The following is a 288358-nucleotide window of genomic DNA, read 5'->3' as shown; positions in this document are numbered from 1 at the left end:
TTTGTTGGTTTTTCTAAATTGGTTAGTGATTTTCACCACCATAGCAAGTCTAATAAAATCACTTTCTTAATTTATATAAATATATAATGTATAATTTCTGTCGATTTTGGAGATTTGCAGACCAAAATGTGATTTACGAAATTATTTGAAGGGCAATCGGCGGGGGTACAAATACATTGATTGTACTCCTGTACCCCCATATTCCGCCGCCACTAATCAGAAATGTTTTTTTTCTGCCTCCTGTATTTAGCAAGAAACCTCGTCGATTTTCTCAATTACTTGTTTGCGAAAAATTAATGAAAATTTTGTTGTATAGCTGTAGTTTAAATTTATGGAAATTTTGTGGTAACTGTAGTTTAAATTTTTAGAAATTTTGTGGTAACTGTAGTTTCAATTTATGGGAATTTTTTTGTAACAGTAGTTTTAATTTATGAAAATTTTGTGGTAACTGTAGTTTAAATTTTTAGAAATTTTGTGGTAACTGTAGTTTCAATTTGTGGGAATTTTGTTGTAACAGTAGTTTTAATTTATGAAAATTTTGTGATAACTGTAATATAGTTTCAATTTTTGAAAATTTTAACTGCATTACTTAGTTTTAATTTATGAAAATTTTGTGGTAACTGTAGCTTCAATTTACGAATATTTTGTTGTAACTGTAGTTTCAATTTATGAATATTTTGTTGTAACTGTAGTTTCAATTTATGAAAATTTTGTTGTAACTGTAGTTTCAATTTATGAAAATTTGGTTTTAACTGCTGTAGTTTCAATTTATGAAAAATTTGGTTTTAACTGCAGTAGTTTCAATTTATGAAAATTTTGTTGTAACTGTAGTTTCAATTTATAAAAATTTTGTTATAACTGTAGTTTCAATTTATGAAAATTTTGTTGTAACTATATAGTTTCAATTTATGAAACTTTTGTTATAACTGTAGTTTCAATTTATGAAAATTTTGTTGTAACTGTATAGTTTCAATTTATGAAACTTTTGTTATAACTGTAGTTTAAATGAATGAAATTTTTTTATAACTGTAGTTTCCACGAATGAAATTTTTTTATAACTGTAGTTTCCACGAATGAAATTTTTTTATAACTGTAGTTTCCACGAATGAAATATTTTTATAACTGTATTTGTTACGAAGATTCAGTAATTTTAACGTGTAAATTAAGATTATAATAATAATAATATTATTAATATATAATAGATGTATCGTTTATTAATATTAGCCCCTTAGGTGTGTCATGCTTTACCACTGCCAATGTCTGCCATAAGATTCATTTCACAATAGCGATCGAAACCACCTGTGACTAGTTTTCACCTTTTGTAGGTTATGTGATTAGAACTGCGTAGAATTGTTTCAGAGCCCCATGTGAACGCTCCTTAGTAAGACCTTAGGCATAGCGTCATTCATAAAAAACCTGACAATTTGCTTAAGCTGGATATAGTTTTATTATATATTAAAGAATTTATATTTAAGAATTATAAACACACTTCATGCTTAACTGATCGCATTAAATTGGTAATTAATTGAAACAATTTTTACGAATCGATTAATTTATAAAAAAACCTCTTGCTTGTTGATATTATATTCGAAATGATATAAATCGATTTATTTGATATATATGCGATTTCATTTTAGTCAATTTAAGGACTTATTGGTTTTCAAATCACGATTTGTGCTTCTAAGCATTTCATTAATACTATCGGTAAAGTAAACTATATTTTAAATTAGTTTTAATAATATTTAGGGCTGTGCGAGTAGAGTTTTTAGGCCATCGATTCGGGTATCGAGTACGAAATTGTTTTCATCGAGTATTCGTGTCGAATAATATTGAAGTCGAGTCGAGTAATCGAGTACTTGATTAAGGGGAAATTTTCTCTTATTCGAGTCAAGTAATTTAGAAAAAACTTCGAGTAATATTTTTAACGAGTCGTGTTATCGAGTACTTGATTAGGAGTTGGTTTTATTCAAGTAATTAGGAAATTAAATTTAAAATGAGTATAAACTAAATTCCAATACTTTAATTTAAATGAACCTCAGTTTCCACAACTTTAGTAACCTTATAGTGACTAGTGAAATATAAGAGACTAGTGTACTAGGCTACTAGCCTAATTATAGTGATTAATAGTAAAATACAATATACTTTTTTTTAAATTATTAATGTTCCGTCTGTCCGTATATAGCTTAAGAAGTTAAGACTCCTGAGTCCTAACGCCGGCCGACATCCGAACTCCTGAAGAGACATCAAAGGGACACTCCAAGCCAAAACCAAAACTTAATAATATTGTTTGGAGAAAAACCACGCCGGCGCACTACGTATTAAAAACCGTGATCTCCAAGGTCATTGGAAGCATTTGTGGTTTGTACGTCTTGTAGGTACCGTTTATTATTGCCACCCCAATAAGTGGCAAAAACCCCTCTTTGATATTAGAGCAGCTTATTCGAGTAATCGAGTACCCGACTATGAAAATTTTTTGGTACTCGATAATCGACGAGTAACAATAATAAATAATAATCAGCTATGCTAGTACCCAAGGCACCACCTTAGTCCCAAGTCATCAAGCGACTTCCAATTAGTTATTCGGGTAATCGATGATGCTCGAGTACTCGCACAGCCCTATTGATATTTATAGTTACAACTTTTAATTGGTTTTAGAAAAACTATTTTTTATTTCATTTTAATATTTAATATTATTATTATACAATTAATATGAAGTATTTGATATCTCGATACAATTTTCAATTTGGTTTGCATATGAAATATTTAGTTTTTTTCATATTCCCTTCTGTATATCGGTTTTATTCTACACTTAATATTTAAGGGGGAAGACTATAGTAAAAACCTCTTTTTCGTTCAAGCTGAACGTTTTAGTTTTAACAATTACCCAATCGAATTATATTTTTATTAATAGGCTGAACCTTCCTCTAGTGCTTAAAATAATTTTGATAATTCTAATATTAATAGTTAACGAGATATAAGGCTATAACTAAAAGGTAGTTTGGGCGCTTGCCCAACTTGTTTAGCTCCGGGGGTCCGAATTAAAACGTAATAATTAAATTACTTTGAAATTTAAAATTTTCAAAATTATTTTAAGCACTAAACAAGAGGCTGTTCTACACATCAATATTAATATTATAAGTTAAAACACAAAAATAAAACAGTTCAGCTTGAAATAGGGCGAAACAAGACAATGGCCACTGTAGTCTTCCCCCTTAACATTAAGATTAGTAACTAATTAGAGTTCAGAATTATAAATATACAGTTAGAGATCTAAGACAAACGCCACAGTACCGTAACGGAATTTGAAATTGTACGGGGGGTACAGTGGCTCGTCGTGTAATGAAAGTTTCATGGAAACAACTCATAAAAAATGGAGCGCATTATGTCATTACAACAAGGAGACACCTCGTGGCACGCCTAGAAAGCAACCACTGATCGATGCAAACAATTGCACGCGCGAGGAAGATGCGCGTGACAACGCGTGTTTTCAACGCTCTACGGGTTCCAACAACTTGAAATTACGAGTTTCAAGTATTAGAAGCGAACGCTTCCAAGAGTTCGGCGAGCACATTTTCCGTCAGCGGGGCTCATTTTACGATAAAGGACAGACATGACAAGTAATTTTCAATTTGTATCTTTCAATTTAGTAGTTATATGAGAAACTTCTGCGTAGAGTTTGCAAGTTATCTCCCGACTGGTTAAAGGGGTTTTCTCCGAGCTCTTCGGTTTCCCCTTCCATAAAAACTTGTTCAGGTTAACGGTAATAGTTAGTGTAGGGAGCTGTTGGCTCGCGTGGCTTGAAGGGCTTGCAACCACCCTATACGCATTGTAACCCGGCCACCTGAATTAATGGCTTTAAAAATCGCTCGATGACTTAGGCCTAAGGTGGTGCCTTGGGTATTAGCCTAGCTGATTATTATTATTATTATTATTATTATTACTTATACGCACCTCAGGATGTTTTAACTAGCACGTTGTAGAAGAAGAAAAATTAAAATTAAATTCAAAATCACTTTCCGTTGATCACAAAATATTGTTGATAAAATTTAAAAAATATATAAATATTTTGGATGAAAACCTCTACGCTAGAAAAACCGATTAGTTGTTTCCAGCTAGGAGCAACAAACACAAGGAGAACGCAGCTAGTCTTTAAGACAGTGCTGTGTACAAATTTCATTGGACGAGCCTTTACTCTGAACGTTTTACGGGCAGGGGGGAAGACAATTTCCGAATTTTCTCCTTCTAACCAATGAAAACTGTACACAAGAAAATCGACGACTCTTGACGGGTTGCGTTCTCCTTGGGTGGGGTGGGGTGCTGTGTTTGTTGCTCCTAGTTGCCAGCATGATATTAGAATATTACAAACGCAATCAAAGTATTTAAGACACCAATTTCTTTTTTCGCTTTCACCCTGCTTTCAATGAAAGGAAAAAGTGAAAGTATGCCCATCGAGGCCACGATTGCTATATCGGTGGTCGGTGGCGGCATCGCATTGGTCGTGATCATTGTCATGATAGTTGTACACGTGCGAGGGAAGAAAAAACAGTGAGTATAGTCATCGCGATAGCGTCATAAACTTCCGACCTATCGTTCATTCGCTGAAAATGTTCAGCTCTAAAATAGAGAGTATGAAGGGGGCGGCGAATCGTCGGAGCGACAACCCGATGGGCAAATCGTGGAGAGAAGAGGCCAACGCGAAACATTCTTTTAATATGGTGATGCGTTATAAACAAACATATCCGCTTTGAAATTGGTCGTTTACCGACATTTGTCGTTTCAGAGCAAGACTGAAACGCCACCTGGAAGTTCAATGATGGTCAACAAGCAGCACCTTCTTCTACCGCCCACTTCCGACGAGCAGAATCACTTCGGTTATAGTCCAAATTTCATCAGACAAATCAAAGTCCACGATCGGCCTCCGTCTAACGTAGCTCTTGAAGGGGCAAATCCAGACGAGACTACGAGGTCCAGGAAAATAAAGTCCCTTATAGACGACGATTATTTATTCGAAGACGAAGATTGGGACAATGAAAAACAATTGTCGGCTCAAAACCAAAAATACTAATTAGTAACCAGCCAAATGCAAACTGTCACAATAACTGTCCAAACCTTTATCCGTGTGCGTTCGTGTACATCCTTAAGCTCAACTAAAATCCAAACCAAACTCGTAAACACTCACGGCCTTCTGAATGTGCCTTACCTAACCTTTTTCTACCGCGTCATTTCGTAACGAACCCAACTTTTCTACCTTATTAACTTTCTACGTTTAAATAAATCGGCTGAACGATTTGTAGCAGTCTCGATTAATTTTTAATTTTTATATAAAAATCATATTTTTAACCGCGAAGTCAAAGAAATTCGACAATTTGAAAACTAAAAGAAAACTTTTAAATAAAAATTTTAAATTTCCTTTTTTTTTAATTATTTTTTTGGAAATTATATATTTGCAAAACGATACTTCCACTAATTAGAAAACCAACCCGTTAAATTTTTCTGACTTTCTAAATGTGCCTTAACGTTTACTTTTCTCTGTCAGGGCGTCCTAAAATACCAAATTGTTAAACGATATTTCCGTACAGAAAACCAGTCTAAGTTGTAGTCTGGAGACGATCTGTAAGGTAAATTTTAATTAAACAAAATTATATTCGTTTTATACGTATTTCTTCAGTTTCAACATATGATTAACATTTCAATTAATTTGGATGTCACTCCTACTATCAGTTTTCCAGAAGTTATTTTTGTTTTTACTGTCGTTGTACTTTTTTTAAAATATTCAAAATGGTTTTTAACGTTTCTTTTTGCAAACGAAATTAAAAAGAGACCAATTGTAGCTTTATTCACTTCAGCTTCATTAGGTTTTTGTTATTACAGTTAAAGGTGTCACAATTCATTATTTTAGGCTAATAATAAAAGCGACGTGAGACCCAAAAGTGTGTCAAAACGGTGGGAACTTGTTGCACTGACAATTGTGAGGGGAATGAACTGGGATCGGGGGTAATCTGAGTGACTTTCGCGACTGAAGCGCTACGTATGAGTACTGATGTTTCTTTTTGGAAAATGTAGCAGTACAAATTACATTGTGTAGATTTGTGATTATAAGCCATAAACACGAATATCAAAACATAAGCTCTCGAAGTTTGGAAAACTGACTGCTATAGAACTACTTTTCCCTAATTTATTCTGAAAACTTCGATTGGGTACATAAGAATTTAAGTCAACCAATGAGAAAAATCCATATGTTCGCGCCAATCCCATGGACCAATGAGCAATTTCTAATCCATTACCATATAGTGTGCTCTATAGTCTATAGTGAGACTAGCTCTCGCTAGATGTTTAAGCAGGCGCGAAGGTAGAATTAACACACTTTTGGGTCTTATGTCGCTTTTGCTAATAATAATAATAATCAGCTGGGCTAATACCCAAGGCACCACCTTAGGCCAATGTCACCTAGCGACTTTTAAAGCCATTAATTCAGGTGGCTTGGTTACAATGCGTAGGAGGTGCACGGTTGCAAGCCCTTCATGAAACGCGAGCCAACAACTCCCCACACTTACATTTTTATTTTAGTTAAAATGCTATTCTTCATGTTACTATTCAAAATTCGTACAATGGAAAAATTTTTTAAGCACTATTTCTGAGGTGACCTCATTAAAAAAAATTAACAATAAATATTTCTGAGGTGACCTTATTGGTAAAATGACCTAAGAACTATTTCTGAGGTGACCTTTTTGGTAATATTTTACAAAGCCATATTTTTGAGGTGACCTTATTGGTAATATTATACAAGCACTATTTCTAAGGTGACCTCATTGGAAAAATTATACAAGCCCTATTTCTGAGGTAACATTATTTGGTAAAATGACATAAGCACTATTTCTGAGGTAACGTTATTGGAAAAATGACATAAGCACTATTTCTGAGGTAACATTATTGAAAAAATGACATCAGAACTATATCCGAGGTGACCTCATTGAAAAAATTATACAAAACACTATTTCTAAGGATTTTCTGTTTGGTGGCTCCGGAACAGTCGTATATCGAACAATGCCTGGATGACAATCCGATAGTTGTCTCACTCCGTTTCGAAATGACCATTTGGCGCGCTAACTTCAAAATACACCTTTTTTTTACTAACTTTTCGAAATCGTTTTTGCTCTTGTCCAAATATTATTTTTCTATTAAAGGACACAAGCTAGGTCAGCGGAAAACCGATCAATTTTGGGCTTCCGTTATAGATGCCCTGGTTAAATCTATTTCTTAGTTTATTGAAAACACCTGCCAGAAGGTACGCCGAATAACAAATGAATTATTAAAGAAGAATTTGAATTTACGTATTTAAAACAATGAACCTCCTGGCGGCACGCCTTCGAAGCTTGCCATCCGATCGATGGCAACTTTTCTTTCGCAATTTCGCGATCAAGAATAGCGGCCGCCACTTTTCCCACTCGCCGGAACATGTTTTCGCGCCCAACCAAGAATTAAGCTCTTTTCTTCTGTCATTATTCTTAAAATGAGCGAGGCGACCCGCAGAAGCGAAAGATTCCACGTGCCACGCGCGGATATTGCGCCCTTGAAATTGAAGTCCAGTTCACAAATCATCTAGAAGCGATATGAAGAGAATTATTTTCATTCTGATTTTGTTATTCGGACTTGAATTTATTGAATGTTCCAAAAATAGTAAGTAAATTATAGTTTTAAGTACCGTGATATAATAAAATAAAATATGAAATATTATTAAGTGTATTTTTTGAAATGAAGTTTCAAAATTACGACGCGAAAGGACGTTTTTTAGATTGATAACTTTGAATTGAGACGGTGAATAACTGGGCGTCTCGATGACATTTCGATTCATACAAATCGAATTGTTGAGCTAATAATAGAGGTTAAGGTCATTCTTTGCCTTCTTGCATGGATATACTAGTTTATATTTCAAAATATTTATTTTAAACTGTTCGATAATTGTTCGGTTTACAAACCGCTAAGAAAACTCTGAGAATGTTAGGAACATTTTCTGAAAATAGATGAATTGTCTCTAACCATGCAGAGGCGAGTTAAAACCTGCACGTTCCTCAATATCGTCTTTTAATTCATTCATATCACGGCTTCAAACTAGGCAAATGAAAAATTAAAAGTCGTTACTTGTTTAGAAGTGTCGGAACTGTAATAAATAATTTTAAAATGTTTAAAATGGAAATGTGCTCGGAACAAATTTCAAGTTATTACTTATATAAAAAGTAAAACAAACCCCATCTAGTTATCTTACGCTATTCTCTTAAGAAATGGATTTATAAATTGTCAAAATTTATGGTTTTGATGTTTGTTCCTCAAGTTAAAGGTATATTAAAACAATAACTTTAGAGGTAATGAAAAAATTGATCTGAACAAATTCGAAAATACACGTACATCATAGTTATATTAGGAAAACTGATTCAAAAATCACACAAATCATCCCACTCACTGGGTTACCCTTAATCTAATACAACTCTATGATTATTGAACATTTTAGATGTTACTTTACACAGATTTCAGATCATAAATGTGCCGAAAGGTTTGATTCGAGAATTTGGAACAGTTCAGAATATTTATTTTGAAATTTACTGTATTGTAGGATATTCGTACACGGAGCGAAGGAACAATAAAGTAGGATTATGTTAAAGAAAATTCTTCGGAGGATTTCCTCGTAATTTTGAAAAATTGTAAATGGCATAATTTATGCGTCTTATTTTAACTCGTAATTTATTTTGTGTTTCCGGTCGAATTTAATGTTACAATTCTAATCTTTTATTTGGAATAACGGTAAAAAGAATCATCATTGTCTTAAAATCAGTCTCTAAAAAACTTTAGCAAAACGTTGTATCATAATGACCTACGTTTCTTATAATAGCTTCGATGTGGATGGGTTTAAATAAGTCTGGAAGTTTTTAATAGTGAATCCTTGGTTTAACATATTGCTCGTTTTAAGCCAAAGATAAAAACTCTACGGTTGTTGTCGCTGTTGCTTCAGTGGTCTTCTTCATCGTCGTATTGGTCATAATCATCGTCGTCGTGATTCTCGTTTTACGAAGAAAGAAAATGAAGTAATTACCCGCTCGTCCATTATCACGAAATATTAATTAAATGATAAATTTCCAGGTCTCAAGTGATCAGTTTGCGAGGAGGAGCAGCTGGTACAACTCCGATAGTACGTTTCTAATTTTCTAATTTCACGTTCGATCAATTTCTTTATCTTTTAAACGAGATTTATTTATTATCACGCGTGTACATATATTTTTCAACAATGTTAAATATTTTTAAAGATCGTTTTTGGTATCAAAAATTCATTTTAACGTGTTAATAAATAATAGTGTCTATTAAGTCTCGGATCAATCGAGTAATATTCTTAATTTAGCATTGGTCTCAACTTAATTTTTAATTTTTACGCTAGACTAATCCTTTAGATAAATATTACTGGTATCACGAACAAAGAAATCTTTGACGGGACTAGCTTATTCTCTGAGAAATTCGTATATTTGTACCGAGAAAGCGAAGATCGATACGATTTTATCCGAACCCGATAATATATATTTTTCATTATCGCTTATTTCATTTGCGAACCTTAGTCGAATAAAATCATTAAAATCAATAAAACTAAACAAAAAATTATTATTAGCTGTAGATGTCAGTGCGCTGATTTCACAGTACCATCCGCAGTGTATACCAATTGAAAAACGAGACCATTTTTACCTCTCCGAGAGGACAATCACCGTGTCTCTGTCTGTCGGTGGGTGTGTCTGTGGGTGTGTGGGTCTGTCAGTCTGGGCTGCGAACGCGTTCGCATTTTCGGAGCAAAGTGTAATCGCTGCGTACGCAGTTTCTTAGAATTAGGGAAAAGGTTTTTCCAAAAGCGCCCTCTTTTTGTCATTGGGTGTAGTATAAATATTTTTCAAATTGAGTTAGTATTTTGGCTTGCCAACTTGTATTAAATTAATTTTACCTTATATGTTTGGAAATGCGAAATATCTTTTGGTCTTTCATATTCTTTCTGTTATCATAGAGGTTTTAGAAATAAAGAGTAAAATATCATTATCTTAATGCAGGGCATGATTTCGGCACCACCAGGCTCAATAGTGGTCAACAATCCGAATCAACTATATCCACCTAGCATCAACGGATGGCAAAATTTGGGTTACGGACCAAACTTCATTCCGTCGAACGCTTACGTCGGACAGTTTCAAGTTCATCAGCCTCCTTCTCCGATAGCGGTTACGATTGAAAACAAACCCATGAAAATGGAAGATCAAATCATCACCGAAACGATTCTGACGAAGAGGAAATCTCTTTTACCGGACGAAGACACACTAACGTTAATTGAATGCGTAGACTTAGAGAGCTTAGCTGGTAGCGACTACAAAGCGCAATTGTCGCCTCCCAGCAAGAAGAAACCGAACACAACAGCCAAAGACCAATTAACTCATTAACCCTTCAAATCTTTATTTTATTGATAACTGTGCCTTAACTCTGAACACTTACTGTGCAAGATCATTCTCGAACAATTGAGTACATTGAAAAAAGTTCCTTTTCGACATCACTTTCCTTCTTCCTTTCTTGACCCGTTTTCAGTCATCGAAATCCATTCGGAAACTGCCGTACATCACGAACGGACCCCAAAAAGCCAGATTGAACTTCGCTTCCTTTCTTATTGATTTGTATTAACTTCCAATACTACCAAAACACTCTTCTAGCGCTTATACCCGAAATACATGTTAATTAATATTCTTAATAAAATGATCCTTTTGAAGTAATATTAGAATATAATAAAGTGAAGTATACAATTTGCCAGTAATGTTAAATTAAAAGGTCGGTAAAATGTCTTGATTTTCTAGAAATACTTTCAAACTTAAAATTTAAAATTAAAGCGACGCAAAGAAAATGCCAACCCTTTTTTAAATAATATGTGATCAAGGAACTCACAATGGACATAAAACTATTAATTGATATGTTTTTTTTTTCTTTTTGAGCTTGAGAGCTAAGTCCGTAGTTAAGTTGTGAGAACGTTGTAGCTTTTATTACAACGGAAGATGACAATCAGCTAACACTGTTTTCGGGTGTAAGCGTGAACTTTTATCCTGAAATCGAGCTTGAAATCAAAGAAACTATTTAATTACAATCTGGAGAAAAAGTGTTAATCAAATCAAAGCGTCCCTGGAAAACAAGATTGTGTTCAATGTATTTAGCATGTCATTTAAGGAAACGAATTGAAAAATCCAAATGAAGTGACAAATGGAAAATTATTTTTAATTGCTTGCTGAGTACGAACTACCACTTCTTGGTTTAATCCAAAATTATTTAATGGTTTGTAATAAAATGTTAAACCCTTAGTGGCATTAGAATAATAAATTAAAATTACGAACACATTTAAATATCTTCGCTAGTCTGGTTGAAATCATGACTAATTTCGGATAAATCGATAAATCATGATTAGTGTTTCTACATGAGATCGCTTAAAAAATTTATTTTCCTTAATTTTGAAACTACCGCGTGCTTTATGTTATAATCGCAAATTTCAATGCGTGTGTATCTATACCTATACTAATGTAAATTAGCTCAATTATACTCTACGGGAATAGTTTAGTTGAAATAGGCTCAAATAGCTCAAAGTGAATTAACGGGAATATGTGTAGCTGTAGTATAAGCACTCTAATTTTAATTTCAAAGGTCGTATGTCACAGTAGCAGACGACCCCTTTAGTAGAAAAGCGAGTAGTTTTTAAGAGATACAAAAATATAGACTGAACAGAAAAAAGAAATTTGATTTTAACTTTATTTTCAAATGTGTTGTTCGTAGATATTGTAGATGTACAGTAATAATACTTGTCTTATGACGACGAGATAAATATTTTTCAAACTAATAAAAACATATTTACCGGAACATTTACTCTTCGACTGCCCATTCAACTACATTGATGCCGATACGGATAATTTCAACAAGTTTCGCACTTGGTTAATTTTATCTCTTTTATTTTGGTTTTGAGCGAGACAAATTGTAAGCATATGCTAAAATTAATTTTACAATAACGTTAATTATTATAACTAATATAATATAATTTCTTCCAAGTAATTTCCGTTTAATAAGTTAAAACATTTGGGTCAGAGGACGAATGGCTTACGGGTGAGGGAGCCATTAAAGATTTAAAATATTCTACCTCGAAAAATCGTTTGCTAAAATCGTTTGAAATCACCCTGACCCCAGGGACGTGAGTACTTTCATTTTTCTAATTTGTGTTTCCTGGTAACAATTTGAGTTACGTGCTTCAATAAGCGAACTTCAATTTTTGTATGGCGAACGTGCAGTTGAGCTAAAAGCCTAAACGAAAGTAATCGAAGGATTGAGAAGGTTAGAATGACGATATAGCTACGTCATCCTTAATGTCATCCTATGCTTTGCTTTGGTCGTCGAAATTAACACAAGGGGCTTTTAATCATTAAGTAAAATAAGCACGTGCTTAGAGCATCGATGGAAGGTGGCGCCGCTGCAATTTTCCATTGCCATATTTACTATGGATCATATGGTGCAAAACTGCAAATAAACAGCCAGTGACGTAAATAACGGCTTATTAGAAGGTCCTGAAGTTTCCGGGGAAAATGGTCCTCAAGATAAGAAAGACCTTTGTTCAGCAACCGCCGAAGCCAAATCAGATACATATGAAGGCACCTAATTATTAGGTGTTTCGGGCATTAAAAGGTCTTCATACGGCCTTGACTGCGAATATGGAAACCCGTTGATAACGTTATCTTAATTTTCCGGGATTTACACGGAAAAAAATTGATCTATAACGAAACTTGGATTAAGAGAGGATGAGGAGGAAACACTTTTGTTACGACTAATTTTGCCGAACGATTGCGTAGCTAATATCTATAATCAATCTCGTAGGAAATAGCGCCGTTCGAGCCCCACGTGTTCCCCAAGAATAGACATTTATGTCGCATGATGTACGTTGAAGTAATACGACAATTTAACGCATTCGTGTCACTCTTACGCGGCTAGCCGTTAAGTCTATGAAGGTAGAGCCTATTATTAAGACATGGCGTGTTTCAGACGACAACAAGCACACTCTACACAAGCGGCCCTTTCTCTGGTTCGATAATAGCTCATTACCTCTCAAGCGGGACAGTACTGGCGAAACGGTAACCAAGAAAACAGGAGGTGGACAGTGGGGCCAACCAATTGGCTAGCGTACAGCGTTTCAAATTAAACCTTTCATTAGAAATCCATATCCAGCACGCTTAGTCCAAAGCAGAGACCAGAATTAAACGCCGCAAACAACGCGGACCTTGAGGTGAAACAACGCCGACACCTGAAATGACGCGATGTAATTGGTCGCTTACTATTTAGATTAGCTTTTGACGTCACGTTATCTTACTAGCGGTGGCGCGAAGTATAAGCTTTTTTAAAAGCTATTTTCTTTCGTTACGGTGAAGCAACGAGCCTAATAGGTACGTGAGTGGGGCTGGTATTTAATACGTATATTATTGACGACCTGTTCAAATCAATAGCCCCGCCGGAGTCCAGGACGGAGAAAGTGGCCTGCTGAGCCACGCGACAAAGACGCGTCGCAGTTACGTTCTCGATCGTCAAAATGAAAGCGTTTTTGAACGTGGAGGGCACCTGATAACGATTTCTACGAGTGACCATGCATCATTTTCGTTCGTTATTAAGCGTGGCTTTTCTTCTGTTTCCGTTTTTTGGTAAGAAATAAAGTTTTTATCTCTTTCTTTTATCGAAGCGTGCCCCGAAGTCATGAATAATTGGAAGGCGCCTTGACAAGTCCGCTAGAAAATGACCCTCTCCGGCAGTTGTAATTTAATATTCCACCTGGCTTAATCAGATAAGGGATACATCCAATGCATTCATTAAAGAAAAACATCGTATTGCTCAGTCTAGTATATTCAAAATTGGAATAAATTCTTTATCAATTATCATGGCCCCTACATTACTGACGATGGCGTTATGAAGGGCGGTGTCACCGGTGTGGTCACTTCCTAGACCATACTTACTAAACCATAAAGAAACATTAATCCGTGCTTATGTTACTTGTAATTTGTAAATAATAACTTTCGCATTATCACTGAATAATATAGTACTATTATAGCTCATAGCAGTTTTAGTAATAGTTGTAAGCATAAGTAGCTCGTGATGGCCTAAGATACACATTCATTTTGTGGAGTTTCTCTGAAAATGGTCATACTGAGCCCAAGCTCTCGCGTAATTGACAACTGGGTAACGGTGCTGGGAGGGTATTTGCTTCGTTTTACCGCTAGTGATTCTGAGCACTTCCCTGGAGCCTCTTTTTTGAGAGCACCCCATTTTCCTCTTCTAACCTACTTTCGTGAGAATTTTAAAGCGCGACTGAAACGAACTTTAGTGAATAAGTGACAAACATTATAAAAATTATAATGATGAAAGTTTAAATGCATTTCAAAGAAAAGTGGTGATTAACAGAGCTGGGCTTAGACGGGAATTAAGGGGCACCTATCCAATTATGGCTACACACGTTTTGATGACCCCTTATTCTCGTGAATTAGGGTCGGTTTCATTATTGACGGGGGTGCCCTAGAGTTAATAATAATAATCAGCTAGGCTAATATCTAAGGCACCACCTTTTCGCTTTCGTCAGAAGGTTTCCAGTTTAAATGCGAGCCACCTTCGAGATTTTAAGATTGAAAACGGTATACGTAAGGTAAAACTCGTACGGTGCAATTAATAGTTCCAAGTATTACGTATTGATTTTAATCTGAAACAATAGAGTTTGTTTTGAATTGGTCTCATATGAATTGAGTCGGTTGCTAGCCGCGCTTCGTTCAACGACGAAGCCGATCGATGTCCGCATTCTCTCGACGAAAGTGCCAAGCAACTTGTTGGTCTCGGGTCGCCGCTGTAACGATTATGTCGTGACTTGAATTGCCTTCGGACCAAAAACATTTCGGGTTGCACTCGGACGGAAATTTCGCCGGTTAAAAACTAGTATTAATTGTACCTTAATTTCGAGAAATTAATGACGCGGCTACGATTCAATAGGTGTCATAGAGAGTTTTCAGGAGTGTTTCAAACCACTCATCAAGAAGAATGGTTGCACTTACGAATGTAAAAATCCAGAGTACATATTTATCTGCGAAGATGGTAAGTTGTAAGATATAAATTTAATCTTCGTCACGATGTTTCATAATTAATTTCTAGACGGGATTCACGCCTCAAAATGCAACCGAACGTGTCGAGGAGGACAGTGTATGCAGACGCCTTGCAACAAAGTTTCCTGCGAAACGGAAGGACCCGAGCAGTATGACCAAAACTTCGAGTCTCTCTGCTTGGGTATTTAACTTTATCTCAACCGTAGGTGGGAAAGTGGGATGTCAATTATTCTTTGATTTTACAGGACGAAGCATGCAGATGCATCAAGGCAGTTCATCCAAGGGACTAAGGTTTAGACAACATGGTGGTAGGCTATGACTGTAAATTACGCTTTGGACAATTCAAAAAATTATTTATTGTTTTTCATACATAGAGGGATCGGGAAGTTCTACCGGGCATACGGTTTATATCAACACACTCGTACCAATTTTGGCCGGTGGAATAGTGATGGGAGGTATTCTGTTACTCGTTCGTTTATGCGGAAGACGGTATGTACCAAACGTGGCGAGCCAAGAGAGGATAAAGCACTCATCCTTTCAAAATTCTTAATTTAGGGGTCAAGTACGCATGGTTGAATCACCGGCACCGAGAGAGGTACTGATAAATCCATTTTAAGACATTCGATTTACCGAATAAATAGTTACGCGATGTATAGCTCGTGGTTATCATTCGCGTTCAGGGGCAGGGGCTCGACTCCTAAATACCAAATTAGTCTATAACTTACAATCGTGCGATTTCAGGAACGATATCAGGTTCGTGGAGGGCCGGGCTTAAACTGAGGATCAGTTGAGGCCCCTGCCCCAATTGCCGCTATAGCCGAACCCTAGATCTCCGAGTACGTCGTGTCATAAAACTCAGGTTAGATCATTTTCTAGTCGTAACAAGAAAAACTTCGAGTTTTACGATCCTGGTAATTAAAATAGTTAAATATTTACTTTAAAGAAAAAACGGAGATATAACTTTCAGTTTGTGTCTCAGCATAGTTGTAGGGATTGTTTCTTGGGCTATGAAATATATACAGGGCGTTTCAAAAGGTAATGCCAAAATTTGAAGGATTTGTAGGGGGTGAGTTGAGAAGTATGCCCATTTTCCTACGATGAGTTATAAGAGCGACAGAGAGCTTCAAAGTGTGGCCTACTAGCCCCTGGAAGTAGGCTGGAACAAACGAAAAACCAAGCAGCAGGAAAATGCGAATATTAAGGTTTGGGTTCGTGTGATAGGTAAAAAATTACTTTATAAACAAATCGAGGTAACCAGCGTAAAAAAAAGTAAACTTAAACAGTATTTAAAGTCCCTGCTGCTGGGTTTTGCGCTTGTTGCAGCCTACTTCTAGGGGCTAGTAGGCCACACTTTGAAGCTTTCTGGCGCTTTTTTAACTCATCGTAGGAAAATGGGGAAAAAACAGACATACTTCTCAACTCATCCCCTACAACTCCTTAAAAATTTTGCATAACCTTTTGAAGCGCCCTGTATTTTTAAATTGCCGAAATAAAACGTATTAACTGTTGTGTATATTTTTCTTCGCAATGAAATTGAAGGAGCAAGTCCCGCAACCGCAAATTAGATACCCTTGCCAACTGTTGCCGATGCAGTTTTCGTCGTTGCAATTGAATCCTCAGTATTTGGGACAAGGAGGCCAGTTCCCCAACATTCAACTGGCGCAAGTGGCGGGAATGAGCCCCGTGATGCAGTCTAAGTCGCCGGTTTCGATGCATAGCAACAAGGCACTCATCTCGAACGAAGAGAGACCGAGCACGTCGTCGTCACCGCCATCTTACGGGCAACACAAAGAGGATATACCCCACGACCAGCTGCACTTCGAATCTAACTTCACAGTAAGTTGCGCCAAATTTACTACAAGCCAGATAGAGTCGTAGCCATTTCGGGAAAATATTCAAATTTACGAAATATGGAAAATCTTTTCAAACATGCTTTTGACGAACTGTGACTCGTGGACATCCACATTTGGAATACTTTCGTATTAAGGTTAAAATACATAAATAAATGCGCATTTCCCAAGCTCCAAAATTAACGATTCAAATGGCGCTCTGTCTGTAACGCTGTTTCTCAAAGACTATCCCACCAAAATGAATGCAACTTAACGTACAACCAGAACTAATCAGTCTCCATGTTCTAATGAAAACCAAATTTTCAATTTCAAATCTTCTGAGCTGAGATTTTTGACCTTCTCATACGTTTGGCAAAGATCAAAGTGTAGTATCTAGATTAATGAAAACATACAGTTGGCATACTGGAAAAGAAAGTTGCGCAGTATATTTGGATTATAAATTAATTGTTTTGTGAATGACTAACTACTCCTAACGGTTTCATATACATCGAAAATCAAATTAATTAACGTTAGCACAATTACCTAATATTTTATTCTCGTCCAAGGGTGTTGGATCCGGGGAAAGACCTCATTTTATCAATTCTATCCAATCATTTTAAAATATTTATTTTATTCATTTAGAAAATTTCGCGTCTGAAATAAAGATCATTGCAATAGAGCTAACGTTATTGACTTTTAGAATTGTAAACAAAACGCAATATGTTTGATTTTCGGTTCGGTGCAATTTTTTTGTCGATCAGACTTTGCCATAGACTTTACAGAGGTAGTTACATTTCGAGATACAAAATCAAATTGTCATTTCGGACGCAAAATATTTTTAAAATAAAATATTTATATACCATTTTAAAAATATAAATTTAATAATTTGAAAATATCATTAGTTCAGAAAAATTTGCACAAGGTTTTGAAAATTCCCCGATTTATTTTCGTTATATTTATGTGCCCCTTATAAAACAATATTAGAAAATAAAGGAAAATCGCTGCCATTTCCAGGAAGTGGTCGATTTCCCATGGACTGACACTATACCCAATGAAAGTTTGACGTCAGTAATTTGAGGTGAAAGTTACCCATGTTAAGTGTATGGTAAAATATATCGATAAAAAATTTTGAATTGTACTTTACACATTGGCTGTAATGCAGTTAATGTTAGCAATAAGAAAGGCTTTATTTATTCTATAATTCTACTACATGTACATTAATAAATATTAATAAGCAAAATATCTAGAGTAACTAGTTTATGTAACGGTGTAAAATACTAAAAAACTAATAGAAGACAGAAAGTTCGAATTTTTCAAGGTCAACAAAAAATTATATATTGATCAATCCCTTATCGTAAAGTTGTCTCTTTAATCATTGACGTAAAAAGGATGTTAAAAGTTTTTGAGCTTTTGATAATTCGAAGTAGCTTTTTGGAGTTTAATAACCGAATTATTATTCTAATTTTAGGATTTGCCACCAGCTTACGATGACGTGATGCAGTCAACCCATCCCACAATAAAAGAAGATGACAAAAACAAACAGTAAATTCTCAATTTTGTCTCAAATGAGCCAATATTTTTGTCGTACATTTGTTACTTCGTCGCACCGGCAACATAGCGTGACAAAACTATTTTCTATTTCCCAAACTTGAGTGCCTTTCTCAAAACCTTCTAATAAAAGCTGTCCATATTTCTCTTATAAATTTTATTTACCATTAAAAAAATAAACTAACAATGTAAGTAAAACGTACTAATAGATAAGAGCTCGGGGTTTCGATAATAAATATCCGTTTTGTTTTTATCCATAACCGAAAATTATCTGAATAAAAAATTATTTTTTTGCATATTAATTCGTTTTATTCGAATAATATCCATAAAGAAACAGTTAACCGAAATTTTTATGAATAATCGAAAATTTTACGGATAGTTTATCAGTTCGGGCCGAGCTCTACTAATAGAACGGCAAACATTTATCGAGGGGAAGATCCTTTCAAGTCTAATTAGTCTGAAATTCAATTATACAATAGCCGGGAAAAAAGGTTTCGCGTTTCAGTTTACGCTGAATTTTCCCTAAAGAACTTTGGTTTATAATTTTTATATAAGACATCGCTTAAAATAGTGTTAAAAGTAGTTTTATGTAATAAATCAGTACGTTTTTATTCCCTTAAGACCAACACGTCTTGTATAAAATAAAGCATTAAAACTGAACCTCTGAGAGCTCTAAATGTTTGTGAATCAGGCAATTTTCTCTTTCAACCAACGCGTACAACAATGGACTTCAAAACATCCAGTTTATGGTGATTCGTATTAACTGAATATTATCCAACACTCTCCCCCTTTCCAGATTTCGGTTGCTACGCAACGTATTTGGAAATTTTTAATAGTTATCTTCTCATTTCTTATTGTTAGTCGCACGCGCATACTTTCTGCACAGTACTGATGAGCCCCCAAACAAGGGCTACTGTGAAAAATTCTGGGTGTTTTCTATAATTTTTTAATTCGTTTTGGATTCGAAGACATATTTGGTCCGAGATTCTCGTCTCCATTTTGTCCTAAAATACCTATTGGCCTGAGTAGCTCGGAATGTTTCATAGTATATTTCTAAATTATCATAGGGTTTAGCTTTTATGTCCCCTAGTTGTTATGATTTTTTAACCTTTTCGAATTTTTAATCATTCTTTAAAAAAACGGTATTTTATACAGGGCGTTTCCGATAAGTATGCCGTTAGGGCGTGTTCTTTGAGTCATAATGAGTAGAAAATTGCTAATGAACTCCTAGCACTCTTGAGTTTACCAGTAGAGTAATTACAAATTACTTGTAATCGAAATAGCAATGACTGGCTTTATTGTATTATCAATTCTTATTATTATTTATAAATTAAGCTAACTGTTTTAACTCAGTGAACTACTTAACTAAGTTTTTAACAATAAGGCTTTATTGTATTATCAATTCTTATTCTTATTTATAAATTAAGCAAACTGTTTTAACTCAGTGAACTACTTAACTAAGTTTTTAAGTAACATCTTAAAATGTCGGGGGTCGAAATATCCACCTTTGATTAAAAACCGCGGCTCAGCACTGGTATAGGTAGATAAAGATAACTAATAGCAATCGAATGACGCCTGAATTAAATTTATATCAAGTGCAGTTGAATAGAATCATCATCACCACCACCACAGCATACATCAGGAGCGAAAATACAAGAGAAAGAGGCTAAAAACAAAAATCAAAACAAACCGATGATTACGCAATCTCCCAGTTTCGTGATTTGATGTCAGCGCTACTTCCCAATGTGCGACAAAGGTAAAAATCACTGGTAGCGGTGTCGATTTGTTTTTGACGCCAATGCGAAAAACATTTAAAATAAAAATAAAAATTTTGGTGCCATCGTCAACTTCTAGTTTTATTTTAAATTTTTGCGACACGCTTTATAGTGTCAGGTTGACAATGCGTTGCCTGTCACATTTTTTTAGCACGGTGCAAATTGCACATGCCAAGAATATTAAAATAGAAATCGATGTAGTGATGATAGTATACAGGGTGTTTCAAAAAGGATTGCAAAAATTTTAAGGAGTTGTAGGGGGTGAATTGAGAAGAACACCTGTTTTTACCTCTCCGAGGGGACTTTGTACCCTAGGAGGGGTTATACAACCACCGTGTCTGTCTGTCGGTCTGTCTGTGGGTCTGTCTGTCAGGCCTGCGAACACGTTCGCATTTTCGGGGCAAAGGGTAATCACTGCGTACGCAGTTTCTCGAAATTTCTGCGTTCGCAGTTTCTCGAAGGGTTGGCAAAACCACCGTGTGACGGTGAGCGTTAACGGATTGATTTGTGGTTGGGTTTGGTTTGGTTGGTCTTTTGTTCGTCAACGCTCACCGTCGCGACAATTTTTTTTTATTTATTATTAAGACTACGGAAGTTACATACATAAGATTTTTAGACCAATTAACATCTTTTAAACCCCACGACATATGCGTAACGCTTGTGCGTAGTGGGGTGCTTATTTGGTAGCATTTGCTTTTAAGGTTTATGTATCAAGGGTCGTATTTTAATATACAAGTGAATTTACAAAAAATTTACACCAAATATAAAACTAACGGTAATATTATTGTAGACAATTGTTAATTTCAACATCATGACTCAAAATCCATTGAACTAATTTTTTACCTCTCCGAGGGGACAAAGTCCCCTAGGAGGGGTTATACAACCACCGTGTCTGTCTGTGGGTCTGTCTGTCAGGCCTGCGAACGCGTTCGCATTTTCGGTGCAATGTGTAATCACTGCGTTCGCAGTTTCTCGAAGGGTTGGCAAAACCACCGTGTGACGGTGAGCGTTAACGGATTCACTTGCGGTTTGGTTTGGATGGTGTTTTTTCGCTCACGGTCGTGACGGTTTGGTGTATTACGTTATTGTAATGTTTATGCGTAGGTTGTGAGTGTTGAATTTGTTGTGTTTGTGTTCTGATGGTTGTGCATGTTGAGTCTGTTGTGTTTATATGGGCGTTTTCTCTCCAACTTCTTCTTAATGACTTTGGGACGGACCGAGTGCTGAGTGTAATGCTACCTCTCAACGTCCAATGGCAGGGTTTCCACCAGTTGTACACGGTATTTGTCTTAGTATCAATTTGCGATCGCATCGGGCGGGATTTGAACCCGAGACCTCCTGCTTGACAGGCGGACGTTCTACCACAGAACCACCGACACTTGTTACGCCTTATTGAAAATTAGACCTTCAGCTTTATCGGAAGCGTATTTAATAGAGTACGAAATTTTGGTTTAATTGAAATAGAATTGAAATTATTGCATCGAAGAAATTCTAATTTAGCGTTTCTCTATTGATTAAAAACAAATGCGCCACCCAGGTTTCGAACCCAGGCCATTCGGCTTGGCAGTCGAGCGCTCTACCACAGAACCACCGATAGCTGCTTAGATTTACTGAAATTAAGACACGCATCGTAAGCATAATAGGTAATAAAGTCTTTTTTTATTAATGAATTTATGAAGGCGTAATCTGGTTTTTTACGAATGAAATTTTAAAGGTTAAATCTTGTTTTAGCGCAGTCAGCCGAGATTAGAGGGTTAAAGGGTAGACCCTGTGGGTGGTCCACTTTGTTAGTTTTTTGTTATTTATTTACGGGTATTATTAACGACCTATATATAGTTGTGTTAATTCAAAGGAGATAATTTAACATTAATTGCTTTAAGAGCTGGAGGTTAGTCAAGTGGCTCTCTGTGCTTTGTTGATGGTAAGGTTTTTGCTTCTTGTAAATATATTTGGTGTGGATATTTGGATATCTACGATTTCTAACGCAGTCAATGATTTCCTGGGTGTGCGAGTCATTATATGATATTGGGAATTGGACGGCATTGGTCTTTTTCATGCGGTATGTGTCACAACGTCAACTGGAAGTCTACGAGCGTTGAAATAAAATGAGCGTTAAAGATGCGGCAAGTATTTCGTAAGCGAGAAAAATACAAATACCATCTGTAGATATTTCTTTCATTAAAATTTGCTTAGTATTATATTCAACTGATAAACATGTACTGTAACAAGTTGGCAAGCCAAAATATACCTCTCCTCGGAAGCATTGTCCCTAGTGGTATTAATTTCTCGAGATGACCCTTTAAGTTATATCTCCCCAATTCAAAGTTATTTACTAATAACGTAATCCCCGTTCAATCCCGCCCGGTATAAAATTTTAATTTGAATTAAAATAATTGAGACGAAACAACCGAGATTAATTTATTCAGAATATTATAAATTAAGTAGTTACAACAGTGAGTTAGACGTACTAAAACAATGCACAATTGACTTTAACCCTATTTACGGTACAAGTTTAGCAGTTAAATATAATACGAAGCCAATTTTAATGAAAGAAATATCTACAGAGGGTATTTGTATTTTTGTCGCTTACGAAATACTTGCCGCATAGTTAACGCTCATTTTATATCAACGTTCGCCCGATCAAGATACCGTAGATATCTGGTAGTGGACGACTCGTAGACTATCGGAACCTGTTGACGTTGTGACTCATACCGCATGAAAAAGACCAAAACCGTCCAATTTCCAATATCATATAATGACTCGCACACCCAGGATATCAATGACTGCATTAGGAATCGTAGATATCCAAATATCCACACCAACAAAAAACTTATTAACAAGAAGCGAAAAACTTACCATTCACAAAGCACAGAAAGCCACTTGACTAAACGTATATCAATAAATGACCGTAGAGGGAATAGTTAGGGTTCTTTATAAATAAACACAAACGAACCCAATTGATGAACTGCATTAAACATCTTAATCAGCCGAGAAAACGTTTAAAATAAATTACGACCGAGCTGAAAACCAGACCAACTCGATATGTTGTTAATAAATGAATTATTAAGCTTGAAAACCAATACGCTAAACCTAATAGATAAGAATATACGACTGAAAAAACTAAACAAATTACAAAAAACTAACGGGTTCTACCCTTTATCTTATCTGCTGACTGCGCTAAAACAAGATTTGACCATTAAATTTTTTGAAAATGCGACGTATACACTTTGAAGGTTCCGTCAAAAATTATCCTTTCCCAAACGTAAAGGTTCTCAAAACATTAATACACAAAAAATAAGTAAAAAGGTTCCTCCAAAAAATGAACCATTTTGCGGAAGAAGTAAATAATTTTAAAAGAATAAAAGATAAAACAAATATACAACCGCAAAAATAAAACGTCAAATAATAGAAGAAACAATCTTAAACTCCATTCATTAAAATAAAACGTCAAATAATAGAAGAAAAAAATCTTTAACTCCATTCATTAAAAAAACACTAAACAAAAGTATCAAATTGAAATAAAGCAACTTATTATATTAAACAAGATTAAGTCTTTATAATTTTTTCGTAAAAAAACCACATTAGGCCTTCACAATTTCATTCGTAAAAAAATTCAAGACTTTGTTAACTATTATGCTTACAATGAGTGTCTTATTTGCAGTATAGCTTGAAGTTATCGTTGGTTCTGTGGTAGAGCGCTCGACTGTCTAACTGAACGGCCCGGGTTCGAAACCTGGGTGACGCATTTGTTTTTAATCAAATGAGAAATCGCTAAATTAGAATTTCTTCGATGCAATAATTTAAATCTTTCACGAAATTTTGCTCTATTTCAATTAAACCAAAATTTCATGCTCTATTAAATACGCTTTTGATAAAGCTGAAGGTCTAATTTTCAATGTAACGTAATAAGTGTCGGTGGTTCTGTGGTAGAACGTCCGCCTGTCAAACAGGCGGTCTCGGGTTTGAAACCCGCCCGATGCGATCGCAAATTGATACTAAGACGAATACCGTGAACAATTGGTGGAAACCCTGCCATTGGATGTTGAGAGGTAGCATTACACTCAGCACTCGGTCCGTCCCAAAAGTCAATAACGAAGAGTTGGAGAGTTACCACCCGTACGTACATACACACCACAAACTCAACACCCACAAACGTCATAACAATAACACAACATTACCACCCTACACATAAACATTACTATAGCGAAATATCCAAACTACTGAATTAAACCTGTCGTGACGGCGAGCGTTGACGAAAAAAAACCACCAAACCAACCCCGACTGCAAATTAATCCGTTAACGCTCACCGTCCCACGGTGGTTTTGCAAACACGGTTTTTCGACTTTGTTCCCTAATTACTAGCAACTGCGAACGCAGAGATCTCGAGAAACTGCGTACGCAGTGATTACACTTTGCACCGAAAATGCGAACGCGTTCGCAGGCCTGACAGACCCACAGGCCCACCCACAGACCCACCCACAGACCCACAGACAGACACGGTCGTTGTATAACCCCTCCTAGGGGACTTTGTCCCCTCGGAGAGGTAAAAAGGGTTAAATTCAATTGTGCATTGTTTTAGTAAGTCTAACTCACTGTTGTAACTACTTAATTTATAATATTCTGAATAAATTAAACTCGATTGTTTCGTCTAAATTATTTAAATTAAAATTAAGATTTTATACCGGGCAGGGTTTGAACCGAGAATACGTTTTTCGTAAATAACTCTGAATTGCGGAGATATCTTGGGGGTCGTCTCGAGAAATTAATACCACTAGGGACCATTCTTCCGAGGAGAGGTATATTTTGGCTTGCCAACTTGTTTTTAAATACAGTAGAGTTACATTCTGTTTTTAAGCTCAACGGTAAAATATTGAATAGCTTATATCCTAGGTACATTGCTTGTTTTTGCGTTTTAGTTTTGATTAATCTCGGCAGTTTAAAATTCATAACATATGGTAGTCGAGTGTTTTTACAGCTCTGAGACAAATAATCGTCTGCAGTTTTAAATTTTGAAATGTGGGTTAAGATATTTTTGACAAATATCTGTTTCAGCGTCATAACCCTAAAATTCGCATACGCAACTTTATTTGAAAAACAGTATGGCAAGTTTAAACAAGTTTTAACAAGTCTATTATGCGTCTTAATAAGTGGGTCTAGAACAGTATTATTTGCACAACCCCATGTTATAATTCCATAAGAAATCAATGATTGGACCAAGGCTAAATAAACTGTTCGTTAAATATTTCAATATAGTACACGGCGTAAGAGGCGAAAATTATACATTAGATATCGAATATTTTTGCATAGGTTATTAACATGTATTCCCCATTTTCATCTATTAAAATACCAAGGTATTTCACGCTTACAACACCATCGATAATCGATTGGTTTACAATCGACACACAAATTATAATTATTTATACACACTTGATTACAATGTAATTTTAGACCATTTAGCGATATATCCCCCCTTCGACTGCCATAAGCAACGTATTTAGTCTTTTGTATATTTAAACTTAAAAGATTTTTATTTAGCCAGTAATACGCTCTGGAAATTACATTCGTAGCTTTGATAAAAACCTCATCCCATGTTTGCGCTTTATAAACCAGAACCGTATCATCCGCAAACGCGTTTAATGAATCGGACACATCACCATTACATAGCTCATTCACATATATTAAAAATAAAATTGCGCCTAACACAGTTCCTTGCGGAATTCCGCGGGTAACTGACAATGGACTACTTAAGACATTTTGTATCCTAACTATTGATTCTCGCTTTGATAAGTAACTCATAAACCATTCCAGGGGAAGACCTCTAATTCCTATTTTATCAAGTTTTTCTATCGCCTATTCCCGAGAAATATTCATTAAAAGCGTTTGATACTGTCTGAGGTTCTTGATTAAATTTTACTATCTTATCATTAATTTTTATCTGGAAATCAATATTTAGTTGCTTGTCGGTCTTACTTGGGCAAACCTCTTTAATAACACGCCAAATTTTAAAAGGGTCGTTCTTAACATATCCATTTTTGACCTATAATAGTTGTCCTTGGTCAGTCGAAGGAGGTTCGTCAATCTACGTCTATAAGAATTGTAATATTGCAGGAGACGATCATTAAAAGGTTCCTTCTTAAGTTTTCGGTTTAGTTTGTCCCGTTTGCGTATTCTGATTATTAAACCGCTAGTAATCCATGGTTTTAAAGGTTGATATTTTTTCATGTTAATAGCTTGTTTTTTAGTTCCTCACTTTGCTAGGCCAACGTAAAATTTCAAGGAATCAATAAAGTTTTTTATAGCTAAGTCAACATTATTACAACTCAAAACATTATCCCATTTTTCAAAACTTACCAATGTTGCTAATTTACAGTAATCTATTTTGGTAAAATAACGTGACAAAATTCTTTCAAAATTCAGGTTTAGAATTATCAACCGATGGTCAGTAATGCTAGAATCATAAATCAATGAGCAAGTAATATTTTCAGTATTACATATGGTGGATTTAACAAAATAGTGATCTATACATGTATTTATATCTCCTATAGACCTTGTGTAATTTGTCACGTAAGACATAAATCCGTATGAGCTTAACATATCCAAATATTCTTCATTTATGGTACCTAAGGTTGTATCCATAATATTGATGTCAATATCGCCGGCAATCACGCAATGTTTGAAATTATAGCTTTGCAGCTCTATGTCTAAAGCCCCATTTTCATGCTCGCTGGTAGCGGGTAAAAATCGACAAAATCCGCTTCCGCTACACACTTTTTCACTTTCCGCGTCGATCTGTTTCAAACCGATATTTTAGCTTTATTTTCACGCTTGCGAGTAGCGGATGCGAATTTTGATTATTTTTATCCGCTACCAGCGAGCATGAAAATGGGCCTTAAAGCGTTTAAAAATTCTTCAGTATTTGAGTTAGGTGATCGGTAAATTAGCTAAAATTCGACATTCAGCGCTGTTTTGTTGGTTATTTATATTTTCGGTAATTAAGTCTATTTTAATACAGTTCGCAGGACCAAGGGTTATCTCGGTATTCAGGAAATTTATCCCTTCTTTAATATAAACCACAATTCCGTCGCACTTGTTTAAAAAGTTTGTTGTTGGTATAACATAGTAACCTTTGATCTTATAAAGTTCAATGGGGACATTTTCAAGCCAACACTCAGTTAGTATAATTATATCAGCAGTATTATTAAACCCATTTAGTATTACACAAAATTCGTCAAAGTTCTTAGAAATGCTTCTTATATTTTGTTGAAAAAACTCATTACATTCATTAATTTCACTTATTATAAGTTGTTTTTTTATTTGTTAAGTTATTAGTATGCAAATTATGGAGTAGTCGAGCCATTTATATTGATAAATAAATAATAGACCGAAGAAAAAGTAACATTGAAACATTGCGTAAGATTATTGGAGGTCATTATAATTTTTTATTCTTACTGCCTTTGAGCCTTCGTCTATCCGCATAAAAATGTCTCCCGATGATACCCAAACAAACTTTCTCTTATTTTTTTGACCACCGTGTGACGGTGAGCGTTAACGGATTGATTTGCGGTTGGGTTTGGTTTGGTTGGTCTTTTGTTCGTCAACGCTCACCGTCGCGACAATTTTAATTCAGTTTGATAGGATATTTCGTTATTGTAATGTTTATGTGTAGGTTGTGAATTTTGAGCTCGTGTTATGACGGTTGTGGGTGTTGAGTTTGTTGTGCCTGTGTTATGAAGGTTGTGGATGTTGAGTTCGTGTTCTGACGGTTGTGGGTGTTGAGTTTGTGTTATGATGGTTGTGGATGTTGAGTCAGTTGTGTTTGTACAGGCGTTTTCTCTCCAAGTTTTTCTTAATGACTTTGGGACGGACCGAGTGCTGAGTGTTATGCAACCTCTCAATGTCCAATGGCAGGGTTTCCACCAATTGTACACGGTATTCGTCTTAGTATCAATGAGATTTACTCTAACCACTCAGCCACCACCCTTACGAAAATGGAGGATCATAATTTGATCCAAATTTGATTTAATTTATTGGATCCAAATGTGATCAAAAATTGGACAGATCAAATGGGGATCCAATTACAGTTGGATACAATTTTGTTTTTACTTTAAGACCTCTCGATAAAATTTAGGATCCAATTTATATAAAATTGGGATCCAAATTGGATCAAGTAAGGATAGATTTTATGAAATTTGAATGCCAATTGGATCCAATTTCGTAAATTGGGATCAAATATATATCACAATTTGATCCAATTTCCTAAGTTGGGATCCAAAATATATCACAATTTTATACATATTGGAATCCAATGAGATTGGATCAAAGTGGGCTCCCATGAGATCTGGAACCCGACTGGATCAAATGATATTTGGATCCGGTCGGTATGCAAAGAGATTTGGATCCAGCTGGGATCCAATAGATTTGGATCCCAACTGGGACCAGCATTAAAAGTACGGACTCTGGACGGTAAGCAATACTTTGAAAAAGAGGTAATTTTGGTGCCATGAATTATAATTAATTAACCTTAACAGCAGATATACTACACTTTACACTTAGCAGTATAGCATATGTGACAATTAACCATAGCCAAAAGGACGAGAACTATCAAACTTGTGGAAAAATTTGTTATATACATAACAAATTATGCCAAGAAACGGTAAGAAACTATAAAGAAAAGCTAATCTTTAGGCCAAAAAGCTAGGAAACCTACAAAACCTACCAAAAGACGTCAACTTTGGCCTAAAATGAAGAAACTGACCAAAAAATGGCACGTGCATCACGTGCTCTCAGTGCTTAAAACGCGGTAAACGAAAATAATTAAGGTAAATATAACAAAAATTAACAACATCAATGAATTATATCCCCACCCAAATCCCTTGTTTTTACCCCTGGTTCCGCTTAGATGGTAGATTAAATAAAACAAACAAATGTAATTGGCCAGAACCGAGTGACGTCACTGTAACTTTGGGAAGGCTAACTATTAGAGAACCGTCTAGAGTGTAGAAGGCAGGGAACAGACTTAAAATAAGACGACGCGTAAACCAAAACCACCCAAACGAGGCTACCTTTTATAGCATTTTTTACTAACCTTGGGCGTTACTGACTAATCCGCCAGTTTCAAATCGGCGCGTGGTCCATTGCAAAAATCGTTCTAGTTACATTCTGATTTTTATGCTGTAGAGTTTTATAGAAATGTTGCCAGTTGTTCGATAAATTTAACTATTGAAAAAAAATATATATTTACTGAGATCGATATTGTTCTGGCGGTCTCGCCAGACATAAAAAGTAGTCATCTAATCTCCTATCGCCTTCTATAATTATGTTTATAATATTGAGTTAGGAATATTTACTCTAGATTCTTGAACACTCAATTTCTATCCGCTTTGGTGTCTCGGTTGGGACCAATTTCTAGAAACACTTACGGCGGCTGTCATTTATCATTATACGGTGCCGTCATCTATTTTAGAAATAATATATTTAAGCCACCGGCTTAAGTTATTCTCAGTGTTTCTAACCGCTGGCGGTAGATGACGACACCGTACAAGATTCCATACACGATTCCAAGAAAGTGTCCCGGCGAAATATCAATTGGATCCAAATTTGATACAATTTTATTTGATAAAATTAATTTGGATCCTACTTGGATTCAATTCTTAGTTAAAAGATTTTTTGGATCCAAATTTGATACAATTTTATTTGATCAAATTAATTTGGATCGTACTTGGATCCAATTCTTAGTTCAGATTTTTTGGATCTAACATTGATTCAATTTTATTTGAATAAATTAATTTGATCAAATTATTTTGGATCCAAATTTTATCCAATGCTATTTGATCAAAACAATATAGATCAAACTTGGATCCAATTCTTAGTTGAAAGATTTTTTGATCCAAATTTGATATAGTTTTATTTGATCAAATATATTTGGATGAAACTTGGATCCAATTCTTAGTTAAAAGTGTTTTGGATCTAAATTTTATAAAATTTTATTTGATCAAACCTATTTGGATCTAAATTTTATACAATTTTATTTGATCAAACCGATTTGGATAAAACTTGTATCCAATTCTTACTTAAAAGATTTTTTGGATCCAAATTTGATACAATTTTATTTGATCAAATTAATTTTTATCCAAATTTGGATCCAATGCTATTGGACCAAACCAATTTTGATCAAATTTGGATCCAGTTCTTAGTTAAAAGATTTTTTGGATCCAAATTTGATAAAGTTTATTTGATCAAGAAATAGTTGATCCTTATTTGATCCCTTCAGGATATAGCTTGATACAAATTGGATCCAATGTCCAAAATTGGATCAAGTCATTTTCGTAAGGGCAACGCTTGTTAAGTTACGGTGTTTTTCTAAAAAACAGCTTTGGCGAATGTCCTTTACAAAGTTATAACGTTAGGTACTATAATTTATTCTACATCATTTTAAATATTTGTAAATTATATTAATCTTATATTTAATTAAATATTTATAAGAAAAACTGTAAGATAAAATTGATTGTTATTATTTTTTGAATTGGAATAACCTAATTATACCCTTGAAATTATCAACTCAACCTGTGAGACAGAGTTTATAGTTAGGTAGTTTGAATTTAGTTAAAATTACTCAGTATAATTTATGATATTTACTTAAGTGTAAGTGTGTTTTGGTTTATTTTTCAATCACGATGAACTAAGACAATACTAGTCTTAGTACCAGTTCTGTACAATTACGTAGAAGGGATATATATTGTTGGGTTATTGATGAAAGTTAAATCTAGAACGTTCCATAGACTGTTCTGAATAAAAATAAACATTTTATAATTTTGCATAATTCTAGTTGCCATTTTATTTTCTAATCACTCGCCCACAACATTACAGTTCTGGCAATCCCGAATCAAATAAATTTTCGATATAACGGCGACGGGAATTTATTCTCGTAAATTTATCGCGCGGCCTTAGGGAATATTCTTTTAACAAAATTTTGATAAACTATCGTTTAATTAAAATCGGCCCGATTCCGTTAAAATTATAAACCAAAAAGCGAACGGTCGTTATAATACCCTCTGTAGATATTTCTTTCATTAAAATTTGCTTCGTATTATATTCAACTGATAAACTTGTACTGTAAAAAGGGTGTAATTCAATTGTGCATTGTTATAGTACGTCTAACTCGCTGTTGTGACTACTTAACTTATGATATTCTGAATAAATTAAAATTAGTCGTTTCGTCTCAATTATTTTAATTATAATTAAAATTTTATACCGAGCGGGATAGAACTGGGATAACATCTTTAACAAATAACTCTAAATTGCGGAGATATATCTTCAAGGGTTATCTCGAGAAATTAATACCAAAAGGGACAATTCTTCCAAGGAGAGGTATATTTTGGCTCGCCAACTTGTTTTTCCCCATTTTCCTACGATGAGTTAAAAGAGCGCCAGAGAGCTTCGAAGTGTGGCCTACTAGCCCCTGGAAGTAGGCTGCAACAAGCGCGAGACCAAGCAGCAGGGAAATTAAGGTTTGGGTTCGTGTGATAGGTAAAAAAGGACTTTGTAATCAAATCGAGGTAACCAGCGTAAAAAAGTAAACTTAAACAGTATTTGAAGTCCCTACTGCTTGCCAATTTTCGTCGTATATATAAGAGACAAACGATAAGTTTTATGGGAATTTTAGAATATCAAACGCAAGTGCTTTCTTATAAAAATATTCTAAAAATGTCTAAAAAGCTTTGTAGAGTTTTATGGTTTTATAGAATGCCTATGGCGCACTAATACCTACAGTGCCATGGGTGGACGCTCTTGACCCAAATCAAGGCCCAGTATTCCTCTTTCCCCTACACCACTTTTCTAGTACTGTAAGTAGTATTACGGTGCATATGTATACAAATCCACAAGTGTCAGTTTTTTATCTCTTGAAAAAATCTACGACGGTGCCTCCCCCCCCCCCCCCAAATATTTGTCTGGAACCGCACCTGTCTTCAGCCTGTCACCCTTTAAATTTACTTTCCTTCCAAACAAATACCCTGGTGGTAGGCCAACAGCAGAACACGTTGGCCTACCACCAGGGTATTTGTTTAGAAGGAAAGTAAATTTAAAGGGTGACAGGCAGAAGAAAATCTAGGCCTTTAAGCGTCTGCCAACAGCCTCAAACGTTTGCTGACTTAAGAGTGGTTTTTGAGGAAACTACTTCCGGTACAGTCGCTGAGCTAGCGGGGCATTCCTCTGTGCTCGTCCGAACATAAGACGCGTATCGGCGTACTCCGAACTGATCATGATAACGTGGGTGGTAACCAAATGGGAAGTGAATAGAATAATATAATATAATAAACCAAATTAGGATGATTATTTAGACATCAATATAAACATAAAAATTATCGCCCACACGCCAAAACTCTGAAAATTAATCTACTGAGAAAGTACTTTCTAAAATCTGCTATGAAATTAAAAACCAATCTAGAGAGTATTTAATAGGCGCTTAAATAAAACATCTTCCCAGAAATTACCAAGAAGTAATATTTCCGACAGCCAGGACTCATAAGTTATTATTTATATAGTGCTTGTTGAAATATTAGAAAGCTGGAAACTTTATCGAACGTAACATCGGTTTTTTGCTAAGCCTTAACATGCCAAAAAGTTACCTGGTTTAAAGGAAACACTTGTTACATACCGTACTGAAAAAGTAATATGTTTAGTTCTAAAGGAATGAGTTTTCATCTTTTTCCAAAAGATAATTTTATACGAAATGAATTAACTCTGCCTCCATGAGAAGCTTTAAAATTGCCCGGTATTATAAAAATATTACATATAATTTTAATTATTTATACCATAAGAGGATGATAATAGTAATAATATTATCTTCTTATGCTTAGTTTTAGTAACATTATTTATTTTACCTTAAAATATATTATCGAAAATTAACATTAGTATGTTCCTTATACACGTGAGCCGACGCGTTTCTTATCTGACGCCAAATTCTCATGAGGGCAAAAACGCGTCTCTAATTGGCTTAAATATGACTTTCTGGCTAGCCATTCTAACCGTTTAACCGACCGACTGGAAATAGCTCCTTCCCAGATGAATTTGGAGAGGGGAGTAGAAACCGAGTACCTTTTATTGAATCGTCCATTGGTTATTTAAATTATGCCAACAAAATGGTGAAAGCCATATTCGATTCTTCGTTGACCTATTTTTTACGTTTTCTTATAAGATAATTTCGCCATGAAATAATACTAGGGGTTTTCATTGATTATTATTTATTAATATTTTTCTACATTATGGCGCTCAAAAACATTTGATTTTTAATTATTCGATTTATAGAAACCCGTACAAAAATGTTGGTGCTTTTGAGCAGCAAATTTCAAACTGCTTTTCTTCTTGATTGTACAAAGCGTGTGAGACAGTAAAGTCCGCTCGACCCAGTTTAGATTTGTCTGGACACCCGTGGCGGAAGCGTGACAACCACCAGATGAGGAATACGTGGCTGTCCTTGATTGGCTCACAGCATTCTTTACCCCTCAAAGGAATGGAATTACAAGATCTCTTTTGTATAAACTATAACTTCGAAGGTCTGGCGAAGCGTCTGCATAAATAAACATAAGCGAAGCGCAAACTACATTAACCCAGGAACAGGGCTGCGTCCGAAGTCGAGTTATTCAACATAGAAGTTTTGAATGAAATATGAGTTAAGCTCTTAAATGATACGTGACAAAACGTATCTCATCCGTCAGATAAATAGTTGCGATTGGATGTCCATTAAGATAGGTTACAAAATTAATGAACTTTCTCTCAGTATGCTTAAAATCTAAAGAGGTCGGATCTGCCGAGTAGTTGCAGCTATAACGGATTACAGATTTTCTTGCTTTATTTGAGGGTGGCAGAGTGGTTAGCACTTTCGCCTCGCAGCAAGAGGAGCCGGGTTCGATCCCAGCTTGTGGCACTGGGTGAAAACTCGGAACAACTCCTTCTGCGTTGAGTTTGCAAGTTCTCTCCCCACTGGTTTAAGGGGTTTTCCCCCGAGATCTTCGGTTTCCCCTTCTACAAAAACTTGTTGAGGTTAACGGTAATAGTGAGTGTAGGGAGCTGTTGGCTCGATCGCGTGGCATGCAGGGCTTGCCACCACCCTCCTACGCATTGTAATCCGGCCACCTGAATTAAAGGCTTCAAAAGTCGCTTGACGACTTAGGCCTAAGGTGGTGCCTTGGGTATTAGCCTAGCTGATTATTACTAGACGGCTCGATGAGAAACACTTGAATGGAAATAATTTTACACCCCACATTAAAGCAGTCCGTACAAAAATAGCTGCATAGACACAGGAATTGATTTTGAAACTGCAACTGCCAAAGTTTTGTGAGTTATTGTTTCCTAATCATGGTCAATTTTTGGCCAAAACGCGCAACAGCACAACGTTGTCTTACGTGAGGAATTTGCATTATTTGAAAATATCAACAACTATGAGAAAGACGGTTAAGCATAGGTAGCAGAACTACGTTGACAAAGTGTATTTGATCGCTTGAAGTTTTGAAAGAAACGGTACCGCATTAGAATTTCATTTTAGTACTGGTCATGAGTAACTTAAGAAAGAGTTGACCAGGGGCGCGTCAAAACTCTAAGAATTCTTCCCTTGATAGTGAGAATTCTCACTTCTCAAAATTTTGACGGTCCTTCTCACAGGAAGTGACGTAATTTCTTCTCACGAGTTCTCTTGAGAAGAGTGAGAATGCCTCAGAGCATTCTCACTTGGTCAAAAAGGGGCCGTGATTTAAAAAATAAAAATGGCAGCTAATATTCTAATCAGCTTACTTGATGCTGAAGAAAATAAACATTATGATATTTTTGTGGACAAAAAATTAATTTCAGAGAATATAGAATGGTTAGTTTATTTCCGATGAAACATTTCCTTTTAAATTATAATTAAAATGTTTTCTTCCTTCATATATTGTCGTGAAATCGTGTTAAAATAATATTTACTGTCAAAGGCTTAGTTTACAACGTTCGTGGCATTCTCGTAAGCCACCATCTTTAGAAGAATCTTTTTACATTTGACGCATTTTATCGAGCTCTCACGAAGAACTCTTCTCAAGAGAAGATTTCCTTCTCAGAATTTTGACGCGCCCAGGAGTCACGCCGTCAATGATAACTTTAATTTAAATGATCCAGCCCTCCAAAAATCAACGAATCCTCTTCATTTTTGGAGCAACGAGCCTGAGCTTAGGCGACCTCAGATAAAATGACCAATGTAAACAAGTCAAAATTATTCTCAGAATATCAGAAACTAGCTTACGGCTATCATGGAACCACTGAAGAAAATGTCTTTTAAGCAGTCAATCTCATGCCACCTACAATTGCTTAATTATCTTTCATGTGTGGGAAAAATTCAAATTTTTCGCTACATTACGTTCTACTTGTAAATTCAATTTTATCTTTGGGAATTTTTAGTTATGGTTGTGCCACTGAGATTAATTTACAATCTAAAGTTAACCAGCAGAATCGAATTTAAAGAGTTTGATTAAAAAACCTAGGAATTTCGCTACTATAAATCGAAAATAAGTACATTTTGTGTCGTGAACAGCGAAATAAAAGACGCGAACTTTTCCGACATAAAAACCGGTAAACCTTTTTCCTCTTATTTCAAAACAGAACTGGCCGTTAATTTATTTTTACACGCGCAAAATAACACCTTTTTTAACAGCAACCAAAAACTCACTTTCACGCGCGCGTGCGCTATATAAACATTTGAAAACGAATATAGGTACATGTACTATACAAAATTACGATGTGTACAACCGAACATTCCGCCCGCCTTGAAATAACGAATTTCAAATGAGATAGTAAAAGTCCGAAAAGTTACATTTGCATACATAAATAACCCTTAGTAAACAGTTTGAATACAATTAAAATCAGTCTAGTAGTAACTTGCATAATTTAACTACGGGTCTTTTCAGTGATTTGTCAGAGGTTCTGACAGTTACGACGCGAACTTGATTGTCTTGTCCTGGATGAAGTTCAGTGATTCTTGCCATTCTCCACTTGGTTGGAGGTAAATCTTCATCTTTGAGCAAGACCAAGTCGCCGACTCGTAGATTCGGTTTTGGTGTAGTCCACTTTGGACGTTGTAGAAGGCGAGAGAGGAATTCATTTCGCCAACGGTTCCAAAAGTGCTGCAGTACTTGTTGGCCCAATTGCCAACGTGACAGGCGGTTGACGTTTTCAGAAGTGAGATCGGGTTCGGGTATTGCGGTGAGTGCATCTCCGATTAGGAAATGTCCAGGTGTCAACGCATTGAAGTCGTTTGGATCCGAGCTTAACGCCGTTAAAGGACGTGAATTTAAGCAAGCTTCGATTTGGCAAAGAAGCGTTTGCATTTCTTCAAAGTTTAGAACCATGGTGCCAAGAACTCGTTTCAGATGATACTTGACGGACTTCACCCTGGCTTCCCAGAGGCCTCCAAAATGTGGCGCTGCAGGCGGGTTGAAGTGCCAATTAATTCCTTCGTCTGCGAGCCATCGTGATACTTGATCGTTGTTGTTTGTAGAGACTATGAATTTGATGAATGTTTTCATCTCTCGATCGGCTCCTGTAAAGTTGGTTCCACAGTCGCTGTAAATGTCGGCGCATTTTCCTCGTCGAGCAACAAAGCGTTTCAATGCTGCCAGAAATGCTTCGGTGGTCATGTCACTGACAAGTTCAAGATGAATTGATCTTGTGGTAAAGCAAGCGAAGACGGCAATGTATCCCTTAAACCTGAAGTGACTTCGTCCCTTCATTAGTTTAAGGGTAAATGGTCCTGCGTAGTCGACTCCACACTTCAAAAATGGCCGAGCAGGATTTACTCTCGCTGGTGGTAAATCGCCCATAAGTTGCTTTACAGTGACTGCCTGCTGTCGTACACATGAAACACATCTTCTGATATGGAAACGTATGGCATCACGAAGACCGACGATCCAATAACGTTTCTGTAAGACAGAAGTTAGTAGTTGAGCACCTCCGTGAAAATGTTTTTCGTGCTCGTGTTGTATTAGAAGTTCTGTTAATTTGCTCTGTCTCGGTAACAGTGCTGGATGCCTTTGTTCGTATGGTAAGTTGGAGTGGCAAAGTCTGCCACCAACTCTAAGAATCCCATCTTGATCGATGTACGGACGCATCGAAAGGATTTTACTTTTCCGTGGTAATTCCTTGTTTTGTTTAAGGCAAGCTATCTCTTCGTTAAAACTGTTGCTTTGGACGACCCGAATCCAATGGGATAGCGCCTTATCGTTCTCTTCCTTCGATAAAGGTCCAGTAATCCTCAATTCTGTCGCATTTCGCGAATTGAAGACAAAACGTAGAATGTAGGCGGTGATATGAATGAGTTTTTTAAGCTCTGAAAATTTGGAAAGGAGCGTGAAATCCATTTGATGATGTGTTACTAACGAAATAATTCGTCTTTCCTCGGATAAACATTCATTTGGCTCTGAGAGTTCATGTAGTTCTTGCGTTGTTGCGGCGAAAATAAGGCACTGCGGTCCATGCCACCAGAGACCATGATTTCCCAGTTCGCTAGCGGATATTCCTCGAGAAGCGCAATCTGCAGGGTTGCTATCTCCTGAAATGTGATGCCATTGCGCTCTCGGTAGTTTCTCGTGGATTTCTGACACTCGATTGGCTACGAACGTTTTCCAACGTTGCGGTGGAGCTTTCAACCAAGCTAGGACGATTGTTGAGTCCGACCAGCAATGAACATCAGCTATATCCAATCTCAATGACTCCCTGATCAGTTGAATCAGAGAAGCCAAAAGTAATGCACCAGATAATTCCAGTCTCGGAAGTGTGATTTGTTTGAGCGGAGCGACTCTTGTTTTCGCAGCGATCAGTTGTATTTTGATTTGTCCGTTGTTATTCACCGTCTTCAGGTATACGGCAGCTGCGTACGCTTTCTCTGATGCGTCACAAAATCCATGCAGGCTAATGTCTGTAGCATTAGCTTGCGAAATGTGCCGTTGAACCGTAATGTTTTCAATTTCTGGTAAATCGGTTCGAAACGACCTCCATTTAGCTTCAAGTGGTTGGGGAAGTTGCTCATCCCAATTCAATTTTAGCTGCCACATTTCCTGTAACATCAGTTTCGCTCGAACGGTTACTGGTGCCAACAGTCCCAGAGGATCGAATATCCTTGCTGTATCCGAAAGAATCGTACGTTTAGTGATTGAACTTCTTGACGCTGGAGAAGTAACCATAAACGAGAAATTATCAGCCGAAGGAGTCCAATATAGGCCGAGAGTCTTGACTGATTCGTCGTTCTCGATGCATAGTGGCTTTTGTAAATCCTTCATGTTGGCTGGTAGTGTATCCAATAATGCAGCTTCATTCGACGCCCATTTCCTTATTTCAAATCCTGCTTGAGATGTAGCTTGAATGATTTCTGACTGAAGTCTTAAAACGTTCTCAATCGTTTCGTCGCCTGTCATTAGATCGTCCATGTAGAAGTCATTTTGTAAAGCCGAAGATGCCAACGGAAGTGTCTCTTTCACGTCATGGCCGAGTTGCTTCAAGACTTTAGTTGCTAGGTATGGCGCTGATGCGGTTCCATATGTAACCGTTAGCAAACGGTATTCGAGCAAGGGTTCGTGTGAGTTGTTTCGCCAAACAATTCTTTGAAGATCGGAGTCGTCTGGATGTACTCTAATTTGATGAAACATTTTGGCAAGGTCTGCTTTCATTACAATGCGATGTTGACGAAAGCGAATAAGGAGGTTGACCAAATCATCTTGAAGTTTTGGCCCCACTAGCAGATGATCGTTTAGGGAAACTCCAGTTGTAGATTTGGCAGAGGCGTCGAACACCACACGAACTCTCGTGGTGGTACTGTCTTCTTTGAATACCGCATGATGAGGCACGTAGTAAGATGGATTGGTTTCGATTTTTATTTCATTCGAGGGAATGAGTTCCATATGTCCAAGGGCAATGTATTCCCCCATGAACTTGCGGTACTCCTCATAGAGATTCGGGTTAACACGTAGACGTCGTTCTAAGTGAGAGAATCGACGGATTGCCATTTGTTTAGAATCTCCAAGTTTTGGTGCATCGTTTATCTTTTGTAATCGTACAGTGAATCTTCCTGTAGAGTCACGTGTATGTGATTCTTCAAAGTTCTTTTCACATTGAATTTCTGTTGGAGATAGTATTCTTCGAGGCTGGATGTCTTCTAGCTCCCAAAGATGTTTCAAATCTGCTTCCAATGTACAATGGTGGACCTTTATTTTCGAACTTCTTCCGGACATCAGCAATGGACCGGAAACTGCCCATCCGAAAAGAGTATTAAAGGCACCTGGAAGACCTTCTTTCCCTTTGCAAATGCCATCTTGTAAGAGCTCTAGATACACGTCAGCACCTAGTAAAATATCCACTTGTCCAGGGCTATGAAAAGTTGGATCAGCAAGTGTTAAGCCTTTCAAGTGTAGACAATTTCCAGGATCGAACGGACTGTTAGGTAAATAATCCGTGACCTTTTTCAGGACGATTGCCTCGACGATGACCTCCGACGTGTTAATGATATTTGACTGAATATTCACCATGACACTGCCTTGAGAGGTGTTCATTCCGGTTGCTCCAATTCCGTCAACTGAGACGTTGAAACGTGTTCGCTTCAATCTTAGTTTCCTCGTGAATTGTTCCGTGATGAAACTGGCTTGAGAACCCGAGTCCAGAAGCGCTCGGGCTGGATAAAGTTGCTCGTCAAGTCCCTTGACTTGGACCATTGCGGTTGCCAAGATAACTTGGGTTGATCCAATTATTTCACGAGATGGGCATGAAACTACACCGGAGGTTGCCTTCGTCTTCGTTAATTCCTTCTCTTGATGTAGAAGTGTGTTATGTCGTGCGTTGCATTTCCTACAATGACCAGATTTGCAGTCATTGCTTTGATGACCGGTTCGTAAGCAATTGAAACACATGGCACTCCTCTTGACCATGTTCCAACGCTCGTCCGAAGATGCATTCAGAAAATTGGTACATTTGTATACAGAGTGTGTTTCGTTGCAAAAGTGACACGTCTCGCTCAGAGCACCATGATGAGCCTTTGTACTCGGTCTCTGATGTAATGGAGGCTTCGACTTGATTGCAGTAGTTGTAGGCGGAGCTGCTGCTAAGGCTCTGGCCCGTTGTTCAAGAAATGTAACGAGATCCTCGAAAGTTGGTCTTTCGGTCCCCCTCAGGGAAAGTTCCCATTGTCGGCGAGATTCTGAATCCAGTTTTTCCTTTACAAGATGAAGTAGTATGGAGTCCCAATGTTGTACTGGTTCTTTGAGAACCTTGAGCGCCCTTATGCATTCGGCGGTGGTATCGATGAGCGTTCGTAAAGCGGATGAAGATTCTTGGATGACGTTAGTTTGACTGAAGAGACGTTTTACGTGTGCATCGATGATTTCCCGGGTATTGTTGAACCGATTGTTTAAGATATCCCAAGCTTCCAGATAATTAGCGTCAGTTACCGGAATAGATTGAACTAGGAGCGCTGCTTCGTTTCGTAACGATGACTTCAAATACTGAAACTTCTGAGCTCCGGTGAGCGATTCGTTGTTGTGTACGGTGGCCGTGAAGAGATCATGAAATGGAAGCCAATCGACGTAACCACCGCTGAATGATGGAAGTTCCAGCTTAGGTAAACGTACATCACTAGCTGGTCTGACTTGTCTCACTGGAATGTTTGCTGCTCTTTCATTTGATTCAGTGACGAGTAGGATTGTCAGATCTTCGAGTCGAGCGACTAGAGGGTTGTATTCATCTTCGTGATCCGCGAAGTCGTCGTCGTCGGGATCGATATTTGCAACTACGGCATCGTGAACCTCATCCAAGTCTTTCGATAGTTTTTCCACCTTGTCTACATACAGCTTCAAGGCGACGTCAGATAGATTCGTTGCTGTTTGACCCACCGCATTTTCAATCCTGGTGATCTGTCCCTTGATAGCTGCTCTTCTTCTCACCAGAACATCCATGATGACTTATGTTGATTCGTTTACGATCGGGATATGATCGATGGTTTAAACGGTTTCCAACGGAGAATCCACGCTAATTTTCACTGTCTCTCACGGAAAGATAGCCGATTCGATGATTAGTTGAGGAACATAATCAAGTTGACGAATGTATCCGGCTCGACGGACCAAAAAATGTCGTGAACAGCGAAATAAAAGACGCGAACTTTTCCGACATAAAAACCGGTAAACCTTTTTCCTCTTATTTCAAAACAGAACTGGCCGTTAATTTATTTTTACACGCGCAAAATAACACCTTTTTTAACAGCAACCAAAAACTCACTTTCACGCGCGCGTGCGCTATATAAACATTTGAAAACGAATATAGGTACATGTACTATACAAAATTACGATGTGTACAACCGAACATTTTGGTAATAGTAGATGCCTATTCAAAATAGATCGCGCTAGATGTGACAAGAAGCACCTCAAATGACGTTGTAACAAGATCATTGCGACCAAATATAGCTCGTTATGGAATCATGTCAACACTGGAGATGGACAACGGAACCTGTTTCACATGTTCATTATTTCAAAACTTCGTAACAAAGAATGGGATTAAGCACCAGCGTACTGCCCCATATCACCCTTCCAGCAACTGCCAGCCTGAGCGAACGGTTAGAACTGTTAAAACTAGCTTACAGAAACTGGGTGGAGTAACAACCGAAAGTATTGACGCACTAAACCAAGGTTTAGCAATTTACAATAAAGGCAATTTGGAAACCATCTAAATTGAATTTTAATGAACCACCATAGAACTTCTAACGTTTCAGGAAAATCACCAGCCGTGTTAATGTTGGGAAGGACAATCACTACCTGTATTGACCTTTCCAACCCTACATTTCAAAATTTCGAAAACAAAGGTGAAGTTTATCCACCAAAAATAAATACAGACAATGTTCTATATACACTTTTTCCAATACTCACCACAAGCGTCGTAACTTCCAGATAGGTGACACTGTCTATACTAGAAACTTCGGAAAAGGGGATAGGTGGACAAAAGGAAAAATCTTGAAAGAACTTGAGCACGCCATGTTTAAAGTATTAATAGTAGGAAACCTACAACCACCGGATAACCTTCCAGCTACTACTAGTAGGGTGGAGAGAACTATGAAGCAAAATTTGGACTTTCTTCCACTATCACCGAACACACCGGAGATACAGCAACCAGTGCGCAAGCAGTCAGCACGGTCAAAAAGAAAACCAGCCTGATACCAAACCTCATCGAGTGAGCTCTATAATATATGGACAAAAAAAAGGTGGAAAGTATTGTTATAAACAAATATATAAAAGAGGGAATCAGAGACAATCATTCGAGAATTTGTTTTTAGTTGTACATTCGTTCTTTTTATTTATATACCCCCGTACAGATTATTATTAGTGAAAGGGGTGAAGGGCTAAGGACATGCCCGTTCGCGCACTTCGACCAGAGGTCCATTGTGCAACCCCGAACCTTAAGACTTAAAAAGCCCGATATTCGACACAAAACGGAGAATCCTCTTGGCCGGAATATTATAGAAATCAGAAGTTTCCAGCTGATGCATACCAAGATGCTCGAATCTTTGGGCCGCGTAGTAATCGCACCTACAAAGCACATGAGAGGTGGTTTCCTCCTCAGCCTGATTCCCTACATATTGGATCATCACTGATTCCAATCAGGTAAAGATGTCTGTTAAGGAGACAGTGACCTGTTAGTAGGCCAACGACCAACCTGATATTAGATTTGGAAAGCGAGAGCAGCTCCTTAGCTCTCTGCCTAGAGGGGCCCGAGATAAACTCTTTAGCCTGCCTTTGCCTATCGATCTCAAGCCAAAGCTTGAGTTGACGGTCAGTCATGGAGCTAGAGATAAGGCTTCGAACTATGCTAGAGGGGATAGGAACGGCAGCCCCTGAAAAACACTAGCATAAACACCAAGGCTTTCAAAGAAGCCGAGATTGCTAGTAAGACAATACATCCCCGAACCAGAGCCAGAGTGGGTCGTAGACCCATCGGTAAACCAGACGATTTCTCCTCTGGCCCCGAGAGTACTATGATTGGCCCACTCCGTACGGCTTGTAACTTCGTAGCCATCATATCAGAACCCATTAGGTAGACGGGTAGCTGACTTGAAATTTCCCGGTAGATCTTGGTGTGGCTATTATCCCAAATATTCGCCTTCCACCAACAGCTTCCTCTATGAAAACATGAAGAGGAAGAATGTTCAGGAGAATTTCTAAAGACGCACTTGGGGCTGTTCTCATAGCTCCTGTGATGCTGACACAAGCCAGCCTTTGTAGGGTGCGCAGATCGCTCTGCACAGTCTTAATTCGGACTCTAGGCCACCAGACCACTGCAGCGTAAGAGACCAATGGTCTGATGATCATGGTGTACAGCCAGAAGACCACTTTAGGGCTAAGTCCCCATGACCTGCTAACTGCACTTCTGGTTCTCCAAAGTAACATCTTAGCCTTCTTAACTATAGAGTCAAGGTGAGGCTTCCACGTTAGTTTACTGTCAAGAATAACACCAAGGTACTTCACCTCCGTGCTTTCGCTCAAAATAGTCCCAAATAAGGAGATATCATTAAAAGAGTTTTGCAACCTTTTACGAGTAAAAGGAACAAGAACCGTTTTATTAGGATTAACCGTAAGATCAACTTCCCTGCACCAGTTTTCCACTGATGCAAGAGCCCTTCTTACTAAATCGCAAATAGTGTTGGGGAACTTTCCCGTAAAGATGATGGCGATATCGTCGGCATAGCCGAAGCAGCGGCACCCATCCCTGTTTAGCCTCCCCAAAAGTTCATCCACAACCAGGCACCACAGCAGAGGTGATAGAACACCACCTAGCGGGCAACCACGGCTGGTGGTGACCTTAAGGGATTCACCAATCAGGGAGGAAACCACCACACGATTCGTCAGCATAGCTTTGGTCCAAAGACACAGAGTGTCATTAATGCCAAAGCGCTTTGCAGCCTTCATGATGACTGCGCTGGACACCTTATCAAAACCACCCTCTATATCAAGAAAAACTGCTAACGCTATTTCCTTAAAGTTAATAGCCCTTTCAATGCAGTTAGTTATGCCATGAAGGGCAGTCTCAGTAGATTTGCCTTTTTGGTAGGCATACTGAGCTGTCGAGAGAGGTATATGAGAAATAACCTCCCCCCTAATATAGTTGTCTACCAATTTCTAGTCAAATTGATTGAACTAAAGGCCTTAGCCTCGAGATAGTTAGATTTCCCTGGCTTCGGAATAAAGATCACCCTAGAAAGTTTCCAGGTGCGAGGAATATATCCAAGGGCGATACAAGCCCTATATATTCTACTCAACATTGGGCAGATAATATCAATGCTCTCCTGCAACAGAATGGGAATTATCCCATCCAGCCCCGAAGACTTATAGGGCTTAAAAGACTTTATTGCCCAAATAAGTCTGGAGTGCGTGACAATTTTATTCGCCACCGCCCAATCTTCCGTTTTGGTACGTGCAATCCTAATGGGAAGGGGGTCAGAATCAGTACTGTTCGTAATTCTGGAGTCAGGAAAGTGTACATTTAACATATGAGTTAGTCTCCTTACCCGACGAAGAATAACTGCCATCTTTCAACTTCATAGTGTCAAGATGTTTAGTCTTATCGTTGGCCATAATTTTCATTAACTTTGCCGTACTGGGAATATCAGAGATATTCTCACAGAAATTCCTCCACAAGTCCCTCTTGGCCTCGCGGATGGCCTTATGGTATGCAGTGAATGTGTGCTTGTAGGCTGCCCCAGATAACATGGTGAGCGTTCGCCTCACAACCTATAATGAGTTTCTTTGCCGATCGCTCACAATGGTTGACCAGATTGGTCACCTCCTGTGATGGTGGGGGCAGAGCATCATCGTAAGGAAAGTAAGCGGATGCCAGCGTGAGTTCATCGTTCCCATCAGCGGTAGGGGAAATGATTTTAACCCCGGCAGTGTCAATAGAGTGATAGATTAAGAGCGGAAGGGCATGAATGTCCTTGCGTACCAATACACCCCCGTACAGATGTAATAAATTATTTTATATTAGTTGATAGTATTAAAGTGATTATGATCTTATAATAGGTACGCAACAGAAAACGAGCTGCATTGCAAATGGACGAAAGTACAGACGTGGCTGACTTGGCTATGATTTTGGTCCTAATTTGGTATATTTATGAAATTAAAGTTGAAGAAGAAATTGTCTTTGGTAAACCTCTACCAAAGCGAACTACATTGAAAGATATTTTTCAGCTTATTGACAACTGTTACAATGTCGCATCATGGTTGGGGAAAAAATAAAGTTTTTAATCCAAATTGCACCAATAGACCCTGTGTTATTCGCCAAGAAGACTTCACAGGCAAAAAAATCTAGATAATTTTAGAAATGTTCTCCACGAATTTGTAAAAATAGTAAATTTCAACCCGGCTTTTAAACTATTTGAATCTCTTTGCGAGGACATGGGAAGTATATTTAATAGCTTACTATTACATACAGATCTAAAGTGGTTATCTCGAAGAAAAGGTTTTGAGAAGATTTTTCGTATTGCTTTTGATGAAAAATTCAATGAATGTCTGGCCGTTTGACTGACACACTTTGGTTTTTCTTCTACCTACTTATTTGAAGCTTCGTTTTCCCTGATACCTGGACACGAAAACTTGGTACCGAAACCGATTGGATGCAGAGCCAGACGTAAGGGCCCAACTTAGCAATATTACACTCAATTTAGAAGCTTTTAGTCAAAACAACAATCTTAACCCCCCCCCCCCCTTAGAATGGAATCTAATTTAGTCTATCCTAGTTCATACGTGATATTTTGATTAATAAATTGATAATTGTGCAATTTTGTTTAAAAATAATTGCGTTTTGGTTTGGGTAAAAAATCATATTTGAAATCTGAGGCGTTTCTGGCTTTCAAAAATTGGTTTCAGGAGCGCTGAGGGCTTTGGCTCCAGACCACAGGGACAATATTTATATCCAAAAATTTTGGGGTCCAAGGATTTCGATTAAAAAAAGTTTGAAAACCCTTTGTTTTAGTCAACGAGTTGAGCTGTAATCAATGCGCTTGCTTCAACAGGGAATCTTGTAAATGATCACTTGACATCTGTGGTCGATAAAGTTTCAGACGTTGAGTTAACTAACTTACCAGGTCACTCATTTCCTAATCTTCGAAATACAGTAGGTAAAAAAAATATTTAATCCCTTTCAAAAGTGAAAAAGGTTATTTCAGAGTAGCATTAAGATTTTCTCAAGTATGATAATTTGGCCCAACGAATCAGTGCCGGATCGAGGACTAGGCGTACTAGGCACTGGCCTATGGGCGCCCACCAACAGAAGGGCCCCACCACTGATGAAATCAATGGATTTTTCACTGATTCAGTTTAAGATAAAGACATATCAGGCTTGTTGCTTTATTATTTCAAAAATCATTATTATCGTGACATAACCTTAGCTTCGGGACCCGCGAGTTTTGCGTTTTTACGCTCTCCTTACATAGGCCCCCAGCAAAATATGCCTAGGGCCCAGTAAATACGGTACTGCAACGAATATTTAAAAGGTTCAACTAAAATGTGAATATCGTTTGCCTGAGGTGTTTTACACGAAATGTATGAAGGACAACCAAAATCTTTTCTAAGCCATTTTATTTTTATTTGAGCACCATCAGCAGTATTAACATCTGATGGGAGCAATTTTAAAAAAATGTTTATTCGACAAGATCTACGCTGGCATGCTTTAGCCTACTGTACAAACAAAGGAGGATTCTTTTTTTTATTCTTCAAGGCACCTTTTTAATTTTACCTATAATGATATTTCTTCGGCCTGGGGTGGATTCTACAAATCACCCCGTCACTTCGCATCGGGACTGACTTCTCCTCGCTTTTTTCAACCATTCTATTCCGGTTTCCCGTTCCTTTTAAATCTAACATTATTTACAAAAATGTTTTCTTATAAATACACATTCTCCATCTGTTCTGTCTCTACATCTTTAACACGAACAAAAGTTAAATATCTGTCGAATCAATAACTTAAAAACGGCTTTTCAAAGAAGAATATTTCCAAGTATTACATTTCGAACTTACGGAACGCTGCCGGATTTATGAGAAGGCCAAGCCAATAAATTATTAGCTTGATATTTTAAGGATATCATCGGGGAAAACGATAATAACATCTTCAAAACCAAATGGGAAATAAGTGTACCGATTTATAATACCGTCGAAAAGTTACGTTCAATATTACGCTAAATTCTACTACTTATATCACAGTAAAATAATATTCAAATTATGCGCCATTTTACGCAATATTTTATTAAAAAAAAATATCATTAGGATATAGAGAACTGTTAATTATTTTTTCTTGAGATATTCTTCTTTGAAATGAGCAATGATACAGCGAAATTCCTAACTAATGTTTATATTTGGGAAAAGCCGACGAAGAATAGATGGAACTGGTTGAGGGCTGAAACGTCCTTCCCAAATACTTGAGCTGATTGAATTTTGGAAAAGGAAGAATAAACGTTTTTTTTTTCGGAACAGACTCTTCGCATTTGTCCCATCAATGACGTCATCTACTTTTGTTTTTAAATACGCGAAGAAAAACACCCGACTTTATACAAAAGAACGAAAAAGCGTTTTTTTTTCCCATAGCCGTGCTTTTTGCCATTATAGCTTGTCGAGAGTACAGCTTATTTTCTATATATTTATTTAGTGATAGTTTTTATTACTTAAGGAGTCATTCATTTTTTTGTTTTCTTAAATATTATTCTCTACAATATCCTACAAGAAGTCTTCATTTATACACCAAAGTTCTATCGGTATCTCTCGATCGTATCGCGAATTTTTTTAAATTTTCTTTTAAGCTTTTATAAAAAGCCGAGGGGAGGAAATAATATTTATAAATGTCACAGGTACCGATAAACTTGACCGCCGTCATCGACAATTCTCTTTACACTTTATATATATATATATAATTTGTTTTCTCGTCAAGCCGTTAAATTCGTATAAAATCATTCGCATCCAACCGGAGGGGGTATATCATTGGCTTCAACGCGAGTGTCGGGTAAGTTCGGACTTCTCTCTAATTCCGAGCGTCGCGTGGCGAATGTCTCGAACCTAAGCCGTGTCTTCGCGATGATGTCACCGGCTGGACCGCGTCACTCGCGGCCTCAAATTGGTCAGCGTGGACACGACGGGTGATGCCAGGAACAGAATGACAGTCCAGTAATTGATATGGAGGGTTGCGGCGATATTTGATGGTCGGCACAAACCTACACCGAGTAGAAGAGTTAAAATGGCGGTATGATATCGTTTAAATCGTTCCAAGTGGGTAGCCATCATTTGGATCTTATTAACTATATTATTTTAGTTTACCTTTGCTCGTTACGTTGAAGGTAATGAAATCTCTGGCCAAAGGTACGCTCCTGATGCAGGAATCTTGGCTGCCAGAAAATTGCATAAACTTCTCATTTTCCGTGAAAGTCTATCGATGGAGGAAAAGAAACGATGTAATAAAGAGTCTAATATTTGGGTGACGATTTGAATTACCATGCAGTAACGTTTACGGGAACCAATCGCGGACGCAATGAGAAAGAATGTTCCATTCTCTTCCCAACTCCCGTGACACTGGAATGCTATCGAAGAGAAAGAAAATGTGTCGCGGCTTTAAAAAACGCTTTTCAACTAACGCCACCATCAAAGGTTGAAAGAATGAAAGAGCTTTTAACCTTTTGACCTCAGGTCGGAGGCGCACTCGGCCTGGAAATTGATTTTGTCGGCGGAATCGCAGCCCGCCGTCACTGTCGATTTGGCATTGCACCTATTAGCGTTGCTGGTCAAGCCAGCTGTCGAACCCATCGATTCTCCGTTCGGCGCGGACGCTTGGTGAGTGGCGATGTGGTGAATGTGGCTGGCCTCTGGTGACAGAATAGGAATCAGTTGCGGGTGGGCGCCGTCCATCGAGTAAATGCCCATCAGCGGACACACGCCGGTCTCGGGAACGCCGGCTACGAAATTCAGATATATCAAAATACGTTTCTTTGGGACAGAAAACGCGTTACGTACTCGTCAACGTTAGAAATGTCGCTAAGCGAGGATCAAAGTGATACGGAGTGCAAGCATCGTGCGTTTTGGCCACTTGCGCCCCGATTTGAACCTCGATCACGTGGTTGGCTCGTTTGTGAATACGCATACAAGCGTAACCGCTTTTACTAGAAATGACGTCAAACATTTCGTTAGATAGCGGAAAGGATTCGGTGAATTTAGACTCTTTACGAACCAGCCGGATGTGGAATGGACGACGAGTTGAGCGAGATCGTCGGAGGAGCTTTCTTCGTGAGTGCAAGCCATGCGCAACTCCATCTCTTCGTCGGTCGAGTTCACGATGCGGAACGTGTTGTTGCGGTGTCCGAATTCGTACTTCTGACTGCCGTCTAGAGTATGCCAATGCTTGTGCGTAGTCATCCAGAGTGGGAACGCGCACTTGGCATGCTGGTGACTCACTGTAACGAATGCAATGTTAAGATTCGTAAACGGGGTTGGAAAAAAGCCGGCTTTGTTTGAAAAAATCCTGACCATTGGTTTTAATTGGCTATAACCGTTTTTTTTTCGGTTATAACCGGCTAAAATATAAACAGTACCTTTTAGAATTTGTCTACAGTTATTGTCGTAAATAAGAAACTAAACAAATAAAGCGAAATAACTATATAAAATAACTGAATTCTTTTGATTTCCTCGGGAAATTCCCCCTAGTTTTTGCGTATGACGCACCGACAGAAGCGAGGCAGCGAACTTTGGAACTTTAAACCTACCGAAAAACTGGTAAAAGTAAACCGGTTTCTAAATATGAAACAAAAAATAAACTAAATTTCTAAATCAAAACTATTAATTTACTAAAATATTCATAGTGTAATTTGTTTTTAAAAAGAGCCACAAAAATCTGGATTTTTTCAAGTGGCTATAGCCGTATTTAACGCTTTAGTCCCATTCGACCGAAATCCCATTCAACCGAAGGCGGTTTTTGAGGTGTCCCATTCGACCAAATTCCGCCGAAACGTGCGGTTTTTATGTGTCCCATTCGACCGAACGCTGCTATATAAATTGGCTTTTGCTATGTTTTCAATTTAGTTACTGAAGTCGTTGATTTTTATCTTCACCTAGTCAAGAAAAGTAACTGAACCAAAACTGAAATAGTAAACTTAACCTAACCTAACCTAACCTAACCTAACCTAAACATGGATCTTCGATAGTACATACCTTATAAATAAAATACCAAATCACCCCGCCAATTGGGCTACATTTTAAAATTCTTTCGGTCGAATGGGATTTCGGTCGAATGGGAATAAACGGTATTTAACCAGGTGGCTATAACCGGTATGGCTGGTTCTATGCCAACCCTGTTCGTAAATGACGAGCGACATTCGAACATTTCGAACCTTTAGTCAGTTTCATGATGCGAGATCCTTCAACGGCCGAAAGTATCCCGTCACATGTTGCATCACCGGACTGCGACAGAAGTACTCCAGGATGATCTTTCTCCTTTTCGTATACCTGCAAATACGAATATCACCTTTAATTATTTACAATTAATAATATTATAAGCGCGGGAACTATTAAATTGTTTTTTTTGCTTGATTTTAAGATATTTTGAAGCAAAATTTATTTCTAAATTGAACACGACATAGTAAAAAAGACCGTTTAATTTAATTATTTTCTTAAATCGCGGTACTTAGGCAAATATGCCTTCGTAGCGGAACTAGATTTTGTTTTAAACTTTAGAAATTTCAATTTATTTCTGCCTACAACAAAAAAGGCAAAAACACTACCGTTGACAAAATGTTAATTATTTAGCCATTTTGAAAGGGCAATTTTTAAAAGTCCCTATTTATATTTGGAAAGCGACGTTATACATCACCGCGAATGAAAGGACCGTCGAGCGGTGTACTTAAGTTCTCTTAACATGGCCGTCCTCGAAGTCGTTTTATAAAGGGAGGGTTGAGGATGAATTAATGCCGGGGAATTAAGGGTATCATGTAAAATGGAAAAGTCGGACGGTGCTGAAGTGGAAAAGTTCGCGAGGCTTAAGAGCGAAGAAAAATTGGGTTGAAAAAGGAAGAGCTTCGAGCCTTTTTTTTGATAGAGATAGGATTCTTTTTTCGTTTACTCACAAAACAGCGTAATTTGTCTTCATCTGTCTTGGCATCCTTATGCTCAAGTTTGCCCACGAAATAGCGCGTTGATCCTTCTTTCCAAACGGCCAAACAAACTAGCTCTTCCACTAAAAGCGAGAGAAAAAGAAAAATGCCGAAGATTTCTTTAAAGTATAATAAAAAAAATCACGTCTTTAATTCTAAGACGCTTTGTTCGCATTGAATATCCCATTACTGACTATTTCGCATTAACGCCAATGAGATTATCCAAAGTTATAAAACCCTTCTTGCTGGAAGCTTAGAAATAGGCTGTCCCGTGAAAACCAAAGCTGTATGCTTAACGTTAATTGCTGTAACTACCAAAGACTAGACGACATTTAATTTTGTTCTTGTAAGTTTTAGCTTCGTGTAAGTGGATTTCTAAGGTCATATCTACAGGGACAACGTATTAACGAAAAGTAAATGAAATTATTACAAAGCTTTAGAGCGACTTTTCGGTTGTTTGTATTAATTTAAATCGAGTTTGTATTTAAAATTCCAACAGCGAATTAGTTTCGGGTAATTGAGTTAATCAAGGAATTACGCACTCGGACTGTAATGATTCCAAACAAGGTCATCAAATTTTCAGTTAATTGATACGAGCGGGTAAAAATGTCTCATACGGGAAATGTCGTCGGTTTAATTATCGTCACATTCTAAACATTTAATAGACGAGTCATTGTCCTTAATAAATTAACCAGAAAGCGTCACGGCGGAAGAGTTCTCAACGAGAAAGGAGTTTGAGTATAAAGCCAACTAGGCGAAATAGGCAATTGGAAAAACGTAGACGCTTCAGCTATCTAGGGGACAGAGGACGTGTCCCGCGAATATAAACGCGACGTTCGAGCAGTCGCGGGAGATACGCCAGTTAAGAGCGACCGTGGCTCACTGCTCTTCGTAACGTCTCCGTCCTAGCTTTCACGAGCCCCTGCTTCGTAACGGAGACAATGCCTCGTGGATGGCAGGACGGATACGACACGGAGAGCCAGTGCGCGCCTAGCCTAAGAGTCAACCAATTACGTAGGCAAAGCGATAGGCGTTTAGTCGGGGAGTTTTAAAACTCGTCTCAATTGATCTTTTAAGTCCGGCTGTTGGAAAGACGCGAAAGTTGGGAAAAACGAGTGCGGCGAATCTTGTTATACGGACTTCCCCCTTTAAAAGAGTCTTAAGTCCTCCCTCTCCTTCGCCTTCAAAGTTGTTTTCCCGGGAACACGGGGTTTAAGGACGTATAAAGAGGCCTGGCAGCCCTCAGTTACTAGCAAATGCGCCGCTGTATTCGACTGACACAGTCGTGGGATCCATCTCATCACTTTAATGGTCAGGATAGACCTCGAAGTCCGTCCGTCGCCTGAATTTAGAGAAATTCAACCGTTAGAGGGATTTTCGAAGAGAGGGTAGGGAAGGACCGACGAGGCCTCGAAGGCCCTTATAGGCAATCCCTTCCAGCGGTACGATCGAAATAGGACTTTGCGCTTGTTGCACGCGCGTTCCCGGATGCGCCTTCGATAAACGCGACACGGACGTTTTGCTAGAAAGCAATTCGATGTTTCCTCGAACAATATCCCATTCGGTTCAAACTTTTTTCCCTTCTTTCTCGGCGCCGATAAACGCCCCTCGAAACGTACGATATTAGCCTCATATCCGCGATATTCGAATCGTGTACCTTTTATTGAAAAGCCCATTTCAATGTTTAGCGCCGCAATTCCAAACACCTTCCGTCGTTCGGCTTAAAACGCCCCGAAAAGACGTACTTCCAATCTCATCTTCGTCATCAATTTTGTATCCTAGTACACAGCTCCAGTACGTTGCCATTTATTATAAAGGCGTAATTTTCGCGCGAACAAATCGGTATTCGATTTCAATACGTATCCCAGCTTTACGAAACTAACTAACAGATAAATAATAATAATAATAATAATAATAATAATAATAATAATAATACAAATCAGATAGGCTAATACCCAAGGCCCCACCTTAGGCCCAGGTCATCTAGCGACTTTTAATACCATTAATAGTGGGGTGGCGGAGTGGTTAGCACTTTCGCCTCACAGCAGGAGGAGTCGGGTTCGATCCCAACTTGTGACACTGGGTGAAAACTCGGAACAACTCCTTCCGCGTTGAGTTTACAAGATCTCTCCCCACTGGTTAAAGGGGTTTTCCCCCGAGATCTTCGGTTTCCCCTTCCATAAAAACTTGTTGAGGTTAACGGTAATAGTGAGTGTAGGGAGCTGTTGGCTCGCGTTGCATGAAGAGCTTGCCACCACCTTCCTTCGCATTGTAACCCGGCCACCTGAATTAATAGCTTTAAAAAAAGTCGCTTGATGACTTAAGCAGCGTTCAGACTATGTGAAAATATTACGTTTGCGTCGATCGTGTCGGTTCTTTCGAGTTCTTACACCGTTCAGACTTCTCAACAGAGACATTAAATGTTCGCGCGTGTCGTTTACATTTTTTCGTTTCGTTTCCGCTCAAAAAGTTCATAGCAGGCATATAGCCTTATGCCTCATCAGCGCTGACTTTAGGTAGTGGCGACCTTTAGAACCATCGAAATACTATAACCAGTCAGAGGTGGAAAAAAATTATTTCAATTTTTCCGCCGTTATTACTGAGCTCTGATTGGATGAACAATCACTTTTTATGTTAATCTCCGTGCAAGGTTGGTTCCTTTCTGAACAGTGAAATGAACGAACCGACGCGACCAACATAATCGAAACGACACGACCGATGCTAACGTAATATTTTCACATAGTCTGAACGCTGCTTTAGGCGTAAGGTGGTTCCTTGGGTATTAGCCTAGCGGATTATTTATTATTATTATATTATTATTAAATCAGGTGTCCGGGTTACAATGCGTAGGAGGGTGGTGGCAAGCCCTTCATGCAGCGCGAGCCTACACTTATGGAAAGGGGAAACCGAAGATGTACAATTACTTTAAACGTCTACCGCAGTCGAACGCAAAAATCAAGTTCCATTAGCAAAAAGAGTTCGTCCTGAACTAATAAGCGCGCTTCCTCCAATGGCCGGGATGACGTCGGGGGCTCCTAACGTCACTCGTATCCGCGTTAAGTATAGACTTAAATCTACGAAACAAGTATCCTTTGTTGAAACCTCGAAGAGTTAGATGGAGTCCACTATATGAGCTTGTCAAAATTTGGATGACCCTCGAAAAAAGCAGGCCCGCTTCAAAGCTTCCAGATTCAGTCTCTTTTTTCCTCCGCTAGGCTCTTTATTTTTTTTTGGTGCCATTTCGCGCAACGGCGGAAGTGGCTCTGGCTCCATCGAAATCTCGAGCCTCTTTTCGCAGCCTTCTTCAACTCAATGTTTAGCATCCATCGCGAACCACTCTTTCGCGCGGCCCAAAGGAGAGGCCGTGTATCGGCGAAACAACGACGAAACGGAAAAAAGTGACACTCGACCGACGAGAAAAGGAGACACCTTCTCGAGTAAGTCCCACACCCACTCAGCAACCGACTCCCGAGCCGCTGCGAATGCGACCGTGTTGACTTTCAGCTTCAAAATTTAATTCTAAAACTCGTTTTAAATTTAAACGTCATTTATTTTAATATTTTGATTCGCTTTGGCGTACTTGTAAAGCAATCACCGGTTGCCGGGTTAAATGGCGTTGGAGGGTGGTGGCAAGCCCTTCGAGACAACAGCTCAATACGCTTACTATTAATTATTAAATTATAATACCATTTTTCATAATCCTAAATTTTCTTATTCCAAATTGTTTTTACATTCGATTTATGTTAAGGTTTTTATAATATATTTATAATACGCGGTATTCTTGTTTTAATGGGAAAGGTTACCTTCGACCATGTTTAAATTAGCCCTTCCACCAAAGAGCGCATGAATTCGTCCATCTATTTTGTCGTTCGATTTTAACAAGTTGGACAAGCCATAGCCGAATTTACACTTTCCCTTATTCCACCAAAGAAAATCCAGAAAACAAGCTACTTCACGATAAAATGTATTTTAGTTCTACTCTAACATTGCTGAAGATGGCGCCACATTAACACTGGGGGTCCCTTTCCCGCTAGTATTACTACCCAAGGCACCACCTAAGGCCTAAGTCATCGAGCGACTTTTAATGCTTTTAAACAGGGGGCCGGGTTACCTCTAACCAGCAGGAAGATAACTTACAAGCTCCACGTGGAAGGAGTGGTTCCGAGTGTTCACCCAGTGCAATAAGCTAGGGTCGAACCCTACCCTAAGAAAGAACCCGTGATTGTACCGGAGTGCTTTCCCCCCTTACCATGAGGAAATTACAAGATAAAATACGGAGGGGCGTGGTTTCTCTACCGGGAATCAAATATATGATCACCGGAATAAATTCTTGTCCTAACGGAAGAAATATCTAAATATATTTGTTTCCGGACGTTATTTCCGCCAGTGTGCTTTCATAAAACGGGCGAGGGTGGCTCAACACATCAAGGTCTTCCGTTTGGCTCTACCGCAGCGTCGCCAAATGGCGATAAGGTTTCAAATATCCCACTTTCATTTTCGGAAGGCGCTTCAGCAGTGTACACTTCGGCGGTGCTGAAAAAGAGAATCTTTTCGCCGCTAAAACTCGACGAATGCACTTTTCCTTATTGTTATTTTCGCTTTAAAAAATTGGAAGAGTTTCTCCACTATTAACACGTAGATCGTATACCTTAAGAGAGTATCCATCTACTTTTTTTGATAATGTGTTTCAAAATACTTTCCGTAGAGAAAATGGCACCAGGCCAGGGTTTTACGGAATGAATTTCTCTGCCTTTTCCAGGTTTTCCCTGACCATTTCTGTATGTATTTAATTATGATACTGCGTGAAAATGTATTTTTAATACATATTAAATAAATTCTTTGGTTTTCCTTCATTTTGATATACAGGGTGTTTGAAAAGGATATGCAAAATTTTTTAAGGAGTTGTAGACTTTAAATACTGTTTAAGTTTACTTTTTTACGCTGGTTACAAAGTCCTTTTTTACTTATCACACGAAGCCGAACCTTAATGTTCGCATTTTCCCGCTGCTTGGTTTTGCGCTTGTCACAGCCTACTTCCAGGGGCTAGTAGGCCACACTTTGAAGCTCTCTGGCACTCTTTTAACTCATCGTAGGAAAATGGGGGGGGGGGGAAACAGGCCATACTTCTCAACTCACCCCTACAACTCCTTAAATTTTTTGCATTTGAAACACCATGTATATTATTAGTACATTTTAAAAGGAAGGAAAACTGAGGAGTATATAGACTACGTTTCCTTTACGTAGTCGAAAATCTCCTTAGAAACCAGAGCTTTGGCGATTTGATTGTGACGGCACCAAGGATAGGTTTGAGAGTATCTGCGAGTGCGTCTTCATCTTCCATTAATTTATTCGCGAGATATTTTTGGGGCAATTTACAAATTCCTTGACTTTTCCTTGTTTAATTCGGGTCATTTTCTAGTTCTACGACTTTTCTCTGACCTTTTGGATCCTTTTCAAATTCCCTGACATTTCTCTGACGTTTTGGAACCATTTTCAAATTCTCTGACTTTTCCATAATTTTTTGGAATCATTTTATAATTCCCTGACTTTTTTGGAAACATTTTGAAATTGCCTGACTTTTTTAAACCATTTTCCAATTCCCTGACTTTTAGAAACCTTTTAGAAATTCCCAGACATTTTGGAACCATTTCGAAATTTCCAGACTTTTCCTTACAATTTTGGGACACTTTTTTAATTCCCCGACTTTCCCTGACCTTTTGGACCATTTCCAATTCCCAGACTTTTCCTTGTTTGGTCCCACGCACGCGCTTATTCGTCTACTGGCACACGGTTGCAAAAACTAAAATTAAAATGAAAATACAGAACGAGTTTTACATGAAAATGAAGCTAAAAATACGATAGTTCAATCCGTAGTACTATTAGTTTAAAAAAAGCGGTTTATATCCCGGATTTAACGCAATTAAATTAATTATTACTAAAACCGATTTAATGTTAAAGAGTTCCCTGGAGATGCGTCGCTAAATTCGCTGGAAATCCACTAGAAAAAAAGGAACCAGCGAATCGAGAAACATGGAGCATTAAAAAGAGGAAATTACTTGGTCGAAATGGCGACATTTCCTGAAAGGAAAACGTAACGGGGGGGGGGGAGGAAGTCCGCACGAGGCCGACGACGAGGACAGAAGGGTGGTGGGCAGGGAGAGAGAAAAGACCGGAAGGAGATTCCAAACCATTCGCGAGCGGCGCGCGGGCTCCTTCGATTCCCAGCGAGTAAATTGCTTTACTTCCTTCGGCAAAAATCTCCGGCAGAACCCTTAAAATAATACCCAGTTTTCCTTTAAACCTAATCCAACGGCTCTCCAAAGTTTTATATTATTTTCAGGCAGTTTTTGTATAAGGGCTCTTCGCTCGTGGCCAACGATACGGGTATCCATCAGCGGTTCACGGGCGGCCATTGTTACCAGGAAGTCCCCGCTGACGGTGTGGGATATTATGGATTTTTCGCGTAAACCCATAACTGCGCCCGAGTTTTTTCCCAAGGAGCCTTTTCAGAGGCTGACTATAAATTGCACCGTAAGACAACTACGCGGTATGACAATTACTTTATCTTTTGGCCTGCTTGTAACCGAGCAAGAGTCCATCACCATTGGAAATATGGGTATTAGCCTAGCTGATTATTATTATTATTATTATTAAGAGGCATAGCAAATCTAGCTTTGAGAATGGTTTGAAGCGTATCTTTAGGTTATTTGGTAACGGGTTTGAACAGAAAAGGCTAAAGGTATAATATTACCTAAAGTTAATAGGTCAAAAGACTGAATCGGTGGAGTTTCTGCTAGATGTTCTATGTCCCAGCTTCTTTCAAATAGATCTAGGCGCAACAAACACAGCACCACACACAAGGAGAACGCAACCCGTCAAAAGCCGTGCATTTCCTCGCGTACATTTTTCATTGGTTAGACGCTTTAGCGCCTGCTGTCGTCGGAAGGGGAAAGTTCGGAAATTGTTATCCCCTTTCCGTAAAACGTTCATCGTAAAGGTTCGTCCAATGAAATTTGTACACAACACTGCGTTAGCTTGTTTAAAGGCTAGCTGCGTTCTCCTCGTGTTTGTTGCTCCTAGCAATAAGATGAACCAATTAGCCGACCCGACGAGTTGGTACTTCCAAATCTCAATTCAATTCAGACGGACAACTAGTTGAAGCAAATCGATCCAACTTAACCATTCGTTTCTTTGGAAGTACATATCACCGTAACATCTTTTAAGTTGTATATTTTGGGCGCGTTTAACACACCAAGTTTAAAGTATAAATAATTTGGCGAGATGTAAATAATCCAATTATCAAAAATATTTTATTTATCAAAATATTATTTTTATTATTAATGGTTATTTAGTTTAATTAAAGGCACTTTTGGATTGGCTAATTAAAATTTCAATTATTATGGCGCGTAAATTTAAGATTGTTGTTAGAACCAGGTGTACCTAAGACGTCTCTTACTTTTACAGCGTTGTCCATCGGCTTCTGGTTTCCCAATCCTAGAAAATCCCAACTTTTTTCTAGACACGGACGTTTTTCGGCGCGGTGGAAGCTTATACTCCGCCGGCGTTACACGGATAGATCGAGACAATTTCTGTTTTGTTTCGCGCGTAGGACTCTCTCGAAGCATGGCTGTATATCACGCCTTCGAGCGACCAAATAAAATAGCAACGAAAAAATAAAGTAAAAACCTTTAAAAAACTCGATTCGACAAGGGAATCAAGGCGATCCCTTCTAAGTCAAACTCTCGGACAAACCCCTTCTTCCAGCCCGCCTCATAACCTTATAGAAAACTTTCTTTCTATTTTACGACGGAAGAAAATAATCTTCAAAGGGCAAAGCCGACCCCTGATGCCTTTAATGTATTTTTCATCATCCTCAGTCTAAAATGATCCTCGGCCTTAAGGCTTTCTATATATATATATATATATATATCTCTCTCTCTTTTTCTAACTACCGTTTCTTAAATTCGATTTGATCTTCTTCAATACTACATTGAAGATTAAACTTCCTACACACAAAACCTAAATATTATAAAAGCTAGACGGCATCTCCGGACGTTGCGAAACCGAAAAGGATTACGCGGCGTCCGGGGGCTAGACAACGCGAATAATACGAATCGTAGAATGACCTTGGACAAATAAACTAAATGATCCACAATGGCGGAGCCTTTCTACCTAAATACAAAGCGGCTGCTTGGAAACGTTAGATGACCTTCATTCCGTCGTTCGCATGGTATTTATTATCAAAGAAGTTAGGCCTTTTCGATACGTTTGGAAATAATATTGGTTGCAAAACTATTTTGAAATTGCGATCCCAAAAGCATATTATTTATTTTCCAAGACAAAACAATTATCCTTCGAGCTTAAGATATTTAAGTCCAACTTTATTGGCGTATACAGGGTGTTTCAAAAGGTGATGCAAAAATTTGAAGGCGTTGTAGGGGGTGAGTTGAGAAGTACGCCTGATTTTACCACATTTTCCTACGATGAGTTAAAAGAGCGCCAGAGAGCTCAAATTGTGGCCTAATAGCCCCTGGAAGTAGGCTGCAACAAGCACGGGGATAGGCCGGTTCGGGTACCTTTCCTGGTAGAAACGTTGAACAGCCAAAGCATTGCCATCCGCTAGTCCATACACGAAATGAATATCCGCCAGTTCTCCGAAGTGAGCTCCATTGTTGCAGTTTGAAAGTGATCACGACTTTAAATACTGTTCAAGTTTACTTTTTCACGCTGGTTACCTCGATTTGTTTACAAAGTCCTTACCTATCACACGAACCCAAACCTTAATGTTCGCGTTTCCCTGCTGCTTGGTTTTTCGTTTGTTCCAGCCTACTTCCAGCGGCTTGTAGGCCACACTTTGAAGCTCTCTGGCGCTCTTTTAGCTCATCGTAGGAAAATGGGACAAAACAGGCATACTTCTCAACTCACCCCCTTCAAATTTTTGCATAAACTTTTGAAACACAATGTATATGGGGCGCCTGAATAATTATTTGGGTGGAAATGGTTACAATATAGGACAATACGTGGCGCTGCTCTCGCCGGAGCAGGCGCGGTATCTAGATTCCTGACCGGTAGCATATATTGATCTAAGGAGTCGCAAAAAGGCGACATCCATTGATAATAATAGCGCGAAAGAGCACGGGAGTAATAAATTTAAATAATACACGATGTTGTATCGCCGATAATTACCAAAACAGAAACGAAGAAGATTAAAGGCGAACCTCCGACTACGCGTATAACAAAAAATTGTAATTCCAAGACAGTTCTATGTACAATAGAAAGGAAATTGCTCCTTGGTAACCGTACGTAAGCGATATGTTCGCCTTGACTACGTTTTCCCAGAAAGAGAGAGAGAGAGAGAGAGAGAGAGAGAGAGAGAGAGAAAGAAAAGGAGGAAGAGAAAGCGTATTGGAAAACAAAAGGACTAAATCAGAAGAAAAGTGCTCTCGCGAAGGGGCCGCATTCGTCCATTACCAGGATGAATTTGATCTTTTCTCCCTTTTTGTTCTTCGCGTAAAAAGCAAAAGGAACAAAAAAAAAACAAAACGGGGGCTCTGGCTGGATTTCGCATTCGCAAAGATGTAACTTTTCCCGGGGGCTATAACGGGCTCGCGATAAGGAATTGGAGCGAAGAAAATGAAACTTAAAAGTAAAATTAAGAGCGAAAAATTGCCGAGCAATGTATTACGAATACCCCTCACCCCAGAACGGATATAATAGTTCTTCTCTATTTTAGGTAAACTAATGACAGCCCCTGGACGAGGTCTTCTCCGTACGATTGAAGGCAAACCTCCTAAGCCTTTGTACGATTGAAAATGAAAAAAAGATTTATTCTCGGTCTCTTTTCAAAGACAAAGTTTCGACAAGTATAATTTTTATTTGGTGGAGTTCTTTAAACCGAAAGAAAAATTACGAATTTCGGGGATAGCTTTAAAAGAGAATAACGCTTTAAAAATTAATAGCGCGGTGAAATTTGTTAAATACGCTATAACTTTCTTTTTGAATATTCAGGTTTTAACAGTTCCTTATCTTAAGGAGGAAGACTACAGTGGTCATTGTCTACTTTCACGCTATTTCAAGCTGAACTCTCTTAATTTTCTATTTTAACTTATAAAATTAATATTTATTTGTAGAACAGCCTCTTGTTTAGTGTTTAAAATAATTTTGACAATTTAAAATTTTTAAGTAATTAAGTTATTACGTTTTAATTCGGACCCCCGGAGCTAAACAAGTTGGGCAAGCGTGCAAACTACCCTATAGTTAGGACCTTATATCTCGTTAACTATTAATATTAGAATTATCAAAATTATTTTAAGCACTAGAGGAAGGTTCAGCCTAATAGGAAAAATATAATTCAATTAGGTAATTGTTGAAACAGAAACGTCCAGCTTGAACGAAAAAGAGGCTTTTACTGTATTCTTCCCCCTTAAAGTGAAACCATACTAATCTTTAGTGCTGGAACCCGCCACTATAGATAGGGTAAGAATTAAATCAGTTTCGCGTTGTATCAAAACCATCGACTTTTAATTTATTCAGACCTCCGTAAGTAAATTTAAAAATAAGAGTGGTTGAAAGTGCATTATATTATAAATTTTAAATCACCTTTATAAAATAATTAAGGGGTTTAAACTAGAAATGCGCCCGAATATTTTTTTACGTTACGTTACCCATATTTAACAAAATAAAAGTAATGGAATATATTCCAAGAACATCCAATCCAAATTTTATTCCTCTACGGAATTACCGTTGCTCGGAAAAACGTGGAAAACTGGAAGAAGATATTTTTTCTCCGAGTGTATAGACAAAAAATATTTGGGTCCAATATGACCAGTAGTAGATTGAAAGTCGGCCAAGCAAAGGGAAGGTTACGATACTCGCGGAATAAAAAATGGAAGGGCTTCTTCGTAAAGCCGGGACCAATGGGAAAAATCGCGAGCCTTATCCCTTTAGGGGGCGAAGAGTTGAATGCGCTGGAAGGTCAGACAGATTCTCAATCGATTCCGAACACGAGGCGAAGGAAGAGGGAGAGATGAACACGCGCAGATATTGGAATGATTTTTCGATTCGAACCAAATACCTATACACGAGTTCAATATTTCAAAAAAAACCCCCGAAAGAGCAAACGGAACAAAGGTCTCAAAATATGGAATGAAAACTTCCAGTTCAATAAACGTGCTTCACTCTATTTGTCCGTTAGCCGAGATTTTTCTTTCACTGACCAAGAGAACACCAAACTCGAAATACGAAGTCTTTCTGTACTATTACGGAGACCAATGTCTGTATATAGTCAAGTCATTCAGTACGGTAAACTTTGACTCGCAATGACAAGAAAAGCGGCGCGTGATCTACGCCGAGAAAGAGGGGAGTTCAAAGTGGGAGCCCCGATGTTATACGACTAACTAAATGAGAAAAAAATAACTTTTTTGACGAAGATCGCGTGTCTAAAAGTCTTTACTATTTCTCCGTTTTAGGTCTCTCTTTCAGCGGGATTCCAGATTGGGAGGAGGTCGGGATAACTTCCTATCGCGGAAGCGGAGATGTTGTAGATTTCGAAAAGCTGGTTTTAGTCGAGCCGAGTCCTAGGAGTAGCGAGATGACCGAATATAGAGAGACCTGAAGAATGACTTCCTGTATTTCGGACCAAACGCGACCGAATATAAGCTAGAGGGGGAATCTTTGCCAGGTCCAAATCACGAAAGAACGTCGGATAAAGGTTCCAACTCTTAATCGAAGTTTCGTTCGCATTGCATTCGGATGTTGTCTATTCAAGAACTCTTACGTAGGAGTCGAAGGTAATCGTTAAGGCGACATATTATAATAGTTAACCTACAGTGTTGTTAATTTTCCGAAAAAATAAAATGGGGAAAAATTTCCAGAACATTTTCCGTAAATCGGAAAAATAAAATTGAAACATAAATTACTTTTTAAGGGTTTTTAATGTTTTTAAACTTTTTATCGATATAAACATACTACAAAACATTAATAGTGTTACATTGTTAATCAGTTTAAACTAGTCTAGAAGTTTACTTTCAGATTCGAAAAACTGAGGCGAAAATGCCGCTTTATTTAAATTTGCAAACAATATATTAGACTAATCATGGAATGTATTTGTTTGTTTTCCGGGAAAATACGGAAAATGTTCCAGAAAAAAAAACCTCGGTCATTTTCCGACTTACAACACTAACAAGGAGACTACCCGAGGTGTAACTCACCGATTTTGTTTAAATTCAGGGATTAAGCAGACCTTCACGTAACTTAAAAAACCCCAAAGGGAAAAAATGCGATGGGCTTTAGTTTTACCATGTCAACCGAAAACGTTTTTGACAACTAAAATATTATATTTGTCTATGTAAATTAACATAGGAAAATCGAAGATTCCTAAGGGTCCCCGGTTATGAAATTATTCAAAATTTTTTAAACCAATTTGGTTAATTTTGGGTAAATATCAAATTTGATATTTACCTACAATTTGATATTTACCCACAATTAACCACCTTTGTTTAATTTTTTTTAATAATTTAGGAATCTTCAATTTTCCTATGTTAATTTACATATTTTAGTTGTCAAAAACGTTTTCGGTTGCCATGGTAAAACTAAAGCCCATCGCATTTTTTCCCTTTGGGGTTTTTTAAGTTACGTGAAGATCTACTTAATCCCTGAATTTGAACAAAATCGGTGAGTTACACCTCGGGTAGTCTCCTTGTAAGTTAACCGCTTAATTTATATTCTTTCGATTTCGATAGAGTAAGAAAAATATGTAAATGGTTACCTCGGGCTTCGGAGCGAAATACATCGGCGCAGGCTTGAAACCTGAAGAGTAGGTGCGAGTCCACGGTGCAAGACTCGACAGTAGAAACTGGATAGCTGCATTCTCCGTCACCCCTATTATACGTGAAGGTGAAAGGCCCGTGAAATGGACACGGAACGGGAGGCGAGTTCACTGAAAGACACGAAGAAAATTCAACCACTTCGCCCTTGAACATTTTTGAAAACGCCGAGTATCATACTTACACCTAAATACTGAATATAGTGGAGCGTCTCCGTTAATTTCACTACATAAGACATCCAACTGAGGCTCCGAGACTGTTGAACAGAAAGCTGCGAGAGGAAAATTACTCGGTTATAGAGTACTCGCTTCTTAGTATCCGCACGCGTAAGATAATCCTAATGGACCTAATGCTCATCTAGTATACGAGCACTTTAAGAGATTTTGAATCTCTGTGATATCGGAAATACGAAATGGATTGCAAAGTTTTAAGAGGGCGATTTTGCGCCGTTTACAGTTTTGGATGGCTGATTTTGAGACTACGAAACTAGTTTTTCGCTAGGATTATCAAGTTGATTTTCCTGTAGGGTGGCGAATATTCGACCTTTCGACCTTAAGGTTAAAATTGAGAATGCATTTTTAAGACTGATGAATGCATAAATGTAAATAACGTACGTCAACGATAATTCAAAAATACCGAATCCCGCCTAATCATTGGCATAAAAGTGTACCACTGTAAATGCGTTCTTAATCCAGAGCTACATTCTACTGTACCAGGGTTGTAGAGAGATTTTTCGATCACTTACATTTTTTATTTGACAAAATATTTTTTGAAAATTGCAAACAATCTAAGCAAACCTAAATTAATTAATAGCCAAAAGGCAAAACTACGGTCAGTTGTATTCCTTTATCAATTCTAGTACAAATTTGGTATTTCAGTTCAAATAAATTTTTGGGAAACTAAAATTTAATGTTCGCTAATTAATTATAAATATTAAAAAAGTAAGTTTCTTTAAAATTCGCACGTGTAGAAACGAAACAAATTAAAGTGATCGCAGTTAGCTTGTAAAATTTAAATTTCCCGCTATCTCCTATAATTTAAGCTGCACCTCAGTACTTCTATGAATTGGGGGATCACCCATAAGTATCTGATGGGGCTACACAGTGTCGGGCGCGCCATCTATTTACCACTTTTTCTTTAGCCAAACTCTCCTATGGTAGAGTTGCTACCATCTTTAAACAAGTTTCTCAACGGTCTATAGATCTAGAATTCTAGAATTTAGGATATAGTAAAAGGTTCCACGTACTTTCTTTATATTGTAGTACATTGGCGTGTTTAGCGTGAAACACAACGCATCTCGTACATCCAACTTCGATTCTGCAACGAAAGAGAGAAAAAGTTAAAATTTATATTTCTTCGTTTCCAAATTCAATTCGGAACAAAAAAAAACCGACTCGTTTGAAAACGAAGAGTTAATGTCGGAGAATTTAGTTTGCGGGAATTCGCAAATCACGCGAATTAAATTTTAACACGACAGAATCTCGTTTAAAATCTAGCGTGAATTTTTTCGCCCGAGCCGCGGTTGAATATGTCGGCAGATGGCGCGGGGCAATTGCCGAGATCGGTTTCGTCGGGAACAACGACACCGAGAGGCCAACAAAACACGAGAGGCTGTTTCTAAAGACAATAATTACGGCTGCCATGGTGACAAAGCTAATTAAATTAAATAGGCTATTAGGGGAGGAGGCGGTTGGGGCGGAGGCGAAATTACATTTGTCAGAAGAGCCCGGATTATATGATATACGCCGATTTTCAATGGGGCTTAATCAAAATTGAAGGAAGCCCTTTCCACCGGCAGCCAGGCCTCTCCTCCTCGGGCCGCGCCATCTAACGGCGGCCCTCGCGCCGGAGTAAATGAGTTCGCTTGTTTGTCTTTTCCAGCTCCCCCTCCCGCTTAAAATCTAGCAGAGCATTAATGCTTCTAATCTCACTATATCGTAATTAGTAATTTGAATATATAGGTGGCTAATTTCGGGGGCCTACGGTAATTATACTTTAGATTAATCCACGCAAACCCACGGTTTATGGACTCCTAGTTAGCGAAGTGGGTGGCGCCCTCTCTCGCTGGTGGCCGGAGCGGGGAAATAAAGCTAAAAGAGAGAAATTAGCCAGAATACGCGGGCTCAAGATGGCTGGCTGCGAGCGCTGGCCGCCCTCCGAAAGCCAACAGCCAGAGAGCGCAAGGTCAAATTTTCCGAAAACAATATTTAAATAAGCTTAATGGGAAGTGGCTTTTCCAATGGCTGCCAAGTTCCGGGCGCCGGGAAATTGTGTCGTTTCCCCCCGAAACCCGCGGAAGCTTATAATTATTTCGGAAAACATTCGGGCCCTTCGCTCGAGATAAATGAACGTAGTTGATTATTGTAAATACGCCGGTTATTACGATTTACCGTGCGCGCGTCCCCTTTATTTACACGGGCTGCAACGCGAATTTTAAAGTTACAAATGCAAATGGCGACTTTTTAAAACGATTAAATGGAAATGACTTCGGCAACGATTGCCTTTCGCGCCTCCCAACACTCGTTTCGTGTCTCCGGGCTCAATTATATCTAACTAGAGTAAGCGCGAGCCGACGCTCTATTCGCCAAAGCCAGGTTTCCGGCTAATTTATAATCGCCTTTCTGTCTCGCAAAAGAAATAAATTGAAAATACAATGTATTAGTCTAGTATATGAACATATGGTTTTCCCGCAATTTGAATATATTTTCGGTAAAGACGATACGCGCGACCCTTATCTACTAAACTAATTTACTCTACGAAACGATCGCGAACTAAGCTAACCCGTACGCGTAAATCTACCTAAAAACCGGTTCAGTAAGCGAATAATTTAGTACTTTAGGTCTAAACTGTTTGACTATTGGCAAAAAAGGGGCAAATAGTGGCTAATAAAGAAAAATTGAATTTCAAAGCTTAAAAAGTAATTGGAATTAAATTTTTAAGAAGTTTATATTGTAAAAATTTCTTAGTTTTCACTGAATTTGCCATGTTAGAATTAATTTTATAAAAACAACAGACTATTCTAATGTTAATCAAAATCTGACCATTCCTATGCATATATATTTTTCTTATGTAGCCCAAATCTGAAATATCTGTGTTAAGATATTTGTTTATTATTATTTTATAATTTTCCGTGTTAAAATATTTGTTAATTATAATTTTATAATTTTCTGTGTTAAAATATTTGTTTATTATTATTTTATAATTTTCTGTGTTAAAATATTTGTTTATTATTATTTTATAATTGTCTGTGTTAAAATATTTGTTTATTATAATTTTATAATTTTCTGTGTTAAAATATTTGTGTATTATTTTATAATTGTCTGTGTTAAAATATTTGTTTATTATTATTTTATAATAGTCTGTGTTAAAATATTTGTTTATTATTATTTTATAATTTTCTGTGTTAAAATATTTGTTTATTATTATTTTATAATTGTCTGTGTTAAAATATTTGTTTATTATAATTTTATAATTTTCTGTGTTCAAATATTTGTTTATTATTATTTTTTAATTGTCTGTGTTAAAATATTTATTTATAATTATTTTATAATTTTCTATGTTAAAATATTTGTTTATTATTATTTTCACATTATCCGTGTTAAAATATTTGTTTATTATTATTTTATAATTGTCTGTGTTAAAATATTTGTTTATTATTATTTTATAATAGTCTGCGTTAAAATATTTGTTTATTATTATTTTATAATTTTCTGTGTTAAAATATTTGTTTATTATTATTTTATAATTGTCTGTGTTAAAATATTTGTTTATTATAATTTTATAATTTTCTGTGTTAAAATATTTGTTTATTATTATTTTATAATTGTCTGTGTTAAAATATTTATTTATAATTATTTTATAATTTTCTATGTTAAAATATTTGTTTATTATTATTTTCACATTATCCGTGTTAAAATATTTGTTTATTATTATTTTATAATTGTCTGCGTTAAAATATTTGTTTATTATTATTTTATAATAGTCTGTGTTAAAATATTTGTTTATTATTATTTTATAATAGTCTGCGTTAAAATATTTTTTTTATTATTTTATAATAGTCTGCGTTAAAATATTTTTTTTTATTATTTTATAATTTTCAGTGGAAAAATATTTATTGACCACTTTTGGCCAGATTGGTCACTAAATTCACTTTTGACCAGGCCTAATTTTCCACACTATTGTCCACCTGTCATTTTCCACCTCGAAACGCTGCGAATAAATGATGAAATTTTGTCATACGCTTTGACTTTATCGCCGACGGTCGCGTTGCTAGTGAGAACTAGTCCCGAAATTGTATCCGATGCGGGGCACGTTTTTGTCTGGGCGCAATTAGTGAAATGAAACGCTATGAGGGGAAAGAGAGGGGGGAAACAGCGCGGCGAAGGTGGAAAAAGAAGGCAAACCGCAGATTGCATTCAAGCCCATAAAAAAGAATCGATTTGCCGCCGTCATCGGCAAGAAATGAAAAAAAGAGAGGGGACCTGGATCTGAAGAAACAAGCCGAGATGGCCGCGGAAAGCCTTCTAATTACGGCCAAGCGCTCACTGCTCATCGTAACGTCTCCGTCCTAGTTTCCACAAGGCTTAGCTTAGTAACGGAGGCAATGCCTTGTGGAAGGCAGGACGGATACGAAACGGAGAGCCAGTGGGCACCTAGCTTATCCCGACCACGTCGAAGTAGAAAGTCGAATATGGCCCATCTCCCTTCCACCACTTGTACAGCTGTACTATATTTAACATAATCACCCACGAGTATGCCGTAAAAGCTTTGTCTTTTATGAAACCTTGTTCACGGGATATGCGTCGCTTCCAGGTTAGTAATGAAAAACTGCGTCCTCAATTTAACTGATGGGAAACGGTGGTTTTTAACTTTAACCTAGGAGCAACAAACGCAAGGAGAACGCAGCTGGCCTTTAAACACGCTAACGCGGTGTTGTGTACAAATTTCATTGGACGAACCCTTACGGGCAGGGGGGAAGACAATTTCCGAATTTTCCCCTTCCGACGGCAGCAGGTGCTAAAGCGTTTAACCAATGAAAAATGTACGCGAGAAAATGCACGACTTTTGACGGGTTGCGTTCTCCTAGTGTGGCTTTAACAATCTATAGTTTAGCTCGTGCCGAGGGATCGCGTGATTTAGTTTCCATGGTAACCATTTCAATACCCATATTTGGATTCCATTATTGTATGTTCCGTGTGAAACAAGGTCTCATTGAAATTTTTTCTATGGAAATATCATACGGAGGCATACTTATGAGTAATTATGTTACGTATGCTTGTATGTAGCACCAGAATCATAAATGGGGAAAAATCTACTATTTACGATACCACCCTCCTACGCGTTGTAACCCGGTCACCTGTTAGTAAACGTCGTTAGATGACTTGGGTCTAAGGTGGTGCCTTGGGTATTAGCCTAGCTGATTATTATTAAATAAAATATTTTGTTATTTGATATTTTTCTACTTTCCCCTTACGTGGCGAATGAAACATAAATTACGGTTGGTCGGTTACCAGATTAATAATAAAAAACAATAATCAAATAAGTTCGACATTAAATTTTTTAAAGCGGTTTAATTTTTCACAATTCAAAAATGTCGCGATAGTGAGCGTTGACGTAAAATATACCGGTTAGGCCTAACTTAATGTTTTGGCGCCGACGCAAAAAAAAACATCGTTGGCCCTAAGCCTTGGTTTCCACAAGCGCGTCATTCAACTTTCGTACATATAAACGTTTTGACGCGCGTAAAGAAAAATGCATTATGACGCGCGCTAGTGGAAACCAAGATTAACAGAAGTTTTTCGCGTCTACTCTTTCAACTATCAGGGCGTTTCCCCCCTTTTCAAACAAAGCCCTTGCGAATTTCTGAATTAGTTTAATTTAGGCGTGTATTGATTTACCGACGAAATTACGTCGTTTTCAATATAATATACTTTTCTCCAACAGTTTAAAACACGAAACACGCGACATACTTTTAGACTTTCGTAATAAAAATTAATCATTTTAATTTTAGAACGAGTAAATTCCGCTACTATCGAAAATACGCTCTTTATAAACCATATTTCGTATTGTCAAGATCGGCTGCTCAATTGAGTATAAAACAAAGGAATGGTGGAACTATATACTGAAAGGTTCGCTACAACTTAAAAGTAAACAAGAATGAAAAACGATCATTAACCACTTTTAGTCTACAAAAGAGTCTACTAAAACAGAAGAGCGCAGTGCGCCTAGTTTTGGCACTCGACCAGAAAACTAAAAGCTACAAGCGTATTTGATAGCGTCGACTTGTCTTTTTTTGACAGATAGTGATGCGTGGAAAAAGAATTCTCAAGTTCTAAGCCATAAGAGACGCGATATAGAGAAGTTTGAAGAGCAAAAAAGGGAAGAACGAAGGCATCTCGGCAACAAAGCAGTTTTAGCAACCGTAATACAGCGAGTGAGAGATAGTCCTTACGAGCAAAATGATATAGCGTTAGCCAGTTTCGGGAATCGTCTCCCGAGAAATGAAATTTATCGCAGAGACAAATGACTAGATGGTCATCATTCTTCAAAAGGGCAACGAAATAATGAAAATCATAATAAATAGAAGCGCGAAATAAAATCAATCGAGATGGCAGCCGCCCTGTTTTACGTTGACTACAGCTTAATTGAGATCCACGAATACAACAGAAACGACCATTCTCACTTTTTAGAGCTCCGAGTGCTCGCTCGCTGCGGTAGTCGCTACCACGGCGTTTTGCGCTTCGACAAAAACCCAATTAAGTCATTATCGCTAATTAACGTCCGGAGTATAATTAAGAGCTTGTCAAAAATTGTTTAGATTTATTATCGTTAAAGAAATAAATGAGCCCAGCGGCCCACGGTGCATCGCGTAATACGATTTTTCGAGTTTTCAACTATGGCCTATTTATTCGAACGAGACCACCCAGTAATCGTGTTTCTAAAGTCACCCTTTGTCTAAAAATGGGTCATGGAGGCGTCGGGTTAGACATTGTGTCTCGGTTACTCAAAATTAAAGACGTTCGAACTAACAAAAGATGTTTTACTACGTTGATCAATTAAGCTTACACCATAAATCTATAATATTGAAAAATCTAAGTATGACACTTTCTATTCTTCACAATAAGAACGTATTTTACAGGGTTGCCAGAAAATTTTGAGATTCAAATTCCCTGACTATTCCCTGTTTTCCCTGACTTTTTAAGGCCAAATTTTTATTTCATATTTGACTTTTATCAGAAGATAATAAATTTAAATGGACTTATATTTAAGTAAAAAGGTTATTGCAATGTTGAAAAAATTAGCCAAATTTTCAAGGAAATAAATGATAATCATAGAATTTGTCATAGATCTGGTCTAAAAAATAACCTTAAAAAAGTGCCAAGATAAAATTTAATTCCCTGACTTTTCCCTGACTTTTTAAGGCCAAATTTTTATTTCATATTTGACTTTTATCAGAAGTTAATAAATTTTAATGAACTTATAATTCAGTAAAAAGGTTATTGCAATGTTGAAAAAATTAGCCAAATTTTCAAGGAAATAAATGATAATCATAGAATTTGTCATAGATCTGGTCTAAAAAATAACCTTAAAAAAGTGTCAAGATAAAATTTAATTCCCTGACTTTTCCCTGACTTTTTACAAATTCTAAAAATTCCCTGACATTTCCCTGACTTTTTAGGTCCATTCTTAAATTCCCTGGCTTTTCCCTGATTTCCCTGTTTTCACTGACGTGTGGCAACCCTGTTTTATATTAGGAGCGTGGCTTAAAATCTTCTCCAGATTACACTCAAAAAATGTATTGAGAGCTGTTCGCGATACAAGGTGGTTTCTTTTCGCTTGTTCCGGGATTTCGGCGTAGGGTAAGAAAAGTAAGGCTATGATGTCATTATATTCCGATTCTGTGGTGACTAATAGTTTGAGTTGGAGTAAAATCGTTTTTCGAAAATGGCTGCCTGTGGCCTTATTCAGATAGCTTCTGGCTAGCAGAGGACCAAATCCGATTATCTCCTTTACACCTCCTTTTCAGAAGGAGTAAAAAGAGTATAGCCCTAATACTCCGGAACAAACGAATAGTTTATGTGCCGGAGTAATTATCATCTCCGGAACAGGTGAATAAAACGTTTTAGGGTAAAAAGAGTACACTTTTAGTCCGAGAACAGGCGAAAATAAACCATTTATTGACTATACACCTAAAGGGATTTTTCGTAGTTTTGCACGCACTCGCCCTTACGAAATTTGATTCAAAAATTACAAAAATTGGCACAACAAAATTCGACTTGGATCCAAAAATTGCAATCCAAAATGTACGACTTTCAACTTTATTTCTATTTGATCCAAGCTGATTTAGATTCAATCTGTATGTGTCTTGTTAAAGTTGGAAGCAAATTAGGACTTTGGATCAAGTCATTTTCGTAAGGACGTTCTCATATAGCCTTTGATAGCGTCTAACCAGAGGGTGGTGAATTCACACCGTGAAATGCTTTGTCTAAAATATTTCCCAAAGAGATCAGCTTACGGATCAATATTATAGACATATGCTTTGGCTTTCAAATCATTTGTTTCCCCCGAACAATATAGCATTGTGCAAAGTAAATGAAACGACATATTCACCTGCTTTCGATGAGGAACTTGTCCCCTTCTACTTGTTTACACTCTCCTTTATTAGATATCGTGCCATTGTATATCCTAATCGGCTCCTGGACGCCTTTTTGAAACCAACTGCCCGTCCACAATGCGGGGAACTGGCAACTATCTGCAAAGAAAAGACATTTGACGTCAGAAATATTACATACAATTTATTTAGTCCGAAAAACATTAAACAAATAGTTATACTATTATAATCAGTGTATTTTAATCATAATTAAATATCTACAGGCTGTTTCAAAAGGTTTTGCACATTTTTTAAGGAGTTGTAGGGGGTGAGAAGTATGCCTGTTTTTTCCCATTTTCCTACCATGAGTTAAAAGAGCGCCACAGAGCTTCAAAGTGTGGCCTACTAGACCCTGGAAGTAGGCTGCAACTAGCGCGAAACCAAGCAGCAGGGAAATGCGAACATTAAAGTTTGGGTTCGTGTGATAGGTAAAAAATTACTTTATAAACAAATCAAGGTAAACAGCGTAAAAAAGTAAACTTAAACCGTATTTAAAGTCCCTGCTGCATGGCTTTGCGCTAGTTGCAGCCTACTTCCAGGGGCTAGTAGGCCACACTTTGAAGCTCTGTGGTGCTCTTTTAACTAATCGTAGGAATATGGGGAAAAACAGGCATACTTCTCAACTCACCCCCCACAACTCCTTAAAATTTTTGCATAACCTTTTGAAACACCCTGTATATTTGCTTTGGTTTTCGTTGAAAGAAATTTATATTTTGGTGCATTTTGGCTTAATTAAAGAATATATTTGGGTTAACTGAGAACAGAAATTTTGATTCCCGGAAGAAAAGCCACTGTTAAGACAGGGACAGATTGCGGACTCTTTGTCCGTGAGAATCTCTTCCAGAAATCACGAAAAGGGAGGCTATAGTAGCGGCTGAACTTGGTAAATAGTTTATCGCGTCGAATTGAACTCGGGTGAAAGTAAATTTACGAGCGAAACAAGGTGTTAAACCAAATATAGGGAAAGGAAAATATGATTTTACGGTAGGATTATACTCGCAAACGGAAATGTATAGAATCGAAGGCGGCTGGCTAATTTTGGGGAAAGGTGCTAGTCTCGGGGAAACATCAGCCGCGACTCCAGATCCCTATTGTGAGCGGGGCTCTACAAAACGGAATCTAAATAGGGTATTACGGCGTATTTTAGGAAACAACATTATCGGCATTTGAATAAGATATACGGGTCCAACAAGCAATTTTCCCCTCGGAGGGAGAATAATAAGTAGTAGGCCTATGGCCGGGCGCAAAAATTCGAAAGGATTTACTTTGGGAATAGTTGTCGGGGGAAGGGGTAGCGCGTTTATAGCAATGATATTGTTTGTTGTACCGAGAGGGAGGACTGGATCCGCTTATATTAGGCAAACTGAATTAATCCCGTATTAGGCTGAATGGTCGGCGCTGCACCGTCGACCGGTCGCCGAAAGAGGGCTCCACCGGGATGTAATTTCGGGGAAAGCCGATCTCGCGTATAATCAAAGGGCAAACGTAATACGCGACAAAAGGCGGCTCGCGGGAAAAGGTAAAACTACTTAATAAACGGCGAAAAAGTTCGAAGAGACGAATACCGGAGGAATTAATGCCGCAGATTTCTTCTTCTCCAACAATTCCACTTTCGCCGACGACATTCTTAATAATAGAGGAATAAGATAATGCGACCGGAAAGCCGACGGAGAAAGAGTCGAATTTCTCTAAAGATTCTTTGCTCAATTTAGGATATAGCGCGAGGCCCGAATAGTCAATAGGCCTCGCGTCGCCTTGTTTAACGGTAAATATCAAAGGACGACTGAAAACGCCTTTATCGCCATCTAGCTTCCAGATCAGCAACTGGGAGGAATAAGGAAATTAGCTTCGACCATAACTAATTAACTACGTTTCCCTACTTGTACGCCGGAAGTTAAGAAAAAGAACGCGTTTATTATTGGTGGAATACTGATTCCGGTACAGATTTTCGTCTCGGTGTAGTGTCATTAAAAAATGTAAAGTTCTTCCATAGAAAACTAAATGAAAACGGCTTGTTAAGTCAATATTACGCGGTTTTATAGTCTAGAAAAATTTTAAAACCCGCATTTATTTACCGACTTACGTGTGTATTTAGCCAGAGTCAACAGAGTACGAGATTAAATCATGTCAAATTTAAATGCAAATGTTGGGGAGGAATTTTTTTCAAGTTTACATTAATTTTTGCCGTGTAATATTTTTACAACGCGATGATTTTGAGGAAGAAAAAATATTTCGTTTGATTTTTCCGAAATGAGAATAATCCAATGGGGGACGCGGGATTGTATACGTACAACATTCTTAAAGGCGCTCCTTTTTCTGGGTAAAGACGCGAGCTGCCTTGAGGAAACAGTCTCAATTTCGCCTCTTCGAGTACACGTGATTTAATTAAAGGGTCATCAATCTCCCTGACAGTTATTTGAGGAGCTTCGCTTGTCAGCACCCAGCGCCCTTTATCCCTAATCTCGGCTCCAATCTTTTAATCCCTCCTTTCGTAAATTCTCCCCTCTTACGTTTATCCACATCGCACGAGATTCCAAACTCCCGCTTGGAAAAAGGTTTCATTATATTCTCAGGGCAGGTTTCGAAAATATTTTCTTTGAACAATAATCATTGATCCAGTATATACTTGTAGAAGTATATATTCGAAAGAGCTTATATGACGATGACAACGTTGAGTTTAAAAGTAAATTACTATCGAATATTTAGAGCAAAGAAATCGTTCGAAATACAAAAGGTATTACTTCGACCATGTACATTGCCGCGAATGATGAAATGAATTAAATAATAGTTTCGAACTTAGAAATTACTAAACTATTTTATTGAACACCAGAACTACTACTAAATGTAGAAAAAGTTGGTAAAAATGATACTTTTAACGTATGCACAGCTCCCACTCAAATCTTAATTTTGATATAGGAAAAAAGGATTATATTTCTAAAAATATAGGACTTTATCGGACTATTTTTTCAAAATTATAGGAACTTTTAGGACTATATATACAATTTCATTTAATAACTTTATGCATTTAAAAACAAAATCTATATTTAGTGAAATAAATCTTTGATTTTCACTTTAAAAATAGAAACTTTTTAATCATTTTATCCCAAAAATATACTAGCACGTTAACAAAAACATAAGTATAGACTAGAATGACTTTGTATACTAATTTATCCTATAGTTAAATCTAGCAATTAAACTGAGTGGCGGTATTTGAAATGGGCCAAATATAAAAATTATAGGATTTTATAGAACCTTTCGGCGATTTTGCTAAAAATATAGGATTTTATAGAACCTTTCGGCGATTTTGCTAAAAATATAGGATTTTATAGGACCATTCGGCAATTTTGCTAAAAATATAGGATTTTATACGACCTTTCGGAAAATATAGGACTTTATAGGAATTATAGGACCTCTGGGGTCCATGCGTATGAGAGAGTAGAGTTGCAAATACTTGAAATTATAATTTACAATAACATTTAATAGCTATTACTTGGGTGGAATATTTAGTAGTTCATTTTCCATAAGCTCTTCATGTTCATTCTTTTAAATCCAAGTACCAAATGCGAGCTTTTTTGAACACACAAATCTAAACAAGACTATCCACTAAGCAAAAGTTACTAAATAAATAAAATGCCCGTTTGCGAGAATAAGGCTACACCGATTCGTGAGTCTGTCGTTTCGAAGCACTTCCAATAGAGTATACGGGCGAATAAAATGAAGAGAAATAAAAGTAGAATTACAGAGGCTCTTAAACAAACGGCTGATCGTCGTCCTGTTTCTCAATAAGAGCGAAATGGCAAATCGAGCGACGAAAGAGAACAAATATCGCGAAACGTCGAATTTTCAATCTCCTTTAAGCAAAACGGAAAATATTTGTTTAGGGTCTCGAAAGCATCGATTGAAATATTTTGTTCTTTTGTCGTTCGCCTCGACAGAAATCGACATATTTTGGGCCCACGACTATAGCCACAATGACGAAAAAATTACTACGGGCTCCATTTTCAACAACCAAAAAATACCTTATTTATACGCGAGAGGGAAATAAAGATCGAAAACAAAAAGATACCGTAAGCTTAAAAAGTCAAATGACGTCAGTTTGTTCGATGAAACGTTGCTTCTACTCGATTTAGAAAGACCGATAACCGCTTAAGTGCCGTGATAAATAAATCTTATTTAACGAGACAACAAAATGATGGGCATCAATCAATAGGCTTTGACCCATTTTCTATCAATTATTTTCATTCTTTCAAAGTCTTAGATACCATGGTCTCATCAGATCTAAGACTCTAGGAACTATATGACTACGGTTACATGGGGCTCTGAACGTCGACGTTCTGAAAAGGGGAGCGGTTACATGATCGTCGTTTCAAAAAATACAACGGATTTTTCCCTCCAAAACAGGGTATTTTGCCGCTCCTTAAAAATATGCTTTACTCGCGTTTTATTAGTATATAATTTTAGGTAAGTTTCTATTTCTATTCAATTATAAAATAATACATTTTTAAATATAAATATATCAAGTATTTCATATAATAATAAAATATAAAATGACATCTTTCATACGTTGATTAATTTATTATATAAATTAATTATAAATTATGTTCATTATATTTTCAGTATAATTTAAAAAGTTTCATAAATTATAAATTGCTATTTGTAGTTAGTAAATTGTTTCGAGATATTTGAAATTATTTATCAATTAATAGGAAATAAAATTAAGTATATAAAATAATATTTATATAATTATTATATAAATATAAAAATAAATATAAATAGTAAATAAATATAAATAAATATAAAAAACTCAAATTAAAACGAATTTATTTCGGAACAGTCGGATATGCGGTAGGAAAAATCCCTACTGGCCAAGGAAACGTCGTCGTAAAGAGGTTACACGCAGCGCCGAACGTCGACGTAAGGCGTTAAATCGACGGTTCGAGGTAGTTTTCGTTAAGTCGACGTATCTCTTCGAATGTCGACGTTCGTGCGGTTACATGAGAAAAATAAACGTCGACGTTTCCTTACGTCGACGCTCCGAGCTCCATGTAACCGTAGTCTATGTTACTCCCACAATAATACCCGTGCAAGTACAAAATATAGAAGAACTCGAACTGGTGGTGCTCGAGTTTGTAGTTATTATTTGACCACGAATCGTTTAGGCATTTCGCGAAAGTGATTAGCTCACACGATTTATACTGAACGTCAACAAAAATGGGGTCGAAATAATGGCTATTCTATTCGTCGAAATATTGTTTTCTACGTATCTCGATCGAAGCGGACGAGTAAGAAACGGGTGTACACGGATGAGGAAGCTTTAAGATTGTCCAGGGCCACATATGGAAGGATACGGAAGAGGGGAATCGGGATTTTCCATATACAAGTAACATAAGGCGATTCCTTGTTCGAGACGTCAGATTAACTTTCTCTCGCAGCCTGTCTTTGTCATTCAAAGAGACTCGTAGACACCTCGATCTATCTCTGGGGTTTTTGGGATCGCCCAATATACGGAATTACGAAGCTAACGCGACCAGCCATCCCCTCCCCCTCTCTTTACACCAATATACTACGAGACCGTTGCCACTCCTCCCCGCCCGTAGTTGTACTTAATTCCAGAGGGCGCAGCGAGCCGGTTCTTCGTCGCTATTTTCGACCGGGGACATAGCGCGCCAGTCTGAAGAGGAACCGAGCCAAAAAGAAGAAATTTGCTATTCAATGACAGATGTCTTCGTTTTTCAAAAGCCAGTCCAATAAACTACGCACTCACCAGAGGGAAACGAGCTACATGACGCGCGCGCGCGCTTTCAGGATCTATTTTTCGCACGTGCGGCGCGTCTTTGTCCCGGAGTGGCGTATAAATATCAGGGGGGGGGGGGGTTGCGCTTAACCCGTAATTAACGCGTTTTGTATGATAACATTGTTACGCGGGCGGAATTAAATATTGGTTAGTAATGAAAGGTAACTTTCGCGTAATCGTAACAGCAGACGTTAATCAAGCTATTTTATTAGATAGCAATACTAAGTGGTTTCTTTTCGCTTGTTCCGGGATTTCGGAGTAAGGTAAGAAGAGTAACGCTATTAGTTTGAATAGGAGGGAAAACTTTATCAGGGTTGCCAGTTTTTTCACCATCAAATTCCCTGACTTTTCCCAACTTGTTGAGGTTAACGGAAATAGTTAGTGTAGGGAGCTGTTGGCTTGTAGGGCTTGCCACCACCCTCCTACGCATTGTAACCCGGCCACCTGAATTAAAGGCTTTAAAAGTCACTCGATGACTTAGGCCTAAGGTGGTGCCTTGGGTATTAGCCTCGCTGATTATTATTACTTATTTTGTGCCAAGATTTTCTACTTTTTCACCTATATTTTCAAAATAGTTTCCTATTTGCTACCGAAATTAAATTCCCTGACATTTCCCTGATTTTTAGACTAATTTTTAAAATTCCCTGACTTTTCCCTGATTTTTATACCCATCTTCAAATTCCTCGACTTTTCCAGTAATTCCAGGTACCGTGGCAACCCTGGTAATTCCAAAATGGCTGATTGTCGCTTTTTAGCAGGTAAATTCTGGCTAGCAGAGGACCAAATCCGATTTACTTCTTTACACCTCCTTTTCAGAAGGAGTAAAAAGAGTAGCCCTATAATACTCCAAAACAAGCGAATAGTTTATGGGCCGGAGAAATTTTCATCCCCGGAACAGGCGAATTAAACGTTTTAGGGTAAAAAGAGTACACTTTTAGTACGGGCGAAAAGAAACCACCTAGCTAAAACGTAATCGACATAGTGTAAAAAAGGACGTTTCTAAGAGCCGAATGGTTCGTTACCCTCCCCGTGGCCTTTAGGGAAAATGCCTCTTAAAAATTAAAAACCTACGCGATAACCTCGGTTCATTAACTTCCGATAACAAATAAATATCCCTGGCTATTGAAAAGGCGAATAATTATCTCGAACAGAAGGGGTGTTCCGAGGAAACCCAACTTTGGAGTGAACTCGTATCGAGAGCGCGGTTAACAAAGCCAGCTTTTGAGATTTTGGGGGCGGCGAACGCGGCAATCTAAATTCAAATCACGGCGCGTAGGATCGCTATATAGCTTTTAAAACGGTCTTCTTCCGGCTAGACGGGCAAAAGGAGGCGCCAAAGGAGGCGCGCTTTAGGGCCGAGGTCCGAAACGTTCGTCATCGAAGCTGCTGGCGCGCGTCGATTATAGGCGAAAATTTAATGTCGAACACGACGGCTCAGGGCGCTGGCTTATATATCAGGCCCAGGAAATAAAGGGGAATAGTGGCGTAATACAGCGTGGGAATGGCGTTAAAGGGCCTTAGAGCCGAGAAATGTTTCGTTCGGGGCCATTTCTGATTACGGCCCTCCATCAAAATGAAAAGGCTCCCGAGGAAGCAACGAAGAATAGTAAACCCCGGCGAAGAGCGTATCGGGGATACCACCTAGGTCCTTCGTACCAATGTCAGGAATGGGTTAATCAAACTTGAGATATGACCGCTGTCGGTAACGGGCAATTTGATTAGAAAAGGAGTATTAAGGGAGCCTCGAGGTATTTAGGTACACCGGCGCTCGAGCTCCTCCGTCCGTCTTCGGTCGGTACTATTCTCCGAGACGTTTTCCGACCGACCAACCGGCTTGCCGATTTAGATAATGCTCGATATTTTCCGACGAACGCCGAAGGCGAATTTCGCCGATCAAGATCGCGGCTAGTTTGCCTACGCCGACTCCCGCGGGTCGGACCTCCTCTTATTAATAGGAGAAAATTTATAGTCTTAATAGAGAGTCGGGATTTTTGGAATATCGGACGCGATTGCAGCGAGCGACCATTATACGGAGTAGACATAAATTTATCCCAAACTGCTTCGTTCGTAACAGTGTTAAAGGTTAGGGGGAGCCACTATAGCGACGATTCCGCGTTAAATCCCAACTGGGAGATCGGTTGACCCGTTTCGCCTAATGACGAACAACTCGGATCGGATGAATCGCGAACAGTCTTGGGAATATAACATTCAATATCGTTTCTCGGAGAAGCTGAAGTGGCGCGATTCGACTAGAGCAGCCACGAGCGCCGAATTATAACCTCCTTTAAGGACTATAAATAGATATAGAGGAGTAAGCGAAAATGATGACCAGCGAAGAAACTATACGTTGTAAGCGAATTACGAAGATTTTATCTAAAGACGTATTGAAGATTACCTTAATACGCGTTTTTGACGAGCGAAAGAAAGGTGAATACACCCTGACCGTTGAGGCAAGGACCCCGTGCGGAATTAAGGATTTGCGACTGCTGGTCACTTTTAAGAGGGAATACAATTATAGCCATGACCTCAATTAATTTCCATTGAAACGACTTTCGCGGTAAGACCAGACAAAAATGGTGGGGTGGCCTAACAACAAGAGGAGCCGAGTTCAATCCCAGCTTGTGGCACTGGGCAGGGTGACCAGGAAAGGCTTGGAAAATTTTATAGGAAAGATAGGAATTTTAGAGGCGAATTATAGGAAAATATAGGAATAGAAATAAGGAAAATAAAGGAAACTAAATAGGAAAATAATAAGCTAACTACTGCATATCGGTATACTTTGACTCGAATCACCTAGAATATTGATAATTGTTTGTACACTGCTTTCTTGCATTATTGGATCACTTAGTGGATTTCAAGATTGAGTTCAAAAGGGGCAGTTTTTTCACAGGTACTTAAAAAATTATCATTTTCAAAGATAGTTAAAATATAGGAAAATAGGTGAAAATAAAGGAATTTATAGGAAGGCATTAAAAATATAGGAAAATATAGGAAGTATGGTCAACCTGACTGGGTGAAAACTCGGAACAACTCCTTTTGCGTTGAGTTAAAGGGGTTTTCCCCCTAGCTCTTCGGTTTCCATGAAAACTTGTCGAGGTTAACGGCAATAGTTAGTGTAGGGAGCTGTTGGCTCGCGTGGCATGCAGGGCTTGCCACCACCCTCCTACTAATGGCTTTAAAAGTCGCTAAATGACTTAGGCCTTGGGTATTAGCGTAGCTAATTATTATTATTATAAAATCCTTCTTGATTACAATCATAGAGTAACCCACTAGGCTACCTGCGAAACTTGTTAACACTTTTCGTACGCAACGTCTTGTTTTCCAGGCGTGAAATAAACAAGTTGGCCTAAAGGTCATGTACAATATCTGGATAAAAAAGTAAGTTTATATTCTAAAAAATGTAAAAACAATACCATTGCTCTTCGGACTATATTTATTCACGCCTCGAAAACAAGTTGGCCCGTTAGACTTATTTTTTCATGCACTTAAATAGTGACTTCCACTCTATGTGAGTGGGTGGGTTACTCTATGATTACAATAGCTTATTGAACTTACAAGGAGACGACCCGAGGTGTTACACACCGATTTTGTTCAAACTCGGGGGATTGGTAGACCTTCATGTATCATGAAAAATAACATGGTATTCTGACCCCCCCCTATGAAAACTTTTAACAAATTTAAAAATTCGAAATGCCAAAAATAGAAAAAATAGATAAAAATTTACTAAAAAAAACATCAAACTGATCAACTTTTGATCAATTTGAGGTCAAAATCCCATGTTATTTTCAATGGGAAAATTTAACATTTTGTGTTGTCAAAAACATTTTTCGTTGCCATGGCAAAACGGTTGCCCATTGAATAAATTCCCTTTAGGATTTTTCATGATACATGAAGGTCTACCAATCCCCCGAGTTTGAACAAAATCGGTGTGTAACACCTCGGGATGTCTCCTTGTTAGTTTGAAAAAATAAATCCTGTAATTTATTTTCCAAATTCTAAACGATGTCAGATTATTTAACTTCATAGAAACAATCCCGCTATAGAAAGAGCCTGGTTTCGCAATTTTCCGGGAGATGTTTTTGGAAAGAACTGAAGTAATCTTTATCGTATTATTAGTTTGTTTCTATCATTCAAAATGTAAAGTTTGAAGTCAAATAAGACGCGCAGAAAAATACGTAAAAGTCGAAATTTTGTAGGTTTTGGTAAACAACTTCAGCTGTCGCGAGACACACGACATCGAAAAATTTAGCCTTGGAAACAATAAATCTTTATAAATATATGGGGAAAAAGAATATTCAAAGGGAAAACATCGTTTTTTTGAAAACAAATTACCGAAGTAGAAACTTCGCGGGCGTCTCATGGGGACATTATTTCGGGAAAATCTTCCGTATTTTTTCCTCTTCCAAGTATAGAAGTCCTGGCCAGTCCGAGAGCGGCTACGAACGGAGGTAGATCCCGTGAGAAGAAACAGAAGGGAGCCAAAAAAACATTAGGGAACCAGGGGCTTCCCCCCATTTTTCAAAAAAGCGCTCTTAATGTTCTCTTTCCACACTAGGGGAGTGTTGAACGTTATACATCACAGGCAGGTAACGATCCGCTGCGGGGAACGCGTTTCTAATAAAACATGCTAAATAAATGGAAACCCCGCTTTTCAGACGACACAACCCACTGGATATGTACGCTCATTTATCAAGTAATTAAACGCGGTAATGGTTCAGGTACCTCGAACGAATTTTATCCCCTTAAATTAACCTTCAATTGCGGTTCGATTTTCCAGATCGAAGATTTTACGTTTCAGCGCTTTTAAAAATACAGTAGTTTCTTTCCTTAAAAGGTCCAAGACTGACTAAAATCGATGAGTAGATTTGAAACCTCCACATGGCGCTACACACGGATTTGATTTTATAGGACGTGCCATTCTAAGAGTTATAAGAGCTCCAGCCTTGACTTGGTTCAATGTTCTCAGAGACCTAAATACGTTCTTGTTCAAAAGCAATTCTTTAAAAATTATTGTTCCTCGAAGTTTTTGTTGATTATGGTATTTATGGTTTTTTAAAGATTTAAATTATAATTAAAAACGCACCGTACGCCAGGGTTAGAATATTGATTTTCTCTCTGACACACCGAACGTTTTTTTACTTCTTAAAGACCTTTTCACACGAGCCAACTTTTTAAATCAAAATGCTGAGTCAGCAAAAATGGATCAGTGATCCATTTTTTTATCGCGCACATTTTTGGTGGATCAACTCATCGAACTTTTATTCACACGAGCCAACTAGTTAACTCAACTCAAGTTGACTCATCTAGTTGGATCAAAAAGTTGGCTCGTGTGAAAAGGCCTTAAGACGATTCGATAAAAAACGTAATAGGATTACCGGGATGGCTGGCTGGTTACTTTTTAAGATAAATTCTGTATTAAAAACAAAGTAATTCTGATGGTTTCGTATCAATGATGGATAGCCGGCTATACATAGCTCGGGAAAGCGTACTATAAACAATTGAGAATCAGGAAAATGTACTTTTTTGAGTGAAAGCGCGGTACGGCGAAGACGTAAATTCGGGGATAATCCGCGGCGCGACATATTTACGACGAGCCCGTCCCTCGAAGCTAACTAGATTACTAATAATAGTAAAGGGCGAAAAAATTACGCGATACTTTTTGTTTAGCTTGCAGTTTAGCGGGGCGGCCTTTATATACAGTGTGGGGGGGGCGGGGGGGGGGCTGAGAAAGAAGTGTTATGACGATAGAGAGCGTGAAAAAACGCGCTTAAAAAGCGCGCGGGGAGTAGCGAGGCTGAAAAAGAGGCCGATGGGTGGCGGTAACTGAGACGCGTTGGGCCCGACTGAGAGAAAACTCGGCGGTTTCCGAGAGTAAAACAGATCCCATATGTCACCGACGGCCAGCCATTTTTCATAGAATAACTGTCAAAGGTCCGCCGGCTGCTTAGATAAATGGCGGAGGGCAGGTCTGACGGACGAGCCCTACTCACGGAATCGCGGAAGTCCCTCGCCACCACCAGGCGGCGTGGGAGATCGCCTGACTTTCCCGTTATGACCGCCGAAGCGACTTCCAAAGTTTAACGCTAGATGGCGGACGCGTTTCCCGCGTAAACGGGGGAAAGGCAGGCTTCCCCTCGTTCTCGCTAGTTTATCGAATCTCCGAGCTCGTGAATCGTACGCCCTTTAGGACGAGACACTCTTCTTTTTCATTTGGACCAAAAATATCCCCCTCAAAACTAGCAAATAATCGCCCCCAATAAAGCTTTTATAAAGAGGCTAGGGTGAGAAGGCGAGGCTCGCTCTCGCTCTGCTCCGTATTGACGCTTTTCATAGATATTAAATGATATAAAAACGCGATACGTCTCGCAAAAGCCAAGACGCCTTCCAAAACGGGAGAACGGCTAAAATACGGACACATTCATCATCAATCCGTCTTCTCGCGCTCTACAGCGCTGATCACTAGAGACAGAATTTTAAATTCTAAATAATCCTCTTGTATTTATATACGCAATCAAGTTTTATATATTTCTCTGCATTTTAATTTTTTTTATTTAAAACCGCATAAATGATAAACAAACTATACATAACTAATTCTATTAAAGTTTGGTGGATCAAAGAAGTTCACATATTAAAGTTCAATATTTATGGTGGATCAAAGAAGTTAGCTGTCAAAGAAGTTAGCTGTCGATTTTTTTATTTAGTTTACTACCTTTAAATACCAAATTGAAAGGAACGAAAGGTTTATTTAAAAAAGTAAATAACACCAATGGGATAAGTTAAACCGAGAGTTAAACGCTGAGCATTCAATAGGCACTTAAACAAAAAAAAACATCCTTTTAACTTCCCCCTATATTTCTCAATGAAATATTTCCGGTTGGTTACCAGATTCGCCAAGAAGCCAACTATAATTCATACTCAAGCCAAACCTAGTCAATTAGGTTTGTGATTCCCTTTTCATAATTTCTTCTCGACGCAAAAATTACCCATTAGGCCTAACACCACTTTTTCACGTCGGCGCAACAAAATCTCGATTAGGACAATTGTTTTCTCATCGACGCAAAAATTATCCGTTAGGCCTAACATGTGTTTTTTTCGTCTACGCAGGCCTAACACGAGTTTTTCCCGTCTACGCAAAAAAAATCTCGATTAAGCTTAAGACAATTGTTTTCTCATCGACGCAAAAATTATCCGTTAGGCCTAACATGTGTTTTTTTCGTCTACGCAGGCCTAACACGAGTTTTTCCCGTCTACGCAAAAAAAATTTCGATTAGGCTTAAGACAATTGTTTTCTCTTCGACGCAAAAATTATCCGTTAGGCCTAACACGTATTTTTTCCGTCGACGCAGGCCTAACACGAGTTTTTCCCGTCTACGCAAAAAAATCTCGATTAGGCTTAAGACAATTGTTTTCTCTTCGACGCAAAAATTATCCGTTAGGCCCAACACGTGTTTTTTTCCGTCTACGCAGTCCTAACACGAGTTTTTCCCGTCTACGCAAAAAAATCTCGATTAGGCTTAACACAATTGTTTTCTCTTCGACGCAAAAACTATCCGTTAGGCCTAACACGAGTTTTTCCCGTCAACGCAAAAAGAATCTCGATTAGGCTTAAGACAATTGTTTTCTCCTCAACGCAAAAAATATCCGTTAGGCCTAATAAAAGTTTTTCGCCGCTCACCATCGTGGTGTTTTGGCTCTTTTACAAGAACCATATAACGAGTAGTTTCGACGTCCATGCTCTATGTATTCCTAGCGAATCACTGAATGGGTTTTATTGAAGCGTCTGTATTCGAAACAATCTATCCGAATACCTACTACTATTTAATGGCACCTCGTGATTAGCTAGTTCGCGCACGACAGTTCAGGTATTTAAAATAAACCACCGTATATTGATTTGGAGGAAAGCCAAATGGTTAACACCGCAGTCGAAGCGAGATCTCCGTTATATTCGGACGATTCATGTTCAATATTATTCCATAGAGCAGCAGATATCAGGATAGGCATTCACCATTACCCGTTTCGCACGTGCAGATGGGAACTAGGCCAATTATGAATTTCGGCGGGCTTCACGCGTGCGCCCATTAAAGCCCCCCCCCCTCTCATAGCTTCTGAGTAAATAACTAGTTATGGTAATTGGATCACCTATAGTATGGTAATTAGACGCCATATACATCGATTGCAACCCGCGGGGATTTCCTATTATTAATTTTAACGGGTTCCGAGTATAAGCTTTTAATAGGGAACAGCTTTCATTCGTTGATGGAATTTTAAAACGCGTTTTAAACATCATTTTCCATCCTTCACACGTCTACACATTTTCATCGTACGCGGTAAAGTAAAAGACCAAAATAACAAAGATTCATTATCTCAAGATGCCTTTTCAAAATATTATTAATTTAGTAAGTAACTTATAATACTATTTATTAGGTCACCGTTTTGTTAAATATTAAATATTTCTAGAAATAAGAAATATTATCTCGAATTAATATTGATACCTGGTGTATTATAGATTTTAATAGTGTTGTTAATTTTCTGGAAAATTAAAAACCCTTTAAATGTTTCTATTTTTAATTTTTTTTTTATTTACAGAAAATTTTCCGAATTGCGGAAATTCCACAAATCGAAAGGGTTTTTAAATTTTAACTTTTTATCGAAAAAAAATGTCTAATAACAGTAAACATACTACAACACATAAATAGTGTTACATTGTTAATCAGTTTAAGGCTAGTCTAGAGGCTTAGTTTTACTTTTAGATTCCAACAAATGAGGCGAAAATGCTGCTTTATTTAAATTTTGAAGCAATATTAGACTAATCATGGAATTAAAACTTTTTTTTATTTTTTTTCGGAAAAATACGGAAAATTTTCCGGAAAAAAGGCCTCTGTCATTTTCCGGAAAATTTTCTGACTTACAACACTACGTTAAATATTAAATATTTACAGAAATAAAAAATATTATCTCGAATTAATATTGATACCTGGTGTTTTATACATTTTAAATTGCTTAAATTCAACCAAGGTGCGGCTTTATATTCTTGGTTAACCCTACTACTTAATTAATGCAACTAATGTACTTTCTCTCGCCTGAAATTTCTTAATGCAATTCTTAAATAATTAACGATTTTATCCTAGTAGTTAAACCACAAACTCAGTCGCGAGCGAGTGTTTATAATCTCCGAAAGACTAGGTTTTTCCGCCAGCTAATCCCAGGTGAAAGCGAGATCTGTGGACATCGTCTTTGATATATTCTCAGGCTCTTCAGGCGGAGTTCTTTCGGATGGGGCAAATTCCTGGAGGAACTACTTTTTCTATACATAACAAATGGGATTCCCAGGCGCGCTCTCTCGGCGGCTCGTCCCGCGAGTTTTCATTGATTTTATAATCTTTCAAATCCACCTCCGCCGTGCATTACACTTTCCCTCCGTCAGATAAGACTCTTCTCGAGAAATATTCTCGAAATAAATCAAAGCTTACGCTATAGATGGCGTTACATATTTTAGGGAAGCGCTTCGACTCCGCCAAAGCCGCCATTGTTCTCCCAAAGCGCGACAATTCCTTCAACTTTATATTCGAAGGTGAGAGAGAAGAACACTAAGTCGGCTAACATTCACTAAATCTCAACTACCGAAAAAACGTTATTTATCGGTTATAATTACAATTTATTATTATTATTATTATTATTATTATTAATATTATTATTATTATTATTATTATTATTATTATTATTATTATTAAAGAAAATAGATAATTTTAGGGGTTATTTAATCGAATAGACTACGAAATTAACTATTAACGATTGGTATAATTGTTGTCATTAAAGTTAAACACCAATTATTTCAATAATATAAGTAAATATATTTCGAACCACACCTAAATATACCGAACCGCATCTATATATATATATATATATATCGAATCGCACCTAAATTAATCGAACCGCACCTAAATTAATCAGACCGCACCTAAATTAATCAGACCGCACCCAAATTAATCGGACCGCACCCAAATTAATCGGACCGCACCCAAATTAATCGGACCGCACCCAAATAGACCGAACCGCACCCAAATAGACCGAACCGCACCCAAATAGACCGAACCGCACCCAAATAGACCGAACCGCACCCAAATAGACCGAACCGCACCCAAATAGACCGAACCGCACCCAAATAGACCGAACCGCACCCAAATAGACCGAACCGCACCCAAATAGACCGAACCGCACCCAAATAGACCGAAGCGCACCCAAATAGACCGAACCGCACCCAAATAAATCGTACCGCACCCAAATAAATCGTACCGCACCCAAATAAATCGTACCGCACCCAAATAAATCGTACCGCACCCAAATAAATCGTACCGCACCTAAATATATCGAACCACACCTAAATATACCGAACCACACCTAAATATACCGAACCACACCTAAATATACCGAACCACACCTAAACATACCAAACTGCACCTAAACATACCGAACTGCACCTAAACATACCGAACTGCACCTAAATATACCAAACTACACCTTATGAAGAGAGTTACAGACCTATAAAAAGTCTATTCTTTAACCGTAAAAAGAAAAGTCGTTGATCGAATGGGGTACACCTTAGTCGAGAGCGAGGACAGTACTAAGAAATTGCCTAGTGAGCGCATTATGCAACACTCACTTCTCTGATGTGTTTTTCATGTTTAGGCGCAATAGACAAAAATATATTGCACGCAAGAGGGACATGGTCCATATATTCTCAACTTTCTCCTCTCTCTGTGTGTGAAAGGCCGGCCGAGAAAGCTGTGATAAAAAAATCGTCTCCAGCATCAGCACGCGCGTCTCAACCCTCCTATTACGCGCCCGCCAAAAAAAGAACGCATTTCTGTTGTATTTTTGTCTAGGATCTCCCTCCTCCGCACAGGCTGCTAGTTTCCGTTTCCCCGGGAAGTGTTGAGAGGACGTGCTACTGAGAGATACTTAAGACTAACACTATTCGGCGTCGACTAGAACAAAAAACTGCATTAGCATAAATGCCATATTTTTTCCCCGCGCGGATATTTTTTCTCCATCACCATTTTCCGCCGCTTAAAGGCGCGCGCGGAAAAGGGGAGTTAGCAACGTACCATTCCCATTTGCCCTAAACAAGGTTTGCTAAAAGTTAAATACGGGTTCAGAAAACGAACCACGAAATAGAAAATAAAAATATATCTAAGAATTTAAAGAGAAGTCTTTGTCTTTCAATAATAATTGTAAAAAAAAATGGGATCGCAATATTTTTCATCATAGGGAAAATTTCTAGCACTGTGTTTTTCATTATTGTGAAAATTTCTAGCGCAGTGTTTTTCATTATTGTGAAAAATTCTAGCGCAGTGTTTTTCATTATTGTGAATATTTCTAGCGCAGTATTTATCATTATTGTGAAAATTTCTAGCGCAATATTTTTCATTATTGTGAACATTTCTAGCGTAAAATTATTCATTATAGTTAAAATCTAGCGCAATCTTTTTCAGAATAATTTTGAAAATTTCTATCACAAAAGTTTTAGTTTGTAGTATAGTTTTCATAATAATAGTGAAAATTTAGTTTGCAGTATTTTTCATAATAATAGTGAAAATTTAGTTTGCAGTATTTTTCATAATAATAGTGAAAATTTAGTTTGCAGCAGTTTTTAATATTTGGACTTAAAGGGAATATAACCTTCAAAGCAATCTCCCTGTACAGTGGCGCCAGACATTTTTTAAGCCAAGGCAAGAGCGGCCAGAGCTGCAAACGTTGGTGTTCCACATCGAAAACCTGAGTTTATATTCCCTTTAAAAGCCATTTTTAAGAATTATTTTAACCTTTAATTTCGCTTGTATTTCCAAAAAATCCAAAAGCGTAAATAAAATATAGAAATAATAAAATTTGATCTTGCGAAATACCGGCGACATTTATAATGGTGGGTCTTAGAGCTTGAACCTCCGGCGAGCTCTAATACGAAACTACTAAAAGCCCTTCGCTCCTTTTATTATTAATACCCTGGTATTAATAATAAAAGGAGCGAAGCTAGGTAGAGGGAACGCAAATCCCGTATTTCGCTTAGAACTCCTTCGGGGCAATGGCAGAAAATATATTATATATATATATATTTAAGACTGGAATTTCAAAGCGAGGAGGTATCAGTTGTTTCCAACGAAGCCGTTCTTTGCTAAACTCAAAAATTGTATCTCTGCGGGCTCCGGATTCGTACACTATTTAGACAATCCACCTACATCACGAATTGACAGTAGTCCGCGCAAACTCCGGAGAGAGACATCTCGGCCACTGAACTTTCTCGCAAACGACGACTTCTGACATTTCACTAAATATATTCGCGATTGTATCAAACGTTATCCGTTTACGACATATCAATGGCCAAGTTGTAAATTATAATTGAAGATTAATTTACGATACCAAAATTTTTTTTAATTCTAATACTACAAACGTATAAGCTACGACTGGAGAAAAATATAATTTATATTTTATTAAAGAAGTATTCGTTAATGATGTAAGAGAGAAACTTTTATTGCTTGAGTTTTGCAAGTTTTCTCTCCACTGGTTAAAGGGTTCCCGCCAGCCAAAGTTCTTCTGTTGAGGTTAAAGGTAATATGGAGTGTATGGAGCTGTTGGCTCGCGTGGCTTGTGGGGCTTGTGGGGCTTGCCACCACCTTCCTACGCAATTTAGCCCGGCCTGTGTGGTTCCTAGGGTATTAGCTTAGCTGATTATTATCCAATATTTTAAATTATATTACTATGTGAAAATAACTATTTATGTTATTTAGGAAATAACGTAAAATTAAGGATTAGTAAAAAATATATTCAACCACTTTCGGGTTGCTACACTAAAAGTAAAGTATAAATGCTGAATCTTTTAACAGGCTCATCTTTTCGACCAAAAGGATCCGAGTTCCAGCATACGGAATCGCATTTTGTAACATTTTACATTTTGGCACGATTTGAAAGTCTAAAATGATCGAAGGCAGCGAGTGTGGCGCGCGATTACAAGCTCGGTAGGCACTTAGGGCGCTGACTTCAAAAATACAGCGTATTGATAAATTCGTCCATTAGGCCGGAACAAAGGAGCGGCAAATGGTCGATTACGAGGCCAAAAACCTCTCGGAAATTCCGAGCCGTTAATACACCGGTATAATTTAAACGGTCGCTATTACTGGAGAAACAGGCCCAAACAAGGGCCCAGTGTTTCGAAAGCTCTTAAGACTGAAAATCCGCGCGCCTATAAGCAATCTCGCGCGCCGCTCAGATTAATGAAGTTCATCATCGAAGATAGCCCGCGATTAAGCTTTAAATAGCCGTTATTTACGCGCGTTCCCCGAAGGGGCATTATCAGGCCCGGGGACGCGCCGCCTCCGACGCGATGACAATGCCAGCGCCATCTATACTCGCGTAACCTTTTATTCTCCGGCACTCATGCAAATGAGAAGAGGCCCCCGTGAAAAACGCCGCGCATTACGCTAAATAGACGACACTTTTTATCGAGCGAGTAGAAATATTCCGGTTAAATATTGTTTTTAAAAGTCAAATACTATCGTTTTCGCCGCACGTTTCAGCGTCCCTTTTGAAGGGCATTATGTAAACAAGGGGTACTTTGGCGTTGTAGGAGAGCCCATCTTCGCGATAGAGAGAGTGTTGACTGGATTATTTATATTGAGCCGTATATTTTTCCTAAAGGCGAATGATGAGCGTAAATGGCTTCTACTACGTAAAGCTCGTTCTCAAATGCGTTTTATTCTTTTTGGAAATCCACTTTAATAGAATATTACGTATACCACGAAGGGACTATTATAAAATAAAATACCTTTAGGTGGAAATAGTAAGAATATGTAATTGCGAAAAAAGCATTTTGGTTTGCTCAACTTGTTTTTTACGACGCTCGTTCGAATAGAGCGTTTTATAAAATCGCTGTGGTGTGCTTTCCCCCTTTTGAGTTCGGAGGAGGTGTAGGTTTGGCCGGTTTTTCGTGCAAACCAGTAAGAATTTGAAAGCAGTCGATTTTTAGGAGTAGCGTAGTTTCTAGCCTAGGCTTCACTAATTTCCGGCTTTCTTATTTTGAATGATTTTTGTAATAAATGTATGATGGAAAATAAGCAAAATACTAGTCCCAAATCCACGGGTTTAAAAAGAAACTTAGATCATGAAAATATTCTTAACCCCAAACATACTTGAACACCTAGGGTCCCTCCTACAACTCCTAAAAGGTACGTCTCTAAAATATTCATATAAAGACAGGACATAAGCCGAATTCTCTTAAACCAAAGAATAACAAATGTTGTTAGTCCTGCTGAACTAGCTCTATAGTCTGTATGAAACGTTTGGCCGGTTTTGGGCAGATTTTATAGAACACTCTATTGTGGTTTCAAGAAATGTCCTGTTTCTATATGAAAAAAGATGTTTTAAGATAAGCTATTATCTTAGGATTTCGCAAACACTAGCGTAACTCTGTATTTGCGAACTTAACCAATCTTTTCATGAATACGCATGGGGTTTCATATTATTAAATATGACAGAAGTAATAAAGTCAATCATTTAATAAGAAAAACTTATTAATTTATATTTTTAGTCTTTCTGAACCCTCGTAAAATTTCCCCGATTTCCATGATTTTTACAAAAACAATGGGAATTACCCTGATATTTCCCTTACTTTTCTGTCGCCATTCTAATTCCCTGATTTCCAGGCCTGTATGAACCCTCGTTTGTAAATCTCATCGTTGACGACTTTAAGGTTGGATATCAAATATTTAAAGATGTTTCTTAATATTCAATTGGTATTAAATTAAAAAATCAGGGTTGTGGGGTTCTTTGAATTAGCTAAAAATATCACTTAAAATTAAACTTTCTTGATGCAACCATAAAAGCATTGTAGAGGTGACGAGGGCTAGCTAAAAATATTATTTTCAACCAAAACGATCTTAATTTAAGAAATGTATGTAGATTTCAATTCGAAAATCGTCAAAAAAGCACTAAAATGGGCAAATGAAAAACTTCTTGGGGTTAATTTCCAAATTTTAATTAGACCATAGAAGGATTGATATTATCTGTTGATTGATGTATCATTTACCATTTCACCACACATGGTTCAAGAGTAATCGCAAGAACGGCGGCATCAGCGGCGGCGGCGGCATCGCCTACACAAGACGTGAAACTAATAATCACAAATCCCCATTGGGATTGTGTGTAAAAATTGGATATACGTTTGAAACGGCGAAAAATCTTATTTTCTATATTAAAAAGTTATTAACGACTACTGTATTTTTAATTTTATTCATTGCTAAGAATAAAATTAATATAAATATCGCAGTGTATCTAAATATACATTTCTTGACGGAGGATGCTGGTTAGGGGAGATTCTAGCTGGCTTTGCGCGAAGGCGTAATCTATTTCTATCTCTCAATCTACGAGCCAGGGACGAATTTATATAAGACTCTCATTGCATCTACTTATCGTCTTCAAATAGGGAGCACTTGAACTGGAAAAAAAAGCAACGCTAAAGAGCGCTACGTCTATTTTAAGACGAAATAAGAGACCAGAGTTGGATCTTTTTTATTTCTATCCGAATTTTATAAATAGAGTTTAATTTAATTTTAGGATAGATGTTGGGGTTAAGTGCACGTGTTACAGTTTACGAGCGCCTGTATCCGGTGTGAAGCTGTTTTTCCATAAATAGAACTTAGAACGCCACAAGTTGACGTTTTCAACTTCTGACCATTGAGGGGCCATTTAAATTCGAAAGCAGAAATAAATAAAAGCTGACGTTACAGGTAACTAGATTTTTTCCCGCAACGCGAAGAGTATCCATTTACATATCGCTGACAGAGGAAGCCTTTGACGTTTTTCTGACGTCGACATCTGAGAAAAAGAAGTGATAAGTTGCCGTGTCGTCACCCGCTAAAAGTTATATCTCCGGAAATGCGCGGAAAACGATTCCTCTAAAGAGGCTTCAGTTTCTTTAATTACGTATCGGATATATTTAGCCCGAGCCACGTATAGGAGTTTCTAAAAAATATTTGGTATTTACTTTATATTTATAAAGATTGATTTAGAGTGTTTTACAGAAACAAAATTTTTATATACACGGTGTCAACTGAAAAATGAACCAGGGCGAATACCTCAAAATCTGTTTTAGGTACGAATTTGAAATTGTCAGGTCGCATAGAGCGTGTAGGGGGGACATGTTTTATATCTAAATAGCTTTGACCATATCGGATTTGACCAATAGGAAGTTGAGAAAAGTTTTACTAAAATCACAATACTTTTCTAATTGGAACCAACTTTCTAACACCTACAGTTCTCTACATAATTTATCTCTACATTTTCATAGTAGGTGTTCCCCCTACACGCTATATGCGACCTGGAAAATTCAAATTCGTATCTAAAACAGATTTTGAGATATTCGCCCTGGTTCTTTTTTTTAGTGGACACCCTGTATGATAAATAATACATTCAAATCTATATCCTGGGAATGTTATTAGCTTGAAACATGTACCTACGCATGCTCCCGTTGAACTTTCAAAACACATTTGGGAAGATAAAATGATTTTTAAATACTATTTCACCGGGAAAATAAGGTTTATCAATATAAGTAAATATTTCTACGCAGTTTAATTTTTACATTCACTTTAATGGCCTTAATGGATACTTATCTAGTAACATATATCTTATAAACTTCTGATCTCATCAAAATCTTTAAACAAATAGGGAAAATAGGTACTTTTAGCAATAAAAATAGGGTAAAATAAGGACCAAAATTTTCCAAAATTGGAAACAAAATGAGATCTTTGTTGGAACTAAATTCCAAAACTGACTTGGTATTTATATTTTATTTGAATTTGACAACCTAACAGGGATGCTCGGTCCTACAATTTTTTAATGTTACCAAGCTTGTGGCGCTACCTTATGTACAATTTTCGAACTATTTTATCGTTAATCCTCAGATTTTACTGTTTCGTAAACAGTCCTTGAGTAGATTTATAAAAATATATAAAAACTACGATGATTTCCCTGAATTTCATTAAAATAGGGTACTTTAGACACTAAATCCGACTTGGAACTTACTACTACCATAAGTGCATAAGATACTAGCTCCATATAAGTTAGAATCGTACATAGGCTGTGCGTTAACAGCAATTTCTCCGTCGAAGTCGCCATCTGATGACGAAAAATTGAAATATGAGCCTGCCTGTGAATCCGGTCACGAAGATATAAGCTTTAAACTACGAGAATTCATATTAATAAAATATTTTTCCAAAATGTGGACACATTAGTTATTTCGTTTAAATTTCCCCCAAATTAAGAATTTCGCCATCCAACAAACCCATCGCCAACCGTGTAAAATTTAAAACAAGTGTCGTTAGGGCTAGCTCTGCTCTACGTGCTAACTTCGCGAGCTTCTGCACGTCTCGTATACATGGAGATAGCGGAAACGGCTAAAAAGGGAGTCACGTATACCAGTACTGTTTTTTTATGGGATAAATCAATTTTTACGTTAGATCTATGACGGATTCTAACTTATAGGGAGCTAGTATATTAGAAACTTATGCTACTACAATAACAGAATGGATCTGCTCACCCAATGACATCAGTCTATAGTTCTTTTTCACATCGTAGGAGCTAGATACTTCTCCCTGGAAGAGGGACTTCTGGTGACACGCGTAAAAAGATCCACCTTCCAAATGTATTTTCACGCGGATATATCGTAAAAAAATAATAATAGACGCTAGCATCTAGGAGCAACAAACACAAGGAGAACGCAGCTAGCCTTTAAACACGCTAACGAAGGCTTGTGTACGAATTTCATTGGACGAGCGTCACGAGCCTTTACGCTGAACGTTTTACGGGCGGGGGGGAAGACAATTTACGAATTTTCCCCTTCCGACGGCAGCAGGTGCTAAAGCGTCCAGCCAATGAAAACTGTACACAAGAAAATCCACGACTTTTGACGGGTTGCGTTCTCCTTGTGTGGGGTGTTGCTCCTAGCTAGCATAAACACTATTTATGTCTTATTCAACTTGTTAAAAGGTTCCACGCGCGTCTTGATATTTTAGCGTAAACGGGCTCGAGCGATTTCGCGCGTGCTACCTGAAATATAAAAGAAAACGCACGAGCTTTTTACGCTAAAATATTAAAGAGCACGTGGAACATTTTAACAAGTTGAACAAGACATGAATAATTTATGCTAGCGCCTATTGCCATTGCTTAACTAGTTTGAAGTTGCTTTCGTCTTTGAGCTGGCCGACATTATCTAATGTAAGATATTACTGGAGAGTTTTGGCGAAGTTGGCGGTATGTTTCAGGTCTGGGGGGGGGGGGGACATAAGCCCCACACCTTGTCGGCGCCACTGATAAAATGAAAAACGTCGGGGAGAGATGATCAATTTTTCTCCCATCGCGGGCAAAAAAAAAGAAAAAGTAGTGGTCGCGCGCTGGAGTCATTAAAATGTACGTTTTAAGTCGGGGAAATTCTTTGGCGAGTTTTCGGAGAAGTCAACAGCAATAACGCAAGACTAATGACATCGGCGTTCCAGCTTCTAATTGAGAAATACGACAACTATCAGGCTGGCGGGGTTGTTGATGATAGAGAAAACTTCTTTCCTGAGTTACCGTTTTTTCGACGCTGGTTAAATGCTGGCCAATTATTTTTCGGTCATGGCTTATTTTTTTGTTGAGCCTCCGTGGAGGTCATAAACGACTGCTCCAAATGAAAACTAATACGGGTGATTATTTCGAAGGAAATATTTTCAAAACGAGACTAAAGAGTTATCAAAAGTAAATTAACCGAAGTTGTCGAATTTGGCCCGATTATCGAAGGCTATTTTCCTTACGTAATGGGGGGCCGGAGTGGTTAGCGCTTTCGCCTCGCAGCAAGAGGAGCCGGAGTCGATCCCAGCTTGTGGCACTGGGTGCAAAACTCGGAACTATTCCTTCTGCATAGAGTTTGCAAGTTATCTCCTTACTTTATAAAGGGGTTTTCCCCCGAGTTCTTCGGTTTCCTCTTTCCATAAGAACTTGTCGACGTTAACGGTAATAGTTTGAGTAGGGAGCTTTTGGCTCGCGTGGCATGAAGGGCTTGCTACCACCCTCCTACGCAATGTAACCCGGCCACCTGTTTAAGGCATTATAAGTCACTAGATGACTTGAACCTAAGGTGGTGCCTAGCTGATTATTATTATTAATTTGGGGGTATTTTCAATTACCAAGTGGCAAGAGATTCGGCAGTTCCAGAATGGGAAGTAAAGGGTTGACAGGGTTTTATTAATTAAATTCCCTGACATTACCAGGTTTTCCCAGACCAAATTGTAAAATTTTCCCTAACCATTTTGATAAAATAAATGAATGGATTAGGGTAAAATCTTAAAAAATATTTATTATTAATTTTTATTACATCCTTCAAATATTTATTTGCTTGAATTTTTTTTGGTGTGATTTTAAAATTCCCTCACTTTTTTGGACCATATTCAAATTCGTTGACTTTCTCTGACCTTTCGGAATTATTTTCAAATTCCCTGACCTTTCGGAAACATTATAAAATTCCTTAACTTTTCGAGGTTTTCCAGGTCGTGTACGAGCCCTGGTTGATTTACTTTTGGCGATATTTATAATAAATAACCGACTTAGCGTATAGTTTATGTTGCTTGCCTATAGGTAAAACCATCAGGCTATATGTGAACAAAGTGCAAATAGCATTTAAATGACATAATATAGCGTTTTCCCCCTTAGGATATAAAATTGTAAGTTTAGTTGAGGACACGCGAAAGAACAAATTTCTCTATTTGTTTCATAATCTAGTCCAACTAAACATTGCCCTCAAAAGTGTACTTAGTAAATATAGTCATTTTGAAAATGATTTCAAAGCATAGTTCCGCATAACCGCTTTTAAATGACAATTCCCTTTATGGCTCCCAAGAGTGGCGAGTATTATACTGATAAATATCTAATCCATATTCGTTTTACATTGTACTAATACAAAAAAGGTATACCAAATATCAAGGAACCATTAATTTATTTATTTAATGTAATTACTAAAATTTAGTGTTGTTAATTTTCCGGAAAAATAAAATGCGGAAAATCGGAAAAATAAAAAATTGAAAAATAAATTACTTTTCAAACGCCTAGGATTTCTTCTGCGAGTTTTCCTTTAAGTTTTCTTCCCGCCGCGCAAATATCCTGGTGGTAGGTCAACCGCAGAACACGTTGGCCTACCACCAGGATATTTGCGCGGCGGGAAGAAAACTTAAAGGAAAACTGGCAGAAGAAATCCTAGGCCTTTAAGGGTTTTTAATGTTTTTAACTTTTTATCGATATAAAATGTCTAATATCAGTAAACATACTACAAAACATTAATAGTGTTACATTGTTAATCAGTTTAAACTAGTCTAAAGATTTAGTTTTACTTTTAGATTCGAAAAAATGAGGCGAAAATGCCGCTTTATTTAAATTTGCAAACAATATATTAGACTAATCATGGAATGAAAGTTTTTTTAATTTTTTCGGAAAAATACGGAAAATATTCCGGAAAAAAGACATCGGTCATTTTCCGGAAAATTTTTCGACTTACAACACTAATTTATCACGCTTCCTCTGGCGACGGACAAGAAAAACTCATTGAAAACAATCTCGAAAATTAAGGGCATACTCCACCATACAGAGGTCCGCTTGAAATTAGTAGGCTGGGCACTATTTTAACTAATGGTTAGCGAAATCGTTAAATAAGAATTAGGCGGCAACACGGAAAAGCTGTTGCAAATATGGGGAAATAAATCACAAACACGACGCATTAAAAAATCAAGAGCGTCAAAAGTCAAAACTTCGGGTGGCTTCCGAGCGGACAACACGCGCTGCTGGCCTTTCAATACAGCACGAGGGTTTGCCCCAGAGAGAGAGAGAGAGAAAATGTACGTCCGCCACGAAGAAGTAGTACACGGCTGTTTACCGCCGTGATTATATAAGCCCCAAAGGACGCGCAAAGTCCATACAGGAAGGTCTAATTGCTCTTTTTCGTTACCTCTTACTATCACGTTCTCCTCCGGGTGAAAAAACACGTACGAACTCGGACACGCTTTGACGCCGAGCCCCGAGACCAGGGTCGTAGATTAGAGTTGGCCGCGCTCCCCAACCAACGGCTACCGCTACTAATATCAAATCCTCGGCTAAGTAATGAGCGGACATTTTGTTACCAGGAGAGGAAAAAGCTCTTCGTTGGAAGGAGTTATAGGAGCGTAGCTCTCCGTCAATTGCGCCCAGGGACGGGTACACAACGGAAAAAGAAAACAACAAGTAGCGGGTTATCGGGAACCTTTTGGCTGGCTTTTCGCTGCCATTTGGTGGTTTAGCTTATTTTCGCTTTCGTTCCTTCTCGTGGTTGCTCGGAAGTTATCGCGACGTCGGGTTCGCCCAAAGTTAGATTCTGATTTAGAGGCCAACTCCGTTAAGGTTCGCGTTAGGATATACCTTTATCCTACCACTACCGAGATGCGCCATTGTTCCTATAACCTTACGATACATTTATTTTCTTATATAGGGTGTTTCAAAAGGTTATGCAGAGAGCTTCAAAGTGTGGCCTACTAGCCCCTGGAAGTAGGCTGGTTCGGGTATCTTTCCTGGTTGAGCAGCCAAAGCACTGCCATCCGCTAGTCCATACACGAAATTAATATTTGCCAGTTCTTCCGAAGTGAACCTCATTGTTGCAGTTTGAAAGTGATGAGCACGACTTTAAATACTGGTTAAGTTTACTTTTTTTACGCTGGTTAACTCGATTTGTTTACAAAGTCCTTTTTTACCTATCACACGAACCCAAACCTTAATGTTCGCGTTTCCCTGCTGCTTGGTTTCGCGCTTGTTGCAGCCTACTTCCAGGGGCTAGTAGACCACACTTTGAAGCTCTCTGGTGCTCTTTTAACTCATCGTAGGAAAATGGGGAAAAAAACGGCATACTTCTCAACTCACCCCCTACAACAAAATTTTTGCGTAACCTTTTGAAACAACCTGTATAGTATAGTAACGCGTTCTTTCCGAGCGTAGTCGTGATACATGGTCACGCGTGATAATCGCGAAACCACAATTATAATGTATTTAATTATATGATACCAAAAACGGACTCTAATGAAGCTATTATTTTAATGACGTTATAACGGTTGTTTCTGTTTGAAAACGAAATATCGCGAATGTTCATTAGGGATAATAGGATCCTTTTTTGACGTTTAGAGCTACGCCCGAAACCACCAAGAATGCAGAAGAGCCGGCGAGCATCGTCGACTCATTTACGAAATTAAACGCAAATACGAGGAAACTCAATTTAGAAATTGTCTTGGAATACAATACGCGTGTGTATAGAAGCTCGCTCAAAAGAACTGGCAAAATAATTTTGGAATTGTGTAAGAATAAAACCTGACTACAAGATGAACCCAAGTATACCAATTAAAGTAGATGTTATTTTATATAAATGAAGTGCTATCGTATTTCAGTTGATGACAATTCTGGAATAATAGCCTGACAAAGATAAACTAACAAAGGATCCAAAAACAATATTATGAAACGTAATGTTTGACCACAATATTTATATTTTCGACAAATAATTTCTAAAAATAAGCAAACATCGGTCACAGCACCAGGTCCGTAACCACAGTCGCCAAAACTCGGGGGCACTCAAAAGTTTGGGGGGGGGGTATATTTGATACTTTACTCCCACTCATAAAAATAGAAAATATACCGAAATTGCCTTTTCATTTTTTAAATTATGAATTTAAATAAATCCAAGTCAAAGGGTGTGGTTCTTGCAAATGAAGAAGGTTCACGCGCTTCGAATATCCACGACTCGCGTTTGACGGTCAAGGTTAAATACACTAATATACAACTTGAAGTGTAATACGAATTTACATTCTCATATTGCGTTTCGAGCTCAACTTGCGAGCGTTGTTTTGAAATTTACATTTTGTTCAAATAGGTTGCTTTGTTGCGGGCAACTTAGAATGCTTCAGAAATATCCATTCAAATAGAATCAAAACTTTACTATACATTGAGCGTATGATACCATTATGTTTTCATGATACCCCGCAAGTTCTATACGTTCACCCGAATACGATCTTGGTATTACTGATCAAAAATCTTATTTAAATCATACACGTACCTCACATAAATATTGAAAACAATCTCAACGCGAGTCTTAAACCAACATCATCAGATTTGACGTCAACGGTGGGTTTTTCTGCCAGCGCTTGCCTTAAATAAAATAGCATAATAGACCTATTTTCCGGTATAATAAAGGCACTCTGGATGACGGAAGAAGAATCCGTCCTGAGGACGGTGATGGGCTTCGTCGCGCCGGGTGGGTCCCGTGACGTTTGAAGAGGGATGACTCAGCATTAATGCGGGGACGGCGCTGAAAGAGCTCTAAAAACCGGAGGTTCCTCGGAAGACATCGAGGAATTGTTTGCTAACACGGTTAAGAGCGAAATTCGCGGGAAGTTCCCTACGTTGGGCTCAAAAGTAAAACACGAAGGGAATTTAAATAGCGGTATCCTGCAGGATCCCTCGCCCAGAAACCGCCGAGCGCTTATTATATATCAGCGAAGGGTAGGAGCGAAAGCGGAAAAAAACGGCGAGGAGAATATAAAAAATTCCCCTCAATTACCTCCGTCGTCTTGCTAGGGTTATTTCTGGATAATGAAGTTTCCCCCGCACTCGGTATAATTCCACCAAAAACTCTCGAGCCCGTTTATCGCGAGATGGCAGCGAAAAATGAGTTTGCAAAAAGAGGAGATGGTCGCTTTAGCCGTATCAAATGTTACGATCCTTCTAGGTAACTAGTTTAATGGCGTCTAGATTTGAGAAATGAGTGGCTTTGTTCGCGAGCCGGTTAAAGGCGTCTCGTAATTGGACGCCAATTACCGCCGTGGACAACATCAACGCGATACGCCACGACCCCCGAAAGTTAAAAGTGGTGGTAGGCGCTTATCGATCGAGAAGTAACCAAATTTGGGCCCCAATGCAGACTTGTGGCGTGGGTCACTGTGGGCCCTCCCTACCAGAGTTGCAACCACTCAAATATCCAATTGTATAGTACAAGTGACAAAAAACCAAACATTGTAAGAATGCCTTTTTCACGTTTGTGTTTCTATGCACATTTTACTGGTAGAAATGGTAAAATGCACACTCAATCCTTTTTATATATAGTAGTTTTGAAAACCATCTTTTCTTAAAAGTTTGTGGTGTGGGCCCCCTTGTGGTGCGGGCCCCAAGGCAGTTGCCTCGCTCGTCTGCGCCTTAAAACGGCATTGGAGAAGTTAGTGGAAAAAGATAATTTTAATCAAATTTAGCATTTAGTAGAATTTGTCTAAATAGCTGACTAGCCAAAAATGGAACCGAAAAATACGTTATCATCGTCGAATTTTAAATCACTCGTACAAACGTTTTGTACCTTTTGTTATTTTCTTAGATTCTAGAGTGACTCTAGGTGCTTGGTGCGGTTTAAAAAACAATAACGTTTGCGTAATCCGAACGCGGATGAGATGAGCCGAGGCATAAAAATAAGCCTCGGGGGGTGGGGGAGCAACGAGAGGCATACCTATGCATAAAGAGCGAAATTCAATTAGCACCTATACGTGGTTAGCTTACGAAAGTGTATTCCGGACCTCAAACGTGCCGGGTCAAGTCCTTCACTTTTGACTGAAGTCGAGGGGGGGGGGGGGCAAAAAAACACGAGAAAAATCCGTATTGGCATTTTTTACGTCCGTACCACAGACAAGCGAAATTCTCGCGTGACAAACCAGATATTGAATTAAAAGAAAGCGCGTGTCTCGAGCGAAAACAAGAACACCACTCGTGTACTCGTTTCTCGGAACGACATTTCTACAAGTTCAATTCGGTGTTTAATAACGAGCTAATAGACAATTTCATTTCTAAAAGGATTAGAAGCGGCCGAGTGAACTGACGACGGAATGATCCTCTCTAAACTGGCTAGATTTGCAAAACGGAATCTGTCGCCAGAAATGATTTCAGTCGGAAGGCGTGATTAGATTAGACGCGTTTTTCTTGCTCGATGACTTTTAATTAATGACTCGACACGCGCGCGTAATTGGCTAAGCGAGAAAAACAGTGTCGTAACGAATCGCGGCCTCAAGCCCCTCCACCCTACTCACCCCAACGACGGCTTTTTTTGCCCCGTTGTCAAAAAAATGGCAAAAACTAGTTGCTTATTTTTAACGCGCGTATAAATCAAAGAGCGTGATCTATCGGGGTCATTGGCTGGCTTCGTTCTATGGCCGCAGCCTTCTTAGAGCTGACAACCTTTTAATTAAAATTATTGATTAATATTTTATTGGTTATCGATATTCGTCCTTTCGTAGAGTTAATTAAAATCTATTTCGCGTGAATGCCTAGAGACGGAACGCGAGAGCCCATCAAAATGTAGATTAAGGCTATTAGGCGAGATTTCACCGATTTTCCATAAATTTGAGCCCTTTTCGCCCCGTTTTAGTTATTTATAGGCAGGTTTCAGTCTCGATATCTTCGCTAGTTAAAACGAAAACCTCTTGATAAATTTTATATTTTAACGACCAATTAAACTAATTTATTGGCTTTGTTAGGGTAATTTTTGACACTCTTTTCGATGGGGAAAAGTCAATACGTAAAAGATGCATTTTGTAGAGTCATTAATGTATTTTAGCTTTCGATACTACGTAAAATGACTGTTTTTTTCTCAATGTTTATCGTAGATATTATTTGTTAACGCCTAGATAGCGACGATACATCTCTAATAACTCTATCTTCAGTTGGGCAAAACGACGGCGTTATTATTTTTCGGTCACAAACTGAATACGTCATTATACGCGGGCCATAGCGAGTAATAGGCCACTTGGGACGCTTTTAGTCGACGACGAAAATTTCCATAAACAAAACAGGAATATTTTATTCGTGGCCAATATGTTCCGGAGAAGTGGTACGGCAATAAACTCAACAAGGGGGGGTTGAAATGGGGGAAGATTATATTTTGGCGCTATCGCTTAGGTACGAAACAAACTATTATCTTCGGTCGTTTGTTGCGGAACGATTTTTCAAAGATATATTTCTAAACAGGCGAGAAGGTACAATTACGGGTTATCAGGGGCAACGCGGGTAACGTATTTTCTTCAAGAAACGAACGCCTATATATTCTTTTAGATGGACGCTGGGTTAGAGTATCGCCTCGCTTATAAGTACGTTACCGAGAAGGAGCCCTGACAGAAGACAAATTATTTCTCCAGATTTTAAGCGCTTCGCTCCGAAGTTTCTTCCTTCTCTAGGAAGACCTATTTTCCGCGAAATTACCGCTTTCGGCTAACGCTGAAGGGGATAAAATGAACAAGACGTTCCCCATCCCGCGCAGTTCCTCCAAAATTCGCAGTTAAGACGTTTATGGTACGCGTACTATCTGTATACAAATTTCAAAAGGCAAAAGAGTGAATTGGCAGACAAAGACGTCGAGGGAATTGTTGCCAGCCTAGCTTTAATTGATCACCGCTGCCCGCATTTGTAATTGAACCGAATGCGAAAGTTAACCGTTCCCGTAAGGCCCCAAATTAATAGCTGTAAAAGGAACTTTTATCGTTTGACATTTATATTTAAAAAAAACTATAATAACATTATTTTAACTCTAGTTTATTTATAATTTTATTTAATTCTAAACGGGATAATGATTACGAATATTCATTTGAGGTAGCTTTAAATATCATTAAAAGGCTTAAAGTTTACTAAATAAATTGAAATCAATCGAAACTAAATATTTTTAAATTAAGTTCTTGCTTAATAAATATTTAAAAAGAAATAGGTTTTTCCAATAGATAACTAAGATAAATTATCTTAAGTAGTAATAAAAAACACAATAAATTGGTTTTAGGCTTAGGGGATAGTAAAAATAAAAAAATTGTTTATTTAAATGGTATTTTCCAACATAAATTTACATTTCTAGCCGCTTACGATAAAGAAATTTGAACAGTAAAAATATAGTAATTGAAAAGCGTCGGTTCGAAACGCACAGACGAGAACACTCTCAACATCGAACAACAACTAACGCCGTTTTTGGCCCTCTAGTGTCAAGGAATAAAGGATGTCTGTAAGGTGCAATTTTAAAGCGGTTTTTGGTATTCTTTGGTTTAAAATTTTCCCGTTCAAGGATCTTTAATCACCGAGATTTTGACAAGGCACACGGTAAAGGAGAGAGAGCTCTGTATATATATATATATATATTCTCAAAAAAACGGCAGCGTCTATAAACAATGTGGGCTCTTTCCTACCTATAACATCTGCGGTGAAACTATAAGGAAATAATGAAAAATGATGCATTGTAATATCCATTAATTTTTTTGCGCTACCTTCTACTGGAAATTTTCTATTGTTTTTTACGGAGGCTGAAAAAAAAAGGGGAAAATAACGCGTAATTATAAGGGTCGCGATCGATGAAGATGACGAGAATTAATATTAGAAAAGAAGGTCGTTTCTCGTCCGCCTCCGCTGTTTTTGTAACGGGGGGCGCGGGGGGCGTGCTGGGCCAGGCCGGGCCGGGCCCGACGTAGAAGAAGAAGAAGGAAAAAAAATCGGTAAAGATTGATTTAGTATAGCTCCTTTATTAAAAACGATATTAAGGGCGGAATGAAATTGGATTACAAGGAACATAATAATGGACTGTCCACCCATATTTTCCGAGTTATCCTTTAATGCTTTCGCATTACCGAATTCAAAGGAAACTACCGGATAAATGACAAGAATTGGATGAGGACAACAGAAAATGGGAGAAAAAAACGAGCAATCTAGGGTTTATTGTTCTTGTAATAAAGAGCGCAACGGGGTCAACGACGACCGATATAGCGTCTATCGGCTGATGCGTTATTGATATTAATGCTCCGATTGAAAGCAATTCGACTTTCGCAATTATACCGTATCGAATGCGCTCTTGCATATTGGTTTTTAGATAAAACTAACAATAATATTCTCTTCAACACGCGAGAGATCAGTTTGTAATTACACTAGATGTATTAATTAACAATATAATGTAACATTGTTGACATCAAATTTTCAGATTCAAATTCCCTGTTTTTCCTGACTTATTTATTTTTTATTTTTATTTTACTTTTAACAGAAGTTAATAAGTTTAAATTGACTTATATTTCAGTAAAAAGGTTATTGCAATGTTGAAAAAATTAGCCAAATTTTCTAGGAAATAAATGATAATCGTAGATCTAGAGTAAAGTTACCTTCAAAAAGTGTAAAGATAAAATGGAATTCCCTGACTTTTTATAAATTCTGAAAATAACCTGGCCTTTCCCTGTTTTCCCTGACGTGTGGCAACCCGGTATAATTTAAATTCGGGGTTTAATTTCTTAATACAAATTAAAAACAATATTTCAAATAATCATCAGCTAGGCTAATACCCAAGGCACCACCTTACGCCCAAGTCATATATAGCGAACCAACAGCTCCGTACACCCACTATTACCGTTAACATAAACAATTTTTTATGGAAGGACAAACTGAAGAACCCGGCGGAACACCCCCTTTTAACCAGTCGGGAGAGAACTTACAAACCCAGCGCGGAATGAAAGTATCGGAGTTTTCACCCAGTACCACATGATGGGATCGAACCCGGCTCTTCTTGCTGCGAGGCGAAAGTGCTAACCACTCCGCCAAACCACACACTACTACGTGGATATTAATAGAAGTTTGTCATTATTTTAATTTTTTTTCAACCAAATACACAAATACTGTTAGTAATCCAAATTATAAAGTTTGTTGTATGGAAATTATGGGCCAAGTTTTAAAAAAAAATTAAAAATATAAAAAACAGGGCCCATATTCAAATCTTCATTTTTTATAGGAAAAATAGGATTATATTTCTAACAATATAGGCCTTTATAGGACTAATTTTTCAAATTTTTTGGATTTTATATTACTATATACATATATGCCATTTCATTTACTAGCTTTATGCATTTAAAAACAAAATCTATATTTAGTGAAATAAAACTTTGATTTTCACTTAAAAAATAGAAACTTTTTAACCTTATAGAGTAGAATGACTTTGTGTAGGAATTTATCCTATAGCTAAATCTAGCAATTCAAGAGTGGCGGGATTTAAACTGGGCAAGATATAAAAAATATACGATTTTATAGGACTTCTAGGGGGATTTGGCTAAAAATATAGGACAGGGTGACCAGGGAAAGGCTTTGAAAGTTTTATAGGAAAAATAGGAATTTTAGAGGCGAAATATAGGAAAAGATAGGAAACTAAACCGGCGAAATATAAATAGGAAAATATGGGAAAGAATAATAAGGTAATTATTGCATATCTGTATACTTTGACTCGAATCACCTAGAATATTGATAATTTTTGGTACACTGCTTTCTTGCATTATCAAGATTTTGATTGAAAGTTTCAGTGTTAGAACTAGATGTTCTATGACACGTACAAAAAAAGTTCTTTCATTTTCAAAAGAGCGTTAATTTAAAGGAAAATATAGGAAAATAGGTGAAAATAAAGGAATTTATAGGAAGGCATTAAAAATATAGGAAATATAGGATGTTCTAGGACATTATTTTAAATATAGGATTTTAAAGGACTTTTGGGGATTTTGATTAAAATATAGGATGTTCTAGGACATTTTTTTAAAAATAGGAGTTTATAGGAATTATAGGACTTCTGGAAGCCCCGCAAAAACCCAAGATGATTATTTTCAGAAGCACTAGCAAAAGAAATAATTTCGTAGACGGTGAATAATTATTTCATAATGACGTTTAAATGGGTTCCCCAGGAATGTTTAAATTTTGAATTGCAACAATAGGCGTTGTAGGCGGCCACGGTTCTGCCGCCGTTTTTCGCGATATTTAAACAACACGGCAAGTTCCCCCGCGCTTTCGATAAGCATCTAAAAACAAGGAAAAAGTAGCCGGGACGGGCGTAGAGCACCTTCTATCATCTCTCAAAGTCCCCAAACATATAATCTTCAAATCGTATAACAAAGAGGCGGCTTATAAAATGTCGGACAGTCTCGTTCATTGTTCTCTTCCGAATTCCCCCACTCTGGCACGTGCCTTCTCCGGAGGAATACCGAGGTTAAGCGAAACCTGGTAGACGTGTAAAGGAAACTGAAGAAGTTTTAACAGCGCTGCTAAGTTAGCTGGACGCAACGCCTGAAATGTACAGAGGAAGCGCGGTCTTTCTTGTTGAAATTGTCAACCACTCATCTTATCTACTGCCGTGCAAAGCACAAAAGCATTAACGACCAAAACCAAAATATGGAGAAAACCCGCGAAATTCAAACTTTCTTTGCCTTAAGATACCCCAACTTACTTCTTTCAAAATTATATAGTAGACTTGGATTTTTCAACTCAAATTATATTCTGGTACTAAACAATTCACAGGCCAAATGATTTTCAGAAATATCATTAAAACCATGTCTTAAAACGCGAAAAAAATGCGTTTTGATTTGACTTTTAATGAAAATAAACACATAAATGCGTTTTTGGTTTGAAAATAATGCAAAAACCTAAAATAATGCGTTTTGAAACAAGTCATTTCTCTAAGAACAAAAATTTTAAATTCGAAAATTAGTTCAAAATTGAATTTAACGTATAAATTAAGGAGAAATAAAACCAAATTCTGCAAATCGAAAATTTGGTCGTTAATGCTTTTGTGCTTTGCACGGCAGTCTAATATACACTAATGTCAAGCATCCGTAGAAAGAAAAGAGCATTCAAGGTTGATGAAAAAAGGGGAAGCAAAGAGGCCCCTTTAATGTAACTAATTCGAGAAATGGCAAATTCGGCGTGACTAATTCTGTTTTCCGTTACAGTGCGTCTAGTTCGTCATTATTTTACATCTACATTTAAGAGTCAATGTATAACAATCCCAATTAAATAGATTTATCTAATAATTACAATTGCAGTAGCAGCTTTTCAATTAGAAAACCTTTGCTAGTTAACAAATAGTTGCCAAGCTAATATAATCCTTATTTATATCGTTTGAATTTATTAAATTATATAGAAATTTTCACCAGATTGAATATTTAATTTCTATCAGCATGAAGATTTCCCATTGCAAAAACTATTAAAAGCTGCAGGAATTTCCATAATGGAGCGTTTTAAAATGGGTAGGGAACACCAAAACAATATTTTTGACTCGCCCAACTTGTTTCAAAGTATAATTTCAAGTCTTCTATTTTGGCTCGCCCAACTTGTTCCAAAGTTTAATTTCGAAACATTTATTTTGGCTCGCCCAACTTGTTCCAAAGTTTAGCCTTCTCCAAAAGTATAATTTCAAAACAGTTTGATTTTGCTGACTTTCTCAAAAAGTGTTATTTCAAAACATTTTGATTTTGCTAACCTTATCCAAAAGTATAATTTCAAAACATTTTGATTTTGATAATCTTCTCCAAAAGTATAATTTCAAAACATTTTGATTTTGCTAACCTTCTCCAAAGTATAATTTCAAAACATTATGATTTTGCTAACCTTATCCAAAAGTATAATTTCAAAACATTTTGATTTTGCTAAACCTTCTCCAAAAGTATAATTTCAAAACATTTTTATTTTGCTAAACCTTCTCCAAAAGTATAATTTCAAAACATTTTGATTTTGCTAAACCTTCTCCAAAAGTATAATTTCAAAACATTTTGATTATGCTAACCTTCTCCAAAAGTATAATTTCAAAACATTTTCAATTGACTAAAAGTCTTTGAAGTACAATTTCAAAACATTTTCAATTGACTAAACGCCTTTGATAGTACAATTCCAGAACATGTATTTTGACTCGCAAAACCTGCTCCAAAAGTTAGTTTCCCATTTTAGCTAATTTGAATAGCTTTATGATCATGGATGCTCCTCGTTCAAGGTCGAGCTTGAAAACATTTGCAAACAGCTTCGAGGTGGAATCGAAGCAGCGACTACCCGTACTTTGAGTATCGGCGAGTTCTATAAACCACGCAATTACTTTTCTCGGGCTCTGGTAGGATTCAATTTTACCAGGATAATATCCAGAAAACTCTCTCAATTATCTCGTGTCCGGGAGTGTTCGCAATCTCGAGGCTGCTGGATTAGACTCGCAGCGAGTCCTAACAGGCGCGCTTCCCTCGAGTGGGATGGGAGGGATTTTTTCACCGGAGGATTTACTTGTCAATCCTACACTGGATTACCGAACCCCGTCGCACCGCCGAAGAGAGATGATGCCTCGAAAATAGGCCAGTCATATCGAGAAGATTTCCAGTTCGCTCTAGGTGCGTATAGCATCGGCCACCACGACCTAGAGAGCCCCGATCGAGAAACGCAATCATGGAAGCTCCGTGGACCAATCCATACGTAATGACAGCGGGGAAACGGGGGCGCGGGTGGCGCTGGGGTGGCTCTAGAGTGGGCGGCGAGAAGAAAAGCTCGTAAAGGTCGCCATCTATATCTCGGAGTTTTTAGGCGGTTAGATCATTTCGGTCACAGCCTCGAGCTCACCAGCGAAATAAAGTGATTCGCCTAAAACGACTTTAGGCTCAATGTGTTTGAAACGTCGACGGCGCGAATCGAGTTAAGGCGAGGTGATTGTTATCGGCGACCGCCTTCCGCCGACACTGACGAGCCAACTCGACCAGGTCGGCTCGAGACGCTGCCGAGGACGTCGCCATCCGCGCACCAAACGCCGAAGAGAAGGGACACTTCCGTTCCCGCTAAAATTTATCGTTGGAACGCAATTTCGAGGCGACACCTTTCGGACGTATAACCCCCTTAAAACCCGGATTGAGTTGACGGTTCGCACTTGCCACGAAAAAGGGCTCCAACTTGACCGTCCCGTCATACCCCATTCCGTCGTTAGCCAAGATAGCTTCCGCAAATTTTCTTATTACGATCGTTACCTAAAGTTTTCAAAAGCCACAAATGACTAAATTGGAAAAGGACCAATATATTTGACACTTCACTTTCGGCCATATCCTTAGGCGTGAAAAAACCTCATAAAGGAAGTGGTGGGTATTTTAATCGATACCACCCCGCAAAAAAGAGAGAGAAAAGGTCAAGTGCGTGACCTTGGCCGTGGCGGCGGCTAAAAACGTGCTCATTTGGTGTAATTGTCGCGAGAAAAGTGGCTAAAACGCGGGGTCCCCTAATTCTAACGATATCAGGGGCGCCACGAATACAATAGGTGCGAACGTTTCTTTGTTCTTTAACGCGGAGACAAGGCCTAATCGAGTTTGCCGCTATCTTCTGGCAACGCTCGCTTTATTCTCGCAGGCTCCCGTTAAAGTCTACCACTCCCCGCAGCCTCCCAGAAACCATCTCCTCCGCCCTAACGCCGCGCGGATCCCCACCAGTCCCTCTCGCCGCTCTGTTCTCCTAAATGGCAACGAATCTATTCCATCTCACTCTCCCCTGGCTGCGGCTCTTCCCAGTCTCAGACCGAAAAGGCTCGAGCACGGCGACAGAGAGGGGCTCCAGCCAGGGACTCGCCATTATACACCCCACCCCCGAAATGAAAAGGGGAACTGGAATCGACCGAGCCATCAGGATGATCGACCAGCCAGAAAAAAAACCCCCGCGGGATGAGGCCGCTTCAAAGTAGGCCGATTTTCCACGGGCCCGAATCTTTTCCTAATGGCCGAAAGAAGTACCCGGCGTCTAGCGAGAAGGGACTTCGGAGGAAGTGGAATTTCCACAAAGAGAAAGAAATAATTCGCTTTTCCTAAATAGAAATTGACGCGAAGCGTACGAGCATTGTCATATTGTTTTCCGTCTTTATCGAGTGCCCGCCCGTTGCAAATATTCTTTATTTTTATACGGCCAGCGTTTATGATTTCCCTTTCATGAGGTACTCCGGGCCGAAGGGGCGGATTTGGGGAAATTGCTACGAGAGGGCGACGCAATCGCCGTATGTGTAAATGGCAGTCCAGTCGTCAAACTTCGCCGTATAAAACGGAACTGAAAGTAATTGGCCGTATAGAAAATTGCCATGAAAATCGAGCATTTTTTTTGACACGAATAAAGCAATTTCCCGTTGACCCACGCTCGAAAGCGATTTTCGGACAGTCGAGACGATACTGATTGAGATAGCCGCCAACTCGTAGCGTCCTAAAATAAACGTAACTTATAAGAAGGAGACGCGTGCAACAAGGACGGATAGTATCTAAAGAGGCTTATTTTTTTCGTAAGAAGGGTATTAAAGGGCCACAATGGCGCTTCGAAATTGGCAAATGGCGTTTTCGGGATCGTGACAACAAACGATACCGATAAAAAATACCGCTTTATCGTTTCCTTTTTGAGAGACGTCTTTTGGCAATACGGAAAATATCGCTTTCCTCAAAAGAACCCTATCGCGTCCTCCAAGAACCCTATCGCGTTCGTTACTACACCTTTCCAGACATACGTTTCAATAGGCCTTTCTATAAAGTAACATTGGCCTTCTTGTTAAGATACAACGAGCGCGTCACTCGTGACGTAGAAGTGACGTTTCACTATGATAGCCAATTAAAATTCGACGAGTCACCCTTTTTATAAAGCTCTAACCTTCAAAACTGAACTGAACTCCTACGTATCTCGTGACGAAAGCGATACATTAGAACAAGTTCGGCAAGCGTAACGACTTTATAGAAAGGCTTATTTAAAACCATCTAGTCCTGGCAAACGAGCAATGAATAAATAACCGCTCGTCATACTCCAATCTCTTTTCATCGACGTATTTTAGCTCTAATTTATAGATTAACGCGCGGGAAAAGACGTCTCGAAACAATTTCAAGCTCGAAAGATTAGCGGCCACATTGATATAACCGGTGATTAATATAATTAATTTCGGCTAAGCCTAAGTACGGAATAAACGAGGAATCGTTACGGAATAACATATCATTCAATTTCGAATCATTGATATCAAAATATCTACATCCATTCGACGCGAATTTCAATATATATAGTTTAGACGAGCGAATGGACATTCGCGACCTCCTGGCGTAGAATCGAGCGCGATACACGGCGATTCAGAATAGCAAATCATCCGAACACGATTGTCAATTTCAAAGCGCTTCTATACGAGTGACGGAATAAGCCGAGCGGGAGCCTAGTTAACTAGTCTGATAAATTTCTAAAATTACTTCATTGTCCCCGCTGAACAATGGAATCGGCGAATTCCTCCGACTAAATACGTGACGTTACGGAGTACGCGGCGAGAAATAATCAGTTTCGACGCAACTCGCCGGCATTCATTATCGTAACCATCGGTTTGATTCGGAATTATTTCGCTAGATGGCAATCCCTCTCCTCGACGAGATCGACCATCCTACTGACTTTGCATTCGTCAAGACTAATCAATAGGGCCAAACCTATTGATTTCGAGTCGTGCCAGACAATTGATCCGGCAACCGTGCACCGGCTACCAACTCGACGCGAAAAGGTCGCCTCGAGTTATCTTCAAGATTTCAAAAAATAAGAAAAAAGTCGAGGGGAAGAAAAAGTAATCGATGATAAAGTTCCTTTCCCCCCAATTAATTGTTGGGGTTGTTTAGAGGAACTAATCAATAGGAAGGATAAAAAGGGGGGGGGGCGAAATAACGTTTGCTATTCCCCCCTCCCACCGTTTCTTCTTTTCGCGAAAAAGTTTTTCAGCGAATCGACATGTAGGCGTTTAATGGCTTTCGAACATTTTTTCGGAACCATTCATTTGTAAAATTATTTCTTTTTTAAACGGCGGATAAGAATTATCATTCATCAGTAGGAAACCATTAGGCATTCGCGAGCATTCGCCAGACGGAATTTCGCTTATTTAACCCGGCACGTTTGCTCAAGTTTATTTTTCCCAGTAGTCGTATAAGAACGATATGCCTCACTTAATAGAATTATATTGCGTGTAAAAGGAAATTTAAGGGGATATTCTTAGAGATAATTTGATAAAGTTAAAATATTTCCAGGATAATGTATATAGTTAATGTCTTTCCAGGATAACGTTTGAAGTTAATATCTTTCCAGGATACTGTATATAGTTAATATCTTTCCAGGATACTGTTTGAAGTTAATATGTTTCCAGGATACTGTATATAGTTAATATATTTCCAGGATACTGTTTGAAGTTCATATATTTCCAGGATACTGTTTGAAGTTCATATATTTCCAGGATACTGTTTGAAGTTCATATATTTCCAGGATACTGTTTGAAGTTCATATATTTCCAGAATACTGTTTGAAGTTCATATATTTCCAGAATACTGTTTGAAGTTCATATATTTCCAGGATACTGTTTGAAGTTCATATATTTCCAGGATACTGTTTGAAGTTCATATATTTCCAGGATACTGTTTGAAGTTCATATATTTCCAGGATACTGTTTGAAGTTCATATATTTCCAGGATACTGTTTGAAGTTCATATATTTCCAGGATACTGTTTGAAGTTCATATATTTCCAGGATACTGTTTGAAGTTCATATATTTCCAGAATACTGTTTGAAGTTCATATATTTCCAGAATACTGTTTGAAGTTCATATATTTCCAGAATACTGTTTGAAGTTCATATATTTCCAGGATACTGTTTGAAGTTCATATCTTTCCAGGATACTGTTTGAAGTTCATATATTTCCAGGATACTGTTTGAAGTTCATATATTTCCAGAATACTGTTTGAAGTTCATATATTTCCAGAATACTGTTTGAAGTTCATATCTTTCCAGGATACTGTTTGAAGTTCATATCTTTCCAGGATACTGTTTGAAGTTCATATATTTCCAGAATACTGTTTGAAGTTCATATATTTCCAGGATACTGTTTGAAGTTCATATATTTCCAGAATACTGTTTGAAGTTCATATATTTCCAGAATACTGTTTGAAGTTCATATATTTCCAGAATACTGTTTGAAGTTCATATCTTCCCAGGATACTGTTTGAAGTTCATATCTTCCCAGGATACTGTTTGAAGTTCATATCTTTCCAGGATACTGTTTGAAGTTCATATCTTTAAAGGAAACTGTTTGAAGTTCATATCTTTCCAGGATACTGTTTGAAGTTCATATATTTCCAGGATACTGTTTGAAGTTCATATATTTCCAGGATAATACCAAGTCAAATTTGTATTTCAAAGCGTGATGTAGTTTGCCTAACTTGTTTCATTTAAATAGGAATGATTTGTGTAAAGCAAGAGTTATTTGCAAGACTTCGGAGTTACGGGTCAATCTCCGTAACGAAAGACAATAAAATTGGACAGATAGCGGATTTTCGTTCCGAAATTCGCCAATTTTCAATCCCAGGTCGGCGCTCTACGAGCATTTGAGTCTCGCTGAGCCTCGGCGGAATCGCGCTGTCAAGTGACCGGGCTGACATTAACTGGCCCAAAAGCTCTTAAGAGTAATAAATAATCCGCCGTACTTTAACGAAGAAAGGCGGACGGAAAAAAACGACGGAGGAAACCGGGAATGCCCTAAACAGCGCGGACAATAAAAAGCCTTTTTGCTCGCCGAGTATCAAAAAAGAAGTTCCCTTTCGCGGCAGTTTTCGCCAAACGAAACAGTTCAAATACGGAGGAGAAAAAAGTCGCGAAAAATCATCTAATTAAGACATGACACCTCGGGGTAACTGGGATAAAGTTCGAAGTAGAAGGGTGAAGAACCAACGAAAAGAGAGAGAATTTTATCTCTTAAGGCCTGGGATGTCGGCCTGGGGAGGCCCGACCGAAAGCCCGGGCCCTAAAGAGCGGATATATACAATCGTTTCGCGCCCGAGACGACAGCTAACACCGCTATTTAATGGTCTCCTAATTGAGGAGCTTCAGTTTTCGCCTGGATGTAATTGTCAGCCGACCGTGGCTCGAAGAAACACGGGGGGCCATCCGTGGGTGTTCTTCCAGCGGGGGGGGGGGGGATACGGGAAAGGGTATATCGGGGGGGGGGGGGGGCAGAACGGAACCAACCCCAAAGAATGGGTCCCCTCTCTGCCTTCTTTCACCCTCGGAGGCGGTTCAACTACTATGACACTAACGGGGGTGCCTCTCTGTATATACCAACGAAAGGGGAATTTTTACGCAAATTAGCCAAAAGGGTTTTTGGACCATTCCATCCCAGCCCATTCTCCGTCATTACTCCGGTGGCGATTTCGGAAGTAAGGAATACGCCATTGGTCGATACGCAATTTGGCATTCGTTGTTCCGCGAGCCCGGTAAAGAAAAGCTAGTGGTCCACCAGAGGTTACGTCACTTCCACGTCACGTGACGTTTTATCCACGTTTTATTTATGTTTCAAAAAGCGCTAATACGTAGACGCTGATTTTCAACAAAAGTAATGGACGCCCTCTTTCGCTTATTTTACGTTCTACGTACGGTTACGTAACCTCAGGTGGACCACAAGCTAAAGAGGTTAATAGGAAAAAAATAACGATAAAGTTTTTAATTCAAATAAAAGTAAAAAGTCTGTAGATTCAACAAATTCCATTAAAGGCCTAGGATTTCTACTGCCTGTTTTCCTTGAAGTTTACTTCCCGCCGCGCAAATATCCCGGTGGTAGACCATCCGCAAAACATGTTGGCCTACCACCAGGATATTTGCGCGGCGGGAAGGAAACTTAAAGGCAAACAGGCGGAAGAAAACCTAGGCCTTTAATTGCGATTCGTCACGTTAAAACCTTCAGAGTACTATCATACCTAGATCAACGCGAACTTTACCCAATACAGAGGCGTAAGGCGACCTTGACTGTTAATCGCGAGGATGACCAACTGGAAGGATGGAGGAACGCGTTGTATTACTTTTTGTCTGATTATATTAAAGAGAGTCTAAACGATTTAGGCAATCCCCGATAGTTGCCGCGGAAAAATCCCTCGCGAAACTACGCGTCAATCTGGCAGGATGGCAATCTATAAGGTGGTTATTGGCCGTTTTTCTTTCGACGGAAATCGCGTTACCCTATTGATTATTAGCCTCGGGTGGCTCGCGAATAAACAGCGAAGAAACGTGATGGGCGATAGGAAAATTACCGGAATGGAATATAATAAAGAGGAGGCGAGCGCCCTCTCGCGTCCGATGATGGAGGACGTCCGAAAGGGTTTGAGAACCGTCGCAACCCCCTTTATCCTTTACTCAGCCATCGCCGTGTATTTGAGACCCCTAAAACGAGGCTTTTCCTCCATCCCTAGTTTTTACGACAAATGCTACTTTTCTCTTTGCATCCAAAAATGGATTTTTTTTTATTCCATCCATTTACACTTTACACTCCATCAGAAAAGATGTTATTTTATATTTATCTAGTTTTTATAAAACTATAGGGCCTGGAATCGGGATATTTTTAGACTGAAATCTCTTTTATATCTTGGCAAACAGAGTGCGTTGTTAGATTGAATGTACGATAAATTGAAATAGCACCTTAAAAATTTATTATTTAGAAATGGTTGTAGTCATTTTATTACGTAACTGATCACAGATTGAGAATTGACAATGGCTGTATTCCATTTCATCTGCCTGTAATTGGTGTACAGGAAGTAAAAACCCCTAGAAATTAGTAGAAAACCACTAATTTACGAAATATTAACTATTTAGTAGTTATACCTAATAGCTTTTAACATCATTCTAGGATTTTAATTAAAAATAATATTTAAAAAACAATGGAAAAGTAATAATTACCAAAAAGGGCAGTGTTTTGGGTTTTAGGCATAAAGCAGACTATAAAAAGTGCATTTGCTATACACGTATTTTAAACCTTAGCGAAAAAAAAGCCTAACTACAGACCGAAGAGTAGCACCATCAACTGGATTCTTAATAATACCTGCCGCCGCGAACACAGGGAGCTTCGAACAAGTTGACACGAGGCAAAATATAGTCCGGCGCTTATGTCATCTTCAATCGTTCAACCGAACATTTGGCGTTAAAAGCACGGTAATGATATTTTAACATTAATTTTTTTTTAATTACTATACCATTAACTTAATTGAAAAATTACGTTTTTAAGTTTAACTTCTAGCCCCACTAGATAGAGGAGCACCGTACACGTAGAATAGACAGCGACGAAGCGAAGCAGAAAGCCCTCTATACCCTGGGAACCCGTTTACAGATATCCAACGGCTTCTTTAGCTTTGGAAAAAAATTTAAACCAAAACGAAATGTATTCCATTTCACTCTTTATCAGAGTATAATTCCAACTCCATAATAGATGGCGCTGGACTGAAAAAAGCAGAGCGCGAAATATAGAAAAGTAAAAGCTAGTGGTTTGATGCGGGTGGGGAGTAAGAAGAGCTGTTTTATGACTGGAAAGATTCGCTTCTTCATCCTTCGGCTCGTATCGACCAGGACGTAAAACGGGCGGAACTTAGCGCCTGCGAGATGAAACGCGCACTTTTATTCTTAAGAAAGAAGCGAACGCATTTTAGACCATATTCTCGAAAACTCGATCCGGACAAACAACATCCGTAACGAAACCCAATAGAATTCCCAGTTAGACACAGGTTTCTCCCATAAGGGTAAAACCAGAAAGATGCGGACAATTGAGGTTTCTTTAAAATTGCTTTTACAACCCATTGGGATTTAGAAACAAAGCCCACCACGCCCAGACCAGGGTTGGCAAGAAACAGCCAGACTGGTTACCCCCCTGGTTAAAACCACTCTTTTTTTATTAAAAAAAAATATTGATAAATGAATTAGAAATATTGAAAATTTTAAATACTATTTATTTCAAATAAAAAATGCAGAATATAATATTCTGAAAAATGGTTTTGACAGTTTTGACTATTTTAATTTAATAATTAGTTAAGCAGTTTTAAAAAAATATTCGCGTTAACTTACCTTAAGTCGTGACTTCGTAGTTCATTTGCTATTTAACTATAACACTCGACCAAACGATTTTAAACATTGGTGGAATAATTAATCTATACATAAAAGTATAGAATACTAAAAAAGTAACCGGATTACGCATTGTAACCCGGCCATCTGTTTAAGGCATTAAAAGTCGCTAGATAACTTGGGCCTAAGGTGGTGCCTTGGGTATTAGCCTAGCTGATTATTATTATTATTATTATTATTATTATTATTATTATTACATAAAATATTTAAAGCATCATTTCATATTAACAAGCTGATTTCTCGTACATAAACAAACTACGATATTTATTATGATATAAATTTCACTATTTATAAAAATTGAAAAACTCAAATTGGAAATGGCGGTTCAGAGAAAGTTAATAAAGAATAGTTTATATACCAAACCAGAAAACCGGTTTTAAAGGAACGGGCCAAACTTCCAATTTGAAACGGGACGAAAATTGTACAATGTTAAGCGCGGCGTCGTAGCCAGTTCAAACATATACGTGGCCGGAGTACGACGAAGAAGAGAAAAACGTCATACGGATAAAGTTACGGCAATTTGCCAGTCCACATATAGAGTAACGAGTATCGGTTTGAAGAAAATCAAATAGGACGGGCAACGGAGGATTTCAGTTTCGGAAGGGGGAACGGGCGGATCGATCCCACTTCATTCGAGGTTCCCTTTTTCGCGGCTCTCTTCGTAAAAAGAGCTTAAAAAGAGGGCGTCCGTGGAAAGGTACACACGTTCCAAATCGGATCGGGCGCTGTAGTACGCGACCACCAGATCCCAAAGGCTATCTATAGCTTCCTTCCGCTCGTGGCCATCCAGCCGAGAGTGGATGCTGGCGCTAAGAGAGCCAGAAAGCCCCGTCAGCAGACACGCCGCGTCGGAGGAACGTTCGGGACTCGCTCGATTTAATGACAAAAAAGAATTCGTTCTCGTATTAAAAGATGAAAACTTGTTCAATCACTTTCGATCTCTATTGGTTGATGACGTCATCTTTTATTATATTCGTCATATTCTTTAAATTATTTCAAAGGAAGATGAGTGATTTTAATAACATCTGTCTGCTGACAAACTTTTTTTTGGAGAAAAAAATTAAATTCCTCTTAAAACATTTTACAGAGAAAATCTAAATTATGTTGGAAGTATCCATTCTGAATGTAACAAGATGTCACGGACATTTAAGTATATAATAGCCCCGATGTATTAACTTTATTTGAAACTTTAAATTTAAATTTGAATAATTTGTACATTAACTTAATGAACTCAAGAGAAATTTTATGGAAAATTAATTTTTCGAGTTACTAGGTTTTAGAAATAACGTAGCGAAACGGGAACAAGTTTATTTAAATTAGTTTTTTGACAAACCAAATTTTTAAAGTTACCTGGTTTTAGAAATAAGGTAGCGAAACGGGAACACGTTTATTTAAATTAGTTTTTTGACAAACCAAATTTTTAAAGTTACCTGGATTTAGAAATAAGGTAGCGAAACGGAAACACGTTTATTTAAATTAGTTATTTGGCAAACCAAATTTTTAAAGTTACCTGGTTTTAGAAATAACTTAGCGAAACGGGAACACGTTTATTGAAATTATTTTTAGACAAAACGAATTTTTCGAGTTACCTGGTTTTGGAAATAAGGTAGGGAAACGCGAACGAGTTAGATGGCGCCTGTATCAATTGGCCCCGATCTCACAAATGTTAACACTGCCGGTGATAGCATGATATTTCCAATCGATCGACGTATCATGTGTCATGGTACCTCTAACGCACCGCTAGAAATCGTGCAAACCCCAGCGTCGGCGGCGGACACAGGATTGTGTAAAAATGAAACGCCTACCTTCGAAAATTCGAAGAAAATTTCTAATACGAGCGATTTTCCGACCAAATATTACTATTCCTGATGACTTTAGTTATTTATAAAGCATATTTATTTTCTAGAAATCACTACTAATAAGAATTTATCCGCAGTATTTTTTATTGCTAATCCTTGTTTGGGAGAATTAACCAGTTCCTGCCAAGGTACATTCAAGACATTACTAGTATTAGAAAATTATTACTATTATCCGAATTATATATTTAATCATTAAATTAAATAAAGTTAATAGGTATCATCCAAAAGATGGAAATCGGAATGAAAATATGATAATTATTGGTGCAAAAGTAAATAAAATTACGTACAAAAACTCTTGGCTTTGGAGGATGACATAATATACTGCACTATTTAACATAAGCATATACGCTTAGGCAACTTGTTAAAATACGACGACGAAATGGTTCAGTTAAAGTCTATGGCTGATTTCATAAGCTCTTTGGTGGGAGAGTTAATGGAAGCATAGTCAAAGTTAGCTTTTCAGTTTTGCTATTAAAACAAGGAGACCACGTTACTTTATAGCAACGCCTATTATTGCCAAAGGCGAGTAGTAGTATTCCTAGACTTTTTAATACGCCTACGCATTGTAACCCGGCTACCTGAATTGATGGCTTTAAAAGTCGCTTGATGACTTAGGCCTCAGGTGGTGCCTCGGGTATTAGCCTAGCTGATTATTATTATTATTATATTAATTAATTTTGGTACTATTGATTAATATTTGTGGGTGGCGGAGTGGTTAGCACTTTCACCTCGCAGCAAGAGCAGCTGGGTTCGATTCCAGATTGTGGCACTGGGTGAAAACTCGGAACAAATCCTTCCGCGTTGAGGTTGCAAGTTATTTCCTCACTGGTTTAAGGGGTTTTCCCCCGAGCTCTTCGGTTTCCCCTTCATAAAAACTTGTTAAGGTTACCGGTAATAGTTAGTGCAGGGAGCTTTTGGCTCGCGTGGAGTGAAGGGCTTCCCACCACCCTCCTACGCATTGTAAATAAACTAATATCGAGTTAGTTATTTAGTCGTGAAACTGCCAGTGGCGTAAATACGCCCAGAAATCCAGGGGGGGGGGGGCTTCAGGTACCCCTAAATTCCTATAAGTTATAATCCTTGTGCATTATTACACTAAAATATTAAACAATTTGATTCATGTACCCTTAAATTCCAATCGATCTGTAGTCTAGATATTACTTACTGTACTAAAATACTAAACAATTTGATAAGCTTGTATCGTTGACGAACACGAATAAACAGCCTAAGAAAATTTGTCATTTGCAATAAGAGGTAACCGAAAGTAGGTAATACGATCAAATACACAAACGCGTACTTCACGCCCGTAATCTTCCCGCGAGTAGAAGGAGGCTATTTTAAAGAAAAGGATCAGAAGTAAGTGCGCGCGGGGGGGTTACTTTCCTCCGCCCGCGCCGCGCCGCCATTGGATTCGCTGCCCTCCAAATGGATTACCTTTCTTCCTTTCCAGAAGGCCTCCCTCTTACCTTCTTCGCGGCGCACTTTTTTCTTCCCTTTCGCTTCGGGCCGTCGCCATGGCAACCGCATCTCCGGGGAGGATAAAGAGGAAAACGAGGCGGCGGATATTTTTCTTATTCCCCTCCTTCCGCGGCGCTGTCGAGACGCCGTAACGCGGGCCAGAAGGGAAAGCCTATCTCTCCTCGAGACTCAAAGAGCCAAGAATTTTCGGCTTTCACGAATTTATTGCCCTTATTGATAAAATAGGTAACGCGAAACGTTATTCTTTAAAATCAAGCCCTTTCCTACAGCCATTATTTCCCACATCACCAAAGTTTCTTATTTATTTATTTTTTTACCGAATCTTATACATCTAGCTCTATACAATTTTATCTTTAGATTTCTCGCCAACGGCTTTAAGAGACTACTAACACGCCTTGTAAACAGTGATGGAATATATATATACGGTTCGGTTGAAGATAAGATTCCGTTTTTATTTGCATTTTACTTTTTTTTTAAGAAAGGGACTTCACATCACTACTTACAAGCTTTCAAACGTGAAATTCAATCAAATTGTCAATAAGATATTTGAAGGTAGTAAGATTTTATTTAAAAAGGGGGAAGTCTTTTGAATTTCGTAATTAAAATTAAATTTCAAAAAATGATAATATCTTTGACGTATACTTTAACATAATATTTTCGGATTCAAATTCCCTGACTATTTGAAGAGTTTTTCCCTGATTTTTATAAGGCTAGAATTTTACAATGTTTAGCTTTATATTTTAATTTTATCAGAAGGTAATAAATGTAAATCAATTGATATTTCAGAAAAAAGGTTATTGCGATGTTAAAAAAATTGTCAAAACTTTCAAGGAACTTAATACTAATCACGGAATTTGTCACAGATCTAGAGTAAAATTAGCTTCAAAAGACGTCAAGATTAAAATGAATTCCTTGATTTTTAGAACCATTTTAAAATTCCCTGACTTTTCCGTGACACGTGACAACCCTGTTTTATGATTTGTCATTCGTTAATTCAATTATTGTTGTCTTGACTCGGAATATTTAAGAGATTTCGTTCTAAAGGAATAATGGATCAGTCTAAACTTCTCTCGAGAAACAAAGCAAACTAAGTTATAATTTAAGCAAATGGACAATTATCCAGATTATACGTAATAACATAACAATAACAACAAAATCTCACATTTCCCCATAGCTACAGCCAGAACGGAATAGATTTGTTAGAGTGGGGGAATTCGAAGTGCCAAGGTATAAAAAACAAGATGGCATAGGGCATATTAGTAGCCTCACCTTATATTATTTTCCCACAAATGGACCAGCCTGACGCGATTACTACCGCTTAACTCGATAAGCCCCTGTTGCCCTGTCAATTTTGATACAAAACGTCAGATGTTTTCTAGCAAATATACAAAGTTTCAATGCTATAACTTAGAAAACATTAAAATACGAAGTGAAATAAGCTAAGCCTTGGCCCTATTGTAAATAGTCACGTAGTATAGCTGAAGCGTGTATCCATATATATTGCTTCATTGTAATATCCCAGAGTGGACCAAACATAAACAAGATGGGCGAGGTCATATATTCTTTCATACTATCGATTTACATTTTTGGTCCATACGATTTCTGAAAATTCAAATTATCATTTGAAATCATTCACCTTTTTTCTCTCTAACGGTTTCAAAACCAAATTTTATAGGCCAGGATCGCCAAAATGGATTTCACTGCCGCTAGGGCTCGATATATCCTATCGATTCAAGAACCATTTACTTTTTTTGCTCAAACAGTTTCAGAGACATCAAATGACCCTTTTTATAGGCCTCCGATTTCCCAAATGGATATTTATCGTGCGTTTTCGATATTTCCTAACGATTGTTGTATAATTAAAATTTCTTGCCACAGCGGTTACAGAGGTATCAAATGGCCATTTTGAGGGACCCTTATTGTTCAAAATATTATCGCTGCCGCTAGTTCTCTATATTTTATATATTTTACGCTGTTATACCAACGGCTCGTCCCATTTCAGGCTCCATCTTGATTTTAGGTCTAGAGCGCCATCTTTTGAAAATAATACGAAACATTTATTAGCCTTATTATATTAATAAATTATTATAACTTATTTTTATAAATACGTCCTATTTTGTAATATAACATTAATTACATTGTATTCATATTAGTATTTTTAAATATAATGTATTTTTAATCGTTAATAATTATTAGTATAAAAAGGTACTTTCTTTTAGATTTAGTATATTTAGATAATTTGTTTTTTTTTGCGAAAGTTGTCAATAGATGGTGGCATCTGAGTCTTACCAAACTAAACGAAAAAATTAGTAGAGCTACATGGAAGTGAAAACCGTGTCGGTTACAAGCTATCCCCTACGTAAATCAGTTCAAGTACTACTATTAAAATATTTTTTCTTAACGGTTACCGAGATATCAAATGCCCGTTTTTATTGGGACTGGATTGCCAAATTGATATTGCTACGGCTTGCTTATACTGAGGGAATTAATACCGATCGAACGACGCCAAAATTAAAGTTCTATCAAATGCCGTTGAGAAAAAAATCGGCGTTTTGCGGGGACGCATTCGGAGCTAGCGCCGCGGTGTATTCACCACCGACGCCATCAACAACAACCGCGAAACTAACAAGCTCTTTCCCCATCTATATTTAGAAGGGATGAATGTAAAAACCGGCTGTAAGATAATGGCACAGTAGCGTAGGAACGGGGGGGGGGTACAGGGGTACAATGTGCCCCCCATGAAATTGGAACGGGGCGCCAAATTGTTTTAAAAAGGGCGCCAAATTGTTTTGGAATGGACGCAAAAAGCCTGTCGATGAGGGGGGCGCCAAATTTTGCATCCAAGCTTTTTCCCCCTTAATTCCAAACGTTACTACGCGCCTGTAGTGGCTGGTTGAGGAAATAGATTTAGCCATGTTAGCAACGCCCAAAAAATCTTAAATAAAATCATTTATAGTAATGGAATTTAGCTCAATATTATAAGTTAAAAATCTCATCCGAATTACTAGCTCGAAGACCCCTTAATACGGTGACCACGGAAATTAGTGTAGGGAGCTGTTGGCTCGCGTGGCGTGAAGGGCTTGCCACCACCCTCCTACGCATTGTAACCCGGCCACTTAAATTAATGGCTATAAAACGTCGATTTATGTCTTAGGCCTAAGGTGGTGCCTTGGGTATTCGCCTAGCTGATTATTATTATTATTATTATTATTATTAAACCAAATATTTATAGGAAAATAAAAAATTTGAACGCGAATTATATTAAAATATTGGCAAAATAAAGGAAAATATAGGAAACACCTTAGGCAAAATACAGGAAAAATTATAAAAATAGATCAAATAAAATAAAGGATGCATGTGGGTACACGACGACGAAAGGTTTTTGGGTTTTACCACACGGTAAAACCAAATTCAGAATTCTTGTGCATTATGACAATTCCAGAATATTATTTACCGTTGTTTGGTGGAAATTCAAGATAAAATTCAAAATCCAAATAATTACAACTAGTAAAATTAATGAAAGCTGGTGGGGTGGCGGAGTGGTTAGCACTTTCACCTCGCAGCAAGAGGAGCCAGGTTCGATCCCAGATTGTGGCACTGGGTGAAAACTTGGAAAAACTACTTCCGCGTTGAGTTTGCCGTGTTACCTCCCCACTGGTTTAAGGGGTTTTCTACCGAGCTCTTCGGTTTCCCCTTCCATAAAAACATGTTGAGGTTAACGGTAATAGTTAGTGTAGGGAGCTGTTGGCTCGCGTGGCTTGCAGGGCTTGCCACCACCCTCCTACGCATTGTCACCAGGCCACCTGAATTAAAAGGCTTTGAAAGTCGCTCGATGACTTACGAATAGGGTGGTGCCTTGGGTATTAGCCTAGCTGGTTATTATTATTAATAGTTTTTAAAGTCTACTTTTTTTACGTATGAAATTTAAAAGGTAAAATTTTGTTTTAGTGCAGTCAGCAGAGATAAGAGGGTTAAAGGGTAGAACCCGTGGGCGTCCACTTACGTCGTTAGTTAGTTAGTTTTTTGTCTATCGGTACTTTTGAATCGTTAATATTCATTTATAAATACAATTTCGAGTGGTATAGTTAGTCTGGTCACCCTGCATTGAAAATATAGGAAATCCTGCCTTAATTACATTAATAGAAGATACGATCTAAGATGATAAAAAGGATAACCTATAAACGATAATAAACTTTGGTCATCACCACGATCGCCCTCAAAAATCCCGCGAGTTTAATAAGTGCAAATAAAGAAAAAAAGCTCTGGCCGCCCGCGGCGAATGGCGCAAGAATTCAAAAACGCGAAGAGCAATAATAATAATAATAATAAGCGGACAAGGAAATGCGGCCGAAAGAACAGAGAAAAGACCCGGATGAAATATCGTTTCGAATAGCGGGATTGCTAGGCGAAAGAATGCTTACCCGCGGGGTCAAAACAATAAGCGAGCGAGAAAAAAGGGCCCCTTTCAACCCTGATAAATCTACCGGAACGAGGCGACTTTTTAAAAGTTTCTTTTCTTCTCGAGAAGTAGGCCCAGCGCCGGTGTATACGCTTTTGGGTGATTAATGATAACCGCAAAAAATATTTGGTCTGTCGAACAATTTCGAATCGAATCGATTACCGAGTAGTGATCGAACAATGATGGAGAATCGCTTTACAACGAAGAATAGGAACGACACCGTTAGGAACTCGCCGTACGTTTTTCGCCCGCCCGCCACACGGACGGAGAAAAACTACTTTTTCTTTTCGAAAAATCCGCGCTGCGAAAGGATTATACATTAAAATAAACCTATTCAAAAATTGTTCTCTCTACGATGGAAACACCGGGTGGAAATAGCGCGCGGGTGTTCGCGGATTTATCTTCTTTGGGAGAAAGTTCTTTCAAAGAGGAACCGCAAACGACTCCGTTGAAAACATTTGCCTTTACGGCCACGAAATCAAGGCTCTGAAAGTTAAGACTAGTTAACGACGTCCCTGACAGGGACGTCCCTCTGGAGGGCGGAGGAGATTAATTTCGTCAATTAGCGAAACGAGTTCCAGTTGGTGAAATGAAAACGACGAACATTTTCGGAACACGCATTATTTTGATATATTGCGCCAAATGTTTATAGAATAAAGTTAATTAAATATCCTTTTTTCCCTACCCAATCCGAACCCTTGACCCTCGACCCTTCGTTACTAGTCCGAGCGACGTAACTAGAGTTCAATTAAAACTACTAAAAATACCACTCTCATAAAATATGAGTATACCCCAGCATCATTTTATATACCACGCATTATTGTATTTTCCGTCTTAAATATTTACAAGTTTTGGTCTGAGCCAACAACTATGTAATATACATTAACTGGAGTATATTAACGCAGCACCAACATTGAAAATATTTAAATGTTGATAAGTAAAGTCTCTTGAGAAAATTGGTCTGAGCAAATACGAAGAAAACTCGTGAACTATTTTACATCGCTAGCGAGGATACCCTTGACTCGATACCTAGTCCAAACAAACGTATATTCTGCCGTCGTGTGAAAAGTCGAATTACGAGAGTTAAAACAAATGCGGTTTGTTTCGTCTTTGGCGTAAACTTTACACCGATAAAAGCTTATTTTTATTGACGCTCTATTACGTTCGCGGATAAGACTTACATTATTCAAAACATTCGCGAGTAGTAGTAGTAAAAAAAATCCTAAATAAACACAGCGAACCGTTTACTTTTCGCAGATGTGGTAAATCAGAAACGGGAGAAATTTCACGCAACTTTATATAACAACAGGGTGCTGAAAGGATCCTTTTTCTCTCTTTCAGACATCGCGAGCCATTTCGAAAGTTCGCACGTCGTTTAAGAGAGCTGGGCTAAAATTAGGGACGAAAGAGGGAACATCTCATTTCAAAACAAACAAAAAAAACCCCAAAAAATAAGGGTGAGGGAAAACAAATTGAGCGCGCGACGGATCACTTTTTGGGAGTTCACAGACGCTCAGTTTTAAAGCGAGGCTTTGCCGTGAAAAGAGAGAATATACCGGAATAACAACGTTATTCGAATGCCAAACCCACGTGTCTTTGAGTAGGCGTCTTTAGAGACACACCTAGTCAGGGTTGAAGAAAGTTTATTTCAAGTTTTGGCGCTTTTTTGCATGTAAGATTATAAGGCAAGCGTTAAAAAAGTAAAAGACTTTTAAAATTGGGGTCGACTCAAGATCGGATAATATTTAGAAAGGTTTTAAGATAATTACGATAAAGTAGATACATCGTATCAAACTTTTTCAGAATGTAAATAAAAATAATAATTAGACGGTTAATTTTCAACGTTTTTCATCAGCTAAGAGATATATCGTAACCCGGCCATCTGTTTAAGGCAATAATAAGTCGCTAGACGACTTGGGCCTAAGTTGGTGCCTTTGGTATTATCAGAAGTAAATGAACCGAAGTTATCAGACTGGTATACTCCCCATGTTCGAGGCGTTTTCCTTATGAAGTTACATTTTGACCTCAAATTTTAAATTTTGCGCGCTCCTAGGCCGAAAAAAAGTTTTGGTTTTTATGAAACTACTTTTTATACATAGAAATAGCTATACCCACAATTCCCAAGGGTAATTTATCGCGTCAAAAGACGGGGATGGAAATTAGCTTTTATTTGACTCGATTTTCTCATCATTTTTATAAGGAAAACGCCCTCCGATTCTGAGCGCTATTTCGATAACTTCGGTTCATTTACTTCTGGTATTAGCCTAGCTGATTATTTTTATTATTATTATTATGATATACGTAAGAGTTTACTAAACTTATAGTTTCGAACAATATTTAATTAATAAAATACACCGAAAGAAGCAAATCACAACCTTATTTACGACTTCGAAACTAATTTTTGAAAACACATTCCCATTTTAGTTTAAAAAAAGAACAAATTATAATCAGGATTTTCTAATTTTACTATTTTGATGAAATATGATTCGAATTTGTTTTATAAGAAATAATTTCTGTAATTTGGCGAAAAAACTCCAGGCGCTTAAATCATTTCGTAAGAGTTTTTTTCTTCAAAATGACAATTTTTTCCTTTTGAGAATTATAGCCCAATAACACTTTTTTTTTGAAAGACACGAAAATTGGAGAAGAAAATTATTTCGGTTATTTAACGAAAAGAAAAAATATTCATCCCGTTTATTTCTTGATTGCTCCGCGCGAGTCCCGGACAAAAAAGGAGCGCGAATCTAGAGAGAAAATATCGACGTTCTCTCCCATTCCGCTTCTTAGCCTTATTATTCAAATGATAATGGCAAAACTGGAGGCAATATTCGGACGACGGTCGTAATTTCCAGCAATGAAATAAGAATAGATTACACACTTCTACGCAGCCTCGGATGGAGACTTGGCTCTCGCGTCGTATATAACAGAGAAACAGAAAAAGAGTTGTTTTATTTCATTTCCGAGTTCTTTCCGAAACTTTTTCTTTACGAGCTTTACTCACGCAGTTGATTTCGAGAGTAAAAACGGACCCGATCGCATTGCGTTTGCCCCAGCCCTTTGTCTTCAATTTGACTCGATGAGGTTGAGTTTTTCTCCGACTATGCGGTAGATGGCGCCACGCCACTAGGAGGGTAGGCTTTAACGCTTCTATTTAATAACGGCGCGCGACGCACGCTCGGTGACGCGTGTTAATTGGAACGTGCCACCGAGCAACCGTGGCGCTTGTGGCACTGGATGAAAACTCGGAACAACTTCTGCATTGAGTTTACCGTTTTCTTTCCCCACTGGTTTAAGGGGTTTTCCCCGAGTTCTTCGGTTTCCCCTTCCATAAAAACTTGTTGAGGTTAACGGTAATAGTTAGTGTAGGGAGCTATTGGCTCGCGTGGCACGAAGGGCTTGACACCACCCTCCTACGCATTGTAACCCGGTCACCTGAATTAATGGCTTCAAAAGTCGCTAGATGACTTAGGCCTAAGGTGGTGCCTTGGGTATTAGACTAGCCTAGCTGATTTAAATACTAGCGGGAAAGGGACCCCGCAGTGTAAATGTGGCGCCATCTTCAGCAATGTTAGAGTAGAACTAAAATACATTTTATCGTGAGGTAGCTTGTTTTCTGGATTTCTTTGTGGGAATAAGTGAAAATTCGGCAATGACTTGTCCAACTTCTTAAAATCGGACGACAAAATAGTTGGATGAATTCATACGCTCTTTGGTGGAAGGGCTAATGGAAACATGGTCGAAGGGAACCTTTCCCATTAAAACAAGAACGCCGCGTTTCTTAATATCGCGTATTAACAATTTATTATAAAAACTAAACTTAAATCGAATGTAAAAACAATTTGGATTAAGAAAATTTAGGATTATGAAAAATGGTATTATAAATTAATCATTAATAATTAACGATTATTTTCGAACACTCGCAATTAATCACGATTTAACCGTAAATAAATGAAAAAATTGTTTTCGTTATTTATATTAAAATAGCGAAAAATATGATATTTTGATTTTATTTACGGTTAAATTGTGATTAATGGCCAGTGTTCGAAAAATAATCGTTAATTATTAATTATTAAATTATAATACCATTTTACATTATCCTAAGTTTTCTTAATCCAAATTGTTTTTACATTCTCGGGTAAAACTTAAACGGAAATTAAACATGGCATATGCAATTTTGGTGTTACGCTTTAATCCTTGGTAAATTTAGATGCACGGATGACGGTGAATATTTGGTGGAGGCTCCAGCTTTTTTCAGGCACGCCAGAGGAGTACCTGGCCTCATTGGATACACCAAATTTAGCATCGTGGGTGGGCCAACATTCTCGCGTTAATCGCCGAAAAATTATTCATCCTATAAGACTCCAGATAAACCGTAAATAACGGATGTATCGAAGAATTTCGGATAAAACATTTACCGCGGGGTTTTTCTATCCAACAGAAAAGAGAAGATAAATATAAAATTGAAGTTGAAATGTTTTACGGCTTTTGGGAGCGAGAGAAACTTCATTCGGACTACAAATGTCCAACAGGAAGGAAAGTGACATCAGCGCGTGAAATGACAAAACCGAAAGATATTTGCCTATCTACGCGGTCATAAGATGTTATAACCCTAAGCCCTCCCAGAAGTACTTGGATAGATATGCGAACAAGATTCGAGCCAAAAAAAAAGCCTCCAAGGGGTTGGGGGCAGGGGTCGACACACAGAGAGAGAATGAACGTTTTACCCTTCCATTTTTTTGCGCGTTCCTTGGCGTTGGACGAGAGAAGGCTAGCTTCCATTTTTACCCCGACGCCGGTTAGAAATGACTGTATCGGAAAATCATTAATGAAAACGCAATGCCAGAGTGCAGTTTCTGTCGTTTCAACGAAGGGGGGTGGGGGGGGGGGGCAAAAACGCTTTCCGGAGCGGCCGTACTCGCGGGAGACGCGAAGCCATAAGCGAAAAGTGTTGGGAAGCAAAAACGAGCTCTGAAGGAACGAGAAATACGAGCGCTGGTTAAAGGGGGCCTCTTGGAAATGGCCGCCTCGCGTGACACGGAGGTGCGAAGGAAGAGAAAAATATACAGGGGAGAAGAAATTTACTCCGAGGGTGGTTTCCACGCGATGCGGGCCCGAGGAAAAATAACGGCCAGGGCAAAAAAAAACTACCTGGAAATCGTTACGCGCGCCGGCAGTCGACGATAAAAAATGTACTTCGCTAAATCTCGGGGAAATTTTCAAAATACCAGCTCCTTGCGAAACAAAACAAAAAGTTTTGACAAAGAGAACCTTAATCTGAAAAACCTATCGTACATCACGTCCTAACAGTCCTTCACTGGCGCTCTCGCGGTATGAATTAAATTTGATAAACAAACCAGCTGCCAAACCAAATAACAGGTCTTATACAGTGGCGCACCCAGATATTAATCGTGGAATATTATATATATTTTTTTAGGCCCACATTATTTCGCGAGATTCCTCAACTTGAAATTCCTAATTTAAATTTACTTCACATTTTAAAACACGATTATTCATTTTCGGAACACTTAAAATAACAATATAAGACTGTTGCGTTTCATCAAAATGTCGAAAAAAGAAAAAAAAACAATGTAAAACTAAAACAAACAAAACAGCTGGAAAACAAATGTTTTAACGACCGAAATAATGAACCCGTAACGCGATTAGTTAAATTATCCCTTCTAGTCTGGATTTTAAATAGAAAACTAAATCGTTTTCCAAAACAAAAAAACCCCAACAACAACATCAGTTATTGGCAAGCTACGCACAATCGGCAGAAAATCATCTTGAAACTCCACCACGCGTAAATAAAACGATGAACAACTTCGGGAGTGGGCTATAATTCGGATAAATGCAAAAATGGCGTGATCGAAGCGGGGTTATTATTTATACCCGCGTTGGAGGTGGTACGCCCTTTCTAGTAGACCACTACAACTCAACAACGCGATCCATCAGCCTTCACGGCACTCATTTTCGAGGGCGAACCTACTGGCGCGGACAAAGGCTGGCGGAAGGAAGTACGAAGACGTTAGGCGTTTGCAACCAACGCCTTGTAGGTTGCTAATCGCGTGTTTTTCGATTTCGTGATGATAAATTCGTTCGGTGCTGAATGTATTCAATTAAAGTGTAAGATATATATATATATATATATATATATATACATATAAGGAACGCGTCTAGGCCTAAAGGGGAAAGAAAACTTGGAAACGTGCGGCAAAGGGTAAATCAATATCAGTGGCAGCGGCTGTTGGAGGAGGCTATTTGGCTCCCTTCGCTTCACACTGGAGCCAATAAAATCATGAGAAATCTCATACATGTTTAATCGCGTTTCCTTCCGAGCCGGCTAAAATTTTCGCGGGGAGGGACGCGCGTTCATTTAATATTTTAAAATATTGGAGTTCCGCTAGTTTTGGGAGGGGAATTTCGTAAGACGGAAATCCGCCGAAGACGATGAGTTACGCGCTACCATTATTTTGCCAGTAGCTCCGGAATTAAGGTTTCATATTTGCTTTCCCTTTGAAGGTTTGTTTTCTCGCGAAGTCGGTCCGCGGGAACCAAAATAATTGGGAAATTAATTGAGTAATTAGGCGAAAAGTGGTACGTTCGGCCAACCAACCCTGCCGTCGCTAAGAGTACGGATAGCGAAATTGAAAGGTCATAGTTTTAGAGGAAAGAAAATTTTAATTTCGAAGTAAAAGTGCACACGCAACCGTTTATCATCTTGAACCCCTTCGACTGACTTCAGCTACCTGAAGAAATGCAATCCGTGATTTACCACGACAAATTGGTATATATTTCAGTTAAAAATAGCTTATTAAAAAAGGTTTAGTATTTTTCTTTAAATTATTGTACAAGTTTATATATCAATAAGATACTAAGGGGGAAGACTATAGTAAAAACCTATTTTTCGTTCAAGCTGAACGTTTTAGTTTTAACAATTACACAATCGAATTATATTTTTATTAATAGGCTGAACCTTCCTCTAGTGCTTAAAATAATTTTGATAATTCTAGTATTAATAGTTAACGAGATATAAGGCTATAGCTAAAGGGTAGTTTGGGCGCTTGCCCAACTTGTTTAGCTCCGGGGGTCCGAATTAAAACGTAATAATTAAATTACTTTGAAATTTAAAATTTTCAAAATTATTTTAAGCTCTCACTAAGAGGCTGTTCTACACATAAATATTAATTTTAAAAGTTAAAACTCAAAAATAAAACAGATCAGCTTGAAATAGCGCGAAACTAGACAATGGCCAATGTAGTCTTCCCCCTTAAACCATAAAACATTATACAACTTTCAAATGAGCTAATTGTAAATAGACACGATAAAGTGGTAGTCCTGTGTAAATTCTAAAATAATTATCTTAACGTTTTCCAAGTCTTGACTTAATTGACATAAGTGTTTAACATACGTGAGGCGTATTTATCAACAATACTAATTAATTCATGTTGTACCTTTCACTTGTTCAAATTCTTACTAATTCACACGCGTTTCCACCTAGGAGCAACAAACACAAGGAGAACGCAGCTAGCCTTTAAACACGCTAATGAAGGGTTGTGTACAAATTTCATTGCGCGAGCCTTTACGCTGAACGTTTTACGGGCGGGGGCGGGAAGACAATTTCCTAATTTTCCCCTTCCGACCGCAGCAGGCGCTAAAGCGTCTAACCAATGAAAATTGTACGCAAGAAAATACACGACTTTTGACGGGTTGCGTTCTCCTTGTGTGGGGTGCTGTGTTTGTTGCTCCTAGGTTTCCACATACAAAAATAAATGTATATACGCATCCATAAACAGGGTTTTCTACAGCTTTTTCAAAATCAAATTCCCTGACATTTCCAGGTTTTCCCTGGTCATTTTTTAAACCTATATTTCAGAATAGGTTTCTTATTATGAACCAAAATTAAATTCACTGATATTTCCCTGACTTTTATACTAATTTTTGTAATTCCCTGACTATTCGAGTCACATTCAAATTATCTGAGATATCACTGACATTTCGATTCACATTCAAATTCTCTGAGTTATCCCTGACTTTTCGAGCCATATTCAAATTCCCCTAACTATTCCAGGAATTCCAGGTACTATGGCAACAACTGATTTAACTCTCAAACTGAGATTAAATTAAAATCTTAAGACTTACGAGTCACTTTTATGTTTATAAACAATAGACAATAAAGGTAATCAGATTTAACGGCATCCTCTGCAAAGTCCACTTTCCTCACGGGCCTATTTTTAAAGATAGCTTAGTCGAGGAAAGCTCCTTATTTCGCGAATTTTAAAAAGAAAATTAAGGAGATCATTTTCCGTTTTGATTACTTTGCACAGATGAGAGCGTTGAATGGAAAGCAGCTCGCGGCTTCGAAGAAAAAAATGAAATCGAGCAACGCCGATACGCTGGAAAAAGAGACAATGCCCGAGAAATACTTAAATTTGAAAAAAGGTACTGGTGCACTTTGGGTAATGTAGAGTGGGCTCTCGGAAATATACGGTTTCTAAATTTGAAATATTCTCGAGCATTTAGGCCCAACGTTTCCATCTATTCGGGATTAGCCGAGCGAAAAAAGAAACGAAGACAAAAATCGCGAAGAAAGGATATCTGGCTTTAGTCGAGAGAGCCGGGACAGAACTCGCGACAATGTCTTCTTCTTCTTCGAGGACCCAGAATGGTACCGATCAAGAAGCACTCAATTGAAATCCATTCGCAGCGTCGCCTTTTAGTCTCCCGCTGGTTTCCTTTCTCTCGCTATCGAGCGCCCACCAACGGACAAAGGACACGACGGAGGTTGCGTCCGAAGATTGTTCTTCATTGTTTTCGTTAAAGGCACTCCGGGAAGAGCGCTACAAATTAGGGAAACGTCTCCCAATGTTTTCAAGAAGACAATGTTCTCGTTTCGCGTCGAAGATTGTCACCAACTTCACGTCATTTCAGCAACACCAAGTGAGCGCGTTGCCGAGCTAGTCTCCAGAATTTGATTGGTCGTATCTGCTATAACGAGGAGAGAAGGCTTGAAATTCGAGTAAACTTTTTGCAAATCGTGTCAGATTACAGGGTTGCCACAGTTTTATCACAATCAAATTCCCTGACTTTTCCATGTTTTCCCTGACCATCTCCGGAGATTTTTCCCGACTTAGTTAGTGTAGGAAGCTGCTGGCTCGCTTGGCATGAAGGTCTTGCCACCACCCTCCTACGCTATTTAACCCGCGGCAACCTGAATTAATGGCTTTAAAAGTCACTTGATGACTTAGGCCTAAGGTGGTTCCTTGGATATTAGCCTTGCTGATTATTATTATTATTTTTTTTGGGGGGCCAAGATTTCGTATTTTTTAACCAATATTTTAGTAAAATTTTTCCTATTTGCAACCGAAATGAAATTCCCCGACTTTTCCCTGATTTGTATACCAATATTCAAATTCCCCGACCTTTCCCTGATTTTTATACCCATATTCAAATTCCCCGACTTTTCCAGGAATTCTAGGTACCGCGGCAAACCTGGATTAAGGAAGGATTTGATTATAAAATGGCAGTTAAAAGCTTTTAAATAAAGGTTTAACAATAACGCCTCAACATTGCTTCCGAATATATTATCAACCAATAATATATTCGTAAGCAGAAAATGTACGTCTAACTAGAGCAAATCAGAAATTCCAATGGTCTATATAAAAACCAATCCCCATAATCAACACTCTTTATTTACTGTGCAGTCGCGTCGACCGCGAGTAAACACGATGACCTGACTATTTATCTCGTGGCGGTAGTGTCCGCGAACAAAAAATAAGGAAAACAAGGCGGCGGTGGCGGTTGCTCAACGAAGTTGATCGAAACGGGAAGCGAGCGTGTAATCCGTTAATTACGCAACCGAGTCCGACTCTGACGCTGATTTCGTCTTCTCGTCCGTATAGGCATAGTTGCCGTTCGACTGGAAACGGTGCGAAGACACGAACTGGCGACGCCGAGGGAAAGAGGGGGTGCTGGAGATTGGAAGAATGACGGGCTCTCGCCGCTTTAAACAAACACAGCCACAACCGAAAACAAACGAGAGAACGATTTTACGCTTGGTCGAGCCAGCTAGTCTTCCACTTTTCAAAGCGGATATAAGGAAGAACGGCAACGCTATGGAAACATTCAAACATCCGTCGGTGGTATAGCCCCCTCCCCTCCTCGTAGGCTCTCTCTCTCTCTCAGTTCCCGGAGCCTTTTTACCATCGAATTCCCCCATCTTGGAGACGCTATAGCGAGGGAAACAACGGTTCTTCCCCGTACGAGAGGAATGGTTGGTAAGGGTACAAATAGGGTTTTATAGCGAGGATAAAAGAGTATCGTCCAACCTAGATTAGCCCGGGGACACCGAGCATCGTCGCTCGTGTACACACATCAAGCGATGAACTTCGCTCCCTGTTTTTGCTCGAATTAATTCCGCCGCGTCTGAGGGGGCAGTTCTTCTCCCGCAAAAAAAAAGAACTTTAAAATGGTTCGCTTTCTCCAACCGCTTTCCATTTTCCCTTTAGAAATACAAATTTCCAGGTATAATTCTCTAAAGCTATTTCGCCGTCGCTTCGGTCCCTGAAGCGACCGGGCGAAGAGCGAAATCAGACCCTGTGACGAACGAAAATGTTTTAACAGTAATAACATTTTTCGGGGCTACATTCGAAACCGAAGAACTCGAAGAATTTTTTCCGTATACAACGTAACGTTACGTAAAACATTCGGCTTAGAGAGAGATAAAATAATGCTTGTCGTTTGAAGTTTAGAGAAGCTTCTTCAGCGCTTATTTATTTTTAGCGAGATGCTAGACTTCTTTGGTGAATTAAATTTACATTTAACAACTATTAAACTTAATCTTTTTGTATTAATTATAGATACTTATCTAGACACGTCTGGCGTTTCTGTATTAATGACGTACTAAAATTTTTTTGTCAAAAATAGCATAAGACCAAAAGTGTGTCAGCTGTACCTTCGCGCCTATTAAAATTTCTAGTGAGATCTAGTCACACTATAGACTACATAACCTACTAGTTGGAATAGTACTAGCAATATTATATTTAGTCTATAGTCTGGCGTGATTTTCTCTCTTCGATTTACTCGCCCGTAGACATTCGTTCTAAAACGCCTCACTCGGCGGCGCTGGAGTACCTCGATTTTGATGACGTATTTTCCGACCCCCCTTCGTTTCCCTTTTTAACTTTGCGACAAACTCTCATTAACTACTATACCGTTCTGACACACTTTTATGTCTTATGCTACTTTTGCTTTTGTGTATAGAGAGGCAAAAGGTTTGGCATGATTTTTAGTGAACCAGGGAGGCTCAAAGTCGGATTCTCTGGCAAACCTGCCAACCTAGTTGTCTGGATAAATAGTGCAGTTTTGATCAAAATCCTACTCATTTATCGGTTATAGTTTTATACAAACCTTTATAAATAGTTAATTAACGATATCTCATTGATTTTGTAAATAGTTAAGTTATGGACTTACTATATTTTGAAATATACTATCTTCACGTAGGCTACCTTAGTTATTTTTTTATAATCGACTTTATGGGTGACAGAATAAACCAATCAAATAGGATTGAACATAAGCAATTGTTTTTAAACCAAAGCATAAATGAGTAAGCAAATCCTACTGAAGTAGAACTTTGTTGTCTTTGTGAAAGTGTTTAGCCTGTTTAGCCAGGAATTTATAGAAAGGTCTATTAAAAAAATGGCGTTAAGTTTAAGTTTTTTTTCCCAACAGCGGAGGATGTGGAAGATTATGATGGTGAATTTTTTCTTCTATTCTAGTTTGGTAGCCTTTCATAATAATTACTTATCCTCTCCTAATTTGATTATCATCGCTACATTGACGACAGTCATTCCGGCGAGTTCTAGGGAGCGATTGGGCGGACGAGGCTCTTTACTCGGCGGATGGCGGCTGGAAAAAAAACCGATCATGAACTGTCTCAGCGTTTCGCTCGCGAGTAGATCTCCCTTTTTTGCCTTCTTACTTCAGCGCGAATAGTTTTCGGGTCCGAGAAAAGGCACGTTCAATTAGAAGCGAGGGAGTTTGCGCACTCGAGCGACTACGAGTTCCTCGAGCGTATCGTCTAGTTCTCTATCTCTTTGGCATTCCTTCCCGAGCGCGTCTGCCCCCTCGACCGGGCCTCGAGAGCCCTTTCGCTACCAAAAGTCCGACGTCTTGGGCGGATGCGGGACAGTCCAATCAGTCATCTCGAACTCGGAGGGGAAAAAAATGAACGGTAATTGCCTAATTATTTTTCGACTAAAGGCTCCCTCGATGTCCGATCCGAGAGGAAGATACCGCGCTCAAATTTACAAAATCACTCGCTCCCTTATCTCCAACGGAATGCCTAATAAATTAGCGCGGTTTAGCTACCAAACAATTACTTAAACTAAAACCTTCGCGTATACCATTAAGTTCGGTTATACGAGACGGCCTTTAAAGCTTTTAAAGGCAATGCGTTCTTATTTATTTATAGCCCACCTAAAGAGTAACGCTTGTTTTCCACTGGCACGCGCAACGACGCGTTTCTCAGCTTTGAAACGCTCAAACGTTTTTTCGCGCGTAAAGAAAATAACATTATGACGCGCGCTAGTGGAAAACAAGCTTTAGAGTAACGCTTGTTTTCCACTGGCGCGCGCAACGACGCGTTTCTCAGCTTCGAAACGTTCAAACGTTTTTACGCGCGTAAAGAAAATAACATTATGACGCGCGCTAGTGGAAAACAAGCTTAAAGGCCCATTTTCATGCTCGCTGGTAGCGGATAAAAATCGTCAAAATTCGCATCCGCCACTCGCAAGCGTGAAAATAAAGCTAAAATATCTGTTTGATACAGATCGACGCGGAAAGTGAAAATGTGTATAGCTGAAGCGGATTTTGACGATTTTTACCCGCTACCAGCGAGCATGAAAATGGGGCTTAAGTCATATCGCTGAAATTGTTCCGAGTCACGGAAGTATTTATTGAACATGGGAAAACTTCCGAGGCTTCCTCGAAGCAATAATCATTGGCCAAAAGAGCGAGGTGAGCCTAGTATAGCGAGAAAATCGTGAAAAATGACCATCAAAGTGGCTTTAGGTAAGCCAAATGACTAAAAGCCTAAGAATATTCCGGGCGGAAAAAAAGAGATGGTCTTTCTTAGAAATTCCGCGAGCGATCTATACGCGGCTTAGAGAGAGAGCTATCAGAAGCGAACAAATTAAACGGTAACTCGAGATATTGATTCGGCCGGAGATTGATGGAGAAAATAAAATCGATTCAAGCTCATAATTTATTTATCGAAGTTTTAATCTTGCATTTTAGTTTGAATTTCAAAGACGTTTCTTTTACGTAGATCGAAGTCGTTCGAATCGGGAAGTTGTCGTAGCCAGCGCCACTCGGGTCAGCGGCCAAGATCGTTATAGAAATATATAGTGTTGTTAATTTTCCGGAAACATAAAATGCGGAAAATTTTGCAGAAAATTTTCGGCAAATCGGAAAAATAAAAATTGGAACATAAATTACTGTTTAAGGGTTTTTAATATTTTGAACTTTTTATCAATATAAAATGTCTAATATCAGTAAACATACTACAAAACATTAATAGTGTTACATTGTTAATCAGTTTCAAGCTAGTCTAGAGGTTTAGTTTTACTTTCAGATTCGAAAAAATGAGGCGAAAATACCGCTTTATTTAAATTTGCAAACTATTTATTAGACTAATCATGGAAGGAAAACTTTTTTATTTTATTTTTTCGGAAAAATACGGAAAATTTTCCGGAAAAAAGGCCTCTGTCATTTTCCGGAAAATTTTCCGACTTACAACACTAGAAATAAACTAACCAGAACCAGCCGAATCGCGTGTTGCATTTTTTCTCTCCAAAGGAACGGAACTGAAAAGCAAGGTTCGTCTAAGCCAGTCAAATATTCGGAGCATTTTTGGCAGACATAACGGGCGTTTAGGCATGCGCGTCTGACGGAAGACTCAGTCTCTCTATCTCGCTTTTCGGGCCGTAAAAGCCCCCACTTAGGCCATTTAGCGTCCCCTAGTGATTTAAATAGCGCTGTGTCGAAACTTTCCTGTTTGATAAGATAATTCCGTAGCGCGGGGGCCCAATGTTTCGTTCAAAATTAAATGCAAATTTCGTGGTCGCCTTTTTTTCCACGCTATCTCTGGCTCGAATGAATCGCTTTTTGATGAATAACTGCGCCTGCTTTGCATATCTAGCAGCTAAGTAAAAGACTTGTTTAAAGCTGCGTTAATTAGAAGGGAAGGATAAAAAATCGGGAAAAAATATACCGATATCTTCTCTATTTTCAGAGACGATAAATCGGAAATTATACACACGAGTCTACCTAATCGATACGAAAATAAAATCGACCAAAGGAAGACCAAAAGATAAATAAAAGTTCAAGATTATTGTTTATCAATTATAATATTTATACATTTTTTAGTGTTTTAAGGGGCCAAGGCAATAGCGACTTATAGCCTTATAGGAGAAATAACGTACTTAACTTAACGTGACGTCACTTCCGACTTAAAAATAACCCATCGGGTTGTTTACTTATATTTTTGTTAGGACGAGTTGGTTACAGTTGGTTACTTTTCAAACCAATTTACATTTAAAAAAAAGATTGTTTCGCGGTTAACGAATTTATAATTTAATAATAGACAGGTTAAGCATACCAGGAAACGCGGCGATAAAACGAGAAGAGGAATTTGTAGAAGGTGCAAGCTGTATACACAAAGGTACGTCATACAAGTTCCTCCATTCAGGTTTTACAGAGGTGTCTTAACTTGTCTATTAACGAAAACTTTAAATATATTTGAGCTGAAAAAAATCGCAATTTAATAGGTTTAATTACTAAAAATAAATTGAAGAACAACTTATTTGAAACTAGGAAAATAAAATAAAATATAGATTTTTTGAAACACCAATTTCTAAAGATTTTATCGTACGAAACAATAATAAAATTATACGAAGGGCGAAATGGCGACGACATTTTATCGAGAGACAGCAATTACCGAACGATTTCTTTCGATACGGCGGCTTGATTACCGGGGAAACCTAATAATATTGTAAATAGACGTTTCGAAGGCTCGCTCTTTGGTGCCTTCAGAAATATTGACAGGATTGGAGAGGCCATTCCCCGTAATACGCAAAGACAACAAAGTGGAGTCAAATTTTGGGGGGAGCCACAGCCAGTATTTGGCAGCGCGCCTGGAAGGCCCGGCCTTTTCGCGCTAAGAAAACAAAGACGAAGGGTGTGCCTTTTAGCAGACGGGCCCGTTTAGCGTTAAAGCGAAGCGAATGCCTGTAAAAAACTGCGGGAAAATCGAGTTTACACAGACACACTCGAGTGTTTGTCTTACAGTCGATGATGATGATGATTTTTGCGGGCCCACATCAACGAAATGGCGTCCTTGACGAGAATCACCACCACTGTTGTTTTTCGTGTCGCGCGATTTAGGTTACAGTTGAAAGAGTAATAGAGACCGCTCAATTGAGAGCTACAACATTGGCCAAATATTGGAATACTCCCGTGAAAGAGGCATCGAATGCGAAATATTGTTGGCAAGAACCAGCCACACTGGTTTAATCCACACTGGTTTTAACCACCGCAAACAATCCATGGTTAAATCCACTTTTTTATTAAAACAAAATATTGATAAATGAATTAGAAATATTGAAAACTAAAACGTAAGTAATGAGAGCTAGATATAAGCAATTAGGGGATCTTAAAATTAATTTTGCGCGAGAAAATACGCCGCCATGTTAAGGTGTAAAAGCGGGTAAATAAGCCTGCTCACAATGTAAAGGTACTGTCACGCGCCAAAACGTAATTTTGAAATCGGGCAATTTGAGCAATTTCGAAGTAATGAGAGCTAGATATAAGCAATTAGGGGATCTTAAAATTCATTTTGCGCGTGAAAATGCACTGCCATGTTAGGGTATAAAAGCGGGTAAATAAGTCTGCTCACAATGTAAAGGTACTGTCACGCTCAAAAACGTAATTTTGAAATCGGGCAATTTGAGCAATTTCGAAGTAATGAGAGCTAGATATAAGCAATTAGGGGATCTTAAAATTCATTTTGCGCGTGAAAATGCACTGCCATGTTAGGGTATAAAAGCGGGTAAATAAGCCTGCTCACAATGTAAAGGTACTGTCACGCGCAAAAACGTAATTTTGAAATCGGGCAATTTGAGCAATTTCGAAGTAATGAGAGCTAAATATAAGCAATTAGGGGATCTTAAAATTCATTTTGCGCGTGAAAATACACTGCCATGTTAGGGTATAAAAGCGGGTAAATAAGTCTGCTCACAATGTAAAGGTACTGTCACGCTCAAAAACGTAATTTTGAAATCGGGAAATTTGAGTAATGAGGGCAATTTGAGCATTTATTTATTAATAGTTTTAGCCTGTTTAAGCCACTGGTTTTAACCATACTGGATGACAACATGCTCGACATCGAACCGAGGATGATCGATAAAGAATGGGACTGACTAAATGACGTCAACAACGATAGAGCGGTATACGGCTTCGAAGATTGGTCCGTCTTCGCGCGTTTACGAGTCTTACGTTGTTACCGGGAGTCATTTGTCTAGGAGATACCTCAACTGAACGGCCAATTAACTCGGTGGCCCGTCAAACAATGACGCTGGAAGACTTGGAACCCGAGGCGGCGGCGGTACGTCACCCCATCTATTAACCGCCGTTTTAATTTTGCCGCTCCCAGTCCGAAGCGATTTTATTCCATTTTTCCGGAGCCGACATCAGAAACACGTGGTGACACGTAATCTATGGTATAATGCGTACGTAATTATTCACACACGCAGTTCCCGTCGAAGGGGTCCTCTATCCCTAAAATGCATAATGCATTTCGTCCAGCGGCCTATCCGCGTGTCGGCATAACAGCTTCCGCATTATGCCGCATGATGGCGTTGATGCGGTCTGTCACGCGATCGATGTCCGCCAAGGTTAGCGCCTATTCCCCTCCTTCCCTCGAAGGTAACAGTGGCCGCCAGTAAGGCACGCGGAATAGACCATTCCGTAGCCGGGCGACTCGAACCTTTTGGAAGAATGATCCGCGCGACAAATAAATGTTTCCGAGCGAGCATCGAGATAATACGTTGCCACGAATCATAAATGCAGATCACCTCGCCATTGTCGGCCGGAAACGCTACGAGGCCTTTCTAACCGCTGACTTTATTAGACTTCTGATTCCGTTATACGACGCCCATTCGCAGGCCCGCGCGTTTCCAATAAAGAATGGCCCGTAATGGAACTGTTATTTCGATTCCCTTTAAACGATACCCGAGAAGAAGGCGCTAAATCTAATACGGAGCGAATTCGAGAGAAAAGGCGGACCTTCCCCATTGTTATTCGAGTTTCCAAAGAATAAACGCCGGAATCCGGGGTGTTTTATTTGAACGAGTTCATTCTCATTCGCATTGTTTGAATATTTCCCGGGGACTCGCCAAAGTATCGATCGAAGGAATTGACTCGAGCCGAGATTAATAAGAATCATTTGGAATCGCCCGTCTTCGTATTTGCTCGACAGGCTCCGGGTAGTGGACACGCGGACACTAGCCCTGTCGTCATAAATTGAAATATCTTTCCTGGGACTTTCGATTTCAGACACCTCGTTCGTTCGCCTCGAGAAATTTATCTCATTTCCCCAAAGCATTTTCACGATACGCGTTGTTTTACCGTTCATAGAAATGGTTGATCAAATTAACGCGTTACGCCCGTCAGAGAAAGGTGTCTGCCATCTTGGACCCGTTAAATACTTACTGAGGTTTTTGAATGAAATAAATAAAATATTTTGGGGTTTTAAGCGAGTTTATTTTCAGCTCACCAGCATTTCCGGATTAAGGACTAGGCCTATGGGCCCCCAGCAACAGAAGGCCCCAACCACTGATTAAATCAATGGATTTTTCACTGTATCGGCTTAAGAGAAAAACATATCAGGCTTGTTGCTTTATTATTTAAAAAAAAACACACATTATTATCGTGACATTAGCTCAGCTTCGGGACCCGCGAGTTTTGCGTTTCTACGCTTTCCTCGCATAGGCCCTTACCAAAATGGGCCTAAGGCCCCACCTTCAGTAAATACGGTACTGCTCACCAGTGGCTTATCATATTTAATATTACTTAATCCCGACCTTTTATTTAATGATTATCTCGTCCACTTACAATAAATCATCCTCCCAGGAAACCGCCCAAGAAGTCATATTTCCAATAGCCACTACCTGCAAGTCACTTTTTATATATAGTGCTGGTCAAACTAATGGAGATTTTTCACCTTTACGGTAGCAACAAGCGTTCCCCAGGTAGCTTTTTTCACATATTAAGGCTTGGTAAAACCAGGACGTTCTGTTTACAGGTGAAAAGTGTCCATTATTTCCACTAGCACTATATAAACTGGGATTAATAATAGTAGTGCCTACCTGGATATATCACTTGGAAAAAACCTGACAAGCAAATGACTTTTGCGACAGCAGCGCCGCTTCGGCGAAGTTAACGGAGAATTTCCGAAACTCCCGTAACACGTAGCCTTCTACAAGGCAGAACCCGTAACAAACACTTAGGAAATGTACGCGGAACGCTAGAGTGATATATCTAGGTAGGCACTACTATTGTTAATCGAAGATATAAACGATACCATGATCTCGGAAATATTACTTCTTGGCGATTTATTTAAACGCCTATTAAATGAGTCTTGTTCAATTACGATTCATAGTTATATTTCAATAGTGACAAAGGCTATCCGAGACATATTTTCATACTCATCGTAGCGTTTGAAATGGAGAAAGCAAAATATTTCGAAAGCGCCAAAAATATAATCGAGAGAGAATCACGAGCCAACGAAGAAAAGAGGGTATACACACACTGTCAGCCTAAAAATACGGCTCCTTTTTCTCCGAAGTATAAGCAAACGCTATATCCCCGCTTCCCCGCTAAACAAATATCTATCGCTCTTCCAGGGGCGATTAAAAGAACGGAGTTTTAAAAGGCTCCATCATAAACTTTAAACATAGTGGCATCGTCTCTTTATGGCCGGCCGAATCATGGGCGTCGTGAGCCCGAGTCAAGGTTAACTTTCGCTCTTCTCGTATTTCAAAAGGGAAAAAGAAACCACCTGAGGATATAAGAGGCAGTATCGGCGGGGTATAGGTCTCGCTGGTCCTGACCTGGCCGCGAAGGAAAGCTAACCCAGCCCGCGGAATCTCGTTTCGTAAGCCTCGGCGAATGGTTCTAATAAAAGGGCCCCATCCGCCAAAGTGACTCTCCCAAGTTTATAGTCTCTTAGCACGGATCCTCCAAGAACGTTAACTAAGATTGAACTGGGATTTTTATAACTCGAGGCCTCCGCTTTCTCAACTATAAATAATATAAGAATGGCCTTGCTTAGGCGGAGATTCTTCGGACGAAAGTTTTAACAAACACGTAAAAATAGGCTAAGACGCGTACGGCGAACGAATAAGTGTTAAGTGGATACAACATATTTTTACTATATTAAATATATCAGTTGTCGTTATGGACTCTTAAAAATTATCCAGCCTAAATGGTAATGGAACCTAAGAGTTAAAAATTCTTTTTAAATTGAACATTACGGAAAATTACGTAATCGTTTATGTCGTATAAGATAAATAAATTTCTTACTCCAAGTATTCTACCTAACGCCCGTAATATAGTAAATCTAACATAAAGATAATTATTGATTTTATAAAATGTCTTTACGCTGGCCCAGCTTGTTGAAATGTTGCCCTGGAATAGTTGAGCCAATGCCTAAGAATGAGTTCATAAACTCTTTAGTGGGAGAGAAAACGGATCCACAGCTGAAGCTTGGAGGCAACATTTCAACAAGATGGCCAAGGTTATTTTATAAAAAGAACTATTGGAATTGTTGATAATACGCTCGTTTAAAATTTTAATATTTTAATTGTCTTAAATGTAGTAACCGCCTCGCAGGCGTATTTTGACTGTAGTACATTTCTAAGCATTTATATGGACATTTGAACAAATTTTAAATTAATATAAAAATACTACAGTAGTAAAATAAAATGTATTCCGAACCCTCGTGATATTTTAAGACTATAATCGTATTATTCGTAGCTTGCTCGTGGGTGTGGCCTATTTTCGTTGCCTTGGTAACGACTTTATATCGGCCATGACATTAAGAAGCTCATGGTGGTCACGTGATTCTTTACTATAGGAAACTATACGTGTTCGTAGCTTGCTCGTGGGTGTGGCCTATTTTCGTTGCCTTGGTAACGAGTTGATGTCGGCCATGTCATTAAGAAGCTCACGGTGGACACGTGATTCTTTACAAAGAAACTATACGTGCTCTTAGCTTGGTCGTGGTTGTGGCCTATAGACGGTAAAATAAATTCCAACGGCTTCCCAGCCTCTGAAGGGTTTTTGAATTTGGGGGTACGAAAAAAGGGGAAACGTTCCGTGACAGCATGGCTGCCAGCCTCTCCGCTTCGCGACTTTAATTGTCACTGAAATCATTTCAACCGTTTTTCACGTCATTACGATTGATCTCAGTTATTTTAATTTAAAGAATTCAAGTTATAGGTAAATTTACAGTTAAACAACCATTTTGTCTAGCTTTTATTCCCGAAATATAACGGTCAGTTTACTTAGATGGCGCCACGTGCTCTACGAAGAATCCCGATTTAGATATTTGTTACTCGGCGAAAGTTAAAAATTGTCCTCTGCGCATGCTCCAATACCAACCAATCCGGTGTTCCCTCCCTGGCTAGTGTCCAGTTTTTAAGTGGCAATGACGGTTTAAAATTCCACCCCCATTTATTTTACCGTCTATTTTCGTTGCCTAAGTAACGACTTTATAAGAAGCTCATGGTGGTCACGTGTTCAAACAGGATCGTGTGATGTTTTCCCTCGTCACCTGTGACGTAGAAAAGTGTCATGGCGGCTGTTTTAAGGCGGGGCTTAGCAACGACGTATATGTTTACGAAAGCTACGAGCAAGCACCGAATAAGGTTTCTAGATTTACTGATATGACAAACTCGGTATATCAACAAATTTCAAAGGTCTTTGTTTGCTTGGAAAGTGTCGAAAGAGGCTGGACTCAAACGCCACACTTAAAACGCGTCCTTCGCTCTTAACGGATTTAAAACTAGAAGGCGGTTTCGGGCGCGCGCGAAAAACTATTAGTAACAATAGGCAGGGCGTTATTTTAAGTGGTCCTCGGATAATTTCTCCGCTTTTGGATCTCAGCCATAGAGAACGCCCCGAAATGGATCACCAACGCCGAGAAAGAACCAAAGAAGAGAAAAGGGTTGACGGAAGGGGGGGGGTCAGAGGGGGCCCCTCTTTTTGAAATATAAGTAAAAATCTTTCCGCGTCTCCCCGAAGGAGCCACTTGTCTTGTAAAATAGGAAGGAGCAGGGAAAAGTCCTTATAGGGGCGACCGTTGTTTCTTGAATAAGAATTGAAGCTTATTTTTAAACGTCGCTCCGAGCCGTATAAATAACGGTTAAGAAGTGGAATAGCTTGGCAATGCGCGAGGGGGGGGGTTGAAGAAGCAACGGGGGGAACTCGAAAAGAGTGGCTGGTTTCGCTTTATGGCAAAGGCCCGAGAAAGAAAGGATTGCCGAATAAATGGCTACATTTTGGACCTTTATAACAATAAGACTGGATAGCCGCTCGGAGAAGGGACCTTATAAAGGTAACGTTGTAAAGGGAAACCGAGAGGGGAATTTGGCACGCTGCCCAGTTCCCGCCCTTCCGCCTGTTCCGGCGTCTGCCCGCCCCCCTCGGCGCAACCTTTGGAATGGGTTAAAGCGAAGAATGGCACTATCCGCGATATTAAAACGTAGTTTCCCCCCGAGAAGGCGAGAAAGAAGGCTCGTTTTGATGAAGTTCCTCCAATAAAATAGACACGCTGCCTGTATATATATATTTTACCTTCGCATTTCCAGATAGAAATCGGCCAGAAATTTGTACGGTAAAAGGGAGGCGGTAAATCACGAGACAGACCGGGATTAACAGTCCGGAAGAAAAGTCGATATTTGTACTTACGGCCAGTGATCTCTTTTTTAAAATGGACCCGCGCCTGACACCGAAAGAGATAGTTCGCCGAGAAGTGTATAAATTAGGTCTATTTTCGATGAAAAAAAATGGTTTTATTTCTGGCTCGACTCAATAATCTTATTTATGGGTCCGAGAATCGTCTCGCGGGTACTAAATAACGCTCAAAATCGAAAAATATGAAGTGCCGTAAATTGCCGAGCAATAAAGACTTTTTCCGATTGCCACGGAAAGAAGTTTGCTTTAAAGAAAAATTGCTTTTCCCGATATTCGTTCCCCAAACCAAGTATTAACAATATTTAAATGATATACACTGATATAATATTATATACACCAGGGACTCACCGTACGACGAACAAACAAATTCGGAAAAACACGTCAAAGACACTTACCTAAAAAAAGACAAAATAGAAAACATTGTTAATGAACGGCGTACTAAGTTATAACAACAATATTATAACACAATATTCAATCTAAATCATTAAGAATAACGAAAGGCAGTTAAACGCCTATGATAACACACGCATAAAGAACAAACACTTTTTCCACTGGCGTCAAATAACTCGCTTTCCACGATGGCAAACAAAATTGTAGCCAAACCAGGTTGCGTTAGAAAAGGCAAAAAGTCAACAAGACGATCATTTAACCCTATAATTGAGCCCAAACGTTTAAAGCCACGAAGAAGTGACTAAACCAAACATATATTGAGGACAAAAATAAACTTATTTTCGTTGACCTTTTACGGTTCTGTTGTTACAAAAAAAACAACTGTAATCCAGTGTTTGCACGCGTCTAATGAAAGATACGCAGATTACTAAAGTATCCTATTAAATTTCCACACTTCTGATTAAAAAACTACAGATCATCAAATGAATTTCCATAATAACAATTTTTGGACGTTAAAGGCCTAGGTTTTTTTCTGTCTGTCCCCCTTTAAATTAACTTAGTGGAGCACAAATACCCTGGTGGTAGGCCAGCCGCTGAACATCATGGCCTAATTTAAAGGGGGGCAAGCAGAAGAAAACCTAGGCCTTTAAGTCGTTCGATATTGTTCAAAAATGCTAGATCAAGGATGTGTTTCAAGAATATCAAACGACAAATGCATTAATTATGACAATACTTGGTCCGAAAACTAATTTTGCGAAACATTTAGACCAGAAAAACACAATTTCTGGTTTTTCTATGTATAAATGATAAAAGAGCGGTAAAAAACTATTGCAATAATTGGATGAACTTGTTTTGTTCGAGATTGGTCGGGTTTCTGCTGTTTTGGTAGGTTTCAGTACAAACTTGACCGATTTTCAATCAGAACGTTCAGTTCGTTAGTTCTTTAATCTAGCTGATTTTCTGCCCACTCTTGTGATATTTTTTGTTCAAAACCTCTCTCGTACACGTTAGTCGGTAACACGTTCAAAGTTGGCTAGTTAAATGTTAAAATTTGAACTAGCCAAAAATCTGTGCTCTGTCAAACGATCTTCACTTGGCGCAAAATTATACAGTTTTTCTAACAGCGCTGTGCCCAGGGCTGTTTTATCCAATGGGCACAATGGGCACTGTGCACAGTGCCTACGAAAGTCTATGAGTATGAAAAAATTCAATTGAATAAATTTCTTCTTAGAAATAGGGCCTACAAAGGTCTTATTGCCCAGGGCCTACGAAGGTCTTAAAACGGCACTGGCTGTGCTTGTGGCAACCCATACGTAGCTAGAGCTAAGAGAAGAAATATATTCTGCAGCAACACACAAACAAAATGGCTGCGTTATCTTGCCTTTCTTAGGTATGCCGCAATAACAATTTTCTCATTATTTTACAATCGAAAACTTTGAAAAAGAACAACGTTGATACGATTTCGTCGTACGATTGTAATGAGCTTTTGTCCCATTGGGTCGGTGCCCATTGGGTCGATTCTCATTCAACCGAATCCCATTCGACCGACATTTTTGTTTGCTCACAAGTGAAAGCATGAAGCCTAAACTAACCTATCGAAATAAACAGATTTCAATTTTCGAAAAAATGGGATTCGACCCAATGGGATTGCAAAATTAGAAATTGATCAATTGGGAAAGTATATTTTTTGATTCGATCCATTGGGAATTCGACCCACTAGGATTCTATCCAACGGGAATATACCTTGTAATGACACTACGATACAAACGAGACATTAATTTACATAGCTGTACATGACTCTCAAAGTTCATATTTGGTGTACAGCGGTGTACAGAGGGATTCATTCGCTACTACGTGTTTCGTATATTTTGCAATGGAATAACTGAACTAACATTCTCGGCACGTTCGTATAGCGCTCTGATGCTGGGCTCATAAGGCTGACCTATCGAATTTATTCACAAAGGCGGGCTGTCCAAAAATGGCTTTCGCAAAGTAAATGATGATTTTGTTAAATTGACGGGGGGTACACGTATAGGCCAAGGGATAACATTTCCAGCGCGGAACGATATCAGCGCCCAAGCAAAACGACACCCACACCCCTGGATGAGTTTTTACGTGAAAAAGTCAGACTGCCTCTGGAGACTGTTGGTGGTAGATTAATAATTTATAGAAAGGTATTAGACAAAGTGTGCATTCGTGCTCGGTGTATCAAGCGCATTCATCAGTCAAAGAATTTGTCATCGAGCCGAAGGACATGTCGTTCCGTACTCAATTTTTTCCGTCCAACGTTAAGATTAAAATGGATTATCCTCGATGGAAAAAATAGGTTCTCGTAATTGCCCGGGATAGTTCGGTGTACACTCATTTACCCTCATTACCAACGCCCAACATCACGTTGACAAAGAGCAGGTGACAGACTAATTGACTAAAAAACGATATACACGAGTCTTATTTTTACGCGAACGACAACCTTACACGGATTACGGACATTACCCAACGGAGAATTTCTAAAGGGCTTCCAATAATGTAATAACGCCAGTATATTTTGTTTTCGTCACTTGGGAAATAATTTCCTAGCCTAATCTATTTTTATAAATTAACTTATTATTTTTTAACTTTACCGTCGCGTTACCGTGGTGTTTAACGACTACAGTGGTTAAGGAATGACGTCAAAGAGTAATCCAAAGAAATTCAAAATGCATAAGCGGCGGTAGAACGCGAAAATATGGTTTACGAAGTTCAGCGTACGTAATGGAACTCACTTTGGTCAAGCGTATGTATTCAACTAGTTCTAAGAAGTATTATATAGCGAGTCCGAGCCAAATAAAAACGTAAAATGAAAATATAAGAAACGAAATGGAAAACGCGAGATCCCGTGTGCGCGATCCGCAAAATGGCGTGTTCGCGTGAGAGTCGCCGGAAGAAAAACCCAATTTGGGCCGAAAAGTGATCAAAAATTCTGTTACGGCGGCTAGCCTCGACTATATATTTCTCGCTTATAATTTTCGCCCAGTTACGACTTCGTTGCAATTTCGGAAAAGATTGAAAACAGCGGCAAATGTACAGTGCTTTATTTTTCCCATAGACCAATAAACGTCCGTTAGATTTCGCTTAAAGCGACTATTGATAAATCATACGCGGGGCTGGAACAAGCAGAGTTTCGACCGGAGGCAATATCTAGGTAAGCTTGTGCAAAACGTGGCATCCCGAGAGTTCCTTATTTGATATTAATATAACAAGATTACTTCGACGCCCGCGTGCAATTGCCCCCTTTGCCCCCCACTTAATCCGACGCTGATCATACGTTATATCATACGTAACATAATCACTCCGAAGTACGCCATAAAATAAAACCACTGTTTGTTCAAAAATAGGGTTTTTTTTTAAAAACTGTGTCCCATTCGGGAGCTAAATCAGGTCAGTGGTTTTAACTTTATTTTACTTCGCTATTATAATGTACAAGTGGCTTAATCTTTAAATTTATAATGAATCCTTGTTCACGGGATATGACTTCACTTCCAAATCCATGACGAAAAACGCGTCATCAGCTTTACTGACGGGAAATGGAAGTTAGTGTAGCCTAGGAGCAACAAACAGAAGGAGAACACAGCTAGCCTTTAAACACGCTAACGCAGTGTTGTGTACAAATTCCATTGGGCGAACCTTTACGCTGAACGTTTTACGGACGGGAGGGAAGACAATTTCCGAATTTTCCACTTCCGACGCTAAAGCGTCTAACCAATGAAAAATGTACGACTTTTGACGGGTTGCGTTCTCCTTTTGTGGGGTGCTGTGTTTGTTGCTCCTAGGTGAAGTAAATTTTGAAGATCTGCAGAATTTCTAACTTTACCAATCTACAGAGTAGCTCGTGCCTCACAATCACGTGATTTCGTTTCCATAGTAACCTTTTCAACAGCGCAAGGATTATAAGAATTTTTGCATTGGCTTATTTCAGGTTCCGTGTGAAACAAGGTCTCATTGAAATTGGTTCCAAGGAAATGTGATACAGAGGCATACTTATGAGTTACGTAGTTTTATACGAGACAAAATTATTTAGCGAGAACAAGTATCGATATAGACCAGATGAATGTGGTTATATTATGAAAAATATGTCACGGACACACAATAGCCCTGGTGTATTAACTATATTTTAAATATTAAATTCAAATTTGAACAAATTTCCAATCATTTGGTACATTACTTAACAAACACAAGACGAATTTTATCGAAAAATAATTTTTCAAATTACTTGGTTTTTGAAATAAGGTAGCGAAACGCAAACACCCTAATTTAAATGAATTTTATCGAAAAATTAATTTTTTTCGAGTTACATGGTTATGGAAATTAGGTAGCGACACGCGAACGAATTTTCTAGGAGTTAGATGGCGCCTGTGTCAATTGGTACGAAATTCAAATATCACAATAGCACGTACGCGGATCGATTGGGTCCCGCATATTGGCCAGAAATCTCACTTAAAATTATAATTTTTTAACGCAACTGAAAACGTAGTTCACAAATAATCAGTGCTAACTAAATATAATTTAAAAACGTTATGTGCATTTGAAGTCGAAAAATCGCTAGAAATTAAATCGCCAACAATTACTAAAATTGACACATTTTCTACTTCCGGGGCCCCGTTCTCACAAATGTTAAAAATGCCGGCGAGGACATGTTATTTTCAATTGATTGACGTATTGTACCTATAACGTACCGCGAGAAATCGTGCAAACACCGGCGGCGGCGGCGGACACCATACGTGAAACTAATACGCACAAATCCTTTAGGATTGTGTGTAAAAAGCATTTTGAAAAATTAAAGTGAACCTGGGAATAGCATTAGCAGTTGTGTAAATATATTTTATACATTTATTGCAATACTTAACTGTAAATTTCGTCGACATTGCCACCACAGAAAACTTAAAAGTACTTAAAAAATAGAAACAATATTTTCCTTGTGTCAGTTTAAATTGCTCTTAGCCAGAATAAACTTTTGCTTATAATTTTAATAAGTTCGTCACGGAACGTGCCAAATAAAGTTTCAGAAAAGAATAGACACGATTTCGCAGTAAGGCAAAGTCCACTAAAATATCGATTAATATTCGAAATGACTTCCTGAAAGACCTGTCTGAAATGGGTTTTCCAACACCGAGAAAGGTGGCGATAGGGTAGATTAAAAGATTCGCGAACAAAAAAGGAAATAATTGTAGGTGCGGTTCGAGATTCGATTTATTATACACCGAACATGTAATTGTAATTGTAAACCCTTCATTTTCTCAATACGTTTCTGACTCGTACATTTTAACACTTTGGCTTGATTAAAAAATATACTGCTAGAATAAAATAAAAAAAATATATATGTACGGAGACAGACCTATTATTAGACCCGCGAGTCCCGTACGTCAGGATTACGCTTTAAGTTGGGACCAAAAATTAACTCTCCTTGTCACGCGAAGTTTCAATTAAAGGGGCGAATTACTGACCTATATTAAAACACATCTCTATATAACCAGCTATTTTTTGCTCACGCATATTTTTTTTAAATACGAGAGGATAGAGATAGGAGAATTAAAAGGGCGAGAGAGGTAGAATTAACGAATGAGATTTTTAACCAAGGCTTAAATCGTTGGGTGCCGCGGCCAAAGAAGACTAACGAGTGTGTCATTTAAATTTGGAATAATAGGGAAAGGTTCTCTCCCTATTAGACACATTTCCCTTTCGCGTAGTTAAATAATGAGGGAGAGAGAGATAGAGCGCGGACCGAGCAGAAGCGGAGAAAGAGTGAGCGCGAACCAGCGAGAGCCTCTGGAACATTCTCCAGCTAGTCCGTCTATTATCGGTGTCTATTTTCGCTAAATTCAATGAATCGGAACCCGAGAAGGAACACGGATTAGGTGGGGGAAGACTATTAGTATAGGAGCGAGCGCGTCGGGCCTCGGCCACCTATCCTAATAAATTACTCGGGGATAGGCTACAGCCGTAACACCCGTCTTTAGTTTCCAATCCTCGCGGCTCGACAGCGATAGCCCTTTGCTTTAAATGACGGCCACCCTCCCCGCTCGCCAGCCACGCCGGTGAGTTCACCCTTAATAGAGTCCGGCACGTGAGCCCTCTTCCCTTTTCGAGCTCTCTCTAAAACGCGATAAAGTCCGAGAACCCTTAATGATAAATTATACTATTTTAATGTCTTTGGGCCGAGGCTTAATGGATTCGGGCCTATGTATATCAATTAAGGATTTTAAAAGCGGGAGACCATACTGGCTAGCGTCGCTCTATCCCGGCCAGGCCCCCAAAAATACGAATTGTGATCTTTTAAAAGAGTCGCGCCGAGAACTATTTCGCTCGTATATAGTTCTAATAGAGGAGTCGCCGGCGAATTAAGTCGAGGATAGAGAGTATCTCTTTTCTGGGGGGTAACGCGACCCAGGTAAATATATAATCTACCCGCTTTCGCGACGTGTCATTCGGAGAGGAACTGGAAGGATTTGAACCGGTCATTCCGCGAATTCTATACATCAAGCGGAGTTTCCGTTCTTCTTGTCCTCCCCATTAGCGGATTTTAACGGTTGGGAATTCCTCGAGGATAAAGACGAGGGATAACTTTTAATTAGTTATGACACGCTCGACAAGGAAAAATCTACGTGAGCTCTCGTATTCCCCCAAATTTACAAAAGCGGAGATATTTACAACTGTTTCTGTTTCGCTGACGTGAAAAATGATCTTGGGCGCTAACTACGTTATTCCCGTTAGCTAGCGATTTATAAACGTGGCTAAAATTATTACAAAGGGATTGGTATATTAGCGTTTCCTCATTTGGGTATACGAATGCCAAAAAAAAAACTAATTTATATGGACCCCGTTCCTTATACGATTCTAAACAGGACGCGCTACGGGTTTGGAATATACCCAGCTCGGATTTTGTGTGACACTATAGAATAAATTCTAATTATTCGAAATTTATACGTATACGAACGCGTTCCGGGGATTTTCTAATAATACATTTACGTCTAATAAGAGATCGTTTTTAGATTTCATTCAGACAGGGTTCATACAACTATTGGCAACCCGATTTCCCTGATATTCCCAGGTTTTCCCTGATATTCCCAGGTTTTCCCAATTGTCTTTCCCTGTTTTTTCGAGGTGCAAGAGCATCCGTGGTTTTAAGATAACCTCAAATGAAATATTTGGTAAACATTTACCTGAATATCATTGCTAACTAAACCAATCTTTTTCAAGTCACGAAGCTCGTGCAGGGGGACATTTGAAACTGAAAATTTCAACGACCTTGAACCATGTCTTCGAGGTTATTTAATAATTATCTCGAGAACCGTGGAGTTTAGAGACTTAGTTCCAATTAGAAAAGTGTGCGCCATGAAATGGTAAGGTACAATGGCTTTGATCTCATGCAAATTAAAGAATCCGAAGCCGATAAATTAAAAGCAAAAACAAAAGGTAACGATGAAAATAATGCCCAAAAGACCAAACTGAGGTATTAATAAGTAAGAAACAATTCGCGTACTGTAAACAAAATTAACGTTATAAAATTATCTTGATATTGGACGTTTGACAATGAAATGTCGAATGGCCTTCAAACATGTCTTCAAGGTCATTCCAAAATTATCTCAAGAACCGTTGAGTAAAGAAACTTGGTTCCAATTAGAAAAGTAATAAAGGCAAATCCTAATTAACACTAATTAATTGATATAAATTTGTACTCTTTAGGGCAAACTTTATGAACTCTCATCAAATTCACTAATTTCCCTGATTTTTACTAAATAATGGAAATTTCCCTGTTATTTCCCAGACCTTTCTGTCGACTACCTAATTTCACCGATATTTCCAGGTTTGTATTAACCCTGTTAGACTTTTAAGTTTAGTTATAAAAAAGATGTAATTAATTTCACCCGCATTAGGATTATAGTAGTTCTTTAACTCTAAGTTAAAAAACATTCTAACCCGTTAGTTCCTTAACTATTCTAAGAATGTACGCTATAAAATGGGATTAAAGGAAGTATAACTTTCCTTACTACGTGTCAATATATTTTTTAGATACACATACGTATGACTCTATTGCCATCGCAAACTATATTTAAGGATCTTAGCATCGTGTGAAAATATCCCTGTGAAGAGTTCCACTACGTCAAGTTCTATCGCATTCTCTCGAGCAAAAGAAAACGTGATGAGCATATAATTTTCATCCTTTGACTAACTGTATTGTCAGAAGCGATATCCAAACCAGGGAAAGCTACCCGAAAATGAGCCAAAACATTCAAACGGAAATTAACTACCAATTTTAGGGGTGTGTTTTTCAACTTATTCTACCTACGAATTGAAATATTTCACGTAACGAGTAAATAAAGTAATCCATAACGGCAGTCGAAGCCACCTAAATCCACATCGGTTTTTATTTTCTCGGAATGAAACTCAATTTAAAAAGCAAGTTTTAAATGTAAATGGGTTTACGAGGGTGAAATACTGGCATTCATATACCGACGTATGGGATGTAATGAACGCGCTCGGCGCACGCGAGGTCCGACCCAGTCGTTTTCAAATACATATAAAAAGGGAATTACATTATGTAAACGAGGTCCGTCGCTCAAGTGAACATAATTTAAGTGGCGGACTTAAGTTACCGCCGCTGAACAAAAATGCGTTTCTTAAAGCCAGTGCTTCCCCTCACTATAGCATGTCCAACATTTAAGGGAATAATAACACTCGCTTTTAAACAGGTCATTTGTAAGCGACGCGTGCACCGCCAGTACAAGCCCGCGTGAAACTAGCGCGCAAGTTGGTTTATCCATAATCCTCCCGACGTTAAGCCATCAAAGCTCCAGCTCATTTTAGAGTTTTTTTTACATAAAATCGCGAGCCCGTGGAATTGAAATATTTTTCCTTAGCGAGGGACATGATCATCAACCATCAACGGCGATGGATTTAATGGCCTCGTGGGTATACATACACGACCGGTCTTTTCAAGAAAAAAATAATAGTTAGTCGTTATTTCCTAAACTACCGCGCCAAAAAAGGTTTTTGTATGCAAACCGAAGATTGACGAAAAAAAAAACAGAAAATAACGAAGAGTCACGCCCAATTCATTATGCAATTCCCACGTGCATCGATGGCAGGTGGGAATCCATTTGCGAAGTAGAGAGTGGGACGGAAAATCGGGCCCAATTTGTAAACCTAATTTATGAATTAACATTTGGAGTAAAATTAATTAATCCGTCCCGTCAAACGGTCTTCAGGGTGCGCGGGTCTGGCTGGAGTGGTGGCAGTCGATTTTTACACGCTGGGAATATCAATGACGACGCGTCTGTCTTTTCTCGGTGTCATCGGGATTAACAATACACGGACCGTCATTAGTTCAACCAATCAGAAAACAGATCCATTACCGTCTTTGGTTTGGTTCGGAACACGCGAACAAACGATGATCTACCCCCCCCCCCCCTTAATCGACATCCCGACACCGGGCTGAAGGCTGCGAAAAAAGCTAAACAATGTCGGAAACTTAATAAGGCTTTAAGAAGGAGTGCCGTTGTAAGAGTGACTCTCCGCGTTTGTTTAGGAGCGTGTATCCGCCGATTATACGTGCCTTTGCATCTATACGTCTTTAATATTTGTTTTATTCCGCTTTTAGGAGCCGGGCCTTGACTTATTACCGGCGCTCGGGCTTTGGGATGCGAGCGCGGTTCCAGCCGAGGGGACTTATCGATCAAACGCGGCCTGAGCCAAGGAAAGGCTTCCGAGCGCGCCACGCAGCGGGAGGAAGCGGCGAAATCATCGGAAATCATTCAGAAGACGTCAAGTCACGCGCTGCACCCAATCGAATACGTATATATATATATAAAAATAGCCATGAAAGAAATATAAAAAATACGCCACGGGAGTTGATGACGCGATTTAAGATTATTGAGCCCGGTTGCGCCGCCCTCCCCGCGTGCTGGAATTTCCATTCTCCCTCACCTCTCGCCGTCAGTTGAGGTCGCTTCGGCGTATCAGTACTTGAGGACGTTGATTGGTGGCGTAGAAAGATACTAAGTCTTAATCTAAAAACGTTGCATGCGCGCATTTTTCAACAATTTTCCAACTGGAAATATTATTTCGTTATAAGACCAAGAAAGTATTTAGGTCCGTAAGAACGATAAACGAAGAAAATGCTGAGAACACGATCGTACCTTACAGAATGGCAGTCTGCATTTGGATGTTGCGAAACTAGGAAATATTTTTATGGAATCAGCCAAGTTCACATCTTACTAATTATTTTTCTATGCATAATTTTTTTTTGAAGTGTTTAACTCAAGATTTCAATTGTTAAAACAATTCATTATTATATTTAATGTAGATAAATGTAATTATCTACACATTTAATACAGGGTGTCCACTAAAAAATGAACCAGGGCGAATATCTCAAAATCTGTTTTAGGTACAATTTTGAAATTTTCAAGTCGTATACAAGATGTAGGGGGAAACATTCTGCGAAAATGTCGATGACCTTGAACCTTGTCTTCAAGGTCATCCAAAACCTAACTCAAGAACCGTAAGTGTTACAAAGTTGGTTCCAATTAGAAAAGTGTTCCACGTGACTTTCTTAGTACCAATAGCTTTGACCTGATCGGATTTGACCAATAGGAAGCCGAGAAATGCTAGATGAAAAACAAGAAGTTCGTTAAGTTGATAACGTGTCGAAAGCGAGGTTCGGGAGCTGATAACTCTAAAGACACTCGTGTTAGAGTACTGAAATTTGCTACACATCCTCATCAAGATTGGGGTTCTTAAGTTTAAAAATTTCAATGACCTTGAACCATGTCTTCAAGGTCATCCAAAAACTAACGTGAGAACCGTAAGTGTTAGAAAGTTGGTTCCAATTAGAAAAGTGTTCCACGTCACATTGTAGGTCTAATTAACTTTGATTCGATCGAATTTGACCAATAGGAAGTCGAGGAACTGTTTTTCAAAATCACAAAGGTCGTTAAAATGACAATTGAAAGAAAACGCACATAACTCGAAACCAATTCGTGTTACATCGAAATTTGCTAGACAAACTCATTATGCTGGGAGTTTTTCAAGTTTGTAAAATCGGATGACCTTGAAGACGTGGTGTAAGCTGATTCAGTTTTAAGTTATTTCTCCAAGTCATTTTTGAATGTCTTTGAAGACATGGTTCAAAACTACTTTGACGAGGAAGTGGTGATTAGTAAATTTCCTATTGAAACCTAGTTTCTAAACCCAATGGATCTCGAGATAATCTTTTCTAATTGGAACCAACTTTCTAACACTTACGGTTCTCGCGTTAGTTTTTGGATGACCTTGAAGACATGATTCAAGGTCATTGAAAAAGCAAATTTCAGTACTCTAACACGAGTATCTTTAGAGTTATCAGCTCCCGAACCTCGCTTTCGACACGTTATCAACTTAACGAACTTCTTGTTTTTCATCTAGCATTTCTCGGCTTCCTATTGGTCAAATCCGATCAGGTCAAAGCTATTGGTACTAAGAAAGTCACGTGGAACACTTTTCTAATTGGAACTAACTTTGTAACACTTACGGTTCTCGAGTTAGTTTGCGGATGACCTTGAAGACATAGTTCAAGGTCATCGACATTTTCGCAGAAGGTTTCCCCCTACATCTTGTATACGACTTGAAAATTTCGAAATTGTACCTAAAACAGATTTTGAGATATTCGCCCTGGTTCATTTTTTAGTGGACACCCTGTATAGTAAAAAATATAATTCAAAAATATTCCGGCATTTGAACCTGGGTCATTTGATTAACATAATATTGCAGTTACACAACATCCAGATGACACTACGCGCGGATTTTAGTACCTGGCAGCTAGGAGCAACAAACGCAAGAAGAACGCAGCTAGCCTTTAAAGTTTAAACACGCTAAGGCAGTGTTGTGTACGAATTTCATTGGACGAACCTTTACGCTGAACGATTTACGGAAAGGGGAAAGACAATTTCCGAATTTTCCCCTTCCGACGGCAGCAGGCGATAATGCGTCTAACCAATGAAAATTGTACTCAAGAAAATGCACGACTTTTGACGGGTTGCGTTCTCCTTGTGTGGGGTGCTGTGTTTGTTGCTCCTAGGGGGCAGGCTCGCAATTCTAAAAAGTGTAAGAGCAATTAGCAAAAATGTTACAGTTCGAAGTTCCTATAGGCACCTTAATGCTTGCCTGAAAGGCTCAAGCAAATTATTTTGCTTGATTTATGTAGATTGGGTGTGATGGTGAAAACGAACAAGTATTAGACATAGGTATAAATCTGAAAACGGTCATATTTGTGGAAAGACACAGACTACGGTATCACCAATATTGGCTAGCTTCAAGGGTTACGTGTAACTTAAAAGTTGCATTTGAATCATTAAGTATATGTCTCTTTAAATAGAAATTGAAAGGGTATGTTGAACAAAGAAAGCAAAAACAACCGGGTGATTTAGCCGCAACTACGTTCACATAGTGCCGTTTATTACGCTGGTCTCGTTGGAGTTACAAAACCGCGCTATCGTGGCGACAAAAGTTTGTTGGTCCGCGTGGCACTGACATACGACTGGGCCCAGAGTGGATTGATTAACGGCGGCGTCCGAATCGCTGCAGCCAGGATAGAGAGTATCTCTCTGGAAACATTCCGGCCGTAGTCGTTCGAGCTTTAGAAGGACACCGTACACGTCGTTGGAGTCAAGGCGGTCAAGGAAGACGGGCTGAACGCGTTCGGGTCGAGGGAGCGATTCGGTCACGTTCCGGCTGGAGCGGCAGGCGACCTCGATGACCCCAATATCGAAACCACGCCGCGGAATTTTAAAAGAGACTCGGTCCGTAATTAGAATAGGCCGTAGACAAAAGCTTTTAAAGTCGGAGATATTCCTATTAAAGTTTTAGAAAGCAAAGTCGAGTTGATGTTAGGCGCGTAGATGAAAGTAGAGTATAGTGTAGAGGAATCGTCGGCTACATTACGGGGAAAGTATAAAGGCAAAGTCGGCTTTAAGGGGCTGGGAGGCGCGAAGAATATAATTTAGAAATTCTGGGATATTCAAATCAACGTTGCCAAGCTACGTGTTAATTTTCGGAGCGGGGTTGGCCGCGAGTAAATAGTACGCTCGGAGGGAGACGAGGAACTTTTCCTTAAATTAAGGACAAGAAGCGGGGGGGGGGCGAAACCCGGGGCGGGAGGGGGACGTAAGAGAGCACCTTTAAGAGAGCCTCGACCTTTATAGTGTTTTGGTCTATTTCGTTTTCGCGGAACATTTTCGGAATTTTTCATTGGATTTCGAGGAACACGAGCGCCGGGATAAAGAGCGGAATATCGTCGGATTCTTCAAGTACAATAATTTATGGAATTGGTATTTACCCCAAGATGGAATTCGACGAAGCGCGCCAATCGGGTCAAATACTCTTTGGCTTTCTCTCCCGTCGGGAGCCGATTGTAGAAAATTTCGCCTCATCTACAAACAAATCCCAATCGAATAACCAACTGGCGTTTCCCAGTCAATGTATACCGTCGCTTCCGGCAAACACAAACATTAATTAATCTTGTAGAAATATATATATACATACACCACGTTGAATTGAATATTTCACAAGTTTTAAACAAACTCGCTTTTGAAGTGTAAACTTCAAAACAGTATCGGGGATTAAATCGGATACGACCGAAATATAAAATCTAAGCTTGAATTGAGGACGAGAAACTTAAAAATTATTACGTTGAATAATTTCCGCAACTCCATCGCGTTATCTTAGCAACGTATTTCAACACGGCCAGATGTTGATTACATTTCGGGCTAAAGCCTTTTAAATTTTGTAAAAGTATACCCTTATCGATAATAAAACGTACGATTTGGAGGAAAAAAAATGGAAATGTTGAAAACAAAAGCTAACGACGCCTATAACGATTATAACGTAAATAGGTCGCATTAGTGACCCGTTAAAAAATAAAGTCGCAACATTCATTCTCAGATTTATCGCGCATCGTATATCCGAATATAAATCGGCAGCTTATATTCGAAAAATCGCCTTCATAGTCAGTTTCGATTCATTTACTTTTATAACTGTAGCTGCTGTGGAAAAAAACTAGGGTTTCGTTTTATAGGTCAAACCAAGTGTGCAGCGCGCGGCCGGCGAGTTGGAGATATTCTTATAGAAGGATGCCATAAAAACGGCGTCGTAACGAGTTCCAGTATACGAGGGGGGAAAGTACTTAAACGTTGTTATGTCATTCAAGCTGGATGGACTGCCGTTGGCGGGGACTCTGCGTAAAACACGATAAATTAGGGGAATCGCCCCGTCAAATATATCACTAATTTAGCGTATTTCCACAGAGACGTGGCAAACTAGTTTGGTTAATTTTCCGGAAAAATAATTTGAGGGAAAATTTTCGTGAAAAATTGAAACATTAATTACTTTTTAAGGGTTTTTGATTTTTTTAACTTTTTATCGATATAAAATGTCTAATATCAGTAAACATACTACAAAACATTAATAGTGTTACATTGTTAATCAGTTTAAACTAGTCTAGAGGTTTAGTTGTACTTTTAGATTCGAAAAAATGAGGCGAAAATGCCGCTTTATTTAAATTTTCTAACAAAATATTAGACTAATCATGGAATGAAAACTTTATTTTTTTCGGAAAAATAGGGAACATTTTCCGGAAAAAGGCCTCGGTCTTTTTCCGGAAAAATTTCCGACTTAAGCTTGGTGTTCACTGGCGCGAAAGGGACAGAAAAACGGGTTTCCGCACGGTTTTCCATGCGGAAAATTAGCGGATTTTCTGCGTTTTTTTCCGCATGTGCATAAAACCGCATTCCTATATTTCCGCAGATTTTCCGCACCGTATCGTTGGTCAATTTGCGTTGACCAATCGCAAGCTTCGACTTGGTGACGTCAAAGCGATGTTGAAAATGTTTAAATGTTTTCGTCAGCAGATAATATAATATAATAAAGGCATGGTGAAAATACAAAATGCCATATTATATTTGTAATATTACTTATGATAGCTGCCCTCAATCTGGTTTGAAGTAAAACTTGTTGACATTTATGCCAACCTACAATTTAGTCTTCTCAAATAAATTGCTGCATTTTCATCTGCTAAAACAACAGCAGTTTATGAATTTCTTAATGTAATAAATTTAATAAATCATTGTAATTTAAAAACTTTATAATTAAGCAGCGTTAGATCCAAAATGAAAAAAGAAGACGGTTCTTGAAATTGCAAGCTTTTAATATAAACCCGCTATTGAATGATGCTAAAACTAAAATTAACTGTTAATAAAATTTTAAACCAACTGCTGCTTCATGGTGACCTAATTTATGTAAAATTTCTCAGTAACTTTCTGACACAATGCCATTATATTTTTTTTAAATAAATTGGTTAACCATTAATTAAGTAGCAGTTCTTTTAAAACAACAATAGCCATGGTTTCTAAACAAAAATATTTATAATTAAAATTAACTTATTAGAAATTTTACATATTTTAATGAATTAAAGCAACTACTAAAATCGTATTAATTAAATTCAAATACGCCGAAATAATATTATCTCGCACAGCCATTTCCTATTTAAAAATTCTAGACCATCTATACACGACAAGATCAGCCTAAGATCAGCAACGACTGTTTTTAGTGACGTCTACTGGTCAGCTCAGGATGCAGTAAAAACGTCACAGCGCCACCTTGCGTTATTTTTGCGGAAATTTTGCGTTCTCGAAAATCGGTTTCCGCAAAATTTCTGCCAGTGAAAACTAAGCTTTACAACACTATGGCAAACCAATAAATATTCCCCTACGGCGAACGCCAACGGGTACTCATTCTTCAGTTGGTCAGACGGTATTAAAGGGAAATGTTGAAAGTCGCAGATTTTCCATAAATTGTTGTTACTAATTACGCTCGGACCGAATTGGACAAATAACTTTTCCCAAATTAAATCCGTAACTCATTCAAACTTTCCGAATGGCGAATTTTCGAAAGACCAAACCTGATTATACATAAATGATCTAAGTGACGCATTAAGGGATTAGATTTACGTAGATAATGTTTTCTTTCGGAAACTTAGCTTTTAGTTCCAGACTTAATTAAATTGCTTTTAGATTAATTTAAACTGACGCGTTTGAATATTTAAATCACGTCTGGGATGAAATAGCTCGCTTCTGATTCAAATAAGTCTTAATCCACTTACAATATTTAAAATAATCGAATACTACTTTCTATAAATAATAAATATCATATTTACGTTAAATAATTAAGCTTAAGCCTATTCTAACGTTAATATAGACTTTTATTATATAGCAGTGGTTGTAGTAGATATTTTAGGAAAATTCTACTAACGTTCCTTCAGACTAGTGGTTTCAACTGATTCTCAGCTAATAGTTGCGTTATCTCAAACGAGGAAATATTTACAATAGATCAAATAGCAGATAATCCACATTTACGCTCAAATATTATCCAATTAATTGATATTGATCAAATTCCAAATCAGATAGTTTAAACCCGAAACAAATCTGAATTCAATGTAAACCGAAAAATTAAATGTGCGGATTTCAATTTATATATATACAAAGATTAAATAACTTTCAAAATTTAAAATGATATTTTTAAGTTGCTTTTCACCAGATTATGCATGTTTGTTAACTAAAAAACGCGACAAGGCCAATAACTCCAACTGTATTTTAGCTAGGAATTTTAAACTTTCAGGACACATAGAACGTGTAAGGGGTCACTTGACAACGGAAATTTCCATGACCTTGAACCAAATCTTCGAGGTCATTTAAAATTTATCTCGAGAACCAATAGAGATACAAAGTTGGTTTCAATTAGAAAAGTGTTGCCTTTCATATTTTAGGTCTAAATAGCTTTGATCGTTCATCATTTGACCAATAACCAGTCGGAATAATTTAAACAAAAACATGAAGGTCGAGATGAAAATAATGTACCAGAGACCAGGTTGAAGGGCTAATCACTCGAAAAATACTAATGCTAGAGTATCAAAATTTGCTAGATATACTCATCTAGTAGGAACTTTGTATGTGTAATGATTATCAGCTAGGTTCGGCTAATACCCAAGGCACCACGTTAGGCCCAAGTCATCTAACGACTTTCAATTCCCTAAACAGGTGGCCGGGTTACAATGCGTAGGAGAGTGGTGGAAAGCCCTTCATAACACGCGAGCCAACAGCGAGATAAATTTTAAATGACCTTGAAGACATGGTTCAAGGTCGTGGAAATTTCCGCCGTCAAGTGATTAACCCGTCAACCTGGTCTCTGGTACATTATTTTCATCACAGCCTTCATGTTATTGTTTAAACTCTTCCGACGGGTTATTGGTCAAATAAGGAAAGATAAAAGTTATTTAGACCTAAAATGTAAAAGGGAATATTTTTCTAATTGAAACCAACTTTGTATCTCTAATGGTTCTCGAGATAAATTTTAAATGAACTTGAAGACACGGTTCAAGGTCATGGAAATTTCCGTTGTCAAGTGACCCCTTACACTTTCTATGTGTCCTGAAAGTTTTAAATTCCTAGTTAAAATACTTTGGGAGTTATTGGCCCTGTACCGTTTAAGTTAACACCCTGCATTTAGCTAACTTTGGATAATGTATCAGATACAGTTTGAAATTAAATTTTTAAATATAAAAAATATCCTGACCTGACGAACTAATTATCTTAAAGTATCTGAAAATTACGACCCGAATAACCTGGTTGTTGGAAGCTCGACTACACGCTTCTTCTACCGTGCTTTCTCCTTTTTGAGTATGAAAAGAAAAAGGTTCGGCAAACCCTTACTCATTTATCGCTTAATATTTTAAAACAAACATTTGAAATATATCTTATTGACAGTGCTCTTATGCAATTTAGGCCATTTATAACACTGCAAAATATTAATAATACTCTATATAACAAGATGGCACAGCCACAATAGTAGCCTCTTCCTCGTAGCACTCTTGATTTTACCCCTTTGATTGAAAACCGCGGCTCAGCACTGGCATAGGTAGATAGAGAGAAGTAATACCAATCGAATGACGCCTGAAATAAATTTATATCGAGTGCCGTTGAAGAGAATTCGTCGATTCCACGGGACCTATATGGAGCTATAGACTATACGGACCTATATAGTAATATCGGCGTGACGTATGTCGACGTCACCCATGCTTTTTCCTATAGATAAAAAACTGCCCTCAAAATGGCGGCCATAGCCCAAAGCTACCGAGCGATACTACTCCATAGCTTCCACTGTATTATTCACCTTCACCACCACCACAGCATACATCAGGAGCGAAAATAACAGCATCTTTCCTCTATACTAGAGGAAGAGGCTAAAAACCAATCCAGATTCTGGTGGCCGATTTAAAAAATACCAAACCAAAGAAGGAAGTTAATTTTTTTCGCCAAGAAAATATAGATTCTTTTACGCACGTATTTCATGGGAGTCGCCATTACCGTGCTACACGCGAGAGAACGGGTTTTGGGAGAAAGAACTTTCCACGGTAGAGCTACGTGCAGTACGTCTATGGCAGCTGCCTGTGGAGCAAATCGTGGGAGGGTCCTTGATGGGGGGAAAGACGCGCGTAAAAGAGTGTATACCGTCTACTAACAACACTTCCGGTGGTGTTATTGTTCAAAATGGCGGCGTCCCCATTTTCCCGCGAAACTAGATCTAAAAGCGTGAAGAAATGTAGGTCAGAATGATCTACTTTGAAAAGGCAGAAAGCGAAGCGAAAACTGCGTCCGAAGAATGTTGCCATTAACCGTGAACATTTTCAATCAAGTTAGGCTACGTTAAGAACGTCGAATTCCGAGGAGAGAGAGAGCGAGAGAGAGAGAGAGAGAGAGAGAGAGAGAGAGAGAGAGAGCGAGAGAGAGAGAGAGAGAGAGAGAGAGAGAGAGAGAGAGAGAGAGAGAGAGAGAGAGAGAGAGAGAGAGAGAGAGAGAGAGAGAGAGAGAGAGAGAGAGAGAGAGAGAGAGAGAGTTATACTTCGAATGTGTTGGCCCATAAAGTGTTAATTAAATTTGCCTGGTCCCCGCAAAATAGATTTCTTTTATTTCACATCGAAAGGGAAAAAAGGCTCTCGAGTAGTGGAAGGGGAATCTGTTTAAGCCGTGGCGCCCTCTACGGACCGCGGGCAGAAGTGAAAGATCTTCAACGGCGGAAAAGAACAAAAGTGATAAATATCGCGGACTGTCTACTTTCTTTGTCCTTTGGCGGCGTTACGAGGAAATAGAAGAAGAAATGTCCGAGTAGAATTCCTTTCGGAGAAGAGACAAAGGAAAACAAAGGCTCGCCCCTAACCGGGACTCGTACAGCTTCTTTACGCGATTGTAGCGGCCTTATTTGATAACATGGAGATCTCAGTGGCAAAAATGGCAAACTTTCTATCACATTTCCGCGGGCTCCGTTCTATCTGGTAATTCTATTTGTAGGAAGTCTTACTGATGTCGGTTATTTTGGGAAACCTAGTTGTTTGCCGCGACGAATACTTACATCTGACCCAAAAACGAATAATATAAGCCCCCCAGGGGCTCCGATGTTTCTTTGGTTTGGACATATTGCGCTCACGCGATGCCTGTATATGACCACGCGCCGTACCAATTGGTCGAGTACTTTGGACCGAGTTCTTTCCCTGAAACAGCCTGAACCCTTTACGCCGATGGCTTTTTCTATTAGAATGAATCTATAGAGAGCCGTATCTATACACGGATAGTGCTCGGAATTGTTTATTCATTATCCACAAATTTTCCGATTTATTTAAAAAACGATGGTAAAAAGAATATCATTTTAACTTAATTAATTATGTTTTTTACGCAACCAAGCATTTATTTGAATAAAAGTGGCATTTATTTAAATAATTGTTTATATTATTTAAATAATAGGCTTATTCACTTTCGATTATTTAAATATTTCACAATTTTTATTCAACTATTGGTTATTTAAATAAATATTATTTAAATATCGCCGAGCTTATTTTATTCATGGATAAAAATTAATCGAAATCCGAGCACTATATATGGATAAATTAAATTATACGAATTTAAATAATTTACGCAAACTATTTAGTCTTAAGTAGACTCTAAATTTCGCGTAACACGGTAGCTAAATTAAATTAAATCATAGCGATGTATCTTTTATAACACCTAACGTAATTAGCAGCGTATATTACGTAGAAGAAAATTATTTACTAAGCGTACGAGTACTAAGAATTTACAGTAAGTAGTTTAAAGGCCTTTATTTGTTCCAAGAGGTAATAGCTCTATCGGATAATTGAGCTGATTTATGAATAATTTGAAATCTAATAATTTAGACTAATGTTTAATTAAAGCTCTCCAAACTATTAGAGATGTCCGACTTACGCTTTGCGAGTAATTTCGTATTCCAAATGGAAAATATATCTTGAGAACCATTATGAATTTTAATGGACAATAATTCTAAACTGAGGCTTAAATAATGGCTTTAATTATACGCGATAGACCTTGATAATGTCAAAATACGGACTATCGAAGTATTCCAGCCAAATTAGGTCATTCTTTGCCCAATAATTTGCTTAAAATTAAAAACAGAGAACGGTTAACTTTGAGATAATACAGACCTTACTTGACGAATTTTGAAGACAAATTATTTTTAATTATATATTTTTATATATTAATTACCCTTTTTCTCCCTATAATTCCATATAATTTCAAACGTCATATTTAAATATATAAATGTGAACTAAACGTATTTACAATCCATTAACAAATATTAATAAAATGTAAAATATTAATAAAAGGTAAAATATTAATAAGAGGTAAAATATTAATAAAATGTAAAATATTAATAAAATGTAAAATATTAATAAAATGTAAAATATTAATAAAATGTAAAATATTAATAAAATGTAAAATATTAATAAAATGTAAAATATTAATAAAATGTAAAATATTAATAAAATGTAAAATATTAAAGGGGAACGGTCAAGCTTTAAACAGTTAGATAGCCCTATAGCCCATTAAAAACTAAAATTTGTGGCGAAAACCGCATCAAAAAATATTGAGTGGTTAATTTTTAATAAAATAAAGAAATTTCGGGAAATCGAAAAGCGCGCGTCCGCCGCGACACCTGGTGAGAAGTCGGTGAGACAGAAAAACAATGTAAAAGCGCGCGCTGCTGTAGACGCAAAAAATATGTTTCGCACGCGCGGCGCGTTCCAGTTATACGAGACTTAAGCCTAAATTGCGCGATTTTAAAAGTTAGGATAGTTTGCAAATCGCTCATACGGGGTTAGGGCGCTGGCGGCAGCCCCTAAGATGGCGGCGATAATTCAAACCAAACACCTGGCGTTATTTTTCGTTTCAATTTTTTTTGCCAAAAGCTATTTTTTCAAGACAAAGAAAGGTACGTGTTAGTATATTGAACGTCTTGTTGATCTTTTGATACGGAAATAAGGTAATTTTTGGAAAAGCTTGGCCGTTCCCCTTTAATAAAAAAATATTAATACGGCGACGACCAATCAAAAGTGACCAAGATTCGTAGGTGAAATTGAAATGTCACTTATTAAATGTTTGGTTATAATCGCTCTGATTTATTTGAACTTATATTTATCTTAATTAACATAGGCTGTGATACATTTTGACGTGCTAATTTAGTTTCGTCTTTACACGATAGGTAGCGCCATGAAAAAAGGGAAATTTTGAATAAAATTTTAGATCGACATCAATTCCAAAAGATGGTGCTTACCAAGGAGCAACAACCACGAGGAGTGTACAAATTTCATTGGACGAGCCTTTACGCTGATAGTTTTAGAGAAAGGGGGAAAAACAATTTCCGAATTTTCCCATTCCGACGGCGTCTAACCAATGAAAAATGTACGCAAGAAAATGCACGACTTTTGACGGGTTGCGTTCTCCTTGTGTGGGGTGTTGCTTTTGTTGTTCCTAGGTGCTTACGTCGCCGCAATTAGCATGACGTAGTGCGTCTGCATAAGCTCCTCTACGACGACACTGCAGTTGAATACTCCAATCTTAATTAACTCCTGGTAACATTTGTACGCCCAAAATACCTAATAATGTTCATTTTTGAACCCATTGTTAAGTTTTTGGAAGTTTAAACGTAGAGGGTCATAAATAAAACCATTAGATTATCCGCAACAGTTCCGTCATTAAAGTATTAGTAACAAAACTTCAATAGGACCAATCCGAGGACAACGCATTTTTGTTTTGAACATGGTTTAAAAACAAATCGATAGTTTCGCCAATAATAGGCGTATTTGAAAACAAACTTTCCGCGTATTTTAATTGAATGGATTTTCTAGCGTCGAGTATATTTCCGCTTGCGCATGATAATGAGCGTCACTTCGTGTATTCGTCCCATCCGATGAGATCCTCTATAATTTATACGCGACAGTTTCCAGGTAATAATAATCCAGTTGTTTAGTTTCGACTATTAACTCTCTTTTTTCATTGCATATTTAATGAGGAAAATTGCTTTCGAACTGCCACGTTATTCATAATTTATTATAATAATTTATAATTCACCAAAACAAAATTCCAAAATTCTTCAAAAGAATACGTTTAGTTCCAAAAGTAAAGCCCCATTTTCATGCTCGCTGGTAGCGGGTAAAAATCGACTAAATCCGCTTCAGCTATACACTTTTTCAGTTTCCGCGTCGATCTGTTTCAAACAGATATTTTAGCTTTATTTTCACGCTTGCGAGTGGCGGAAGCGAATTTTGACGATTTTTATCCGCTACCAGCGAGCATGAAAATGAGGCTTAAAGCTGATCCCGAAATACGGTTTTAGCGCGCTTTTAACCGACACTTTCAGATAAACCTGATTATTCTAGTGTTGTAAGTCGGAAAATTTTACGTATTTTTCCAAAAAAAAATTTAAAAAGTTGTCATTCCATGATTAGTCTAATATATTGTTTTCAAATTTAAATGAAGTGGAATTTTCGCCTCATTTTTTCGAATCTGAAAGTAAAACTAAACCTCTAGACTAGTTTAAACTGATTAACAATGTAACACTATTAATGTTTTGTAGTATGTTTAAAAAGTAATTTGTTTCAATTTTTTAATTTTTCCGATTTGCGGAAAATTTTTTCGCATTTTATTTTTTCGGAAAATTAACAACTCTAGATTTTTCACGTTTATAGCGCAATGATATATGTCTGTAGATACCTTTTAAATTAAAAGTAGCAAACAAACGTTATGAAATTAAAGGTTTTGAGGCGAAAATGTTTAGGCCGGGGAAAATAATCGACCTATATACCGTGATAAACCATTTGGTCCATTTATTTTCATACAGAAATACGATAAATATTATCTATCGCAATATATTTAACGTCAAAAAAATCCTATCTCAACCATACCGTAGCTGAAACCCGCTTATATCAGATTTATAGCTCATTGGAATCTCGAAAGGCAAACAGCGTTCCCTGGCGGATAGTAACATCTACGTAGCGTCGAGAAGACGAAATTGCTTCGGTCTGCGGGGCTCCGTAAGAACCGACTTTCTTCGTCTGGCGCGGACATTTGGGAAAAGGCAAAAAAGCCAAGAAATCTTTAAGACACGGAAAAATAATCAAAACATATCCGAAAAAAAAGGGCTGCGAGAAAACGGAAGGTCGCAGCGCCACGTATCTCAGAAGCACCCTGAATTATTCATCTTAGTTTTTCGCCGCTGGAAACGTAATTTAGCTTCAACCTCGTACCGCGTACGAGATGCGGCAGAGCGTCGTAAAAGAGCCCAGAAAATCTCACCTAGCGTCGTAAAAAGGTACCGAGAATAAAAGTGCGCGGGGGGGGGGAGTAACTTTTATTTGATCCGTTCCCGAGATGAAAGGCCGACGAGAAAAAGACACACAGCGAGCCAACAACCCCACCCTTCGCGCGCTCAATACCTACATTTGCTCGCGCGGGATACCTCGAATCCTTCTTTCTCTCGTTACAATTAATAGGCATATGGCTGTATAAACGTCTACGCGGCCATTTAGAATAACGCCATTAAAGGGACTAAAAATAGACTAGCGGCTCGGACGCTCGCGCCAGATCGTAAAGATAGTTTTTACTGCCGATTCAATCACTAGCGTTCTACCGCCTCCCGTTTTTTTCTCGGATCGAAAATGGTCTCTCTCTCATAGTCGCCACTATAAAAAGAAGGTCATCCACGGCTCAGTGAACTTTTACGTTAAGTAGGTAAGGGGGATATGATCGCTTACATCGACTTCTGGCGCGCCGTATCGCGTTTAATAGGCGGTTTAACATGAAAGTACACGGGCTTCCCTTTTTAAGAGCATTGGGGTGCTGGCTATTGGCAGAAGGAATGTTATGGCTATTGATTCGAATTCGGTCGGGGTTTATCTTCGAGACCAGCGGGGGTATGGGTAGGGGTAGGGTGGGCGTGCGCCCCCGTTCCGTCAAAAGGGAAACGGTGTCTCGCGTTGTGTAATTAAAGGGTGCAGCGTTTTCGAGGTTTGCTATATTACGGAATTCTCGGAAACAAGGAATCGGTTTTCCGATTTTCAACTTCCTATTTATATCTCAAGGTTTAACGGTTCGGCTGAAATGGCAGCAACTTGCACAAACTTGAATAATCGAAAAAATTATTGATATGCAGGGTGTTTCAAAAGGTTATGCAAAAATTTCAAGGAGTTGTAGGGGGTGAGTTGAGACGTATGTCTGTTTTTTCCCATTTTCCTACGATGAGTTAAAAGAGCGCCCGAGAGCTTCAAAGTGTGGCCTACTAGCCCCTGGAAGTAGGCTGCAACAAGCGCGAAACCAAGCAGCAGGGAAATGCGAACATTAAGGTTTGGGTTCGTGTGATAGGTAAAAAAGGATTTTGAAAACAAATCGAGGTAACCAACGTAAAAAAAAGTAAACTTAAACAGTATTTAAAGTTTCTGCTGCTTGGTATTGCGCTTGTTGCAGCCTACTTCCAGGGGCTAGTAGGCCACACTTTGAAGCTCTCTGGCGCTCTTTTAACTCATCGTAGGAAAATGGGGAAAAACAGGCATACTTCTCAACTCACCCCCTACAACTCCTTGAATTTTTTGCATAACCTTTTAGAACACCCTGTATAAAAATAAGTAGTAATCTATAATTGATATTGCGTTGTGTTAAAAGGAACCACCTAGCTATGGATTGCATTGCCAAGAGTTAAGATCTATTTGGTCCGAGATTCGCGTCTTTATGTTTGCTCCAAGACCTATTGGTACGAGCTATTTGTAAGTTTTTACATTTCTTCTAATTTGATTAGAGTTTAGCTTTTTTATCATTGTTCGCGTATTTTATCACTAATTGATATTGCTTTTGTTATACATTTTAAAATTTGAAAAATAATTATAACACAATGACGAGCCGACTACATAAATCTTCGGTTTACTCTGTCTTTCACTGGAAGTAGGCTTACTGCAATACACGTGGGCCATGCAGTCAGCCTACTTCCAGTGAAAGACAGAGTAAACCGAAGATTTATGTAGTCGGCTTTTAAGGAATATAATTAATATTCTACTTTTGTATATTTTAAATTTTTAAATAATATATCTCGATGACAAGTATTTCAGGGACTACATGTATGAATTAATAAATTATAATAAAATCCATCGATATTTAGGTAATAAAATGTGAACGAAATTCGTAAGAAAAAAACCGATTTTAATAAACCATAAAGAGCCTATAAAACTTGGAAAACTCGGTCGATAATCTTTCCCGTTTCAAATTCCATTCGTATCTCTCTTTACGGAGACTGACGTAAATAATAGCGCTCTATGAAAATCTAACCAAGATCGACAGCTCCGAGTTAATGAAAGCGGAAAAACTCGGCCCGACGGGAAGAGATTTCCCAAGGCTAAAGGGGAGATAGGGATTCGCGACGAGGGAAAGTGGTTATTGGATAAACAACGCCAGTTATTTCTCGAGGCTTAAAAACCAGGGCGCGTTTGCCGTCTATTATATAGTATAAAGGAAAAGTCAGTATAAAACTCTCGATAAACAGCCGTTAGTTTTAATACGGAAAAGTTGAGCCTATAAACCAATAAGTTTCATAAGGCCGCGTGCCAATATTCCGAAGGAACGCTAAATCACATTTACAATCTGGAACAAGCCCATTAGAGATTTATTTTATACACCAAAAAGGCCTTTTCGCGGATCAATCAATGACGATGGCGGGAAGGCGACCAAATCCGATAGACCTAAATACAGTCTAAAGAGGACATCGCCAATACGGAGAGGAAGCCGACGTTCTTAATCGATATATCGGCGCAGTTTTGGTCAGGGCCCTAATGTTTAGCCTTTGGGCCGCGGATCAAAACCAACGACACCTGCCCAGGGTCGAACGGACCCTCGAAGCCGAGAGCCGCCGATGAAGACCGAAAAAAACCGCGCCAGATCCTCGCTGCAAGGTCGAAAGGGCATGGACGAGCCACGACCTCATTCCAACGTCGTTTCTGGAAACGCCGGACGGTCGATAGGGGAAGAAAGTTCGAGTCACGTCGGAAGCAGAAGTTGTCTCTCCGAGAAAAATGATAGGTCGCCAAATATACTTGGCTGCCTTTCCGCTCGCCCTTTGACCCGCTCACAATGAAAATGAGCCGCAAAATAAGAGAGAGACGGATAACCCGGAGGACATTCAATGGGAAAACTGCCCAAGGTAGAGCCTAAGAAAAAGGCGAAATGATCTCGCTTTAAATATGACCGCGCTCTAGAAATCTAACCGCGCCAGGTTGACCTCTGAACGACCTTTTCAATATTTGGAAACTTGGTCGCGAATACTTCGCGTTCGAATCGCGTCGTACCATTACAACGATCGAAATCGAAAGGCGACTTTTGTCATTTCCATAATGAACTCGTGGTCGAGACGATAGTGTCGGAATCGCGAAGGAACCCTTTCGATTTCGAACAACATCGTAGCGCGGATAATGGAGTTTGTTCTTATCGGAGTAGAACGACCGCGGCCAACCTAAATAAACTCCTCTTCTAAATTCGTAAACAAGCTCCCCGCGCAACCACCCGGAATGGTATCGGAGACTAGTGCTCGGGGACTCTCGCCAAGACGTCGAAAGACAAATAAAAATAGGAAGGGAAAAAAAATGTTATCGCCGCTAAGAAAGAAAATGAACTTTTCGCGAGTTATCCTTCCAAAAATACCATCGTTGACAGGTGATTCCTTCGGTTAACGGCCTTTTGGATCAAAAAACACGGCATAATTCTTCGTCTAGGGACAATTTCATACGTCATTAAGGACGATTCCAGAGATTTTTGCCGCGGATAAAATATATATTTCATAAATTAACCGCGTTTAAAAAAAGCGAAAAGGTTGGGCGAAAGGGTGGGCGAATATAGTTCCGAAGTGTTTAACTGCTCCGCTCCGGCTATCTCTTGATTATGAGCCCGTGATAAGAAGCGTTTGCAGTCATCATCATCATTTTAGTTTGCTAAAAAAAGAAGGGTTCACGGTGCTGGGCCGGCTTCTGCCGTCAAGATATCTTTTTACTAATAGCCTCATTGATTATGGCTATTCCTTTGTTCGTAGGAAGGCTTTTACTACTTCCTCGGGCTACTCTTACCGCGACGGACTGATGGACAAAAAATGGGAAAAAGAGCGGATGGGTAAAAAAAGGAACCAACCGACCGAAAAATTCTACATTTGGAAAGGGAGCGAAATGAAAATTATTATTTCGGAAAAGTCGCATCGGGGCCCGATAAATATCCACCGCCTGTTTTAAAACTTTAAAGCGTTTGCCATTAACAGAGAGAGAACAGTTTTCACTTTCGGGAAACGGCATTTTTAACGCCACTCTTTCCCCTCAATGTCGCCGAATATATACAGTTCTGAAAACATTTAACTGCCATAGTTTTATGGTTCTTTGAGTTCGTTGATAACAATTTTCCGCATTTACAGTTGCAGCCCGAATTGGAGGCGAACTTCGTTTCGGAAGAGCCACTTCATCATGGTCGAAATATTGGAAGGGGGAATAACAATAATAACGTAACGACAAGGTGGTTACTGGCTGAACAAATACGCAACAAGGCGATGTTTAACCTTCTCAGGGTTATATCGTATACGCTGTTATCTACCATTACCAGTAAAGTATAGTTGCCATTTTGTGAAAATCACCTGGATCGAACGCAAATAATAACGTTTCAATTAGTGTTGTAAAAGTCGGAACATTTTCCGGAAAATGACCGAGAACTTTTTTCCGGAATATTTTCCGAATTTTTCCGAAAAAAATAAACAACAATTTCATTCCATGATTGGTCTAATATTGTTTGCAAATTTAAATAAAGCGGCATTTTCGCCTCATTTTTTCGAATCTAAAAGTAAAACTAAACCTCTAAACTAGCTTTAAACTGATTAACAATGTAACACTATTAATGTTTTGTAGTAAGTTTACTGTTATTAGACATTTTATATAGATATAAAGTTAAAAAAATTAAAAACCCTTAAAAATTAATTAATGTTTAATTTTTTTATTTTTCCGCAATTCCGAAAATTTTCCGGGAAATTTTCTGGAAAATTAACTAAACTAGTTTCAATACCAGTGGCGTAGACAAGGGGGGGGGGTTTCCGTGTCCAAACGCCCCTTGGGTCTACCTTTGACTGTACTAATTTTCCACCCCCTTCTCGACCCCCTCTAACATTCACATACTTCGACCCACCCCCCCTCGACGAATTTCTGGCTACGCCACTGTTCAATACATTCGCGTTAAACTTTGCAAAAAAATTTGTTCACTGACCTGTACAATATAAAACTGACGCGTTTAACATTTATTCATTGGTTTTATACTTATATTTTTGTAGCTAGGTGTATCGAGGATCAGGGTCGAGTATTGTCGATGGTACGAAGCCTTACAAGAGACAAAAAAATCACGCTTAAAAAATGAAGTAGCCGAACTCGAAACGGAAGTTCTCCCGAACATTTTCGTGGGAATACAATGTGGCGGGAAACCGCAATAAGTCAAAAAATAATAATAAAAAAAGAGGACTTCATGGACTGAAAAATGTAGCGCGCGCGCGGTCAATCGAACGAGAACTGCGAGCGCGAGCGTAAAAAGGGGAGACGATCCGCTCGTAACCGCGCGTCGGGACAAAGGGCGAGAGCGAGAGTTCGGGAGGGGGAGCACGTGCTCATTGTATTCGTCCTAAAACGGTCGACTGCCAGTTCCGTAGAAGGAGAAAAAAATCCGAAATCGTCGTCATAGGCCTCCGAATCCTGGTCCTTTCTCTCTCCGCGTCGGTTGACGAGGTACAGTCTACGTACGCGCGATGAAGACGCATTTTCCGCGTCATGGCTTTTCATAGAGACCGCTGACTGGGTTAGGACAATCGTTTAGTTTTAGCGGCTGCTTCCACGGGCGCCGAACTGCTCACGCTGCAAGATGGCCAGCTCCCCCTGGAGGACGCGTTTCACAATCGAAGCGACGGCCAAAGAAAAGAGCATCTCGTCAGGACGGTCACGTTCTCATTGGGCTTTTCGGACGCGCCGCAAACCTTAATTACGACGTGAGAGCACTTTCGCCGCCGTCAGATCCGCCGAGCCACGATCAAAACCGAAAACAAAGAGCGCTTTAATAGCTTTCGACTAAGATTCCTTAAAGCTACAACGGCGAATTATTTAAAAGCCTCTGATCGCGACATTTTACACCGCTTTGCTCGACTACAGAATCACGGAAACGGTCATTGGAATTGCAAATATATATATATATATATATATATATAATAATCAGCTAGGTTAATAGCCAAGGCACCACCTTAGGCCTAAGTCACTAATCGACTTTTAAAGCCAATAATTCAGGTGGCCAGGTTACAATGCGAGGGTGGTGGCAAGCCCTGCAAGCCACGCGAGCCAACAGCTCCCTTCACTAACTATTACCGTTAACCTCTACAAGTTTTTTTGGAAGGGGAAACCGAAGAGCTTGGATCAAATCCACTTTAACCAGTGGGGGGGGGGGGGAGAGAACTTGCAAACTCAACGCGGAAGGAGTGGTTCCGAGTTTTCCCCCAGTGCCACATGTTGGAATCGAACCCGGCTCCTCTTGCTGCGAGGCAAGACGAGCAACATAAATAATAGTAATATTTATATTTATTATGACTTACCAGTGGAAACGACACAGAGTGATTAAATAAATATCGTCAAAGGTACTTACCTAGAAAAAAAAATTGGAAAATATTAATATTAATTCAGTGCGTGGTTAATTTTAATTAATACGTAAAATAAAAAAAGGCTGTCAACTTTCTACCCATTAGTTTTAATTTGTTTTTTTTTGTCCACTCAATACACGAGCGATTCTTTTCGGCTGATCGTCCTCGCAAGGCAGCCATCTCGATCACGCCATTACTTAGCACCGAGAATGTTTTACGCCTAAATAGAACTAATTTATCGCGGGCTATAAAGCGCGCTATTAAAGTAGAGCAAAAAGAGAAAGAGGCTCCCGCTAGATGTCCCCCCAAACACGCGCACGCGGCCGACGAAGGTTTAAGGGTAAGCCGCGGAAAAAAGGCAAAGATAAACCTATTTCGAGGGCAATGTTAGATGTCCCTTATTACGGGTCGACTTGGAAATTAGTACCATCACCATTATACTTAAAATAGTTGACGGCCTTTCTCGAGAACCCAATTTCAATCAAGCCGCGAGAAGAGTAATAATATAAAGGAGAAAACTAATTGACCCGCGAGGTATTAGGCTAAAGAAAGCGGCGAGCCAAAGGAGTCTGTAGGAGGCGAGTAAATCGAAATAGCTCGATAACAGCCCGGAGCTTTCGAGCGTCTAACGAGTGTGACCAAGTCCTCGATTCGAGAGAAATAGGGGGCCCGAGAATTTCTTCAACCCCGCTCGGTAAATGACATCATTAAGGTCACGCGGCTCCGGGATGAAGAGAAAGAAATCTCCCGCCATCCCCTCTCTGTACCGTTTCCGCTGGCCCCCAACCAACTTCTTCTCCACCCATCGCGGAGTTTCTTCGAGCGATCAACTGTCTTTTGGAGGAGGACGACATACAGGAAACCTAGGAGAGTCTAGAGACAACACGATGTGCCTGGGACAAAATAGGCTTTCCGCGGCGAAGGGGAAAAAAGAGGGTTAGTCGCCGTAAAAAGGTTTGTTTCATGGTCGATACGTTCTAAGGAGACCATCTACTGGCCGGCGGAGAGGTGAGACGGAGGAGGAACCATTGATCGATTCTCGCCAGTGTCCTCGGAACTGGATATGTCCGCTGGGTTCTCGCAATTATAGTTCAGCTTTTCTAAAATTGGATTAAATCGTAACCGACAAGAAGATCTTCCACGGTTTGACGTATTAAGTCTCGACTGGTCGCGGTCAATTAACTCTTCGGTAACTCGAAGTAACGCGATTAAAATAAGACGCCACCTTATTAGATTAAGCAAATGACTCGAAATAGCCGAGCAAAATTAAAAGAGTCGCGTTTGTTTTACTAGATGGTTAATTCGACGCGATAGTGATCGTACTCAAATAATTTCAAATCTAATTTAGTCCGCGCTAAAAAGGCTCTTATTTCGTTTCGAGAAACACGTGAAAGTACATTGCGGCGAATTAAATTCGAGAAAACCAATTCGAAACTTTTGAAAATGAAACGTTTCCACCTGGCGGATTCCCCAACAACCAACTCGAGCTTCGGCGAATGATTCGAAAACATTCCAAAAAAAAAACTAAAATAGGTAGGTACACTATCCAACTTTTATATAAGAGGGAAAACCCGGTAAAATTCAATTTCCTTATTCAATTACAAAAAGAAAGAAAAAACGCGTACGCTAACGTGGTAGAAACTTTACAAGTTTTTGCTTCTTTTATATTTTTAAATCAGCGGTAAATAAATAGTTTTCCATCAAATTAAACGAGCTCTTCCAAAAACCCGAGCTTGGCCGGAGGGGGATGAAGGGGGGGGGTCGCATTCTCTGATAATATATTTTCCATTCTAACGCGTGCGGCTTAAAAGAGCTTCGGACTGAGAAGCATCCTTTAGCTAAGCTTTTACGCTAAATAAAAACAGATTCAATTAGAGAATGGGAGGCCCGCGAATTTAGCCTTCCGCAACGTGGCGTCGCCCCCTGGCGGAGATCCGTGGAAACGCTGTTACGTAAGCTCGGATCTGTTCGCCTGATAAACCAATCTCCGGCGTAATGACGCCCCCGAAAGAAATTCTAGAATATCGTACTTCGGGCGCGTACGCCATTATATCGTAGGCGACGAGGGGAAAAAAAAGAATTTTTCTTTCTTTACGTTTAAGACGCGCGATGTTACGCGCTAAGCTCGAGAAAGAGACTATAATATAGATTTTCTTTGAAGTACCTTCGGGGGGGAAAATACTAAAGAATGCTTACATCCGCGAATATTGGTTAAGAATAGGCACTTTCGAGGAAGGCCACACTTTGCTTTTCGGAATGAAGCTGTCAGCTGATAGAGCTAAAGGCTGAGTGCACTTTATTCCGGAGCTTAAAATGGGATACGGAAAACAAGCCAACTGGGATGTACTAGAAGCCTTAGGCCAACGTTCACAGGGGCTTGAGACAACGTTGCGAGCGAGGGCTCTCGAGACAATATTAAAATGGAATTGAGGTAACGTCCAGATCCAGGTTCTTGAGGTAAAGTTAGAAGGGGTTTGGAGACCACACTGTGATGCCTTGAGGTAACGTCAAGATCCAGGTTCTTGAGGTAGGGTTAGAAGATGTCTTGAGAACACACTGTGATGCATTGAGGTAACGTCCAGATCCAGGTTCTTGAGGTAAAGTTAGAAGGGGTTTGGAGACCACACTGTGATGCCTTGAGGTAACGTCCAGATCCAGGTTCATGAGGTAAAGTTAGAAGATGTCTGGAGACCACATTGTGATGCCTTGAGGTAACGTCAAGATCCAGGTTCTTGAGGTAGGGTTAGAAGATGTCTTGAGAACACACTGTGATGCATTGAGGTAACGTCCAGATCCAGGTTCTTGAGGTAAAGTTAGAAGGGGTTTGGAGACCACACTGTGATGCCTTGAGGTAACGTCCAGATCCAGGTTCATGAGGTAAAGTTAGAAGATGTCTGGAGACCACATTGTGATGCCTTAAAGTAGCGTCAAGATCCAGGTTCTTAAGTTAACATAAGAAGGTGTTTGGGTACATCATTGTAATGGTCTTGACCTAACGTTAGAAGAGGCCTCGAGACAACATTGTAATTGCCTTGAGGTAACTTTAGAAGGGGTCTGGAGACAACACTGTGAGGGCGTTGAGGTATTGTAATGGCCTTAAGGCTAACGTTAGAAGAGGTCTGGAGACAACTCTAATGTACTTGAGGTATTGTAATGGCTTTAAGGTTAGCCACATAGTAATGACCTTGAAGTAAGCTAAGAATGGGTCTGGAGACCACGTTGTTATGGCCCTGAGGTAACGCCAAGATCGAGGTCCTCGAGGTAAAGTTAGAAGGGACCTGGAGATTGCATTATAAACTCCATGAGATAACGTCAAGATCGAGATTTTTGAGGTACCGTTAATTGGCTTTTAGTCATATAATTTTTAATGCCTCGAATTAAATGTATCAAAAGGCCTCATTGTGCTTGAAGTAAAACATCCAATCTTTCGTACAATTGAAGTAAAGATTTTAAGGGACGTAGAGTATGATATACGCCGGCCGTTAATTTAAATTGGAATTTTAATCACAGGTAGAACTTCGTAGATAATCGGGTCGTCCGGCTTTGAAGTACCAATACTAATTAAATTAAAAATAATACCTGTTCAACGTAGTTGGCGGTTTGATTTATCGGAGAGGAGGGCGAAGGTCGGGTCGTCTATCGACGTCTGACGGGAAATTAAAAACCAAAAAAAGGGTCTTTTAATAATGGGCGAAGTATCGCGAACTATGGAACGGAGAGAACAATCAATCTTGAATGCTGGCGCTCGTCGATACATTGTACGGCGAAAAACAAAAACCTTAGATTCCAAAATGCCCCCCTCACGTCGTCTCCGAAATAACGAAGCGCCGGCCGGGGCACAAGCGGTCCCCGCAGGCCCGAAGACCTATTAAAAGCCGAAATTTCCACTGCAACCCGAGTCTGAAGGGTGATATCAATCACGTGAAGGGTGTGGCCATCTTTTAGCTACAAGAATAAACAGAGCATCCCATAGTTTATACGACTCTTTATGGCCTAATCTTTTAAGTGCTCTTTCGAGAGTCTAAAAGCGAGGGAGGGTCGCGAGCTTTAACACTCTCCGAGAGTATTCTCCCCTTCACGCTCCGCGGAGAGACACCCATCCAAGCCCGAGCGGAAGAACCGCCGTAAAGCTCGTTTTAAAACATTGTAACTGATACGCTTAGCTACGTGGATACGCCGGGCCAGAGACAAAATCACTTTTCGGGTATCAATCACCGATCTTTCTTCGGCCTCGTATATACTTACGACGACGTTAACGCGTATTTCCTTACATTTACCGTATTCATAATTATTCTTTTTTCGATATCCTAGCTGATAGGGCCAGGCTGGACGGTTGACCTTTAGAAATTCGGCTTTAATTGGAATACGTCATTGATTTTCTAGCCGTACGTAACAACCAAAATAGACACGATAGAAAGTCGGGAACGCGAATACATTTAAGCAAAGTCAACGTCGACTTTTCCAAATCGAACGTCGTGGAAATCAATAAATTAAAAGCGACTCGCAATTAACAAAAGGAACGACTTTGAAAAGTTTGATTTTTTTTCTCGTTTCGAGCTGTCAAGCGCTTTTAAATGACATCGGAGAAGTTCTCGAAAGTTCTCGGGAGGTTCAGGCCGTCAAAGCGGAAACGGAACGGGCCCGGAAATAAATAGAAAGGTATTCGCTAGATTAAAACGTAACTTAATGGTGTTTTGGTCGAGTCCCCGAAGGTTATGGCTTGTAACTCTCCTAATTCTCAATTAAAACGCTCGAATGCGGACGCGTAAACCGGCCTCGAAAAAAAACCCGTAACGAAAATAGTCTTTTAGAAGCTGCAAAAATATCCTCAAAAGATTCGACGCTTATTTGACAACAGTCCGTGAGGGCTCCCGCTAAGGTACGCGGGACCCCGTCCAACCTGGCTCCTCGAGCGAGGCGCGAACCACTCGCTTTCGGGACGTTGGTTTCGGTAGTCGGATAAGTTGTCGCGGAAAAGGCCGCGAGATTCGGCCCTTATAATCGGGTTTCGCTCGCTGACTGGCTCCATTTTTAAAACGACCCTAATTCGAAGACTTTGCCCGGTTTCGCCAAGCGGAAACGTAACAAGCAATGAGCCCTATTCGTCGAGGGAGTTCCCCCGACTTAGCGATGAATGGGCCCCCGAAATACGCCAAAAGCCCTTTTCGAATAATCTCGCTCGAAGCGAAGGCAAATCGCTTCGCGGAGAAAGTTTGCTCGTCCACGGACAATTCCCGAGAAAGTCTGTCGCCTTCCAGGAAAAGCCACGCTATTTGCGCCACGAGAAACCGAAACGAAGGGGCTCTCGTTACATAATTATCGATTCTCAGCCGTCATCGGACTAAGAAACTCAACCCCGGCGACGCGAGAGGGGAGAATAATTGATATCGCTTAAAACCTGGAGGGCTTAACTTGCCGCCGACGCGTTCAACATATTGGATTAGCAGAAAAGCTTCATTACCAGCATCTTACTTTCAAAATGAGTCCGTTATTTGCAAAATAAGTAGTAAGAACATCCGCGTAATGGAAATTCAAAACTCTGCATACAAGAGACTACTGACCATAATAGCGCAATACTTAAAAAAAGAGTCACAGTTTCATTAATCAACGTAAAATATTTGAATACAACCACAGGGTTGCCACAGTTTTTTTCACAATCAAATTCCCTGACTTTTCCATGTTTTCCCTGACCATCTCCGGAGATTTTCCCTGACTTTTCCATGATTTTCCTGACCATCTCCGGAGATTTTCCCTGACTTTTCCATGATTTTCCTGACCATCTCCGGAGATTTTCCCTGACTTTTCCATGATTTTCCTGACCATCTATGGAGATTTTCCCTGACTTTTCCATGTTTTCCCTGACCATCTCCGGAGATTTTCCCTGACTTTTCCATGTTTTCCCTGACCATCTCCGGAGATTTTCCCTGACTTTTCCATGTTTTCCCTGACCATCTCCGGAGATTTTCCCTGACTTTTCCATGTTTTCCCTGACCATCTCCGGAGATTTTCCCTGACTTTTCCATGATTTTCCTGACCATCTCCGGAGATTTTCCCTGACTTTTCCATGTTTTCCCTGACCATATCCGGAGATTTTCCCTGACTTTTCCATGATTTTCCTGACCATCTCCGGAGATTTTCCCTGACTTTTCCATGTTTTCCCTGAAAATCTCCGGAGATTTTCCCTGACTTTTCCATGATTTCCCTGACCATCTCCGGAGATTTTCCCTGACTTTTCCATGTTTTCCCTGACCATCTCCGGAGATTTTCCCTGACTTTTCCATGATTTTCCTGACCATCTATGGAGATTTTCCCTGACTTTTTAATGTTTTCTCTGACCATCTCCGGAGATTTTCCCTGACTTTTCCATGTTTTCCCTGACCATCTCCGGAGATTTTCCCTGACTTTTCCATGATTTTCCTGACCATCTATGGAGATTTTCCCTGACTTTTTAATGTTTTCCCTGACACCCTCCGGAGATTTTCCCTGACTTTTTAATGTTTTCTCTGACCATCTCCGGAGATTTTCCCTGACTTTTCCATGTTTTCCCTGACACCCTCCGGAGATTTTCCCGGACTTTTCCATATTTTCCCTGAACATCTCCGGAGATTTTCCCTGACTTTTACATGTTTTCCCTGACCATCTCCGGAGATTTTACCTGACTTATTTTGGGCCACGATTTTATATTTTTTGAATTATATTTTAGTAAAAGTTTCCTATTTGCAACCGAAATTAAATTCCCTGACTTTTCCCTGATTTTTATACCCCTATTCAAATTCCCTGACTTTTCAGGAATTCCAGGTTTTGCAGGTACCGTGGCAACCCTGAACCTCTATATTGCCAGTCAATTGCAGTTATTTTTTCTTAGAGAAAACCTGGACGTCCCCCATAATATATCAGCGCCACCAGTGGACAAAAAAGGCGACAATACGTCCGAATGCGAGCGCGAAAACTCTTTGCCCTTTGAAACAGTATAACGTTCAATTCAGTCGGTCAAACAGGGTTATCAATCGAACGCGGGCGACGGCAGTTTCTGCAACGACCAAAATGCGGCGCGCAGTCTAGCGTGATAAAGGGTAGCTAGGATGGTCCCCGCTCGAAGCTTTTCGCGAATGGGGAGAAACGACACAAGAGGGACCTAATCACCGAACAAAATAACTCGATCGGGCCGAGTGCGAAGAAAGGGAAAAGCGTGAATAAGCCGCTTTCTAAACGCGAAATGATACTTTGAATATTTGCCCCGTTCCGCGTGATACGACTAATCCGCGAGCGGAGAGTTTTGCTTACGAGACCAGAAAAGAATTTTGCTAAATCTGTTTTCCTTCAACGACAGTTGGAACGTCCACCGCGTATCTTCAACATCTGACAAGCGTCGGTACGGTAGTATACCTTGACAAAGAGGTTATTTATCGAGGATCAGAAAGAGAACGATCAATTTAAAATTTTTAGGACAGTAAAAGGGATACAAATGTCTTACGATGACTCCCGGTTATTGGGATATTGAAACTAATATATTAAAATTATTTTCGACGTCTTTGCTTTCGTGTACATGGTCTTCACCTTACAATTTAATTAATTCAACATCGAGGTAACAAACATACTCTTCGATTAGAACTCCAAAAGTATATTATACTGTTATCCCTAAAGTAACTTAGTCTTATTTCACCAAAGATGGATCAATAATTATTTAAATTTTACTTAGTCAGGGTGACCACAGAATATTTTAAAATCCTTTAAAGGAATTATAAATATAGGAAAATATAGGAAGAAAACGGGGGGGAGGGTGGAGGGAAATATAGGTGAAAATTAATTATACAATAACGGAAAACGGTTGTCAAAATTGTGTAAAGGGGGCATAACATTGAAAATAAATTTGATAACCGATATAAATAGCCGAAAACTATCGGCGAACAGTTTTGGAAATAAGCATCTTTAAAAACTAGGACGTTTTAAAGACTTCTAAGGGTAATCAACTATTTTAATTTCTTCTGATTTTTGAGTTCAAATATAGGGTATTATAGGAAATTTAATGAAATTATAGGAGAAAAAAGGAAGGATGTTGAATTATAGGAAAAAATAGGACTGTGGTCCTAGTTTATTAGCCCCTCTTATCCGTACTTTTCCAGTAAAAGAGTAAGTACTTTATAAAATGTCTGAAGGTAATTTCAATGAAATAGGCGTTTAAATCGCTTCGTTTGGCGCTGACAAATCTAATTCTCGTTCAACGAAGCCGTGTCCGTTTTGGGGTAAACATTTCCAGTTCACGTCTCCTTCGCGTTATTTTCCACACAAAAAAGAGAGGGGAATATTTCAATTGGGAGGAGGGCGAATGGACTTTATTGATATATTTTGGCAACGTTCTTCGGCGGCCGAACAAAGACGAGGCTCTTTTCACTTTTGGCCCAGATGTCAAGATGGCCGAAATTTCTCCCCGAAAACATCGGCCGAATGAGCCGGAACGCGACCTTTACGATCTTTGAAATCCGCGCTCGACCAGCCAAGCCCGTTTGTAGGCCTCGGCTTACAAACGAAAACTCACGCTCTAACGGTTAGCCGAGGAGAAAACCCCCGCGCGACAACGTTACCTTACAGTAGGCCCACCTCCAACCCCGGGTAATCGAACGACTATATCTTAACACCGTTATTAAACTGTCGCGCCGAGACCCGAATTACGTTTCCGATAACTCTGGTTAGAGCTTTTCGCTCCGCCAAGTTATAGAGGCAGCGTATATTAATTCCCGGCAGAACCCCCGAAGTTAACAAGCTCGTTAGCCAGTCGTAAAGTCGAAGGGAGAGTTTGCTTCCTTCGACGTCAAATTATAAAGTTAGCGGGGACGACTCGAATTCGAATGGCTTTTTTGCCTCTTCCCCCTCAATGTACCGATTCTAGTTTTACCCCCCCCCCCTTCGAGTTAGATCGAAGAAATACAGCAAACTTTAAAATTAAACTGCACGAAACCCATTCCCTTTTATAGGGGTCGTTCAACAGCGTTCTTCCTTGGAAATGCCTTGTTAGAGAGACGTGGCCGACGATGGAGCTTATTGAAAGAGAGGATATCGGGCGCGCGCTGCCATCAATATTGAGAGAGAGCCGGCCTAATGAAGTGAGGGAGATCTTCGGTAAACGCGGACCGAAGAGAGGCAGACAGAGCGCGGAGGAAAGGAGAAGGTTCTGCTGGGAAATAGCAATAATGTATGACGGGGAGAAGTTCCCCGTGAGCGGGGAACCATTCCGTGTTTTCAAATACATTTCAGTTTACCGAAATAGACTCCCATCTCCGAGTCGCCCTTTCCACTCAATAATGTAGAGGCAATCGATTAGCAATCACTATTACAAACTGTACGCGGCTTTTATCATTGGCCCATCTATATCTAACTCCCGCTCCGCCAAACATCTGCCAGATTATTGCCATCACGTAAATTAAATGTAACGTTCGAATTTAAACACAGATCCGAGATTTCATTTTATATTCTCTACCGGCAATGAAAGAGTTTAACCGCTACTAATTTACTTCGTTCGATAGTTTAACGGCAGAAATTCGACGTTGGCAGGTCCCAAAACTGTAATTATAGTATCGAAGCTCAAAAATTATCGAATTTTCGAGAAAATTAAAGTTCACAAGTACGGCCAACTTTGATTACTCGCTATAGCCTTGTAGAACTTGATCATACTTAGCCGTGGAACTTGGAAATGGGTAATGTGTCAGTCACCCACTTCTAAGTTCCATGGCCTAGAACACGCTTGGTTAGTCGGCCGTACTGGTGAGTCTAAAACGGTACAAGGAGTATAATATTTCCATTCTTAGCCTACTAGGAGTAATATTACAGACCATAGATAAAATAACTTCGTATATAGATAGGAAACTTCAATGGGGCAAACTGACTCTCACGAGATTGCCCTGATATCTAGTGACTGCGCCAGTTGGCTTTGTTCTCAAGAGCGTAGAACGTATTGAGAAATTTGAGGTCGGAGTTTTGGGAATAAACGTATTTTGCAACGTAAATGTCTTAAAATATACCAGAAATAGCGTTTAAAACAAACTTGAAATCTTTACTGAATGCTATTTCTTTAGTGCTATTTTTTAAAATTTGCTCTCAGCTCAAGAAAAAGTACTTTTAATACATATAGCTCGCTTAAGCCTTTGCACCAAGGTTCTAGTACGTACTTCGAGTAGTGCGAACTTCACCAAATAATATTATTCTATGTTACAGACTAGAAACGGCGTTCTTAAGTTAACAGAAAGGAACTTTCTAATATTTGTTTTAATTATCGCACAAACATCGGAAATATAGTAATATTATCATAAAAAGCTAACTATACAGGGTGTTTCAAAAGGTTATGCAAAAGTTTTAAGGAGTTGTAGGGCGTGAGTTGAGAAGTATGCCTGTTTTTTTCCCATTTACCTACGATGAGTTAAAAGAGAGTCAGAGAGCTTCAAAGTGTGGTCTACTAGCCCCTGGAAGTAGGCTGCAACAAGCGCAAAAACAAGCAGCAGGGACTTTAAATACCATTTAAGTTTACTTTTTTACGTTGGTTACCTCGATTTTTTTACAAAGTCCTTTTTCACCTACCACACGAACCCAAAAATTAAAGTTCGCATTTCCCTGCTGCATGGTTTGGCGCTTGTTGCAGCCTACTTCCAGGGGCTAGTAGGCCACACTTTGAAGCTCTCTGGCGCTCTTTTAACTCATCGGAGGAAAATGAAAAAAAACAGGCATACTTCTCAACTCACCCCCTACAACTCCTTCAAATTTTTCCATAACACCGAGTATAGTACGCGATTGAAATTATAGTACGGAGAAAATCGAAACTATGAGGTAATATTATCGAAATGTACTATAATTATAGTACAATTGGCAACGCTGGTTGGTTTCCAACGTTGAACCCGGTATAAAAACGTCCAAGTAGGAATTTTTTTAAATCTGTATGGTCCTATTCGATTGATCGATAACCGAAATAATTTGTCATTTCAGGTCTATAAATATAGCCGCCATTTTCTTCAAACCAAAGTAAACCGATACTCGGTGATTGATGATATTGACGATATTTCCATACCGATCAAGAAAACGGACATTTTTAACATATATCATATGAAATGGGAACAAATGCTAGTATTCAATTTTTAAAAAAACCAGACAAAACAAGGAGGTTTTATAACCCGCGCACGACATAACCTACATTGTTTGTGATATCATCTGTTAGCAAGAACAGACTCTTCGCCAACGCCTGTGATAAAACTTTCAATAAAAATAACAAAAATGTAAATTAATATAAATGTTTTAGAATCCTTAATTTAACTTTTACGAAATTTTCGGGCGAATTCTGTGAAAAACTATTATTCCATTTTCAAGATTTCTTTTTTATATTAATTGATAAATAAATTTCAATTTCAATTTATTAGATATTTTGCTTATGTTGCACATTAATATATTTTGGACTAAGTTATTAATGCCCTAGCATCCAAGTTTTAGCCTGTTTACACTTTATAATGGTGGATTTTGTTACAGAATAAGGTCCAGGGGCGTAATTAAGGTCTTTGAGGCGGTTGGTACAAGATGGTCATTTTATCCGGAATATTTTGGGTGGCACTTCGATATTTACGCCACTGATAAGATCACTATTTCAAACGTTTACACACGAAATTACATTTCATAACAAACAAACGTCCTAATGTACAAGCTTCAATAAATATTGTATTATTTTGTAATATACGAAAAGAAAATAGAGATAAAAAAATAGTTTTTTGACGTTTCCAAAACAATCGATTTACTTGACAATTTGTGGCTTGTATTTTCCTCGTAAAATAACAATGAAAAATAAACGCGAGTTTCGTGTCGAAATTTTAAAAATTGGGCGCTTTCTCCGGTAAAATCTTTTTTGGCTAAGACTTTCGGTCTCAATACGATGTTATGTTTGGAAAAGCTTTGAGAAAAATCCGGTCGCGGGCCTCCGAAAGTAAAATCAATTGCGGGCTGTCTATTGTACGAACTAACTGGGGAAGAGACGCGCTAGTCGAGAGGCCCGTAATGGCGTTAAATCCGCCGTACGAGAGATTCTCCAAAAACTTATTTTATATTCTTCCTGGACAGTTTCAGTTTGCAAGGTAAATTAAGTTGAAATTCGTGGCGCGTCCGCGACAGAACTCGGCAAAGAACGACTGACGACTTCGAAAAGGAAGAAGCGAAGTCTCCTATTTGTCTTCTTCGCTCCTGATTTGCAAAACGGCTCTTTTCGCCCAACCAAGATATCCTGGCAATGGTGTCGAGCATCTCGAAGGGCTTGGCGTCGTAGGCCGAGATAGGAATGCTGGCGCGAAGAGTCCTCCGTTGCCAAGATGATGGAGGCTAGCGGGAATAGGACAAGGAGACATATCGTCGGAGTCTCGCAGCGGGCATCGCCACAAGAAGAATGAGTTCCAGACGGAGCGGACAACTTCTAAGAGGCCTTCCCCATTGAAATGCGCCGCGACTAATAGAATGGATTTTGGAATATAAAAGTCGTAACTCACAGACGCGCGCGGATTCAAATCTACTAGTATATCCGGTTTTTTGACTTTTTGTTCAAGCCGTATACGCTCTAGCAATCCCGCGATAGGCCAGTAGGTAACTCTTCTTCAGCGCCATCTTCAGTCATTTAAATACATTAATATTTTTATCGCTCCAGAACCTTCCAAAATTGAAACGAATTCGGGATTGCCATTCGCCAGTGCACTTTCTATTCAAATTGAAATTACGAACTCTGGTGCTATTTTCAGCTCTACGAAATATATATTTACTAATATTTTCATATTATAATATTATAAAGACGAAATAGGAATAAAATTGCTTCGGAAACGTTTAAAACAATTGTGTGGTAATTTCCGCAATTCGTAGAATCGATTTTAAAACTTTGAAAATATTACATTCTAGGTGTAAATGACAATACTAAAAAAAATATGTTAAGTTAAAAGGATCCACCTATGGACTCTATTGTAATGGATGATAAAATTTGCGAATAAGTAGATTAGTCCATTATAAAAAGGGACTAATCTACTTATTCGCTAATTTTATCATCCTAGAAAAAATTATGCAAATCAATAAATAGGTGTTTCTATAAAATAAAACGATAAAAATTAGATGCATAAAATGTTTTTATCCGCGTCACGATCGTAAGTTATTTAAATGCTTTACTTGCACGCGAGTTTTGCACGTGGGTTTATAGATTGCGAAGGGTCTCGCGACTGCCGCGCGTGCTCTCTACCTTCAAGAGCTACAGACGTAGACAAAACATTATCACATGACCTCGCGTATTTTATAGAAACACCTATTAATCGGGACAATTTGACAATTGTTTCGTCTAAATTAAAAAATAATTAATTTTAAACAGGTTTTTATTTTATAATTGAAATTAAAAATTAGTGATAGATATTAAACGTTTAAATTAAAAGACGGCATTCCACTTAATAATAATTATTTAATGAGGTCCAAACCATCGATTATTTTTTAAATAAATTATTTCGCAACATTTGGTGTAGCTCATGATCCGAGGTACAATATTTAATTGATAGCGCAGTTACGGCGGGATAAACTTTCCGTCGAAATATTACATTTTTCACGAGAAATTTGCATAAGTCTAAATTAATAGCTCCACAGCGTAAAGGGAGGTATTTTAATCTCCCCATCGGAGAGCGCTCCGAGAGCTAATTACCGAAAAATTAGGTTTTATCTCCTGTTTTGCGCGAAACAGATTTTTATCATTTGAAGTCTGGCGAATAAATAGGTCAACGGCGGGTGGCCCCGAAATGCTCAAAACGGCAGTCGTGCTCCTTAAATCAGGCAAATCTCTTCGGCCGATAAGACGCACTGCCAGCATTTGGGAACATGATCTCGCTCGTTTCTAATCAATGCGTCCAAATAATACGGAGCCAAATTACCAAGATATTAACTTTTATAACGTCAAAGAGAGAACAGCGCGTGCTAGTGAAATACGATCTGTTTATGCCCTATTTGGCATTCTGCAAAGAGAGGATCTAACGTTGCTGATAAACTAAAGCGGATTTACTTAAGAAAACCTATTTATAATCGAGTTTGATAGTCGTTATCAAATTAATTAAAAGGACCAATATTGGCGTATTTTCGCTTTATAGGTTAACTAATTATTAGAACTAGTTATCAAAATGACGATAGTATTAAAACACATTTTTACTAGAAATATTTGGTACTTAGAACACTGAGCATTGGTATATGGGGTATTCAAGCCTATGGTAGGAGCTCACAGGTAGTATCATTTATTTATCAGATTTGCCACCGATTTATCATAGTATCATTTATTTATCAGATTCAAATTATCCGATTTTCTCAGGATTTCCTTAACCATTTCCAACAGGGTTCGTACGAAATTTTCGGATTTCAAATCCCTGACTTATCCAGGTTATCCTTGATTAATTTTTGGCAATATCCCTAACCTTTTTGGTAATATTCATGCTAATTTTCATCATTTCATGTTTTCATAGTGAAACAATATTTTTTTAAATATCCCAAAAATAATTATATTTAATAACTCTCGGGGAAAGGTGCCACCCATGAGCACCCAAGATAAATTACATCATTTTCCTCTGTGATGCAACGTGTTTTTACTAATAAAATCCCCGACTTATCCCTGACTTTTTACGATATTATTTAAATCCCTGACGTTTTTCACGAAATTGGTAATCCCCGACTTATCCAGGATATCCAGGTTCCGTACGAACCATGTCCAAATATGTTCCCTGACTTTTTTAAGCCAAATATTGGCAATTTTTTACCTTCATTTTAGTTAACATTTTCCAAATCAAAAATTTCCCTGACTTTTTCGTGACTTTAATTAATTACTACTGTAACTAGTTTTTAAAACTCCCTGATTATACCCATTTTCAAATTCCCAATGTTGAGACGCCGTATCTAGCTCGTAGATCGATCTAGGCATTTAGGGGGGCCCAATTTGCGAGCCGATGCGCGGGCACCCCCCTCCCTCGGTCTCGAGAGGGGGGAAGGCAAACCGTCTCCCACGCGTGCTTCCACCGTCAACAGACGTCAGTTTTAGGGAACCAATGAGAAACGCGGCTGATTTAAATTTTTAAGCGAGAAGGAGCTTAGTGTTTGAGCGAGATGGGGATTGCTAGAAACGTACGTTAATATTAATTTTCCCGACAGTATAAATAAATAAGTTCTTGGATTCATTAAAATTTTATAAAATAAATACTAGAATCTTAGAAACTATTCGTAATTATGGGATGGAAAGTTTTTCGTATTTTTTATATTTAATAAATGAACCTTTGAATTTATAACATTTAAAAATATACTTTTGCACTGGTATTTAAAAATATACTTTTGCATTGGTGTTTAAAAATATACATTTGCATTCGTATTTAAAAATATACTTTTGCATTGGTATTTAAAAATACACTTCCATATAAATTTTCAAAAATGTTGTTACCAGGAAAACGACTAGTTGAACGATGTTGGGTTATTACAAAATTATAGTATTAATATTTGAAAATGATTTTTATAAATATTTCTAGTGTTGTAAGTCGGAAAATTTTTCCGCGGAAAATGACCGAGGCCTTTTTTCCGTATTTTTCAGAAAAAAAAATTAAAGTTTTCATCCATGATTAGTCTAATATTGTTGGCAAATTTAAATAAAGTGGCATTTTCGCCTCATTTTTTCTAATCTAAAAGTGAAACTAAACCTCTAGACTAGTTTAAACTGATTAACAATGTAACCAGGCGCGTAGGAACGTTTTTGATTAAGGGGGGTACAGCTGTGATGCTAAATTTGGCGCCCCCCTCATCGACAGGCTTTTTGAGGCCCCTCTTAAAACAATTTGGCGCCCTTTTCACACCAATTTAGCGCCCCTTTCCAATTTTAAGGGGGTACATTGTACCCCTGTACCCCCCCCCGTTCCTACGCCACTGAATGTAACACTATTAATGTTTTGTAGTATGTTTACTTATATTAGACGTTTTATATCGATAAAAAGTTAAAAACATTTAAAACCCTCAAAAATTAATTTGTTTCAATTTTTTATTTTTCTGAATTGCGGAAAATTAACAACACTAAATATTTCATAAATTTATATTCAATATCATTGTTTTAAGTCTATTATTCTTAAAATTATAGAGACGTGACAGGTGACTCGGAGCTATTTGCCAACAAAAATGCCACGATTTGGATGGAATAATAAATATTAGTGTCGAATAAACGATCTCCCGAAGGACAGACGGACGAGGGGATAGATCTGACAACTATGGACTCGGAGCGATGGGATAAACTAGTTCCAAAGTTCCAACGGAATTTAAATCGCGAGCCGTTAGACAAATAGAATAATACCAGCAGCGAGTACATAAATATTTCGATCACGTTTCGGGCAGCGGCAAGAATGAAAACAGTATCGATTTCCTTTAGAGCCGAGACAAATACGCAGTCACCCCCTCCCTGCAGTTAATTCACTTTGTACGGCCACCAAGTTCCATTCACTTTGAAAAATAGTTGGTAAAAAGTACATCGATGCCACCTTTGCATCATGGCTGCCTTCATTTAGACTGGTTCGGCTCCGTTTAGACAGATGGCGCTGCTATATTTATTGAAAAACCTCTCGGGAATATACAGATGCTCAATAAGGTGGCGTCGGCTCAATAGGGTGGCGTCGGCTCAATAGGGTGGCGTCGGCTCAATAGGGTGGCGTCGGCTTAATAGGGTGGCGTCGGCTCAATAGGGTGGCGTCGGCTCAATAGGGTGGCGTCGGCTCAATAGGGTGGCGTCGGCTCAATAGGGTGGCGTCGGCTTAATAGGGTGGCGTCGGCTTAATAGGGTGGCGTCGGCTTAATAGGGTGGCGTCGGCTTAATAGGGTGGCGTCGGCTTAATAGGGTGGCGTCGGCTTAATAGGGTGGCGTCGGCTTAATAGGGTGGCGTCGGCTTAATAGGGTGGCGTCGGCTTAACAGGGTGGCGTCGGCTTAACAGGGTGGCGTCGGCTTAACAGGGTGGCGTCGGCTTAACAGGGTGGCGTCGGCTTAACAGGGTGGCGTCGGCTTAACAGGGTGGCGTCGGCTTAACAGGGTGGCGTCGGCTTAACAGGGTGGCGTCGGCTTAACAGGGTGGCGTCGGCTTAACAGGGTGGCGTCGGCTTAACAGGGTGGCGTCGGCTTAACAGGGTGGCGTCGGCTTAACAGGGTGGCGTCGGCTTAACAGGGTGAGGTCGGCTTAACAGGGTGGCGTCGGCTTAACAGGGTGGCGTCGGCTTAACAGGGTGGCGTCGGCTTAACAGGGTGGCGTCGGCTTAACAGGGTGGCGTCGGCTTAACAGGGTGGCGTCGGCTTAACAGGGTGGCGTCGGCTTAACAGGGTGGCGTCGGCTCAATAGGGTGGCGTCGGCTCAATAGGGTGGCGTTGGCTCAATAGGGTGGCGTTGGCTCAATAGGGTGGCGTTGGCTCAATAGGGTGGCGTTGGCTCAATAGGGTGGCGTCGGCTGAATATTCATTCGGCTAAGTTTAGTTATGCGGTAGTAGTATAAACTACCTTTTCTGTCATCACAGAGCCACCATGGCAGACAACGCGAAAAGTTATCTTATTTTATATTTTGCTAAACATACGGTTTGTCTTTTAAAATCAGAGCGTCTGCTTTACGGATGAAAATACAGTCACTCGCACTGGCCACTAGTTGGCGGTTAATAACTGAACAGATTAATTACAAGATTGCCTTTCGATCACTGAATCACAGTAACTGTAATCGGAATATTAAACTTCCGCTTAATCCCATTTATTAGATGTTTACGTAGAAACACTCTTTAAACTTTACTGTAAATAGTGTTATGTCACTTCACCATAAAAAAACAGCGACTAAGAATTTGAAATGTAATATTTAAAAGATCAAAGTTTCATATCTGTTATAGAACGAAGTGCAAAATATCAATTACCGTGTATATTTGTAGTACGCGTGAAAATACAATTTAGGCGATGCTTACGTTTTGTTGATGCCACCGAAAACTGCCAACTAAATGAAGGGGCATTTCTCGTTGCGAGACGCGGGGGGGGGGCGGATGAGGGGGGCGGATGAACGAGAAATAAAAGCATCTAAAAATGACAGGCAATGCCAAGAGCATTCAGACATCTTTCTAGAAGGACGCCTCGGAGACCAGTCCCTACGGCCGCGTTAGATTTTAATGGGAGCGAAATGAGCGACTGGCACGTTCCAATCAAGTGCCAAGCGAAGGCGGCTTCGAAATATGGAAGCAATCGAACGAGCCGCTGTCTAAAGCTCAGCCGCGCTGAAAGGAGCTCCGAAGCCATGAAAAGAGGGAAAAAATGAGATCGGTTTACATCAAAAAAGTTCGATGCATTGCTTGACAGCCTATACCTTCGATAGCGGCGGCGGCTCGAGGGCCTATAATCATTTCAAGGATAGTTGTGCCGCGGAAAAAAGGGAATAGACGAATACGGCGGAACGAAACCGAAAAGAAGTTGCACCGCCACGACTGAGAATAACCCCCGCAGTTTACATGTTTTAGCGCGTATACAATTTGTTTGTTACATAAATCTTGCATTTACCTTACAGTGATTTTGAAAAATTTCATTTTTAAAACTGTGAAAAAAATGCGGCTTTTCAATAATCCGTAGAGTAAATATCGAAAAGGTAATTTAATTTTGGTTGAAAAGTGGTCGAATTCAGAAAAGCAAAAGAGTTATACAGAATACATCATTTATAGTTCAAAAGTGGTCGAATTCGGAAAACCAAAAGAGTCATACAGAATACATCATTTATAATTCAAAAGTGGTCGAATTCAGAAAACCAAAAGAGTTATACAGAATACATCATTTATGGTTCAAAAGTGGTCGAATTCCGAAAAACCATAAAGGTTATCCATAGAGAAGATACAGAATACATAATTTACGATTCAAAAGTGGTCGAATTCCAAAAAACCATACCAGTCTTCCATAGAAAAGATACAAAAAACATAATTTATGGTTAAAAAGTGGTCGAATTCCAAAAAACCATACAAGTGTTCCATAGAAAAGATACAGAAAACATAATGTATGGTTCAAAAGTGGTCGAATTCCGAAAAACCATAAAAGTGTTCCATAGAAAAGATATAGAAAACATCATGTATGGTTCAAAAGTGGTCGAATTCCAAAAAACCGTAAAAGTGTTAAATAGAAAAGATATAGAAAACATCATGTATGGTTCAAAAGTGGTCGAATTCCAAAAAACCGTAAAAGTGTTAAATAGAAAAAATATAGAAAACATCGTGTATGGTTCAAAAGTGCTCGAATTCCGAAAAACCGTAAAAGTTATCCCTGTAGAATACATAATTTAAGGTTCAAAAGTGGTCGAATTCCAAAAAAACCGTAAAAGTTATCCATGGAGAAGATGCAGAATAAATAATTTATGGTTCAAAAGCGGTCGAATTCCAAAAAACCATACAAGTGTTCCATAGAAAAGATACAGAAAACATAATGTATGGTTCAAAAGTGGTCGAATTCCAAAAAACCATACAAGTGTTCCATAGAAAAGATACAGAAAACATAATGTATGGTTCAAAAGTGGTCGAATTCCGAAAAACCATAAGTGTTGCATAGAAAAGATACAGAATACATAATTTATGGTTCAAAAGTGGTCGAATTCGGAAAAATAATAAGATCGATTTTTCCTCTTCCACACAAAATCATTCGAAATGAAACCCAAGGAACACGATTTTTTTAACAAATTCTACCATTATAAAGCGCGTAGAAAAAAACACTTTGTGGAATAGGGTCCTAGACATAAGCAATATATTGACAAAAAGAGTCGAAAACAATTAAATCATTAATGAACTTGAAGAAAACCATTCAGACGACGATAATTATTCGTTTTAAAGGTCCAGATGTTTAAAATAATAACAGATATTAGTTCTGGCAAACGCGGTTCGTAGGCAGAAGGTACGTCACGAGAATCAGCCAGCATAAGTCGGAAGAAAGCGTCAGAATGCAAGAACGAGGGATCTTTCTACCTTTTCTACAGAAAGCCGGGGCTTTAAAAACGGCGAGCTAACCCGCCTACTTTTATATCGAGAGCGCGTTTAAAGGTTCGCTCGAGTACGCTGCCAAGTTAATTCGACGTTCTTCGGCCGCTAGTTTTCTCGGCGGAATGCGAAGCCGGGGAATAGGGAGGGGTCGTGACCCCTAATGTCCATCAAAAGACGGGAGAGGAAGAAACGGGGGCCGTGCACCGCGGCGCCGCCAGCGGATGTGTGGGATAAAGTGGCATGAAAAATGAAACTTTTTTTCTTTGCAGATTTCGGGGCTGCCCGATTCGCGTTTTCAGGTTGAGAGCCATTGAAAAATAGAGCCGTAGCTAACGCGGTGGGTACTGTAAGCTTTCTATAAGTCCATATTTGGCAGCCCGTGGTATACACGCTTTTCGAATAAAATATAACCGCCGTAGCGTACCAAATCAACAATAATTCCCCGATCAAAAGGGGGTGTTCCGAGTGGCACACTCTTAACGAAGACTCGAGCGGAACAAGGCGATTTTGGTTGAATTGTTGGCTATTCTAGGCGCGACATATTCATCGAGTGAGATAGACTCTCGACTGATCGAAGACGACACTTTACGGTGATCTAAAAGGATTTAAAGGGTAAGAACAGGGTTGCCACTAAATTTTACGATCAAAATTCCCCGACTATTCCCTGACCTTTTTAAGACATTTTCCCTAACTTTTTAAAGCCAAAATTATTATGTGATATTTTACTTAATAAATTTAAACGGACTTATATTTCAGTAAAAAGGTAATATTACAATGTAGAAATAAATTAGCCAAACTTTCAAGGAAATAAATGATAATCATAGAATTGATCATAGATTTAGAGTAAAATTACCTTGAAAAAATGTCAACTTAAAATTGAATTCCCTGACTTTTCCCTGAATTTTTACAAACTCTTATAATTCCCTGACCTTTCCCTGACTTTTAAGGCCCATTTTTAAATTCACAGACTTTTCCTTGATTTCCCTGACGTGTGGCAGCCCTGAAGAATAACTTTTAAAACTATTAAATTTGAACATGATACTGCGAGACCCAACAACATTGGAGAATGGAAAAACATGATTAGATTTAACTTTAAACCTAATGAAATTTAGATTTTCCCTTGGGTCTTTTTTACGCAGTTTAACGTTATTCCATTTCACACAAAGTGTGTTTCTCGTTTTTCTCGCTATAAATGTTTAATGTTATTTTTTTCTTAAGTAGTCTCATGAGCTTATAGGAATAAAATTAAAATCGTTCTTGATAATGTCATCAAGATCTGTTTACTTTGGAGAATTTATTAAAGGGGACCAGATGTAACCTTCTTCAACGACCCCCGCCTTGAATTTGTGAATCACGTGGACAACAACGTGAGGAGAATCTCTTTTCTTCAGCCCGCATAGCGCGTCCTCGGTTCAAGCCCACCTTTTGCAGGACAAGGAGAAAAGAGCTCTCTTCGCCAATGGACCAGTCGAAGGAAGTTCTTACGCTACATTGTAGGTTGTCCATTTTTCACGGTCATCCGACCGTTCATCAACGCAGCTGATGCGATTCAAAATGAAACCTTCGTGGAGGGACTATACTATGCCATAAACTGCATTGTTATCCTAAACAGACTAAAATCGTTATATCCTTTGAGTTATTTTACGCGATGAAAAAAATAGCAAATACTCCAAAAGCGTTTAACGAGGTCTCAAACATGAATGAAACCGCCCAGTTTATTCTCGTAGAATTTATCGAGGGAAATTTTTTTGACAAGTAAACTGCCGTTTTGAGTTATAGGTCTAGACGCCAATGGACTATCCCCAGTTTTGATTCGACAGTCATATTTTCACCAGACCTGGAAATCCTTATTGTTCCGTACAATATTTCCAAACTCTCTTATCTCTTACGCGGAGAGAAAGAGATAATATAGAGTTGTAATGTAATAATTAAATTTAATACAACTTTATCGTTCCCACACGGCACTAATCTATCGCGGCTAGTTAAGATCTTTTTAAAGGATATATACATATATATTGTTTATCCAAGACTCGTAACGTTGTAAGGCAACATTTTTTATTAGCATAAAATTATTATAAGGTAAACTTTACTCGACTTCATTTTAAACGAGTTAAGACTATAGATATAGCTTTATTTTAGTACTACGTTACTTTGATCTCTTTCGACGTTACGAGTAAAATTATACTAATATGTTCGTAAAGAGTTTCAGACAAATTTAGTTTTAGGAATATCATCATACGGAACTTACTAATTCAACTTAAATCTACTTCTATGAGAGAAAGGTACGCTCATTTTTGCCGCTAGCTGGCGGCATCGCCCCAAAAGGAATTATTTAAAGATGAGAATAAAATCCAAGTTTGTACATCAAACTTTATTCGGTAGCTTTAAAATTCTCTTAACGGATAAAGTTGGCGTTTTATTTTTAAGTTATCCCTTAAGTATAACAAACTAAGCTACACACAATCCCCTCGATGTATTAAATATATTTTAAATATTAAATTTAACATTGAACAAATTTTCTACTATCTTGTACATTAACTTAATAAACCCAAGAGGAATTTTTCAAGTTACCTGGTTTTGGAAATAAGGTAGCGAACCGCTAACACGTTAATTTCAATTAATTTTTACGTGGCGGCATTGGCTACACTGTACGTGAGCCCAGTAGACACAATTTGCAACCAAAATTAAATAGTTCTTTTTATAAAATAACCTTGGCCATCTTGTTGAAATGTTACCTCCCCGCTTCAGCTGTGGATCCGTTTTCTCTCCCACTAAAGAGCTTATGAACTCATTCTTAGGCATTGGTTGAACTATTCCAGGGCAACATTTCAACAAGTTGGGCAAGCGTAAAGACATTTTATAAAATCAACTATTCCCTGACATCTCCCTGATTTTTAAACTACTTTTTAAAATTACCTGACTTTTCCCTGATTTTTATACACATATTCAAATTCCCAGACTTTTCCAGGAATTCCAGGTACCATCGCAACCCTGTTTGTACGCACCTCGTTCACACCAGGCACCAACCTTCCGTGGGAATTTGGACAGGTCCAAAAGATTTCGTGGTATTTTTATACGTCACTTATTTTACTTTCTGTTTTAAATGTATTAAGTAAATATAATCTAAAGGTAACAAATTAAAAAATAAGTATATATATATATATATATATATATTATCCGTTAGATAGAAATAATCAAATTTGTAGAATCCAGGTTCGGAAGACGGGCAAACACATGCACCGAGAGAATCCAATTATGTCGCGAGCGTGAGCGCGCAGGTCGAATCGCGAGCCAGGAGGGGGTGGGAAGCGGGCGACCACGACCAACTCGTCCAGACCTGCCTCTAGTAATTATATTTAAATTTGTTTACCTTGGATGGAAATATACTTAAAGCGAGTTATCGGGTCAATAGAGTCATAAAAGTCCTTAACAACGCCGGGTTTCGCTGTTTGCACGGATCTTCATTATGTTATATCGCGACAATTCTAGCCTCCCCCTAACCAATTCTCCCCCCCACACCGCATTAATTCCTTTCGTTTCTCCGCCTGCGAACGCCCGTTGTTTCGCTATACCAAAGGATTAAGTTCTTAGCGTTAATTAAGTCCTGGAAAATACCACTTAGGCGAAATATATATTTATAAGCGCCCGTTTCATTTACGCGATAACAAAAATGAGTACCGATTACCTCATTTTATTCGCTATTGGGGTTTCAAATATTTTGGGAGTAATACGTAGAATTATCTTGATATCTTTATAAGCTCGGTTTGTGCGTTTGAAAATTTTATAATTTATTTTATTTGTACTCAAAATCAATGTTACTTGAGACCACTAAAGCATTCGGCATATAACACTATTAATTAATAAACAACGAAGTTCCTTCATTATCTGATTATTTTAGAAGCGCTATTTTGAAATAAAAGCACCCACAGATAAAAAATTCTCTCACAACTTACCATTTCGGTAAGAAAATGTACAAACATTTTGGAATAATTTTTAGTTAATTAAAAAAAACAATTATTAAAAAAAACATTGTTTTTTTAGTGTTGTTAATTTTCCGGAAAAATAAAATGCGGAAAATTTTCCAGAAAAGTTTCCGGCAAATTTTCCGCAAATCGGAAAAATAAAAATTTGAAACATAAATTACCTTTTAAGGGTTTTTAATGTTTTTAACTTTTTATCGATATAAAATGTCTAATATCAGTAAACATACTACAAAACATTAGTAGCGTTACATTGTTAATCAGTTTAAACTAGTCTAGAGGTTTAGTTTTACTTTCAGATTCGAAAAAATGAGGTGAAAATACCGCTTTATTTCAATTTGCAAACCATATAATAGACTAATCATCGAATGAAAACTTTTTTTATTTGTTTCGGAAAAATACGAAAAATTTTCCGGAAAAAAGGCCTCGGTCATTTTCCGCGGAAAATGTTCCGACTTACAACACTATTTTTTTTTAATAACTCGGTTTAAACTAGGAGCAACAAACACAACACCCCACACAAGGAGAACGCAACCCTTCAAAAGTCGTGGATTTTCTCGCGTACAATTTTCATTGGTTAGACGCTTTAGTGCCTGATGCCGCCGGAAGGGGAAATTTCGGAAATTGTCTTCCCCCCACCTGTAAAACGTTCGGCGTAAAGGTTCGTCCAATGAAATTTGTACACAACACTGCGTTAGCGTGTTTAAAGGCTAGCTGCGTTCTCCTTGTGTTTGTTGCTCCTAGGTTTAAGCCATGATTTAAGCCAGCCAACTCTGGTCGAAGGTAACAGTGACTTCGAGTACAATCGTGACAAAATCGTTATGAAAATTAAAATATATATATATATATATATATATATATATAAGTTATAAAATTTAAAGCGAGTGAAAAGATAATTTTCGATACTATTTCAATTTTATTCAAATCAGTTAATCAGACACGAAAACACCTCACGCGTTATATCTAACTTAAAAAACACACACACACACAGCCCGAGTGGAGCGCCACTAACATTCGGGCGAGCTGTTGCAACGAAAATCTAAATGGCACGTAATCAATATCAGATTTCGTGATCAACAAATTAGCTCGGGCCGGAATTGTCGGTCTCGAAAAATTCCTCATTTCAGGAAAGAGAAAAGAAATGAACCGATGAGTTTCCCTCAACCCGCATCACCCGTAACCGATACTCGAATCTCCCCCATCGTCGGGAGCACCTGAATGCTAATTTCGACTATTTTTCCTCCGAGGTCTCGTTCACACGCCGAGGAACATTTTTTTTATCATAACCAGCTGCACTTTCTCCAATGCAGAATAGAGAAAATGTGGAAAAATCTAGAAAATATTAGTCCGTGTGAACCCGTCTTTAGAAGAGCCGTTGCAAAGTACCAAGTCATGAGCGACTCCAATTGGCTATATTCGCGTTCGAGAAGTTAATAGCAACGCCGTATGCTTTTCTTCCAAGTCGTGACGCTACGAGTCAGCGCGCTAAACAATTATGTTATAAAAGAGCGTTTTAAAGAACCTCGGTTGGAGCGGTACTACGGTTAACAACGTTACCGGGGGTTCCGAGGGGTTCGAACGAGGTCGGTTGGCACTGCCACCAAACGCGAAGACGCCATTGAAGAAATCGTCTTTAACAGGGCCAAGTCGAATCGAGCCAATTGGAAGTGGATGATTAGTCTACGCTTTAGGGTCATCACTCACACCTGTATTTTTCTTATTTGTCGAGATATTTCGACTTCCATACGTTTAGGGCCGAAGGCGATTCACGTTGCCAATCACGTTTCGAAAACGCTCGGCAACAGACGAAAAACGAGGCTTTACCGCCGCCGACATACGCTCGGGGAACTGAAAACCCCGCAGGTATTTTTATAAGCTTCAAACCCGATGCGAACGTGTTATTAGAAAACCTTTTTTTTTTCTCTTCGCCGAGGATTCTCGAGACGGTCAATTTTAAGGCGAGCACACCGAAAGAAATTGAACCGCGCTTTTTTATCCCGAACGCCGCTATACTGAAAATTCGTGTACCCCCCACCCGGCCCCCCTTTTGTGGATCTAAAAAGTAAGAATAAGTTATAGCTAGCTAGTCCTTGGCCCCGAATTTGCCGCAGTCTGCAATCTATGTTTGACTTTTGCCAAGATTGCGCAATTCTTCAAGCCATACGCACACACGCACACTGGACAGATAGACAACAGCGAACCAAACCAATATATTTGGCAAAGTGTATACGCTGTCAGGTAAATACGAGCTGGTTTTTATTAAAAAAAGAAATTACCCTTACGTTATCCTAATTATAAACAGGTTTTTCATCATTTAAATTTTTGAGCCACCAAATAAGCGAAGGTTGTTTAAGAAAATTGCGCCAATTTTGCGTTTTCGTACGATGTATAAAAAGGAAGGAAGTTTTTGAAACGTAATGATGGTTGAAGAACTTGAATTTTAAGCCCATCATTCTTACTAGGTCTATGGGCGAGTCGAAAAATTGTACAGACGCGGGATGAGATCACGAGGAAAACCAAAAAATATTAAATTCAATTAATCTAAAAATTTACTTTTAGAAACTTTCACGAGAGAAAAAAAAGAAAAATTAAATAAATATTAAGGGGTTTTCCCACGAGTTCTTCGGTTTCCCCATCCAATAAAAAACTTGTCTAGGTTAACGTTAATAGTTAGTGTAGGGAGCTGTTGGCTCGATCTCGTGGCATGCAGGGCTTGCCACCACCCTCCTACGCATTGTAACCCGGCCACCTGAATTAAGGGCTTCAAAAGTCGCATGATGACTTAAGCCTAAGGTGGTGCCTTGGGTATTAGCCTAGCTGATTATTATTATTATTATTATTATACAAAGTTGAAAAGTAAGATTTATATATTTTGAATTCTTAACGGATTTTTAAAATCCAAGGAATATATTTTTAAGTAGATTTTTTAAATTGTATTATTTCATTATTTTTAACCCTTAATTATTTTACAGTACCTTTCAGAAATTTTAAAAAGGGTTTCAACTTTTAAATTGAAATATAATTTCCCGAAAATGTGTTGGATTTACAGTTATAGTTAAATTATTAACTAGCGTATAAAACATCTTCATTGGATTTAATCGCTCGGTAAATAGGTCGCGTTAAGATAAAATAAGCCCAAAAAACGAATAATTACCTGTACTAAAACTATAGTTATAAGAGCGAAAAGCTAATTATTATTGGGAAAGATGGTAAGAAAAATAAGTACTTCGAAATTTGGCATAACAAACCGAACGACAAACCAGTTTCGAAAGAGCAAAAACGAATTTTCGTGTAAGAAGGTAAAAAAAGTTGGCCTGACTAATAAGCAAAGTCGGTCTACGTAATTCCTAAATACGGGTGAATCTCCCTCCTTTCGCGACTCTTTAACATCCCAAAAATCTGCTTTTCAAACTTGTACGAAGCGTCGCGGAAAGGGGCGACGTACGCGTTAGGCATTTGCCGAAAATGAGCTTTTATCTCGAAGACGACCTATAACGCACTCTACGGCGTCTTGAAAAATAGGGAAAGCCCGAATGCAACGAGAAAATTTAATTTCGACCCGGCGCCGAATTTGCATTCAAAACGTATTAGGAGTTCGAAAAGAAAGCTGCCCCGAAAGTCAAAACAGAAAATGAACTCAGACCCGTCACTGGAAAATTAAAAGGATAATTAAACCACCGAAAGAGTCTAATATAAAAGGCTTAAAAAATGATAATGAAGAGTCGCGCTCGTTTACCAATCGAAAGATGTCCCTTTATTGTCTCGACATACTTCGGATGCTTATTTGCAGAAACCTTTTTCGGAATATTTCCTTTTGATTTTTCCATTTTGGGCAAATACGGCGCTGTTAGTCGAAGGGAGGAATTTCGACAGTCAATGTTGTCCGAAAACGACTTCAAGTTGGCATAATTTGGAAATTTCGCCCCGGGAAAAACCGATATTCCTTCAAAGGATTTCTTAATGAAGTTCGGGACAAGATCGTCGTCAAACAACCGTCGCGGGGGGGAGACATTTTTCTTTCATCTTTCGGTGCACTACCCGTTTCGTCGGTTACTTGTATAATCGACATGAAAGGGGGCAATTTATTTTTACAAAACAATTAACGCAATTTCGATTACAATTCAAGGTGGAATTCCGGAAAGTATAATTCATTTACGTTCTGAAGGAATGGCCTGACGCAAAAATTTAATATAAAAGGCTTACTAGAAAAGTTAATATTTGAACTACGCCACAATAGGGAAAAATTTATTAATTTTTGGCAAAAATTCTTGTAATATTTTTTTATGCTCTATCATATCATTTAACCACTCAAAATAAATATTTTAATTTTTTTTTAATTTTTATGCTCTTTATAACTAACTAAGCCTTAAACAAATTTCCAACATAACGTATTTTATAGGAAAAAGTGGGAATCGTTTAAGGTGGTTTTTTAAAAAAAGGGCAATTTTTCTTTTGTGGATTCTACAAATACAAGTAATTAGCCACAAACACGTTTTGCCTTTATATCAACTATAACATAAATTGAAATTTTTACATATCAATTAATATTATAAAACACTATGGCTTACAAAAGATCTAAAAAGTGGACTAGCCTGTTTGAAAATGCTTCATATTGAAGGAGGTTTTATATATTTTCCGAATATAGTCAAAGTTGAAGTGGGTTTTAGCAATTAATTTAAAATACGAGTTTCGACATGTTTAAACTGGTCTGGAAATGAGCAGAGCTCTTCCCCGTGGTTTTATTTTCTGAAAATGATGCACGAGATCTTTAATTATATTTATAAAGTAAAAATTAAACATAAATGGGCCATTTGATTTTATTTTTCGAGTTTTGGCCAACTTTAATGCGCGCGGGAATTTAAATTCAGCTCGAGCCATAATTTTTGTATTATTATTGTATTTTTACACGGAATCCTCAAGGGAATTGTACGTATTAAGACCACGTATATACGGTGTAGTCGCCGACACCACTGTATTTTCTGCAGCCGTTGCAGTTAAAATTGGAAATGACGCGTCAATCTTCACGAAATTACAAACCGTCGATATCCCAATATTAATTCGAACTGGCGGGAAAACGGAAGTGGGTTATTTGGCCCTTTTTAGAGATTTGTCGAAGTTTGCTTTGAGATCCGAGTACATTTCTTAAATTAGGTTCGATTGGGTGAAAAAAAAATTTCGTTAATCCTTCATCCCTTTTACCTACGTTCGAAGTTCCATCAAAATAACTTAATTTTAAATAAGATTTTGGGCCAATTCGCGGGACCCCACAAGGGGCAACCACACTATTTTGATACTTGGACATTTTCTGATTAAACTCTCGATATTATTCACACATGTAGGGATGTGTTAAGTCAAATGTCCATGACATTTTCAGACTGTACCGAAAATATACGTTTATAACGGTTGTACAACCTCAAAACAAAACGTTACTAGTTTGTTAGTACATAAACACAAATCAATAAAACATTTATTAATTAAAAATTTACGATCATAATATTACCTTAATTATTAAGAACCGTATAGACTAATTCCTATATATTTCAAATGTTATGAAAATATTTTACTGACACAATAGGTATTAACATAAATTATTTGTGTTTTGTTCAATTTGTTAATATTTCAGCGTAAAAGGCTCGCGTATTTTTTTTTTATTTCCGGGACCACGCGCGAAATCGAGCCCATTTACGCTAAAATATCAAAACGCGCGTGAAACTTCTTAACAAGTTGAATAAGACATAAATAGAGTTCATGCTATCGTCTATTTAACAGCAATTAAAAACTTCATTTTGTTATTACAATTTTGGAAAACTTTATAATAAGAAATTAATTAGTAAATTCAAACGAAATGACATTTGAATTTCATATTTTCCATTTGAAGAATGTATTCCAATAGACTGTATTTTAAATATAAATTTAGGCTGACTCCATTTCATTATTGGCTTTAAGATAAAAAGAATACTTTTACAAGTCGAAATATATGTCAAATAATACGTGCTAGAAAATTTCGATGTTTCATAGTTATAAAACTGACATTTAATAAAAGGAAAAAAAAGATTGAATCGAACGTACGCCTTTGGAACAAATAATTTTGAGCAAATACGCGTTTACGAGAGGCTGCCTTTCGAAATTAATCGTGTTGGAGAAACATCCGGGAGGAAAAACAATTTCGAAATTAAGTCCTTTTCCGTTCGAGCGAAATCGGGAGAGAGAAACTTGTTGGCGAAGCGGCTTCGACGCCAGCCTAAAAACTTAATCGAGCCGCCATTTCAATAATCTATTACGTTTCTCAAACCCCCGAACGAAAAAAGAACACGGCTAAATGGCGTTTCGAGGGATTGAGAGTTTTGAGACCAGTTTAGCAGCATTGCTGACGTGAGAGCAATACCAGATTGGTCCCAGGCTAGAAGGATTCGAACGAGGTCTCTCTCTGCGACCCGAACGCGGGAACGGCTTGTCGTTATTCAAACCGCGGGATCCTTCCGAATACTAAAAGAAATTACACATTTTTTCCATATGGTCAGTTTTTAATTTAAATGCCAGATAACGTCCGGTAATAAGGGTATGATCACTCTTCTTGCACGTATTACATTTCATTAAAATCTTCAACCGGATCGTCTTCAACAGTTGGAAATTGATACGATTTAGATCCTGGAAATTAATATTATTTAAAACCGGGAAATTAATGTCATTTAAAATCTGGAAATTAAAGTCATTTAAAATCTGGGAATTAATGTCATTTAAAATCTGGAAATTAAAGTCATTTAAAATCTGGGAATTAAAGTCATTTAAAATCTGGGAATTAAAGTCATTTAAAATCTGGGAATTAAAGTCATTTAAAATCTGGAAATTAAAGTAATTTAAAATCTGGGAATTAAAGTCATTTAAAATCTGGAAATTAAAGTAATTTAAAATCTGGGAATTAAAGTCATTTAAAAACCGGAAATTTATGTAATTTAAAAACTGGGAATTAATGTAATTTAAAATCTGGGAATTAACGTAATTTAAAACATGGGAATTAATGTCATTTAAAACCTGGGAATTAATGCCATTTAAAATCTGGGAATTAAAGTCATTTAAAAACCGGAAATTTATGTAATTTAAAAACTGGGAATTAATGTAATTTAAAATCTGGGAATTAATGTAATTTAAAATCTGGGAATTAATGTAATTTAAAACATGGGAATTAATGTCATTTAAAATCTGGGATATATGTCATTTAAAACATGGGAATTAATGTCATTTAAAACCTGGGAATTAAGGTCATTTAAAACCTAGGAATTAATGTCATTTAAAACCTGGGAATTAATGTCATTTAAAATCTGGGAATTAATGTCATTTAAAAACCGGGGAATTAATGTAATTTAAAATCTGGGAATTAATGTCATTTAAAGCATGGGAATTAATGTCATTTAAAATCTGGGAATTAATGTCATTTAAAATCTGGGAATTAAAGTCATTTAAAACCTGGGAATTAATGTCATTTAAAATCTGGGAATTAAAGTCATTTAAAATCTGGGAATTAAAGTCATTTAAAATCTGGGAATTAAAGTCATTTAAAATCTGGGAATTAAAGTCATTTAAAAACCGGAAATTAATGTAATTTAAAACCTGGAAATACATGTTAATGTAAAAACCAGAAATATCTAATCAGAAATAATACATATTTTGGTGAAAACGTACAACGCGCGTTTCTAGACCAAGAAGAGCGTCTCATTAAATGTTAAGCAATTTAAAAGAGATGGTAATCTATTCAAAGCAAAGTATCCGCAAATACTAATAAATATTTTAAGTTAAATTTCAATCTGGGATAATGGAAATGTTAGTTATCTTTCATAAATTATTAAGATAATTCAGTTCTCATTATCAGATAATAAAATATTAATTTTGTACAAAGTCATTCGTTTATTACGATGGTAGAGTTCTAAGAAATTTGACAACTATCTCTAATCAAATCTGGAGAGTAATATATTAATGGCGTCGCCCAAAAACGCGTACGTATTCGTGGAAATTTTCCCGATCCAATATTCCCAAAAGGCAACGCGAAGTTGTTCATTCTCGGCTCGGAAAGGCGCTACTCCTTGGTGTAATGAACTACCACCTGGATACGCACCGTATTCTCAGCCACGCTTCGATTCAATCTCGCTCGCAGGCTATCTGTGCCGAGCCACTATAAAGATTTATACCGGAGGCCCCAGCCTCGCCATCCATTCCCAAGATAAAGTGACCGTATTTTCTCCGGTATCTCTATCCGCTTTCGCGATACATCTAGAATAGCGAGAATAATAACTCCTCTAGATAAAAACAACGGCGCGCGGGCCTCGGTCTTCGTTTTTCCTCTACGTTTTGCCCCGCGCCATAAGCGTTTATAGACGAGGGGGAAAAAACTTACTTTTTTCGTTTCGAATTTGTCTCCTGCTACTGACATTTTCATTTTATCTTACCAAAAATTAAATAAAAAAAAAGTAAACGAAAAACCCGCGCCAAGCAAGGTGAACCGGTGAGGCCAGGCGGCCGTGAAATGTTCAAAAGAGGTCCACCGAAACCAATTGGCACTGGATTTGATGTCGCCAACTTCGGTTCTTTGACTCAAAAGAAACGGCGGTGACAAGCTTACATATTTCTTTTTACGATCACGTTACATTGAAATAATATTATTTTCAAAGCTTGTCTTAAAAAATTTTAACGGTGGACTACTGTAGATTAAAAAAAAATTGAAAAATAAAACGGATATTCCATTATCATTACTCTTAAAGGGAAACGAAACGAAACTACTGATAGAAATGCCCGGAGATGATGACCAAAACAACTTGTTTTGCACCCCATTACTCATTTCCGTAAACAAAATTTGGTTTTTCTTTAAATTAATTTAGAGTTGTTAATTTTCCGGAAAAATAAAAAATTGAAACAAATTACTTTTTAAGGGTTTTTAATGTTTTTATTTTTTTATAGATATAAAATGTCTAATATCAGTATAAACATACTACAAAACATCAATAGTGTTAATCAGTTGAAACTAGTCCAGAGGTTTAGTTTTACTTTTGGATTCGAAAAAATGAGGCGAAAATGCCGCTTTATTTAAATTGGCAAACAATATATAAGACTAATCATCATAAGTAAATTAACCGGAGTTATCAGACTGCTATACTCCCCATGTTGGAGGAGTTTTCCTTATGAAGTTACATTTCGACCTCGAATTTGAAATTTTACGCGCTCCTAGGCTAAAAAAAAAACGTTTTTAAAGGCCTAGGTTTTTTTCTGCCTGCCCCTTTAAATTAACTTAGTGGAGCACATATACCCTGGTGGTAGGCCAACCGCTGAACATGTTGGCCTAGTTTAAAGGGGGACAGGCAGAATAAACCATTTTTTATACATATAAATAGCTATACCTACAATTAACAAGTGCAATTTATCATGTCAAAAGACGGGGATGGAAATTAGCTTTTATTTGACTCGATTTTTTCATAATTTTCATAAGGAAAACGTCCTCCGATTCTGAGCGCTATTTCGGTAACTTCGGTTCATTTACTTCTGTAATCATGGGATGAAAACGTTTATTTTTTCGTAAAAATACGGAAAATTTTCTAGAAAAAAGGCCTCGGTCATTTACCGACTTATAACACTAAATTAATTGCATTAGGGGAAAAAGCATATTTTGAACCTAACAAATAAGGAAAAATCATGGCCAAACTCAAAGCATACACGACAGTAAAATCTCTGTAGAAAAGGAGACGAATTACCTCGAGAGAAGCTGGTTGGAAAACTTGCGGGTGACAGTTAAGGCGATAATAACAGGGGCCCAGTGAAATTGCGTCGATAGTGGATCCCGTAAACTGTCGATTTATACGAGGATAGAGTGAATAGGCTGTCGGTCAATAAGAGCTCGGCAGGTGAGCGAGAGGGTAGGGGGGGGGGAGAGCTCCTTCGGCGAAGATCCAATATAGATCTTGACCAAAGCGCAGAGTCGCGTCAAAACGTATCGGCTGAAATATGAGTAGGCCACTCAATTTGGTCGGGAACGTTCCAGCCGACAATCTCTAGAAAATAATGAATCCCCGCGCGTTCACTAGGAACATAAACAGCTAGGCAATTAATTCCGACCAACAAAGGCGTGCCTCGAACCGTTTCGGCACCTCCTACGAAGATTATAACGCGCGCTTTCTACGTCACCGCGTGTCGGACGCGAAACCAAATAACACGCGACCTCTTCCATATATAAACAGCGTAAGGGTAAAAGGAACTCTCTCGAGTCGGGCCGACCGTTCGCCGAAACTCGAGGCGAATTTGGAAAATCTTAACACCGGATCGGGTTTCCCACTTACCAATATGTTCGTATATCGACGCTCCAAGGAAACTGCAAAGACTGGGAGCTCTGGCGGCCAAGTCTTCGGCCCCGAACATAAACAATTCGAGACATAGGAGGACAATGTAATAGACGACCGAGGTAAACAATTTTGATGGACTGGCCTCTTTTCATAGTTTCAATATATATGTCCAAAGGTCTCCGGTAACTCGAGAGGCGAGAGACTGTTGCCGCCGCTTGTCCGCGATGTTTCACGCTGAGGACTTTGGAACTGCGAAAATTAATCGGCATTCCAAAAATGCAAACAAAAGACCACCCTTTGTCGCCGGCGATTGAATCGAAGACGAAACTTCGACGACTAACTTTGATTCCGTAAAAGATTTTGGCAACTTCTAGTCAAGATGTTTCGGAAACAACGCCGCGTCATTTATAAACAGACGCTCTCTTTGTGTCGAAAAATTCGACTGTCGGCCGCCATTTAACCGTCTGTGGCATTCAATTTAACGCGCCTCCAAAAGTTTGAAGTTGGCGAGTTTATATTCGTTACAGAAAAATGTCGTTCCTTTTCAATAGCGCGCCAACCGAATTAATAATTTTAGTATTGAGGGAAATCTCGAGTTGGCCGAATACAATTGGAGCTATAAGACCTAGTAGGCATAACAGACGCTTTGAGAAAACCGTTACGGCAATTACAGTCGGACACTATTCTTTATACGGTGCTTGCCGTTTGGACTTAAAGCGCTGTCAGAAATAAGCCAAAAATTCTTGAATGGCTAACGTGGTCGATTAGATTTGACTTGAGTATAGATTGTAGCTGTTTTATTTGGGTAACCAGCAAGGTTGCCACAGTTTTTTCTGATTCAAATTCCCTGATTTTTCAAAGTTATCCGTAGCCATTTATGAAGATTTTCCCTGACTTATTGTATGCCAAAATTTTGCAAATTTTAGGAACTATTTGCAAACAAAATTAAATTCCCTGACATTTCCCTGATTTTTAGGCCCATTTTCAAATTCCCCGACTTTTTCAGGATTTCCAGGATTTCCTGACTAATCTGGTAGTTGACCAGTGATCCAGTTTTGGGTTACTTACGGGGAAGCTAAAACAGATGGTTTTATTGAAGCGTCTATTAGAACAGTGTTTCCCAAATTGTGTACCATGGTTTCCGTGGAACTATTTGAGGAAAAAATTATGAAGTGCTTATAGCACGTAAAACGTAAGCTGTTTATTTAGGCTTTATTTTAATGCTATTTATTAGTTGTAGTTAGACGGCGAGCACATACTATCTTGGGTATAAACTATCTACCGTTTTCGTGGAAGCTTATGCATTTTTAATTTAGTCTCACATTTTATTAAATGTTTCGCGAGTCCTACTGCACAATTGTATTATAAAAATTATATCCTGGGGATTTTCGCTTTAAAAAAAATCAAAACACAGATTTTTACCTGTCCGACGGGACTTCGTACCCTAGGAGGGGTTATACAACCACCGTGTCTGTCTGTCTGTCTGTGGGTGGGTCGGTCTGTCTGTCAGGCATTTTCCCAGTTTCTTAGAATCAGGGAAAAGGTTTTTCCAAAAGCGCCCTCTTTTTGTCATTGGGTGCACTAATTTTTTAATCGGCCGGGATTCGAACCCGAGCCCTCTTGCACGACAGGGGAGCGTTCTACCGCAGAACCACGGATACAGTTACGCTTCACTGAAAATTAAAAACTCTTCCGAGGAGAGGTATATTTTGGCTTGCCAACTTGTCTTTTTGGTGACCACTGTATCAGACCATCGAAAAATATCGTTAATCTTTTTCACCATTATCATGTCGAATCGGCATATCGTTGTACGATCGCAGAGTTAAACAATAAAATAAACCTATAGAGTCGATTAAGCTTTTCGCAGCTGGATCAATTAAAAACGATTAGCGTAACCTTCTTTAAATGGGTGACATTATCGCTTATCGAAAAGAAGGAAGGAAGTCCTTCAATTAAAAACCAAAAAGAGAGAGAAAATCTATTAAAAAGTTTGAGCTCGAAAAGAGGGAAAACTATTCCTAATGGGAAACTGAATAAGATAATGCGCCCTCAAGATTCATTGATCAAACTCAGCCAACCAACTCTATTAAAGAAAAGGGTCCGAGCGAGGTTCCCCGGAAGAAGAAGAAGAAGATAAAAAATGTTAGGAATTTCCCCGTCCATTTTCTTTGTAGGCTCGCGCGGGCTTTGTTTCAGCGACGCGATAAAGGAATACGCGTTGATATACCGTAGACAACGCGAAGCCTAAGCGAGCATCTATTAGGTATTGCTGGGATAATTTATCGCGAAACTATAGCCAATCTTTCTCTAGCTAGCCAAACGTTCATGGCGAATGAAAAATCACGATGGGTCTTCAATCAGTTTTGGAGCTTTCGCGAAAAGAACCACCCACGCTGGCTATAGTTTCTACTCTCTTCTTTACCTTTTCCCCCCTTATTTATCGACTTTACTCCTTTTTTTACTATTTTTTTCCCCTTCGCCATCTTCAAGCAACTTCTACGTTAGGTATTTTTTTCATCTCGCTATCCTAGATATAGAGTGAGGCGACTGCTTAAACGTATCCATCGCGTTTTAAACTTCGCGAGGAACGGCGGGCTGACGCAGCAGCGTTGCCAGATTCCAAGCTCTAGATTATTGTATATAGTTTGATTTGGATCGTACTAGATTAAAAATTATCGTACGGCTGAAAAAATTAACATTGCAGCTGAAAAAAGTTAATGAAGCTAAAACGTTATTTAAAGATAATAAAAAACAGTTTGTTACACTTTTTACGTCGTATCCCTACCTGAGAGCAAAAGTCAAGTAAGTCGAGATACGTGACTATTGAAAGAAATTCGAAATAATAATCCTAGAGTGTTTTTAAATTAAGGTGACACAGTACAAAATTTTCACTCAATTATTATCAATTTTCATTATTAGATTCTCATTGTTATTATTCTAGATTTCGAACTTAAAACTGCTTTTTCTCAAATAGGCGTTTTCAGACTTGCTTGACTCTTGCTCTAAGGTAGCTCACTATTATGTACGAAAAATCATTTGAGAAAATGTTTTAGAAATATTTTCGATTCGTGGCGACAATAATCACTCCCCCAGCAAACCGCAAGAGCGTGTTTGGGAGTAGGAGTCCGGAATCTGGGAGATATCCTTTGCTTAAGATCAGTGGCCACCGCAAGATTTAGAGATATATATAAAGGTTTCCGCTCTAAAGATAACAGTTTTAACACGAATCGTACTTTCAATCGTATTTTTGACGTACGATCCAGCCTTTGGATCGTATATCGTACCGAGAGTTGAATTATCGTACAAATACTATCCGGATCGTACATCTGGCAACTCTGTGACGTAGGGTTGCCAAGAACCAGCCAGACTAGTTTAAACCACCCTGGTTAAATCCACTTTTTTTATCAAAAAAATATGGAGAAATGAATTAGAAATATTGAAAATTTAAATACTATTTATTTCAAATAAAAAATGCATAATATTATAATTCTGCATTTTTTTTCCAAAACGAAACTAAAACTTAACCTCCACTTTTTGTCGTCTGCTACGTCGTCTCACGATCGAAGTAAAGAGAGCTAGATATAAGCAATTGGGGGATCTTAAAATTAATTTGGCCAGTGAAAATACGCCGCCATTTTAGGATATAGGTAAATAAGTCTGCTATACCTCACAATGTAAAGGTGCTGTCACGCGCAAAAACGTCATTTTGAAATCGATCAATTTGAGCCTTTTCGAAGTAATGAGGGCTATATATAAGCAATTTGAGTATTTGTTTATAAGTGGTTTTCAAAAAGCCGTTTTTTTTCCAACCCTGGACCGCTGACGTCAGGATGGACGGTTTTCGGTTGCGGAATGGAATCGAACGACGTCGAATCCTTAGGCGCGTTATTTCTACTTTGATAAGAATAGAAGCAGCTGGCGAAAAGACGAAAGTGGTCGGCATCAAATGGGGCGACGAAAGCGGGAAAAGAAGAGTAAAACATACATTCACCTCCGCGACGAGACCACTCTTCATTTCAATTATACGACGGCCACTTGCCACGGGCCAAGAAGCGAGAAAAAAATACGCCGACCACTTCAATTAAAGATTTTCAGCGGCGAGACGGGGGAGCTGATTTTTAATAAAAGACTCGTACTTTCATCTAACATCTCAAAAATAACGCGAGTACTTCAAAATTGAATGCAGCACACACGCGAGTTTTCGGTTTTCAATTCATTAAAAATATTTACGTACATTTTGAAAGCTATACTTTTCCGTTTTTTTGGGGAGGTTTATACGTATTTTTTGCTTTCCGAGCTTTTAGTAAGGGTATTTTAGGAGTGGAAAAGGCTTTTTGATTTATACTTTAAGAATAGCGGAGATTTTTTTGTCGTAACTTGACTAAAAGCTCGCGAAATGTTTTCAGGGTTCATATTGGAAAAATTATTTTCCTGATATTCACATGTTTTCCACTGATTTTTCTGCGTGCAATGCACCAAATATTTTAAGATAACCTCAATTAAAATAAAGGTTTTTATCTTATGCTGTTGCAAATACTTTAAGAGTAGCGGAGTTTTTTTTGTCGTAACTTGACTAAAAGCTCGCGAAATGTTTTCAGGGTTCATATTGGAAAAATACACACTGACCCAGAATTCAATTTTTTTTTCTCAGTTTCAAATCCGCAGATGGCATTAAAATTTGCGTTCCACCATTTGGAAGCGATGAGTGGGGAGCCTCACGTGATGGTCGTTTGCCAATACAGAGGGGGGAAATAACCTTTCTTTAGCGGTTTTAGCTACGGTGGGTCGACCTTTATTAGACAATGGGTTCCTTGGTATTATCAGAAGGCGAACAAATCCCGTACACTCTAAAGAAACAAATTTTTTTTATAAATCTTGAAATAAACTAGAAAATCCCAAAATCTGGGCGAAAGTCAGTTCCAAAATCTCAAAATCAGATTAAAACACAAAAAAAAATACATTTCTTATAGGAAAAATAGGATTATTTTTTTCAAATTATAGGATTATACAGGATTCGTAGCGGAGATTTTTTTTTCGTAACTTGACTAAAAGCTCGCGAAATGTTTTCAGGGTTCATATTGGAAAAATTATTTTCCTGATATTCACATGTTTTCCACCGATTTTTCTACGTGCAATGCACCAAATATTTTAAGATAACCTCAATTAAAATAAAGGTTTTTATCTTATGCTGTTGCAAATACCGAGGGGTAAGACACTCTGCGAACTCGGTGTACACTGCCGTACCTTTGACAGTGCTAAATGGAACTCGCGAACTCTTGAAAATATGTACCCTTAACAGTGCTAAATGCACGAATTCGGTGTACAGATTATCCGAGACTGTCTTACCCCTCGGCAAATACTTACAAGGATACATCCCGAGGTGTTTCTCCTCCATTAAAAATATAAAAAAAAATTTAGGCACAATAATTGGGTAAAATCGATAATATTGAGGAAAACCCAGAACATTTTAGTAAAATCGTGGGGGTTTATTACAATCCGTGATTTTCCCACGCTACTTTACGTAGAGAAAGTTTAAAATTGGGTTGTTAAAATATTTTTGGTTGCCATGACATTGAAACTTTTCCCTTTAGGAACTTTCAAGGTACATGAAAAATAATCGGGGAGAAACATATCGGGATGTCTCCTTGTTAGTGTTACTCTCCGTGTCATTGCTAACTTAAACTTAACCAATCTTTTATGGTTACTCGTCTCATGACATTTAGGCTAAATTTCTTCCATATTATTATACAAGAAAAGTAAGAAGAATTTATTGATGTAAATTGTTACTCTTTACAATAAACTTTCATTTCAGAATAAAATTCAGTGAATTTGTAAAACAAAAAACCTAAACGCTTCCTATAAAGCGTGGCTCATACGGGCAGAGTTAAAACTGCCGAAGAAAACAGAAAATTAATTTATGCTTTAAACTAGGCATAGTGGGTCGATTTGGAAAGTCAGTTGATGAAAATTCCCATCCCCCACCTCCAGAATAACTTCCCCTACATCTTAGCGTCGTCTAATCTCTCTCATTCTCCCAATCGTAAGTAAAGACGTTATGACGTAGGCAAAGTGTTTCACACCCACTAACTTCCAAAATGGATCTCTTGAGAAAAAATAATTGATTATTAACATTGTTTACGAATTTACTAAATTATTGATAGACCGAAAATTTTATATCATAAAACCTAAATAATAAATTGGAAATAAAAAATTTGAGATTGAAAAGAAAACAAGATGTCACGGACATTTAACTTCATACAATTCTCCCGCTGTATTAGCTATATATTAAATATTATATTTAAATTTGAACAAATTTCCAATCATCTTGTACATTAACTTAATAAACCCAAGAGGAAAATAATTTTTCGAGTGACCTGGTTTTGGAAATAAGATAGCGAAGTGCGTACGCGGGTTGTGGGGTCCTTCGAATTGGCCAGAAATCTCACTTAAAATTAAAATTTCTTAATTTATGCAACTGAAAACATATTTCAGAAATGATCAGTATTAACTAAAATTATAATATTAAAAAAGCCGCTCCTAATTTAAATAAAGTAAATTTTAGGGCGAAAATCTCCAAAAACCACTAAAATGGAAAAATGATTAACTTCTTGGGCTAAGATTTAAAAAATGTATATTGGGATACCGAGGCTGGTAAATGTAACGTCGAACTAGATATCGTTGAAATTTATAACCCTAACTTTAAAGAGTTACGTACGACACGGCGGCAGCGGTGGCACCGGCCGCATCGGCTACACTGTGGGTGAAACCAATACGTACACATCCCCTGGATCGCGTGTAAATTCCCCAAAATCTCGAAGGAACGCAAAAATGAAAGAAGCCGTCAAAATTCTTCCTTTCGTTGTCGGCTATAAATGTAATTATACGCAATTTCCAGACTATCCCCTGGTGGACTTTAAAAGCGGACCTTTCGCGATCCGTGAAAAACTAAAACCATCCGTAGTCGTGATTATAATAGGTCAACGAATTCGCCGACGATTATAAAATAGCGTCAGGTTCGGCGCGAAATTTGCATAACTGGAGGGGATAGGTCTCTTTTCGGAGTGGCTTATTTTTTACGCCGTGATAAAGGATTGGCGAAACGCTTCGGCTTTTTCTCGCTGTACGGTAACGTTTTTACGACGTGTTAGATAAACGTTTTCGCAACGTAGAACGCTATAGGTTCAAAGGTAAAGAAACTCCTTTTAAGTTCGGTTCGAATAATTTAATATGGAAATCACCCACCAGGGAAATTTCCCATCAGTTAAAAATAAATTGTCCGAGAGCTAAAAGAATATAAAAGAAACACGTGTCGGTTTATTTGACTAAAGAGACTTTTCTTCCGCTAAGAAAAATAGTCCCTTTGTCTGGGATTCGCCGGCAAAACTTTCATCTACGCCGCCTTAAATCAAACTATAAAAGAAAGACGTTTATACAAGTTCATTCGCCTCCCCCCTCCGAAGAGAACTACTTCCCAAGTTTTCTTTTTCAATTACGCGCGCTTGACGAGCGAAGTATAAGAGTAGAAGTTCGTAGATTCTCAACATTCTCTCAAATAGACGTTCGGATAATATTTGGGTTTTCTCCAAATGCTCTTCATTCTGTATATCATCGTGGATACATTTGAAGGGGAAAAAAGGAAGAGAAAAACGTGGAAAACTGTCGCGAACTTTCGCTGCCTGTCAAGACTCGACTAATGGCTTATTTAATTAAAAGAAATAGCAAAAAAAACCGTGGTTTCAAAATTACATCGGCGTTATCTATATCTATGGCGTTTGACATCAAAGAGCGGCTACTAGTATTTAAAAATGAATAATTACCCTGTAATTAAAATAACACCTCCCTTCGATTAAATTAACGAGATCACGAAATTGAATAATTTCTGACATTTTAATTATTGAGTAAGATATTATCTCGAGAAATGAAAACACTGACTTGAACAAAAAATTAATTTATAATATAACGTAAATACCGACTTGTACAAAAAACTAATTTGTAATATAAGTCGGGTGTTTCCGTTACATTATAAATTCATTTATCTTTGTACAAGTCGGTGTTTCCGTAATATTATAAATTAATTTTTTTGTATAAAATAGTGTTTCCGTTGTATAATTAATTATTTTTTGTACAAGTCGGTGTTTCCGTAATATTATACATTAGTGTTTCTGTTGTATAATAAATTCATTTTTTTGTACAAGTCGGTGTTTCCGTTGTATTATAAATTTATTTTTTGTATAAGTCAGTGTTTCCGTTATATTATAACTTAATTGTTTTGTACAACGGAAACACCAACTTGTACAAAAAAGAATTTATAATATAACGGAAACCCCGACTTGAACAAAAAAAAAGAATTTATAATATAACGGAAACAGCGAATTGTACAAAACAATTGTATAATATAACGGAAACAGCGAATTGTATAAAAATAAATGAATTTATAATAAAACGGAAACACGACTTGTAAAACAAATTGTATAATGTTATATAACGGAAACCCCGACTTAAACAAAAAAATTAATTTATAATATAACGGAAACAGCGAATTGTACAAAAATTATATAATATAACGGAAACAGCGATTTGTAAAAAAGTATCAATGATTGTTAATCCCATAAAAATATGGAAGAATATTGCAAATAGCTGGCGCGTGTAGAACGACAATTTTTACGAGCCACTGGAAACACGGAGATATTGTAAATAAATCGGCCACCGAGTGTAAATGAAACTTACGAAGAAAAAAATGCCGTATCCCCGAGGCGAAAAAACCCTAATATTTATGGCTCCTGCCGAGAGAGAAGCAATTTTATGGTTTCTAAGCAGTTTTAAACTTTTCCCCCTCGACCTTAACAAAAAGATTTTCCATATCAGATTCCTCTAAAGTCGACATTTCCAAAAATTTCAGTTCGCCAGTGCAGCGTCGACGAGGCTACTTGACGCTCACGAAGACATTCCAGTCGAAGACGCGGTTTACGCTGAACGAGCGACGAACCGCTAATGTGAGACGAGACGTAACACTCCGCTCGTCTCGACTGTCATCCTCAAGAGACAATGCGCGAGAACCACCCGCCCCCCCCCCCTCCCCGCCGTTATTTTTTACGACACTCAAAAAATGAGAAGAGTCGCTAACATTTTTATTTTTTTCGTTCTCTAAAAAAAAAGTTTCAAAACTGAACGTCGGCGCAATGGCCCAGGCTACCATTCTCTCACCCCCTGAACCTCATCTCAACGTGAAACTTCCTAGAAATAGAAAAAGGTTGAGAAATTTTTAATAAAGTCGTAGCTAGCCCTCCCAGTGGCGACTTAAAACGCTCTGCGGAGGACCTAAACCGAGTTTTCCACCTTCGAGCGATGCCAAGTTCCCGGAGAGAGATAAAAATACACAAATGCGATGCGGTTTTAGTACAAGCCCTATCCATTAGCGTTTGTCAGTCGAGTCAAATATCGCGGGCTTTCCTCCCACGTTTTCTCGTTAAGCATTTAGTTTTGCGGGATAATTAATATACTAAGAATCTAAATGGCGCGCTTTCGGCCAATATATACAGTTGAAAATTAAAACTAAATGGAACATTTTATGTAAATATTTTTCTAATTTAACTGATAAATTTTAACGTGAAATGTTAAATTTGAATTAAGCTGGCATTAGCTTAATGTTTTAAATATATTTATATAAAATAACGTTTAATTAGTTAGCTTAATTAGAAAGCTAGTGAAATATAAAAACTTGTATATAGAGAATTTAAATTTAAAAATATTCAAAAAAGCTACCAAGTCAAAACTATTAAAATGTTAATTCGAATATAAAGCAATAAACACGAACTGAAAAATAACGGAAAATAATGGAAAATAGAGGTTAAGCCACTCCTTCGAAAACGTGTAAGGGAGACTTGTATGAGTGTAGAGGTAGAAACCTATACGAGGTTCCCCCACACGTTTTGCAGGGGGTGGCTTAGCCGATCTACTAAAATAAAATACCGATGCGTAAAATAAAACCGTTTAGTAAGTTCTTTAGAAAATATCAACATTATAAGCGAGTGTCAGGGCGTAATTAAAACCATTTTGATAGGCGAATCGTTTTGTTTGTACAACTGATAATGGGTGCGGCGAGCCGTAAACGCGCCGGTCTAGAGGAATTATAGAAAGCGAATAAAACGGCGCTTGACGTACAGTCAGCTAGAAATTGCGCCTCGAAGGCATTTAGACGGTCAGAATTGACGACGTATACACGAACCTTTATAGTATTGAGAGCCGGATTAATTGTTCCCTTCGGAACTCTTTGAAATTTAGCTCCGTACATAAGCCGCGTCGTTTAGACTCTCCGAATGAAATAATATCCTTCGTACGAAGTAGGCCGGGTCCTTTTATTGTTGCCAATAAAAATAAATTCTATTCTCTATTTCTCGCGTCGAAAATAAAAAGCAATCAACGAAAAAAGAGGGTACGCGATAAATAGCTGGCTCCGCAGCGTCTTCCAGAAATGGGCGTGCCTAATTTGATTTGGAACCGGCTCCGTGGCTACGCCCAAACACCCATCTACCAAAAGTTGAAACGGTAAACACCCGTAAACCAGTTTCTTCCGAGCCAGTTTTAAAGGAGATGGTACGAGAGAAAAACAAAACAGCACCACCCACCAATATGGCCATCTAAATGCTAATCGCAAATTTCCAAAGCTTCTTATAATAGGCTAATAAATTACGTTATTTTAGCCGACTAATGAATAATAATGGCTCTCTGAAAAGGACACGCGATATTTATTACGTTTAAGGCTTATTATCTTGACTAATTTCGTTGTTAAAAAATACCCCGCACGTATTTACGTGATGAATAGAGCTACGTTATCTTCAATTCTCATTTTCATTCGGCCTAAGACGCTAATGGCTTACGCTGCAATTTTCAAAGGGATCAAATTACCTAAAGATTTTACGCAGCCTGAAGAAAGGAATTGATATTACACCGCAAATACGCGTAGACTACGTTTATTCATGGAATACGATGAAACATCTACCAAAAATCTCGAAAATTAAAATTGACGAAAGTTAGATACCCGATCGGCTGAGTCATGGAAACAATGCCCTTTGCGCTTCGATAGATATCAAATTTCCATGAAATTAAAATCTAGGATTACGAGTCTCGTCTAGCCATCGTTAGTAAAGTGCAGGTTTATTTTTAAACATCCAAATGAAAAAATAACCGGTTTTAACGTTCCAAAAAGGTATTTTCAGAAATCAAATGTGGATAATTACCATAGATTTTCTACCAAAACATTAAGGATATTTTGTACATTAACCTCTTTACGGAAAAAAAAGTGTATATATCTTCCATATCCTAATACTAACCAGGAGAGTACCCGAGGTGGCTATCACCGATTTTGTTAAAACTCGGGAGTTAGGTAGACCTTATGGTAGTATGAAAATTCCGGAAGGGAAAAGTTGCAATGCGCTTTTGTTTTCCCATGCCAACTAATTTTTTTTTAAATCTGCATTTAAAAAAGCATGAGATTTTTATTCAGTTTCACACTTACTACCTGTAAAAATTCTTCAAGAGTTTTAAAAATTTAAATTTTCAAAACTTACCAAAAATGATAAATTTGACCTATTTTGGGTAAAACTTATCAATTTTGGGAAAATTTTATCCAAATTTGGGTAAATTTTGGTAAAATTTCAATAACTTACATGAATAAAGTAATATTGAGATAATTTTAAGTTAAATCTGATAAAGTCAAATAAAATCCCATGCTTTTTTAAATGGAGATTTTTTCGTTTTGAGAGGTCAAAAAAATGTTCGGTTGCCATGGGAAAACTAAAGCCCATTGCCACTTTTCCCTTTGGAATTTTTATACTACCATAAGGTCTACCTAACCCCCGAGTTTCAACAAAATCGGTGATAGCCACCTCGGGTAAGTATCCTAAATTACAAATTCCTTAAATTAAAATCTAATTTTTTCTAATTAAAAACGGTTTTACAGTCGAACGCCATAATTTGGTTTGGTTTCAAATTTATTTTTATCCGCATACTGAAACTTAAACGTAGCATTTCGGAATTGAGCAAATTCGTCGAATAAATAAAATGTGTTGGCATTCCACTGTCCGTATAAAAAGTGCGAGGTCCCGATATTCTTTAGCCGCGAGATCAAATTTGTCTATTTATAGACGCTGGTAAGTACTGGCAGATTAATTGAAATCGTTTTTCACGTCCCCATTGTCGTCTTGTAGCTCTATATCGGCGTCTTAAAGGAGCAATTTAAAGAGAGAAAATTCGTTTAAGGGCAGTGTCGTCCCTCGGAAGTACAAAAGACGAAAATGGTTTCGAAAACTAGAGCTATTTTAAAGGGAAAAGATTGTTATTCGTAAAAAAGAACACAATTTAGAGAGAGAAAGAACGTTTCTCCAAAACAATGGGGACGACATCTATCGGCGGGCTTAGCCAGCGGAAAAAGATCCCTCCTAAATGGCGGCAATCCTTCGAACGACCTCAAAAACTCGGGAGCCTTATTGCTCCTTTCAAAGAGCGCCGTAATAGCTTTCGAAAGCGAAAAAGTTCCGAAAACGCGGCGCGATCGTAACGCCATGGGAGTCAAATGTTCCAGCGATGCATTATAGCTTTTAAATAAGCCATCTTAAAAAAGAGAGAAGCCGAGCCAAACGCGGAACCTGCCTCCGCCGATATCCACCATTTCTTTGGCCATTTGCGCGAAACTCCGAAGGGACGAACCCTAAAAGAATCCTCACACACGCCATCTTTTCCATCTTTTCTTATTCATATTCTTTTCCAACATCGGGATAGACCAGAAAATAAAATATATAAACCTATTATCGGAAATGCCATTTCAAAGTCGCTATCGAAGTTACTAAATAAATTTAAAAAACTGCAACTGCAGTTGGTTAGACGAGACCAGCCTTTTATGACATACGCCATTATCTTTCTCCGCTGGTTTGAATGGAAAGTAGTGGTGTACGTACAGTCTTGGAAGCGGCGAACATTTTCTACTCCCTCCTAACAGAATCACCAAAGAAATCAAATATTTATACTTAAGCAAAACAGGGTTCGTACAATTAAATGACAACGCTTTTCCCGCGGATATTTCCCTGATTTTTCCAGGTGCAAAACAACCACAATTAAAACATTAAGATTTACAGAGTAACTCATTGCATGATTGTCATTTAAGCTAAATTGATTCCATGTTATCATATTAAAAGATGTATTATAAGTATTATTTGTGCAAAAAGGTAATAAGAAATCTTATTGATCATGTAAATTGTTATTCGTTAGGGAAAACTATCTGAACTCTCATAAAATTCCTGCATTTCCCTGATTTTTACAAAAAAATCGGAAAATATCAGACATTTATATTCCCTGATATTTCCAGGTCTGTATGAACCCTGCAAAATGACTTCCGCTTGAAGGTCTATCGACCAAAGTGCCGCGTATCAATTTTTAATTAATAAATAATTTTATTTTAGTATCCCCAAAACGATGTTGGTCTTTTTAACCTTTTCGGCGTTGTAAAATGAAGATAAGTTGATATTTGAACCGCGAATCGCTAACCAACATCCTCACTAACAAGTTCAATTATACTTCCATGACTTTTTATGGTTGTAATTTCACTCATTTTTGTCTTCGAGATAAAACTATTCAGAAAAAAATTTCCAAGCGTGACAACCAGCTAACACGAACCAAGCGAACCAAATGTCAAAGGGTTCAAGCGTTACCATCCGCGTTTTCGCACCTAGACGGAAGATCCCTCATTTTATTTTTCATCTTCCGGAGGCATTCGATCCGAGTCACGCTTGCAAATAGAAAATGGAGTTTGGGAGGAGGGGGGTAAGACGGTAGATGGCACGAGTTACAGCCGAAACCCGATCTAGACACACGCGCGCGCGACCGGCAAATGGAACTCAGAGCACGTTGACCGACGCAATTCGAAAAAGAAAGCGACTCGCACGGACCACGCGAGATAGGACTCTCAGAGAAAACAAGAAAACAAAAAAGGCCTTTGTCGCGGGGATGGTGGTCCGCTGCCGATGGAAGGAAGGAAGGGGGGGGGGGGGTCAGAGCGAGCCGGTGCTGGACGTTATTAAAGATAGGAGAAATGTGTGAAAAAGTCATTGTTCAACGGGCGGACGTGACCCAGTCACCCCCAATCTCGCGTCACTCAAAGTGACGGCGTGACAAAACTTTTCCGCCTGAGAAAGGCGGGGTAATGGAGACGGCGGTGATGGGACCAATGTGGACACACGCCGCAGTCAACCACTGATTTGTTTTCGCCGCTTCGTTGATACTCCGCGTTATTACCAAAGAAAATATTTGGCCACTACCCGAGGAGGCCCCGTAGCCTCTTCCTCGCAGCAAGCGGAATTTTGATTTCGGGACGAAAATGAGAGTTGACAGTTTATCAAGTGGGCCGTTTGCTCATTTTGCCTTAAGTCGCCGTATCACTTCCCAATGGGAAATTCTACATGATGCCCGATGTCGAATTCCTTATGGTTCAAAAACCCTCTTAGATCGCTCTTGTAATGTCACGTGAGACAGAAATGGATGTCGAGAAATGTCATTGCGGAGTAAAACGACACTGTTACCGTTTAAACAGTGGAGTAGCACAGGTTAGCACGTGGTATGTACAGTTGTTTTTAGGTTGCTTTATTCGGGGTTCGTACAAAATTTCCGGAATTAAATTCCCTGACCATATTGTCAAATTTTCCCTGACCATTTTTTTAGAATAAATTAATGGTTTGAGGTAAAATCTTCAAAAATATTTATTACGTATTTTTAATACATATTTCAAAAATTTATTTGCATAATTTTTTTGGGGTCATTTAAAAATTTTCTTTTTTATAACATTTTCAAATTCCCTAACCTTTGGGAAACATTTTCAAATTCTCTGACTTTTCCAGGTCGTGTACAAACCCTGTTATTTCAATTGTATTCCACCACCCCTTAACCAAAATCCTGGTTACGCTAGTACTGCTTTTAGAAAATATACTGTATATTAGACTAAACACTTCTAATTAAAAGTAAATTGCGGGGTTCGCAAATATTTTTTATTTTATTTTTAATAAAAATTAATTTAATGGATAGTTTTGATTTAATTCGGATCTTTTGACTCTATTAAATTTATTGATTACTTTGGTTATATAAATCTAAAATTTAAACCAAATTTTAATTACTGTTTAGTATTTTGTTTTCTTAATTTTTAAATTCCTTTAGAATATTTTTTTATTTATCTATCGAAATAACTTACGTGATTTAAATCAATGATTTATTTAATCATTTGGTTTAAATAAGCCAACCCTACAGACAAATTAATCCATAACCACGCCATCGAAAGTAACTATTGAAATGGACCAAAAATAGTAGGCAAGAAAATTCAAATTCGACAAATTTCTAAATAAAAATCAAGCAATTTTGAACCCGCAATTTGACCTAAAAAAGAGAATTTAGCAAAAGAGAAGGATCGTACGAAATCAAATATTGGTTTAACCTATCACGAAACGCGTATATAATTTTCGAGACAAATGGTATACTAAAAACCATAAAAATTATAGTAATAAAATCGAACATAAATCAAAAATGGCTCCGATATCTGGCGCTTTCATCGCCAGCTAAAACACTCGGAAGAACGAGTGTGAACGAAGGTCGTATCTATGTAGAATATCGGGGGAAGGATAAAAGAGTCTAATCTTAATAGTTTTCTTTTTACCTCAGCCTTTTTTACCGACTTGATACGCGAAGGAGATAACCCGCGTAAAGAAATTTCGAATGGCGCTCTTGAATTTTCGAGCGCATTAGAAGGCTCGAACACGCGCGCGACAATAACAGTGGGTTGGAAATGGGAACGGCCACCACGAGCAGACCCTTTAACAGGGCACGCCAGCAATTTCTAAAGGAATAATCACAGAGTAGACCCCGTTTATCATCTATAAATTCAACGACTCCTTTTATAAATATCTGCCCTTTTTTTTTTAATAATAATTTTTCCGAGCTAGTGAACTTTCCAAGATACATATATATATATATACCTGTACGGAATGTAATATAAAAATAATTACAAAGTAGACGCTCGTAGCGGAGAGAAGAAAGTATAATTTCGTGTTTGAAAAGTTTCGCCCACTGGTAATTATTAAAAACGACGATCATTTATACACGTTACATCGACAATATACAAGAATAAAAGACTGCTAGAGATTCAGGTTTTAAGGGGGGAGGGGGATACTTTAACAAGCGTCAAAACGCTTTGCCTTTTAAATTATACGTCTAAGCGATTAAGGGCACCGGTGAATTTCACGAGATAAACGATTATTATTTTTAAAACGATTCGAAACTTGGATAGTTTTCAATTTTCCGCCGTCCGCCCCGAAATACTATGTCTACAATGTATTAAAATAATTAGAACTCAAATTTACATTTTAACTGCGCTATTGTTGAAAGGATTGCTAAATCGGTATAATTTCTAAATATTGTCACAGGCACTCTAATTTTGTTTGTTATTGTTACAAAAGTACCTTTGAACTTTGCTAGAACACTAGCCAACACAAAATGTACAATTTAATCCATATTAAGATTACATTACATACATTTATTTAAGATTAAATTGTACCAATTATTGATTGTAATTAGTGTAATTGTAGAAGTTCCAAATTCATAATTAAATAAAAATAGGCAAATTAACACGAAAAAAAATAGCGGAAAATAAAATTTTCAAAAACACTTCAGGAACAATAATGAATGGCCAACTGACGTCGTGAGTACAAACCTTAACGGGCCAGAATACTAATTCCGCAATAAGGAAATTAAATTGAATTAATTTGAAAACATAACAACTCCTTCCTTTTAGACAAAGAGGGGTTTTTCACGGGTGTCCAAAAAGAGACGAAAATGGCAACGACAATGTTTGGTGGGATTTGTCCAATGGAAACCAGCCGTTTCGGACTTCCCAAAACCTACTACGGAGGGGGAAAGGTGGCTATAGTTTTAACGGTGTATCTACATCCACACACGATAGCGGAACGTAAGTGCTTTCAATTAAAACGGAGCTCCAAACAATTCCACAAATGACTCGGGGCCCCCAGAATCACTGACGCGTGCAGCATGCTCAAACAGATCTCCACTTTATGTATAGAGACCAACCCGAAACTTTTTGCTGGAGCGAACCAGAATCCACACACAGACACATTTCTCATTGTTGTGACTAATTTCATTCAAGCGATACAAGCTACCGAGATAATCACCGGCATAACGTCGTTATTAGTAAGACGGATATCCTTGTAATTATTTTTACCGGACAAGATACCCCCCGTTCGCGAGTCTATTATTTCACCGAGACCAGTGTCTTTCTTACACCGAGCGCGGCTAAGAACAAAAACGGCTTTTGTTTAAAATATGTTTCCAATTACGACAGAACCCAATTAAACAGGATTAATGAATTATTACGCACTCATTAGGAAATACTTTGTTTTACGAACATTTTGAGGGAAAAATTGCTATCTAGTTTTCGAAAGCGTTACGACTCTACATTTTCGATTTTTTTTTTTGCTTAAGAATCGTTATTCGTGTTATATTAATAGTGATTTGGCTCCCCTGTAGAAAACTATAGTTAGGGTTACTTTTACGAACGTAGTAGATAGTTTTATTACGCTACCTTAGAGCAAGAGTCAAGCAAGTCTAAAAACCCCTATTTGAGAAAAACGAGTTTTAAGTTCGAAATCTAGAATAATAACAATGATAATCTAATAATGAAAATTGATAAAAAATAGAGTGAAAATACATATTGAAAATTTTTAACTGAGTCACCTTAATTTAAAAACACTCAAGGTATTAGCCTAGCTGATTATTTATTCTTATTTTCAATTTCTTTCAATAGTCACGTATCTCGACTTACTTGACTTTTGCTCTCAGGTAGCGAATTTATTTCGCAAATTTGACACGCATATACACGTTGCTTTTACCCGTTTTTTAGAGGGCACTTAACCTCTCTTTTTATTCCACCACGAATTTATAGGCTAACTACGGTTTATACGTCTCTTCACTGGAAGTTGGCTGGTTTCGTGGCATATGTGGTATGCAGACAGCCAACCTCCGGCGAACCGAACAACTTAAATAGGGCTTGAGAAATGCTACAATATGATTGGTCGGATCTTGTAAGGAAGGGGAAGCGTTACTCAAATTTAACCCAGATTTTTCAAAGTCGTTGAGTCCCTTTAAGCTTACAATAGGGTGGATAAATTTACTCGTTCAAGAGATTTTTTATAAACTATAAATTATTGAATTTACAATTTTTCCAACAGGATTAAAGCTGGAATTTCGTTTTTGAATCACCAGATTTGCTAAAATTTCATAACATGTAATACCAAGAACGTATTTACGTTCCCAAGCACGTTGAACCAAGAACGTATTTACGATCCCAAGCACGTTGAACCAACAACGTATTTACGTTCCCAAGCACGTTGAACCAACAACGTATTTACGTTCCCAAGCACGTTGAACCAACAACGTATTTACGTTCCCAAGAACGTTGAACCAACAACGTATTTACGTTCCCAAGAACGTTGAACCAACAACGTATTTACGTTCTCAAGAACGTTGAACCAACAACGTATTTACGTTCCCAAGAACGTTGAACCAACAACGTATTTACGTTCCCAAAATCGTTGAACCAACAACGAATTTACGTTCCCAAAACCGTTGAACCAACAACGTATTTACGTTCCCAAGAACGTTGAACCAACAACGTATTTACGTTCCCAAGAACGTTGAACCAACAACGTATTTACGTTCCCAAAATCGTTGAACCAACAACGAATTTACGTTCCCAAAACCGTTGAACCAACAACGTATTTACGTTCCCAAGAACGTTGGACCAACAACGTATTTACGTTCCCAAGAACGTTGGACCAACAACGTATTTACGTTCCCAAGAACGTTGAACCAACAACGTATTTACGTTCCCAAGAACGTTTAACCAAGAACGTATTTACGTTCCCAAGAACGTTGGACCAACAACGTATTTACGTTCCCAAGAACGTTGGACCAACAACGTATTTACGTTCCCAAGAACGTTGAACCAACAACGTATTTACGTTCCCAAGAACGTTGAACCAACAACGTATTTACGTTCCCAAGAACGTTTAACCAAGAACGTATTTACGTTCCCAAGAACGTTGAACCAAGAACGTATCAGCTAGGCTAATCTAGCCTAGCTGATACGTTCTTGATGATGTCCACGGATCATCACAAGGTGGTCATTCTAAGTATCAAATATTTACATTATTGGTTGAATCAAGGCATTGTTGGGGACATCGTCTGAAACTTTTCACAATTATAGGCTAAATGTAGCGCCATCTGTACGAATTTGTAAAATTACCATATTTCTGTCATGACACTGTTTTGAAACCTGTTTCTACACAAAATATATTTAAATGCTTTTAGATTGATAAAAAATGTTAATTATTTTTGTTTTACTTATTGACAATATTAGTTTAATATTTTATACTCATTTAATAGAAAATAAATGTTTGAAAAATACCAACAAAAATTAATAATGGGAAATTTAATAAAAAACAACAACCTAGACAGGGTTTCCACAGTTTTTTCACGATCCAATTCCCTAACTTTTCCAGATTTTCCCTGACCATCTCCGGATATTTTCCCTGACTTATTTAGTGCCAAGATTATGTATTTTTTAACCTATATTTTAGTAAAAGTTTCCTATTTGCAACCGAAATTAAATTCACTGACGTTTCCCTGATTTTTAGACAATTTTTTAAAATTCCCTGACTTTTTCCTGATTTTTAGACAATTTTTTAAAATTCCCCGACTTTTCCCTGATTTACATTTCCCTGATTTTTAGACTATTTTTTAAAATTCCCCGACCTTTCCCCTGATTTTAATACCCATGACTCTTCCAGGAATTCCAGGTTTTCCAGGTACCGTGGTAACCCAGCTAGATTTACAAAATCCAGATGGCGTTAAAAGCGCATTTTAGGGCGTCGTCCTCCAATATTACCGTTCTTCGAGATCTATGTTCGTTCTTGGTAACACGTAAACACACAAGCAAAACGTACGACGCATACGTCCAAACGAAATTGAATTTTCTATTAGAAAATTGCGTTTAAATCACCATTACGCGATAAAACGCGATATTTTTCAGGATACAATTACATTAGCCATTATTCAATACGGGTGGAGGCAGAGGCTAGTGGTGTCCAAAGAAAATTTGATTTCTTTAGCGAGAAAACGGAATTTTTTGTTCACTCGGAAGAATCCATAGCGGGAACGAAACCGATAAAAGCCACATGGCACACGCCGGATATACACGCGGCCCATCGCGCCATCGACGGAAGCAGTTTCCAAAATTCAAATTTCGCTTCGGAACAAGTTCGGATAGAACGCTTATTGATTTCTTTCGGCGGGATAAAAATCAGCTCGCGTCGTTGCGAAGGCATCGAAAGACGCCCAACGGAAAAAGAACCTCGCGGCGGAAAATAAGAATTTCGCTGAAAGAATAGAAAAGGGATGGGAGTCCGCATTTGTGCATAAAATGTAAAGCCGAAGAAATGTTAAGAGTGCGCGTACATTTGATGGATCGATGCTTTTCCACACACACACCAAAGATCCCCCCCCCCCCCCCACGGAGGAAGAGGAGGGTGGGCGTCTGCCCCCTTTCCCCGTTCGGCCATCGATAGATCTATTTAGCTTCCTCCCGGAAAGGGAGCCCACTAGTATACTCTCTTTCCCCAAACGGCGGCAGCTTGCATGGTTGCCAGACGCGATTTCCTCCATTTGACGGGCCGGCTATAAGCCCGTAGAACCGTAAAAAAGTTTTTTCGCGCAACTGTTTACCCAGGTAGGTCATAAAATTTCTCTACTGTATAGACCGTTCACCGTAAAACACGGGCGTCTACTAAATTTTATTCTTCAAACTAGTAAAAAGGTACTCTCTAAAAATGGGTCTAAATACGGATCCGAAATAACTTCCTCGGGGTGTATGCCTACGCTGACGTAGATCATTAACTGCCTACAGTTATGCCAAAAGTTACGTGAGTAAGGTTTACAGTCACAGGCTGTAGAGGTTAATCAGGTGATGGAATTATTTCCAATTTTTCTCGTCATACGGAAAATAGTGAAATAATAACTTTGACGTTTTATCGCAATTATAAAACCGAATATATTATTATAAAAAGTACGACAATTTATCCTGAAGGTATGCCAAATTAATAGTTTGTTTATTAACAGCGAATAGGCCTTTTTCAGGGTTCGTACAAAATTTCCGGAATTAAATTCCCTGACATTTCCAGGTATTCCCTTACTAAATTGCCAAATTTCTCTGTCCATTTTTGTAGATTAAATTTATGTTTTGAGGTAAAATCTTGAAAATTTTTAATTATGTATTTTTAATACATTTTTCAAAAATTTATTTGCCGGATTTTTTTTTTTTAAATTCCCTTACTATTTTGGACCATTTTAAATTTCCCTGACTATTCCTTGACCACTGGGAATCATTTTCAAATTCCCTGACTTTACCCTGACCTTTTGGAAACATTTTCAAATTCCCTGACTTTACCCTGACCTTTTGGAAACATTTTCAAATTCCCTGACTTTTCCGTGTTTTCCAGGTAGGTCGTGTACGAACCCTGCTTTTTATAAAATAAGCTAAGCCTGCTGAACTTGTTTTTACGTAGCTCATTCGTCACGAAATACGTAGAAGTTCAGTTCAGTTCAGTTTAATGCTGAAAAACACGGTGCCTCGCCGAATTTACTCTTTCTGCCCAGTCCTTTTCGTAGTAAAACGTCATCGATACGTCACCGGTGACGCAGAAGCAACATAAATACAAGAAAGCCAATGTTACTTTATAGGAATTAGGCCTATTGCCGTCACTGCGAATCGTTTAGCATACTTATCTTTATATACGTTACTTATGGTCTCACTTATGATAATTTCTTAGTTTCGGTCAAAAATAATAAGAATCTCCAAAGTATAAACAAATATTTGTTTTTCAACCTCACTAATTTTGCTAATTAGTAAATGAGCCTACAGCAATGTTGATTTACCAATTAATACGTTGCCCAAAAATCGAAACTTTCCTCGATTTATATTTCGAGCAAATAGCGCCAGAGGGGCCAGCGAGAAGATTTCGGGTGTCATTGTTATTGGGAACGTAAAGACAGCGTTTTTGTCTTAACGACGGGAAACATTCTGCGGATTGGTTACTAAGGGAAAAAATGTAATCGTAGCTCGAGCGTCTTAAAAAGGATGTAAGCTACGCGCGAAGAGCGCAAACAGAGCGGGGGACATAATCAGGAACACAATACGCTTGTCCAGATGAAAAGGATCATTGTGATTTGCCAGCAAATTGACTCGGAAAATGCACTCCGCGACACGGAAGCGGCCGCGCTTTAAGACGTTTCGGGAACCATAAAATGGCGCCCGTAAAAGCCGAATTTCGCGGCGAGACACGTAGCGGCAGTTCGGGGAACTAAGAAGTGCCCCGCCTTCTGGCCCTTTGTTTGACTTAATTGGCGTCGAACTTAAAACGTGAATGCGTCGAGATCACTCGAGATGCGTGAGCCGGGAAATTCTTTGGATTTATAATTAATTAAAATTCATTTTATTGTCCCGAGAAACGGTTCGAGTTCGGAATAGCCCAAATTACTAATTAATTTTATATTTTAATTCCGTCTAGCTCCGTTTAAAAGACGAGTTCCCCCGTAAACCCGTGGCAATAATTCTTCCGTCGGTTGATTGGTAGCAGCGCGGTGGGTTCCTCCGAAAAGATGAAACCCCATCCTGGAAGAGTATAAAGGGAATTTGGAGTGGCGAAGAGCTAACTATTGGACATCTCTCTCTTTCTCTCTCTCTCCAGCTCTTTTGCTCGCGCGATAATCAATAAAATCTATATAAACTTGGCCCTGGTGATGATCTCCAGGCCGTCTTGAATTAATGGACGATTTGGGCAGAGTGTGCCACCTTTAAATATTACGCGTTTAAATTGACGCGGCCCATTTCGAATTCAGACAGTTTGGAGCTCGGAATCGAAGATTTAATTCGCTAATATATATAACGTCGGGTATTTCCAAAATTAAAGCGCCAGTTTGTGGGAATATCATTCCAAAGCCCCTCATTTAAATACGCGACGTAAAAGGTGATTAGAAATTTAACGATATATCGTATCGTTCTCCAGCGATGTTCCATTCAATGGCTTATGAAAGTTAAATTTATTTTATTATTTTAACTATAAAATACCGAATACTTTAAATATTTACTGAAAATTAATTAAACGTATTATTTTCAAGCAATTTTTACGGATGATCAAAACACGTTCACACCAGGAATATAAATTATACGTTTTAAGAACTTACTAGTTTATAGTCATCAAAGTGACCAATGGTCGATTGAAACTTATTCCTCTTACCGGATATGGAAATTCATGGTTTAATGCAAACCATAAATAAATATTTATATTCCTTTGATGTACAATTGTTTTAGAATAATGCCATAAGTTTATAATATGCCATTCTATAAATAACGTGGCCTTCTTGTTTACTGTTTTTTCTTCACTTCTACAATGCTTCACCAGCTCTCCCACTGAAGAGAGCTAATGAATTCGTCCATAGGTTTGACTGCTCAATTTCAAGAACAAGTTGGGCAGTCGTACGAGAAAAGTAACCATCTAAGTCATAAACTTGTACCTTCGCGAACTCGACGCCTACTCGATTGGGCTCGAAATTCCCGCCAAACCGCCGATTACTCGCGTGTATTACTTTTCCTAATTATGCAAAAATGTTCAAATTACTCTAATGAATTAACAATGCAATAGTTTTAGAAAATATGCCGATTTTTACCACGCACTATATTAAGGTTCGTGTTGCAATGGAATTAACTTACCAGGCTAGCAGGGGCCCCCACTCAAAGCTTCAATTTTTTTATAGGAAATATAGGATTATTTTTCTAAAAATATAGGACTTTATAGGACTATTTTTTACCAAATTATAGGATTTAATAGGACTATATATGCTATTTTATTTACTAACTTTATGCATTTAAAAACTGTGAAGCCTGGAAATTGTCGTCCTATGTTTAAACCATGTACGCTACATTTGCGGATGCAAATGCGGGCTTTACAAAACAAAATCTATATTTAGATAAATAAATCTTTGATTTTCTTTTAAAAAATAGAAACTATTTAACCATTTTATCACAAAAATATACTAGTAGCTAACCATGTGAACAATAACAAAAGTATAGACTAGAGTGACTTTGTATGGGAATTTATTCTATAGCTACATCTAGCAATTTAACTGAGTGGCTGGATTTGAAATGAGAAAAATATCAAAATTATACGATTTTATAGGACTTTTGGGGGATTTTGCTAAAAATATAGGATGTTATAGGAATTATAGGACCTCTGGGGGCCTTGGGCTAGGTAGCGAAAACTTTTCTACTATACACTTCTGATAACGTATATTTTCACACAATTTATTTTTAAACGCACGTTCCAAAAAAAAACCTGGGCGAGTGTAGCCCTCCTTTCGAAATTAGTTTCAAAGTCTATTTGAGAGCTTTCCAATATGTCATTCACAATGGGATTGGTTTGAAAAATATCGCGTCACGCTGTGATTTTTGTTAAAGTTGGCCACGAAATTTGGCAAACCAAATCGCCGTCATCCAGGCAAGCGGTCTGTAACCTAATGAGCGCTCGCCTTAAATACATTTTAACAGGGGGATAAGCGAACAAACAAGCAAACCGTTACCTCATTAGAGTTGTAATTTAAACCAACGCCAGATAACAAAATGAAGTGCCTCCGCCGCTCGTGCAACGCGACATTTCCCTTATCACGCCCACCGACAAGAAATTCAAAACGGCGAGTGTAGGGAGGTTCGCCAACTTTCTTTTTTTCTTGACAAAAAAAAACCTAGGGGTCGTTTGCTTCGTGAAGTTAGTTTTAGGTCAATATACGTAACCCGTTTCTTGGGACGCCTACGCGCTGCTCGTGTGATGATCTTCTAATCGAGCGTCAAATCAAATTAAGAGAAACGGGCTTTGTCACAGACCTCACTCTGTCAGATAGAAGATAACAAAGGAAGGCTTTGTGCTAACGTTGTCATTGCTAAGTGAACTGTAAAGAAGTATAGACGACTGCCCACGGCTTAAAAATGTGTGTAGGATTAGTCAATTGATCATTTTCACGTACGAAAACCGCACTGTAGCCTTTTTTTGTTTTAGTATTTAAGTTCAACCATAAGTAACGTAATAACAATAAGTATGTCAATTTGCAGAAATTACCACCGAACTGATTTTCAGAGCTATTGGGCATCTAGGTGTAGTTCTCAGCATAGATCCCCTATAGTGATCAAATATGCCTAAGCAGGGTTCGTACAAAATTTAGAATTAGATTCCCTGACATTATAAGGTTTTCCCTGACCAATTTGCCAAATTTTCCCTGACCATTTTTGTAGAATAAATGAATGGTTTGTGGTAAAAATCTTAAAAAGTATTTACTTCCAAAAATTTATTTGCCTGATTTTTTTTTTGGGGTCATTTTAAAATTCCCTGACATTTTGGAATCATTTTTCAAATTCCCTGACTTTTCCCTGACCTTTTAGAAACATTTTCAAATTCCCTGACTTTTCCCTGACCTTTTAGAAACATTTTCAAATTCCCTGACTTTTCCAAGTTTTCCAGGTCGTGTACGAACCCTGCTAAGGTGAAATAAGCTACTGCCAAGGACGAGTGCGAGTCCAAGTCGCAGCTTATCGACAATGCCTGTGTCGAAAAAGGTTCGGTCAGGAAATAAGCATTAAAACCATAGGAAGTGTCATACCTAATGTTAAGTTATGTTACTTTCGGTTCAAACTATAACGCAAATACGAAATTTGAAAACGGATTTGGCGTGGTTGCGTGATATTAAAATAAACGTTTAGATGAAGGTATTTTAACCTTACCATCAAGGACACTGCTGTTTTCGCTTAATCGCAAAAGGGGAAATACATTTTCCGTCCCAATGACAGTTCGATTCATTAAACGGCACGGTATCCTTTCATTTTGGGGTGCTATTAGACAAGGAACATTGGCCGATACGCGATTTCGTTTGTTCGACTGCCGGTTCGAACGATTTCGTTTGTAGAGCATTAAAACAGCGAGCAAATATTTATGACCTGCCACGAGCAGTTGGCCTCAACCAAAGAGAATGAACGAGGATAAACAATTTAAACGCCCCTATGAGTAATGAAAAGAAAACGCGTGTATTTACCCGTACATTTGCTTACGTTCGAATGACGTGAAATAGTTTATACAATTTCGTACGCGCAACAACAGTTCCAAAAGTACGCGTAACAATCTGATGTACGTCATGAAGTAAAACTAATACATTGAACGCGATTTAATACGTGGCAATATACCAACCGAATGTAACATTTCAAAACTGAGTCAAAGGTTAAACTAACCATTGTAAACCACCTTTTCACGCGCAAAATTGGGGATTTGAATGATAAAATTTACGAGCGTATACTGCAACGATAACGTTTTTATTATCGGCATGGTTCCCCAAAGATTGTCGTCTTCCGACGTTTTAACGAAAAAAGTGAATAAAAGAAGGTACTTACCACAACATTTAGGAGCCGCCACGATGAAGCAAAGAACAAAAAACAGCGACGTGGAAAGATGAACGGATGACACGAGCCAGGCGTTGCTGGCCAGAGAAACTGGCTGCGAAGTCGCGAAGCCTAGTCGGCGCTGCTTCCTCGAAGCCATCCTATCGGTGGGATTCCAAATCCACGACATTTTGTTTTCGATCCGACGGCGGGAGAGAGCGCGGGTTTGTCCGCCAACGTTTGGGTTTATATTTCTCGCTTTATTTTGGTGCCGCTTATCGGAGCGACGGACAGGTGCGATTGACCGGATAAATACGGGGGAACACTCGGCTCTCTGGGTGGCCTTTGGGCCTACCCCGCTTCAGCAGCGCATAGCGGAAGAGCGCTCGCCTTCGCTAGTGCAGCTCGCCGCGGCTTCGAGGGGAGTCCGTCGTTGAAGGGGCTTTCCCGCGGTTGGCTTCACGGCAGTGTTCCGCACAGCGCGAATGCCGAAAGCTCGGGTGACGAACGAAATCTCGAAACAGTCGGGAAATAGCGGCGAAGAACGCTGAATCGGTGTTTATTCGACGCGACTGACGCGCTTTCGAGGCTTTTCGGCGTTGGACAAAGCGAGAGGGGGAAAGTTTTATCAATAGTCGTTCCCGACGGCGGCTCGCGGAACCGAAGCGGACGCCATGGCCATCCAGAACTAGACTGAGAATTCGCTTTCGGCGCGAGACGGTAGACGGCGGCGCGACGCGTTGTTTACCAGCCACGACGCATGCGCCGACGCGGTGGGAAGAGAGTCGCGTGCGCAGTACGGAAACGGCCTGAAGAAGCCGGTTCTTCAAATTACTAACGATGATAAAAACTGATACCCAACATACTGCGATCCATTCTATCTCCTTCGCCCCCCGCGCGATAAGATTTGAGGAGTTATTCGCCCATTTCCTTTCTTGAACGCTTTCCAAATATCTCCGAGAATAAGAAAGCGAGAGGAATCGTCACTGAGACTATCTTTAATGACTAACGAGATATTAAGATTGTCTCGATACCACGCGCCGGAAAATGATTGCTTTCGACCCGCAACGCAATCGTTGACCAATCAACCTATTTTCGCTTATTTCTCATAAATTTCTTTATTTTATATTTTTTTTTGGAAATTATAAATAAAACACGGACTTCCAACGTAATACGGGTTAATTATTGTAGAAATAGGCGAAATTACTAAACCAATAACGCATTTATATATAATAAATAAAATTGAATATTTAAAACTCTTTCGTAAACAGATTACGGTATTTTGCATATTTTTATAATTTGATTCAGATTATTTCCATTTTCCATTTATCTTTTAAGATTTTAAGTCAATTAAGGTTTTGCTTTGATCAAGGTATAGGAGATTTTAAATCCATTTACTTAAAATACTGCTGAAAAATTAAATTTATCCGCGTCACTAGTAGAATTGATAACTATATAAAATATGCATTTTAAATATTGATTAGTAATATAAAATAAAATATTTACCACTCTTTCGTAAAAGTATTACGGGATTTTGCATTTGATTTTAATTACTTTCCTTAAAGAGTGGTTAATATTTTATTGTAAAGTATTTTCTTTACTAAAAATTAAGTCAATGATTTTAATTTTTATATTTAGTGATTTAGTCATCAGCGAACTCCTAAATTTGGAGTAACCTTATGACATAAAAACAAATACTTACTTATAAAAGAATAAGTTTGGTATGTTTTGTATAAATATTTATAAATGTCTAATTTAATTTTAGAGTGTCTTACAGAATAGGGTCAGTGGTAATGGAAACCAACCAGGATCGGGCACTAAATATTTTAATTAAATTATATTTGAAAAGTTGAGTTCCAATAATTTTTTAAAGCTCCGAATCCATATTTCTTTATATTTCAAGTTTTCGTCAACTTTTCCACTTACATTTAATTACAAAAATTAGAGGTTGAACATGGTTGGTTTCCGTGTAACATTTAAAGGAATTATACGCTACAGTCACAAAATATTATAGAACTTAAATTCAAAGTTTAGTTTGATAATTCTATGCCCAATAATGACAGAAATTGTCAAAAAAATCTGTTCCAAACTGTTAGAAACTTATCATAAACACTAAGATTAAAGAGTATCAGATTTCATGAAGTAATGTACACCAAACCAAATTTGAAAAATTCAAAACGCTCAATGCAGCATTTTAGATGAATTTTAGTCACTGAAAGTATCTACATTACGAAGAAAATGAATAAGAATATAGCGCACTTCTAAGGCTCACACCAAGTATGTTCATTACTGTTCACGTTAATTGAGTCAAGTGAAAATTCGAGTACCAATATTTGGGTAAATTGCATTTTATGTTACGCAACTTGGTATGATAGAAATGCTAGATGACATTGTCTAACGCTTAGCTATTTTTGTACCATTTTATTACCATAAGTTATATGAAAATCGGAAGCAATCAATAGGAGATAAGAAAATCTTGGAATAGAAGAGGTGGGCTTATTACAAATTCTCGGAGATACGCTGTTTGCAGAGCTTGCAGCCAGAAGTTTAAGCGTTCTGCGTCAAAAACCAGTTCAGCGAGATGTACAAGGGCTTGCAAGAATACTTGTCGTTATTATTTGGATGAAATTCCAAAAACAATTTACGCGTCTCGAATATCTCTATACACTCTTCATAATTGGACAGTACAACTTCTGAATCGTTGGCATTGCTTTATATGAGTCGATGAAATTCATAGGTACGACGGTGTCAACAAAGTAATAATAATTCACACTTCTACGAAAGCACTTTTCTTGGTCAACCCTCACCGTGGTAACAATGAATTTGAGAAGTTTACTCGCTGTTGAACCACAATGTTGATCTGATGTAGTGGGTGATCAAGACAGCGAACGGTGTCTCAGAAGTGGTCATCTTTTGGGGGATGGCAAAACCATCGTCGTGACAAACGGCAGATACCCAATAGAGAATACTGAATAGTTTTGGAAGAGCCAATCACAGAAAAACAGTCACGCAACTCGATAGCCTTTTTAAATGTCGCGGTAAATTAAAATTCAGATAAGAGGTCTATAAATGTTCCATAGATGACTCGGCAGTTTGCCAATGAGATTCGTCACGATTTAGAGACGTTTAGTTTTATGATGCACCCTGCTTCTGAAATGTACCGTCAATAGCTCTGAGACTGCTATTGGGATTGTGACTATCTAGCTACATCGTTTCCACCACGATAAATCGTGGGACCACCGATTCTTGTTATTCTCTTCTACCGTCTGTTAATAATAATCATAATAATAATAATCAGCTAGGCTAATACCCAAGGCACCACCTTAGGCCTAAGTTGTCAAGCGACTTTTGAAGCCTTTAATTCAGGTGGCCGGGTTACAATGCGTAGGAGGGTGGTGGCAAGCCCTGCATGCCACGCGATCGAGCCAACAGCTCCCTACACTAACTATTACCGTTAACCTCAACAAGTTTTTATGGAAGGGGAAACCGAAGATCTCGGGGGAAAACCCCTTAAACCAGTGGGGAGAGAACTTGCAAACTCAACGCAAAAGGAGTTGTTCCGAGTTTTCACCCAGTGCCACAAGCTGGGATCGAACTCGGCTCCTCTTGCTGCGAGGCGAAAGTGCTAACCACTCTGCCACCCCACTATTTTCCATCCTCGGTGCACCGCTAACTAGAGGTTAGTCATACACATCAAAAGTGGCGTTTGAGAAAGTGGAAACTAAGGCAGGATCTAGTTCAATGATAGTTCATGCACCGTGGTAACATGTAAACTATAAATAGCCAAGTTGAAGATTTAACAAATTTTTGTCACTTAGGACTACCCAATTTAGATTCATTTTAAGCAACAGAACTTATCCACAAGATTGACCTAAGGCTTCCAAGGTACTCTGTAGACGTTAAATGAAGATTACTTGGCAGTGCAGTCGAATTAAATTTTACTTTAAGACTTCTTAAGGACTTAAGTTAACCTTGAACCATAAAATAAACGTGACATATTGATGTTTCATATGTTACTGATGCTATTAAAATTCGCATAAATGCTTTATCCAGTAATTATATAGAATTTAATGCATTTCGGCTATAAATTTAGATGAAAAATGTAATGAGAAACCACTCTCTTTCTAATTTTAACCGAGAGTGAGACCATAGTTTTCTAGAGAATTTCCATATGACCTTGACCAGGTCATTATAAAATGTTAATTCCTATTACTATCCTCCGTAAAATTGAAGATTGTTACTCGAAACGTTTTTGACTTATTAGCTTTTCAGTTTGTCTTCTTGGACATTCTTCTGCCATAGTTTTTTATCTTAATTTCTCGGTTTCTTGTTGTTCAAGGTCATGGATCAAGGTCATTCGAATTTTCATCGTCCCTACCCCCCCCCCCGCGCGGATTATATGTCAAAATAATTGCTGGTTGTGCTCCCCAAAGCGGAGCCGCCCTGTTTTAAAAGGGCGCGTTGTATAACGCGAACCGAATAAATCCATTCATTCATTTATTCATGTCCAAGCCATTCGAATTCTCATCACCAAGTTCCTCATCATGCTTTTTGGCAAGAGGAGTTTTATCACGGCTTTAGGTACTGAGTTTAAATCTAAGAACTACTCTTTCTAAGTTGAGTTTGAAAACTCTCTTCCGGTCTGCTAAAGGGGTTTCCTCTAAGTACTCTGTCTCCCCCTTTCCATGAACGTTGGAAATTAAAGGACCGGAGACGAGAAACATAACCTTCCAGTGGAGACTGTTCGAACATCCTTCCAGTGTAGTAGACCGGAGACTTGAGACCAAAAGTGTTGCCGACCATACATCTACGGCTCCGGCCTCCGAGACCGTGGACCTGCGATTTCTATGGAGACTGGAGGCGTCTAATCGGGATGATGACTGTCAGGCCCGTCTTAAGACCTTTTGGGGCCCTGGGCTAAATTATTTCTTTAGACCTTTTTGATCCCCAACGGTCAGCCTTTGTATATCCGTTGTCTAAATTCAACTACATTATAATCAAACCAACACTTTTAATTTCAGAAGTAGAAAATAGGCCTACTGAAAATAAGATTTTTACTGACAGTGAGTTGCTGTTAGGTTTTAGAAATTTTTGGTATCATATGATACGCGATGTGGCGATAAGTCAAATTACTTTAGACGTAACTAAAAGATACATAATATGAAATGAGCATAAATAAATAATATTTAACCAACTAAACCCTTTTACCTAGAGTAGAGGCTGTATGGCAGGCCTTTCCGGGGCCCCAAAACTGGCTGGGGCCCTGGGCTGTAGCCCATTTAGCCCATGCCTTAAGACGACCCTGATGACTGGAGACCTCGAGGACCCGACACTGAAGGCTCAACCTTCCATTCGAAACTGGAGGACCGGAGACTGGAGGCCCAACCTTTCACTGTAGACTGGAAGACCGGAGACAGGAGGACCGAAGACTGGAACCAAAATTGTTGCCGAACAAACATTAGTGGCTCTGTCCTCCAGTCTCCGGCCTCCGCCACTGTTGATCTGCGATTTCTATAAAGACTGGAGGTGTGAAGGCCCAACCTTCCATTGGAAACTGGAGGACCGGACGCTGGAGGCCCAACCTTCCATTGGAAACTGGAGGACCGGACGCTGGAGGCCCAACCTTCCATTGGATACTAGAGGACCAGACGCTGAAGGCCCAACCTTCCATTGGATACTAGAGGACCGGACACTGGAGGCCCAACCTTCCATTGGAAACTAGAGGACCAGACGCTGGAGGTCCAACCTTCCATTGGATACTAGAGGACCGGACGCTGGAGGCCCAACCTTCCATTGGATACTAGAGGACCGGACGCTGGAGGCCCAACCTTCCATTGGATACTAGAGGACCAGACGCTGGAGGCCCAACCTTCCATTGGAAACTGGAGAACCGGACACTGGAGGCCCAACCTTCCATTGGAAACTGGAGAACCGGACACTGGAGGCTCAACCTTCCATTGGATACTAGAGGACCGGACGCTGGAGGCCCAACCTTCCATTGGATACTAGAGGACCGGACGCTAGAGGCCCAACCTTCCATTGGATACTAGAGGATTGGACACTGGAGGCCCAACCTTCCATTGGATACTGGAGGACCAGACGCTGGAGGCCCAACCTTCCATTGGATACTAGAGGATTGGACACTGGAGGCCCAACCTTCCATTGGATACTGGAGGACCGGACGCTGGAGGCCCAACCTTCCATTGGAAACTGGAGGACCGGACGCTGGAGGCCCAACCTTCTATTGGAAACTGGAGGACCGGACGCTAGAGGCCCAACCTTCCATTGGAAACTGGAGGACCGGACGCTGGAGGCCCAACCTTCCATTGGAAACTGGAGGACCGGACGCTGGAGGCCCAACCTTCCATTGGAAACTGGAGGACCGGACGCTGGAGTCCCAACCTTCCATTGGAAACTGGAGGACCGGACGCTGGAGGCCCAACCTTCCAGTGGAGACTGGAGGACCGGAGACTGTAGACAAAAATTGTTGCCGATCATACATTGGCGGCTCTGGCCACCAGTCTCTGGCCTCCGAGACCATAGATCTGCGATTTCTATGGAGACTGAAGGCATCTAGACGGGATGGTGTCTGGAGACCTGGATACCGGAGGCCTCTAGTTGCGATGGAGACTGGAGGACCGGACACTGGAGGCCCAACCTTCCATTGGATGCTGGAGGACCGGACGCTGGAGGTCCAACCTTCCATTGGATGCTAGAGGATTGGACACTGGAGGCCCAACCTTCCATTCGATACTGGAGGACCGGAGGCTGGAGGCCCAACATTCCATTGGAAACTGGAGGACTGGATGCTGGAGGCCCAACCTTCCATTGGATACTGGTGGACCGAACGCTGGAAGCCCAACCTTCCATTTGATGCTGGTGGACCGAACGCTGGAGGCCCAACCTTCCATTTGATACTGGTGGACCGAACGCTGGAGGCCCAACCTTCCATTTGATACTGGTGGACCGAACGCTGGAGGTCCAACCTTCCATTGGATACTAGAGGATTGGACACTGAAGGCCAAACCTTCCATTCGATACTGGAGGACCGGAGGCTGGAGGCCCAACATTCCATTGGAAACTGGAGGACTGGATGCTGGAGGCCCAACCTTCCATTGGATACGGGTGGACCGAACGCTGGAGGCCCAACCTTCCATTTGATACTGGTGGACCGAACGCTGGAGGCCCAACCTTCCATTTGATACTGGTGGACCGAACGCTGGAGGCCCAACCTTCCATTGGAAACGGGAGGACCGGACGCTGGAGGCCCAACCTTCCATTGGAAACTGGAGGACCGGACGCTGGAGGCCCAACCTTCCATTGGAAACGGGAGGACCGGACGCTGGAGGCCCAACCTTCCATTGGAAACTGGAGCACCGGACGCTGGAGGCCCAACCTTCCATTGGAAACGGGAGGACCGGACGCTGGAGGCCCAACATTCCATTGGAAACTGGAGGACTGGATGCGGGAGGCCCAACCTTCCATTGGATACTGGTGGACCGAACGCTGGAGGCCCAACCTTCCATTTGATACTGGTGGACCGAACGCTGGAGGCCCAACCTTCCATTGGAAACTGGTGGACCGGACGCTGGAGGCCCAACCTTCCATTGGAAACTGGAGGTCTGGATGCTGGAGGCCCAACCTTCCATTGGATACTGGTGGACCGAACGCTGGAGGCCCAACCTTCCATTTGATACTGGTGGACTGAACGCTGGAGGCCCAACCTTCCATTGGAAACGGGAGGACCGGACGCTGGAGGCCCAACCTTCCATTGGAAACTGGAGAACCGGACACTGGAGGCCCAACCTTCCATTGGATACTAGAGGACCGGACGCTGGAGGCCCAACCTTCCATTGGATACTAGAGGATTGGACACTGGAGGCCCAATCTTCCATTGGATACTGGAGGACCGGACGCTGGAGGCCCAACCTTCTATTGGAAACTGGAGGACCGGACGCTAGAGGCCCAACCTTCCATTGGAAACTGGAGGACCGGACGCTGGAGGCCCAACCTTCCATTGGAAACTGGAGGACCGGACGCTGGAGGCCCAACCTTCCATTGGAAACTGGAGGACCGGACGCTGGAGTCCCAACCTTCCATTGGAAACGGGAGGACCGGACGCTGGAGGCCCAACCTTCCATTGGAAACTGGAGAACCGGACACTGGAGGCCCAACCTTCCATTGGATACTAGAGGATTGGACACTGGAGGCCCAACCTTCCATTGGATACTGGAGGACCGGACGCTGGAGGCCCAACCTTCCATTGGAAACTGGAGGACCGGACGCTGGAGGCCCAACCTTCTATTGGAAACTGGAGGACCGGACGCTAGAGGCCCAACCTTCCATTGGAAACTGGAGGACCGGACGCTGGAGGCCCAACCTTCCATTGGAAACTGGAGGACCGGACGCTGGAGGCCCAACCTTCCATTGGAAACTGGAGGACCGGACGCTGGAGTCCCAACCTTCCATTGGAAACTGGAGGACCGGACGCTGGAGGCCCAACCTTCCAGTGGAGACTGGAGGACCGGAGACTGTAGACAAAAATTGTTGCCGATCATACATTGGCGGCTCTGGCCACCAGTCTCTGGCCTCCGAGACCATAGATCTGCGATTTCTATGGAGACTGAAGGCATCTAGACGGGATGGTGTCTGGAGACCTGGATACCGGAGGCCTCTAGTTGCGATGGAGACTGGAGGACCGGACACTGGAGGCCCAACCTTCCATTGGATGCTGGAGGACCGGACGCTGGAGGTCCAACCTTCCATTGGATGCTAGAGGATTGGACACTGGAGGCCCAACCTTCCATTCGATACTGGAGGACCGGAGGCTGGAGGCCCAACATTCCATTGGAAACTGGAGGACTGGATGCTGGAGGCCCAACCTTCCATTGGATACTGGTGGACCGAACGCTGGAAGCCCAACCTTCCATTTGATGCTGGTGGACCGAACGCTGGAGGCCCAACCTTCCATTTGATACTGGTGGACCGAACGCTGGAGGCCCAACCTTCCATTTGATACTGGTGGACCGAACGCTGGAGGTCCAACCTTCCATTGGATACTAGAGGATTGGACACTGAAGGCCAAACCTTCCATTCGATACTGGAGGACCGGAGGCTGGAGGCCCAACATTCCATTGGAAACTGGAGGACTGGATGCTGGAGGCCCAACCTTCCATTGGATACGGGTGGACCGAACGCTGGAGGCCCAACCTTCCATTTGATACTGGTGGACCGAACGCTGGAGGCCCAACCTTCCATTTGATACTGGTGGACCGAACGCTGGAGGCCCAACCTTCCATTGGAAACGGGAGGACCGGACGCTGGAGGCCCAACCTTCCATTGGAAACTGGAGGACCGGACGCTGGAGGCCCAACCTTCCATTGGAAACGGGAGGACCGGACGCTGGAGGCCCAACCTTCCATTGGAAACTGGAGCACCGGACGCTGGAGGCCCAACCTTCCATTGGAAACGGGAGGACCGGACGCTGGAGGCCCAACATTCCATTGGAAACTGGAGGACTGGATGCGGGAGGCCCAACCTTCCATTGGATACTGGTGGACCGAACGCTGGAGGCCCAACCTTCCATTTGATACTGGTGGACCGAACGCTGGAGGCCCAACCTTCCATTGGAAACTGGTGGACCGGACGCTGGAGGCCCAACCTTCCATTGGAAACTGGAGGTCTGGATGCTGGAGGCCCAACCTTCCATTGGATACTGGTGGACCGAACGCTGGAGGCCAAACCTTCCATTTGATACTGGTGGACTGAACGCTGGAGGCCCAACCTTCCATTGGAAACGGGAGGACCGGACGCTGGAGGCCCAACCTTCCATTGGAAACTGGAGAACCGGACACTGGAGGCCCAACCTTCCATTGGATACTAGAGGACCGGACGCTGGAGGCCCAACCTTCCATTGGATACTAGAGGATTGGACACTGGATGCCCAATCTTCCATTGGATACTGGAGGACCGGACGCTGGAGGCCCAACCTTCCATTCGAAACTGGAGGACCGGACGCTGGAGGCCCAACCTTCTATTGGATACTGGTGGACCGAACGCTGGAGGCCCAACCTTCCATTTGATACTGGTGGACCGAACGCTGGATGCCCAACCTTCCATTGGAAACTGGAGGACTGGATGCTGGAGGCCCAACCTTCCATTTGATACTTGTTCGGTTGTACACATCGTAATTTTGTATAGTACAGGTACCTATATTCGTTTTCAAATGTTTATATAGCGCACGCGCGCGTGAAAGTGAGTTTTTGGTTGCTGTTAAAAAAGGTGTTATTTTTTGCGCGTGTAAAAATAAATTAACGGCCAGTTCTGTTTTGAAATAAGAGGAAAAAGGTTTACCGGTTTTTATGTCGGAAAAGTTCGCGTCTTTAATTCGCTGTTCACGACAATACTGGTGGACCGAACGCTGGAGGCCCAACCTTCCATTTGATACTGGTGGACCGAACGCTGGAGGCCCAACCTTCCATTGGAAACTGGAGGACTGGACGCTGGAGGCCCAACCTTCCATTGGAAACGGGAGGACCGGACAATGGAGGCTCAATCTTCCATTGGAAACTGGAGGACCGGACGCTGGAGGCCCAACCTTCCATTGGAAACGGGAGGACCGGACGCTGGAGGCCCAACCTTCCATTGGAAACGGGAGGACCGGACAATGGAGGCTCAATCTTCCATTGGAAACTGGAGGACCGGACGCTGGAGGCCCAACCTTCCATTGGAAACGGGAGGACCGGACGCTGGAGGCCCAACCTTCCATTGGAAACGGGAGGACCGGACGCTGGAGGCCCAACCTTCCATTGGAAACTGGAGCACCGGACGCTGGAGGCCCAACCTTCCATTGGAAACGGAAGGACCGGACGCTGGAGGCCCAACATTCCATTGGAAACTGGAGGACTGGATGCTGGAGGCCCAACCTTCCATTGGATACTGGTGGACCGAACGCTGGAGGCCCAACCTTCCATTTGATACTGGTAGACCGAACGCTGGAGGCCCAACCTTCCATTGGATACTGGTGGACCGAACGCTGGAGGCCCAACCTTCCATTTGATACTGGTGGACCGAACGCTGGAGGCCCAACCTTCCATTGGAAACGGGAGGACCGGACGCTGGAGGCCCAACCTTCCATTGGAAACTGGAGGTCTGGAAACGGGAGGCCCAACCTTTCAGTGGAGATTGGAGGACCAGAGACTTTAACGAAGATTTAGGCGCTTCAGCACAACTTTCTGTTTCATTGGAAAATATATTGAAGGCCAATATCCTATCCAGCCAATATCCGTGTAAAATGTACTTTTTCAAAGTTGGTATTCCACTTAGTTAGCTTCTGGTTCTCGATAGCATTGTAAACACCTGGTACGTGACTGGCTCGAGAAAGGGTTTTACCACAAGTTTTACCCCCACGCTTGTTTGCGGTATTTTTGCTCTGTGTGGTGAAATATTAACTATACCGAGATGTAAAAAACGGTGAACGTGGAAAAATTAATCAGATTCAGTCGTGATCCAGGATTCGAATAGGTCGTGTTTCAAAGGATGGACTAGCTACCATTATTTTAAAAGTGTTCGTGCTAAACAAGGTTATCATGAACGCCGGTTGAGAAACATCGTGGAAGCTCGATGAAATCAGACGTTTGTCGTGTTGGCCATATTAGCCAAGTGAAAAGCTGGAACAGCCAACGCAGGACCAACGCTTCAATCTCTAGGCCGTACAAGCATCTCACCGAGGAGGCCAATCTTGGGAGCCTTCGTCGCTATTACAGAGAGTGGATAAGTAGAATGATCTTATAAATAGAATAAAAAGTCTTTGAACGCTAAACGCTATCGAGTTCTATCATAGAGCTTCGTCGCTAAGCATAGAACTATAGAGCTAACAGAGCGTTCTATTTTATTGAATCGATTCACGGCTTACTCGCGTTGAATTTCCCCATTTTAATTATCTCGAGAGCCAGTACGTAGTTTTGTATTTTTAGTAATTAAATGCTAACATTATATGATAATTTGGCGGGAGTGGAATATTGGGCTTCGGCCATAAAAACGTTACAAGACTGGAGACCAAAAGTGTTGCCAACCATTCATTGGCGGCTCTGGCCTCCAGTCTCCAGTCTTCGGCCTCCGAGACCGTGGGTCTGCGATTTCTATGGAGACAGGAGGTCTCTAATCGGGATGATGACTGGAGACCTGGAGACCAGAGGCCTCTAGTCGAGATGGAGGCTGGAGGACCCAACACTGGAGGCTCAACCTTCCATTGGAAACTGGAGGACCGGAGACAGGAGGCCCAACTTTTCCGTGGAGACTGGAGGACCGGAGACTGGAGACCAAAATTGTTGCCAACCACACATTAGTTGCTCTGGCCTCCAGTCTCCGGCCTCCGCGACCGTTGATCTGCGATTTCTCTAAAGACTGGAGGACCGGACACTGGCACCCAACCTTCCAGTGGAGATTGGAGGACCGGAGACTGGAGACCAAAAATGTTGCTGACCATACTTTGGCGGCTCTGGCCTCCAGTCTCCAGTCTCCGGCCTCCGAGACCGTAGATCTGCGATTTCTATGGAGACTGGAGGCCTCTAGTCGGGATGGTGTCTGGAGACCTGGAGACCGGGAGCCTCTAGTTGCGATGGAGACTGGAGGACCGGACAATGGAGGCCCAACCTTCCATTGGAAACTGGAGGACCGAAGACTGGAGGCCCAACCTTCCAATGGAGACTGGAGGACCGGAGACCAAAATTGTTGCCGACCTATGCTCACAACTTGCCCTCTGTGTCGCTTGAATAGAGCCCCAGGCCCGTTGCAATGCATGTTTTTCTTATTTATTTAACGCGGGTTATAAAAAGCAATGTTTTAAAATGTTTTAAAATCAAAATAAAAACATAAAAAAGGTAAACCCTCTGATTTATATATCTTTATCGTTTGAAATATGCCACCTATTGGAAAATCGAAAATTTTGGATATCCACATTTACCTCAAATTCGTCCGCTTATTTTGATGAGTTGAATCGTCTGTTCCACAACGTAAGGCAAATGCTTAACAATTTCTTTAAGCATTCCAAAGCTTTAGAAGGAAAACAAGTAAATATGTATTAATATTTTAAATTATATTATTGAATGTGTAGTTTTTAATTTAAATAAAATTTAGCAGATATTTAAGAGCTCCAAAAGGGAGTTACAAGGTGCTCTGTTGTTGGTTGCGTCATTTTATTCCAATTTAAAACTTTGTATAAATACAAAAAAATTCAAACTGAATCCCTTCACCTACTAACAAAATCTACGGTTATCATTTCAAAACAACTTTAATAAATAATTTAAAAAGAAAATACCTTTTGTAAATCTTTTAAACCTGACGGTTTACTAAGAAAAATCAAATCTGTTACAAAGACAAGCTGAATTAATCAATAATTTATCTAGACGGAAACTAAAGCAGACAATATTTTTTCAAAAACTCCGAACGACCCTGGGTAAGATGTGGACCCCCATTATTCCGTGTCTAGTTACAAGCTATACCACCAGGTATCGCATTCAAATGATAAACAACTAATAACTACCACTCATCATACTTCACCAGACTACTATGGCTTCACTATTCCAGTTTACATCTTAAGTTTTATCTCTATGACTTTACCAAGCTCTCTTTAAGTTAAAACTAGCACCATTAAGCAGTGGCTGTAATTTTTTCATTCTGGATTTAAATTTATTAAACCAGTTTCAGTTGACACGAGGCCAGTCAAAAACTAAAACACATAGTTGTTCTAATGGTAATCAGAAATTACGACAGTGTTCTGGAAGGCTGTTATACCTGTAGTAATTGCGTAATTTACAAACGTAAGCTTTGACTTGCTCAAGCGAGATAATGAGGTTGAATGTTAATTATATGTAATGTACCTAATTTGATTTAAATTAGAAATAATGTTCGAGCTTGGAATACTTGAAGTTTGGTCTTCGTTAATTATATTCAGACTCGAAATAATCTTCGCTGGGTACACACAAGTAAAAATTACAATGAGAGACCGGAGGAATATGTTAAACTCGGTACTGAGATTTTTTACGACGTCGTTTTGCTCTTTTTTTAGTTCTTTGATGCAGTGATTTGAGTCCAAATTCCAACTTACAAAAACCTGTTTTGGGGGTATCTTTCAAGAATAATAATAATTAATAAATTTCTGATGTCGCTTCCCATGATGTCTCGTTATTATGAGACATAATTATATTTTCTGATTTTCTTAATGTGTCCTTCAATTGGCTCCGGTTTCTCTTCATTTACCTATACGTATATTCTTTATTTAAAGTTTTTATTCGAAATTTTATAAATTTCCAGGCACAATGTTATTTATCCTCTTCAGATAATATAGAAGTTATTTATTTCTCCGGTAGGTAAAACATTAACAAATAAATTATGATTTATTGACACTCTTAAGTGTCACTAATGTTATTCATACTATTATCGATGTCTAGATCTAGTAGAAGATTAATTGATAGATGCTCGGAACTAGACCCTCCAGCCTGGCCACAATTTTCTTTACCATTGATAAAATAGTTGGCAGTACCTAGAGTCATTTTCCCACTCGGAAACAGTGTTCGGTGTACGTCATACAACGATACTTTATAACGGTAGCTTCTAGTGTATTTTTTTCTGTGCGTTTAAAATCACTAAGGTTTTTCGGGACCAGTGTTTTTGCTGGACACAGTGCGTTTAAAATCAATAAAGTTTTTATGAACCAGTGTTTTTTTTATTGGTCAAAGTGCGTTTAACATCACTAACGTTTTTCTGGACCAGTGTTTTTTTATTGGTCAAAGTGCGTTTAACATCACTAACGTTTTTCTGGACCAGTGTTTTTATTGGTCAAAGTGCGTTTAACATCACTAAAATTTTTCTGGACCAGTGTTTTTATTGGTTAAAGTGCTTTTAAAATCACTAATGGGTTTTTTGGACCAGCGTTTATTTGGTCAAAGTACATTTAACATCACTAACGTTTTTCTGGACCAGTGTTTTTTGGTTAAAGTGCTTTTAAAATCACTAATGGGTTTTTTGGACCAGCGTTTATTTGGTTAAAGTGCTTTTAAAATCACTAATGGGTTTTTTGAACCAGCGTTTTTTTTGGTTAAAGTGCTTTTAAAATCACTAATGGGTTTTTTGGACCAGCGTTTATTTGGTCAAAGTACGTTTAAAATCACGAAGGTTTTTCTGGACCGGTATTTTTCTATACAAAGTGCCTTTAAAATCACCAAGGTTTTTCTGCACCAGTATTTTTCTTTACAAAGTGCGTTTAAAATCACTAAGGTTTTTGTGAATAAATTTGGATTTTTATCTTTTTCTCAATGAGTTACAACGTTGACTTTAGAATTTCTTTAAAAATATTCAAGTTTGTGTTTTTTTTTAATCGTTGTGTAAAGTTTGTCAAATTATATGGTGAAAAACGATTTCAAATTATTAGCCACGGGTTCTTACACTTATTTAATTAAATTTGTTTACAAATCTATATCGAATTGATAGTGTACAAAATGGAGACACTTTAAATCACGTTTCGATTCTCATCAAAATTCCAAGCCATAAATCAACGGATAGACGTGTGCCTGTATAATTGAGTGATAGATCTAAGTCGATAGTCAAGCCGAATGTCTAGGCTAATGACGAGGGATTAACCGATGCGCCGAAATTACCGAAACGTCACTGAACAGCCAGTAGCGCCTTTCAGAAATGCGCTGCTGACCAGCAACGATCTCTTCCGAAATCTCGTGAGAGAGCTGTCCAAAAAGTATCATTTCTACACTTCCTTTCAATCCGTTTCGGTCGTTCTTTGCACAGTGTTCCCACGAGTCGTCGAGTAAAAGTCGCCTCTGAAAGGAATTTACCCAACATTTTTTTACTCTCATCCAAAGCCCAAAAAAATGTAATTTACAGCTACGAAATTTACAGGTTTTTTTTTTAGAAAAAAACTCAGATAAAAATGACGAAAATGTATATAGTAAATATAGAAAACAAAATTGCTTAAATATTTCCAAAGTGTATCATACATAAATAACTTCGAAATAATTACTTAAAATAAACGCTTTAGGTACTAGCAGAAGCCTCGAACTCCCTATACCACCCACGTAAAACTTTTTAAACTTCTGGTTTACGACACGGAGCAAAGAAACGTGGCCTAGGACTAGCAAATCTAGTGAGCGCTATATTTAGTCTCTGTAGCGAAAAAGTAGTTTGCTCCAGTGTAAGAAATAAGGCACTATCACAGGCAAATCGCGTTTAAAAATTAGCTGCGCCAGTTTAAAAATTAAATGCTTGGGGTGTTAGTGGCCCTGGTGACCACTTAATTAATTCAAAGTTTTTCCCTTCAAGATTTTAGTTCATTAAAAAAATACTATATTAATCCCTAAAATTGCTTGGTCTTTGCTTCTACGCTGTGTGCTTGGCCTTGTGTCAATTATTGCGTGTATGGGTGGGTGACTGGGTGTCGTGAGTCTCTCTACACACAGTATCAGGGGCGTAGGAACGTTCTAGAAGTTGGAGGTGGCAAAGTGAAACCAAAAGAGGTCTGGAGAATGGTTTGGAATTTTTAATGGAGTGTAGCTTCTCCGAATGTATTTGTACATTTTACTACTATACAGGGTCTTTTTTTTTGCTCGGAAAAGTTTTTTTTTCTCAAAAACTATTTATAGTACCGATTTCAAATTTGGAAGGTCAATTCTCTATACCGGGGGACATCAGTTTGAGAAATTTGAGCGTTTTCGGTAATGTTTTTCACCAATTTTGAAAAATTATTTTTCGACCACTAGGTGCGAGATAAAAAATTTCTATTATAAAGTTGTAGGCCGTCATCGAAAACCCTTAAAAATTGTTCACTCGACGAAAAACAATTTATTTATCAGTGAAAATTCGAGCTTGAAAAATTTACAAGTTGGTGAAGCCAAATTACGATTGTTTGAAACGATAATTGAAACCGAATTACCTAATCCAGTTGAAACTTTGGTTAAAAAAACGACCGGATTTAAAAAACACGAGGCTATAGGTCAATCCTAAACATGCATTGGGTATTTAAAGGAAAACTTTGGGAGATTATTATCAGTGTTTGATAATATTTCGAACAATGCCTCGTTATTCAGTAGCTGAGCGTACCGAGATAGTTGCCATTTACTATGGAGAAGCAGCGCAAAACCTTAGAAGAGTGACTGAAATCTTCGCAGAAAGACATCCAAATGGAGCACCATCTGTAAATACAGTAAGACGAGCAATTCACGATTTCAATCAATTTGGTAACTTGCAACCTAGGTTTCGCGGATTGGGTCAACCGGATTTAGACTTCGAGAACAATGTACTCGCGTACTTTGTGGCATATCCTCGTCACAGTTGCGCTAACGCCGCTGCTGATTTGGGTTGTTCTGCAAATCGTGTGTGGAAAATTCTTCGTAAGAATCGCTATCACCCATACAGAGCTACGCTCCACCAAGGACTAATTGACGGAGACCATCAAAGACGTTATGAATTTAGCAACTGGTTACTAAATGCTGTCCAAGAAGATAGACAATTTTTGCGCCATGTTTTGTTCTCCGACGAAGCGTCATTTTCTAGAGATGGGCCCTTTAATCATAAAAACAGCCATCTTTGGTCTGACATCAACCCACATTGGGGTTTTGAATATCATCACCAGGTTCAATTTGAACGGGTCAATGTTTGGGTTGGACTTGTTGGAAACCGTTTGATTGGTCCCTTTTTCCTGCCGACGAACCTCAACGGCCAAAGGTATTTACATTTTCTACAGAACGAACTGAGTGACGCAATCGACGACCTTCCATTGGCTGAAAGACGTCAGTTGTGGTTTCAGCAATATGGCGCCCCTCCGCATTTTTCCCGGCAAGTAACTGAGCACCTCAACAACGAGTTTCCTGAAAGGTGGATAGGGAGAAATGGTCCAGTGCATTGGCCAGCAAGGTCACCTGACCTAACACCGCTGGATTATTTTCTCTGGGGATTCGTTAAAGCAAAGGTATACGCCACGCCCATTGAAACTAGGGAGGAACTCATTAGACGAATAATCAGTGCTTGCCGAGACGTCACACCAGAAATGGTAGAGAAAGCGTGAATAAAATATCTGCATTTAAAAACCAAACGTGTACATTTTTTCAAGTGTGAAAACTCTACTACTTTTGTATTAGACTTGTTCCCTTTTCAATTATCGTTTCAAACAATCGTAATTTGGCTTCACCAACTTGTAAATTGTTCAAGCTCGAATTTTCACTGATAAATAAGTTGTTTTTCGTCGAGTGAACAATTTTTAAGGGTTTTCGATGACGGCCTACAACTTTATAATAGAAATTTTTTATCTCGCACCTAGTGGTCGAAAAATAATTTTTCAAAATTGGTGAAAAACATTACCGAAAACGCTCAAATTTCTCAAACTGATGTCCCCCGGTATAGAGAATTGACCTTCCAAATTTGAAATCGGTACTATAAATAGTTTTTGAAAAAAAAACACTTTTCCGAGCAAAAAAAAAGACCCTGTATACATTGGCGGGAAAATACTAAAATTTAAACACAGTTGAGGTTCTATAAGCTTTATATGCTTTTAAAATTATAATTTGAGCCTTGCGAAGATTTCAACTGACCAAAAAGTTGGAGGGAGCAATAACATTAGTTGCCCCTCCCAGTAAAATTCTAGGGAGGGGCATTGCCCCCCCCCCCCCCTGGTGGTTTCTGCACAGTATAGAAGAAGCGAATTTAGCAGTTAGCAAAAATAAATATAAACACTCTCTCTCTCTCAGTAGGCTTGTCCGGGTCGGGTCTATAGCACATGATGTCAAGAATAGATAATTTGACCATAAATTATGAAAGCCTGATTTTTAAGGTTAAATGCTCTCCAAAACGTCGGGTGGCAAACCTGAAACGTAGGAATAGATGATCCTTGGTTTAAAACTTAAAACGCGAAAGGCGTGCAAGGCCTATAGTTTTTAAAAGAAAATTATCGCCTTCAGAATCACGATTATTGTTCATTAGTATGTATATTTATGAGAGCAGATAGTTTTAACATGTATTACCTTTATAATGTAGAAATTACCAAGTTCAATCAAAACGAGGCGAGTCTCTGAAAATTTAAAATCCCCAGCAGAATATTACGCGAATTCTACGAGCTAAAATGTAAAGAATCGTCAGCATTTATCAAATTTAAGTTGAATCGTGGGGCTATCCAATCATTCCAGTTATTAAAGCTACTAAATTTACGTGATTCCACTGCTGATTTGTACACCTTAATTTGGTATGAATATATCGAGAGTACTATATTTCCTGGCCACATATCGCCTTAACAAATCTGTATCCCTCCGAATACCTCAAGTTCTAAAACGAGACGTTTCACGATTTTGGGCGAGTTAGAGACTTCTCTTATTATAGGCTTCTGATATTAGTAAATGTATAATTCGTAACGTTATTTTGTCTTTCAGCGAGATAATAATAAATGATCAGATTTGCAGGGCGACTTTTGAAATTAGGTCTCGAGATACGAGTCTAAAAAATATAGTGGAAGCGAGCTGGGCTTTATTCCGGACAATTTAACACTTACATGTTTAGTATAATAGGCTAGTCCGTCAGTTTTGGAAGGGTATAGAGGAGGGGGGGGGGGCGATTTAAAGTCCGCGATTTTTCGGAGGGCGCGCGATGGTTTCTCGAAGACAGGCAAGAATAAATTTGGAAATGCCAAGCGTCGAAAGAAGCCAGCGAATATTTCCTCGCTACTAAAATACGTGTCCACAGCAGCGCAAATTCTGCAAGTTAAGCGAGGGATTCTAGTTAGATTTATTGGCTCTCTCTAGGAAAGCGCGGCAGCAGATTTTGACCTACTTTTACCCATCTAATATTATACGTCGTCGTCCCCCCCCCTCCCCGAGCAAGTCGCGCATCACGTATACAGGGTGTTTCAAAAGGTGATGCAAAAATTTTAAGGAGTTGTATGGGGTGAGTTGCAGGGCCGTCTTAAAGCATGGGCTAAATGGGCTACAGCCCAGGGCCCCAACCATTTTTGGGTAAAAGGGTTTAGTTGGTTAAATATTATTTATGTTCATTTAATATTGTGTATCTTTTAGTTACGTCTAAAGTAATTTGACTCATCGCCATATCGCGTATCCTACGGTACCAACAATTTCTAAAACCTAACAGTGACCAAAATGGACATAATTATGTCACTTTTGCAGTGACTCACTGTCAGTAAAAATCTAGTAGGCCTATGTTATACTTTTGAAATTAAAATTAAAAGTTTTGGTTTGATTATTGTGTGTAATTTAGGCAACGGACGTACAAAGGCTGACCGTTGGGGATCGAAAAGTTCTTAAGAAATAATTTGGCCCAGGGCCCCAAAAGGTCTTAAGACGGGCCTGGTGAGTTGAGAATGAGAAGTATGCCTGTTTTTTCCCCATTTTCTTACGATGAGTGAAAAGAGCGACAGAGAGCTTCAAAGTGTGGCGTAATAGACCCTGGAAGTGCGCAAAACCAAGCAGCAGGGAAACGCGAACATTAAGGTTTGAGTTCGTGTGATCGGTAAAAAAGGACTTTGTAAACAAATCGAGGTAACCAGCGTAAAAAAGTAAACTTAAACCGTATTTAAAGTCCTTGCTTCGTGGTTTTGCGCTTGTTGCAGCCTACTTTCAGGGGCTAGTAGGCCACACTTTGAAGCTCTCTTGCGCTCTTTAAACTCATCGTAGGATAATGGGGAAAAAACAGGCATACTTCTCAACTCAACCCCTACAACTCCTTCAAATTTTTGCTTAACCTTTTGAAACACCCTGTGGAGAGGGTCCAAGCGGGTGCTAGCGTTGGCCTGATTCGGGGGCAGAAAAGAAAAATATTTTAATCTCCCTACTTTTGGGGAGTTATTAGGCTCCGTCTTTCAGCATATCTGCAGACGCGGGGGGGGGGGGGGGCGAGATGAAGGGCAAGATTCTCAAAAGTAAGAATGTGGAAAGATTCGAAAAGATCTCGTATTTTACGATTTTTTTTTCATTACATAACCGTCATCCGACCTACGCTGGCGCAAGATTTCTCTCTATTAAGATGTACGGCGATCGACGAGACACTTGATCTCTTATTACGACTACCCGCTAAATACGTGATGATGAAAGTGGCTTTCGTTAATACGGTTCACGACTTATTACTTTCCATTTTAAAAGTAATTTCATTGGGTATAAATAGGGCCAATCAGCGTTCATTACGTTTCCTTGTTTCCTAAGTAACCCTTTCGGTATCTTCCCATTCGACCGAATTCCCATTAGACCTAATTCCGCCAATGTTTTGGATGAAATTAGCCCAAAGGCGGGTTTGGTAGTTTTCTAATCGACCGACGCAATATTCACAATTGAGCGACCGCAAAAAAAAAATAGTTTTGCTTTCTACTCCTTTAGGTTAGGTTAGGTTAGGTTAGGTGAGGTTAGGTTAGGTTAGGTTAAGTTAGGTAACACTGCATGCTGTTCTGACAGATGCTGAAACGGATAAAACCGAATCCTAAATCCGCCAAAGTGCGGCTTTTTCGGTCGAATGGGATTGGGTTCGGTCGAATGGGATTCAGCGCAATGGAACAGATTCACCCTTTCACCCTGTTACGCAATGCGCTTTTTCTTGATAATATTCAAACCCGATTATTCAGAACGTTAATACGAGGGGCTGACCACTATCCGTAATCGGTGTACAAGCCCGTAGCTTTGACTGTACTAAAGTGATTACGTAATCGATTACAGATTTAGCACTACCAAAGGCTATACTCGCTGTAATCGGTGTACAGAATTTAAGGAAGTGATTAGCCCCTCGCGTTAATACCATAAAATCGTTGGATGGTACTGTTAAGGAATCGAAATCGGTTCAAAGCGCCACCATAAAATCTTAGAAATATGCAGAAATTATGATACAAAATAATAAAATGTTTATATAACTTGGCTTTATGATTGTTGGTGAATTTAAACCTAACCAAATTTTAGTATAACGCGGTAGGAATGTTACTACGAAACGTATACCTTTCAACGCAAAATCACAAATCTGACCAAGTAACAAAACCCAACCGCTATAAATCCACTCGCCAGATTCAAAAATGCGTCGGTCTAGACGCTGCTGCGATATAAGTACAATATTTTTTTTAAAGGCGCGGACGAGAGAATTCAACGATGATTCGTAAAGGCCAAAAAGAACGCGTTAATGGGCAACGGCTAACAGTTAGAGGCGCTTCGAGTTGGTGGTTTAATTCAATAGAACTTAACCAAAGCGCTAGTCTTCACCTGGACTGAACAATAGTTAAACGTATTCGGGGAACATCTAAAGAACAGCACGATATATTTTTTGCGCGTCTCTGTTTAGGCTATTCAAGAGTACGTGATTGACAGGTCGAGCAGACAGGTTTGCGCGGAGGAAAAGCTCTTTTCTTCTCCGTCTGCGTAGCTTTCTACGAACACTTACTTTTTTTTTAGTTATCGTATAAAAAAGATTCGCATTTCATTTTTTGCGTGTCGGATGTGGTCGCCGTCGAGAGCACTTTATTTCATGGGTCAAACAAAAAGACGAGACGAGTGGCCCCCAACAAATCTCTACATTTCAACGACGTGACTCAATTAAAACATGATTTATGTACAACGTGAATGAAATAAAGACGTTTATAAACGAAAACGTTCTCAGTTACGACAAAAACTAATTTCGACACACGCGAATTACAACTAATTTCAAAATAATATAACGACAATTTTTTTAGTTTGCCAAATATTTAAATTTAAACAAGCGATTCGCAAATTGATTTAAGATAATTAAAATGTTATGAAATAAGGACGTTTATAAACGAAAACGTTCTCAGTTACGACAAAAACTAATTTCGACACACGCGAATTACAACTAATTTCCAAATAATAATACGACAATTTATTCAGTTTGCTAAATATTTAAATTTAAACAAGCGATTCGCAAATTAAATTAAAGTAATTAAAATGTTATGAAATAAAGACGCTTATAAACAAAAACGTTCTCAGTTACGACAAAAACTAATTTCGACACACGCGAATTACAACTAATTAAAAAATAATATCCCGACAATTTATTCAGTTTGCTAAATATTTAAATTTAAACCAGCGATTCGCAAATTAATTTAAAATAATTAAAATGTTATGAAATAAGATATTCAGAAACGAAACCTAGGGACAGCTATTGATGTCAATTTATTACAGGTATCACATCTGGTGAATTATGTCGGGCAAGACAATTATTTTTTGTAAATAATGAATATTATTTTGCTTTTTGTTTACAAATAAATTAAGAAAACTAAAAACTTTTAGTTAGTGTTCATATGGTGAAATTGCGTTTAAAATTACTAATTCATATGGTTCCTAGCCCAACCTACCGAGCAACTTATATTTCAGGAATACGTACCTCTGCAAGAAAACATTTTAGATCTATGTGATTATGACATTTTTGGCTCAATTTGACCCATAAAAACGTCCTTAAAGTTGAGCCAGACTTTATAATAAATTTATCCTACATACTAATATTAAGATAATGCTGGGAAATAGCGTTTGCCTATAAAACCTAAAAAATATTCCACATAAAAATATTTATTTATATAATTAATTAAACTATTTTTTATGATATTTTTTCGACACAAAAATATAATTGTTAAAAAATCATTTTAACAATTTTTTTTAAATATTTTTCAATATATATATATTTTCGGAAAAAAAATATATCTAGTTTTTAAAAAAAGGCCAATAAACGAAACATACATTTTTCCTCATTTTCATAACGATATAACGTAACAAAGTGGCCTACCTTTGACTGTAATAAATTCCCACCCCCTTCTCAACCCCCTCTTAACATTCACATATTTAGACCCCCCCTTGAGGAATTTCTGGCTACGCCACTGACGTAACATAACCTCACAAATTGCAACGGTAGGGATAAATGATTACCAAAGGGAGGGTTAGCTTGGAAAATATCAAAATTGAAAAAACCAGGGTACGATGAAGCTTATAAGATAAAGTAGTTTAAAAGTTCCTAGTTCTGATTTAACATATCCGACGCGATAAGATATGGCGGTAGCGGCCGTGGCGTGGGGGGCACATGAGATGGCGTCGGTACGTGCCGCGTCAGAATGTGAGCGCGGGGGGGGGGGACGGTAATGGGGGAATATATTAATGAACGGGGGGGGGGTCTGCCTCAACGTGGTGTAAGTCAGCCTTCGCAGCGTCGATAATATGACACCGGCAATGACAGATAGTGAAATATGAGTTGGCATGACTACAGCCACCGAGCGGGGCTTCTTCTAAGTAGGAAAAAAGCGGCGGGAGACGAAAGAGGCAAAAACCAAAGCGTGGACGAGTCATTTAATCGCGATTAACATATACAGATCGGCCGGGCTCAAACATGATTTTAATGGAGGTAAATATGTAAAGAATTTGCGGAATTTTCCTCAGTCTGGCCCAAGTCGTCATCTCCTACCTTTTTGTTCTAGGGTATCTAAAAATAAAATGCCCATTTAAAGGTTAAATTTAAAAAGTTGATAATTATGTAATTTATAAGGTTATTTTCAAAATGTTCGCGAAGTTTTTGAAATGTTTATTTTTTGTTAATGTATGTTTGATTATTCACTAAATTTAAAAATATTCAATTTAAATGAAATATTCAAACTAAAAGGTAATAATAATAATCGGATAGGCTAATCAAATGATTACTTTTTTGTCAATTTGAAATCGTTAAATAAATTTCAGAATTGGGATTGATTAAATAGTAATTTACTTGGATACCTCAAAAACAGACTTAAAATTTTAAAACTGAAAATACGTTAAAATGACAGTGGAAGGATTAATTAAGCTTATCAAACCGAATAATGTATATTTTCATCCACCAATTTCATATTTTAGTACGATATAAAGAAACATAAACATTATCCAGATAAGAGTCTGATATAGAACCGAATTTCAGAATAGCTTTTATAGCTTGAATACTTATTACGTTATCGCATTGATAGATTAATTATGAACGCCTAGTATAAATACCTTTACTTGAATTAATTTTCAAAAGCGCGCTCATTAAAATACTTATAATAATTGTTTAGGCTGATACCCAAGACACCACCTTAGGTTCAAGTAGAGGTCGGGGACGGTTAATTATTATCCATGTTTAATTTGATTTTTTCGGGAAAAAATGTAAACAACGAAATTTACCGGTTAATATTTCGGAAAATGATTAAAAAACATGTATTATTCGAAAAATTTTAGCTTTTTATCGAAAAAACGTCGTTTTTCCGGTTAATTTTACAAATTTATCAAAAAATTAATCGGATAATACAGAAATATAAATTACTTGATCAAAACATTTTTCGAATAATTTTGAGAGCTTTATCTATTGAATAAAAGTTAACCATCCCCGAACTCTAGGTTCAAGTCAGCTAGCTGCTTTTAAAGCCTTAAACAAGTGGCCGGTTACAACGCCCAGGAGGGTGGTAGCAAGCCCTTCATGCCACGCGAGCCAACAACTCCCTACACTAACTAGTACCGTAAACATCTACAAGTTTTAAAAGAAAATGGAACCACATTAACCAGTGTGGAGAAAACTAGCAACTTTCCACAGAATCTAACCCGGCTCCTCTTGCTGCGAGGCGAAAGTGCTAACTACTGCACCATCCCACTTTCCGAAGACCGAAAATAAGTGTTCAAAATATAAATCTTGTATAATAATATATAAATAAAAATTTATAATAATAGTAAATAAATAAATATTTATAACAATCAATAAATAAATATTTATAATAATAATAAATAAATAAACATTTATAACAATCAATAAATAAATATTTATAATAATAAATAAATAAATATTTATAATAATAAATAAATAAATATTTATAATAATAAATAAATAAATATTTATAATAATAAATAAATAAATATTTATAATAATAAAAAATAAATAAATATTTATAACAATCCATAAATAAATATTTATAATAATAAATAAATAAATATTTATATTAATAAATAAATAAATATTTATAATAATAAACAAATAAATATTTATAATAATAAACAAATAAATATTTATAATAATAAATATTTATTATAATAAATAAATAAATATTTATAATAACAAATAAATAAAAATTTATAACAATTAATAAATAAATATTTATAATATTAAATGTAATTTGATTTTTGGATGGACTAACGTCTTTCAAATTATTTATTACAAATTATTAACTCTTTTTTGTAGAAATCGTTGAAATCACGACATCACGTCCATCCAGTGTCGTTGGAATTCGATATGGATTCTAACGCAATAATGTCTGACCGGAACTGGAAATCCTTCGTTCAATTAAACAATTAGTCCAGCGTATGATGAAGGCGAGGCTCGATGGGCAGGAATTTTGACTCTTCGCGATCCCACGACGGGAAAATGCCCCTTCTAATTCAGTTCACGGCTGGCGCCTAGGAGGCGCTGTTAGTGCGCCGAATAGGGCGCATCAGCGAGACTTCAACAGCGGAAGAACCGCTTCGTTCTCTTTCCGGATACCAGGAGGCGCTGCTCGACCGCAAAGAGGAAACAGACGCGGCCATCTCGAATTAGTTTCGACGTTAATTAATAATGCCCGCTGGGTTGACTCTAATTAGCGGCCGATTAGCTCGGGGTGCCAAAGGCCAAAATCAAACACTCGCTACTCGTCATCCCTCTAGCGGCGCTGAACGCACTATTCGTTTGAAGTGATAAAAATTCCTATCAAAATAAAAAACTACCATGGAAACCATTTTTTTGTGAATTTCAACGAGTAAAAGCGGAACCGAATAAATCCGGGGAATATGAAAGAGTATTCGGATTTTGTGATATTTCCTAGATACTTTGGAGTGGTAAAAGCGAAACTTCTAGGAGCTGTCGTAAGGATCGTTTATTTATACAGGGTGTGTCAAAAGGTTACGCAAAAAATTTAAGGAGTTGTAGGGGGTGAGTTGAGAAGTATGCCTGTTTTTCCCCATTTTTCTACGAAGAGTTAAAAGAGCGCCAGAGAGCTTCAAAGTGTGGCCTACTAGCCCCTGGAAGTAGGCTGCGACAAGCGCAAAACCAAGCAGCAGGGACTTTAAATACTGTTTAAGTTTACTTTTTTTCGCTGGTTACCTCGATTTGTTTACAAAGTTCCTTTTTTACCTATCACACGAACCCAAACCTTAATGTTCGCCTTTCCCTGCTGAATAAATGAATGAATGAATGAATAAATGAATGAATGAACGAATGAATGAATGAATGAATGAATGAATGAACGAATGAATGAATGAATGAATGAATGAATGAATGAATGAATGAATGATTGAATGAATGAATGAATGAATGAATGAATGAATGAATGAACGAATGAATGAATGAATGAATGAATGAATGAATGAATGAATGAATAAATGAATGAATGAACGAATGAATGAATGAATGAATGAATGAATGAATGAATGAATGAATGAATGAATGAATGAATATTTATTGACCTTTCCATTACATGGATCCCTTTCGTAAGAGGGAGGAGTCTAAAAATTAGATTCTCATGTACATTGAAAAATAATTTTTTTGTGTTGTTTACAATTGTACATTTACATTTGTATACACATTTTAATTATGCTGGATGCAGCCTACTTCCAGGGGCTAGTAGGCCACACTTTGAAGCTCCTCTGGCACTCTTTTAACTCATCGTAAGAAAATGGAAAAAAACAGGCATACTTCTCAACTCACCTCTACAACTCCTTAAAATGTTTGCATCACCTTTTGAAACACCCTGTATATGTAAGAAAAATGTTCAGGGTCGAAATTGTAGTAACGGAAATTAAAGTAACAGTTGTACGTTTATATTTACGACCACCAGATGTCCCAAAATGATGTCTGTTTTAAGTACTAAATTAAAGCAGAAATAATCGTAAAAAAGTCAAATAAAAATTCCAAAATTATAAGCTGGCTTCTCTCTATGCAATGGTGTATTGTAAGTGGAACACTTCTACAGGCGTTCGTAGGTCAAAAATAGACCAACGCCAAAATGTAAAAGGACTATCGAATTTTCGTAATTTGATTAGAACAGAAACTTAATATCCCACTAAATCATGGTTTCCAGCAATGAATTTAAAATCAATCAAACGGATTTTTTCCTCAAAATGTTAATCTGGCGTGTCTAGCACTATTGAATAGTTAGCGTTACGAGCTGCCAGCTTGGGTATTCGCCTATTGTTATAAAGGAAAAGGAGTTGGGTATTGTTCTCCTATAGGGGTACCCGCATAGCTAACAAATCCATACCAGACCACGGCCCACTCGTCTCGATAAATCTACCAGAAGCGTATAGGAAACGTGAAGTGGGTACTCGGCTTTTCCGCGAACATTTCCCAACGTTTCAGCGGGGGCTTCTACCGCCTTATTTACGCGGAATAAGAACATATCGGAACGGCGAGCGTGTCGATAAAACGCTGGAAACACGCGTTTCGAAGCGACTGAATAGCGTTTCCTATACGTAATACCGAAAATACTCTTTCTATCTAGGCGCGCGAAAAAATCGGTTGGACTATATATTTTGATAGAGCAAACTCGGTATCGGCCATGAACGCTGACACGTGTTTCGTTTCTCGCGTTTTCTCCTCTCGGCCGGCTGCGAAAGAGAACGGGCGAACGGATGGAGAGAAAAGCCCTTCGTACATAGCGTTACAGGAGCCACAGTCCGATCTATTGATTGGCGAACAACAAAAGCCAGATAGCGGGCGCGAAGGCCGGGTGCCAGGGCCGGGTGCGAGGGCCGGGGTTAGGCGCCCACCCGACGCCCCGCCTCCTCCCCCCGACAACGGCGACTCCACGGAACAGCGCGCTGATAAAAGCGGGCCTACTTTCGACGCTAACTCAAAACGCGTCGCGTTCAAGCGCGCGCGAAGAGCGGCCCCTTTCCCCGATGTAATGTATCGTTCAGATTGGAGCCTTCATAACCACGGTATCGGCGACGCGCGAGCCAAAGCCTTTTGCCTTTATACTCGCCGTGATCTATTGGGAGCGCTTTCGGATGATCTTAGCACGGGCGAACCGGGAAGCAGCGCGGATATCAGTTTAAGAAGCTAACGCGTAGCCCGAGGGGACGCTATATTACGAGGAAGGCAAGAATGACCGTCGAAGCGATAGTCCCCTCCCAACAGCCTACTTATTACTCCTCGAAAAATAGGCAAATAAGGCCATCCCGCGTGATTTACTTTGATTGCAGCTTTCCGTTTAGACGTTGCCGGACTATCAATTCGTCGCCGTTAAAACAAAACCACGTAGCTTGAAATACGTGGTTTTGTAAAAATTGACTTATTTAGATTCTACACCCCAATTTACGTATATTATATAACATTAAAAACATTAATAGGTTGCAATTGAATTTCTTTTTTTAGATCGAGAAAACATTTAAACGTATCTTTGATATTCGCAACGCATTTCGCGCAAAAGCACGTATCTCGTTGATTTTCAGCTCCTATTTCACTTCATGACGCGAAACCGCGTATCTCTAAAAATTTCCCTTCAGCAAAATATTTTTAAATTAAAATCCTCTTAAATTCAATATTGAAACGAAATTATTTAACTATAAAATTAACTCGCGTGTAAAAACCTAACACGCGATTTCACAAGTCCCTGAAAAATTTAAAAATCCATTTTTCTCAAAAGGCCACCGAAAAGATACGTGGTTTTGTTTCAACGGCGACGAATTAATGTATTATCTCGGGCACGGACGTATACTTATCCCAATAAAGAAAATGGTTCAACCACCTCGATGACGTCACGTTTTACATCCGATAAGAAGCGGTGGCGGGAAAATCAAGATCAAAGTGGCCACATTTTCAATAAACCCATCCGCTTTAGATCAAGATATTTCCAAAGGGATCAGTTGCGTTTAGGTTTCGCGACAACGTCATCCGAGGAAGTGGTTCGAGATATAATGCGGGGGAGATGCCTAACGGCGGGAGTAATGAACCGAAGTTATTGAAATTGCCTCGGAAACTGGTAGACGTTTTCATCTTCGAAAGCTAGTTAAAGCCAACTTGACTTCTTCGTTTCCCGAGAAAGACGGAATTTTGAATATTGGCTCTATGCCATTTATTCGGGGAAAATCCGATAGGTGGGGTATACCATGGATTAAATAACCTTACAGGGATAGTTCTCGCTAATACATTTGACTATACTACGAGTTGAAGAGGTTTGTTTCAAACGAGGCTGCCAGATATTTTTGCCGTCCCCTCAATTTTACCCCCTTTACCGATACAAATCCGGAACAAGATTTTTTGATACGTCGCGAATTTAATATTTTTCCAACGGTTTGTTTTATTACATTTGAAATTGAGATATTCAATCGTGGTCAGTACCTCAGTGGCTCTTGATTTTCCTGGTTAAATGTGAGAAATAATAAGTACTGTAAGCGACCTTTTTCATATTGTTTTTTATCCATTTATGTATATCACCTAATTTTTCGTTAAATTGTTTATAGGCTTTCAAACTGTAAACAAGTTTTCAATAGATAGGCCTTGGCCTACAAAAATAATAATTTCATCAATCGCGATTGCACCCCCTTTGCAATTTCTCCCCCGTGTATCGGTAAAATCGCGACTTCCGGTCGTTGACAATTCTGGCCACCAGGGTACGTCTGGAGCAAATATTGTGCCTCAGAGAACTATCCCTGTAAGGTTATTTAATCCATGGGTATACTCGGTGGCGATTGGAAAGCTTCGGTTATGGCCAAGGCTGTCTCGTAGCGCGCCAAATTTGAAAACGGGCGTAAAGAAAATATGCCTTCAGTATCGGAGATTACGCCGTTCCGATAACCGCGGTTCATTTACTTCTGATAACGGCAATATGGGCATTTTCTGAAAAATCCGCTAACTTTCGGGGCTTAAGTAGGTCTGAATAAATTGGTTTTTCAACTCGAGTATGGCCATTTTAAAATGTAAAAAGGTCAAACGACGTTTTTTTTTTCCGTTCGTCCCTCCAGATTTCTCCGGGCTCGATAAGAGCGATCTAAAATTCAATGACGACACTAACAATACCACGTAATTAACTATTACGGGCCGTCGCCGAGCGTAATGCGAAACGTGTTAAACCGGGGACAAAGCGCCGAAGAAGAGCCGGATGACGTCATCTTCACGCAGTCACGATTCACGAGCGCGGCACTGATGCCTGGAGAGTAGACCGTGAATCGACTGGGAGTTATATACATAAAACGGCTCGACGGCGGAGGCAGTGAGTTCGGAAGAAAGGGACTTTGGGAGAGAGAGAGAGAGAGATAAGGGAAAAGGGCTTCTTTTTAGGGAGATCGAGGGGTGACAACGAGGTCACTGGAGCGACGTCCAAAACGGGGAAAACTCTGAAAATGAGCAGCGCAACGTTCTAAGAAAAGAGAAAAAAGGGGAAGAGCTCCCTCTGGTGAAATAGATTTTTTCCTCCTCCCCTAATTAAATTAGTGTAGTGGAAAAGAACGGGAATGAATGGAGCGTAAAGCCTCTTTTACATCCTCATTTGACAGCGAGCGACGACGAATCGACTCGCGATTGTCAAGCCATCCACACACACGCCGTGTCACTCTCGAGAGAGAGGAATTGAGAAACGTTCCACTAGATTCAACGTTGACGAATGTACGAGTCAGGGTGTAGGATTAAAAGTTTCTCTTTCAAAGGATTTAAATATTCGCCACGCATTTGCCATTAAATAACGGATTAAGCCTGGTTTTCACTTGGCGGAAAATCACCGACAGAAAGTTCGACGTCGGCGATATGGTTTTCGACGTTTCGCTCACTGTCGGCGTTTTAGCATTTTCACTTGGCGTTTTTTTTGGGCGGAAATAAAGCGGTTTTGTTTCTGCCAGCGAGTTCGTCGGTTTTCGTCTGATAGTGGAGATTTAAGCCTAGGCCTAAAAATGGATGATTTATCTGATCATAATAGTGAACTATTGATTAAAGCTCGTGTAAGCATTTGAAATTTAATGTTATTTTACATGATCTATCGTGTTCAAAGAAATATGAGTTATGAAAGATCGGTTTGTGTGAAAGAAACATACTGGAAAAGAAGGCAACAAGGGTATCAAGAAACCAAAACACGTTCCAAAATTCACAGAAAAGCACGTGGCCGAGTTCCGGATGCGAGAAGCGGGAAATTAATCATCCCCCCTGACGTCACAGTCACCTTTCGAAACTGGTTTTTGATTGGTTGAAAAGAGCGAAATCGCCCAACTGAGCGAAAAAAATAGAAATGAAAATCGCCACACGAAACCGAAAACCGACGGAATTTCCGCCCGGCGTCGACGGAAATTTTCGCCCATTTTCCGTCGACGCCGGGCTTTTTCGTCCAAAAACCGCCAAGTGAAAACCAGGCTTTAAGCATAAAATAACTATTGGATAGTTTTCGATTTAAAATTTAAACGGAGTGAACTGTACATAGTTTTCAACAGTTAGTTTTTTTAACAAAATTTACTAATTTGTAGTTAGGAAAAAATACTATGTTGAGGCTCGCCTACATCATGATCTAAATTTTCGCAGGCACGACATAGGGGTAAGGAAAAGTTCACCAATGTGCGCTTCGATGTCATAGTCGCGAGCCAGATTTCCCGCACGGTACTGACAATTCCCAAATAGGACGAAACCGGTCTACCGTTGGAATTTCTGGCTATTAGTTTTTCACTATTTGGTCTGAGTTTCGCGTCTTTATGTTTGCTCGAGCTATTTGTAAGTTTTCAAATTTCTTCAAATTTGCTTAGGGTTTCACTTTATTATCCCTTTTCATAATGGACTAATCTACTTATTCCCTAATTTTATCATCCTTTAAAGTTTTATTTTCCCGAAAGTATACAAAAACACGTTCTTGGTTCTAATGGTTAAAAAACCGAGTAAGTTAAATTTTGGAGAATATAATATAATATAATATAAAAATTGGTATTTTTTTAATTTAATTTGATAACAAAGGCACTGACAGTCATTTAAAACATAGTTTTTCAATCCATGGGGCGCTAGATTTGACGTCTACCCCGCTTTAGATATTGGAAGACTAGATTGAGATTGAAGTTCAATCATAGTAGCTAGACTACAAATGTTCAATGTTCACTACGATGTTGACGAGCAAAAGCTCCTAGCTCGAAATTCCAATTATAAACATTTAGCGAATTCAAAGTTCCCAGATGGCGCGTTAATATTTCATTTCGGAAGGAGCGAACAAAAAAAAACCGGGCGTCAATAAAAAAGAAATCCCTAAAATTGGTGTTCCCGGTCGAATATTATTATCTATTCACATTGCGAACGTCGTCTCTACAATGGCGCTGTCAATAATCAAACCCGGGAAAGAGTTATTACGCGTAATTCTCTCGCTGATAATTTGAAGCTTCGGTTGAAAGAGGGGGTGGAAGGGGGTGTAAATGTCGAAAGAGAGGGTTGCGAAGAGGTCCAACCCGCTTTTCAACGGCGCTTCGATTTTGAGGCTCCGTCGAGCGTCCTGTAAAAACTATGTATTCAATCTCGAGCGTTTCGAAGCCTTTCAACGAGCTTCGAATCCTAATATGGGCTGCTTAAGCGAGTGGCGTCGATGCTCTCGGCTTCCATCCGAGCTCCACCTTTCGATTCTTTTCCCAAATAAATGACACGCCGCTCAATATAACGTCGAGAGCGGGGGATTCTCCACTGACGATGACGACCAAGATTTTCCAGAAAGATCCGATAAATTCGGCCCTTATTACGAAAGACCGCGTGAGTTTAACTATGTATTCATTTATTATGTTAATACGCTATTCCAGATATTTATAGTGGGAAATGCGCGTTTGCGGGTTATCAATTGGTGTTGTATATTAACTAATTTATGTTAGACAGTTAAACTTAAAGACCCTAAATTATTCCCTCATTTCAAGGTACGAGTAATTAAATTTTGAAAATTAAAGGCAATCTAAATGACTCGCGAACACTGACATTTTGTATTCATAAATATTGAAAAAGATAAAAAAGTTATCATTATAGAAATATCGTAAGCATTTTCAAAGATAACTAAAATTATTATTATTAAATATTATAAGTATAAGCATAAGTGTATAATATTGTACCATAAGTGTGACACTTCCTATTCTTCACATGCAAAAGTTTTACTGAGAGCTTTTCACAAGACAGACTGCATTACGGGCTTCGTTGCTGTTTTGCGTCCGCGTAGCCTTCGACAGCGCCTCGCTAGGGGGATATTTTCTTTATGTGATGACGTCATTCCGTTACTAGCTCTCAGTAAAATATCCCTCAAAGTGACAAACTTATGGAACAATATTATAGACTTATGGTATTAGTATATCAATGGCTTGGTTAATAAAATAAAACAGCGTTTAAATTTGAATAGTTATTAGTAGTTTCTATCGGCAATCTCTTTAGAATATCTATAGAATTACTAGAACACCTTTAGAAATATTGGTAATTTATCTTTGGGTATTTCCTTTAGAGCAATAGACGAGAAAATAAAACCGTTTTCCGTTTAAAATATTTTTAACGAACTTCCGAGGGAATTGTGGGTAGGATAGGAGAACCTGATTGGCTATTACGGGAGTCTGCGCAGAACCTATATTATCCTACTTGTACACTTTTACAAAATTTTCCGGCGAAGTGGTGGGTTCAGTGTTCCACATCTTCAACTTATTTATTTAATTATTAAGTTTTAATGACTAGAACGGTTTTGAAATAAGAAAAACGTAGTTTCTGAAGATGAGCTTAATTAATAGAAAAAAAAGGTATGATAATATTCAAATCTAACTTAGCGAATAAGTTGATTAGTCCATTATGAAAATGGATAATAAAGCTAAACACTAAACAAATTTGAAGAAATTTAAAAACTTACTAATAGCTCGAACCGATAGGTCTTCGAGCGAACAAAAAAACGCGAAACTCTTTTAACTTAATTATATTTAATACTAGTAAAACGATAAGAGATCTTTTATGTATATCGTAAACAAAAACTGATAACATAAGCAGCCGACGTTTGATAGTTTTAAAAATCAGCCGTAAGATGTCGCTACCATCAAAAATATCACGTGACTAGGCTGGATAACCCCCATTTTCTTCCCCCTTTTTCAAAATACGTTCCACGTGAAAATTAAAGAAAAACTGGCAAACAATTTCTTTACTCGTCTATTAGTATAGATTCTTTATAAATATCAACAGACCATCTCTGGAATTCTTTTAGAGAACAATTGGAATGCCTTTAGGAAGCTTAACGGGTTTTCACTAGAATGCCTATAGAAAGTTTTATAGAATTTATTTAGAATACCTTTAAAATGGTATATAGATTTTCTATAGAAAGTTTTAGAGAGTTTTTTAGTAAGGTTCCGTACATCAAATACACTTGGACACGATGCCATCTAGGAGCAACAAACACAGCACCCCACACAAGGAGAACGCAACCAGTCAAAAGTCGTGCATTTTCTCGCGTACAGTTTTCATTGGCTAGACGCTTTAGCATCTGCTGCCGTCGGAAGGGGAAAATTGTCTTCCCCCTTTCCCTAAAACGTTCAGCGTAAAGGTTCGTCCAATGAAATTTTTATACTACACAACACTGTGTTTGAGTGTTTAAAGGCTAGCTGCGTTCTCCTTGTGTTTGTTACTCCTAGATGCCATAACCGCTAACATAACCCTCGTAAACTTTACCATACGGCAGGGTTATATTGCCTTATAATTAAACCTTTTTCAGAATTAAAAATTTACATTTTTAATTGACATTATTATTCAGAAATTAGCTAAAGTAGTTAATAATAATAATAATCAGCTAGGCTAACACCCAAGGCACCACCTTAGGCCTAAGTCATCAAGCGACTTTTGAAGCCATTAATTCAGGTGGCCGGGTTACAATGCGTAGGAGGGTGGTGGCAAGCCCTCATGCCACGCGAGCCAACAGCTCCCTACACTAACTATTGCCGTTAACCACAACAAGTGTTTATGGAAATGGGAAACCGAAGAACTCGGGGGAAAACCCCTTAAACCAGTGGGGAGAAAACTTGCAAACTCAACGCAGTAGGAGTTGCTCCGAGTTTTCACCCAGTGCCACAAGTTGGGATCGAACCCGGCTCCACTTGCTGCGAGGCGAAAGCGCTAACCACTCCGCCACCCCACCTTGGGATGGGCAAGAGTTTTGTGGAAAGTTCGGATAATAAAAATGCTAATATAACAAGGAACCACACGGGCCTAAGTCAACTAGTGACTTGTGAAACCAATCACCGAGTTATATTGCGCAGGAGGGTGGTGGCAAGGCCTTCCAGCCAATAGCTCCCTATTACCTATAGCCTCAGAAAGTTTTTATGGAAAAGGGAAACCGAAGATCTGGAGGGAAAACCCCTCTAACTAGCAGGTAGAAAACTTACAAACACAAGCTAAGATCGAATTCGGCTTTATTTTAACTGCTTTTAAAAAAGGCTTTTCGTCAGTGATGGGCATTTTTTCAAAATCCATACTCAGCTCACAAGCAGCTCACGTTAACATGACATATTGGTTTCTGAGGCTGTTCTCAAGAGCAATTCAGATAACGTCTCTCTCACCTCTTACAGCTCACCTCAACATTTTAAGGAAATTGCACGCTCTCTCATTAGCCAACTCACGCTCAGTTCAATAAAAATATAACAGATTTCGCTTGTTTAAAAAGCTCACCGAACATGAAAATCTATTTCTTGCTCCTTAAAAATACTGAAAACATTAGCTTATTTTATCACATTTCCTATTTCAGTAAGTTGTAGAATTACCAAAATAAAGTTTTTAAAATTAAACGGTAAAATTTCATATCCCAGAAAACCAGTTTTTGAAGCTAATTATTAATTTTATATAATAAAAGTAACAGCTCGGTTCTTTTCACGGTCATCTCATATTAGGAGTGCTCGTGTCTAATGTACGTTCACTTTTGAGCTTAAAGGGATAATATCTACAACCCGCTCAAAATGTTTACTTCGTAGGAAATGTTATTATAACGAAATCCAAGTGGTGATTTAAGGCCTAAATTGTCTATTAGCACACTAGACGATTCTCTTTCAATAATAAGGCCCTCTTTATATATAATTCCCTCCTTAAATTACTGTTCATAATGTACATTTAAAACTAATACAGCTACTAGAAAATTTTGAAACAACTTTATTAATTTCGAATTTTCCTACCTACCTCCTTCATAGCTTCTTTAAAAAAAAGTGGAAACTTGCTTGGAAATCCAAGTGGTGATTTAAGGCCTAAATTGTCTATTAGCACACTAGACGATTCTCTATCAATAATAAGGCCCTCATTATATATAATTCACTCCTTAAATTACTGTTCATAATGTACATTTAAAACTAATACAGCTACTAGAAAATTTTGAAACAACTTTATTAATTTCGAATTTTCCTACCTACCTCCTTCATAGCTTCTTTAAAAAAAAGTGGAAACTTGCTTGGAAATCCAAGTGGTGATTTAAGGCCTAAATTGTCTATTAGCACACTAGACGATTCTCTATCAATAATAAGGCCCTCATTATATATAATTCACTCCTTAAATTACTGTTCATAATGTACATTTAAAACTAATACAGCTACTAGAAAATTTTGAAACAACTTTATTAATTTCGAATTTTCCTACCTACCTCCTTCATAGCTTCTTTAAAAAAAAGTGGAAACTTGCTTGGAAATCCAAGTGGTGATTTAAGGCCTAAATTGTCCATTAGCACACTAGACGATTCTCTATCAATAATAAGGCCCTCATTATATATAATTCACTCCTTAAATTACTGTTCATAATGTACATTTAAAACTAATACAGCTACTAGAAAATTTTGAAACAACTTTATTAATTTAGAATTTTCCTACCTACCTCCTTCATAGCTTCTTTAAAAAAAAGTGGAAACTTGCTTGGAAAAGTCAGCTGGTAAATGTTGTTTTTGCTATCCAACCTTCCGTTTGTTCCCCCAGGTCTTAGTATCTACAATAGTCCACTCGGTTGAGCCTACTGAAAAAATTTGCTCGCGAATACTCGCGTAGTTTCATTGAAGAACAATTCAATTAGAGAGAAGGTAATTTCTAATGAAAAATGCGAAATAAAGAAAAGAAAATTTTCCCCAGCAAAAATAAGAAAAATATAAAAATAATTATTTTTCTGCCAATTCGGAACCATTTTTCTTCTGTAGCGCTTTTTATTAAAATTATAATGAATAATTTTTTTGTCTGCCCGCGTATATTCTTTTAGCGTACCTTATTTTCTTTCAACTTACGCGAATGGAACGAGGAAGAATATTGTAAATATTTGAACGTATTCTTGTAAAAGAGCAACACCGCGCCAAGAGCGGGATCAAAAGAATCTTTCTACGCTTGTTTAGACGTTTCAAAAGGATCTTTAATATTTAAACTCGAGATTCGAACGTAAACAGGCGAGATCGTTCCGAGTGAAGGATGCGTTTCGCTTCCTTAAAAGTAACTACTAATTTATTCATTTCTTCCTTCAGTGCGCGCGCACGCGCCCATATAAAAATGCGATTCGGAATTTATCTGACCTTTCGTTGTCGCAAAACTAATACACACTTTAAAGGGCGTATAAAATTACATATGTATAGTATATCACCTAATTCATAATTTCTGACTCTAGATTTATCAGATGGTAGAAGACCCGGCGCTAGTATCTTTAAAAGCAGGTCGTCACGCGGGCTAGCAGACAATTTTTCCATTTAGAATGTAGTCTCTTTAAAGAGAGCATTAATCTGTTAGAAGCTTCTCGAGCTCACGTAAAAATCGCTATTTTGAGCCTAAACTGACACAAACTACAGAATTTCTTTATTTTATCCAGTAAATGACAGTAATCGTACGCATTGAACATTATAATTTAATTTTTTAAGCGTATATAAATCCATATAATTTATAAATATATATAAAATAATTAGAATAATATTCTTTAAGGGGGAAGACTACAGTAAAAACCTCTTTTTCGTTCAAGCTGAACGTTTTAGTTTTAACAATTACACAATCGAATTATATTTTTATTAATAAGCTGAACGTTCCTCTAGTGCTTAAAATAATTTTTATAATTCTAATATTAATAGTTAACGAGATATAAGGCTATAACTAAAGGGTAGTTTTGGCGCTTGCCCAACTTGTTTAGCTCTGGGGGTCCGAATTAAAACGTAATAATTAAATTACTTTGAAATTTAAAATTGTCAAAATTATTTTAAGCACTAAACAAGAGGCTGTTCTAAACGTAAATAATTATTTTATAAGTTAAGACACAAAAATTAAACAGTTCAGCTTGAAATAGCGTGAAACTAGACAATGGCGACTGAAGTCTTCCCCCTTAAACTAGAGCTAAAGCTCTTAAGGATATAGGTGTGATTTTTGACAGTTAGATTCTCTTTAAGAATCACATGCAGCAATCTAAAATAAATCATAATCGGTTATTAGGTGCGTCTTTCCAAATTTATTAAAAGTTTATATTAAATTTCTTCACCGTTTAGTTAATAAACGAATTGTCTGCATAATATTTCACTATAAAATCAGGGCCTCTAGGAATCCATCACCAAGCACACTACTACTATATTTAAGAAAATAATGAACAATTTGAACAAGTGTGGCCATAATGTTGATTTGTGCTCTGGGAATAAGATATCAAACAAATAAATTATTGTGTTGTACTAGTCTGTTTTAGCTGTTTAAACAATTATATTATTTTTAATTATGTGTATATTGTAACTATTTATATATAGTTATATATTATACAGCTGCAATACAATACTCCCCTAACTAGTAATATAACTTGGTTTATTCTTTTTGAAAAGGGCAGTATTGTTTGCCTTAAATCGGGGTAGAATTGTACAACTTTGCTATATGTATTCTTGACACCTGTTCGCAATTGTATTGTTTCACCGAACAATAAACTCAACTATATATATATATATATATATATATATATATATATATATATATTTGGTTAAAGACTAAAGTTTCGTCTTTTAAGAAACTTGTTCTAAAAAGTATAAAATGAGAATTTATATTCTGTAATAAATACGTGAAATTTAAAACAATTATCGAACTAATTATGCAGATAATAAGAGCTTAAAACAAAGTTTAGGGTGGTTTGAACGCCACGACACAGGGGCGTAGGAACCAGGGGGGCAGGGGGCAATGCCCCTCCCTAGAATTTTGCTGGGAGGGGCAACTAATGTTATTGCCCCCTCCAACGTTTGGTCAGTTGAAATCTTCAAAAGGCTCAAATTATCATTTTAAAAGCGTATACAGTTTATAGAACGTCAACGGGGTTTAAATTTCAGACTTTTCCCGCCAATTTACATAGTAGTAACAAGTACACATGCATTCGGAGAAGCTAAACTCCATTAAAAATTAAAAACCATTCTCCAGAACCCTTTTCGTTTATCTTTGCCCCCTCCAACTTCTAGAACGTTCCTACGCCCCTGCCACGACCACTGGTTTCAAGTGATATTGTGAACGCCGCGCAAGGTTCTACAAATTTTACACTTAACGACGAAGCTATTTTAAAAATAGGTGAGAATTAAATATTAATTTCCTCGTGCATATTTTAGAGGGGGCTGACGGAGTGGATTGCACTTTCGCCTCGCAGCAAGAGGAGCCGGGTTCGGTCCCACCTTCTGCGTTGAGTTTGCAAGTTATTTCCCCACTGGTTAAAGAGGTTTTCCCCCGAGTTCTTCGGTTTCCCATTTCCATAAAAACGTGTCGAGGTTAACGTAAAAGTTAGTGTGGGAAGCTGTTGGCTCGCGTTGCACGAAGGGCTTGCCACCGCTCTCCTACGCATTGTAACTCGGCCACCTAAATCAATGGCTTTGAAAGTCGCTTGATGATTTAGGTCTAAGGTGGTGCTTTGGGAAATAGCCTAAACGATTATTATACACCCTGAATATTTCAAAAGTCCAGCCTTGATAGATTTTGTGTAAAATGATGAAGCCGCTTTATTTAATTTTATTTAACGGGCGTCGTATCCTTTGATAGGAACAAATAGCCGTATAGACTCGCTTAAATCACGCCACGTACGCGTGTTATTCTCGAGAATTTCCACCAATAGGAAATTCGGTCGCAACGAGGCTTTGTAACGGCACCCGACAAAACTCGAAAATGTGGATATAGGCGTATTCTGTATATCTCTATCTAGTCGTGAAGAGTGGAAACCGAATTAAAGAAAGTCATATCGTCAAGCACGAGGCCGAGCGCCTTTTGAAAAGGGGCAGCGCTCCTCCAACAGTTCGGACTCCCGCGCAGTCTGCTGAATGCTTTGGAAATGGAGGAGGGCCGCATTCACTGTCACACGCAGCTGCAACATCGTAAAAAGGGCCTGCCTCGACTACTACGGCTCTCCCGCGCTCCACTACGCTATCGCGGATAAAGACCGGAACATATTGTCTATCTCTATACTGACAAAAATAAAATATCCGAAAAAGTTTAATAATTTTCAGGGGAAAAAAATTCAATATTTTTTTTATTTCGTCCGAAAAAAAAGTAATAAAAATCTGTTTTTGGGACAAATAGTCGAACGGAGAGTCGGTTGAATAACCCTTCTTCAGTTCTTTTACTATATACCGATGTTGTTATATAGATCAAACAATACGATATCAAGACCTATAGATAGGATTGAAGATACAATGTCTAAGTACTTTGGACGGGTGTATGATACAATCCAGGATCTTACGCGCTCGTCATTTTTTTTTTCGGTAGAGACAATGAATATTTCAAATTTTTTTTTACATATCTCGTAGACGAAGTTTAAAAAAATGTTTTATGTGTGGAGAAGGACCCTTCTCAATAGGCTTTGGTCTCGAATAGAAGTACCAGTTCTTCGTTAATACATTCATCTTTCAGACAAATGCAAAGTGATGCTACGAGATAGAAATCTTCAACCCTTTTCCAACAAGATGGTGCCGTGATTTCCGGATTCCTCTTATTAACACGTCCTCAGGGATTAATTAAGGACTAGGCCTACTAGGCATAGGCCTATGGGCTCCCACCAACGGCAAAAACAAATTGTGGACTGAAAAATCAGTGGACATTTACTGTGTCACTGGTTTTACTGTTAAAATTTCACTCACTGATGAAATAAATGGATTTTTCACTGATTCGTCTTAAGAGAAAAATATATCAGGCTTGTTGCATTATTCTCATGACAGGAGCTCAGCTTAATTCGGAACCCGCGAGTTTTGCGTTTTTACGCTTTCCTTACCAACTTAGTGCCTAGGGCCCCACCTTCAGTAAATGCTTATTAAGTTATGAAGAACAAAAATACGGGTAAGGAACAAGTATTAACTAACATTGCGTACATTTACCTATAATATGGGGTTATATTAAAAAAATCTCTACTTTTTAAACAAAGATGGAAATTTCCTGCTTGAAATAGTGCCAAGAAAAATCAAAAGCATCTTTCAGCTTAGAGGTTTAATATCTCTAACACTTGAAAGCCCTTACAGTAACCATAGAGAGGTACATATCGGCTAATCCAACATGATCAGTTTGTTGCTGGAATTTTGCGTTGCTAAACAGTCGCTTCGTTTTTATGCAAACTCAAATCCAACAGATAAACCCTGTGGTTCTGCAGTGACTGAAAGACTAAATAGAATGGGGTTTAAGTCGAGGCAAAATCCAATTTTAGGGCTATTTCAATTTAAAAACGATTATTAAATCTGCATTATTTATACCTTTATTTGGTTTGCATCTTTCACTATCTGAATAATCATTGAAATTTGATTTGACCCGAAGCAGTGACAAAATAATGTCAAATAGGTATATTAGTGTTGTGTTCCAACATAATAACCATGACAAGATTGAGATAAGTAAAATAGTTTATTAATGAAGAATATATCTACATGATGGTACAGAGAGTAAAAGGAGATCTAGTCGACTGATGCTTAACCAAAATGACCCGTCGTATTTATAGTCTGCGGTCAGCGTGTATATAATTGATAAGATAATACGGTGTAGGTTAAATAGTTTTTTACATGAACATAACAAATGAACAATTAGAATGGAGTAAGACTATGCTGACTTACGTTTCAGAAACGCATTAACTCCAAAAATGGCATTTCGAGATAAATCGATTTTTGTAATTATTTTGAAAAATAACAAAACTACCGTAATTAGGTAACTGAAAAGTAGTTGTTGGGGTGTTTCTTTTAGTCCTCAATCTAAATTTGACAACGACTAACGATGAAGAAATTAGAGCAAACGAAATTATACGAAATGAAGACTCTTATTGGTTAATAACGACATAATGCGTGTCCGCAAATTTCCGAGTATTTTCGAAACTTTTCGATTTTAATGCGTTTTTGCATTTTCAAATCTCGGAAACTAGACCAAATAGAAAAACACGGGATTCAAATTTAGAATCCGCGCCCTAAAATTAGTATGTGGAGCATTCAAACTCAAAAAGTCAAAAATGGTCGATAATGCGTTTCCGAAAATAGGGCAGTATGGTCAGTATTGTAAAACCAATATAATATTACGCGTTTTCAACCGACATATCGGTTATATTTTTAAAACATAATTCGGTTACCCGAATAATGCAACGTGTTACGTTCCATTAAAATTCAGGAGCTAAACGTGCCAACTCGGAACCACTGCTTCCGCGTTGAGTTTCAAATTCTCTCCTCACTAGTTTAATGAGTTTCCCCCCGATTCTTCGGTTTACTCTTTTCATAAAAACTTCTGGAATTGACGCTTATAGTAGGTGCTGTTGACTCGAGTGGCATGAATGACTTTCCAACAGGCCTTAAATGTCGCCGCTCGATGAATTGGGCCTTAAGTAGTAGCCTAAAGCTGAAATCCAATTTTCAAAAATTCATATATCGGAATGTGTTGCTAAGCACTGATATTAGTTTTTATACATCCGTAATAAACGTATGCAAACCTTGTTTTTTCGACTTTAGAATGAGTTGGTAAAGCTGTTAAATTTTTTAAATTTTAATTAAAATTAAAATTTAATTTAAATTTAATTACAATATATATTAATTATTTCCTTGAATTCCCTTTGGCTATAAAATTGTTTTGCGTATATATTCAGTTGCAGGTTAAGAAAGGTAAAAATATCTAGTACATTTGGCGGAAAGATACAAGCATGATTTTCCGGTAAATTGGCAGTGGGAATTTTGAATTTCGCCTATTTTATGTTGAATTCCTAATGGTTTCTACACGATTTATATTAGTCCATTTTCGAAATGTCAATTGCGTAAATTTCAAAGTGATCAATAAATACTTAATGTTTATTATTATTTTTAAGCTTAGCGTATTTTTAGTATTATGCTCCTAAACAATCATCAAATCACACGTTTATGTACGTCAACGTGGTAATTTTGGCTTTACTCGTTCTATACTTACCCTGGACTCGACAAACGTTTCTAAACTTACCCTGGACTCGACAAACGGTTCTATACTTACCCTGGACTCGACAAACGGTTCTATACTTACCCTGGACTCGACAAACGGTTCTATACTTACCCTGGACTCGACAAACGGTTCTATACTTACCCTGGACTCGACAAACGGTTCTATACTTACCCTGGACTCGACAAACGGTTCTATACTTACCCTGGACTCGACAAACGGTTCTATACTTACCCTGGACTCGACAAACGGTTCTATACTTACCCTGGACTCGACAAACGGTTCTATACTTACCCTGGACTCGACAAACGGTTCTATACTTACCCTGGACTCGACAAACGGTTCTATACTTACCCTGGACTCGACAAACGGTTCTATACTTACCCTGGACTCGGCAAACGGTTCTATACTTACCCTGGACTCGGCAAACGGTTTTATACTTACCCGGGACTCGGCAAACGGTTTTATACTTACCCGGGACTCGGCAAACGGTTTTATACTTACCCGGGACTCGACAAACGGTTCTATACTTACCCTGGACTCGACAAACGGTTCTATACTTACCCTGGACTCGACAAACGGTTCTATACTTACCCTGGACTCGACAAACGGTTCTATACTTACCCTGGACTCGACAAACGGTTCTATACTTACCCTGGACTCGGCAAACGGTTCTATACTTACCCGGGACTCGACAAACGGTTCTATACTTACCCTGGACTCGACAAACGGTTCTATACTTACCCTGGACTCGACAAACGGTTCTATACTTACCCTGGACTCGACAAACGGTTCTATAATTACCCGGGACTCGGCAAACGGTTCTATACTTACCCGGGACTCGGCAAACGGATTTTTGTTTTAGGTATGCCTCACTTGTAGTACTAAATATAAATTATTACAACTGTTCTTAAATTAATAATCACTTTGAAATATAACGCAATAGACGGTATTTTCCAAAATTATATAACGCGTGCGGGTATTTTCAGAAACTCAACTGTAAACTGGATAAATTCATAATTCCCGCTGCCGATTGTCCATAAATTCGTGCTAGTATCTTTCGCCAAATGTACTAGATATTTCGCGTTTCTTAACCCGCAACTGACAATTGTGAGTGTAATATAAAATGACCCTGAATAGGCGAATGCGTATCATCGCGCGTTTCAAGAATATGGGAAACGCGTCAGAAAGTGGACGACTCCCAAACGCGAGTCAACGAGCAATTTAGTTCTATTTGCATTTCAACAACAACAACGTTAAAAGGGGGGTGCGCATTCCTATTTTCCCATTTGTTTATCTTTCAGCGCAGTACGCGCGTTGAAAGTCAAAGACTGCCCGACAACAGCAATCGTCGAGCGACAAAACGGAGAAAATAAATAATAAAAAAAAAACGTGTACACAAAATGAGAACAAACCATGCTTTGCTAAATTTGCTGTGAATAAATCAACGACGTTGGGCCTCCCCGCAGTGAGCCCGAGCCCCACTCGGAAGCTACCAATCCTTTTCTTTCACTCCAGTCCCTTATAACTCGGGCCCGGCTCCAAAACGTACGCGATTCCTAAACGCGGCCTTCCCGCCTTCCAATTCGAAGAGTTGACGATCGAAACCAAACATGCCAAGTTCATGGAACGACGATTCGAACGCGGCACCGAATTCTACAGTAAAGAGCATTGTTGAAGAAAAAGTATTAAAGGGAGGAGGGGAAGAACTGAACGTTTAAGTTTACTAAAAAAAAGTTAGAAAAGATATAAAAAAAACTAGTGGAAGAAGAATATGAAAATAGTGGATGGAGGAAAAAACATACCATTCTTTGTCATCATTACGCAAATGCAGCGGTCCTTTTTAAGTTATTCGCTTCCTTTAGGAATTGAATGTCTTTATTCCACCACTAGAAAACGTATTAAACCAACGAAAACCAGCCTATCCTGACGAAGCATTAATATCAGTTAAAAAATTGGGAGCGAGTATAACAATATACAGGGTGTTTCAAAAGGTTATGCAAAAATGATAAGGATTTATAGGGGGTGATTTGAGAAGTATGCCTGTTTTTTCCCCATTTTCCTACGATGAGTTAAAGAGCGCCAGAGAGCTTCAATGTGTGGCCAACTAGCTCCTGGAAGCTAGGAGCAACAAACACAAGGAGAACGCAGCTAGCCTTTAAACCCGCAAACGAAGGGTTGTGTACGAATTTCATTGGACGAGCGTCACGAGCCTTTACGCTGAACGATTTACGTGCGGGGAGGGCAGACAATTCCCGAATTTTCCCCTTCCGACGGCAGCAGGCGCTAAAGCGTCTAACCAATGAAAATTGTACACAAGAAAATCCACGACTTTTGACGCGTTGCGTTATCCTTGTGTGGGGTGTTGTGTTTGTTGCTCCTAGCTGGAAGTAGGCTGCAACAAGCTCAAAACCAAGCAGCAGGGACTTTAAATGCTGTTTAAGTTTACTTTTTTACGCTGTTTACCTCGATTTGTTTACAAAGTCCATTTTTACCTATCACACGAACCCAAACCTTAATGTTCGCGTTTTCCTGCTGCTTGGTTTTGCGCTAGTAGCAGCCTACTTCCAGGGGCTAGTAGGTCACACTTTCAATTCAATTTCAATTTCAATTTATAAATTTATCATAATTTTTGTTTACATTGGTGTTCGAGGGCCAAGTCATCTTGCGACTTATAGCCCTCGTATGTATGTATTTCCAAAAAAAATAAAAGATAAAACTATAATACTTTCACATATATTTTTTTTAACAATTTAAAACAAAAAATTATAAATTAAAAAAAATGAAATAAAATAAACAAGAATTTACTAACAATCAGTAATTTTCTAAAACTAAATTTTTAAGCTCTCTGGCGCTTTTTTAACTCATCGTAGGAAAATTCGAAAAACTCACGCCCTACAACTCCATCAAATTTTCGAATAACCTTTTGAAACACCCTGTATACGTGTATATATAGAGAGAGTGGTTTTCCGAGAAGCCCAAACCAAAAGAATCCTAATGTATGTCCGGGGAGATGTCATTTTTCTCCCAACCCAATAACGGATCTGTTTAGGAGAGTGTATTATTCTAATATAGCGAAGATTAATAATGTCAGGGACGAATCAATATTTAGATAGAAAGCCAGAGAGAGAGCTTACATACGCGACGGTGACGAGATCCCGCAAGAATTCTGTTATTTCTAAAGTAAATAATGGTAGTTTTCCCTTCTATTGTCGAAATTTAAACAACCCACGCTCGCGAAGTTTCGTAACGTACATTATGTAGCAAACATCGCTCTT

General features: G+C 38.7%; 3 protein-coding genes across 3 annotated transcripts; 2 read left to right on the top strand and 1 right to left on the bottom strand.

Annotated features, from left to right (window-relative positions):
• Positions 1-3519: 3519 nt before the first annotated feature.
• LOC149947633 (uncharacterized) lies at positions 3520-5150 on the top strand. Its single transcript, XM_090170605.1, has 4 exons — positions 3520-3617; positions 4428-4545; positions 4613-4715; positions 4781-5150. Exons 1-4 carry the CDS (start codon positions 3611-3613, stop codon positions 5063-5065), a joined length of 513 nt encoding a protein of 170 aa, XP_090026731.1. The 5' UTR covers positions 3520-3610; the 3' UTR covers positions 5066-5150.
• An 11541-nt stretch (positions 5151-16691) lies between these two features.
• LOC149947632 (uncharacterized) lies at positions 16692-18539 on the top strand. Its single transcript, XM_090170920.1, has 2 exons — positions 16692-17000; positions 18462-18539. The coding sequence occupies exons 1-2, from the start codon at positions 16692-16694 to the stop codon at positions 18537-18539; spliced, it is 387 nt and encodes a 128-aa protein (XP_090027046.1).
• Positions 18540-46922: 28383 nt separating this feature from the next.
• On the bottom strand, positions 46923-241468 carry LOC149947631 (uncharacterized). Its single transcript, XM_090172046.1, has 13 exons — positions 240778-241468; positions 72916-73057; positions 65552-65622; positions 64490-64576; positions 64248-64418; positions 51455-51564; positions 50723-50837; positions 49567-49789; positions 49353-49498; positions 49016-49294; positions 48837-48922; positions 48663-48771; positions 46923-48559 (listed from the first exon to the last, which is right to left on the bottom strand). Exons 1-13 carry the CDS (start codon positions 240953-240955, stop codon positions 48429-48431), a joined length of 1848 nt encoding a protein of 615 aa, XP_090028172.1. The 5' UTR covers positions 240956-241468; the 3' UTR covers positions 46923-48428.
• Positions 241469-288358: the final 46890 nt, after the last annotated feature.

Source organism: Leiobunum rupestre, chromosome 4, assembly GCF_980474605.1.
Source record: "Leiobunum rupestre chromosome 4, qqLeiRupe1.1.hap1, whole genome shotgun sequence".
NCBI lineage: Eukaryota > Metazoa > Arthropoda > Arachnida > Opiliones > Sclerosomatidae > Leiobunum > Leiobunum rupestre.
The sequence above is the reverse complement of the archived record's forward strand: the minus strand, read 5'-3'. Positions and strand labels throughout refer to the sequence as shown.

Coding starts and splice junctions, on each gene's coding strand:
- LOC149947631 (XM_090172046.1), bottom strand. CDS start 240,955: ATGTCGTGGATTTGGAATCCCACCGATAGGATGGCTTCGAGGAAGCAG. Junction 51,565..64,247: donor ATTTCGCTCCGAAGCCCGAG/GTAACCATTTAC, acceptor TCTCGCTTTTAG/TGGAAGAGCTAGTTTGTTTG. Junction 49,295..49,352: donor GACATTTCTAACGTTGACGA/GTACGTAACGCG, acceptor TGAATTTCGTAG/CCGGCGTTCCCGAGACCGGC.
- LOC149947632 (XM_090170920.1), top strand. CDS start 16,692: ATGAAATTGAAGGAGCAAGTCCCGCAACCGCAAATTAGATACCCTTGC. Junction 17,001..18,461: donor ACTTCGAATCTAACTTCACA/GTAAGTTGCGCC, acceptor TTCTAATTTTAG/GATTTGCCACCAGCTTACGA.
- LOC149947633 (XM_090170605.1), top strand. Junction 4,546..4,612: donor GTGCGAGGGAAGAAAAAACA/GTGAGTATAGTC, acceptor GAAAATGTTCAG/CTCTAAAATAGAGAGTATGA. Junction 4,716..4,780: donor CGAAACATTCTTTTAATATG/GTGATGCGTTAT, acceptor TTGTCGTTTCAG/AGCAAGACTGAAACGCCACC.